Below are 231,800 nucleotides of genomic sequence, written 5' to 3'. Positions count from 1 at the left end.
AGTGCTACTTTTCAGCGGTACGGTATTGAAAAAGTCGGTCTCATAACGTGACGGACATCTTAGAAAAATAGCGAATTTTCCTGACGTTCCGATGAAAAGAGAAGTTAAACCAATAAATCAAAAATAGCATACCATATTCTAGTTCTCCGTACAACAATACTACAACACCATCAGCAATCATTTCCTTTCGTATTCCGTGACACGGTTGGTCGCACGTCCTGACTTGTAATACACTGTACAAAAAGAAAATACACAAAAATTATTCTTACAGATTTTATTTCAGCAACAGATGCGCATCGGGGAGAGGTGAGATACGTACGTCTGGTGCAGATTCCTCAGACGCTGTATTTCCGTCCCGAACTGATGTAGGCTAATCCTAGAATGTGCACCTAGCGCCTAACAAGTTTACGATACAAACCTCAAACTGAACGCCTGAAATAAACAATTGAATTTCGTTTAAAGATTTCATTCTTCATTTCGTCGTATGCGGCGAAAGCACTGAATTATTTTCCCAAAATTGTAGGTATTTTTACGAACATCCGATTTTTGCGATCAATTTCACGATCGACGTTTTTAAGAACACAATTTTCCGATCGATTTCCGCCATCGACCAACTCGCTCGGCAAGCGATTTGATTTCCAAGACGGCCGCACCGGGTAGTTAATACCATCTTTTTCTAAACGTCGCCATATTTATGTCATGTGATCAGCCCAAAACCATCGTCATTTTCACGAACATCTCATTCGATCGCACAATCGGAGCAAATCATTCACGGAATCGATTGTAAAAATCGGATACTCGTAAAAACGCCTTAGACAACTTCGGATACGAGTACTTTATATTTTCAAGTAACGGTACCACACCACAGTCAAAACCATTTTCCAAAGAAGTTTTTGGCTTTTATATTAGCTTATCGTGCTTACCTCTAAAAATTCCTTTGTCGGCCATTGCCGTGTTATAGTGATAACCAGCGGTAGGTAAGCGATGAACCTAGTCTAGTACTGGTACCCCGGGCCTAGCCATTGTTCCCTAAACAGTTGTACTGTAGGGGAAACAGTAACAACTGGTAGACTATCGATGAACCAACCTTAAATCTTAGGATCTGAAAAACAAAATGTCGAATTAAAAAAAAAATCTTGAATCAATAGAATCATCCAACTTCAATCATCGGATTTAAGATCTAGGACAAATTCAACAACTAAATACAGCGGGTATACTGAACACATTTTCTTACCTCTTTAATTTCGAAACCCATTTTTTGTACCTGCGTCGAACTCCGTTCTCTTATAAATTGTATCGACCCTAGTGATCAGAGACCAATTTGGAAATTTAGAAAAAAATTCAACAATCAAAAATTTTATCACAAAAATCCAATCCCTGAGATATTCATCAGAGAAACGAAAAAAATTTCATTCATCTGAAGATGAAAAACTTCGAAACTGGCAGAAAAATCATTAAATCATCAACTACGGGTTTTGCTTATTTCCCTTGAAATCTTTTTGACATCGTGATTCCAAAAAAAAACAAATCTGTGGATGAATCCCAAAAAATTTTGATCCCTATAAACTTTTTTTTAGATATTTCTTTTTCCCACATTCATGGAACCTGTTTTTGAGATTGCAATAAGCCCAAACTTACCAGTTTGAATGTGGTTGCCCTGAAGAAGCTAATTACTATATTACTATTAGCAGGCAGGTAGTAGTAGACTAATAAGTTCATTTTATTTTTATTGATAATTATAGAAAACAGCACCAGCAGCACCAATCTTCTGAGTTGAGAGTCGACGTCGGCATGCTTTGAAATGACCAGTGGAAAATTACCAGCAGGAATCGGTACACTGGTTCCAGTTGAATGACTATAGTTCGACTTCTCTGTACAACGATACAATACAACACAATCCACTCCATATTTGCATAATCGCACCTTTCATATTCCGTGACGTAGACTGGTCGCCTGTCGAATTCTGCGCCACCTGCATTCGCAGTCGTCAGAATAGGTATAGACCGGCAACCAGTCTATCCGTGACGCAGTCATCAGTCACCGCATCCTCGCTTGCCAGGGGCCGGTATCACCCCGAACTCGCTTCCACAAGTTCGGCGAACAGCTTTAGCGTAGTGGGTTCGAATCCCTTGACGGGTGAAGATGACCGGTAACCGGTCTTCACAAGAGTAATGCAAACTTCAATACTGTATATTACGGAAGCCACTTGGTGTCACATCGGGTACGAGATAATTTTTCCACAATTTCGACTTAAATTCGACATAATAAGTCGAATCAAGTCGAATTACTTATTATGTCGAATTTCGACTTAGTTTAGTCCGTGGAACCATTGGAAATGCATAATACCAAAAATGCGTATGTATTTTTGATGATGCAAACAGAATTTAAATGCACACTTTGGGTACGTAACACGCCCCTTACAAAAGTGAGTTGTAATAACTCAAAAAATATCAGTAAACGATTCCATTACACTATTCTAAGAATATTTATCTTAGTAAATACGTTTTTTTTTCAAATTCATAACGACTAGCCAACACGTGCAATAAATCAGTCTTTATAAGACTATCGAACGATTCCCAACCGGAATTTTCCACAAACAACCCCACTTTTTCGGTGGCCATTTTCGCAACAATAATTTCACAGAAAGTTAACGGGACTGAGCACCAGTTTAGCACATTTAACAACGGTTGCGAAACCCGGAGAATATACGAAATTCTCATATCCGCACTTTCGGTGGCCCAATTTTCGCAACAATAATTCACAAGTTACTTAACGGGGCCCCGGACAGGGGCTGAGCAAAGGAGTACCGACTAGCACAGTCCCTTAAACGTAGGCTGTCCGACCCGTTGAACAATTCTTCGCTAATTTTCTCATCTTTCCTGACACTTTTCCGGACGAGCCCCATTTCTGTTACTGTTTCTGTTACGGTCAAGACGAGAAGCGATTTCCATGCAGAAATAACCGACGACGAGAAACTTCTACATATTCGGTTTATTTAGCAACGGGGAAAACAGTTTATTCTTTCGTTCATCACAATTGAAATTTTAGAAAACGATAACGATTGACGAAAAACATTTTATAAATAACCAATAGAATATGACTGCTAACTTTCTTCTCAAATATTGGGCCAAACGTGATCATTTACACATTTGCATGGGACGGTTCAGTTGCACAGTTCTGAGACAGTTACATTCGAAATTTAGAAAAATCATTTCTATCGATAAAGCCAATAAACACAAATGTCAACTCAGAACTGTGGAACAGCGGGGGCCGCTGGTCTAGAGTCAGATACCCAGAATTAAGAGCACTGTTTGACTGATTTATTCAATTGATCGACTGCGCATGATATAGCTTGTATAGCGGGGCAATCCTCCAGTAATTTAGCAAGTCTAAGAGCTTCTTCAAATGCCTCAACAGCAGGTCCGTAATCCTGTAATCTAACTGAAAAATTATAATATAATATATGTATACAAAGTACCTGGCAAATACATTTTCTAAGGAAATCTCATGCAATTTCTAAGACGGAGTATTTCTATTTTATTTCCTGGCTTTTCAACTAAAAATACTGGTAATGGTAAAGAAGTTTGAATAATATTCACCATGACTTTGAGCGAGAAGAACCCAAGCGTTCATGCACCATACGTTATCGCCGGCCTCCCGTGCTGATAGCAAAGCCTTTTCGCCGTAGGTTTTAGCGCTGTCGAAATCCTTCAGTTCCAAATAACAGCGGCCTAATTCATGGCTGATCCAAGCCTGTTCAAGACTACCCTTCACAAGCGGTTTCTTCTCTTCCCATCTTTAAGTCAAATCATATAGAGAGAGATTATACATGTGTATATGGGGTAGTTCCTGAGCAAAGAAAAAGATTCTCTAGTGAGTATTACAGAAAGTGGTCGACAATGTTGAGAAAATCGCCGACGGAAACTCAACAGGATTCTGAGTTTGTATTTTCTTATGAAATAGGTATTTCAACGCGTAAAAGAGTAGGAAATTGTAAATATAAATCATATATTGAAAATTCTGGATTTTGGGGTAAGCTCATACATGTAGTATCAATCAGTAACTATAGACAATTCAATAATTTTGCCAACGTATTATTCAAATGTATTTGTGAAGCTTTAGCTTTGCATATGCTTTGTGTTTTTGCGCCCAGGGCTAGAGCCAGTGGACTCTTTTTACGTATTACCCTTTAATGAAACGGTTGTCCTAGGAGACTTACACAGTAATAGCTTGTTCAAATTGACCACATCTGGCGAAAACGCGTCCAATATTGTCTAAACTACGAGATAGTCCTTCTTCGCAGCAGCTTTATCATATAGAAAATAACAAAAACATATAAGTTTCTTTAGGACCACTTCACGCGTAAGGGCGAATAAAAACTAAAAAACTTCCGATATTTACATTTGTGACGATATTTCTCTGTCTCGTCTGTGATGAAATAAAGCCAGTTTAAAGTTATCCATCTCCAGATAAGCGTTACCGATCAAACTGTGTAGATTAGCCCTGATCTCCGGTAGACGAGGACACTGAGACAGGGTCCAACTACCAGCCGTTTTCAGACAAGCACGAGCCCGTTTCAGCGCCTCGCTGGGCTGGTGCATTTCCAAAGCTATGATACAGAAAAATCCCGTTTAAGGAAACCCCGAAGCTGCAAAAAAGTTTGAAAACCACAGATAATCGAACCTTGATCGATACGTTCTATTTCTGTAATAGCGTAACATTGATGTGAGCCTGGTACTGTAAACTGCCTTCTCTGATCCTGTCGTTCAAATCTCCGAGCGTAGATCGGTTTCTGTTGTCTCCAAAATTCCGTTCTCGAATCCAAATAACGAAGTCCGTCTTTGATCGCCTCTTGTATTTTACCATCGTAATCTCCTTTGACAATACTAACTGTAAACGAATATTAAAAGTTCCCGCCAGCTGAGGAGCAGAGGCGAATCTAGGAAAATTGGAGGGCCGGGGTCCACACAAAAATGCATTTCTTGGATAAAGCAGCCATGTCTGGTGACTTTTTTAAAAAAGAAATGAACAAAAAAAGATGCGATTTCCAATAGGATAAGTGTCAAATCTGTAGGTCAAGTATCTATTTCTGGTTGAAGAAACGGCAACCTTAGTGAAAAGACGTAGGTTCGGATCCCCGTGACCACCCCAATCCGCTGAATGCTTAGTTCATCCGGAAGTTCGTTTTAACTCTGATACGGGAGTTGGCTTACCCTTGCTGGTCTCGCTCAGTAGTTTTTCTAGAAACAGTTTATCACCGTACATTTCACCCAGCAATGTTTCGACAGTTTTCTGGTTTTCGGCTGGTTTCACATCTCGACCGGTTGTTGACCGATGCCGACTGGTTGTATTAGCTCTACTATTATGATGGGAGCGCATCGCTGACGCGTAAACAGCGAAACTCCGAGCATTGTCGTTCTAAATCAAAAAGGGCCATTCGAAATAATTTTTTTAGATAACAAGTTGTCCCTACCTACGTGCCAAGACTTGTCAAGAAATCTTCATTATTTGACACGAGAGCTTTTTATCAATACGGTATTTTTGATGGAATTACCTTGTGCTGTTTATAAAAAGAAAGATCGCCATCTTTCGTAAGTTTCAGTTTTTGCGGGCAGCCGCATGCGTTAGTGATCGCTTCTTGCGCCTTTTGTATTCCGAGTCTAAATTCGCTGAGTTCTGGACGCAGTTTGTGGCCCCGATGATAGAATACTAACGCCAACTCAAATTCACCCATACTATACAATACTTCAGCTTTCTGGTATAAACCCTGAAGTCATAGAATATCAATCACTGAATATCAAGACAGGTGGAATATACTATTTCCGTGGATATCAATATGATGACTGATTAGCTGATCTAGGGACCATAGCAGGATGTGCCGAAACGTCTAATAATAGTTAGGGTAGATTCTAGTCAGTAACCTGTCTGTGGTTTAGTTTCACGATCGGATATTTTCACAAACTACATATACGTTGGTATAAGCCGATCCGATTATAAAAAGCTTACCACCAACGATTAGGTAACTAACTATTAGGTAGATTCCAGAGATGTGAAACTACAACGTTTTCAAATTTACATCAACAAGTTGAATTTCTGAATTCTCGAGATACTGAATAAGATTAAAAAATGAAAATTCAGAGTTACTTTATGATAAGTTTTATTTTCGCCGCATAACGATTCCTCTGCGTCGGATAATGCCTTTTCAACTTCTCCAATTTGGAGCCAGCATTTCGATCTGGCCACCAAACACTCGCGATCCAGTGGCTTGAATTCTAAAGCCTAAAAATTATTGATTTATTGAAAGAATCTCTGAATTTATTATTGATCTTTTAAACAGTACTGCAAAGTTGGCATTGTTGATGGGTTTCTCCCTTCTTTATTTAATAAGATTTACGAAAGGGGTCCTCATTGCCAGTTGCAATAAAAACCTACCGTTGTATAACTTTGAGCGGCTTTTTCGTAATCTCTGTGCTGATATAAAGACTCTCCTTCGGCGAAATAGCCTTGAAAGTTGCCGCGAATAGAGGCATCATCGCTTGAATCGATTTCGTCGTACATCATCATCATCATCGCCATTTTCAAAAATGCAGACGCTCGAATTCCCCGCGCTCAGCCGTCAGCCACGTCCGTTCCGCTCCGAGTGTGTCCGAGGCCAGTTCCGCCGTTTTCCCAGTGCTTGATTCACAGCTTGGGTTGCTAATGTAAACAATCTAGGCTAATTTGACAGTTCGAGAATATATTTATTGTTTAATACCACGGCATAAATCAGGTCAGTGGAATATTCAGATAAATCGGAATTGTTAAATTTAGTAGGTATCGAGTCGAAATAGTAGGCCTATGTGCAAATAGAAATAGTGTTAATGTGCAGCGCCTTGATTTTGATTTAGGCTAGGCTAATGAATTTCATCATTTTATTAGAAATCCTTAACTAACAACAGTCAATGACAATGTCGATATACGACATCATTTTTGCAATCAATTTTTAAACTTTTTTAGTTTATCAAAATGGCACCAAAAACATGTGAGTCGGTGCCTTCAACTGCCAGTTCTTTACATGAATCTGAGCTGGAGATTTTGATGCAAGAATTTCCTGATGTAAAATGTTACTGTGAACTCTGCGATTGCGGGTAAGTCTTCTCTACATTTTGATGAATGGAGGTGGAAATCTTCTCATTGCGAGTACTGGAATAATTTATCAGATGCAATTTCTAATTGTAGTCGTCACATTCATCATAAAGATTGCCAAAAAGGACGTCAAACTCTACCGAAACTTCCACCAGGAGAGATTCCACTGACTGATTATCAGTCAACATTCCATGCTAAACCTCAGAAACCACGATCTAGCAAACGTCCTCCTCCAACCCCTCATTTTCTACCGCCCCCTGGTGATTACAATACGAATCAAAGAAAAGATTATAAGGGTCACGATGTCAATGAACACAAGAGACCGGAAGGTTTCCAAAAGGTTTGTTTCATTTTTAGATTAGGGCCTACAGTATCTTAAACATCATTTTACCAATCCCTGGATTTCTGTTGAAATTGATTGTCTGCATACGGTACTCATGAATAAAAATGAAATATCTTCTAGGAGCAAAAATACACACCTCCAAAGGTGAAATTTGATGGCACAACATTTTATCAACAAACCTACACTCCGAAAGAGCAGGAGCCTGAACATTACGTCGTTCAAAAAGGAGCTCACAGAGGGCGGCGCAAGTATGTGAACATATAGGATTGATATGTTTGGATAATACTCCAATAACCTTTTTTCATGAGTTTGCTGTTTTTGTTTTGCTAGGAGGACACCAGGATTATTTGACGATCGAACTACGAATAAAGAAACCTTCAAAACCTGGACACCACCAATCAATTATAGATATGGGGATTTACCAACTTTTACAGGTAAAGAAGAAATTCTGAAAAAATCAATTTTGAAAATTTAAAAGAAGGTATGATGAACAACAATTTGATGGCGTCTTTAGGTTCAATACTGTATCCAGACCGCACTCGGGTACCGAAAACAGAAATGCAACAATCCTTTCCAGGGGCATATGCTCCTAAACCAGAAATGATGAAAATGAAAGATGGAAACCTAAAGATCGAAGGTGAGTCTAATAAATCTGCTTCCCGATACAACGATTTTCAATCAACTAATTTCTCATATGTTGTCTACAACATCAGGTTCTCTGGATATGTTAACTACACATCGAGACACGTATAAGGATATACCCGACGGTGCTCAGAGAGCCGAACGTATTTACCAGAAGAGCGAACTGGGAATAGGAAATCGTGGTAAATTCATGGGTCAAACCCAGCAGATGTACGATTTTCCGGACTATACGCAGCACTACCCGCTCAGACCCGATATGGCTATACCAGCGCCTACAACTATTGATCTACGATTTAACAGAAAGTAAATAATATATAATCATCTAATGAAAGCCAAATTCTGTATTGAATTTCTTTCATTCAATAATCTAACTCTGTTCTTCTTCACTTAAGATCTTATTTGGAAACTGAACAGATGAATCAATATCAAGGATATGATGTCGCAGTTCACAAACGACCCCCAGCAGCAAAGTTAGGCGATTATACTTATGAACCACCAACAGTTCCAATGGATGGAGTCACTTGGCAACGTGTAAGCAAATCCCCGAAACCCTGAAAATATCTTTTCTTTAAAAATGCGAGGGAATTTTGTAAAAAAAAGCCAAAAGTCAGGGAAATTTTAGATTGCGTATAAAATCAAACAATTTTACCAGATCAAGTTAGGGAAAACAATGTGCATGTCATGGAAAAAGCAAGTCAAATAAAAGTAGCCACCCTGGATGTCTCCACCTAATACAATTCTCTATTTTCAGGCTGTATATACACCGAAAGATTTGAGCGATGCGCAAAACAATCGAGCACTACCACCGCGTCAAGCGATACGAGGAAAAGCAGGAAACTTCGAGAAGAATACGCACTACATGGAGCAGTTTAAAGCATATAAACCTGAACAGAGATACAGGTTGGGCGATTTCCACGAGGCTTATAAATACGCCGTAATGCCCAAGATCGATAAACTAGCCGAAGTAACATCGACTACTCATCGCACGTACACCGTTCCGCAGAACGCCGAAATTCGCGAAAGTTTCAAACCGGAAGCGAAACCAATCGCGAGTAAAGGTAAACACGATTTCACGACGATTCACCAGGCCGATTATCAACCGCTGAAAGTGAATCTGTGTCGCGCGCAAGTTTTCCTGCTTCAACAACAGATTAAGCAACGTCGAGCCGAACGTAAGAAAGCTCGAGAAGAGGCGAGAAAAGCTAAATTAGACACCGGTTGTCACTTAGTTACTGCTACTTTATAGAGCTAAGTACGAATATGGTAGACATCATGGCTTTTCTCGCAGTAGTTAGAACTAATCAAAGCGAGGTGGAACAGAAGGAACTGCGCAGGGTGGATTCTACTGTCATTGACGATAACAATCTGGAATAAATGCTTCTAATTCTCCGTAGAAATGTCTTTTTCCATTTTGGCTTGAAAACTAAATATCTCAAATATTAAGGCTTTTGGTAATAGAAAAAGCATAATACATGTATTGTAAATATAGAATGAATCTCTTGTTTTGCTACTAGAGTCTATTTGTTAAACTGTGATAACTATCAAATACCAAGCCTTTATTCTTTCTATGAATGTGTATTTCTGAATCTCTATCCAGTTAAAGGCAGGCTCAAATCTCTTATTTTGTGGTTGACAATCATATTTCAAAAATCTTTTCGAAGAAGAAAATCTACTATACAGAATTTTCTTCTTGCCGTTTGGAATTTGAGCCTACTGTTAATAAACATACATATATATATATTCCACAATGCTTAACCATAATAAACCAACATGCTTTGTATATACATGTACTACAAAATTGAGATTAATTATAATGTGCCATTATTTGATAATCCGATCATTAGTCTAATTCAAACAATTTTCATTAAGGATTATTTCATAAATAGCAGCACATTCAAATATGCAAACTGTAGGCATTTTTTGTTTTGTCCCGTTTTCCTGTATATATTTTGTTGAAATGTTACTTTTATTTTTTGTTTAGTTTTGTTGTAAATTTTTATTATTCATCCAGAAATATATGTTCTTAAATGTTTTTACAAAAACATTACCAAGTAACAATGTTAATGGTTGTTCTTATTTGTGTCAAAGCTATATTGTGATAATTATAGAAGTTTGTTACTACCTTATTTGGGTGATATTTTAATTTCTATACATTTTGAAGTGTACATTACATAGATATAGCTACAAGGATTTATTTGTAATTTGATATATTGTACTTTTCAATTATTTTTGAGTTTGCAATTTACGGTGAAATATATTTTGGTGATAGATTTTAGCGTTATCTTAGTTATCTAAAGGATTCTGGTTCCACAATGAGTTGTCAGGAGAATGTCAACATCATTTTCATCAGTCATGTCTTAATACCACTATTAACCAGCTTGGAGCTGAATGGTACTAAAGACCTAGAAACTAAATGAAATAACTCTTAGTTGGAATTATCAAAATATATTTATTCATTGTATCGATAAGCAAAATAGATATTTATACTAAATGCAAAATAATGAAAAGCACTTTTATTTACCTATTTTCTCTATGGATCCAACCCTAATAATCTACACTAACCAGCAGTTTAAAATAATTCGCCTTTTCTCTGTATTCAGAAGACATTTAATACTAAATTGACTCGGCCAATTCACACTTAATAAAATTCAGTTGGTTCAACATAAACATGCTTACTGAACAGTTAAAAAAATAAACACTTGAACTCAGGACAGGACTCTGTATAACTCTTGAATCAATTCAACACACCATAAACTGTGTGATTGGCCTGAGGCAGGACAGGGATTGACTTAAAAAATTGATAATTTTCTTAATTTATTAAAACATAGTTTGTAAGTCATTTAAGGTAAAATTTCGAAACTAACCAATATCGGAAGCACTTTTCCGGGCAGAACCTCTACAAACTACAAACTTTCTAAGTATGTCATCTTCAAATACATTCGAGACAATTGCAACAGTTCTGAGAATATCTAACCACATCAAAGGCAATGATGAACGGAAAATGATTAATAAAGAGAAAAACAAATATACATAACAATAACAGCAGTGAAAATCTATGCTAATCTCGGAAACTCTTCTGGTAAAAGAACTAGTTTACGACATGTCGGGCAGGTTTTCTGTTCTTTGAGCCACTTATCCAAACACTATAAAATAGAGAGGAAAATCTCATATAACTCAATGAACACAGTATCGATTTAATAGTAGTCACTATTGCACGATTATATACTTACAAACTTATGAAAGAGATGTCCACATTCCAGTTGTCTAGTGTTATGACGATGCATATCGTCATGACATATAACGCAAGGGTCGTCATCTTCAACATTCTACAACACATGACAAAAGATATTTTAGGGGAGTTTTTCGTACAACTCAGAATCGTTTTTTCACCTCAGGAATTTATTGAAACGTACCGGTTTATGAATAGCTTGATCGTTTTCTGTGACCAATCGCTCGACCGATGAGATAATCTGTTCAAGTTTCAAACCTTCTAAAGTTCCGCCGTTTGATACACGAACAATACTCAATAAGTTACTTACTTCAGCTCTGTAAAAAATTGTTAAATTATGATCACAACCAGTAAACTCAAACAGGCTGGCCACTTTAATCTGACTTGCTTTTTCCCTAACTTTTCTCTGACTATTTCCTAGATGTACACGTTGTTTTTACTGACTTGATCTGTTGAGAATGGAATCAATAAACACAGTCAAACTTTTCCCTGATTTTTAGCTTCTTTACAAAATTCCCTGACTTTTTTGAAGAAAATTTGCTGACTTTTCCCCGATTACCAGGTAAGTGGCTGAGATAACAAGCAAAATCGGGATTGAAAACGCACTTGGAATATTTCTGAAATCGTTTACCGATCGCCGCGACAATTCGGTCAAAGTTTCCTTTCTTTTGCATTGGTTGTTTTTTCGGCTGGTTTGGAAACATTAAGGACGCTGCTGACCCCGGGGGTGCAGATAATCCAGGGGGTGGTGCCGTCATAGCCGTAGCACCTGTCACCCGCACAGATGCGGCAACACCTGACGTTGTAGGCTGCCGGACTACAAACATAAAAACACGATAGATTAAAAGTTCAAACGCTGAATTCTAGAACTTGAAGAAAAGAAAATGTACTTGTATTAACCTGTATTCGGTTGAACTAGTCCTGAGTCCATTGTTGAATTAGATTTATCGCCACGGCGACGGCTACGACCATTCATCAATTTGGGTTGGATAGGTTGTGACGGAATTGGACTCGGTGAATTTGAACTATTCGCACTCGAAGACATTTCAATTCCTCCAGCTGCAGAGGGGGTTGGCTGAAATGGTGAAATATTGAAAGTGAAAGTTCTGTAATTTTACTTTAATAATCAGTGAATTAAAGTGATACAAACAGGGTCAGTGGCCACTTTTATTTTACTTCTTGCTTTATCCCAGACTATTCCTTGAAATGTACGTTGTTTTCCCTGACTCAATCCGCTAAGAATTCAACTAAATTCTAATTCTAACTAAAGAATTCTAATTAAAGAATTCTAATTAAAGAATTCAATTAACACGTCAAAAACGTAAGACATAGATTGGAAACTGTTTGATCATACGCGTGATATAGCAATTTTAACAAATTTCTGTGATATTTAGCTTCTTTTTTTTTTTTTTACAAAATTCGTTGAATTTTTTTAAGAGAAGAAAATTCTGTGATTCTCCAGGAAAGCGGCCATCCTGACTGACAAATGAAAAGGTTATTATTTCATTCTCACCATCAGAGGTGGCGTGGACCGGGATGATTCATCACTATCTGTAGGTAAACTGGGTGGAACTACACCACTTTGTTGGAATATATCGAGCTAGAAAAATAAATATATCATTTTCACAAAATTTTAACTCAGTCAACACTGAAAACTGCAAATCTGTGCAAATCTGTGCAAATCTGCTTACGTTTTTAGGAAGCAAACTAGGTTTTGGTGGTGGCAACGGGAGAATGTTTGCTTCGGGGAACATTGACAGATGAGCGCCGTTCTTAACAACATTTATCCATTCCGGAAACTTCAACTTAACAACAAGACAAAAACAGGTTCATACAAAATACAATATGCTGAGGATGCACAGGAGTTTTTTATGAGAGAATTTGACATTCAGAATCATAATACCTTTATAGTTGTATTGATAGTTTCAGCAATAATCTCTTTAGTTTCAGTCCACTGTCTTAAACAATCGAAAACTTCTGTTGGAACCTCACGCCTATACAGTTCATAGCTAAAATCAGACAATAACAATATCAATTGGCTTGAATTCTTCAATGTTCTTTACCTAAAAAACCGAACTCACTATTTCTGAAGATGACTAATAGAAACATTGAAAATAAACTACTAGCTCAATGAAATATTTTAAGACTTACTATAATTTTTTGTTGGTATTGTGGGATTCTTTTCTTATTATTGTCTCTACATGGATATAGTGTCTTATTAATGGTGATAAATCTAACTCACCATTCAATAATTTTTCTTATTTTGAGGATGTATCTCTCAGTGTCATGTAAACTGCGAGACAGGTTCTGAAAACCGATAGTTTTCCTCATTTCGAGCAACGCCACCTCGGCGTCTCTCGCGCGTTGTTGCTCACGAATGAAATCTACCATCATCCGAGTGTTTTCCTTCTGTTTGCATTCCTGGTCTTTCAACACGGCTTGGCTGAATGAAACAATAGAATACGGTGAAAAAAGGGAAATGACCTGGAATGATCACTTTTAAAGAAAGCGATGCACGTAAAATAATAATTACCACTGTCTCTTCAGATCTTCAAACTGCTGCTGTGTGCTTGAATTCAATGTACGCAACCTAAAAATCGGCATCAAAAATCAAATTACAAATGTTCACAGTTACAGTAAGTCCTGCTAGCTGTTATAAAACTACTTACACTTCCATTTCTACTAGCTGTTTATGATTCAGTTCTTCAAGCGCTATCGATTTCTTTTGTTCCTCCTTAAAGTTCAAAATCATTAGAGGTCTCATATAACAAATCAAACCATCGGACTAGAGCTATCACTAACCTGAAACCTGTCAACCAACTCCTTACTCTGCTTCTGCTGTAATATACTGTCAAACTGTAACGTCGAATACTGATTTAACAGTTCATTCAGTTGCCTTTTCAGAGCTTCTTTTTCGATATGATCGACCATTTCATCCGTCTGCACCGAGCATGAGACGTAGTCCACACTCGAGCCACCGCATTGAACAGACACCTCTGCTACACAGCTCGGAATAGCTTGTTCCGTATTGGTCAGCGAGGAACGTGATATATCATCGGAACTGACATCCAATGATGTTCTACCGCTACGATATAGATCACTACGTATTTGTTGTTCTATGTTCTCGCGTAAGTTCGGATTATTCAAAAATGTCGGACGTGTTTCGAGTTCAGCTGTCAACGATTCAGTTAAATCTCTGATATATTTCTCATCGCACTCGGTCTGTTGTACGTAGGCTGATTGTTCCGGAGTCATAAACGAATCCGACGTCAGAATTGGTTCTGTTTCAAATGCAGCTTCAGATTTCGATTTGGATTTAAGTTCACTATTGTTAATCTTATTCGGTTTAATTCCAAACAATAATCCACTGTCTTTAATCAAAGAGTTTCTGACTGGTGATGCAATTTCTGAGTGCGATGAATCCGAACAGATGGAGGAAGGTTTCTTAGGTTCTGTATTCTTGTTGTCGGATGGATTCTTCTTTTTCGACTTTTTATTACTTTTCATGGCACCAAACAGCAGTCCATTATCTGAAATTCCGCTAGAAGTTGACGCAGGACTAGCCGTCCGATTCATTCGTCCGCTGCCAATAACGTTTCTTTGAATTTCATCCTGTAAGTTACCAATATCCGGAGTCGACCAGACATCACTGTCTAGAACAACAACATCGTGATGAGATCCTCTTTTTCCTGATTGTGTCATCGTAGTATCACCTACCAGTGACTGACTAACATCTTTTTGAGACCGGGTAGATGGCGTATCAGCAGTTGACCAATTAGCAACGGGTGGCGGGAGGGTATAATCACTGTCTAGAACACCCAGAGGAGGAGGTAATGCGAAATCGTCCAAACCTATCCCGCCTAGATCACTCTTTGTAGATTGTTGTAAAGCAGATGGTGGTAAGGTAAAATCATCCAATTTACCAATGTCTGCGTAAGAATTAGAAACAGAAGAAGAAGCCACGTCTGAATAATGAAGTGTACTATCCACGATAGGAGCAGGAGTCGAACAAGGTTTCATATGAAGTTCTCCTGATGATGATCGAGCGCTTTGTTTTCCTTCACTCGTATCAGATTTTAAAGATGCTACACTATTACTGTGTGACCTAGACGCCATTAAATTACTTTCAGTTCGGGCAAAATTGTCATTCCAGAGGTAATGAACTGATGATGTCACATCGCCGTGATAACTAGCAGAAGACGTCATTGCATTACCATACTTCCGTTCGTTGGCGATTTTTCGACCTTGCATGGCATCTTTTACTAAACACAACACATCTTCAATCATGGCGAATTTCAAATTTTGCATCAGAAATTTCGCGATTCCTCCTTTATCCATGACAAGTTTTTTTGCTTCTTCGGGAAAGCACTCATTGACGAACTGTTGTAACTTCGGACTTGTTGCCACGATAGGACCATTCGCTGTGAAATAGTCGATGAAAAACCTACAAAAAAGACAACACCGAGGGAGGTCTAGAAGTGAGATACAAGAGGTTTTTACAAAAGCATTTAACAGGGTCCCTACAGATCAGTCATTCCTGAATATAAGGAATTTTAAAGGAGAAAATTTCATATTTCAAGGTAGCGCCTGCCTCACAAGTACAGTACTCATCCTAAATCGGTTCTTTTTATCTCCATAAACCATTAATTCTGTGGTTTTAGGCCCTATAAGCGTACATTTATCTTAGATATTACTTGTCTCTAATTCGGTAACCTCCTAATAGGGTAACAAAATGATCCTGGTTTCAACTGTACTGATTTAGGCATAGCCTAATGTACAACTTCTAAAGTATATAGTATTTCTCAACATTGAAGGAGTTTTAAAGCAGTTTCTGCAATTTTTTTCTCAAATTAAAGGAGTTTCAAGCACCTTCAAAAACATTTTCCATTTAGAAGTTTTTAAGGAATTGAGGAGTGAAAGGGACCCTGTTTTAAGAATAGCACTGACTTACGTGTAAATGTTTTCTTTAATCGCTCGATTGGTTTCAGTTTCACTCAACTCAGTTGTTGACGACGCTAGAGACTGTTCATCCGGGAAATTAGGTTGATTCCCGTCACCAGCTCCGCTTAGATTCGGTCTCTCCGGCAAAACCTGTTCGATCGTAATCGTCTTTTTCGATTTATCTTTCTTCTTTTTCTTCGATTTGCTGCTGCCTTGTTTCGCAGACGATCGAAATAGAACGTCATCTGCGTCAACGTCTTTTTTCAGTAACGTCATCGGTTCGTCGATCAGCAACTTGTCATCATCTCCCGGTAGACTTATTGATTCTTCTGCTAATGATTCAACATCGCCGCCTCCGCCTGCCACAGCTTCCTTCCCGACTTTCTCTAGTGTTGATAACAACTCATCATCGCAATTGATAGATTTTGCTGCATCTCCGTGGTTCCTTGCTTCTTCTTTTTTCTGTTTTTTCAGTAGTTTCTTTGCCGCCTGTTTATCAATTCTCTTTTTACTAAAAACCGTGAAAAATGTTCATATAAGAAAACTTCTGTGCATCTCTGAAGAAGCTAGAATGTTAATGCTGCAATGAGGCAAGCCCTTATTTGAAAAGTTCAAGCGTTTGTGCTGCAATAAGGGGAAAGCCTTACAAAGGATTTATGAAGTAAGAGCGAATAATCACCTTGATACCTGCATCTTGAATTTTCTTTTAGAAGTTGTAGTTTGTTTAAGAGGTGGATTTGCGCACTGCTCTTTAAGTCTATTCCACTGGCGATCAGCATCGCAGTAAGCAACTCTAACTATTACTCCTTGACAATCGGGAGTTAAACATTCGCGCAGCAAGAAATCTTTGTCGGTAGGTTTATCTGGCAGCAGACGGCGCATACATCTCCAACAGTTCGTATGATAGTCTATCGTGCACTTATAGTTACATGTTACATGAACAAAACCCTAGAACATGAAAAGAATGAAATATAATTATCGTATTCTCATCAACTGGGTCCACAGGGAAGCAAGGAATTCAGTCTCTCACATTGAAATCTGGGTCTGTAAAATACATATTCGAGTTTCCTGCACAGTCGCAGTAACGACAAATAGCGTCAGGTGGCGCTGGATACTGGCATTCATTATATAAGGTCAGTAATCTTTCTTGTAAAATTCCTGGTTTAGTCTCTTCGATGACGTGTTTAGTTCCAGGCCAGTTACGAATTGAAATTTTCTCTAAACGTTTCAAAAGTCTTAATCCTTTCTTCAACGGGTCTAACGCGTCGAAGAATCTGAAAAATATGAATTCATCTTTAGTTATTCCCTTACACCTGGCAATGATCTCTAGCGAGAGTTTGAAACGTTGTGTACTTTGATTTTACCGGTAGTATCACTTTTAGTTTTTTCAACATTGTATTTACTGGTAGTGTGTTTTAAAGTTATTATTGATTCTCCACGTCAGAGCGTAGAGGCTATTTTAATTGTGTGGTAGTTACCTGTTTAGTTTTCGATATCCCCGACCAATGCCGTAATAAGCCAATGGAAAATATATATCTTTATATTCAGAGATTATATTTTTAAAACCTTGTATACCATCTTTATAGTACTGCAATGAAAAAATTCGACATTTGTTTATTGATTTGAGCAACTCGATAGGAATTCCAAAATATCGTCTAGTCCAATTCAACTTACGTGAATTTCACCAATACCTATGGCAGATGTACTCAATGAATATTTCACTATCATGACATCCATTTGTAATAATTTGTAGAACTACGAATAGAAGACAACCGAAAATCAGTAAAAATGAGAGGATAGTTGGTTGACGATGCAATCTAGGTTTAACAAACTTATAGACCTGTATCCAGTTCAACTCATGAGTTAAAATTTCACCTCTAACTCCAAACTGCGGTACATGTTACACATTTTTTCATTTGGGTAAAATTTTCATAGTTCATCACGAGAGTCCACTGTTTACCTGATATGAATCTTGAGCAATCATTTCTAACGCCTTAGTAAACGATGCATAGGCCGATTGATTTCTCTGTTCCAATAATGCTAAACTTCCTTCTTTCAGATATTCATTAAACAAATGCCGTCTTTCCTCTTCAGGCAATAATTTCACGACCGGCTCAGGAGGAGGTTTTTCAGTTGACTCTTTCTTTTTCGGTTTGTCAACATTTTGGTTTATATCGTTCTGTAAAATAAAGGCATCATTACAGCAGTTGATTCAGAGAGAACATTTTCAGCACACAAACAATGGCCAAAAATCTCAGGCTCATGCAAAGATATCTGAACTGCATCTAATTTTTTCTGAAATAGATCTTTTTACAAGACCCCAACAGGGTTCATAGTAGTCTGGCTGAGGCAAAATTAAGCACTTTGAAGCACTCTCATAGGGTAAACAAGGATTTGGGATGCTGAAAGTAAACCCTTTTGGACTTTTTTTGTGACAAGTAAGCACTTTTTAGGAGGCTTACTGAATTTTCGAGTACTTTGAACTGAGTCGAATTTCTGTGTGCTCTCAATGACTTACTATTTTCATAGACGGTTGAAATTTAGGCCGTTGATTGTTATAACTGTCTCTGTGGTGTCGCGATTGGGTTTTGTTGCCGCAACGATTTTCCTTGTTCCTATCGCTGTTGTCATCAATATCAATACACTCGACATCAAAATCATCATCGCTTACGAGATTCGGCGGTTCTTCATCATCGGAAACGTCACTCACCGCAGCCTGTTTAACGTTGCCCAGTGAATCTTCATCGCTGTCTGATATCAACTCAGGGACATCATCATCTTCTTCGTCGCTAAAAGATACGGTAAGCGGCTGATGATTAAATCAGGGACCATACAGATCAGTCATTGTTAAATTTTCAAGTATTTTATGTTTTGAAGTTATTAAGCAATTAAGGAGTCATAGGGGACCCGTAAATAAAGCTGACATTAAAATCACTAAGACAAGAAACACTCTTTTACCTTGATCCAGTCGCAACGTCATCATCTTTATTTTTGCTGCCTGTAAGCAAAATGAAAATATCTCACAAAACTGGATATACGGGAAAAAACCTAATACCACAAATACAAAAATTAACTGAAATCTTTTTCCTTATTTTCAAACACAAAATATTTTATAGAGATTCACTAAAACTTATACAGAAATTGAATTTTCTTATTATAAGAAAAACGTACTATTCTCACCGATATCGATGCCAATTTTCAGTAGTTTTTCGCGAGTGTAATCCTCTGAAAACAATGAATAGAAAATAATTTCTAAGCTCATATTAGCTATAAAACATATTTAACTAAAATACAGTAGCTTGAAGAGAAGTATGGATTGATTTACGGTATAAGTTAATTTTTAAGTAGTGATGACACAATAGAAACCATGTATATAGCGAATGAGAGGAATTGAAATAATATTGCTACTAAGGTAAAACTACCAACCTTTACATTTTTCTTTATTGATAAAGGCTTTCAGTTTTTCTAGCTCTTGTAAATCGGACAGAGAAATTCCAGATTTTTCCATGTCTCTACTTCTTATAGTGAAACGAGACACGGCTTCCTCGTTGACTTTCAACGCTAAATCAAATCGTTTTAATTTCACCAATGCCTGGCAATATCGATAAACACCCTACGAAAAAAGATATGCATCGTATATCGGCCTTCCTAAGGGATCAATAAACTCAAGGGTCTTTAGGTAATTTGACGGTATATACAGTGGAACCTCGTTACCACGTCCTTGGATTTTAACGATTTATTGGTTATTGCAAACCTAGAATTTTGTCCCAAATAGGAAAATTTCACTCATTTCATACTGGATATAACGAACTCTTCACCAAGTCCTGAGAGTATACTGCGTGTACTATGAGCTCACGTGAACCATCAGGGGTCGCGACAGCGATTCACCACTGACACTAAGGTTCTCAATGAAACAAACATATTTTCTGGTCCCCCGAAGTTCGTTGTTAAGAGGTTCCACTGTAATTTGCAGAGAATCTTTTTGAAAACTTTAGGGGTCCATTTTCGTGTAATTGTCATCCATACCACTTTGATCACACATCATTAACAGAAGAATCTCATTGAAAACATAATTCTCTTCCGGCATCTTGAAATATCTCGTTTATTATAAACACTTTTCACTAACAGTTATATTTAGGTAACACTGATGAAATGTGCTATCACAAGATTTGAAATACTTTACTTACTTTAGTCCAGTAAGGGTTTAATGTAATACACCGGCGACCGTCGATAGAAGCTCGTAGTCCGTTGTTAATTCGTAAATAACACTGAGCTCGATTACCATAGTACGTGTAACTATATGGACTGTAACAATTCATAGAAAATATATCAGTTAAACTCAATAGATAATTTGCCCCTTGATCCACTGTTTGATCCATTTCTTTGTTACATTGACTGAAGTTACATTCACTATTGTATTATTTAAGCACCCCCTAGTTTGCTCCACTTTAGTGGTTATTATGCTGTACAGTCATTATCCCTAGTTTGTATCACATCTTATTGCTTAATTAGTCTCTTTGATCTGGATTATATAGATTTCTCATAATTTGTCACATAAGTATTCTATAAATGATCACTTTTAGGCTAATTTTGATTAGAGGGACTTATATTTTTTCATTCATCGAGTGGGATTTTTATATCATTGTTACAGGTATAACATGGACATTAGCGAAGAGTATTAGCAAATATAAAACAGCATCTAGGATATTGCGTTATTTTTTAAGACAGACAGTTGGAGGAAAGATGAGGAAATGGATCAATGCTGAAATCATGCTAATGAACTAACTTATCAATTAATTACCTTATTATAGCAGCATTAGTATAATGTTGGATCGCTTTATTATAGTTTCCCTCACGAAAAGCAGTGTTTCCTAATATATTCTCTGCTTGACTTTCCTAAAAAAAATGGTATTACCATAGAATTTGAAGAACTTGTGCGAACTATGCATACATCGTCTGCTACACCGAAATTACCTTTTCTTTTGATTCGAGTCGATGTCGAAATTCGGAGATGGAATCTTGATTTTTCCACGTTAAATTTGTGACGTGTTCCACATCTGAAAAAAAAGAAGAGATGATTAGATTTTTATCTAGAATTGTTGTATTTTTGAAAACTCACACTATTTGAATAAATCACAAAAGACTTACATAAATCAGCGATGAATAATCCACCAGTATATATCCGCTTGTTATCTGCATTTCTGTAACAAATAATGATGGTAGGCCTGTTATTCTGTTTAAGATTAATTCATAACTCAATAATTCCCAGTGCGTACATATTGATAGAAATATTCCAAAATAGAATAATGCAGCGAACTCTGCTTCACTTGTTATTAGTCAAGTTCAACTTAACAAGCGAGGCAGAGTTCTCATACAGGTTCATATCGCCAATTTAGTTCATGGAACAAGTTCAGATAATAGATTTCTGAAGCAAGTAAAGTTAGAATTTGATGTTGAATTCAATTCATTAATTGGCTTACTGTAACATCTCCATATCTTCTTTTGAAAACAGCTCGCCCTTCTTGGCAAATGACAATGCTTGTTCTATGTCGTCTACATCTTTCATCTGTGTAATCAATGAAATCACTCGCCTCAGATAGTCATGACGTTGTTTCTGTAATTGAATAGAAAAAGACTTTTGAATGCCTACATAGAATTCAAGTTATCAAAAGACTGGAAGATTAAAACATTCAGACTTGTTTTCTGGTACCATCCAATGGGCCATACCTTCATCTTATCATTCAAGGTTTTCATGATGATTTCTAACTCATTCAATGAGGCATCTTCTCGTTCATCAAACGCTTCATCTTCATAGTTATTCGATCTGAAACGGATGCAACTTTTCATTAACAAAGTAACGCATAAAAACTACTTCATGTAAAAGATTTGATTGAATGACTAGTGAAATAGTTTAAACAAGAATGATAAGTGGATGCCTGCTTTTAAGCACAGAAGTAAACCCAATACGTAAAACGAGACATGGCCTACCTGGGAAAAGGATAGTTTGTTTGAATCATCCAGTTCATGAATTTATTAGTGTGTAGACCGGAACCTAATCCACCTAATCCACAGATGAATGGACCGAACGCTAACTGCCGAATAACCTGTTCATGTTGTTCCATACGAACCTCACTGATACTAAACCATTTCTTAGCTGCATCATCAGCCCTCGCTTCTGTAACAACATTTACCAATAATATTTATCATTGTTGTGAGTAGTTGATGCCGATTTCAACCCATATAATAGGGCGATCATAGGCTTCTTTGTAATATATACTCATTCATCGAAGTAGTCCTGGAGTTTCGAGTTAACAGATCTTGAGAATTCCTTTCTTTGAAAGCAACATACTTATTTCCCCAAAAAATTGTCCCAATTCCATTATCTTCTTGTCTCCTAGGTTATATTCATTCCCAGTCCACAGGAAGGTGGTCCAATATTTTGGTTGATCGAGGTTTTATCAAAGTTAAGCCCATGATTGCCCAGTCTCATAGAATTTGTATACAATAATACAAACCGAAGCGATTTTTCTCATTCAATGCAACCCCCACACACTTTTGATCTACAAAATAAAATGATATTGACATTGTTGAAACTAAGGTATATACATACTACACGAGAATGATTGTTTGAACTTGAACTTATACTTATCACGCCATATATAACATTTTTTACTTAGGATTAGACATGCAATAAATTGACAAAACAAAACATTGACAAATGATGTTCAATAAACATGTTCCCCTTTGCTGGGACTCGAAACCCACGGCACTGCGCCTCCACGAATCATTGAAGTTACGAGGCCATCGAGGCTATCATTTTCAAATAACAAACGCGCCAGTGGGGTACCTGGAATGCTACTGTGGCAATCGAGGATTTCAATTATGGCAGGCAAGGATCCACCAGGTTTTAGCTAGCTAGTTACTCGGTTACCGCGCTTCAATTTCTTCTACATTTCAATTAAATTCTAGTCTACTTTTCTCATTAGTTATTCAATTTCTAATAAACTATAGGCCTACCATATACACTTATTAGGAACGTCAATCTTATAGGCCTATCTATTTGATGACTTATCTGACAACATTTCCATTTGGGAGCCTAAAAATCCAGTTCAAAACTAATCTTCAATATGTATAATTGAGTGTATTGTAGCGCCATTGTGCCGATACCCCATTTTAAAGCATTGCGCACGTTCAAGTCCCGGAGAATAACGCGTGGAACCACTGCTACCCTTGCTTGTTACAAACGATCGTCCGACAAATGATATTAACAGAATGAATAAAACTCAAAATTTTGGGCGCTCATTGGGAGAAAAAAGCATTTGAATACCAAATCGACAAACACAATGCAAATTTTTTGTTCTCGACTGATCAATATGTGTAAAAAGTTATCATAAATATCCCGCTTCATAAATTGAAATTTGTTGGATAACAATCTTTGACTTTGATAGTGGATATTTGGTATTTCACCAATGCGGCTTTATTCGTGTAAACGCTAGGGCCTAAGGGCTATTTTACCACAATGGCTATATATCATAATAATTATTTACTTAATACTTGGTCCTTGTTTTTTTGTATTTTAAGATTTTTTTTTTAATAAACAGTGTATTGATTCATGATTGATTCAGCAGATTGGACCTCAGTCCCGTTTTTCATCTTACCCGACTTTTGCATTTTCGTTCTGTCTGGTTCAATACCAAATAATGGGAATGCTTCCCCCAATTGTCAAATTGTCAATCAGTCTTCGTACGGGTATTTCCGTTTTCCTTTTCCTTGTGTTGCAAAAATCAAAAAACTGCGCATTCAATACAATAAAAAGCAAAGTTGTTTACTGACGATGTAATGATTTAAAGGGTATTGCCAACTCACGGTTTCGAATCCCTTGGGGTGAAGATGACGTTGGACTGTTTTTGGAAATACAGTTCGTACTTCGACCTGGCATTTTGTATAATTGTTGTTGAAACCATCGGCGAGATAAAAAAAATGTGATTGTGATACGATACAGTCAGACCCATAGAGTACTACGATTCAAAAAGCCGCCATTTTTCTACCCAAAACCGTGCTAGCCATCTAACAAAACATTGGCTTTCAACCTTTCGAAAGCCAATTAATCGACTTGATTTACTTGAAAGATTATCATTGGTGATTAATTTACAGTTCTATTCAACTGTAATTAACTTGAAAGAAAAAAGAATCCAGTTTTTCAGAAAAAAATCGAACCATGAAATGCAACTAATCCTAAAGAGAAGACTAGTAAATCACTTCATCGATAATATAATTTACTATTCAAATATTAAATGTTTTTTTTACTAAAATTTCTATCATGTCATAATTTTTATTATCGCTATTCGAAAAACCAGTCACATAGCCTAATTGCTGAAAATTGCAAATTGAGCTAGTGGCCTCCATTTTGTCTGTGACGATAATGATGATCCCTGGGCTGAACCTGCCTTTCTGCAATCCCTAATCCTTCAAATAAGATAACTCCCTTGAAAAAGACGAACAACTCATTATTATAAACATAATAATTAATTTAATATGCATTTCTAAATGAATTGTATAAAGTATATCTCAACAGTTGTTAAAATTTCAGGTAACAGAATAGCGTTGACCTGGCCCAACCATATCTTAATCATCAACGTGGTTATGCTTGCGTCCAACATGCAACGTGAAAAGATCAGTCAGTTGGGTGAATTAAGGAGATCAAAATCTATGATTATAACACGATCATTCAATCATTGATTCACTCATTGATTTATCACATGACAGATCGTCGTTCTGCGATTGGTCAACATCTATAGAAACGATATGGTGTCCAGGAACCATCGCAAGCCCCAAGACTCTTGGCTCTTCCTGGCTATCCTCTAAAAAACAAAAAAGCATGAAAGAAACACAGTGTATTTCAGTATCGGTGAAATATACAGTAGAACTTACAACTTTGGATGACTAGGGACTGGCCAGATTTTTCTGAGTTAAATAAAATTTGAATTATGACTTTAAATAGTATACTTGGTTCCAGGTTAGACAAAATATTTCATTCTAATTAAGTGAAAATCCAGCTTGAGAAATCCCGAATTAAGTGAATTACTGTAAAATTACTGTTATAGACTGTGAATCGACTAGGGCCAGTATCAGTGTTAATACCTTTTAAATATTCTTGACAAGAACCAAGTATCACATTTCGATCTCGATCTGTGCACATGAAAGCACCTACAATTTTAGATAGATCATATTTTTACAACAGGATATTCAACGGGAGATAGGTGAAGGTTTGAAATTCATGACCAGGTGTGTCATGCGTCAGTGCATCTTTCATTTTGAAGAAGGTTAGCTGACATTTCAGCCTGTCGTCGCATTGTGTTCTTTCTTTCTTACCAATTAGCACTCTGCCATCAGTCATTTTAATGCGCATTGTTTTGTTCAACCAACTTCGCAGAATTTTTCTTCCAGGTGTATCAACTGTAGCCGACATTTCAACCTTTAAGAAGAAAAATCAATTCTTTACCTGTCGGTCAACAAAGATTAAATTGAATTGAATTGGACTTGGAGGTGAAAGGCCTTTTCCGAGTGTATTTCTCATTTTCCTGGGAAAGAGCTTTGACATTAAAAATTCGTCAGATAAACTCACACGAATCGCTGTCTTTCTTCAATATATTTCTGTCGTTTATTAATGGATTGACGTTAGAATCATATAGAATAGGTAGAATAGTACCGAATAATATCAACAATTTCCAATTAAATGAATATTTTATTGATTCTCAATGGCGCATGTCGAGTGAGCACGTAATTAAAGTTGGGTTCGAATCCCTTTGGTTGGAATGATTTTTTACGTCTGAAACACATTCCTGATTGTTTTAGGAATTTTTTTCTACAATGGATTGTTAGAATACATTTTTTCTATTATCAAAAGCTGTGTAAACTAAATCGAATAAAATGTATTGATGTTTCGTGACAGTTTGAGTTGAGGGACTTCATCCACCCGCCGGTGGCTCCTCATAGTGTGCCGCGAAATTCGTCTCCATTTCGCCCAAAACCCTATTCAATCCAGATGGAAAACTTCCACAAATTAGAAAAGATTGGTGAAGGCACGTATGGGGTCGTTTACAAAGCCAAGTATAAACTAACTGGCAAGATTGTAGCGCTGAAAAAAATCAGACTCGACACGTAAGTTTTAGGCCTATGAAACGGTCGAAATTTCCTCGCTTGCCAGAGGTGGCTCATCAAGTTGTACAGTGTACGTACCCCTATTTTTGACACCCAGTCCACTCAATAAACAAACCATCCGACAAGTCAAGATCAGAAATTTAATCTTCTACACCATTAAGTGTGTCTGACAGGCTTAAAATGTGATTGATGTTTTCAGGGAATCAGAAGGGGTGCCAAGTACTGCGATACGAGAAATCTCATTGTTAAAAGAGTTAGATCATTCCAGTATTGTCAGTTAAGTATATTTCAAATTATGAAATTGACAGTTTATGTATGCATTTCTTCATATATGCATATATATTAATGCATTTACTTGCAGGCTTCTAGACGTGATTCACAATGATAAGAAATTGTATCTAGTGTTTGAGTATTTGAATCAAGATCTAAAGAAATTCATGGATAACGCTCCACCTTCAGGAATTCCTCTACCATTAATTAAGGTAAGAATGCACTTGAGGACCCGGTACACAGAGTGGCGGGTTAATCGTTCAATGAGATCAATTTTAATTGATTAAGTCCACTGAACTGGAAAACTCAAGAAATCAGAAAAACCATGGTAAACTCAAGGAATTGGAAATCTTTTTTAGCCCACTTGGGACTTTAGTCCCAGCGGGCTATTGCGTTCACTTTTCGTCCTTCGTCCGTCCGTAGACGGAATCCAGTTATTTTGGGAAGTTTTGAAGACGCTTCAAGGTAATGTCTTGATATTTGGTTTATACATGTATCTACCCTAGACACATCTTCAGCCCAAAAATTGGCCCTATCAGAATCAAGATGGGGGCGTTGAATAGTAGAATAACCTGGTATTTCCTTATTATATTGGTACCTAGGCATATTTTGTTACCATGATCAATTGCAAAGTTGTAGTTCATGACATGTTCTATGAATATGGTGAGTTACAAGGTTATTGGGTTTTGAATATGGTCATCAGGGGGCGTTGAATAGTAGATTAACTTAGTATTTCCATATTAGATTAGTAACGAGGCATTTTTTGTTATCACAATCAATTATAAAATCGTAGCTGCTGACATGTTTTATGATTGTATTGAGTTTCAAGGTCATTGGTTTTTGTATATGGTCACCAGAGGGCGTTGAATATTGAAATTGTTAGATTTTTGAGCATTTGAAACCACTTCCCAAGTGGGCATGGTGTCCCTGGACCCCTAGTTTGTTTTTGCCAAAAACGCATGAAAATGAATTAGATATCAAATAGATATCCATTTATCCGCTTATTCACTCAGGGAATTTAGTGTTAGACCTATAACATTGACAACTTTGTAAATGGGATGTAAGCCATCCTGTAATTCTAGAGTTATCGTTAACCCTGAACTGTGGAACCGAGTGTGGGCTTCATCCCGAGTATCCCTGCCGTATTTATTCAGAAGTTAAGTTATTATGATTCATCTTTTGTCAATAGAGTTATCTACATCAGTTATTACAAGGCATCGCGTACTGTCATACACACCGTGTTCTACACAGGGATCTGAAACCGCAGAATTTACTCATCGATTGCGAGGGAAGTATTAAACTGGCTGATTTCGGACTCGCTCGGGCGTTCGGTGTTCCAGTGCGATCCTATACACATGAGGTACAAATTAATACAAAAATACTTTTAAAATGTACGTACAAGATTTTTGTAGTGGAATTAACGTTATACCTTAAAGTGCAGTGTGTTTAGTATTAAGTGGTTTTTATGACCAAGCTCGGTAAGCGGTACTGGTTTGATCTGTTCATAGTTTCTAACTGCTGTATTTTAGGTAGTTACACTGTGGTATCGAGCACCGGAAATATTACTAGGCTGTCGATACTATTCAACTGCTATCGATGTTTGGAGTATTGGCTGTATATTTGCTGAAATGGTGAGTGTTAACCCTTCTCAGTGCTGACTACCTGTAATTAATACCCGAAAATGCTGGAGATAATTTGAAAATGTTTTAGAATTCCATCCTGGTTTGTTGAATGATAGGCATACCGCTTTAGCGCGCCTACACCGCGTTGTATTGTTAGTTACTAATATTTCAATATGTTTAATGGATGCTACGATCTTTCAATAGACTACAGATTAAAAAAACTTGCTAGTAATTAACATCAATAATGTATTTTGATGCGGTGTACTAACAAAGTCCATTACAGCTATTCTACACTGCACTGCGGTGTAGACATACTGAAAGCAATTAAAAATACATTTTACCTAATTTCAGGAGTAATGATCAATTGTATTTCTATTAATTGGGAGGCTTAGATATAATTTGGCTAGTAATCGTGTCTAAAATATTATTTCTGCTTAACTCATTTTCAGATTACAAAAAGACCTTTATTTTCTGGTGACTCTGAAATCGATCAACTTTTCCGCATTTTTAGAACTTTAGGCAAGTTATTACTTTAATACAGCGCACAAGTTTTCAGATAGACTCTCGAAATATGGTTGACATATTTTACTCATTCACTTAGGTACCCCTGATGAACGTTTATGGCCCGGTGTATCTAAATTACCAGATTATAAAAGCACATTTCCGAAATGGCCTCCTCAAAAAGACATCGGTCATCTAGTTCCGACTTTAGATGAAGATGGTAAAGAATTACTTATGGTGAGTATTGAATAATCCTGATAGTATAGACTGATTAGCAACTTAGTTGGCTTTCAATTTGGTTCGAAATATTCATTTTGCACAAGCTTTTAACCTCTAAATATCACAGGGTGGCCACCCACCTGGAAAACTCGGGGAATCAGAAAAATCTGAAAAAAATCTGAACATTTGATGAATTTTACCAAAAACCTGGAAAACTCAAGAGAATTCAGATATTGCTATTGACCATGTGTTTCTTTATCAGTGCATGATTCAATGAAAAATGAATGAATTGAAACATTTTAAACCTAGAAAATTCTCTGATTCGCTCAGGAATTTGTGTGTAATCACATGGAAAACTCTGGGAATTTGTGAATTGGTGGAAAGTGGCTACCCGGTATCAGTTCAATCAAAAAATTCATCTGTTGATTTGATAAATGGTTGATAACTTCAATTTTGAGATTATTTTGCATCTGTCCATTAATACAATATTTTGTTTTCGTATTTTAATAGATGATGCTCACCTATGTACCGCACAACAGGGTCTCGGCTAAGAACGCGTTAGGTCATCGTTATCTCAGCGATGTTACAGTTCAACGACCCCAAATACTTCCTTGAAATAAACTCCAACTCATGTTTGGAATTAATGCTCAAATCGATGTAAATTCCATCGGCAAAATATGCATTTAATTTAGTACAAATGTACTTAAATCTCTTCTTTGTATTTTATTACTTATTTTTTATTAATTAATATTATGATAATAAAAGTTAATTGTGTATTTTTAAATTGTTAGTTTTCTGATTTGATGTCGTACTTTAGATGGCGGCCTGGGATCGGTACTAATTGAAGGATTTATAGTTATAAAACTAATTTTATAGAAACTTTTAAAAGATGATTGCCTAAACATCAAAAAGAATTTGAAAAAAATTTAAACTGGGAGAAAATCAAATTTTGACATCGGTTTTGCCTCTTCTAATCTAACCATGGCTCGCGCGATAATAGCCTAGGAAAAAGAAACTCAAAAATCAAAGCATCCTCTGGCACGTGAGTGAATTTGAATTTGAGTACGCAACATACCGTGACGTAGAATATTCAGCGAGAACGCGGAATACCGTGATGTAGTACACACCGGTCTCCATATTCGCTCGAAGAGAATTCGATCGAAAAAGAAAAATTTTGACAGTTTTGCATCGGATGATCTCTTGTACTTCTACAGCAGCAGTTCCCAGTGCATATTCATCGGAATACAACCAATTCCAAAAAAGGTATTTTGCACATTTTCACGTTTTATGAAGTGCGCTTTGGGGTATTTTCCTCGCTAGTCTTTTGCTTAACGAATTCAAATTGCTGAGTGAGTACACACTACTTTTTACACTGTCACAGTGAGTGTGACAGGTGAGAGGTGACGGAATCTCTACTAAAAATGCTAAGAAAGCCTTTCGGACTTTCGTGCTCTGAGAAAAAGCCTTTGCTGGAGATCGTTATTTAAAGATTATTTGTTGTGTACCGAACGAAGAGGTTTTTATGATGTTGTCTTGAGACTGAGACTCAACGAGTGAGATGGCCATCCATGAAGGGGCCAGAGCCTTGGTTTAGCCGATGATAGCCTATTCAAGCCTATCTGCATTTTCTCTTAGTCTTGTCTCCGTAATGACACACGCACACAATGCCGTGCGCGCTGTGTGCATCCTTCCTCAGTAGGGATCCAAACCTTATGCCTGGGCATTACTGGACTCGGCACAAAACCCATGCAACATGGGTGCAGACAGGTACAAACAACGAGCCCAGGTTTGCCGCAAGAAAACTTGTTGCACCAATCAGATTGCCTATAATCACGGCAAATTTCACAGATAGGCCTAAACTATGTGTCTACCTGGAAAACCCAGGTCAAAATTTAAACAGGATTTAGGCCTAATGACATTAAGCTGCACACACAGGTTAGTGTGGTAGGTCTATGGTTTTAGGCCTATAGGCCTACTGTGGTGATCACAATTGGTAGAACACTATATCCGTGTTGACGCGATGAGGAGAGAATCCCACAATGATAATAAAAAGTCCGAAAATGAAACTTCGAGATAGTTATTATTCCTGAAGATGACTATTAGGATATAGTCGAAACGTTGAAATAAACTTCTATCTCAAAGTTTCATTTTCGGACTTTTTATTATCATTGTGGGATTCTCTCCTCTACTGTGGTGAGTCTCGATGGCATCACATTCGAGGTGAGGATGATAGCTTTCCTGCTTTGTGGTGCTGTTGGTATTGTCACCACACATTATCCTATATTTCCACTTTTTTAGCATCTGATGATAATTCAAGCTTAATACCGGTACCTTATAGACCTTTCGTTCAAATCTAGCTTTGTTGCAGACTCAAAAACCTGATAGCATTATCGAGACTCTCACAGTGTTTGGACTTCAGCGTCCTAGTCACTTCAGGGAGGTTATGAGGTTAGAGAAAACCTAATCTTAGTCACTTGAGGGAGGTAATGAGGTTGGAACTGCTGGTGTCTTGCAAGGAGGTAGACCTTATTGCCATAATGTTGGAGAGAAACCAGTCTTTTAATTCAGGGAGGTCATGAGGTTGGAGAGAATTTCACTAAGCTTTTGTAATTTGAGTGAAGTAGGCTTGTTATCTGTTTTTGTCAGAAATGGAGCTTTTAGTAGCTTTGAGAATGCTTTTGATGGTACTTTCGAGTGTGGGGAGTTTCAAGGCCTCCTATTCCACTGACTAGGCTTAGACCTAATTCATTTTAATTGGGAGTCAGTAGATTTTATAATTGTTTCCTCCTTACTGTGCGCGGGGAAAATTGATCCATCGAAAAAAAAGCTGTTTTCATTAGTTTTTTGCAGCTGAATTTAGAATTGTTCATCCGATTCCTGCCAGTTGGCCGCAATTAACAGAATCAGTGGTTGGTTCTGTGGCGGTGCTCAGAGAAGTGAAGAGATGGAGTACAAGTAGTTGTTATATTGATTTGTGTTTTACAGGTTTCTGTGTGCATGGTGTATGTGTGCAGTCAGTCGCGCGTTACTCAACAGTTCTGTATCTACTGAAGTAGGATGCCGGAATGATGTAGGAAGATTGAGATACTATATCTCTTTAACTCGGTGGTTCAGGTAAGGCACGCTTAACTGATACAAACATCGTGTACCATACAGTTTTACCTTTGCGTTCTTCTTCGAATGTTTTGTAAACGATTTTCGTTCTCTTATATTATTAATCTCTGTCAGAAAGCCTACAACCTAACAGTTTATAAATCATCGGTGTTTGATCGTGAACAATTTGTAAGGGAATTTTCTTCGCGTTAAATATGCCATGTTTTTAGGTAGCGAGACTACGGAATAAGATTTGTTTTTATTCGCTTCTGAATACTGGTAGGAATCGAGTTTATCGTCGGAAACTTAAGTGAATTACTGGTTCGTGATTGGTTTTTGTGAACCCATAGACCTAGTTGTTTTGCTGTCATCGATCATGCGCACCTTGTTGCCTAAATGCTATCATATTACTGGGTGGAAGCACACTTGCCAAAATCTAAGAAAAGTGCTTCTGGTACGTTGAAATTGACCCGCGCTCTTTTAGTACCATGATGATGTTACGAGTGGTTAATTTTTTTTCATTCTGAATCCAGATTTGGCGGTTCCTCGATTGACATTTTCTGTGTAGAAAAGTTTTCCTCGGAGACAAATTCGTGTTGTTCTTATCTAACCGGTCTTGTGTATTAACGAATAGGCGCGTAATCGTCTATTCAAAAGAGGCTTTCTTCGATATTTTTTCTTACTGCGTTTCTATTAATTTAAGAAAGGTTTAGGCCTAGAGAGAGAGAAGAGAGAGACAAGCGGGATAATTATCTGTTCAACTACGCCTACTCGTTGATTTCAACCCCCACATCTTCACCGCACACGTTCTCTAATCTCATGCGAACTTTCGGTCTTCATTAAATACACTCATCCAACGTCGTGGGATGAAATTCTTCTCTTTTTTTTTTCAATATCAATTTGGTGAAAGTTATTACTTTTGCGTCCAGCCGTCAGGCGTGATGTTTCTATATCATAATCATCAAAACTATGATTCATTCAGAGAAGAAAAAACAACAACGATCTACCACCGTGTATGTAGAATATTGTGGGTTTCGTTAATGGATGATAAGTTCACTCTCGGCAAGTCATTTTCTTTATTGCCGAAGCTTAGCGATTTCGTGGAAATGCGCGGTGCTGTCTGTCTATTGTTAACCGGTACGTAGTGTGGGAGAGAATTGAACATTCCCCGATTAAAGGGATTTCCGTAATAAACAAATATCGTATGCATGAAAAATTAATCAAGTGCGGGCGAATATCTTCGGGGCGATGATAATGTCGAAAACGAAATACGTTCCAGTAGCTTTATTTACTAAATTATACGAGTTAAATGTGGGTAGTTTAGCGTTTGGTGGCCTCTCAAGGGTGGTGTAATCGACGTGCGCGCGTATACACCTACACGGAAACTTGTCACAATGATGACTCATTCGTTGCGATGCTGCCAGGTAACTCGGTTGTTTTATCGTTTTGCGTGATATTTTTCGATTATAAACCTTTTCTCCTTAATTTGGTTAAACGGAGAGCATCGTCTCGCTAAAAACCCGAAGAAATCCGGTCTAGTGAAATTTCGGGTTTGATTTTCGCTCTAAGTCGTTTTATACTCGGCGAAATTTTTCGTTTAATAAACGGTCGCCATCGCCGATCGCTGTTTCCGCCGACGACGATAAAGAGGAGAATCGTCAGTTTTCTCGAAGACTATCGCATTTCCTGGAGTACGGATTTAGTTTGTTCTCGGTTACTATGGTAACTGGGGTAGTTATGCGTCTCCTACTGGCACAGTGCACTACTCATGCGACATGCATTCACACGCTGCGAGGAGAAATCTACTGAGAACAGCAGCAGCAGCGGTAGCGGCGTCCGCGACACAGTGACGAGCAGAACGTGATATAACTATCACCGACCAGCCTTGATCTAAAACGAAATCAGTGCGTTGGCTGTGAGCGGACCTGTATGAGAGAGAAAGAACAGAACGAACAGAGGCATTCAGAGCGGTGAAGGGGATAAATGATGGATACATATCATAATATATATCGATCATAGATAACAACATGTGAGTAAATCAGTAAAAGGGGCTAGGCCTATTGGATGTGATGCTGTTTTAAAGATTGCCGCGAGATCGTGGCTGTCACGTGTTGCCTCTGTATAAGACATTAGCGCTGAAGAAAATCGTTTCAATATTTAGTAAGATTTCAGTTTCATTTTTACCTTATATAGTACAGATGTTAGCGGGGCTCGAATCTATTCCAATTTCATGTTTTTCACTTCTGATCGTCTTCTAATGTAGTATTGCTATATTTCTTAGGGTTCACATGGTTTTGAACCCGATTATCGGGTCACCCGCGACTGCCAGTTATTACCAGGTAATTGGAGGCCGTGTTCTCCGCAACAGGTTTAAGAGGGGCGGCCTTCCCTTTCATTTTTACATCTACCCCTTTGAAAATCAGCAACATCTTATGAAATATCTGCAGCCCCCACCAGGATGGATGTCAATATTCTATCAATGCTGATAAATGCTTTGAAATGTATTAGGCTTAGGTGAAAAATAGATGATTACACTGAAATGAAATGTAGTTTAATTTTCTGTATTTTCTGGGGGATCGGAAGCCTTGCTACTTGAGCAGCCTCAATGTCATACTATATTACACTTAACTATGAATGCAGCCCCTTTGAAAATCCAGGATATGGAGAACGCTGATTACGTCATTACCTTTATCACCAGATCCCCTCTCTAACCCCTTTCCCCAAACCTCAATTTCTGCGTATTTCATTTTCTTGTACGTATTCTCGATTCGTGTAGGAAAATATAAACTAAGTAAATCATCGGAATATGAACTGACGTAATTGACAGAAATATAATCCATATATCTGTGTGTGTGTGTGTGTGTGTTGGCGCTGTTTTCTCATATATTCTTTATAGCGTTTATTTACTAAATAAACGTTAATACGATGTGTATATTGGTTGGATAGATGCTTGGATCAATAGTAGTTGGTTACAGGCTGTTCTCACTGTGGGAAATATGACGTCAGTATAATATCTGTTTCTCCTCTCATCTCTCTTCTTACCTCTCTCTCTCTCGCTCTCTTTCCCTTCACTCTTTTCTCTCTTTTCACGTCGGAGCCGTCTTAGAGCTAAAAACAGCCCAATCAAACCCCTGTTTCGCTCCCGGCAGGTGTGGTGGGTTTGTAAGGGACTCACTAAATCTACCAATCAAATAGATAACAGGGTCAATCCCTATTTTAAGATGAAAAAGACGGCCCTCGCTAGGTCTGTGCATTGGCATTTTATTCTACTTATCTAAGAGATGTGATACAATATAATTATACTTAATCTGTTTTAAAGATTTAGCAATTAAAACATCCGAGTATAGACAAGTAAATCTAGACGAGTATCATAGGGGCCTATGTGGTTATGATAGATCTAAGTGCTAGGCCTAATAGAAGTTGGCATAAGATCGGTCTTGAATTTAAAGACCATTTTGAAAGTAGATCATTGTTGTCGTATTTGGAGATTAATGTTTCATTTTTGAATCAAATTTTCGCTCTTCTAAACACTTAAGCATTCAGCCGCCTGTTTCCTCTCTCACACTCATCATCATCATCGGTTGCTGTAAGAGCGCACTTCAGTTTATTACCGGAGTTCATCTACGTCCGTGTACTCTCTTCTCTCTCTTAGTTGAAATCTAGGTTTTGTCGACCTTGAATTTGACCTTCGTGCATGTCAACGCAAATAACGACTGACGTCAATTGATGAATTAATACGCTACTGCTGCTGCTGCTGCTGCTGCTGCTGCTGCTGCTGCTGCTGTTGCTGGATGATGATATATCATTGGGAAATTTCATAGGATTGCATTTTTCTTGGAACCGGGCATCTTTGGATCGATGGTATCAAAAGACGTGTGCAGTATAGCCACACTGCTGCTGCTGCTGCTGCTGCTGCTGCTGCTGCTGATGCTGCTGCTACTGCTGTCAGTGATGTTAATCAAGGTTATCTCAATCCATTCCTAGGTTAATGATCTGTCTCTCCTATTGAATATCCTCAGGCCCAAATATTTTGTATTACCTAAATCAATCACAGATTAGTGCCAATAGTCCGAAAAGCCTATTTTTTTCAGTCAGTTTTTAGGCTTCCGAATCTGAAAATGATCAGAAAGATGAAGGCTTAGCTGATGGTATACGGCCGAGAAGTCTGCTGTGTTCCACTCGCTCCCAATCAGAATTATTAGTGGTGTCTACTGTCAACCTTTTTAAAGTGCTTTTTCAATCAATCCAGATGTACTGACTGGATTAGCATTTTTTCGGTTACGATGACTGCAGTTCTTTTGTTAAAACGTCTCGATGAGTCGGGTATTTATTGGTGTTCGTCTTCACCAGAACGATTCTGATTAAAAGATGGATAAAATTGATGAGACCTGATTGTCTGGCGGGTCACTTTACGGATTTAATGATCGCTGATCCATTGGATCCTTGTATTAGACACTAAGTCAGCATTCAGTGTCTAGTCTTGAAAGTACATCCTCAGGGTTCTTATGGGTTTCGGAAAGTCTTCGATAGTTTTGGAAAATGGGAATTTTTGTCCTGTAAAAGCTATGGAAATTTTGTTTTTTTTGTCTATGGCTATGGAAAATCTGAAAATGGTCTCAAAATAAAATTTTCCTTCGGTGTTTTTTGAATTTTAGGCTTTATGCTTTAATCTGGGTATGGAAAAGTTATTGAAAATGAAATCGGGAACCCGTAAGTACCGTGCATCATTACAAATGTAATTTCTGGCGGATTTTATCTCTGTTGGTGGCGCATCATGTTATGCTTTTATTCTCTCCAACAATATTTATTCCTTTCGTCGCCCTCTTTTTCACGGTTTAGCTTTGTTTTAGCCTATCAGATAGAATATACCACGCGTGCGTGTGCGTACATATATGCATTTCAACTGATTTGAAGAACCCTGAGGTTCTACAGCTCAATCGATCACCATTCTCAGTCACAGTGTATATTCATTACGATCGCTCCGAGCAAATCAATTCTCTTATTTCTTCGGTTTTTGTCGGTGATCGCATTCTACTACTACACACAATCCTGCCGACGTGTTTTTAAACTTCTTTATAGTAAACAGAGGCCAACAGCAATTTCTGTGTCATCATCAATGATTATCTATCTAGAATACGCGAACTGGTGAAGTTGGTGTCCAGAAACTGGTGAACGCGGTAGAGACGTGTACAACTGTCAGAGTTCTCAAACTCTGTCTGGAAACTGGTGAACGTGGAGACATGTACCACTCTCAGAGTTCTCAGACATTGACTGCAAACTGGTGAACGTGGAGACATGTACAACTGTCAAGAGTTCTCAAACTCTGTCTGGAAACTGGAGAACCCGGTAGAGACATGTACAACTGTCAAGAGTTCTCAAACTCTGTCTGGAAACTGGTGAACCCGGTAGAGACATGTACAACTGTCAAGAGTTCTCAAACTCTGTCTGGAAACTGGAGAACCCGGTAGAGACATGTACAACTGTCAAGAGTTCTCAAACTCTTGTCTGGAAACTGGAGAACCCGGTAGAGACATGTACAACTGTCAAGAGTTCTCAAACTCTGTCTGGAAACTGGTGAACGTGATAGAGACATGTACCACTCTCAGAGTTCTCAGACATTGTCTGCAAACTGGTACAAGCAGGCGGAAGAGATTAAGTCAGACTTACTGCTATAAGAAGCAGTAAATCTAATGTATTTTTGCTATTAAAGATTGACAGAAGAAAACAATTCTTTTGAAAATGATTTTAGGATGAAAATTAATTATGTGAAAAAGATGTTCACGAGCTTATTTATAAATGTGGATTATATTTTGTGAAGCTGTTCTTTTTTGGTAGGTGGAAGGTTTTTTTGTAAAATTGACAAATTGTATATTTTCAGCTTGAAGTAACTACTCAAGCGCCACGATGTCGGCTGCACAGCAGGGTGACCCGCCGTTAGAACGACGATCCAGTCGCGGTCGTTTACTGTCAAAACAAAGCGAAGTCGAAGAAACCGAAGACGAAGATCACAGTCCGAGTTCGGAAACATCGGACGCGACGGTTATCGCCGGTACGTGTCATGAACTAACCAGTAATCAGACACAATCACTAACTCTACAATCGATTTGAAGATTTTATTTCTACCGATCTATAAACTGTACAGCAGAGTAGTCACTATCCAGAAAATAGGGATATTTTCTTTTCTTTAAGATAGTCAGGGAATTTTGTAAAAAAAAAAAAAACTAAAAATCAAAGATGTTTGTCGAGATAGCTAGATCGCGCATAAAATCAAACAGTTTTCCTTCTATGTCTTGTATTTGACTTGTAGAAAACAACGTGCAGGTCCGGGAATAGTCAGGGAAAAAGCATATAAAGTGGCCACCCTGCTGAAGCGATGATGAAATTAAATCGAATTAACGATTTAGAACTTTTTTTGTAAAAACCCAGACCCTGGACCCTTTTTATTACTAATCTCATTGGTGATACGCCCGACTTAAAATCTCTGTTACAGAATAAGGCCTTTTAATAGACTCGGAAAGAGACGTCATTGATATCGATATTTTATTGAATGCGGAAGGAGAGAGAGGGAGAGAGGGAGAGTTTTAGTCGCTAGTTATTGATGGTACGGTTTGACGTAGCTGACAACATTTCCTCGAGCTAAATACATTAATATTATAGATCTATTTGCGCGTGTTTATACCACAACGACGGGCGGTATCATCCTTCAGTAACCAGCACGACGGTTTCCTCGAAAAGTACATTCCTAGAATCGCGCCAAATCCATCGGCAAAAATATATCCCCCTCTCCTCCACTCTAATGATTCTACAAGGAAAAAATATCGAACGAACGGATTCTTGAATCCGCCTCTGCAAAAATCTAATCGTTTGAGGAGTATCTTCCTAGAATCAGACCGGATTACAGCGTTCTACACAACAGGTTTTAGAGGGGCGGCCACCCCTTTCATTTTTACCCCTCTGAAGATCAGCCACACTGATATATACAAGAATATCCACTGCCCCTACCGGAGTGGATGTCATCAATAGTCTATAAATCCTGATTTAATTGCTTTGAAATAGATTGAGCCAATATGAAAAATAGAAAGATTATAAAAAAGATTACACCAAAATTAAGGTGAATTTCTTGGGGATCAATAATTTTTTTGGGGGTATGGAAAGCCTCTGTACTTCAGCAGAGACTATGTCGTGCACTTAACCAGCCCCTTTAAAATGCCAGCGTACAGAGAACACTGGATTACGAACCCGTGAAACTCCTAGGCAGTTCTTTTCAATTAAGGAATAAGAAACAGTTTAGTCGCTTTAGAATGTTGTCATCAATCGACTGTTTGTGGATTCCTGAAATCACTGCAGTCTCAGTGAGTTATTACATGCTGTATACATTATTTAATAGGCATCGATAATACACGGTTATTGTTATCTGTAGATATGCTGTTTACTGATATTAGTAATTCTCGGCGATTTGTTGTCAGTAAAATTCCGCTCTCTTTCCTCTCATCTCGCTTCAGATATATATCCGCATTATTGTAATGACAGAAATATTTCACTCGAGAGAAAGAGAGACGAGAGGTGAATTTTTTCCACCGATCAGACACATCCTTCATACTCTCTCTCTTACTGAGATATATATCTCCAGATACCGTCCTGGCCACCTGTTTACTCACGTTAATAACAAATATATTTATTCGTTCTCGGGCTTTGGTGAGACCCTTATTCTCGTATCACCAGTCTGTATGTATGTGTCTTTCCGTTACTTATTAGCTTTCGTTAATAGCGGGTCAATCTTGATGAAACCTGGGTACAATGTTAGTACAGAGGTCTAGTTGCGCAGTGCACAAAGAATGGGCCCTATAGGAAAGACGCTAAAAACCCTGTTTTTCCAGTGATATGACCTCGAAGATAATCTCATAAATGATGAACAGGGTCGAAATTGTTGTGTTGGCAAAATCTAGCCATTGGTCCTAGATACAACATATCCAAAATGCAATGGGAACTGACGCATAGTACCTTCAGAGTTTGAGCCTGAGTCCGAGAACCATTGTCGCCTGTGGCTTGATGTGTACAACTATCATATACCAGTCCTGTATCAACTATGGCAAAGGATTTAGTTACAGTGCCGTCCAAATGGGGAGGATTTTGTAACTCGAAAAATTTTGCTTTTTTTAATGCTCGGCGTGAATGAGCATCGGAAAAGAAATGTTTACTATTCATGTTATGAATGAAGATGTCGATAAAACAAATCTTAGAGCCACCCGCTGCAAAAATATATATCATATACATAGCCCAGCTAGAATTAAAAAGATTTATTTATACCAGAAACATCTATCTATGATTTACTGTGGCAATGATTATTTGAGAGTTTTGAATGAAGTGATTATTTAAGCACAAGGCACACGACGCAGGTAGGAGACGGAAACATGTTTTCCTGCATTGTGTGCGTTTATAAGAATTTAGTAACATGGTTCCATGTTTCTCTGTTTCCCTGCATCGTGTGCGTTAAGTTTTAAGTAGAAGTATATAGATTCATCTATCCAGGTGCTGAGGTTATTCATAAATTTTAATCATTTGTTTAAAAGACTCTGCTGAACATTAATTTTTGTTGTTGTATTTAAAGCCGGAACCGATACTCCAACATTACAAACTCCGGGAGGCTCCGGATCGTCGGGAGATAATTCTCCGGACGATCGGAAAGCGGATGAATCGGCAGCAGCTGGAGTGGAACAGACTGAATCGGACACGGTCGAGCGAACGGAGGATGATTCTCAGAATAACTCATCAGTAAGTGCATCAGTACAGTCTCCGGTCCTGATGTCAGATTCATATATAGAGCTTCTGATGTTATCATGTTATAGAGAATTTTTCATCGAAAAGCCGAGATGCGAATGGTCTTACATCTTACATTCGCTGCTGCTGTATTTCTTCCCAAATGCTACAAGTTATCTCTTGGTCGGTAATAGATTTAGTACTATAGTTGAAACTATTTCCAGTCTTGATGATCATTATACCCACGATATCAATTCAAATGACTGTTATTGTTTTGGGTGGAATCCTTTCATCCATCTTCAACCAGAGTTTATTTAAAAAGAGTTTATTTTCAAATAAACTTCCACCCATAAAGATGGGTGGGGAGACATGTGAAAAAATCAATAACAGTGGTTTAGATTGATATCATGGGTTTCTCTCAATGATACGTAGTCAGCCATTGTTCGAAGTCGACCAATGAGCATTTAGAATGAAGCAGAGTTAGGTTTGCACTGCCATAATTACCAGAGTGCAACAAAACAGTGAATATGAAGCATTAGCTACGAGATAACTCTTTAGTGGCAATGATTGCAGAACCGGAACTACGAGATATCTCGCAGTCAGCAGTGAATGTGTTTATTTCTTAGCTTAGTGCGAGCTCAGGTATTGGATCAAAATAATGAATTGTGAGCCATCAACATCAGCAGCCGGCCTTAAGATTTAAGACCATTTTGGGCGACCGGGCCACTGATGATTGTCTGTAGAGTAACGACACGCTGATATAGATCAATTCTAAGATGTTTGGTTGAACGTGTGTATCACCTCTAGCGGCTTCACTATCATTGACTCAATCGTAGAAATCGGCATCGAAATCGTTCGTTATATTTTGTAGCCAACAAATTCAAAGGTGAAGGTATTAGTTCGTAGCCACGCTTTACGTGACGATACATCCCCACCCCCTGAGGACCCTTCATCATCTCCCAGCACCGCAACATCGACTATACAACCGTCAACTACAAATACACTCGCTCCTCAGGTATGTATGCGTGTGTGTATATATGAACCTCCCACTCCCCTTCGGATCCCTTGACCTCTACCACCCCCGCGTCCCTCGTTTCGCACTTCTAACCCTAATACCATGCATCTGTCGGCACTACAGACCTGCCTGCTATTTCACATAGACATTCACTCACTAAATGATATCTTATTTACTATTCGGAAAAACAATTGGAATTTTTCAGATATTTTTTACGCTTCTACTTGTTTTAACTCCACACATTTAAACTAACAAGTAAAATTTATCCTATTTGTCATAACAACTACACTGGCAAATTCCCAGTTGGCAGATCAGTATCCAGACAGATCAGACTGTTCTTGCTGTCAGCTGTGCTTTCAATGTTTTCATAGCACGGTTCTAAAATCTATTTTTTGATTATTGCGTTTTTCATACGTATTCTGGTTTATTTTTCAGCCTGTTGTGACTCGTGGAACTCTGGAGAAGGAGAATTCTCAAGGATCGGATATTTCTTCTGGTGCCTCTCGATCTCCATGTTTATCTCGAGGTAAAACAGTATGAAAACGATAAAGTTCTTTGCATCGTGGGTTTTTACTGTATAATCGTATCAACACAGACACAGTGTTTCATCAAGATTATACACTAAAAACTCTCTAGACTTTGGTTCCGGGCAAAACTGTCCCTGTGGAAAGGTATTCATTATCATAGAGACGTTTCATCTTTTGGCATGGCGCCTGTTTCATCTTTTGGCATGGTGCCTGTTTCTGGTCATTCGAGTCATTAATTTTCCATTAGTTCACCGAATTAGTACAATAAACACCAAACAACCATTCGATAGGATTACCCCATAAAAACATATTGAATAATAACTTACGGCTGTCCGGACAAACTGGCACTTGGCGTAAAAAGGTAAAACGTTCATTTAGTACCAGAAAAAGTGTTCACTCTAGATGAGCTAGGTTCTACTACTTGAAAATGAACTAGAAAATTTTGGCTCCAAGGTAAAAGTATTCATTATGGGAGGTCTCGCTGTATTTTACAATTCGTGATATGTTTACGTTCATGTCTGAACGGTATCCCACTCTCTTTTCTGATGTCTGTGATTGTTGTTATTATAGATTCCAGTTTAGACACACCGTATACCGACTCAACCGGCATCGACCTCGAGGAATTCATAAAAATGACGCTCAATAAAAATGTCAAAGATCGTATGATGCTGTTGAAACTCGAGCAAGATCTAACCGTATTCATTAAAGATCAAAAGTAAGTTGTCGGCGTGTGAACAATATTATATGTACCGATACGTCGCTCAAACTACAGGATCCAGTTCGACAGTTGTGAGTTAGAATTAAAATCTGTTCCTTTCCAATGTGAGTTAACTCAAAACATCTAATCTTAACTCAGAACTGTGGAACTGGATCGACGATATCTATGTCGCTATGTCAGTTAATGTACTGCCTCCAATTTTTATGGACGAGATGGGTTTAGCGAGTGATAGATATTCGATTATTTTACAGGAAAGACTTGCATAAATTTCTGCCGATGACCTCGTATCATCGTATGTTAGTGCATCGCGTGGCTGCGTTCTTCGGATTGGAACATAACGTCGATCCAACTGGTAAAGCTGTAATCGTGAATAAAACAGCCACTACTCGCATGTAAGTCTTCACACATTTACTGCCATACCTGAAGTTGTTTATGGCCCCTTTATACCAAATTATACCGGGGGTCAGTTGTCCAAATGTTGGTAACTTAACTGGTGTACAAATATACCATCGTAACAACGCGATTTCAATTGTCTCTTTCGAGTTAAGCGTTTTTGAGAAAACAGAAAATTTCTTGTGAATAGCTAATGTCACCAAAAACTGCCAATTTATTGCATTACCAGGTGTGCTTTAAAATGCATTGACCAAATACTTATTAACACACATATATATGTGGTGGGCAGCTGTCATGTAGATGGTAAGCCGTACATGGTGGAGTAGTGTGGGCTTGAGTGGGTAGAGCGCTACCATAATTTATTTTCGATAGCAATGTTTCGTTGTTTTGCAGCCCGGATTTTAAATTTCGAGATCACATTCGAGACGAAGGGTCGCAGGAAGATCAGCCTAAACTTGAAATACTAAAACGCGGTAGCTACGGGTCCAGTTTTGAAGAGGGTAAAGATGTACGTGTCGAAATAGCAGTTTAAGCCTTGAAGAATTATGCTATTATTACTTGAAAAAGTTGTGGATCTATTGAACTCCTTGGTGGTATTTTGGTCGTAATATCAATTTTCAGGGTAACCACTTACCTGGAAAGAGGGAAAGTTGGGCAATTTTCTTTTCTTTAAAAAAAACAGGGTAAATGGTCATTTTTATTAAAAAAAAAAAATAGAAAAAAACTTATGGTTTTCACATAGTTGACTGTTATTTGATTGGATTCTTAGCAGATCAAGTCACGGAAAAGTTGGGGAAATCAAAAGGGACCACCCTGACCATTGTGTTTTGTGTATATTTTAATTAAAGGGCCGAGGTCAGGATCGTGGAATCGATGGTAAACGTCAGAAATCATTTGAAGAGAGAGTCGAAGAATATGAACAGGTTCGAGCGAGAATATTCAATAATCAATCTGAGGTAACAATACTTTAAAAAGAAATAGGGAACCGGCACCGCTGCTGTGGCAATCGAGGATCCACCAGGTGTCGCTAGTAGTTAATCAGTCTTCGGCATTCGATTTCTTCTACATTTCAGTTAAAACTGATTGAACTTTTTCTTAGATTATCAATTATTAATGAAAACTAAAGCTAAAAATGAATTTATCGTGTATAGTCCCTATGTCCTGTGATAATGTATGGATTTGGGAGTCTAAAAATTCACTTCAAAGTTCAATGAAAATGAACTAATTTTGACAACATAAGACTCGTCGCGCCACCTGGTGGGACATAGTCAGGGATATGAGGTCTAAATAGGGTAATAATGAGTTCGAAATTTTCTTCGTCTGTCAAGATTAACATCAACAGCCAACAGCTGGTGTTGCGGGTTCCCGATTGAAGTTAAACCGCTTTTGATATTTGAATGTTAACCGCTACACGAATGTATCGTATTTTTCTCGTCAATTCAGTCGATGTCATCTCAGGAAGGAATGACAGAATCTCCGGTCAGGTAAGATATTTCGATATTTTTTTAGAAACGTAAAACTACGATATTTTAACGATGATATACGCGGAGAAAGTTCGTTGCGGTATATGCAAATGGTTTCTATGGTAACATATATGCCTGTCATATAACATAAAGTACGATGACGAGATATGGAACGAAATGCCAGTCTTATTATATTGAGATCCCGAGTTATTAAGGAAATAGATTGTGTTGCCACAGCCAAACCTGGTTGAGAGTTCTTTAAATAAGCATCAAAGAACTGATATGTTCAATACGAGCCATTTGATAGTGTTTATCTAGCGGAACTCATAAAGCCACTGTAGAAATACAACCGAGACAAATATTCATCCTTGAAATATAGTATAATTGGTTCTCTGGCTTCCGTGAGACCGTTATTCTTATTTCTGTCTGATACGTGTCTGTCTATGTGTCTGTCTTTCAGCTACTTAGCTTCGTTAACTCAGCGGGTCGATCTTGTTGAAACTTGGTTACAATTTGATATAAACCGAAACTTATCACTTTAAGGGAGTTTTTGATCGGTCTCCAATTCCGGAATTCTCTTCTGTGGCGTTCCTTTCGACCAAAATAAGCGCCACCTATTCCTGTAGAGCATCATCCGTAGACCTGATATAAGTGGCCAGTGGAGAGTTTGTAATCCGGAATTGCACGTGCAATCAAAACTTGCCTAAGAGTTAATCCATTTACTTATCTCCCTATTTCCTCGAAATTTGGTCACCCTTTGAGACAAGGCGGTCATTTATCTTAATTTGGTGCAATTCTATGTAAAGCGCTTTTTACGTTATATTCCTCTCATTGCGTTGTTGTGTATTATTGTTGTGTGAGCGGTTACTTCATCGTTTCTATTCGTCAGCAGTCGTCCGAGCACGAGACAGTCGAGCGCTCGCAGCAGTAAGGAAGATTTACACTGGGCTAACGAGGGACGCCCGTGGAGCAGTACCGATTCCAGCGGATACAGCACCGATAATTCGAGTCGCGTTGTCGTGACGAAGGCGAGCAGTTTCGGCGGCGTTACGGTACTCAGTCGTAACGACAGTAAATCCAGCGGACGACTCTCGAAAACAGGTCGGGAAACGGGTTCTTTATTATTACATATATCACCGACAGTTTATATACTCTTAAGAGGGTGGCCACTGACCTGGAAAACCTTTAAAAAAATCAGGGAATTTGACAAATTTTACCAAAAACCTTGGAAAACTCGGAGAATTTGGATATTGTTATTGACAGCGTATTTCTTTATCAGTATGTGATTCAATGAAAAATGAAATTGTTTCGTTTTAAACCTAGGAATTTCTCTGATTCACCCTTTTTTTGTGTAATCACATGGAAAATTCAGGGGATTTGTAAATGGGCGGAAAGTGGCCACCCTGTCGAACTGAAAACAGATCTGCCTGCCGTACAACAACACCGGACTATTTGAGTGAAGTCTAAAAGAAAAACCCAAATCAACTTAGTGACGTTGATAGAGGATTTTTACATTTTTACTCAAATGCTTTGATCCATTTTAAAAACAGCCTTATTTCTCCAGAGCAGTTATAATCTCTTAGCTTTATTTGAAATTATTGAAAATATTGAAAGTACAACTGCTCACTTGATGTAGTCCTCAAATTGCTGGTCTGGTGGATCTGGTGGTTGTTGAAAATGTTTAACTTAACTCAAGTAGTTATAACAATAGTTGACGATATATTTGTGCATTAAATATGAAATAATTAAAGCACCAAAAAAACTAATAATCACTTAATTATGATCAACAACATTTAACTAGTATTTGGTACAGAAATGATTAGTTAGAAGAATTCTAATTGATTAATTATTTCTGACAGATTCTCTCAGTAGCGGAGTGTCGAGCACGTTAACCAGTCCTATGACTAGACCACCACCTATACCCAGTAGTCCACCACTGGAGGGCGCTGATACACCACCTCAGCCACCTCTTACCGCTACTACGGGAACGCAGGCTCATGGTGGTACGTAATATATAATGAATGTTCATTATTGCGACCACAGTTTAATCACTTGATATTTAAAGGCTTTAAAACGTTCGCTGTCAGCTTGATAATACGGTGCCGCCCCCTATTGCCAACACGAATATACTTGTAATAGGCACTAGAACTGTAACATGGTCAGGCTTTGCTCATAATTGACCAATGAGCATTCAGAACGAGTTTGTTCACATTACCAGCCAATCAAGAACTGTGTTATTCCCGTGTACCAGAGTGCAAATATGTAACTGTAAATACGGAGAATCAACTACGAATATATTTTTAGTTGCGCTGGTGACAGACCCGAAAGTACCAGTATATTTGAAGCCGGCAGTGAACGTGTTAACCAAAAATTCATTGTAATAGAAATTATAGCATGTAATAACTTGCACATATTGGCACAAAAACTATTCATCAGATGAATGATTTCTGAATATTAAGTGTATTGATGATTTATTTGTTTTAGGTGATGTATTATGTTCGAAATGTAGCGAAGTAGGCGGGATCGGAGGCGGAGTTACGGGTAATAGATTGAGTCAATCAATGCCGGGTTTAGATGAGAATGCAACGTATTATTGGATCGCGTCGTCGTTGGATTCGATCCCTCCCGGCAGTGTTCTCATCAACCCCACGACGATGCAACCTCATCTAAATCCAGACGGATCTATCTATCGTTACTATCCTCCTCACTATCATCATCATCATCAGCATCAACAACAGATGGCATTGCAGCAGCAACAGCAGCAGCAGCCAGTCGCATATCAACAGCAGCCGCAGCAGCAACAATCGCATCATATATGTAACATACAACAACCAGTTTTACCACAACAGCAGTATTCTGTAGTAAGTAAAGATCTCAGGGAATTCTACCAAGTATACACTTCCAATATGAATTGTTATTTCAAAGGTTATTTGTCTGACAGTTTCCTAGGTAACATCACATATTTAAGATTATTTATCACAGCAAATCGTTTGTATTTCTTAGGAAACAATTAGTGGTCCACCAACTGAATTAACTCATCAGTTTTCATCGTTAAGTATAGACAGCGGAACGGATATAATCAATACTGGTCAGATGCCACCTGCTCACCCGTTCCCTAATTCTCCACCTCAACAAACGGTGGCGCCACTGCAGCAACAACAACAATTCATACAACCACAGCAACCGGTAATTACAATGTAATTTCAATGATTATGTGAAATATTAATTGATGATAATGACATTGATTTCAAATACATGTATTTGAAATTACTTCAAATTGCTATGATTTTTACAACTTTGAATTTGAACAATGTTACGTCTATTCTTCAGATGAGTTGCTTTCCACCTAGTCCGATGGGGGTCGCGCCGCCTATTGGCCAGCCGCATCAACAGCACATTCAACCGCAGATGTCGTACATGTATACAACTTCGATGCCATATGTGCAGCCACAACCAGGAGCGGGAGGAGCGACATCGCCTCAACAATCACCCCAACAGACACCGGCGGGAGCAGCAGCGGCGGCGGCTGCTGTTGCAGCAGGGTTTTATCATCACCAACACCAAAGTTATCATCAATCTACTACACCGCCGTGTTCTACAGATTCTAGCGCCGGTTATTACACGGCGTACCATCAACAACAACAGATCGAATCGTTTACATATCCTCCGAATCCTCAATGTACATATCCACCGGCAGTCGGTCCACCACCGCCCCAACAACAACCGGTTTATTACACGGTACCGGCGACTAGTGGCGGTATCAACGTGTCGGGTTCGTCGTATCCAACTCCTCCTAGTGGCGCCGGGACATATCGTGCAAAAACTCCTCCGAGCCTCCCTCAGGCGGCGTCGGCGGCGTCGAATCAGACTATTATATTCGGTAACACGGCCGCGACCGTCAGTAATATACCACAGGGTTTATCTAGCGTTTCGTCGAATCTAGTTAGTTCTCCCACGCAATACATACAACAACAACAACAACAGCAGCAGCAGCAGCAGCAGCAGCAGCAGCAGTATCAACAACAGTCAAAACAGCAATCAGTCATCGCATTTCAACCTACAATGCCGCAGTGCTTTCCGGTCGTGCGTCAGAATATGCAACAATTGAGTATGCAACCGATGACCGTTCCTGTCTCACAGACGACTCCGCCCCCGACAGCGCCACCTGGTGGTCAGTATCTCGGTCATATGAATCCGTTGAAGATATACACAGTGAATCAACAACGCGCAATCAAATCGGACATTCTTCCCGGCGGCGCGATCGACCATAAAGAACAACAACCGGTCACCTCGGTGACGCCGCCTATATTACAGAAAACGTCGTCTCCGCATCTGGCTCCGTCTGGCGGCGTTATATTTCGACCTGCAGCGCCACCTATGAATCCATTAGAATTTCGTTTGCTAGGACAACCGTTGCAGCAATTCCAGTCGGCACCAGGCATGACAGCAGCTCTGCCTTTAACTCTACCTAGACAGAGGTAACTATTTATTGTTTCTTGCCTAGTTTCGGTCTGAAAATGTGAACTTATAACTTAGTGTGTCTAGCAGCTATTTGAACAGACGAAGCATTTGGAGCTATAGTTGATCAAGATTGAAACCAAGTTTTGAGGTTGCGACTGTGCAACTAGACTTAGTCGACTCATGTTTTCTGAATATTATTTCTATTTATAGGATGCCGACACCGGCGACATTACAGCCCGTTATACGACAGCCTAAAACTAGTAACAGACGTAGTTTAACTCGTATGAGTAGTAAAGATAGTCCATCACCTCAAGAGCTGCAATCTCCGCCAGAGAATCTCGCAGGTAACATCCAAAAGGGAATGTCCAAAAAGGCAATTTTAGGGTCACTACCGAACTGAAATGCACCAATTATTTGACTAAGTAGAAAAGGAAACTCAAAGAATTTGATGGTTTTGTCCAAGTCTCACAAGTCTCCCTGGACTGCCCCTGTAATGGAATAGAGCTGACAATTTTTATGGTCTCCTTTTCTTTATGCAACCGGTTTTCATTTCAATGATTTCATTGATTTTATTTCAGCGATGAGTTGTTGTTTAGAAGTTTACGATCTTCCAGTACAAATGAAATGTCCCGAGTTAGATTCGTATCTCGAAGATCTACAGTTTCAAGGAGCTAAACTGCACTATTTACCGGACATCAGCGGAAAAAACAGCGCGAATTTACTGGCGTCGGAATGTACAATCATCGCTCAGTTTAATACGTTAGCGGACGCTCATAATACACTCGCTAAACACACGTCGGTTAAATACAGACTACGACCGTGTACGCGTATCTACGTCCTTCCGTCGAGCTGAGTTCCACAAACCGTAACTTCATATGAGATAGCGTTCGTTCATACCGAAAACTGACTATTACTCATGTTGTTTATAGTTATTTAAGAAGATGATATATATATATATATATATAATTGAATAAATGATGATTAATAATAATAATGATAATAATAACTTGTAATATTGTAGTGTAGTAATTTATATCTGCGATGAGTAATGAAAGCTTTAGGCCGATTACTGGGTATGCTTGAAGTATTTTGTTGTATGTTTGATAAGCGTAGTAGTTCAATCTGGCCACTTCTGAACAGTCACAAACATGTTATTATATACATAGGTAATTCTCCTCACCCCGGCTTACTTACCTCATGATTGGAATTGATCCGGGACAATTCGATAAGTCCAGACCGGGGCCAGCTGTTCGCCTCAGGTCGTCATGAATTTATATTCTGTGTGAATGCTTTAACCCACGATGGTGGCCATCATCGGGCGAAATATTTTATAAATATTTGCCTCTGGTCCGGGCTACCCCTGGATAGGGGACATGCTTCCCTGTTTGTGAATATATTGCGCTGATGATAGTTTTTAGGTAGACTGATCATTGGATAAATGCATACAGTGGAATACTCTTATTTACTGCACTGCATATTTTATATATGTGTGTGTGTTATAAGTCAGAAAAACAGTTGAATATTGTGCAAAATCTGTCAAAAATCTGAACGAGAAAATAATTTGTTATTACTATAAACTGATTTCATCGTAAAATTTGTTGAATATTTGACTACGATTATTGCTGGTATACTGTAACATGATCATATGAATTTGTTGTAGGATTAGTGATTTTTTTTTTTAAACTGTAAGCTGTTCTATCTGACTGAATCGATTTGTTTGGACGTCTTTGAAGAATTATTTTTATGAGTTCGTTGTTTTTCTGAAGCGACTGATGCCACAAAGAACGTTGAATCGCGGGGGGGGGGGGGGGGGGTAAAAAATTTTTCCGTTTTCACGAGTATCAGATCAAACAAAAGATCGAACTTTGATCTGTATGTTTTGATGTTCTTGGGAGTATTTTCATCAAAAGGACTTAACGGCCAGATTGTTTAATCTAAAAAAAAAATCTGCTTTCTTAGAAGAACAAAAATTGCTTTACAAAGATGAAATTTTAGAGAAATCACTAATACGTTTATATATGATATATTAAGAAGTCTTTTTAGTAAATTTGCTACATATATACAAAATGTCCTTCTGTCTGTTGTCCATCGTACGCTTTTTATGAGAATATTATCATCAGTGATCACCACAGCCCAGCAGAAAACTATCTGCATTAATCAAAAAAATATTTTATACTTAAACTTTCCCTCGTACTTAGTCAGATGTTATGTCCAGGGGAAACGATATTCTTGAATTTATGCCGTGCGTGTGTGTGTATGTAGTTCTTAACATTTTTTGATTATTTACGTATAGACAAAAACGAAAAAAATGGTTCTTTATATATAATGCGAAGTTTATTTCTCAAATTATTGTGATATGATGATGTTTGTTTGTTCATTTGTTCAGATGTGAATTTTAGGTCGCCGTTCTCTGCGAATATCGACGACGCGAAGAGTACCAGTATAGCAACGCCCCCTAGTGTGTATATACATCTATACATATACATATACGGTCAAGTTTGTACGCGCGTGTATTGAATTTTGTACGTAAATAAGTGAAATATGCTCATTTTGTTACAAACTGTATACAGCAGGAATCTTGTGTCGGCTCAGCCCTACTCTGCGCTGCGAGCTGAATACGATTGGTTTTTCTTTCTTTTGTATATCTTTGTTGAACTACAATTGGAATTGTCTAAAACAGTTGAATCTAATTAACGAAGCTTGCAAAGGTGATTATTCTGCTGTTCTGTAGATATGTGTCATTTGCAATGGGCTTGAAACTCGTAGGTTTACAGTCTAAAGACTTTCGGTCTCCACTATGGATGAGCAGTAGGTTTTACAAAAAAACAGAAAAATCTGAGTTTACAATATGGAAATTGAATTCATGAAGAAATTATTTCAATTACTTGAACCTTCGAGAGACTGAGACCGGCATAACTGGTGGACCTTTCCATAAAAGATGGTCTCCAATATCAAAAATCTACAATATCATCTGATTGATCGCATCTTTTCAGCCATATTTTCTGAAAGAGTATGTAGATCTGATCACTAGTAAGCAAGTTCATGATATTGTAGGGAGGTGGTTCAGGAGGCAGTTATCTTTCATAGTAAAAGTCTACCAAAGAGTAGCAATTATAAGTAGAGGCTGGTTTGCTTTAAACAACTACCGGTACTAAGGACAGTTGATTGAGATAATTTTTCATCATTTGGCTCTAATTCGCGTCCCCAGTTAGCTTCTATATGTTGGTTCTTTGCTGTTTTGACTTGATATGGAGTAAAACAGGGTAGAATTCATATAAACCCCTTTAGGGTCTGATAATCGCGTGTGCTTAATGACGATAATTCTTGAGTTTTAGAGAAAACTATCAGTAACTGATAACCGGGATCTCTCACCCATAGAGAAGGTTGCCATTTCTCTATCCTTGATCATTTTGTATAGTAGAATTAGTGCAGTTATGATACATTTGTGTTCTGACAGGTTCCGGTGCTTGCTTCATTATAAATGAAAGGTACTCTAAATAAATGTTATACGAACATGTTGCATTTATATATTAAAAAGAAAAACATATTCACAACATTGCAAGTTGTCTTTTTTTTCGCAAGGATTCTTGTCTCTTGGTGGATTGATCTATCTAAGGTGGTCAGAATTTGACTATGAAGTGATTGAGTTCTGTTCAATAACTAATTATCTGTTTAACCAACAACTCTGGAACTGACTTAAAAAGAACTTGGGCCCCAAGAACACTGTTTTAATAGGTGTGGATTCGACTTCTCTCAAGTTGCCGCAGGAATTATCAGGATTCGAACCCTCTGCGATCTTAGTTGACAGCACCACTCTGCGGCCTCCAGCGAAACTAAAGATAAGTTTAGCATGATGTGTCCTAGACTAGCGGTGTTTTTGTTATTTCTAGTCGATATTCCCACGTCTTTCGCCTTTCTGGACATAGAAGAATTGAAGAACTTAAAATATGGAATAGAATTGTTAAAGGTTCCAGTCGATTCATCTCAGGTAGACATTAATTCTCTCTGACTTATTTACTTCCTGGTTTATGTCAAAATATTCAATACAAAACAAATTGAAGTTTATTACACTGTTATTGAAGTCCATTTGCTGCACTTTGTATCCCATGTTCATGTTCCTAGCCTAAACATGACCCAAATCCTCGATAACACTAGCACCACATAGCGGAAAGGTAAAGGTGCATTTAGCTTTATCGGTTAGACTTGGAGACAGACAGGGGCCTGACACAAAAGGCTTTTGACCCCCAGTATCCTGGTGGTACTACTATATCTAAAAAAGTCTTTTTATAGTACCACAGGATACTGGGGTCAAAAACCTTGTGTGTCGGGCCCCTGTGGTAAGAGAGTTTTTGATAGAAAGTGGATATTTTATTGATACTGAAACTCGTCCCTAATGACAAAATGATAACCTAAAAGATGCACTGAAATAGCCCCAACAGAAGCTGACTGATGTCATTTATCACAGGCACGATGACTGCGCATTTATGATATTACTATTAGACTGCATTAGAGTCAGGATACCAGATGATCTTCGGTTGTTTCCGGAACAGGCTGGGCTTATATAGACTAACTATGATATGATATGATATATTTTGATTCAGGTACCATTAGGTTCTCCTGATGTACTTGCGTTGTCCTCCAAACACGGACAGCAATACCGATGCATTTTACCGAATTCGGGTACGAATGATTTAAAAGAGAAAGAAGAGGAAAAACTGGCGCAAGAACTCGGAATACCAGACTTACTGAAACCATTAGAACAAGGCCCTTGTTTAATATTTGTAAGTTAATTGCTTAAGTTAATGTAAAACTGGAATTTTTGTCAATTCTTTCAACCAAATTTTAGAAGGTCTCATTAGTTCTGAAGCATCTTTATTTAGCTATATAGTGACTAACAAGCCTGGATGAAAATGATGATAAATGATATTTAAGGAAGGAATTAGATCTAGTGGGGATTACCTTAAAGTAATTTTTTCGCATGTTTTTATTTAGACAAAAGACTGGTGGACGTATGAATTCTGTTATGGGCGATATGTTCAACAATATCATCTAGAAGGTAAAGTTTTGCTAAGATGGTGACCCAACACAACAGTAGGCCTTACAATTATGTATTAGGCCTATGATAGAAGTAAATCATGAGGCTATTATTGTATTTAATTATTATTGTTTTAGATGGACGACCGAGTGGACAGATAATCAAACTCGGTGTTTATGAGTCGGAATATGATTGGAATAATGATGAATCTGCCAAGGTGAGAGCTGAGCATTTCTACTATTAGACTACTAGTACAAAATTAATTCCTCATTGACCCATGGGTTCAGGCCCTCATTCAAGAAACAGCCTTTTGATTCCTGTCAACCACTAAAGCACTCGCTGCATAGGCTATGTACTTTACTGTGTATGAGTCGGCTTTTTTGAACTCAGTTTAGAACTGTAGAACGAGCTCCTGTTTAGGTTCTTTTCAGTCTTCATTTGTGATAGTTGTTTCGTGTATATTTTTCAGGAAAAGAAAGAACGTTTAAATCGTTATCACAGCCAGCAGTATGTAAATGGTTCTATGTGTGATTTGAACAGCAAACCGCGCAGAACTGAAGTCAGGGTATGTACGAACTCATCGACGAGTAATATTTCAAATTTATTTGTGTGTTTCTCAATTCCATCATTAGGCCGGTTATTGGAATTGTTTTATAGTTTGAATGCGAGGAAGGAATAGGTGATCATATTGCTAGTATAGTGGAACCCGAGTCGTGTGGATACGTCCTCACCGTTCATACCACCAAAATCTGTCATCATCCGTACTTGAAACCATCGAAAACGAAAAAAGTTCTCGTCATCACGTGTAATCCGATGTTAGAACACGAGCAATATGAGCAATATCTCAAAGCGAAAGAGGGTAAGTTCTAAACCGAAGCTTATAATTTTTCAATAAACAAAATAAGGATTCAAAATCGTCAAAACGTGTTAATTTCTACTGTAGCTGAAAGAATTCGCATGGAACAGCTAAGAGAAGCTAAATACAAGTATTTAAAAGGTGAATTTCTGGTTATTTGAAGTGGGGGAAAATTTATATGGACTAGTTTTACTAACCCAAGGGCCACTGGCACAGTCATGGCTTAGATTAACCAGTCTAAGACCATCTTAGTTAGTTTTATAATCAATCTAACAACTTTACAATTTATGACCACTTTGGGACTCCAGTCAAAACTCTGCAACTGGGACCCTGGGGTTAACTCAATAAAGAAAAGGTTTTATTGGCTCAAAGTGTTAAAGTTCTATTCCATAACAGGTTCCTAATATAACCCAGTTCCTTAGAAATTCAGAATTTAGGAAAACTCTTTCGATTTTATCAAACTTTGGTTTAGAAGCAAACGAGGCTCGGGTGAAGTTGATGGAAGAGAATCAAAAAGATGCTGGGGATCCGTACAAGAATATCAAAGATTCGATGATACATAGCTTGAAACAAGGCTTGAAAGAGACCATGAAACTGAAAAATGGTGAGTGTCTGAGGCTAATTGTCAAATGAAGGAAGCAGGACCTTGACCTGAATCTACTTTTTCAGCGGGTGCTTCTCCGGATGAATCTTCCGAACAGAAGTTAGAAGACTTGGCCGACAAGGATTCCGAGAGTAAGGTGAAAATTGAAATGAAGACTATTCGAACGCCGGAAGAATTGCACAGTTATATGAAAGAAGTTCGCGAGACGATCGCGAAAAGAAAACGATTACTTGAGAAAGAGGAAGAGGCCGCGTTAGAACGAAAAAAGCAGAAGATAGCGGAAGACATTTCACATGCCGAAACAGAATCGAAATCCAGTAAGAAAAGTGAGCAAACTCGGCAACCTGAAGGTGATGATTCGCTACCAGCTGGAGATTCGCTTAAAGAATCTATAGAGGGAGAGTCTTCGCGGTCGGTTTCTGAATCGGAGAAATTAGATGTTGATGAATCGGACAAACAGTTTTCTAGAGGTAAGTGGAACTTGCATCGCTTAGATAGAGCAAATTTTACGACTTAAACGTTGATGTTGTTTCATTCGTATTAATGATAGAATTGAAGGAAAGTATGGAAAGTATGATGAAACGAGATGACAAATCAATGGAAATGATGAAAACGAAATTGAGAGACACGATGACCGCTCAGTTTCGAGATATAATGAAAGAAGTTGAAGACCAGATGGCGGTCGAGGGAATAAACAATCCAGAATTACTCGATAAGAAAGAATCGTTGAAACAACTCGCGTCATCTCTAAGCGACTTATTAGTTAAACTAGAAAGATCAAACCAAGGTTTGTATTCATTCTCTTGTTGATCCGATCATAGTAAGTCTCAAGGAAATATTGATAATGTGTTATATCAATTGGTTGTTGTTGTGCAGAATTGGAAGAAATTGACGAAAAATTAAGAAGTGCCTTGCATAGGATTCATCCACCGAGTGTTGAGGGTGATGAGGATGCATTAGATAAACCAACGCCCCCTGCTGGTGGTAGTGAGATTGAACCAGGATCAGGTGATCAGCAGCAGATAACACCAACAGATGGCGCAGATGTCGATGGAGATAGTTTAACAAATCCGGACGGTCAGTTGATTTCAGTTCATTCCGGTGAAGGAATTTTGAAATCTTTGTCTCAGAAAACGAAGTTTGTATATTTTCCTTTTCTACAGATTCATCAAATTTGATCAAAGTTCGCGTGATGAAAATCAAGCACACCGATCCAGACGCTCCGCAGCGGGATACGACGAAGGCGGACGGTTCTCCCGGCAGTGGCGGTGATGTAGAAATTGAGGAAGAGCAACGGAAACGCCTAGAATCATCGGTTAGAGAGGAACTGAAAAAAGCTGGATTCAACGCAAGTCAGTCTCATCTGCAGTAGTTTCATTAGAAAATATACAATAAATAATGCCACAATGATTCAGCCAAAAGCCTAATAATGGTCTTAAGCCGAAATGTTCCTCAATATATAAGCCTTGTACTCACAAGCTTTGGCTGAATTATTTTGGGATTCCTCTTGTATCCTACACTTACACGGATATTGTATAACTTCTCGACTTTTCATTCGAAAATATTGAAATGAATGTAATCCTGTCAATTTATCGTCTACAGATCAAAACATACAGATTAAAGTGATTTCCACTCTACCAGCCGGTCACGATAAACTCACCTCTTTCACCGACGACGATTCGCTCGCATTGAATAAAATGATCATTTCGATCCTGGTAAGTTTTTCATGGCTTAACCTTTAAAAACTGTTCATCGGTTTGCATGAAGATTCAATCAATACGAAGAATTCATGTTCCGAGGCGAAATCATTACTGTCATTTATCTAAAACGTCACAAAGATGGATGCCCGATTAATTACAAACAAATAGAAAATTGAATTCGTATAATTCATGTAAACTATCTAAATAAGAGAATAACTTTAATTTCAATCTCCACATATAACGGCAATACAAGTTTACTGGTTTAAATCCATATAGCAAGTGACCAAAAATCTCAATCTCTGATTTATTGTATTGAATTATACAAATTCCCAGATTATAAGATTGCAGTGACGTCGTCCAGTAGCCACAAAATAACAACCATAGATAGATAACGCTCAACAGTATACAGAATATGTCGTATATAGACTTTCAGGAATTAATCATTATAGTTTGAAAGTGATTCGATTGTCTTATATTCAATTGTCAGGGCGGCAACCAAGATGAAGCGGAAGAGCTGAAACGACAACAAGAATTAGAAAATGGTTACAATTTCAAATGGACGTCTGCCAACAGTCAACAGTCGGTGAATGAGGAACAGTCTGAGGAGAAAACAGTCGATGAAGTTTAGTCATTCTATACATATATATATATATATATATCGTGCAGTAGATAATGCATTTTTCAGATCTGATCTGATCTACTGTTATTTGTGTATTTTGTTACTCAGTATTCCACATTTCAGGGTTCATAGTGGTCCTTTGAAGGTCATAAACTGTTATAGAATTGGAATGGGTCAATTCAAGGCCTTGATTATCATGGAGCGGCCTCTAAAATCCTTAAATCATTCTCATTGGTCCTTGAATGGCATCTGCCTTACTGCACGGATATAATTTGAAGTTATCCGTTGCACATTATATCAGATCATTGTATTGTGAGGTGTACTTCACACTATTCAGGTAATCCCGACTCCAATGAAAATGTTCCTGGACAATGCAAATATAATGGCAATTTCAAGGACTTTTTTTAATATAATCAGTATATTATACTGATTATATTAAAAAAAGTCCTTGAAAGTCATTAAATGATATTGGTCATGGACACTATGAACCCTGACATTTGCTTTGGATAATTTTAATAGACCATTAACTAATCCAGTGGATTATTATTCAAGTTTTTTATTCGGATCTAAGTTGGCAGTTACCGAGTGTAGCTACCAGTATATTATAATGTGAGTTTGTTATAACAAGGTGACAGCTTTAAATTGGAACTACCGGTAGGAATTTATGCCTTGCATAGACAGCTACGACCTAAACACTGCTGGAGCTAGTTGCACATTCCAATTGAATCTTTTGACGAGTATCAATTTGTTGGATCAGCACTAGCTAAAAATGGTTTTAGATTAGTCAGTAAGTGTTGACTGTAGGGCTTTACTAAAACTATGCACACTAAAACGAAGTTTTATGCACAGCAGAAAACTGGCTATTTTACATATTCATTTCTGGTATGGCCTACGCTCTTCATCAGAGGCGGTAGCATACACAGTACATAGGTCTTCGTTTTAGTCACGCGTAGTTTTAGTAACATCCATCGACTGTGCAACTGTTCAATTTATTTTCAAATGTTGTAATGATACCTGTTACTGTATTTATTTTGTAAGGTACATCAAACACAGTTTGTGATGTAATAATTTTGTTTGGTTTGGTAATTAATCACTCGTATCTATTGTTTGTATGTCTGTGTAAAGAAGGGTGGGGTTTATTTTATGTGCGTGCTGTTTGAGATTTCATGCTACTATAAGAGCAATTAATGTGAGAACTGAATAATGTGTCCTGTGGGAGACAATCTGTGCAGATGATTCGTGGTTTATATTATGTTTTATTTGTATTGAATAAAATTACAATCAATTTAATATCAGAGGTTTCTGTTGCTATTGGAAAGGAGGATTCTGTGTGGTGTGGAAACTGACGACAGCAGCTTCCAAGGTTTGAATCCAGTTATTAATGCCGATTCTGAGTTGTCTCTGGGATGCTGAATCGATCAAAGTTCATGGCCAAATATCATTATGTTAGGTGGTAATGCTTTATTGGTAGTCAATAAAAGTTACAGCATTATTGAATATTGATGCCGAGTGGACTGGATTAATTTAGGTGTCCTATATTCGTATCAACCTTTTTGGACTGATTCTGAGAAGTCTTGGTAAATGATAAACAGGGATGTCCCGGGTTCAAAGCCGATTCCTGAGATTTTCTATATCGATTTTTTCACCATCTATTGGAATTTTGGTAGTTCGAACCCAGTCTACTGATGTTGATTGGCTTAGATGCTGATCAGAGGATGCATAGATGTTGGGTTGTCTCATCCTAGAAATTAGGATTCTGTTGGAATAGAGATTATGGCGGTATACCACAGGGTTAAAAAAGTTGATTACTTAGTAGTTCCGAGGCCAAAACATACAGATGTTCCACTCTTAGAGTAAAAACCTGTGATACAAACTGTAACAAAACACGCGTAAAATTTGTATTTAAATAGTAATTGTTTCTTTTTTTAATAAAAATATATACATTTACAATTCAATATATAAAACAAATGTCTCCATAATTTTAGTTTTTTGCTTTAAATGCATTAATAATAATAATATTAATAATAATTATAATAATTGTAATATCATAAGGACATTTACAAATAAATGGCTAATGAATCGTTTATTTACAGAGGCACATACATTAAATACTATGCAGACACAGAATCTCATTTAACCTTGAGTTGTATATCGTCAAAAGTACACATTTTTTAATATGATCTCTAGTCTGCACAGTACAAGAGCTTCCTAAAAACTAAACACAACAACTATCGACGAGACACGATTTTCAAATATACAATACATACACACAATGTACGTTAACCTAATACACTGTAAATACAGTGCAGAAAAAGTACTACATAAATACGCATACGATGTAACAATCTTCTAAAGCCAAAAGATTTTTCCGATAGAAAATATAAATATCTTATTATGGACATCAATTTCAAGCTATACAATGTTTTAACATTTCATTGCGATATATATCTGGGAACGCAACACGCGGAGCAAGAATCGCTGCGACTTTCTAGTTCATCGCGGGCAATGGGCCTTAACGTAACTGTCTTATCTAAAAGCTTGTTAAAACGAAGAATAATACATTTGATTTTCTACTCAAAACACACAACATTAATCGCTTAAAACAGTTGACGTATATAACGTTAAGTACACATACAATTCTATTCTACAGCTTTTTAGGAAATTCAATTTACACATCGACACAAATTGATTGTGTGCTAATTCGTTCAGTCCAAAATAACATATGGACTTATTTTTGTTTACAGTACAAACAGGTGATGAAACACAAAACTGCTACCATACTTCAAAAATTCTGAAATCATGGACATTATTTCATGAGATTCTTACTTTAAAACTGAATAACGTATTATGCCATTGAGGATAGAAATGCTCACTGCACTAGCAATAAAAACATATGTGCCATCTGGCATTTTATAATCATATTACTTAATACTTCGCCAATCCGGGCTCAGATAAACGCTTCGAATAAAAACCATTTCAGGCGCAATCATTAGAATCACTGAACTTATGATTTAATAAAATAAATCTTAACCAACGGACTTACAAATAAACTGACCAAAACGTTGCTAAAACAATAACCCTATTGACATTTGCTATGAATAAAAAGAGCTCAGCTTCTCGTTGATTAAACCAAGTTTTTTTACTTAAAACGAATCAATTGCTCGAGATATGTAAAATCATCTAAACGATATGCATATGGATAGCACCACGAGTTTCTCTCAAAAATCTTCTGCGTTTAGGAACTACGATAATAATACTCTTCACTCTGCTATGTAACCTAATGCTGTACACAGAAATCTCCCATGTACACTAACAACTGTGAGTTACTGTGAGTTAAATTGAAATAATTCATAACATTTTCACTCAGCGACAAATCTCTTAAGCAGAATTGCAGATGTACGATAGAATAAAAACATTTCTACTCTGAAAACAGTACGGCACCCATTGCGTATTTAATGATTGTAACTAGCCATCTCTTTTGTTTCTAATTTCGTGATTAATGCTCGTGCATGTTGAAGTTTAATCCGGGCATTCCGAAAGCCGGGCCCGAACCATGTCCGTGAAATTGAGCAATTCCTGCTGGGCCCATCGAACGCCCGGTCAAATCCGGGTGCCCGTGACCGAACAGGCCCATATTATGTAACATTTGCGGATGAGATCGATTGTGATATATCGCCCCCTGGTGGTGATGTTGTAAAGCGTTGTGTTCCATACCCGGCTGCGGGGGTATCATCGGGTTACCGTGGGGAAATTTAATCGGGGATATGTTCATCGAATCCGGCTGGCCGGGGTTGCTGATATCGGAGAATATATTCAGATTGAAGTTCGACAGATGAGGCGGCATCGATAGACTGTTCGAATGAGGAGGAATCGAGGGAGAATTCGGGTGATTCGGATGCATCGGATTCATACCGAATCCGGGCTGGAAATTCAAACCTAATCCGTTTTGCGGCCGAGTTTGAAATAACGAATTGAACGGCGGATTCATGTTCATCTCAGAGTTTTTATGTTGAACGGAATTCGCGTTGGAAAGCGGGCGCGGACCTCCCGGGAATAGATTCCCCGGCAGATACGTCGGGCCTTCGCCTTGTATGTTTCGCGACGGCGGGGAAGGCATTCCGCCGAGATGGAAATACGGCGTCATACTTCGGCCCGATTCGAAGATCGAATTTCCTAAATTAGTGTCCATCTCGTACGGTTTATTTGCGGCTTGTTTTTTCGATTTCGAACGCGACTTTTGACTTTTCGACGGAGCCGGTGGATTCGCCGGACTCTGTCGACTCGAACTCGTAGTGTTACCCTTCGCGCGGTTAGCCTCGCGGTTCGCTTTACTCGTAGTTCGCGGACTGGCCTGCGGTGGCGCCGGCGGATGATAGTTCGGTTGCGTCGTCGACGAAGGCCCGCCACTCCCGGGAGTATCTCGAACATTCAACTCCAACGCCGGAGGATCGAAACCTCCGGCGCCGAAGTTCAAAACTGGATTGAAATCAGGCGGAGGAGGATGGAAGTTAGGAGGGCAATTAGTCCGCATGTTATCACCGGGATGTCCCGGCCGCCGATTTGGATGATGTAAAGGCGGGCTGGTCATCTGATTGGCTGGAGACACCTGATTAGGAAACGACGGTGGATAAAACATGCTGTTTATAATCTGAGGTGACTGACTCGTCGTCGGATTAGAGCGAGTTCTAGGTGGCGCCGGCGGTTGTCCGATTTCCGTCAATCTCTTCTGCGATTGGCTCGAATCGCGAACTCGACCGGGAGATCGATTCAGATCCATCCTCGTCGGACCTTGCGATTGGCCGATGTCGGATAATCTGGCTTGCGATTGGCCAATTTCGGTAAGACGAGGACCACTATCGGACTGGCGTCTGTGACTAGAACTAATCTCAACTGGTCGACTCGCGGGTGGTCGACTCGCCGGTGGAGTCATATTCGGCGGTCGACTCGCATTCTTCGGCGGTGGCACGACCTGCTGCGGAGCGGGCGGTTGCTGCGGAGGAGGACGATTTCTATTCATTTCGGGACGAGCGTGACTCAGGTCGGTGTAATGATTTGGTAATCTATTCATATCATTAGCCAATCGGGAGCCGGACGAACTTCCCGGACCGGTCATCATCGGTTGATTTATATCGATAAACGGCGGTGGTCCGCCGGCGGCGTTCATACTAGGAGCCGACGAATTCAAATCATTACGATTATGATTCATCGCCGTGAAATCGTTAGCAGACGACTGCGGGCCTTTTCCTTGAGTAGGGGGCGCCACCGCTTCCATGAACTGATTCGGCCGCGCGTTTCTCATCGAATCCCGCGGCGACGTGCTACCGTAGTTACTATTGTTGAAATGAGGATCGTTCGATTGTTTGGTCGGTCTCGGCGGAGGCGGTCCGATCGACGAGTTACGGTTGTCTTGTTGTTGTTGTTGTTGCTGCTGCTGCGGAGGAAACGGAGGCATATTAAGCGCCGGTGGCTCCCCCTGTTGAGAGATCGATGGGTGAAGCGGATAGAACGGAAACTGCGGCGGAAGAGAATTCGGATTCGACGTCGACGTACCGGATAAACTGAACGAGAACGCCGGTAACGTCGAGGCCATACTGAACGGTCCCGTACACGAACTATCCGACGCGATATTCGGCATAAACGATTGCATGTTGAAATTATTCTCGTTACCACCGCGTTGCATTCCGCACGCCGTATTGTTTTGCATATTACTATTCGCGCTCGCGGTCGGCGGCGGCGCCTGCGGTTGGTTGAACATTCCGCCACCAGGCGGCATGCTATCCGGGTGACGATTAGACATTAATAGATTCTCCGTGGAATAATAATTCGATTGCGAAGCCGCCGCCGATGGCAACCCTCCCGATTGTTGTTGCTGTTTGCGCGAATGTTTACTATTATTAGCACTAGTATTGTTGTTATGGTTACCGGTGATATTACCGGCGGACGAGCGAACCGGCGATTTCGACGGCGATGCCTTAGTAACGGAAGGCGGTAGAGACGGCGCCGCCGATTGTTGCTGAGGCGGAACGTCAGCCGTGTCCATGTACGGTTCTTGAGCTTTCATCGGTTCTTTACGATGCGACGGCGCGCTAGCCGGACTGAATAGACTCTCGGCCGAATGACTGAGAAACGGAGCCGTCAGACCGGAATGAGTTGCCAGCTGCGCGGATTGATGTTTTAACGCGGTCGTATTCGACGTACCGTGCGACGGTACGCTGTGCTGCGACGATAACGCGCTATCGATACTCGACGGTCCCATGTTCTGACTGCCGTACGACTCGTGACGATGTCGATCTCCTCCCGATTGCGACATCGGCGACTGCGAATCGGGCTGCAACGACGACGGGTTCATACTCGTGTAACTAGACGAAGCCGGCGACGATTTCATCACGAGATTCTGACCGGGAGGCGACATTATACTCGTCGGTGGCGACAACATCGTGTTATTGGCCGCGTGAACTGGAGAATGTTTAACGATTTTATTATCGTGCCTCTGGTTCGGTAAGTGATGCGTCGTAGGCGGCGACGGTAAACCGGACGGTGAATCGATCGCCATGGAATGTGACTGCAGCTGCGGCGGAGAATTCAATCGCGGCGGCGGAGACCGACAGACGGGCGGCATCGGCGTATCCATCGGAATCCGCATTGGCGAATCGGGTCTCATATGAATCGGCGATTCCGCCCGGTGATGATGATCGTGTTGTTTATCGTCGGGTGGCATACGCAGATCTTCCGTCGATTTTCGCAATTGTTCCATCGCCTCCAGCGTCGAGCTCGCCTCCGCGGCAATACTCGACAAAATATTCAAATTCGTCTCGTTCAACGACGTTTCTAAATTATCGACCGACGCCGTCGTTTTATCGATGTCCGTCGACGACGCGCGAGTTTCTCGTAACGACGGCGCCGTCAGCGGCGGCGGACTCGGATTTATCATATCCGAAATCGAATCGAAGAAACTATCGACGTTGTTCGAGTTTTCTTTCTCGGCAGAATCGTCCTCGTCGATTGTCTGCTGGTCGATTTGCGGCGATTCGTTCGACGTTTCGGTCGTCGAGGTTTTTGGAATTTGCGGCGACGCGTTCACCGTCGACCCCGGAGCGACGACGTGACCCGGACTCGCGTATTGTTCGTTAATCTCTAACGACGGAGGATCTAAATCGATTTGTAATCCGGTATCGTTCGGTAGAATATCATCTTGAACGTCGACGTCGAATTCACCCGCCCCAGATGACGACGACGATTTGTTATTATGCTTGCGCTTTTTACTAACCGGTTGACCGTCGCGATTCGATGATTTATTCTTACGACCGCGTGACTTATTCGGCGTCGTGTCCGCGACGACCGCTGGCGGTTTCGGAGGCGACGGCTCCTCCGGTTGTAACGTCAGTCCGAGATTTTCGACCTGGTCTAAAACGTCGCACAATTCGCTTTCCGTAAACGTGATCGTATCCGGTAAACCATCGGACACTAACCGTTGACCGGGATCTTCATTCGCGGCGATTTTCGTTTCATTTTTGTTCTCTTTAGCGCTGTCCGATTCCGTCTCCATCGCAACTGGAGCGTCCGCATCCACCTTAACCATCGGCGTGACTACGGTAGCCGCATTTGCAGCAGCAGCAGCGGCTGCCGCGAGTTTTTCTTCGGCTCTTTTCTTTTTAGCCAAACGACGAGCTTCTTTACGCTCCTGCTTCGTCATTTGTTTATTCGTAATGTTCGTTACTTCTGGTACTAATATGGGCATAGATGGTGCCGGTTGCTGCTGCTGCTGCTGTTTTGAAGGTGAAATAATTTTCTCATGTTTCTCGTCACTCACTCCTAATTTACTGCAATCAGTCGCAGGTAGCGGTGCTGGCGTCGTATAAACCGGCTCCGATATCAAACACGGCATCGTTTCGACTGATTTTTCCACTTCGACCGCCGTCGCTGCCGGTATCTCGACTGAATCGCATTTCAACTTCTCTTTCGACGCTTTCGATTTCTTCTTACGCGAACGCGATTTATCGGCCGGTTTTTTACTGGTCGCGACGACAGGTGGTTCGACCGGTTCAGCTATCGGAGCGGCGACCGACTCGTCGGTTTGTGGCTCCGTTACGGCAGCCGTACTCGCCGTATCGATGTATAAACTGTTGTCGTCGTTATCGTAAATCGTCGGTGAAATATCCGACATGCTCGACGCGAATATCGATTCGGCCGCTTTCGCAAGAATATCCTCGGTAACCGTGGTGACGGGAGTATTATCGGAATTGGCGTCGGTCTCCAGCGTTTCGTCCGTCGCTACACTCCCCGAACCGCTTTCGTTCGACTTTTTATCGTTCGATTTATCCGTCTGTTTAGTCGCCGCGGTAACACCGTCCGTCGTCTGTCGTGATTTGTTCGTCCGTTTTTCTGAGGTCTGTTGCTGAGATTGTTGTTGTTGTAGCTGCTGCTGCTGCTGCTGCATCGGCATCGGCCACACTGTAATCGGAGGGATATACGCTCCGTTTCCGAGATTAGGAGGTTTAGGCATTAATACGCGTTGGCCTTTTTTATTTTTACCGCCGACTCCGGTGGAGAGTCCGGAAACCGGTACGTTCCCGGTAACCGTCGTAGCCGGTTGCGGAATCATTCCCGGTTTTCCCTGCTGCTGCAACGCGGCCAGATTGTTCGGATCGATGATTAAGTTCTGCGGGTTGACACCAGGTGGCAACGTGATGAGGAATGTTCCGTTAGAAGAGACGACACGGAGAGTGGTAGGTCCGCTAGAAGTTGATACAGGAGGAGTTCCCGACGTTACGGACGTAGAAGCTGTAGCAGCGTTCACTAAGTTCCCACTCATCGCGACCGTCGAAACGGGCGTCGATTTTCGATTCGGATCGGTTCCCGTACTGACACTAGACGGCACCACCGATTGACCGATTGGCATCGCGAGATTATTCTGACCGGCGAACGCGTTCATCCCGATCGGATTCAGCTGATTTTGATTCATCAATAACTGCGGCTGACCGACGAGAACCTGCGGCTGTCCGGTCGCCGGATTCATCACCATCGGTTGTCCGATCGGTGGCAGCATCTGCGAAGGCGTCGTCGGTAGCCGATTGGAATTCGTCGTCGCCGTGTTTGTGGCGTTGGATTGCGACGGCGCGGCTGTCGATATCGGCGCCATCTGGTGGCTCGACACGACCTGCATCGACGAGTTACACGACGACGAAGCGACCGTCGACGTCGTCACCGTCGTTACGCTCGTCGTCATTAGCAATCCGCCGGCCATACTCGACGCAGACGGCAGTAAATTCATCCCGGGCATCATACCGGCGCCACCTGGTGGCATTTGCATCAACGCGCCGGAATTGCCGGGCACGATGATTCCGTTGTTCGCCGATTGCGAATGCGGAAACAGTAAGTTCGGTTGCGTAACGACCGGTACGACCTGTCCGTTCGGTAAGATCAACGCCTGCGGCAGACTACCGGGCGGCTGAACCAAGCCCGGTATTTGATTGGTCGGTTGTATTCCGAGGTGCGAGCCGAGGATCGTCGGCGGTAACGATTGTTGTTGCGCGTTGTTCACGATGCCGAACTGTCCGTTGCTGAGCGGGACGATCTGTTGACCGGCGGCGTTTAACATCGACTGACCGAGCGGAGGACGAGGTATTAAACCACCGGGAAACATCATCCCAGCCTGCTGCTGCTGCTGCTGGGATGCTACCAGCTGATCGGTCACGTTACTGTCTTTTTCATCTTTGCCGCCCGTTTTACTAACATCAGTAGCAGCGGTGTCTGGCGGCACCATCTGTTGTTGTTGCTGTTGTTGTTGTAGAGGCATGACCGGATCTTTGATCAATAATAACTGTCCGTTCTGCATAACCAACGTACCTTGTAAACTCGATGCGGCCGAGTTCTGCTGAGTATTTTGTTGCATCAACGGAATTGGAATGTTTGAATTAATGCCAGGCGCCGATTGCTGCTGCTGCTGCTGCTGCTGGGGGAATCCGAGATTACCGACGACCGAAGTCAGTTCTCCCGACTTAGGATCGGTCGACATGATCGGCATGCCGACCGATTGAGTAACCTGCGTACCGGTTATCGACACCGGAGCTCCTTGCTGCGACATCGACGCCGCCGCCGCACCCGGCATCATCGTCACGTCGGAATTACTCGAACTACCGGCGAGAATCTGCGAACTGGTCGCCAACGAGGCTAACGTCTGTAACGCTGTGTCATTATTATCGCACGCAGTCGCATCCATCATTTCTTCGTTGATTTCGCCGGTGCTGCTCGCGTAGTTTTTCGAGGTCGAATCCGTTTCGACGTTCGAGAATAAACTCTGAGCGGCAGCGGTCGGCGAAACCATCAACATTCCATTCGAGTCGACGAACGATAGTTTCGACGCGCTGTCCGACGGCGATACGAGCGCTGGATTACCGGACAGTTCGAATCCGGCGTGCGACGTCACGACTGAGATCTGATCGGCTAACGAACGCGCCGTCGCCAATGATACGAAATCGCTGTTTTGCTGCGATTCGTTTATGTGAGTTTTCAGGGTTTTCCCGCCCGATCGATTACGTTTCGGTTTATTATTGATTTTCACGTCGTCGTTGTTCGTCGTATTCGCTTCGTCGTCCGTTTGTTTGTGAGCAGACGCCATTTTCATCAGTCGTTCCGCGTTCATTGAACATTGTCGATTTTTCTGCCACATCAGGTTGGAAGAATTGAGTCCAACCATTCCTGAAACATGACGAATAGCGAAGCGAAAATATAGTGAAGCGAAACATCTTATTTGTTGCCTTTATATTTAAATGGATCTAACCACTTGATATCTCTAATTGCAGCAGTTATCCCAAAATAAGAGTAATTATGAAAATGAACTAGAAATTACTCTGATTTTGAGAACTGTTAAAATATTTTCGGGAGTAGTTGAGCTCATTGCTAACTACCCTCCACTCAAAAAGTAGTCGTAGTCGGGTCTGTTTTAATCTATCGTACCTGCTTGCTCCAGAATTTTGTCCAAATGATCCCTTTCATTCGTAACTTTCTCCAAATCTCTCCGCAACTGAGCGATTTCTTGAGCTAGAAACAAATAACGCGAGGTTATGAACAAACTATAAGACCTATAGAGATCAAATTCATCAATCATTCAGTTCGATTACATACCTTGGATTTCATCTCCATTATTTCTCATTAACTGCTCATTCTGACCTTTCAATTCTTTCACGTAATTGACGGTTCTTTCCAACACTTCATTTGTGTTCTATGAAAATTAAGATCATCAATTTCAATACAACTCATTACTGTTACATCTTAATCCAAATTACATCTTTGATATTGAAGTCTATAGCGTAAACACTAATAACTTTGGAAATAACAATTCATTGGCCAAAAAATTTGACTGGAATTGGAAGATTTTTAATCAATTTCATGATAGATACAATGAACTCTGGATTACATAAAAAACAAAGACATATTTTGGTCGCCTAAAATCTGCATGAATTGGTCCTTTAAAACATGTGAATACTCAATGAATACAAAATACCTGCGTCTTTTTCCCCGTTAATATTGGTGGCAATAAATCGATCAACTGATTCACGAAACCTCGGATTTTATCTTTTCGATGTTTTTCGAGTTTATTTCTTGCATGACGTTTTCGATCGTCTTCCGACATTAAAGTCACCGGTCTAAAAAAACAGAACATCAATTCTACAGTTCACCATCCCGAACAACAGTTCTACAACACATCGTCAGTCGAAAAATTAGTAGGCCAAATATATTTTCAATAAGGTGCATTAGTAATCTGGAATAATGATGCTCTTCTCAGTAGAAGGTTTCTGCCATCAAAGAGACAGACGAAATTGGCAGAAACTTCTTAAAGTGACAATCAAAAAGCAAAAGTTGATAATTAACTCCTCTTACAGTGAGAATTACTTACTCTGGAGACTGATCATCTTCCCAGGCGTAGGGATCTTTACCCAATTTAGACTCGCCATTCTGTAGTTTCTTTCCTGAATTGATACAGTGAATATAACAGAATTTTCATTCAAATTGTCTACTATGCAGTAATAATGATACTGCAATTCGACCATACACAATTCTTTAAGGGGTTCATCCACCACAGTGGATGCAGACAATTGCACAAATAGCACATGCGATTTTGTGAACAAGGGCCGGCACTTCTTGGTGAAGTGCGGGGCCGAAACTAGACAAAATCAACTGACATATTATTTTTATACACACAGACTTCATACAAACAAGTCACTCCCACATATATGAAAATATCAATAATTTCTGATCATATATGTTACATAGCTCATTCCTAGAATTCGTCTGTTGCCTACATCAAAATTCAAACCCAAAAAGCTGCCATACACCTTAAGTCAATCAAACACAAAACACAAGCAGGCCGATCCCTGTGTAGTTAGTTAGTAAGTACTTCATCACATCAATATAAGCCACACAGTAAGACGTCGAATAATCGGCGTGAAGACTATTGCCGTAAGAAATATACGTAGCTTCGTTGCTACTAGCATTTCCTTTTGATAAAGTGACCTCAAAAATATGGAGTAAACAACACAAAAAAAAAGTTGAAAAAATGGAGATGAATTGAATTTCCATTCAAGTAGTTTTTACGGTTTTCTGAAGCCGTACCGTCTTTATGGACGTCGTTATTGTTTTCCTTTTTCTTTCTACTCGCGGAAGATTTGCTTCCGTCTTTGATTTTGTGATCCATAGCTCTAAATCAGCGTAAACAAACATAAAGAAGACCTGTCCCAGTGTTTCTTCGCCGCCATTTTGGCAGTAAATGAATTTTTGGCCTCGTTATCATTTCTCGGAAAATCCCTTCCTTAGAAGGGAATTCCTTGAAGTGTCCACGGTCGCTAGACGTCAGCACCGTACGTACGAACACTATATTTTCTTCTAACCAATTATCGTGACATGATTTGTAACATTAAACACACATAAAACACTTTTGAGATGATAAATATATCAACGAATTGTTATAATTGACTCTACTCTAAAGTGACAAGATAAAGCCCAACGTTATCGCCGGTCTTTCTGGGTTGAATTGAACAATATAGTATTTTGTTTCTACTGATTATTCCAGCGCGGTTTCATAGTGTAGTGGTTATCACGTCTGCTTTACACGCAGAAGGTCGCGGGTTCGAGCCCCGCTGAAACCTCACTTTTTTGCATTATATCCATTATATCCATCTCAACTGGATCGGTTTCGTCCTTATTTAAATCAACTGGATCGGTTATACCAAAAACTCAATGAAATTTTGGTTATACCTATTTTTATTTCACCCCGTCGCTCTACGATCTTGTGTTGTTATCCCAGACGCTGCCAAGGTTCTTGGTGGGATTTTTATAAATATTTATTTTCATTATAGTTCCGATGAATGTCCTCATGAAATTTGATTGTGGGCCTTTTTCATATTTGTATCAGTTGCTAACTAAAGGCTAAAATATCGAAAAGATTCTACCCGGTTTGAATAGTCTAAAAAATTTATTGTTCACATTTTGTTATCAGTGTCAAGTGTAACCCTCTCAGTCCAATTTTGTGTTGAGAGGACTTGAGCGCACTGCGAAGACATGGAATAAACGCGACAGCAACTTGCATTGTCACTGAAAGAAGGTCACGTCTAAAGAAAGGTCCACACAGTCGAGTCGTACTGCTCTGTACCAACGGGACCAGTCTATTCCTCAGAGAGTAATACGTCATTCCAACCACAATCATTCTCCATCAAAATAAGAATTTAAAAGAATTCAAAATGTTGTATATAGCCTTTGTCTTTGTTGTTTAGGGCACTAGAGTCTGAATTCAAGGCACAATTACTTTTTCTACTTGTTTCATTAAAGGGCGCGTAACTTGTAACCCCTCTAGAATAATGGCTCAAACTAATGACCCGATTAAGACGCTGGGGGAAATCCTAGTGTAGCTAAAACATGGCTAGGAGATGGACGTATACGTACCTTCGCAATCATATTTCAATAGTGTTGTTAGTTTTATCGTGCATTGTCACTGATTATCAGGGTTTTGCACAACGCAGGAATTCACGTGAGAAAAAATCGCTGGATCCAGAAACGTAAGTGAAATCAGAAACTGGGGGTGTGCGTGATTTGCGCGCATTTAATTTTGAATGGATTGATATTTTCGCGCTTCCACTGCGTTCTTGTCTAATAAACCGAATACAATGAGAAAAAAAATCAATGTTTTGTAGCGCTTTCATTTATTCTGTTTCTTTTCAGTAGTTTGAGAAATAAAAAACAACCTGTTATGTCTTCAAATTCCAAATAACAAAAATTAATTCTTTTACTGTGCGTGTTACTGTAACTTGATATAATTCTTTAATTTAATTTAATTAGTGAATTTTGTAGTGTCAAATATTTTAGTTAAACCATGTATTCAGTTCTTAATGTACTTCTTGTTTTTATTGACATCCAGACCAAGGATAGTTACTAGCAATGGAAATGTGATATTCCAAACTGTTCCTAATCGCAACATTGTGTTCAAAACAGCACCAGGAGGTTTAGTTAAAATCGATGATACCAGTCTAAACGATGTCATCTCAGTTGTAAGTATAATCAATTGTAGTTATAAAGAACAAATCATTACAAATAATTTTTGATGCATCGTCTTCTTTCTAGCCTAGGGGATTAGTACCCGCATTCAAATTATATTAATTTCAGTTAATTATTACATCAGATTAGACTAAATATAAAAAAATCAACAATTTTTCATGAATTTTTGCCCTGTGCAAAAAATAAAGGTTAGTCTAAATTTGCTATTTCGGATTTTCTTTATTATTACTTCGAAACCAAGTGTAAGTCCTATTGTATTCATGCTAAATTTTTTACTTGAACCCCTGCTTAAATTCTACAATTGACCATGATCTTAGCGTGATTCATGAAAGATTTTCTTCATCTTTAAAATCGTTTTGCTTCCAGACAACTAATATATACAGATGTCTGGATAAGTTTAAAAATTGATGCCGGTTGGTACATTCATATCAGATGTTTATCAATATCAGTAGTCGTAAGTTCTGGGCTAATTATTGAACTGTTAGTGTATAAAGAATGTTCGGTTATCTTTGAATAAAGTAGTGAATGTATGTTGATTCCATACTGGTGAGTGTCTATTGTATGGAAAACAATAATCTGATAGTAGTATTATACACCACTATAAGGCATGCTGTATATATGCAGTAGAAAATCACTCGGGTCACTTGCAGCAATTCAGATTTCAATCTTTATCGCAATTAACATCTGTTCTGGTTCTCTAATAAGCAGGACGCTCCTTCTCCTTTTCCGTGTTTGTGATAGCATAGATGTACATGTTTTTACCGATTTAGAATGCGCGAGCTTGCAGGCATACCGGTATTTTCCTTGGCTGCCGTCGTCACAAAGTTATGTTAACTTTTTTTCAAATACAGTAACTATTGAATTTTCCTGTATATATGTGGTGTAGAAAGACAAAGCTCAGTAAGAAATTGTTTCACAAAGGACATATCATATTAAGAAATATAATTCTATATGCGGTAATTTTGAATGTGCGGTTATGTAAGAGGGTTTTGTAATATGAGTGCCATGTAAATACTTAGTTTTCTGTAGAAAATTACAAAGCCCCTTGTTGTATAAAGAGGTCTGGTTGTTTCTGCGAGATTAGATTTCTCGCTGAAGTGGTGCGATTTAGGGAATGGCAGTATCAGTTACAAGTCCGATTATAAACTGATTATAAACTGGCCAAACAACTAATTAGTCTAAACTGAAACTGCTTACAGATTTTGATTAGCGAAATCAACAGACTCTCTAACTCTCTTATAATCAGGTTTTATTTCAGTGTGAGTTTGGAGTGTCGTACCCAGTTGTTATCGATTTTAATCAAGATTTATATAAAATGTTAAGTATTCAAATGATATGTGTGGGAAAAACATAAACATAAATCCCATTCTTTGTAATATACATTTAGTATTGAAAGTAACCTTGGGGTTTTGCATGCGAAATTCCCTTTGACAAACTAACTGCAGAGGACTTCGCGTGGAATGCAGACTATATAAGAAAGTACCGTTAAAGCTGTCATAGTTCTCTTCAGTTTTCTGTTGTATATAGTACTTGAATACACAGTTATTTAATGGTCAATTGTTATTGCGGCAGTATAGAGAGCTACTTTAATGTAGCGGATGATAACAATTTCGTAGAATTCAAGATGGTTTTAATGGGCTCAGAGCTAGCGGGATATGACAAAGTACTATATGAGTTATTGCCAAGTAAACATCGCAATAAAATTATGTCGTCTTAATAATACTAATATGACGTAGTGATGAAACACTTTCGGTTCCTTAATTTTTTGATTCTGCCAACGTTCTACTTCTAAGATGCCAGTGACTTTCTTCTAAATATCTGTGCTATAACGCTGAACGTGTTGTACAGAGAATTCCACACTAATTATAATGAGGAAGATGAAGTCCGAAAAGTTTCGACTGTATTCAATTCATTCCCGAAGATGAATGTTATCAAATGTATTTTTCTGACTAGTAGCAAATGTATTTTTGCTATTAGGTTATAGTCGAATCTATAAATCATGAGCTCAAAGGAAACTTATTGGACTTCATCTTTCTCATTACATTTGTGCTGGATTCTCTATTTATCTCTATATATATATTTTCACATGGACATGTGTCACCAATGGTTAAGCGTACCTAACTGAGCATAATATTGAAGAATTAAAGTTGACATTGATCATCTATTTCAGGTACAAGGCTTCAATAAAACACTTTCGGAAACTAAAACTGCTGTAAGTCGACTCATTTTGTGATCAAGTTAATTTCCAATCAAGCGCAATCACCGGCGAAATCATGTACTCTAATGACTACATGTTTGTCTTGTTAAAAATGTACTTGCAGCAATCATCATTTGAAAGTCGTCTCACGCAGCTGGAACAACAGGCACGAATAACTCCACCACCTAATGACGAGATCGTTAGTCAATTAGCACATCTCAAATCGCAAATCAAAACTCTTCAAGACCAGGTAAACATTTTCAGCAAATACACATTATATACTGATACTGTTAATTGCAAGGGCGGGGGCCGAGTGGACTGTTCCCAATCCCTTCAAATTAAAAAAATGTGCGCTCTCCAAAAAGTCTGGAAACTTTTTTTGCAAAGAAAATTTTGAAAGGACAAAGAATAAATCCAAATGGGTTGTAATGAGGGCCAGAAAAGCCCCTTTAGTCTTAAACTCTCCATGGGAGGGCTACTAGAAGCCACGCCAATTTTTGCTCGCTAGGTCAAGTTCAAGTTCATATTTAATTCTTTGATGCAACCCTCACATTGCCAAATCTGCCCTTTTCGAAATAAGTACCCATTCAAATTTTCAGGTCTACCTTCTTCGAAAAATACCAACTCCGCTTTTGAAATGAATCGATAAATGATCTGTTTTCAGTAGCGTACGCAATTTTACGCGATAATTGCTCCCGTAGTAAAGGCCAATCAAATATAATTCATTAAAGCTTCTTGTTGAACTTGTTCTGTCTAGTTGACTGCAATAGAAAATACTGATAATCTCAGTGACAAGGTATCATCATCCTATTATACATAATAAGTTAAACTTCTTGCTGAATTATTTAATGACAATAATTTCATCATATATCAATCTTGACCTAACAACATTTACATACAATATATACATATATATGTATGTGTGTATATCTTCATGCTCATATAGGATTTCAATATAACGCAGTAAGTTATTATTTCTTATGCGGCATCGATAGTTGACTTTTAGTTTATCCGGAAACTTGTTGCTCTGAATATTCAAAGTTGCAGATAATAGATTGATTGATAGATTGCCCCCTGTCTGTGAAAGCGTCAAAGCTTTGATACATAGGGGGCAGTGTTCTCTGCAAGTGGTTTTTATATCCACCCCTGTTGGAAATCAATTACCTCTACTCAGCCATCCCTGTTAATGAATTGTTGTCTCTGTTCTATCAATATTGACTGTTGCTTTTTCCCAGTAGCAAGTTAATGTAATGGCTGCAGATCGTTCTGAAAATAAGCTTTATTTCCAATGTTTTGATCAAATCCGGCTTCGACAATGTTTTTCTAATATGGAATGAATGGAGCTCCTCTAAAAAACCAGCATATGACGAACACCTACTGGATGGTTAAAGAGGAAAATACCTCAACCATCCATTAAAAATGAGCAACTAGTTTGATGAATTCATGTAATCATTGTCTGTGTCGCATTCAATTCTTTGCTTTAGGTTTCTGTGGTTTTCTTTCACTTTTCTAGGCATGTAGCATTATTATTATTTTTTGTTCTAATCAGTGTGAAATATTTTTGCCGTATACTGCTTCCAGGTGTCCTCAACTTCTGCACCCGCTACTGGTGGTGGTGGTAAAATAAGAGTGCTGAAATCTAGGGTATATCATCATAGTTCTCAAATATAATCTACCGCATGAGTTTTAATACATATGTTTATAATATATCGACAATATGCATGACCATCTAAAGCATTTATCTAGTGTTTGAAAAGTAAAACAATCAAGGAATTTCAGAGGTAAGTCTATAATCGATGTAGTAAATCATGATGAATCAAATATTGAAATAATCTACACTTTTACTACTTTTACTTACCCAATTTCTTTTTGACATTCACGCAAATTTGATTGCACAATTGCAATACACCTAAATACATTGTATTCGACAATTATGGCGATAATAACACTTCATCTATTATTTGCACTATGTACTATGTTATTCTAAGACTCTTCTTAATACAAGGTTATCGATATATGATTGGCTTAAATGTATATGACATGTTTCAATTTTTGGGTTCATGGTGAAAAATGCTCTATCCGTTGGTGATTTTTTCTGGATCTGTATTGGTCACTGCCATTCATTTTTTCGAATTTTAGATAAATGCGTTGGAGACTAAGGTGACTCGATTATGGACATTGTTGAATCAGAATGAATGCAATAGTTCGCCGTGTCAACACGGAGGTTCGTGTATCGATTCTTACAACGGTTATGTCTGCCAATGTCTGCCGAACTGGGAGGTAAATAAAACTCCACTCTCTTGATTTTCCATCTATTTTACTCAAAAAATAAACATGTACAGTAGAACTCGCTGTAAGTCGGAAAATTGGCTAGGAAGGAATCTCGACCGTAAGTTTCTATTCATTTTCCTGATTTTGGATTGACAAATATTTCATCCCAAAATGCCTAAAATGAAGTGGATTCCATTCTCTAAGTCGGGCGAATTGTTATCATTTCCAAAGAAAAGAGAAAAATTACTCGGACATAGATAAACAGTTCAAAATTTGTCAAATGATCGACAGTTGCCTGTCGACAGTAAATTAGTTTTCTCCCTTGAAGGCAATCCGATATGATTAACTAAGACATCCTTTATGCAAGGTTCAATATTAATTCTTATTTCCTTCGTTGAATTTGTTTCAGTAAGTAACTTTTTTTGCCGGTCTCAATTTACACAATGTTTACCATAATTTGTCCTTTTATTCAGGGAAAGAATTGTGAACAAGATGTCAACGAATGCGGTCGATTCGCAAACACCGATCTCGGCTGTCAGAATGGCGCCACCTGTAGGAATTTACCAGGATCGTATCGATGCGATTGCACGTCTAATTGGTTCGGCGTTCACTGTACGTCCGCCCATGATGACTGTACATCATCATCGAACGCAGAAATGTGCGGTCACGGAACTTGCATCAACCTAAAACGAATTGTCAAAGGACAGGTAAAAAATAGCTAGTGCAGAACCCCTGATCTAAACTACCGTAAAAAGGATGTACAAACTCTTAATGAATTTTTGGCGTTGCTTTCAGGCAAAATATAAATGTTTATGCGAAGTTGGATGGACGACCAGGAGTGGAAGCCCTGCTTGTACTGAAGATGTTGACGAATGTTCCTCTAATCATCCGCCTTGTTCGCAGAATCCACGAGTTCAATGCATTAACTTACCTGGATCGTATCACTGTGCAGCTTGCCCTCCAGGTTCGCACTCCGAACATTTGCACTTTAAACAATCGTGAGAATGTGTTTTATTTATTATCTGCTATGTTCTACGTTAAAACAGGTTACACTGGTAACGGAGTACATTGTTACGATATCAACGAATGCGAAAACATGAACGGAGGTTGCTCGCTAGCGCCCCGAGTGGAGTGTATTAACACTATAGGATCTTTCAGATGTGGAGATTGTCCACCTGGTATGTGTGATGCTCTATCTTCAGTTTCAATCCCTCAGTTTGATAGAGTATGAGCTTATGTTGAATAGTTGTGATGACAAATTGCAGGTTTCAGCGGTAATGGAAAGAGTTGTATCTGGCAAGGAGTTTGTCGCACGAACAATGGAGGTTGTCATCCCAGAGCGACCTGCAGAGAAGCTCCAGGTACAGTAAAAGTGTTATTATCCGGAAGATAAGACTCCAGGGTTGAGAATAATTGATGGAGGTTTCTAAGTCAAAGTTAACGATTTATCTAAGTCATCATGAACAGTAAATATGGACCTGAGCAAATGCCGTCATTGTTTATTCGATTTTGCAGGAATTTCTGGACGATCATGTCAGTGTCCTACAGGTTATGTGGGGAATGGCGAAGGCCAGCTCGGTTGTTTACCTCACGATGGTGGATCTACTGGCGGTAGTGTGACCCAGGCTCCGAGCAATCAGTGTAACATAAGTCCTTGTCTTAACCAAGGATCTTGTATCGTAAGTGCAGCTATTTGTGAATTAAAAACGTAAACAAAGGTATAGAGACATTCGTTCACGCCAAATGAGACAAGATGTCCAATCCCATGGTGGTGTAGTGTAGTCAAAGTAAAAATAATCGAGATCTTCCTGTAAACAATGTGTTGATATTCATTTCTTAACAGCACAACGGAGCTAGTTACTATTGTCGATGTAAACCTCATTTCACCGGAGACCGCTGTGAAACGCGTGTTTTGTTGTGTGACAGCCACCCGTGTCAGAACGGTGGAACATGTCTGTCGTTAGATTCATCTTCGTTCCTATGCACGTGCCGTGACAACTACATCGGACGCTTCTGCGAAGAAGAACAACAATGTAAGTATGGTATATTGCATGAAATTATTTTTTGGAATGACTCGATAATCTTCCGTGTAACATTTTTAATATGAATTGATGAATTTGCTTCATTTAAAAAGGCGAGCCTACTACTTAAGTAAGCTTCACACTTTCATTGTACTAGTAGTGCCGAAAGGGCAAATGGGAAAAGTGAATTGAATTTATAGTATAACTTGTAGCCATGTCTATATATGTTTATGTAAGTGATATTATTGTCTATCCTACACATATTTATGTATTTACGGATGTATTGTAATATTTTTCTATGCTCTAAGCAAATGTCTTTTTGCTGAGCGAAATAAACTAAACTAAGCTGAAATTGCCGGTCATTAGCAATAATCTTAATGGTTATAAACGCGAGCATGATGTGAGTGAATATCATATATTTGTAGCGTGTGGTGGTACTTTGACTGGTAATAGTGGAACTGTGCGATTCCCATTAAATGGTTTATATCCACCTGATAAATATTGTGTATGGACAATATCTACTACTATCGGCAAGGTATGTGTCGTGCGGGGTGTTCGTTTGCCGTTGCTTGCTGCAGAGCGAGGGGAACTAGCTCCTTTAAAGAAATAGACAAATTCAAATAACATACAGTTGTCAGATCAGTATTTATTCGTCCGTGCATCAGAGTAGAATTAAAACAGTTTACAGATAATATAAGCTAATTGTTTAGTTATGAATTATAAGTAATAATTATGATAAGTAACTTGCAAATAAGTGACTAATCATACATTTCATTATCAGAAATATGAACTATAATACATTATGTTATTAGTTAAATATTACTATATAAATTAGATATCTTTTATCTCTTTTCAGAATTTTTATCTAATATCCTCTTACTATCTAAATTAAAAATCTTTAATAATACTAAATTACCAACTACCAACTAATAAATCCCACGATAAAAATGAAATTCAATGTATCTTAGCGTTTCGACTTAATCTTTCTTTATAAGTCTGGAGTTTCATCATATGCAGCCAGGTAACAAAGCCGAGGAATAGCCAGGCAGCAATTGTAATTATAGTAGTGCTAGATTTAACTTTGATGACAATATTCAGCGATTACTGATTTGATCATTGTACAATAATCAGCTGCTACATCTTCTGCCATCAGTTGAGAACGGTATTGCAACGTCCACGAAAGTCTGCCATCAATCGTACACAAAAACATACTCATCAAACAATAGTAGTCGTGGTAGCAGGTTCCTATTCCGTAAAATGTTTTCAGGAATTTTATGTTTTTGCCTTCGGAACTTTTAGGCACGACTTCATGTGAGCCTCTGTTAGAAATGACTATATCCGTTGAACGTTGCCAATCTTCTCGAGGTTGATGAGCCGCTATTGATGCCTCTTTACTGAGAACATTACATAAATCCATCTGTTTTTTCGTTCTAAGGTGGCCCCCGTCATTTATAGCATTTTGAAGTTTCGTTTGAAACTGTGATGCTAATTTCCAGAAATCTGATTCTGTAGGATTTAGTGGTATAGATGCACTAATATTTAGTCCTAGGAGAATCATGCATCCAATCGAATCATTTTTGATTCTCTTGTGAGGGACATTCCTTAGTGAAACTGGATTGTTGGTCTTCAGATTAAAACTCTGTCCAACTTTGACGCTGTGTTTGTTCATCAGTCTCCGTAAAGCAACTGCTGCTGTTGCTGTGGCGATGGAATGTATACGTATTCCCATATTCTTACTTTTCTTGATTATCAAAGCTGTTTCATTTTCATCAAATTCTATTGGATAAAGCCGACTTGATCGCGGTTTATTCACTTTAAACGCGTCAACAAAATCTTTGCTTATTTCGGTTTGATTATTACTCGGTTGTTGCGGGAAACAGTAATTGTTTGCAGACCTAAAAATGCTGATGAGTTTTTCAGTGAAACTGGGTCGTAACTCATCAGCGAATATTTCCTCTATTGACGGTAGAGTTGGGAGACTTTTCACAATTGGTTCAGATCCACTCAATAAAACTTCTAAATTCTCAATGAATTCTCGATATATGTGAATGATTGAGGTGCCATCAATGATTGAATGGAAAAATGTAAATAAAAAAATATGTTGAAATTTCCCATTCTCCTGTTTCGCTCCTGGTAACATTTTCACTCTCCACAGTGGCCCAGTTTTTATATCAAACTTTCTCTTAAATTCATCATAAAGAACTTGCATCCAATCGTTAGTGTTTTCTGTTTCAAAATCTAAAATCGGTGTTTCACCAATTTCTTGAAAAAAGTAAACATCTTCACGGCATCTGTTGTTGACAAAACTGTTGATTTTCATTCGTAACATTGGATGTCGTTTCCATAGAAACTCCAACGAACGAACGACGATTCTTTCAGTTAGTTCGACTTTTGATTCGAGGAATATGGCGTTACTATCAAGAAGATTATTTTCAAACTCTATTTCATAAACGTAGAGTAGTTCTTGTTTTCCTAGCTTTCGTCCAGTTTTACCTGTGGAGTAAGTGAAAATACAATCGGCAAATTGTGTGAGCATTTTCGTGAAGAATCGAAGTTTGTTTAAATGAGATACAATCACTTTCATACTCACCCATTCGACGCAGAATATCTGCTGGTATGCCGTCATTTCTTTTGTAAAAGCTTTTCTGTATCACTAGTATGACCACTCCGATTAATAGAGTAATTAATGGTAATCCCATATATGGCAATAAGAATACCTGGAGCATTTTCAATGCTGTTCGTGCAGTATGGCAAGTAGCGTATGAAAACCTTATCTGTTGGAAAACTCTGTAATTGTTCCAGTGCTTGTAATCCGTTTATCGCAAAATTGACCCAAAATCAATGCATTATTCGCCCTATACCGATGTATGTCACATTTCAAATGCAATATTAGTGTATCAGCTATGATTAAAAACTGTCGTCAAAATACAAATCGATACAACTTGCCCCCAAGATTCGACATTTTGTAAAAGTTATTGAATAATATAGGGAAGGACAATGTTCACCATTGATAAAACACTATCCGTGTTGAGACGATAACATAACAAGAATCCCACAATAAACATGAGAAAATAATAAAACTAGGTCATTCTGGATCACATGTATATATACATTTCACAAATTCTGTACAATTTTTGTATCTCAGTATTCCGGAAGAGTCAAAACTTTGATTAAACTACCAGCTCAAACACTTTGTGGTAACCAGTCCGTTTGTACCCACTTACCTGAGTAAATTCTATACTGATTACAGTTAATAGTACGATAACCACACTCAAACGTGGTGAACAGATGATAAGATAAAAACCCACTATTTACAAATTAAAAGAATTCTAAAATCGAGAATTTATTTATTGATACAATCTAAAATGTAAGAACACGACCCTCTCACCCTAGAGATCATTGTCAGGTGTGATTACAGTTACTTTGTTGCACTATTAAATAACTGTTTGTTTTTATTGTCATTGTACAGATCATTCAATTGAAATTCACTAAATTTGCCCTGGAAGATGATGTAGATTGCGACTACGACGATATCAAGATTTACGATGGTTCAACCGTAAACTCGCGTGTAATCGGTCAGTATTGCGGCACGGATATACCGAATAACGGCAATCCGATCAACACGACGCAGAATTTTATGCGAATCAAGTTTGAATCTGATTCGTCGACCAGCGACGAGGGATTCGCTTTCAATTGGAATACGATCGATGAAGGTAAGATAATTTTCCGAGTTGATTCTCAATGATTCTGAGATCTATAAATGTTCTCATGTTCGACAAGTATTGATAAGAACTACTATAGTCCAGGTTATTACGATAATCTATGGAGAACCCCACAATGATAATGAAAATGAAGTTGGAAGTTGCCCCAGCCGGCCACCTATCTACCCTGTACATTACTTTTTTAAAAATCACGGTTAATTTTACCATAACAGACCCGTCAGTTGTAGAAATGAACCAGATTACAAATTGTATCGCACTTTACAGAATGTTCCACGTGATTAGGAGAAATAAGGTATCAATTTTTATGGTATCATTATTTATGTAAGTCCGATAATGTTTCCTTGATGATAAACTGCTAGTGATAAACTACTAAACCAAACTAATAAAATACTATTGCCTCAAGGAAACATTTTCCAGCTGTAAAATATTTTTGTTAATATTTTGGGATTCTCTGTAGGTTAATCTCATGTTCAATCACAATCTGTTGAAGTTGGTCGATAATTGTTGATATTTTCAGGCTGCGGGGGGTCGTTCGTATCGAATTCTGGTACGGTGATGAGTCCTGGATATCCCTCAAATTATCCTCACAATTCTGACTGCGTTTGGCTCTTCAATGCCGACCCTGGAAAAAAATTTTTATTCACTTTTGCATCGCTTCATATCGAACTCTCACAGAATAATTGTACGAATGACTATCTTGAGGTAATTCTTTTTATACAGAAGTTTGATTATATGAATAATGATGTGTGATATATATGCACAAATATGTTATACAATACTGGTCCTAATTGGAGATAATTAGTGCCGTAATAAAAGCAATGAGTACAACATTACATAGCCAAATCACTGGTACAATATGTATATAACTCCCTTAACAAAATAATGAATAATGATAACGATAATCATGAAAATAGTAATCACTGCATGCAAATGGATTATGTCATCATGATTTCAGATTCGTGATGGTGGAGAAGCTTCTAGTAATTTGCTGGGAAAATTCTGTGGTACGAGAACAGTATTGCCGATATCAACTTCGGGAAAAACTGCATGGCTCAAATTTCATTCGGATGCTAACGCTTCTGATCGCGGATTTATGATCACTTATGCGGCTGTGTCTGGTAATTAAAACCCTACTTGCCCTCATTATTAGCTCTCGAACCTTGGCCTTTCACTAACCAGGGTGGCCACTGAACTGGAAAACTTCGGGAATCAGAAAAATCAGAGAAAACTCAGGAAATTTTACCAAACACCTGGAAAATTTGGATAATGCTATTGATCTTGTTTCTTCACTAGTATGTGATTCAATGATATGAAATTTCAACATTTTGTTTACATTCACTCGGGTAATTTTATGAAACCATATGTAAAAATCAGGGGAAAATGGCCACCGTGCTAGCCTGTTATAAATCTGAACGTTTTTTGTAGCTGGAACGAACTGCGGAGGACGTGTAACCGCTGACACCGGTACCGTTACATCTCCCGGATATCCTCAAGGTTACACGAGACAGATATTCTGCGAATGGGTGATTACGGCACCGGTCGGTGAAAGAGTTAACATCACGTTCGTAGACGTTGATATAGAAGGCCATGCTGATTGTATATGGGATTACATCGAGGTAGATGATTTTACCATTTCTTTCTAAGTTCTATAAAGATCACCTAGACTTGCGTCAGATACAGGGATGTCATTTAGGCTTATTTTCTGCAAAGATAATAATTGTAATAGCTGCATTCACTATACCACTAGTAACTAATTTTGGTCCGTATCTGGAACGGGCAAAATTTACAACTGAAGGAATCATCAGAGTGTGTATATTCACACATGCATTGCTAAATTGACTTGATATTTATGAATGGCCCTGCAAGATGTCACCATGAGTATTTTAACTCGAAATTTATATCTAAATGACTAAATGATAGAGATTCATGAGTCCCTGGCTGTTAATCATTTAAGAAATTTTGATGATTGCAGTTAGTCATATATCTGGATGCATCTATCTATTGTAAATTCTTGGACATTTTCCAACAATTGAAGAGACTCTGCGAGCTACACACGCAATAAATAGATTTTTTAAGATGGATAATAATCTGTAAGCTGTAAAGGGACTCGCTATAAAATTTCCCAACACTCGCAACTCGAAATGATACTGCTTCAGCCGATAAGAAAAATCAAACTTTTGCTTAGTCTTATCACTGCCCTGTAGATAATTAAGGAACAGTTGAACAGTTGAGTGAAAGGTCTGAAATATGTGTTTTTTCAGGTGAGAGATGGAGAATTAGGATCTTCTCCATTTGTTGGTCGTTATTGCGGTAATGAAGAACCCGCACCATTCATGTCGACCAGTAACAACGTACTTATTCGCTTCCGCGCGGATGAATCGACAGAAGGTCAAGGTTTCAAAATCCATTACACAACAGGTGAGCACCATTTAAAATCCAGTTTCTTATTTTTTCGATGGGCCGATAGATTTGTTTGAAGAAATTAAGAACTTTTTTTTATTCGTAGCTTGTGGCGGAACTTATAGAAATCCTACAGGAGTGATTCAGTCGGTGTATTATCCCGAATCGTATCCTAGCAACACTGAGTGTGTATATCTAATCGAACAAGAAATCGGGTCTCGTATTACTCTCACATTTGAAGCATTCGACGTCGAAGGCGATGTAGATTGTGAATTCGACTATCTTGAGGTAAAGTGACAACAGCGGAGTGATTGGAAATCAACCCTTACCTTTCTTTGAGCAATTGCAACCCTAACTACCCCTGGAAATCATTCATAACCTTTCTTTGAGAAATTGGGCGCGCAACTTATCACTTGACTGCTGAAAGTAGAAGTTATATTTATGCAATAGGGTACTGCACACGCGAGATGGTGCAAAAATTCACTGCCTCATAGTAACAATTAGTTCATTTTAAATTAGATTTGAACTTGACTTTTAGGGTTCTAAAACCGAAAATCACCAGACATCAGATAGATATGAGATTCACATTCTCATTCTATGGTATAGATTTCAATAAAAATTCATCTACTAATGAGAGAAGTTGAATTTAATTGAAATGTAGAAGCGTCGTAATCCAGTAACCGCTATTGACCCTGGCGGATTATTCTTGAATCCTGCCCCAGTAGCATTGTCAATATGCTATTAAACACTGATTAGATTGTGATTATTATTAGGCATTACGTGTATCTTTATCTACCGGTGATTTGCATGCGGAAATAATGCCATGTTTATATTTAAAGGTTCGTGATGGAGGTTCTTCGAATTCTCCGATGTTGAAACGATTGTGCGGAGGTGAAATGCCTGGCGCGATCGACTCCAGTACCCATAGATTATATATGAAATTCAAAACGGACGGCAGCACTGAAAACAGAGGATTCAAAGTTAAATACACAACAACTAGCAGTACTGGGGGTATGTGGAATCTTATCAATGATATTGCAACAGAGGGTGGCCACTTACCAGGGAATTTTGTACAAAAAAAAGCAGAAAAATCAGGGAAAAGTGATAGAAATATGTTGAGATTGCTACCGGTACATCATGCGTAAAATCAAACAGTTATGTCAATGTCTTACGTATTTGACTGTGTTAATGGATTGGAATCTTAGTAGATCAAGTCAGGTAAACAAAGTTAATCTAAACTGGCCACCCTGTACAATTGCCACAATCATCTTGATTATTTCTTTTAAACTGATTTTGTTTGAATTAATTTACTGGAACCAGTTTTATAGACAACTTTTAACTTGGCCTCAATTTTAAGAGCTCCAAAAAAGTATAATGTGGCATTTTAGATGCGATGTTTACAATTTCCTATTCTTTCAACAGATGTTATATCAGTAAAATATAGAGACAGTACTTTATAGGTTAGCTATTTTATTTGAGTTTATATGAGCTTTCACTACTAATGCATAGTAGTTTTGGTAGATGAGTGGAATGAGTGTTAAGTGATAGATGTTATAGTAAGCTAACTGAAATGATACACTTCGTACATTGTTCTGATACTCTGCGCAGATTGTGGTGGTACACTGACGGCTCCATATGGAACAGTCAGCAGTCCTGGATTCCCGAAGGTTTACCCGCATGGAGCGTTCTGCGAGTGGCGCATTCACGTCGACGAGGGGCTGATCATACAACTTACATTCCACACGTTCAGCATCGAAAAAAATCGAAACTGTAAATACGATTATGTGTTGGTGATGGATAATTCTACGTTCACGGACACTGGTGGAGTAATTGGCAGGTAATTACTCAATTCTTTACACCTTCCAACCGGGACGATCCCACAAGTTTCAAACTGTTTTCTCATGTGCTGGATAGAAAAATAGATAAGAAGAGACATATTACAGGGTGGCCAGTGACTTGGAAAACTCAGGGAATCTAGACAAAATCAGGGATAACTAATGGAATTTGACAAATTTTACCAAAAACCTGGAAAACTCAGGAAATTTGGATAATGCTGCTGACCATGCGTTCCTTTATCAGTATATGATTCACTGACAAATGAATGAATTTGAGAAATTTCTCAAGATTCACTAATGGAATTTGGTGTAATCGCATAGAAAAATCAGGAAAAACTCAGGAGATTTGTAAATGGACACAAAGGGGCCACCCTGTATAATCGATGTGTCATATACCGGTATACTAAAGGATATATCTTAGATATTTTGAAGATCCGGAATGATATTAGAATGATAACGATAATTATGTATCAGAACTTATTTTATTGTTTTTTAAATACAGATATTGTGGTAGTGGTTTACCTCCATCGATGACATCTACTGAGAATACAATGACTTTACAGTTTGCATCTGATCGAACTGTAGCCTATGGTGGATTCTCTGCGTCATACGTGGCTCTTAATGCTACTCTTTGTAAGTATAACACTAGCCTAAAATACCTCGACCCACTGAGCTTGACTGAGGGGCATTATTGAAATTGTAAGTTTGTTTTTCCGTTGTATAGTGTGCGGAGGACAATTACAAACTTTGGTCGGAGAAATCACCAGTCCGAATTATCCCTCCAATTATCCGCATACCCGGGAATGCGTCTGGACGATAGTGTTGCCCAGCAGTCACCAGATTGTTTTGAATATCACTGACTTTGGGATGGAGAGTCATTCTAATTGTAGATATGATTACGTAGAAATCAGGTAGTTTTCTATTGTTCAGTTTAGTATTAAGGAAAACATCAACAAAATTCAATAATAGCACGACAACCACACTCAAACGTGGTGAACAGATGATAAGATAAAAACCCACTATTTACAAATTAAAAGAATTCTAAAATCGAGAATTTATTTATTGATACAATCTAAAATATAAGGACACGACATTTCGATCTCGCCCTAGAGATCATCGTCGGGTGTATTCTCTTCTGTTTATATACCCCTGTTTGTAGTCTATATCTCACACCTGACGATGATCCTTAGGATGAGATCGAAACATTGTGTCCTTATATTTTAGATTGTAGCAATAAATAAATTCTCGATTTTAGAATTCTTATAATTTGTAAATAGTGGGTTTTTATCTTATCAAAATTCATTAATGATTGTGTACATTATTTTAGAAACGGAGGTTACCCATCGTCGCCGCTGATTGGACGGTATTGCGGCACTAAGATCGATTCGCAGATTCTATCGCATAGCAACCGTCTTTATATCAAATTCAAATCAGACAATTCGAACTCGGCGAAAGGATTTCGTATTCACTACGACGGCGCGTCGACCGGTTGCGGTGCTGATCTTACCTCGTCTACCGGTACATTCGTATCCCCGAATTACCCGTTACCGTACAGCCATTCTACCGAATGCTTCTGGAACATACAGGTCGCTCGCGGAAGCCGTATTAAACTGATATTCTCGGATATGGATTTAGAAGATTCATCAACTTGCAAATACGACCACATCGAGGTAGACGTTTACAAATACTTCAAGATATCAAGATATATTTTGATAGAGCTTATATTAATGTGCATAATCCCACAATGATAATGAAAAATTGAGTAGACCTTCAGTGAAAACAAGCCCATAGCTAGCCATTTCTTTGAGGGGGTTTGAGAGTGGAACTTTTTGTAAAGTTGCTATGTTTTTGAAAATTAGTTGCAAAGTGGAGGAATTTCGCAACTTCGACAATTTGGCAAGTTATTATGGAATCATATGCATATTTTAGACAAAGATGAATCAAAAAGTGTAATGAATGAGTGACTCTTTTGTAACGCATGCTCAAATTTTCTTGAGGCCAGCATCTGGGCGAAACTTCATCAAGGAAACATTTGGGACTCATTCTCATTCTTAGTGTGGTATTTATATTATGACTAGATGGACAGAGTGTTTTATCAATGGCTTTTAAAAGAAATTGTGCTATCAAATTAAACTAACAAACATTTCAAGCGATAACTTTTTGCAATTTAGGTGCGCGATACAAATGCTCACGGCATACTCCTGAAGAGAGCCTGCGGATCGAGCCCTCCTCAACCTATTACATCTAAAACAAATCGAATGTGGGTGAAATTCTTTACCGATGGATCTAACAACGGTCGCGGTTTCCACGCCGTCTACCACGCCGGTATAAATCGATATGAATTGATATTAGTGATTATTATCTCAAAATGAATGTAATAAGCTCATAAAAATTGTTCTTTTTATCTTCAGATTGTAATCACGAACTGACGAGTTATTACGGAGTCATTGAAAGTCTGGAATTTCCAAATCCGTATCCACCGAATATAGAATGTACGTGGGAAATTCAAACGACGCTCGGTAACAAATTAAACGTATCGTTCTCGCATTTCGCCCTCGAAACCGGCGATTGCGATATGGATTATCTCGAGGTAAGAAGGAGCATTATGTACGACACAGGGAAACATGGAAACAGAAGATAGAAACATGTTTCCGAGCATTTTCCCTGTTCATTGTGCATTTACGAGAATTAAACATTATTTCTGAGATGAAACATATTTGACTCTATGTTATTCTGTTTCTATCAGTCGTGTGCATGTGGTATTAGAAATTTATGTTGTTCATGTTGTGAGAACGGATATTTTTTATAGCTGAAAGAAGGTTCAAGTGATGGAGCCTTGATCGGAAAATATTGCGGCAGAAGTTTGCCGTCGCCGTTCGCTTCGAAAGGCGAAAAACTGTGGGTTCATTTTAAATCGGATCGTTCTGTGGCTGATCGAGGATTCCGCTTAGAATGGATCACTGATGGTATGTTCTTAATTAATTACGCCTGGATTACGATCTTTTCATTGACCTGACTGATACGTAATATTTCAGGATGCGGAGGTCATTTTACGAGTGACTCGGGCACGTTCATGACGCCTGGTTATCCGGATTATTATCCCAGTTATCACGAATGTGTTTGGACCGTTGCTACATCACTCGGACGCAGAATTGAACTCACTTTACTTGGTCTTGATTTGGAAAACAACGCCGAATGCAAGTACGACTTTATTGAGGTAATTATTACGACTTCACTATTACTATTTGAGAGTAGTTACTATCCTTTTAAGAACTCTACTCCAAGAAATATCGAAGTATGCTCAAAATCAGAATGGTTTTTCAATTAAACTACTATTTTAGATATCAAACTATGGTAAAAACTACTCACGAAGTTAGATACTAAGGTAGTCAGGTCTAGAAATGTGAGATCGCTTTGAAAGCTGGAATTTCTTCATCGATTTCAGATATTTGGAGGCCCGGATATGACGTCACCTCTGATATCAAAACTCTGTCACAAAACGACGCAAAGCCAAATGATCATGACGTCGGGGAATAATATGTACGTTCGTTTCAAGAGCGATCGTTCGCAGTCGGGAAAAGGTTTCAAGGCCACGTATCAAGTTATAGATGGAGGTATTCTATCTTTATCATTAGTTAAAGACAGTTAATCTAATGTATGAAAATATCATACTTACAGCATTTATACAACGCTTAGGGGTTATAAGACATAATTATTCATTCAATAAGTGAATAACATAATTTTGACATTTTTCCATTATCATTTAATTTTTGTAGTCTCCATGATTTGTAAGTCCTAAATGGGCTGGGTGATATTATATGTAATTGTATTGTTCACTGTATATCTTATTCCATGTATTAGGTATCACATAAAGTTAAATGTCTGATGATAATTTGAAAAAACATCATATTGCTACTATACTGCTGAGTTTTTTGGCAGTTTCAAAAATCCGAAAGAATTCAACAATTAGTAGGTATTGCGAGTTGTTGAATAAACAATTGCATTGATTTCCTCCTTTTGGAAGGTTGTGGTGGAAACTTCACGGCAAAGTCTGGAACTATTACGTCTCAAGGTTACCCCGGTAACTACGGACACAATATCGACTGCGAATGGAAGGTTACAGTCGACGAAAATTACGTCGTTCAGATAACAATCGAAGATTTCGACATCGAAGGTACCCATGACAACTGCAACTATGACTACCTGCAGGTAAGTTGAGGGTGATGGAATTCGTCGATGAATTTCTGAATTAATTTGTGCATGAAACAGTTTTAACAGTTTTTGATGATAATTCTTCCAGATATTTGATGGAAACTCGATCACTGCACCTTCCCTATTGAAACATTGTGGTAATAAAATGCCTAATCAGACGGTGTATACAGCAACTAATAATGAAGTGATGTTTCGAATGGCTTCTGATGGCTCAGTCAGCGCGCGTGGGTTCAAAGCATCTTATCGTACGGGTAAGTACCCTAGATTTCGTGTAACTGATTTTAACGAGAAATAGCTCCAAAGATTAAGCAATATTATGATATATTTTCGTGTAGTTTGTGGTGGTGTACGCGATGCTAGTGAAGATGGACAGATATTTTCACCGAATTATCCAGATGAATATCACAAAAATGGAACTTGTATTTGGACTTTAAATGCTGGTGACCCGGGTAAGTTTACTAATCTAGCGCCGGTTCCATAGTTGAATAGTGTTGCGCTAGTTCTATTAGGTGAAAAGATATACATGGTGTAGAGGGTTTAGAAAATTGAAGAGTAGAAGTAGTGTTACATTGTAGTGTTAGATCGAGAGTTGCTGAATTCATTTCTTGTCATTTCAGCTTCAAAGATAACCTTCACGTTCACCTATATAGATATGAGCGCCGATGATAATTGTATGTACGATAGCGTATCGATATATATGGGCGGAGCTGACATGGTTGACAGCGGTGCCGAACCGTACGGCCGGTACTGCGGGTATTCAGTTCCAGCATCTATCGTTTCGTTGAGTTCGAAAATGACGATAGTTTTCCAGGCGACGTTTCCTCAGTCGTCCCGTAAACAATCACCTCGGTCGAATCACGGTTTCCGTGCTGTGTATACAACATTCTCACGAGGTTAGTACGAATGTGAAATGTGTAGAAGAGTGTTTACGAAGGTAGGGCGGGGTGACAGAAAATGTCACGTCACAAAAAAAGTCACCGTGGCATAGTTACTTGTACTATTCCTATGAGTAAACATCGAATCTTATTTATTGACAGCTTGTGGAGGTAAAATGACATCCATTCAAGGGACATTCGTCAGTCCCAGTTATCCTGATGCCTATCCTCCAGATTATGAATGCGTTTGGACTATCACCGCACCAAAAGGAAACCATATACAACTTGATGTTAGGTACGATTTTGTCACTAATAGGGTTTTCTTCCCGATTTTTCCACGAACATGTGCATGATTCAGAAATTGCGGTCTTATATTCTAGTTCGTTCGATGTACAAACTGACGAACATTGCGCGTTAGACTTTCTCGAAATTCGTAACGGCGGAGAACGTAGTCGCGACGTGCGTCGATTCTGCGGCTCGGAAATATCGTCGAAAAATTTAACGTTCTCAGAAAATGAGTTGTGGATTCGATTCCGATCTGACGGTAGTGGCACAGCTACCGGTTTCTACATCAACTACGCTATAAGTAAGTCACCAGTACTTTTGATTCAAGTTCTGATTTAAAGAATAATTGTGTGTTTTTTACATCATCTTCGATGATGATCTGAGATGTTTGGGGAGTTCCAAACTTTCATTTTTGCCTAGACGACAACTTGATCTCTAAATTGCTAATCATTTGCAGTTTATGGTGGACAATTACAAGGAACGTATGGTGAAATTGCATCACCCGAATATCCACATAATTACCCGAATAAAATGGATGTAACATGGACGATAACTGTGGATATGAATAAACGTATTCGCGCTCGAATATTGACTTTGGAAACAGAACCGTTTGGTGTCGCTTATACTGTATTCAGTGATAATTGTTATGATTACCTTAAGGTAAATATCGCACTAGAATGAGCTATTATATAACAGTATCAATTGTAACCCATGGAAATTTCATCCCGTCTTGATATGGAAACTATATAACTATGCTATTTGGTCTGGATAATGTAGAATCTAAGCTGAATTAGGCCCTTGATACAATTGCTCGGTTGTTTTGTAGTTTTACGATGGTGGTGATACAGATTCACCGGTCTTGAAAACAGTTTGTGGAGACAAAATTCCCGAACCTGTTGTCAGTACAGGTAGTCAGATGGCGATCAAATTCTACTCGGATGTCAGCGTAGAAGGTGACGGATTTTTGTTAGAATGGAAAGCGATTGATGTTCTACCAGCTACTGTCCCTCCATCAGGGCAACCACTGCTGAACGTGACTGGTACTAATTCACCCGTTGACTAACAGTTGAATCAATCCTATAGTTTAAGTTAAAACTGTTCTTTAAAACGGGCTTGTTTTTGTTTTGGACGTAGGTTGCGGTGGAACGTTATTTGCTCGTGATGAACTGTCTAATTTTACCTCACCCGGTTATCCCTACGGTTATGGTCCAAGCTTGGAATGCATCTGGAACATCGTCGCGAATGAAGGCTTTCGAGTTTTTTTGAACGTAACGGAAGTTTTTACGGAAGGACATCGACTTTGTAATTTCGATCGTGTTGAGATTTATGATGGTATGTCCATCGTCAGAATTCATTTTAGGATCTCTATTTGAAGTCCATTCCTCAACCAGTTTGTCCTCTTGTCTCACTACTCTCTTTGATTTCTTATTTTAGGCAATAGCATATCAGCATCAAAATTAGGTACTTTCTGTGGCCGGTACCCACCTTTAGATTCATTTTTCTCCAGTACAAAAGATTTAACTGTTCGCTTCAAATCGGATCACAGTATCAACGGAACTGGATTCATGGCTCTTTTCAAAACAGGTACAATTTTCTATATGCGTCTCATCTCATTTTAACTGGCAGCTTCGTTAATTCATAAATGTTATGGACTGATGGAATTTCATTTCAGCTTGTGGTGGCCAATTCACTAGTCCTGTTGGCGAAATTCAAAGTCCAAACCAACCGCAGAACTATCCTCCGGAATCGAACTGTACGTGGACGATAACTGTAACACCCGGTCGAACTGTAAACATCACATTTGAATCATTGGATATTCTAGCTACAAGTGAATGTCAGAATGACTATATACAGGTTTGTTTCCACTAGCTCAAAAATAGGGAAAACATGAAATACACAAACCGGGTACCGGGATACTGAATTGAGTTGATGAACCCACCCACAGTTGATGATGTTACTATTAATTTTCTGACAATTTCGAAGTTTTGACTAAACCTCATCATCGGAGAAATGAAAAACTGTCAGAAAATACATCGTTAAATCATCATCTGTGGGTTTTTTTGTGCTTTGTGCCCTTTTTGGATGTGACAAGTCCTTCAAAATTTGCCTGTGGATCCGAACACTAATACTGGGATGTATATTATTCACTGTATACATGTTTGAATTTGTAATCCAGTTTTATAACGGCGATTCGCTGACTTCTCCGACACTCGGTGATAAATACTGCGGCAACACGATTCCAGTCGGTAGTATCGGATCATCGAGTAACAGTTTGACTGTGCAGTTCGTCTCGGCTGAAGGCAGCATCGGACGTCCCGGATTTCGCCTGACGTATCGCGAGCTTTCGGTCGCGTGCGGCGGAACGATGTACCTCTCCGATAGCGTATCGTCGGGTGTGATTAAATCGCCGAATTATCCCGAAAAATATCCGCATAATGTGGAATGTATCTGGACGATAACAGCGCCGGCGACCGAACGAATACAAATCGATTTCGACAACGAATTCCAAATCGAGACTCATCCAAGAGAGTATGTATGCTAAAAGGGTCTCCGATAGAAACTTACTAATTCATACTCACAATTATGTCACGTAGTTTCGATATTTTCAGATGTAAATTCGATTACGTCGAGGTGCGCGACGGAGGAACGTGGAATTCACGATTGTTGGGTAGATTTTGCGGCGCGACGGCCCCGGGCACCCGCATCTCCAGGGGCAATGTAATGTTTGTGAAGTTCCGCACGGATAGCAGCGTCGTTCATAAAGGATTCAAGGCCACGTATCGTATGGGTAAGAGAAAGTCATCTAGGGGCTCAAGACTGGTTACAGGGTGACGCCACTTACCTGGAAATTCAGGGGAAAAGTCAGGGAATTTCATTTCTTTAAAAAGTCAGGGAATTTTGTAAAAAAGCTATGAATTGGGAAAAAGTAATTTGTTGAGATCGCTAGATCGTGCGTGCGTAATATCAAACAGTTTCTGTCATGTCTTACATATTTGACTGTGTTAATCGATTAGCAGATCAAGTCAGGGAAAAAAACAACATACATGTCAGGAAAGTTAGGGAAAAAGCAAGTCAAATAAAAGTGGCCACCCTGGTTAATTAAGACACAGTCGTAATAATTGTATTTCTAATGCGTAGGTGTTTGCGGAGGCTTAGTTCGAGCATCTCGAGGTGTTATAAGCAGTCCAAACTATCCGAACAATTATCCAGTGAACACCGACTGCGAGTGGTTCGTTGAAGGTTTAACGGGACATTATCTTACATTATCGTTCGTCAGTTTGAAGATGAATTCAAAGGCAAACTGCACCGGCGATTATTTAGAAGTCCGAGAACGTAACGCAACAGGTATTTGATGATATATTTTCCTAATGTCTTATCTCATTTGAAAATCTGGATATCACATATAGTATCAGAGGCCAGTTACACAGTCATGGCTTATATTGAAGACCAGTCTAAGCCTATCTGTGTTCTGTAACCAATCTAACAACTGAAGACTAGACCTAAGATTTAGATCCCTAGGTCACGTATCTGGATCTAGGATGACTCTTAAGCCAAATCATATTTTCGGGCAACACATTCGTCAATACTCTGATTTCATGGCTTGAGGTAAGTTATGATGATTTACGTATATTTTAAGGACGGTTGTTTGGTAAATATTGTGGTGACCTCTCAGACGTCGGAACAGAAATTGGTGATACAGGGGACAGTTATGCGTATATCAAATTCCACTCGGATAATTCAGGAACAGACACAGGATTCCAGTTTAGATTCGAGTCCAGCATTGACAGTAGGTTCCCATGAATGTTAAGACAGGGGCAGATTTAGAGGGGGTCCAAGGGGGACTGGACCCCCCTTAAATTTGAAGGTCCCTCATAGAAATGCTAAGTGATATATTTTTCAATTAAGGTGAATATAAAACAAACAGAAATGGTGTTTTCTCATACAAAATGATGAATATACAATGGTTTTGTGATTGTGGTTGTGTATTTTATGATTAATTTCATTATTCAACTCTGTGGAAATCCCATCAAATTTCAAAATATTTCTATTGTCTAGTACCCACTCGTGGTCGTTGGCTATAAGGGCTATGCCGTCATTACAGTAACATTTCATATAGTCCCTTTTTACTTCCCTGGACCCCAACCCCATAAAATATCCTAGATCCGCCCCTGTAAGATGCCACCGTGCATGGAGGGAGTGATTTCAGTCCGCATTGCTCCGATATGGAGAATTTGTTCTTAAATTTTACTTGAATTTTAGCATGTGGAGGGGAACTAGACACGCCAACCGGTGTCATAACGAGTCCTAATTACCCTGGCCATTACGCCCACCTGCGAGAATGTACGTGGAAGATTAAAGTTCAAATGGGTCGCCGCGTTAGTTTGACGTTTGATGATTTCGATTTGGAAACTGGAGTTGGCTGTTTCTACGACTTCATACAGGTAACAATTCAAATAGATATGTTGAGAGAAAATTTGTTTTTAATTGCTAACGATCAACCACAAAGTTCATTTGAATGCTGAAAAATAGAGGTGCCTCTTTTGATAGAGTAGTAATGTAATCTAAATGGAGGAATTGAATGTTTGTGAAAATGTTTATTAGATATTGAATGGTGTTTATGATCATCCGATGAGGTCGCCGACCATCACTCGTTTGTGCGGGAAAGATAACCCAGGACTGATTGAATCATCCGGTAATGGGATGACGCTACGATTTAAAGCGGATCGTTCGTTCTCCGGACGTGGATTCAAGGCGAGATACACGTCCAATAATCCATCCAGTAAGTGCACTTAATAGATTATGGTTACATTTACGACATTAGCGAGAAAGATTTTCAGATCTGTTGCGAACAGTAAACTTAGCACAAGCAGATGAAATTGATAAATATCCGGAATTGTCCGTCTTCCAGGATGTGGGGGATTGATAGATCTGAATTCAGGAACTTCAAGAATCGGTGAATTGAAATCACCGCATTTCGACGAAGGATTCTATAACAGTAGTGAAGAGTGTGTGTGGGTGTTACAGAATTCGAAAGCTGGAAATACATCGATTGGACTGTTTTTTCAACATTTGAATATGGAGGACAATTGTAACTTTGATTACGTGCTGATTACAGAAAGTAAGTCTAGACTGTAGTTTACTAAAAAACATTTTGCATATACCGGGTAAGTTTACTTCGTGACATTGATATAACAGAGTGATGCTTTATATAACAAAACTATATGGTTATGCATAGTAAAAGCCTATACACCCAAAAAATATTGAAAAAAGGAGAAACATGCATTTTGATGAATGAATTTTGATTTCAGCTGTGAATTCGGAAACTAAATCATTGGGTCGTTATTGCGGTAACATGACATCGATCCGTTTAGCGTCGCCTAGTAGTGCCATATCTATACTGTTTCATTCTGATGGCTCGACTGAAGGTCGTGGATTCCATATCAAATATCAGGTTACTGACTGTGGAGGAATATTAACGGAGGACGGAGGTACGATTACCAGTCCCGGATATCCGAACGCTTATAGGGCGAGCGATACATGTGCGTGGATTATACGTGCTCCAGAGGGTCAACAAATAGAGGTAGGTGCCTGTGCCAAGAACGAGGAGTCACTTGCAAAGCCATGACCATCTAAGAAGACCATCTTAGTTCTATAAACCATCTAGCACCCTAAGACCAGTCGTAAGATTTAAAAAGATCTATTTTTGACCTACATCATGACTGTGCAACTTTTCCCAGGAACTTTTTTCATAGTTGTGGACTAGAATATTGTTAATGTAGCGGTTCATGAATTTGAAAACCAAAATTTTGTTAGTTTATCAAATTTTCTTAGTTCATCATGATACTCATTACATACGTTAATTACTGTGCTGTTTGTGTTGTAGTTGGTTTGGGTCGATATGAATATTGAAGACCACAAGAAATGTACGTTCGACTACCTGGAAATATTCAACGGCGGAGAAGCGACGGCGCCATCTATTGGCAAATTCTGCAGTAACAAAACGGGCGAAACGTTCCGGTCGCAGAGTAATGAATTACGACTAGAATTTCACACAGACGGTAGTTTAGTGAGGCGAGGATTTTCGTTAAGATATTCGTTCATCAGCGGAGGCTGTGGTGGATTATATCACGGACAAACTGGTCGCTTTACCAGTCCTGGACACCCTAACTATTATCCGCACAATACGGAATGTTTATGGGATATCAATGTTCAGCCAGGATACCATATTACTCTATCGTTTTTACCACCGTTAGATATGCAAGCTCATGATCGATGCGAAAATGATTATGTCGAGGTGAGTATTCATTTTACCGCTTCTCTGGCGTCGGAAGGTTTCAGCTCAGGACTTCATTGAATCTTTAAACCGTTTTGAGTTGTTAAGCTGATTAGAGGAACTTGAGAATGGTCTTAAGTTGCAACTGACCTTAGGCTTCGCTCATTTCTATTACGATCAACAAAACATACATTTCAGGTTATTGATTATAAAAAGATGAAAGAAGGAGAGGTGTGGACAACGTTAGGTCATTTTTGTGGTAGTGAAGCACCATTACCGATGCAGTCAACGTCTAATCGTCTTCGGGTTAAATTCAGATCGGATGATAGCACCATAGGGCGAGGTTTTGTGGCAAACTGGACAGTCGGTAATAAAAATATTTTATTTTGAAGATATATTTTTGCCCTATGAAAACCGTTTAGGATTGATTACAAACATTTAGGATTGATGACATGGTTGTTAAAAATCATTGCAGTGACCGCCAACAATGGGGTGGCTTAAGTTAATTTTTGGTGAAGTTTGATCCTGTACATAAGCTATTACAATCCATACCAATAACCATTCATAGTGATATATTATACAAAGTTATGTTTCACAGTGATCCAACGACAGATTTTTCTAAGATTGATGATACAATATCTGTTTGCTGATTCTAGGATGTGGCGCCACTTTCACAACGGAAACCGGTATAATAACATCGCCCGGGTATCCGGATAACTATGCTGACAATTTAGATTGTAATTATACAATTATCTCTGATCCGGAGAGATTCATTCTGCTGGGATTTGAAGAGGAACCTTTTTCAATAGAAATACCATTAGCGACCAACACAAGTGATCGAAAATCAGGTAAGGTCTACTTAAGTCTATCAGAGTTCAGGAATTTATGGCGCTAGTCACAAGACACATTTTTAGCTATCATGCCTTAGATCTTTCGATAGGGCCAAATCAAGCCAGGCTGCTTACAGCGCTTAACATATTTGCTCCTTCAGTTGGTGTTATAACTAAGATGTGTTATATATATATATTCATAGGCTGTATTTATGATTCGGTATCAGTTTACGCTTCGAATCAGACTGGAACTGGGCGTCTGCTCGGTCAGTTCTGCGGTAAAACAGCTCCACAACCAGTAAGTTCACTAGGCGTGATGTCTGTACGTTTCAAATCAGATCCTCATTTAACAGCTGCCGGATTCAAGGCAAAGTTTATCACATCCGGTAAGTGACCAGTTGACTGTGTGATCCAATCTAGACACTGTTCTTATTCAAACTTCTGTAGTGATCCTGTTCTGTTCATGACTACAGAAACATTATGGTTGTTAGAAAGATTCTCGATTTCGTTGTAGAATGCGGAGGTGTTTTTACGGAACCTTCAGGAATAATTCGAACTCCGCAACATCCAACAGTATATCACAACAACGCTAACTGTACCTGGTCGATAACTGTTGCCGAGGACAGAGTTGTTAAATTATCGTAAGTTGTTCATTTCCCTGAAACAAAACTACAGATTTATCTTCCGATCGGCCATCATTCCACCTGATGATGGTTGTAGTGAAATATTAGTAACTAACAATACACCGCACCATCGTCTAGACGCACTAAAGCAGTATGCCCATTATTCAACACACTGGGGTGGAATTTTCAAAAATTGTCAAATTATCTCCAGCTCTTTTGGGTATTGATAAGTCAGCACTGAAAGGGTTAATTGCAGGTGCGGATCCACAGAGGGGTTTCAGGGGTCGTGACCCCCTGCTGAGCTACCAAAACTCTTTTAATCATTTTCTTGAAGGAATGTACTCCAAGATAATCGGTACTATATCATCTTATGTTTGGACAAACAATATGCCGTAAAGGCCCCCTATCAGAGATTTCTAGTCTGCAGTTTAACATTAACTTTCTTTATGAACCCCCTCCCGGAAAGAATCCTGGATCCACGCCTGAATTGATGGATTTTACTTTCATTGTATTCCCCACGAATAAGTGCGTATCAAGAACTCGTAGACTGTGAGTGATATTTGTATCGCATTCGTATATCTCGAACAGGTTTAAGAAATTCGGTTTGGAAACTCACTCGAGCTGTAGGTTCGATTACATGGTTGTCTTCGACGGCAATTCGACCGACGCTCCGTTACTGGGAAAATACTGCGGCAAGGAAATACCGACACCGATACAGACTACCGGACGCAGCATGTTGGTCAAATTCGCGTCTGACAATAGCATAGTCGGCGAAGGTTTTCTCGCTAGATATACAACCACATACGGTAAGTGTCACACGCAGGGCAAATAAAATTTGTTGTAGCAGAAGTGACCGATAAACGACGTCTTTGGTTCAAATAAATTTAGGCATCCATCAAGGTTGTGGCGGGTTATTGAACAGCACGTCCGGATCGTTCCAATCAATCGACTCAGATGGGGATGGTTTATACGAACCGTATCTCGTCTGCACGTGGAGAATTCAAACTACGCCCGGTAAGGTGGTGCTGTTGAATTTCACCGATTGGGAACTCGAGCGATCGAAATTCGCCTGTACGTGGGATTATGTGCTCGTAAGTATTTCTATGTTGCGTCTCAGTCTACCATGGCATGGGTTTTAAACTAGTCTCGATGCCATAACGAGGATACCAATCTGGCAGTTGCTACCACCCTTCTTTGGTCTAAAACATCTCATTAGACTGAAGAAGGGTGGTAGCAACCACCATCAATATTTCTGGTATTTTGAATAAACTTTTTAGTCATTCAACAATTGTGGGATTCTACAGTACATTTATTGTTTCATCACGGATATTGTGATCTTACTGATTCTCTTGACGTGTATTCACCAGTTACATGTTTTGCTCGTTCTTGACAGGTTCGTGACGGATTTTTCGAAACGAGCGCCGTAATTGGTAAATTCTGCGGGTACGAACGTGTTTTACCGATAAAATCATCATCGAATCATCTGTGGGTTCAGTTTAAAACCGACGGGAGTTCGAATAAACGAGGATTCAATGCTACATTTACTGAAATAGACAGTAAGTGTCATTGATCTGTCATTGGTATATCCCGTATACATATCGAACTTAGAAAATTCTCTCATTTGGAGCTAATCATTAGGACAGGGTGGCCAATGACCTGGGAAACTTAGGGAATCAGAAAAGTAGAATAAATCAGGGAATTTGACAAATTTAGCAAAAAACCTGGATAGCTCAGAGAATTTAGATATGTAATTGACCGCGCATTGCTTCATCAATACATGATTTATAAAAAGTGAATTTGTTAATTTGTGGAAAGTGACCACCCTGTTGGACATTTTCTCTGATTTCTCATAATGTACTGTTAATTGTAGGTGTCTGTGGTTCGAGCACTGTGTTATATGCGGAAGATGAACCGACTGCTCTGACATCGCCTAAATATCCGAAATCATACCCACACAATATGCGCTGCCGGTGGACCATCGATGCCCCTGAAGATCACAATCTACGAATTCATATAGAAGACTTAGACATCGAAAAAACTACCGGATGTGCCTATGATTATTTAGAACTTCGACCCTATCCTCTGGTGAGTGACTAGTCTGATTAGTTTGTATAAATGACTGACTAACCAGTTTTAACGACCAGCTAATCCTATAGGAATATACAAGAAAACTAACTTAAAAGGTCATTGACACCTTTAAAAATGCAATACACTGTAATGTGCTTACCTCAGATCTTGCAGGACTAATAGATATATTAAAAGGGACTGTAGACTCAATAAAGAACCAATAAATTCTCTTGGAGGTACATGAACAGTCGTAGTAGGGATGGGGCATTATCACAATAGATACATATTTATAGAAAATATGTTATCAACTTCAGGGTAAAAGGAATCCTGAGTGTAACGTAGGCCTTTATAACTTGATATCAGTCGTTATTGCAAATTATATATGTTATATGTAGCTGATTGTATGTTTTTTTCATGTTTGTATATATTTATTACTGGTATTTCTAGATAAGCGAACACCACGCTCTTTACTATTGCGGTAATAATACCTCACAAGAGGATTACTTCTCGACGTCACGCACGCTGCAGGTCAACTTTGTGTCGGATGCAAATTCTCGTGGTCGTGGTTTCAAACTCACCTATGAAATCGCCAGTAAGTGTGAATCCTAATCATTGTCCATTTCTGCCGATATGAATATGCTTTCTACATTTTGACGTTTATTTACAGCTTGTAACAGAACCTACACCGGTACTAATGGACTCGTGTTTAGCCCTGGATGGCCGTCTGTTTATCCTAAAAATGTCGTCTGCGAGATGACAATTCAAGCCCCGGCCGGTTACAAAATCAATTTGTTCTTTAACACTTTTATGATCGAACCACATAACAAATGTAACTACGACTTTCTATCGGTGAGTTATCCAAAACTATCATCAGCATTTATATCGATCATTATTCTACATTCTCATGAGAGTTACCCTTTAGTTCTAGCATGCGGCCCCTTTTAATTAGATACAATCGGATAAAGTCTTTATGAATCTCTCATGGATTCTGCCATATCATAGGTGGATCTAGAGAAAATCGCGGATCCAGAAAAAAAGGAGAGGTATTTCCCTCGGATAAAGCAGCTGTGTCAAATGGACTATGAAGGGTTCTCTCGTTCGGTTTTAGATATTTTTGAAGAAATCCATCTGAAAATAAACAATTTTGGAGTTTCAACTTTGCGGGGTTTGGCAATCTTAAGTCTTGAAAAAAAGGCACCCTCAATGGGAAGGCAGGGGTCCTGACACCAAGACCACGCCCTAAATCTACCCCTGTATATACATATACTGATTTTTCATCGCCAGATTGCAGTAAAAGTCATATGGTCTGTATCATTTACTGTTTAGGTATCAGTTGATGATGAGGAGACAGGTAATTCGACCGAACTACAAAGACTTTGTGGATTAGTGTTACCAGAGCCGGTGTTTACTCAATCGAATGAGTTGAAATTGAGATTTGAAACTGATAATTCGATATCTCACGCCGGATTTGACTTTTCGTACATAGCGTCTCTTACCGGTAAGTGACGGACTCACTAGAAAATCTATTTCTAACTCCTTGTCTGCGATCCTTTGAGTCTAAGCAGAAAAGTAGAAGAGATGAAGAAACTAAATTTCACATAAAGTTTGAAGAAATGAAATTGTATATTGGGGAAATAAGTCATAGTTGATGTACATTTCTAGTTAGTTTATGGTTATTTGTAAATTGAAAACCTGTCCAACTCTTCTCTGAACTTGGATTTGTTTTATATTTGGAACCAAAGGTTGTGGAGGAAAGTTCACTTCAAAGAATGGAAGTTTCACGAGTCCCAGTTACCCGAGAAGTTACCACGAGAACGCGACAATGGACACACCATCTTCATGTGAATGGACTATCGTTGCGCAACCGAGACATAATGTTCTGTTGAAATTCAGCGATTTCGATTTACCAGGAACTATCGGCGATTGCGGTGATAATTACGTAGAAATAAGAAGATTGTCTTCTACAGGTCCATTGATTAACAAACTCTGTGGACAGGTAAATTTCTTCTTTTAATGATGACGTACATGGCTGATATCTTCTTAACAAATGTATTACGCATTGAATTTCATATTATTATCATTTCAGGAAAAATCAGAAGCAAAGTTTAATGTTTTATGGGTGAAGTATGTAACAAATAAAATCGGATCTGGTCGCGGATTCCGGGCAACTTATTCCAGCACGTAACTAATATATATGTATATGTTATAGAGTTTTAATAAAACAATCAATGAGGATGATTCAATTGTTTTATATTCATGAATTAATTAATTCCATATCAATTATAATTCTCTAAATGTATGTATATAATACCCACTATTCTGTTTTATTTTGTAAATCCTGTCCCCACCCAAGTTGTAATAATATTGTCATATTTTATGAATTTGATAGAAACAAATAAAGATTTATCATTACAAGAAATATGTTTCTGTCGATTATTCTATTAATCTAGAACTTATTCACAGCTCTACAAAGATATTGATCACAGTATTGGTTTTTTGCGAAATTTATACGGTGGGTGTGCCTGGCCTGCTGCCTGAGTGGTGTCAGATGTTAACCGTTAATTGTTGCCTCTAAAAATGATTTATGGTAAATGTTTAACTTGACTCCAAGTTAGTATTCTAACTGTGGCATGTGAGTACGTGTAATAAATAGTGTGGGTAATTCACCAACATTACTTATAGGAGGCACTTGACTGTTAAGAATTCCATATTGTGCGAGTAATACTGGTACAACTGATACAGTGGAGTAGTTACTGTGGACTGCAAACCATTGATATAACTCGTATACCAAAGGAAGATTTGATAAAGTCATCGAACACCACTGAATTGTCACTTGGAAGATTTCCGATGATCCTCTCCGTGAATTAAACTTAACTCAAACATTATATTATAATAGTAAATGTAAGAATCATTTATTTGAAATACAGATGTACAGATTATATTTACAAATTAAGTACTAAACATAAATGCATCTAACCAGTAGTACAAGTGGGAGTAGTAATTTACCGCGTGGGGCTTGCGAACGCTTTTATTTACCGATTACATAATTCGGATGAACGACGAGTATCGGATCTGTTTCATCTGCAACCGATTCATCAGTTCCTCGTTTCTGTTTCAATCCTTGTTTACTCAACTGTATGATCACGTGATCCTACAACAAAAACAAAATTCATTAAAACCAATAATTTAAAACGAGACACAACTTTTTTGACCTTTATAAGAGACTGTCATCAGGTGTGATTAAAATAACTAAAACAGGGGTTCTATGTATATGTATTTGGAATAGATTATAACTCTTACGTGGTGTATAAGTCTGTAGATCATTTTCTCGACCAACGTCTTCTTTTCGATGAGCTCGGCTTCGGTTTCAATTTCCGATTCAATCTCTTTCAGATACCAGTTGACGATTTCGCTGTGACGAAGTCCGCTTTCCTGATCTGATTCTGTTTATGAAACATTACGATACAAATCACCAACTATCAGCTAATATTAGAACTATGAGCGAAGACAACAGAATTTTCAAACCATTAAGACAACAGAATTTTCAAATCATTACCTTCAGATTCTTCTTCCATTTTTCTCATGTGCAGAACAATGATATTCGCAATGCGACTGTATTCTTCATATGTTATTTTCATGCTCTTTTTCGGTGGTTGGTTTTCGGCGGCAGGTTCCTCTGCAGCTTGGGTGGTTGGTTCTTGCGACTCTGTATTTTCTATTTGGAAAATAAATAAATACAATTGGAAAATAAATACAAATTCAGCCATTTCACTATCATAACAGGGTTCGTACCATTTGCAGTCTTCAAAGATACCTTTTCCAAGGCAAAATATCCAAATTTATATAGCTACTATTGTGTGGTATGCTCATACCTTTACCTTTATATTCTTTACTCACTAATGCAGAATTGAAAGAAAATACTGGGCCTAAACTACAAGATAAATCATCCAGACCACATTTCTAAAAGTCCAGGTCTCTCAGATTCTAATGCAAAACTTTTTCAAGCCATACTAATTTTCATAACTTATGCATGATTCCAAGAACTAGTACAAAACCATGTCATAAAGCCAGCTATCTGCTATGCGTAATAAACTGACCTGTCTCCCCTTCTAACTCCATGGGTTCTTCCTCTTCATCCTCTAAATGTACGTCAGGTTGTTCGACACGAATTATTGATTTATTCAACAGGCGGAAAGCTTCTTTCACATGTTTGGGTTGAACCTACAAATACATTCAAATCCATCCAGTATTCTTGTGTTAAACTCGAGTCGGGATCTCAATTTTTACTAACTCACCTCATCCTGACAGTACATTTTAGCCATGGCCTCAGACAGACGGATCATACTTTCTAGTTGTCTGACAGTAATACGCCAGGCTGATTTGTGAGCGCCGGTTCCATCCCTTTGTCTCATACGCCGGTATTCATCAACCATATAATCAGCTGCATCTTTACTTATCTATCAAAAAGAAATATCGTTATTTACCTACTACTTACTTCTAGGTTTTAACAAACCAATGATTGAGAAAATCAAGTTATTGTGATCAGATTTTCTTGTTCGACTTACTTGTGGTTTGAATTGTCGAGCGAACCTCAGATATCTCTGAATATCGTCTGGCGAGTAAACTCTTTCTACTGTCTCCTCAGATCGTGAATGTAGGTCAACAATTCGTCGCGCGATCGCATAATCGGTAACCTAGAATATGCAACAATGGTAACAAATTGGTAAATTAAGTTTTCCGCTTCGGACAAAGATTCACAACGAATACTAAACATTCTAATTACCTCATTACATTCATCGACAAGAATGAAAAACAGATCAAATCGTGACATAATCGGCGCAGTGAGCGTGATATTCTGTTTGAGAGACTTCGTACGATCGTAGCGTCCGCCGATCGGATTTGCTGCTGCCAGAATTGATGTTCTCGCATTCAATGTCGCCTAGTTACAGAATGTGAACATTTCATTTCAGATTTAGCAAGTTCGATATCATTTAACGATTAACAATTTTAACTGTATCGCTAATAACTCATTGTATGCAACATGATTAAGTTAAACTTACCTTAACACCTGCTTTTGTGATTGAAATAGTTTGTTGTTCCATAGCTTCGTGAATCGCTACCTGATCTCTTGGATCCATCTTATCAAACTCGTCGATACAACAAACACCCTACAGAACAATAAGAACTAGTGATTCACCTTTTTAAGTTTAGGTTTTTTGTCGATGGAAGTCCAGATTTAGACTCACATTGTCGGCTAACATGAGAGCGCCGGCTTCAATTACAAATTCATGAGTTTCTTCATCTTTCACGACGGCAGCCGTTAAACCAGCAGCACTACTCGCTTTGCCACTGGTGTATACCGCACGTGGACTAAACTCTTCAACTTGCCTTTAAAAAACATGTAAAACTGGCATTAAAAACTTGGAAAAGTTTATTCAATCATAACAGAAATACTGAAATGAAGAGAGAGAGAGAGAGAAGGGAATGACTCTTAATGTAAGACCTGAGTAACTACTAGTGAACCTGGCGGATCCTTGCTTAGCTACTGAAGAAAATTCACCGTTTTAAGATACGCATAACTCAGTATTTCGCTTCCAATTACCAATAGAACCACAATCAACCATTTACAAAAAGTTCTAAAGAAAAAAAACACCTCAGCTGCTTACTTGAGGAATTGACTTTTAGCTGTACTCGGATCTCCGACAACACAGATGTTAACATCACCGCGAAGATTGGTTTTTTCGAGGGTCACTTTCGGAACTCCGCCGAACAACATCAATAATATTCCACGTTTGACCTCTTCATTACCTAAAAATTAAGTAAAGTTCGACCAATTGAGAAATTGAGATAGATACAAGTAGAGTGATTTTCAAATGAGGGGTCCAGGGACACCAGGTGAAATGCATCACAATCTGAAAATTTCAATACTCATCACAACCATAGAACTTGTCTCGTGCTACAATTCTGCAATTGATTGATGGTTACGTACTAATATAATTGAAACACCATGTCATGATGCTATTCAACAACCCCAGGTGAACATATACAAAAATCATAGCTTTTTTATAGCTTCAGATGCAAAACTTAAAATTTCGTAATAGTAGAATAGCCACACTCTGAGGTGGAGAATAGATGATAAGTTGAAGGTTGACCACTACCGGTATATATAAAATTCAAAAGATTAAAATCGAATTTTATTAGAAGAAATATTTTTCTGACCCTATAAAGTATAAGCTTACGCAATCCAATTTAAATATCCTTGTCAAGTTGGACAAGAGTCGGAATCAACAGTAATCAATCTTCAACCTGTCGTTCAGACTGATATACAAACATACATTTAGTACGGTATCCATTATACTTAACATAAGAAATATCACATCTCAATAATTGGTAACATAATCCTAAAACACGAAGTCTCTATCTCACATTTTCATCATAATTAGATTTTAAAAATTGTCGATGCGTTAAATTTGTGACACATCAGATTTCCATCTGCCGGTCATTCGATAATGACGTCTGCTCAGAATAGATCTGATTTCGTACCGTCGTGTGTGAAATCTTTACCGATAAGAACTATTAACATCCATATATTTTACGTCTACACAATTTTATACAGCATGTTAGCGCCGGTCGGAATCACCGCGAATACTCTCATTATCGTTACGATCAAACGCTACATGAAACGAAAATCTTATAACATCTGCAAATTCGTTGCTTGTTTGGATTTATTGTTTCTAGTTTCGTTCGCATTTTTGTACCCGATTCGGACTTTATACGTATACGCAATTATGGGCAATGTAATGTTTCGTTTCTACGCATTTAAATTCAGTGGTTGGATTTTATACATATTTCGGGTCACGTTTATATGGTTACAGGCATCACGGAATTGGTCGATTGTTTTGCTCAGCGTCGATCGCTTAATAGTGATTTCATTTCCGTTGCGCTCTGCGAGATTCTGGACCAGAAATAAACAACTTTCAATTATAATTTCGATAATTATTCTATGCGCGTTGGTGAACTGGCATTACATGATACGCAACGAATTGCCTGGTTCTTATCACTGGCCTTGTCTTAGATTGAACATTCGTGTATTTACCATCGATGGCGGCTATAAGGTCTTTAAACTTACGAAGTTTATATCACAGTTATATGAAAATTACGAATTTTATGTCTACATATTCATAACATCTTTATTCCCTTCTTGTGTTTTAATTGGCGTTAATTTTCTTTTAATGTTCGTTTTATATCGAGCGACTGAAGCTAGACGGTCCCTTCGTCGAAACGATTCAGAAACGAACATCGCTGATCTCCGTGCTCTAAAAAATGTCATCGCACTCGTTTCCTTCTTCCTAATGTGTGAAATCCCAGCCACACTACCAAGACTTCTATCATTAACTGGTTATGTAATACATGACTATCGAACACAGATTATATTCTTTCAATTTGCTCTCACTTCAACTGTGTTCAATTCCGTTGGTAATTTTTTCATTCTAATTTCTACTGATAGTAGATTTCGAAGTTTCGCACAGCGCGTAGCGCTACCTACTAGATTTAATAAAACATAACTAGCTTAATTTACACTCAAGTAAAAAATACAATGAAGGTTAGACCACTAGAGTTCTAAAGGAAGTTACTGATCATCACTGGAGTAAGTGGCCTAAATATAGCCACTTTCTTAGTGAAGATAACCAATCACACGATAGCTTAAATACTTACCATATGTTAAGTAACATACCATATGTTAACAAGAAAACGATAAAACTTTTTAACACCACCTATCTTTAACCTGTTTACAACTGAATTCAGGTTGGAGAAGTTTCTTCTACAGAAATCAAGACCTGGATCGTCAGTTCGGAATCAAAATTTGTAAATCTCAAATTGAGCAAACGCTTGGACAAAACAATGGAACTTAGTTTTGACAGGACTCGGTTCTGAAAGAAGACCCTAATTGATGGATACCAGACTTTTTTGGTTTTTGTTTTTGACCCTAAACCAATGGGAACAAAACTGGTGTATCAATGATGAATAAATGTTCCAACTCACCCCGCAACCAATGTCATATAAGTCATGAAATATCATTTTGACCCTATGAAGTATTACTAACAGCACCCAACTCAATATTCTTATCATGTTGGTTATAAGTTGTCTTCACGTTATTTAGAACGTTTTCAATTTAGCCCATTTCACGCATTCACAATAGCAAAAAGACCACCCAAAAAGACCAATCCAGTTCTATTCTAAATCTTAGAACCTGACGCTTAACCTTTGAACTCCCCAGTTGGCCAAAAGAAAAAACTGGGTAACCCCAATCCCATGTAAGCAGATGTGTCTAAAACCGATAAGTCAAAATTGAAAATGTGTAAGAAGTACTGATTTTACTGAGCAGCATCTTGATTCTGATCAGGCAAGGTTTTTTGGCTGCAGATAAACCTAATATCATAGACTGAAGCATCTTCAAAACTTTCAAAAATAACTAGATTCCATCTAATCGACAGATAAAAAGTGAACGCAATAGCCTACTGGGAATTAAGTCCGATTTCGGGTTAAAAAAATTTCTGACCATGAATAGTTGGGAAGAGGCTCGAGCAGAGATTCATGTACAAATTACGATCTTGACTCATTTCGTAAACTTTTGACCATTCAGCTTCCGTCATCTGCTTCATAATTGTTGCCGCTGTGATTTCTTCATCTTTATTTTCTCGGCCTCCGAATCGCGGATTCGCCGGTTCGACCGTACACGCGAGGAACGCGAGTCGATAGTTCAAATCACGTACGCCTAAAGCCTTCAAACCTTGAACGCCTTCGGATTCGTTAGATCGTCCAGAAGTTTCAGCTCGGGCTCCTGAAGATAGAAACAGATTAATAAATTCTTAATCATCGACAGCGGTTTCTATATCGACTATCATCAATACCTGGTAAAGAAATCTGACCAACATCTGGAACGACGATCAAAGTTCCGATAAAGTCGCATTTGTCTCCAGCCTGAGCGACCTCTACAGCCTCAGCTCTGACTATAATCTCAACGCTACAAATATATCTTACTAGTTAATCATCAATTGTTACTTATTTATAATCCACACAACACGAAAACAAGTGGAAGAATATACAAACCTTCTAGGAATGCTTCCCCGCGGGAGTTCAGCTTGCGTTTCTTGGATCCGAACTTTTTGAAAATCGACGAATCGTGATTTGTTCACGTCCAACATGAACCGGGAACGGTTGTTACAAACTGGATTACGGCAAATTGATGGCTGCAGAAATGAAGTTTCACATTGCGATGAAGTTTGAAAGAGAAGGTTGCCGTAACTTAATTTGCAGTGAGTCAAGACTACAGAACCAATCAACTGACCTGCGTATATTTGAACTGTTGTTCTACATCTTTAATCACCGTTTGACAATCGAGGCACATGAAAGTTCCGTTCACTAGTTCTGGGTGGACAGGATGTGTTCTTACTACTTGTCCAGTTATTCGTAATAAAGACCCAATTTTAGCTGTAGTCAGATCACGAACCCTAGCGAGCAATATTCGTCAGTTAAGTGAAGTTAGGCTAAATCAGCGCTAAACTATCAAATGGTCCCTACTTTTTTACTGGTTTAAATTTAAAGGTTCTTACAGATCAGGTTATCCAAAATACCCTGATTATTTCGGTGAGTGACCCTTGACAAAAATTCTCTGATGATTACTAGATAGGGAGCTGTTTGTTCTGAAGGTGTTCCTTGTGCCACTTGTTGACCACAAGAATGACACATGCCACCGATAATTTAAATGCCCTGATTTTCCCAGCTCTGCAAGAATCCTATAATAAAAGTCTATACGCTATGGCTATGACTACATGAAGTCATCTTCTTAACAGAAAGCACTACTGAAATTTGAAAAACCTAACATACAGACATTTACCGGTACGAGTACTTACTTCAATCTGGTGGAGACTTCAGTGAAACTGACGTAAAATTCCTTATTCGGAGGAACCTGGCCTTGACCATGATCATGAGCAAAATTACCGACCGCTCGACAAACATAAGGATAGACTCTATAATTAACAGATAAAAGAAATGTACTTAGGGATCATTCATTAATTACGTACGCATAAAATTGGAATTTTTCAACCCCCCTCCCCCTCTGTACGCAAAATCGGCCATTTTTTCATATACATTAAGCATTACAATACGCAATTGCACTGACCCCTCCCCCGCCCCTAATGTGTACATAATAAATGAATGACCCCTTAGCCCAGGTTTAAAGAATCTCAATTCAACCACACACTTCTAAGCGTTTTAAAAACCTTACAGAACGCAATTGCCAAATAACCAGCTCTTAACCGTTTCTGTTGATAGTTTCTACCCCTATGTTATTTGGGAAACTTTTGGATCGGTTACTAATATTACACAATGTTTGACAGATACTAGCATCTTTTGATAGAGATTTTAACCAACCACATAAATACAAAAATGCAACATAGGATGGATGGATTATACACTGCAAAACAGGTTACTGGCAGTAAAGGGTTAAGACCTCGCAAGTTTCAATAACTAGATTCATACAAAAAAATTCCAATTCTGAAGATTGATCGTTATTTGGGCGATACATATACCTGTAATATTCCTCGATGATTGTGGTAGCGAGTTGTTGATTGTATTGTTCAACATCGTCGAAACTGACGGACAGTGTGTTACGTTCAGGACGCACCAAATCACGAGCTTCGGGAACATACTTCACTTCATCGTCCACAGTAAAACTACAGAAACAAATATAAATACACGACTGATGAAGTTTTGAAACCTTGTTATTGCAGTCAGGAATATCATGAGTGGCTTGGAATATACAACGCTGGATTAAAAAAGAAAGTGGATATTTTGCCATTAATGTAGCATCATTCCTGTCGACGTTATTTTACCAATGGGTCATTCTGAACAGAGTAAGCGAAATGGAGCGGATAGAGCAAGATTAGAACCCGGGCCAGCGTATTACTAGCGTAGCGTCTTTCCACGCTGTCCACCGAGGTTCTTGCATTCCGCCGTCTGTAAGTTTTAACTACCGGTATGTCATATATTAATATAGCACTTCGACTCAACCTTATCCTAAATAAAGTGCTAAACAAGTATAAAACGAACCCTAAACCTAACGATAACCCTCTGGGGCCCTAAACCCAATGATTTAATTGTGATCTTTGGATGGATACCTTGACTTGGTTGATTCTGGTTATTTGATTCAGAGACAGAGATTGAGAAATAACTTACTCCTCGAGGAAATCTTGAAATAATTTCTGACATCGTTCTCCCACTTGATCTTTTACTTGATTAGTACGAGCTGCTTGATCTGCAACATCCATATTGATAAATATTTGGGCTAAATCAATTCTTACGTGAAAAATAGGGTCAAATTCGCGCGCCGGAAGTGATGGATAGAGCTCCACACCCAATTCAATTCAATTTCCTTCTTTATATTGGAGCATTCCTCCTCTCTTAACTTATACTTTATACGGCATTATTATTATTATTACTATTAGTTCGGATTCTTTGTTATTTTCTTAACTGTAAAAATCAATATGACAACTGATTTTTAGACAGAACATGTATTACGCAATTCAGTTCACAACGGCTTCTACGTCACTAATGAATAATTGAAGGCGCTTTGTGTAAAAGGGCGTGTTGCAATCTTCATTAAGAAATCTTCTGAAGTATTTAGAGCAATATGATAACTGTGTATATGAAGCTATCATGTGTCTATATCGTTATTAATTGCATGTTACTTTTGTGGAACGAATTGTTCATACTGTGGGTAATCTGTATCCTCGTTCCAGGACCCGATTGCGATGTGGTTCAAGTTGTAATGCAAATTAGTTCAAGTCAATATCTAATCCATTATATCTATCCCATTTAATTAACTTCACTTCGGTTTCTAAATTAGTGACATGGATGATATACGAATGGAACACCTCCTCTTCAACGTTTTCCATCATTGAACCAAAAAAAAAATCAGAAGGCTACTCGGATATTTAGCTCTCAGTTGTTACTTTATTCATCAAGGTTTTCTTTTTTTGTTTCTAAGCTCTTAAAGAATTTGCAACAGCGATTATTGAAGAGTAAATAAATCCAACAATTCAATGACCACAAAAATAGAAAGTAAATACAATGTACATGTTCACTGAATTATTAATGAAAAAACAAGCAAGAAAATTAACAAATGCATTATTTTGTCGATTCAGTTCTACTATGAACCAAAATCCGATTGAAATGTGTAAACCTAAGAATTACTTTATACTCATATTGCTTCATATTCATATTTAACAAGCCAGTTTTCAAAACAATTCACAATAGAAACACGCGAGTACTGTTGTTACTGATTTGTTACACGAGTATATTCCGATCTATTCCTGCTATCACTGCTGCGCATCCGCGTTACGTTTCTCGATGGAATGAATGGATTAATCGACCTCTTCGATAGTTGGTCCACCAGCGTTACCCGATGGTGGGGCACCTCCAGCTCCGGGCATTCCTCCGGCACCTGGCATACCGCCGGGCATTCCTCCAGCACCTGGCGCGCCACCACCCTGTTGGTACAGCTTGGTCATCACTGGCAAGCAGATGCCTTCGAGTTCTTTCTGTTGGTGATCAAACTCTTCCTTTTCAGCAGTCTACGAATGATAAATACAAACATCCATTTACAAATCTAAACAACCATATGAACACAGGAAAAAGATTTTAGATTATCGTGGTTAGCTCAGACATCCAAGGAAGGCGTAGTGTTGACCATCTTCAAACCGATTTCTCAGTTTTCTGGTGGAAACCGCGAATATGGAAAATGCTTCATCATTGAAACCACGCACCCAACCAGTTTAACCCCAGATCTTTAACAAATTATTGACCATCCCAGAATTATATTTCACCCATTACTAACCTGGTTATGATCCAACCATTCGATTGTTTCCTTGCATTTATCCAACACCTTCTTTCTGTCCTCTTCGCTGATCTTATCCTTCACTTTCTCGTCCTCTACGGATTGTTTCATCGAATATGCGTAGCTCTCCAGATTGTTTTTCGACTGGATTCGTTCACGCTGACTGGCGTCGTCGTTCTTGTATTTTTCGGCTTCCTGCACCATGCGTTCAATTTCTTCCTTTGACAGGCGACCTATTATAGATATATAATCATAAGCATAAACATCCAGCTCACTTACGAGGCAACAGGTAAGTTAGGTAGTAAAATAATCGTGCGTCAGCTTAAAAAGTTGTCACCACAGACATTTTTGTCTGACAGGGATAACTTGTATCATCATTGAAAGCACATATTAAGCTTCTTCAAGTTAAGTTTATAGTGACCCATGCAGTGGAACCCGTTACAATAACCATTCGTCCTTAATTAAAAATAATTTTATCCTAAAATATCAGTTAATCGATACCGACTATAACGAGGTATTGCTGATTTATGGGTACTTAAACTTAACAGGTTCCACTGTATCATGAAGGGCGAATTAAGGTAGAATCTTCTGCAGTTAATTAACTTATTAATTATTATCTGCAGTTAATAGACTTATGTCTCAGAACAGAAGTTGTCACCATTGACTTTGTCTGACAGGGATAACTTATATCATCATTGATCATATGTAAATTGGAAACCAGTTCAACAACTCGACTAATCATCATAAATCCTTTTGAAATGTTTTTACCTTTGTCGTTGGTGATCGTGATCTTGTTCTCTTTACCGGTACTCTTCTCGATGGCGGACACATTCAAAATACCGTTAGCATCGATATCGAATGTGACCTCGATCTGGGGAACACCTCGCGGTGCCGGTGGGATTCCCGATAATTCGAATTTTCCCAACAGGTTGTTATCCTTTGTTAGAGCACGTTCACCTTCATTAATCTGAAAAGGCCAATCAAAATAAATAAATTTTTTAAAGGTTTTTACATTATTCAGATTTCCAGTCGATAGAGGTTGTTTAGCTCAGACATCCAAGGAAGGCGTAATGTTGACCATCTTCAAACCGATTTCTCAGTTTTCTGGTGGAAACCGCGAATATGGAATATGCTTCATCATCGCGAAATCACAATCGCTTATAAGAACTGAAAATCAAACTGACCTGGATGAGTACACCAGGTTGATTGTCACTGTACGTAGTGAAAACATTCGTAGCTTTAGTCGGAATGGTCGTATTACGCTTGATCAAGGCAGTCATCACACCACCGGCGGTCTCAATACCCAAAGACAGCGGCGTTACGTCCAAGAGTAACAGATCTTGCACCTCTTCGGATTTATCTCCGGAGAGAATAGCGGCCTGTACGGCTGAAAAATAGAGAAACAATGATTATGCAGATTTGTTGTATACAGCACACCAGAGACTGAAAGATGTCATATCGCAGAATGTTCAGACATCCAAGGAAGGCGTAATGTTGACCATCTTCAAACTGATTTCTCAGTTTTCTGGTGGAAACCGCGAATATGGAATATGCTTCATCATAACTTAACGACCTGAAAATGAATCTGATACATGAATTAGTAATAAACACGTACCGGCACCGTACGCAACAGCCTCATCGGGGTTGATGCTCATGTTCAATTCTTTACCGCCGAAGAAATCCTTCAGAAGATTTCGGATCTTGGGGATACGAGTGGAACCGCCGACCATGACGATGTCGTGGATCTGCGACTTGTCGTATTTCGTGTCGGTCAACGCCTTCTGAACGGGTTCCAATGTGCCGCGGAACAAGTCGCCGCACAACTCCTCGAAACGCGCGCGGGTGACGCTCGTGTAGAAATCGTGACCCTCGAACAGCGAATCGATTTCGATGTTTGCTTGCGAGCTGCTGGACAGCGTACGCTTGGCTCGTTCACAGGCCGTTCTCAGACGTCGGATCGCTCGTTTGTTCGCCGAGATGTCCTTCTTGAATTTACGCTTGAACTCGGCGATGAAGAATTTCACCAGACGATTGTCGAAATCTTCGCCTCCCAAATGAGTGTCACCGGCCGTGGATTTCACTTCGAAAATACCGTCTTCGATCGTCAAGATCGACACATCGAATGTACCACCTCCGAGATCGAAGATCAACACATTTCGTTCAGCTCCAACCTACAAAATTTCAATTAGATTACTTATCGATGATCTTACAAATCAGGGAATCACAATGCTCCGAATACTTTGACAAAAAACTTCCTAAATGAATCATAAGACATCTAAGAAACTCATTATCATGAGGTTCCTTGTGGCATCCACAACATTTGTCTATTGCGTAGAATTTTTAATTGACTCAGACATCCAAGGAAGGCGTAATGTTGACCATCTTCAAACCGATTTCTCAGTTTTCTGGTGGAAACCGCGAATATGGAATATGCTTCATCATCGTCAATTTATCTCGTGAGCTACAATAATAGACCCTCACAAGTGTCCACCGATTTCAAGGACGTACCTTTTTGTCCAGACCGTAAGCAATGGCGGCAGCGGTCGGCTCGTTGATGATACGAAGGACGTTCATACCGGAAATTGTTCCGGCATCTTTGGTCGCTTGTCGCTGTGAATCGTTGAAGTAGGCGGGTACTGTGACGACGGCATCTGTGACTTTCTTTCCGAGGTAGGCTTCAGCGGTTTCCCTCATTTTATTCAATACCATCGATGAGATCTCTTCGGGGTTGAACGTTTTCGTTTCGCCCTTGTACATGACTTCAATTTTTGGTTTTCCGGCTTCGTTAATGACCTCGAACGGCCAAGTCTGTTTGTCAGTTTGCACGGCGGGCTCGTCGAACTTTCGTCCGATAAGACGTTTAGCATCTGAAAAACGGATGAAATATCGATAAGAATGTATTCACAAATAACGGCTTACCTATGCATCGAGGGGTTCCTAACTGGACCACAATTTTCAAATTTGAAGGGTATTTGAGTGTGTTTATATATAAGGATTTACTACAAACTTGTAACGTTATTATTTTCTAAACTAGTGCATTTGTGATTAGGCTTACTTGAAGGGGTGAACTCGTCACCTTATTGGGAAAAGGACAAATTCGGATAAGTTCTCGAACAAATTTCACTTGCTTTTTGGCTTTTCTACAAAATCCACGTGGCCATCCTGAACAATTGATTCTTATAATACCATTCACGGACACGCAACTCACCAAACACAGTGTTCGAAGGGTTCATGGCCACCTGATTTTTAGCGGCGTCACCAATAAGACGTTCTGAGTCTGTAAATGCAACATAGCTTGGCGTGGTTCTGTTTCCCTGATCGTTGGCGATGATTTCTACTTTGCCGTGTTGGAATACACCAACGCAGGAGTAGGTTGTTCCCAAATCGATTCCGACTGCGTTCTTTGACATGTTTGTTTTCTTATCTACAAAATAAAAAGGCAAAGAGAAATTAATACATACACTTTGCAAAATACCAACATGCAACTGCTCATAATTCTTTCTAAAAGAAAGATTAAAAGGATAAGAATGAGAATTGATATCTTTCATAAATATTATCATTTATGAAATAAATATTTTCAAAGTACATAACCCTTCTCAAGTACATAATCAAAATTTGAAGGGCCAAGGTCAAGGACTAATATTGGGAGGGATCTTGTTACCACAAAACACTCAAAATTTGTGGAGCTGTAGGAACCCTGTGTTCCCAATAGGATCCAATATCTGGGTAGGATGTATAATTAGACAATAAAATGATCCACCCATCCCTTTCTTTGTGTTGAATGTTACACGTGACATAAAATCGGACCCTCCCTACACTGAACCAACATTTTACTTAAACTTCAACAATGACCTGTGTTAACTTCCTTGTGAGGACAAAAATAAGTTATTAAGTCATGATCTTACAGACGGATTAAACATCGCAATTGGGTACCCAAAAATAGATTATCATAATTCAATTGCTCGACTGATTCGTGAAGAATGAATTTCGAATGCCGGAATTTCCCGAATTCCGACCCTCAAATTAGAACAAACGTTACTTGTAGGGAAAATATCGATCACCTGATGATTTAAAAGAAGAAAATCCGTAATAACTGCGTGGATCTCGAAATAATTTGAGCTCGAGGTTGTCCAGTCCATGGCGATGACTCATGACTCATCGCACGCGCAATGGCGTAGGACGTAACCACCTCCGAATTTAACGGCTATATTCTTACAATTTTAAGCCCACAGATACCCGGTTACCTAAATGTGAGTCTAATACGTTAAAAATGTTAGTTACTTACGTGTTTTTACTTGATGAAGAGAGCTAATTGTTTCGTGATCGGTGTTAAAACGCTCGGAGTTTATTAAAGAACGTCTACACCACGCGGAAGCTTTTACAGAGAGGACGGCTTCTCGAATATTCTAGACGAGCAGGGCCACGTGATCGCTTCTAACCAATCACAGTTTCGAACGTGAGCGAGTCCGACCAATCGTAGCGTGGGAACAGGTGCGAGCAAATGCGTGGAATCCCACTTTAACCCCTTACTAGCTGTATCATCCAATTTACTGGCTTTTATCCAGGAAGTTATGACAAGTTCGTTCCAAGAGAATTTTCCAGAGATTTGTAGGTGGCATTTCAAGGTGACACCAGGTTTCAGTTCTACGAACAAATTTGAAAAAAGGCTGAATATATCATATGATATGAAGTGAAAATCTATCCATAATGTGAAAAAAATCGAAACTGAAAGACCCAACGTAACTAATCTCATAATTTCCCGCTGGGGGCTCGTATTTTAAGTAAGGGGATAAAATGTCGCTTCTAGCTAGATCGTCCCCCTGATACGATTTTTTCCTTATAGTATTGTAAGACCAGGACTCAGTAAGACCAGGGGCCAGTTGCTCAAAAGTTGGTTAAAGATAACCGGCCGTTAAATACCATAGTAAAAATGAAATTTTAATTGTCACCATATCAACTATCCACTGGTTAACTCTAACCAACTTTTGAGCAACCGGCCCCAGATGTTTCCCCCAAACTTCAAATACGAGCCCGAATAATTGAAACTAACCAGTTTCTCAATAACCGCCTGAAATAAATTTGATCTTCCCGTTATAGCATGGCTTGACATTTTCAGAATAATAAATGTACACGATACTAAGTAGTCTTGAATTAGTGTGACCCGGTAGCCCGATTCAATGATTGTTTCTTAATATCCTATTTAAAGATCAAGAATTTCAAGAAAAGATTGGTGATGTAGGGTATGTAAATATATTGCAATATTCCTTCAGAATGCTTTCATTTACCCCAAAACACTTCTGGTTTAATACAAGACGGAGCTACTCTCAAGGTTGGTATCAGAATGAGCCTTTTTTGATAGATATCTTTTAAATGCATCTTTCTTCAATCAGAGCAAATAAATTCCAAGTTTGATTTAGAATAGAAAACATTTCTTTTATTTATTGTACAACTATGATATCACTAACAACTATGACATGTAGTTACAAACATAATCCAATTTCGTGTAGGCCTAATGTTATTCACGTCATCACTAAGTCACTTCGTCAAATAATTGGATTCTCATCATGAGTTTTTCACAGTTTGAAACATCCTATCAAATGCTAGGCATTTTTCGAATGTTCAGCTGGCAACTCGTCGAATCCCTCCAGGAATTTCTCTTGTTTGACTGCAAACATTGAATAAAAATCTGTGCAATTGCCAGGTTAAGGATTAATTACAAGTACATTTATAATGAAGTGGGATATCTAGGACAGTGTTTGAATGGATGAGTGTTCAGCCTTATGAAATTACACCAATTAATCCATATTTCTTATGGCAATGGGACAATTGGGATATAAAGTTGAAATGTTGAAAGCAATCAGCTCAAGGAAACATGTTTTGGACTTGATTTTGTGTGTGGGATTCTCTATATTATCATCACAACATGGACAGCGTTTAATCAATAGTAATGACAAAGGGAATCTGCTGAATTACCAGGTGGTCTGACCATTGATTCATTCCTATAGTTGAGTTTAGTTAGGACTTATTAAATTTGGATTCCTCCTTGGGACCTTGTGTTGAGAAAGCACTGTAATTATTATCAATAACAATAGAATCAGCACAGATATTGAACATTGTCATATCACATGAGATTAATGGCTAAGATAGAATCGGGGGCGAAATCTATTGATTGACATCATGCATCGAAATCTGACGTAATTCTGTTCCATAATGAATAAGAATAAAGCTAATTTGATTGCAATTTGACTTTTTGAAGGATACATATTCCTAAAACGCCGGCGCCGAGGAGCGCGCCTGTCAATAAATTTCTATTCCGCAAGCCTTTCATCTCAGTCGCTCTCTGAAGATTCATTCTTTCTAATTTTCTGATGTAATGCTTGTCGGATTCGCCCAGTCTAGGGAATTCTTTATTCATATCGACTTTCGGCATTCGATCATCCGCCATCTTGTCTTGTGGGTGATCATGTGACAGTAGTCACATGACTTATCACTCAGTCCGGTCGACAACGTTGACGTTGTGCTATGCAATGAACGAGACTCGTTAGAGTCACTATATATTTAGCCGTTGTTATGAGTGTATTAATAAAAAGTTCTTCAACGGTATCACGTATTGTGCGTGTGTACCTAACCTCGATTTTATATCTGGGTCTTTTCTATGAAAAGGGCTTTTCAAGAATAAATGACGTGTTTTTAGCTTATCTAGAAACACAGAATAAATGACGTGCTTCGGAGCAACGGCAATAGATTAGCACTGGTAATGCTTACGTACATAATTACAGAGTCATTATGTAGTTAACTTACCTAACATCACATCCTTACATTTCAGGGTTTATCTTTAGGAATTTTTATTGACACTAGCCTGTATACATTTAGAAATGACATTTTTAACAACATAGAATGATATCGAGCTAAAGTGTTGTAGACCGTCTATTGTCATCCATGTTTTAATCCCTAGATGTTGAATTTCTCTTGATTTTGATATCTTCGGTTTATTTGACTAATGTAACTGCATCAGATGTTTGCATAATTTGCATGCAGTGATCAGCCATTCAGCTCCTGTGGTGGTATTGGTACATGTATTGATTTCTGGTATTACCGATTCACCGAGGACACTAGAAGTGCATTACTGAATATAGATCCATTTTCTTGATAGCGAAATAAGTATCATTACTATCTGCTGGTGGATATTCCCAGTGTCCGATCAAGATAACTGTATGGTAATGTAAGACCTCTGAAATATGGGTTTTGAGGGCAGAGATAATAAAACACATGATTCTCTTTAGATAAATCTTTCATCCAGGTAATTGTTTTTTTTACAGAGAATTGAGAAATAATGGGAAATAAACAGGCACAACTCGAAAAGGAAATACTTCGAGAATACCGAGCGAACCTGAAAAATCAATCATATCATCAAATCTTGACGAAAGCTGAAAATCGCCAACTGGTCTTACTCTGCGATTATAACTATTGGACGAAAGATGTTTATCAGAAAATAGGCTTCGATAATCATAATGTCTGCTATAGAGGGGGCCACGAGTCGTTCTATCGACGCCTCGGCTTGGTAAAACCCGATTTACAAAACGGTCGACATTTTAAGGCGGTGAAGAATTCCCAGAAATCGTTGACTTTGATAGACGAATCGAGTCGTCGATTCGAGTTCGACGTTCCGAGATTCTTTACGGGCGGCCGTATCGAATCGTTGTTTCAGGAGCGATTACGACATCGAACGTGGTCGAATCACTACGATTACCGCGACAGCGATGAAATACGAGTAATCGGATTTCGTCATCCGTTAGCCGTCGTCGAGGTCATTAACTACGAAGAATGTTTCAGACCCGAATTTTACTGTCTCAACGTCGACGATAAATCGTGCGTATTCAAACTGTCCGATCCGACGACGTTCTTAGAAATTTACGAATCGTATATATCTCCGGATACGAGTCGGATATTAATATTACCCGCAACACCGCCCCCTAGAGGCAGAGTTATGACACGCAACGAAACCTCGAGCCCGTACGAGTTTTCTCGCCACGATTTTAACGGAATCGATGTTATTTTCGCGCGAGATAATTTCCCCGGCGAGTGTTACGCGTTCGACAATCGCCACCGAAACCGATATCTATTCATCGGGTGTCAGAAATCGATCGCGAAAATCGATTTGGACGAGAAATTTCGTACGGTCGCGTTTTCCGACCTGTCTCTCAGTACGGACGTTACTCAGATCAAATCGAGCTGGACCGGTGCGTACCTCGCCGCGAGGTGCGTCTTCCCGAAACGCGCCGTTAAATACAGTATCAACGAAATATATGTGATCGACGCTTTGAAATTGCGAGTTCTACTGACCGTATCAGCCGGCGGTCCGTACTGGCCGTTTACTGAAACCGTTAATTCAGTTGTCTTTCCACAGTTTTCTGCCTGTGATCGTACGATAGCTGTTATGCGTAATACTGACTCACATCGGACTATCCGCGTATACAAACTGCCTCTGTTGCGGGTGAATTTACAGGAAATGTGTCGTTCGGTAATTCGTCAAGTCACCGGCCGCGAATCAAACATCGATGATCTTCCATTGCCTCGAATTATAAAATCATATCTCAAATACAAACTTTGAACAGTTTTCGAATTCTAGGAAATCGATGAGCTCATTTAACCTGCATTAAATACCTCCCCCGGAGACACTTGCCAATTTTTGCCCAAATTTTTTTATTATGTACATTTATACGTAAGATTTTTTATATATCAAATTTATGCTCTGTTGTAACGTAGATGCTGTGATATCTTAATAATCTTAGACTATATTTATACAAAGTTTACAATATATATATAACTGTATACATTAGTTATAACTTATATTATGATTATTAAACTGCATTTGTATAAATACGTGTACTTGTATTATTGGTTTGTGTGAGGAGAAATTTGTTTCCCATATTCCGTAATTACTGACACAACTACTTGATTTCAATTGACGGATAAATGATAAATATATTTTGACTTTCTATTTACACTTCATCGATGAGGCAAATCAGCAAATAGTTTCTCTATTCCAATGTAGAGGGCAACACGTTTTGATACATTTCCTTGATGGTGATGAAATAATGATAGCTGATGAATATTCGAACTATTTGAGGAGAGACCATTTTATCTGTTCTTTAGCCGACTGGATGACCTGAAATGAAATATCTCAGTTAATCAACTGTGAACCTATATCTTTTTTAAAGAAATCTGTGGTCTTTGAGGTTTCCTACAGGCTTCTATTCCAAGGCAGCACCCCTATCATCCGATAAGAAAAAGGTTGACAAATGAAAATCAGATAGAAAATCGATAGGAACTCACAATTCATAAACTGGCAATTAGCTACAACAATGTAAGTATGTAATATATTACCTCGGGGATAGCTCTACTCAGATGCTATAGAGATTCAAATACAAGTAAAGAGATAAGAGATACAGATCATGAATTTTTTCGAGAATGGCAAAGAAGGAAGAAAGAGAGTTGATTCATCGAAAATGAGTGAGGTTGATAGAGCTAGTGTACAAGTTAGACAGTAGGGGGCGAACGGGTGCAGTATTTACCTGCGCGACTGTCTGTTCTCCGAGAGGAATGTCGTCATTTCTAATAATTACTCGCTGAGCAATTATAGATGGATCGGCTTCCATTATTATTCTACAAACATAAATTGATAGCCATCTTGAGAGATAGAATATTCAGTAAGTCATGCTCAGCTCATCTGTTGAAAAGCCAGTACATACCCGCCATCGCATATTTCATCCATAGCCAGGAATATTGCATCTAAATTATCTAATAGCGCCCTCTTTTCTACATTTTTGCGTAACATCTGGCTGATTGCGTCGTAAAATGCGTTCAATACGCTGACTAAAATTAACTGCAATGTAAATATCCATAGGTCAGAATGAGAGACATTTCTTCCAGTGCATGAACTTCAATGGGGTCTTCCAGGGGGGATCCAGAGGCCAATTTTGAAGGGCTTGTCACATATCAAAAGGGCACTTTGATGTCCAAAAAGGCAATATAAAGTGTATTCCCGCACAGAAATAAATCGATTTACCATCAATGATAAAATGGAAAAGGGCACTCAAAAAAAAATTTGATGGTCTTGTAAAAGTTTCATAAGTTCCCTTTGATCCTCCCCTGTCAACTTTACTTACCTCATTCTCATTAGCACTACCAATAACATAGAAAAACAGATCTACATTGCTTCTATATACACAAGTTAAACCTTCCAACATAATTATTTCAGCTGAAACAAAAAAAAAGTTCATTCAAGGAAGGCATAATTTCAATAGAGTTTTTCTTATAATCTTAGCTTTTATGATGAAAACTCTAAATGCCCTCAAAATAATTAACTCACCATTAGCTCTGTGTGTTTTGTTGAATAGATTACTTTCAAACGCTTTCTGTTCTTTGGCCGTTGGATAAGTGTCATCATAATACTGCAAAAACAAACATTATTGAATAGCCTATTTCAATTCTTTCATCACATTACATTTCAAGTAATTTCCACTGACTGCAGGTTCAAGTCTGCTACAGCCTCTCCCATCTATGTCACATGTCATTGGATAAGTAGAAGCTTTTTTCCCCCCTATATTGAGCCTCAGGTGAGTAGAAGGATAGTACAGTTAATAAAACTCAGCTTGAGATAAAATCCGTATATTCAATGAGTTCCAGCATGTCCCAGCTAATATATCTATATCGATCAAGATTTGGATATCGAAACCTGATCAGTCATTGTTATATGAACTAATGATTTAATCCGATTATTTCATATTTCGCCCACATGATTCACGCCTTAATGAGGTCCTAGGCCTAACACTTCAACATTACCAGTTGAAACACCTAAAGTCGCTCTCTAAAGGTTAAGTAATTCCTACCTTGGCTATTAGCCTTTTCCCATCATTGTCGAGGATAAGTATGGCTTTTACTGTGTACAATGACGGTTCCTGTGTGTAATAAATAAATTTGAATTGATAAGAAAATTCTGTTATTTCGTCGACAAAATACTCGCCTTCTATTCATTGAAATACCTCGAAATCTTAGTACAAATCACAAATCATAACGAACTTAAAGATGACACGTCGATTTTTAAGATATTCGACGGTAAATGTACAAAATTCGCTGAAATAACGTCAGCAATTTACTTACCGGGTATGGAGCATCCATTTTGACGTGTAACTTTTGAAGTTCGCAGTGACGAAATAATCAACAAAATATCTAAATCTGGTCTAACAGCCTGATTACATTTGTTTAATTCTGTTGAATGGGTGAATAAATTCTTCAATTTGTCGAGTCAAATATATTTTATATATATTTGAGAATATATTTTAAGTAATCATCGTCACCGTAATTAGATTTCAGCTAATAAAAGGAATTAATATTTAGCCCGAATAAAAATGGCGGACAGCAGCGGCGCCGAGCAAAATTTGGACCATCAAGTTTCACAAAAGTGAGCCTATCTTCCTATAATCGTCATATAAATTGCGTCAAAATTATCACTTTGTGTAGAAATAGTTACGAGGATGAGCTGTTGTTATCCTTTGCATCAGTTTCCTTCGCATTGACCATAGAATCGGCTCGAAATGCGAAAATTCCATTTACTTCCGGGTTCGAAAATTTCTGGGTTGTGAGACTGTTTATATCAAAAATACATGTATTTTTGCCATGATTGATAATTTGTCGTTTTTTTTTTCATTTGTCCAGACACGCTGACTTCATCAATGATGGAACAAATGTGACCAAATTGTTGTGTACGCTATGTGGAAGTACTGTTCTCCTAGCTAAAAAAGCTGAATACATTCAAAAACAGGTACTGGTAGGCAGTTTGCCAATAATGAACATTTCCTAAACAAAAGGAGTTATTCTGTTATCTTGATTTTATTCGAATTTTCAAAATTTATTACAGATATCGTTACCTCATATGAAACAGAAGAAGGATTCGGCTGATGGAGATAAGACAGAATTTGAAGAATTATGCCATTATTGGCTCGTACACGATATGTATACATTCGAAAATGTCGGATTTACGAAAAATGTTGGGACTATAAAATATTTGACATGCGCGGATTGTGAAATGGGACCAATTGGTTTGATGGACACTGAGAAACAAACTGATTTCTATATAGCTTTAGACCGTGTTAACCATGTACCATAATATTTAATAAATCATAGTTATATGCTTCATATATTCTTGTTAGAGGTATCTTTGGGGCTTGAAATGCCATCATTTTTTTTTTTTGAAATTGTTTCAAGGGGCAGAAGGAGCAGCGAATTATAGAGTCTCAGTTCTTTGCTGCAGTGGAAGGTCCTAGTTATAACAAACTTCAAGACCGGGAAAAATGTTCGTTATAACTGTGAGATTATCCGATATATCCTGTATGAAACTAATGAAATTGTTCTATTTGGGACGAAATTCAAAGATTGTTATAACCGATAAATCGTCGTATCCGATATCAGTATAACGAGGTGCCATTATTCCGTACGTCCTTTACTCGAACCTGTCATCATGGGATGGGAAATTTTCACGCGCATATATAACACTAGATGGCGCATTGGTGGCACGTGGAAACTTACGTTGCGCGGGAAATAAATGACGGTAGCAATGCATATTATTCCAAGACATGATTTTTGTCATATTTGTATGACATTGAATCAGAAGTACACAAAAATTAACTTGTATGCTAATTGGTTAATGATTTAAACTCTGAAAAGTCGAGAATATGTATTTCGCACCTCTCGAAAGTATATTTTACAATATATACTGGATTTCAAAAATACATGTAATGTCTAGAAGACATAATAATGTTCTTTTTGTTCATTGTAGGATTTCATAATTTTGTTGACCCTCACACTGATGAAATAAAAAATAATTTATTTACTAGTTCTCTAAAACTACAATGATCATCTGCGATGTATGTAAAATTCTGATCTGTTAAACGCCTATGGAATGAGCCGAACTGTCCGTCATTTTACGGGAAATTGGTTTCATCGTTGAAGCCTGGAAGTACTCTCCCACGCCCCTATGAAAAGTTACGACATCGGATGGACCTCCAGATACAAGGACATCAATTCTCTGAGCGCATCCAATCTAATAGCTTTTGTTCGATAGCGTTACACGGAGGGAGGGGGGGGGGTGGATGCACATCTCATTACATTATAAATTGATGCAGATGTGATGTAATATATTAACGTCTGCTACCTGTTTTCTAATAATTCATTAGTTCCAGCTCCTCGGTTTATTCGCGCTCATATTCCGGTTGCAGTGCCCATTAGCCACGTGCGCACGCGCATTATGCGACATCTGCGATGGATGGGGACAATGGCTGCTTCAGTGTAGAGTCGAATGAGCGTCGATGTAAAACACCAGACAATACCCGTTCTAAATCGGGGGACTGTCGCTAGAATTGGCCCTGATAAATCAGAATGAATAGAGCCGACATCGAGAATCGTGTGCGGTTAGTGTGCGGAATATAATACGGGTTATAGGTGTCAGCTGTGCTGGACCACCACTAATGGATGCTGGCTGCAATGGAAGCACTGGTGAGGATGTACATAGCGAATTGAATTATCATTTCGATCGATGATATATACGAAGGAATGAGTGTGAAATCCGATTTTTGGAGCGAATTTTTAAAGGAAAAACAGCTAATATTAGCGCTAGCGATTATAAATCACAACGCCGTAACGTACAGCTGTGACAATGAGGATGTGACGTAATACGTTGATACGATTACGTTTACATTGTTGGTGGAACTATTGTTCCGCGCATTTTGTATTTTGTAATTTCCAAGCGACTCTTCTTCACCTGAATGGTAAAAATATATACATTTGATCTATAAATGTTCCTCGCATTAACGGGAATTTGTCTATAAATAAGATAGATATTTAGGTGACGTACTAATGGGCGTATTGTGTCGCACTACTGATGCATATTATAATGGACAGTGTAACTGTAATTTACGAAGATAATTTTGCTATGAATCGCGGTACATATACGTTCTCTCCAGGGTTTAGAGTCGGGTACGGCAGGATTCGACGATAACGCAACTACACGAGCGATTCAAATCGTAGCCGAGCGCGAGTGTGCGTGATCGTGGTACTGCGCGTGTGTGTGTGTGTGCTCGAGTACGCTCATTGTGTCGCTCGCGTCGTTTGTCACCGAAGAGGACACATCTCTACAGTCGGCTCAATTCTACTAGGAGGCTGGACATACAGTTAGAGACCTGGGAATCACTTGAAGGATTATTAGAATCACGACAGTATCTGGGAAACGTCATCCATACTACGTATATCTATACGCACCAAGTTACTTATTATTGCAAACGCAGTTGTTACTGTCACTTACAGCGCCGTGTCCTGCAGCTGTTATGAATGTTGGGTATTATCTATCTGTAGATGTGACAATTCAGAGAAGTGTTAAGTACATTCGTGTTATTCCTGCGTCAGTGAAGACAGTGTCCACTTTTGGACTATTGTCCGCGGAGTGCTGTAGTGGTCAAGCCGGATTTAACCTGAGCGCTTGTCTCAAAGTCTAAACTCTTAATCGTTTGGTTGAAGTGAAAGTGACAGTAATTTTGAAATGAAGCCCGTATCTATCTCAGTTCAGATTAGCTTCTTCATCAAAGTGGTTTTACTTTCTACCGCAGTTTATCAGGGTAAGTTTTTCTAATATGGAACTTTGCAAATTGTATATTGCAATTTCTCACCTGTCAGTCATCATGTCAAGATATATATATTTCTATTTACTGTCTGTAGAAAATCAGATAATTTGTGTTATCAATGGGCACTGTGAACTGGTTCTCTAGTAGTCTACGTAAAGGTTTTTGAACGAGGAAGAAAGATCGATAATACTCCTGAGACGAAACAATAGAAATTGAGGGAGCATTGAAATATCAGATGATTGTATCGGTTTGAAAGCGTTTACTTGGTTCATATGTTGACAAGTAAAATATTGACTGAGATATTAACGTTAGCCTGTTCCAACGTGTGACACAATTTATCAAATATTTACCTACGTAGTGTAATTATTTTATCCATAAATCAATTAGAAACGCCTATATATTAGTTTTAGTATACGTATCGTTTCCTGTATATGAGTTAATTATATTTGAAAGCCGTCATTCTCGTTCGTTTGGAGGTATTATGGAAACAATATTTAGGAGATACTTCAGAGTCGATGCTGAAGTGTAGATAAATGTCGATAATATACAGCAATTTTTTCCGATGAGGTCATCAAGGGTTCATATTAATTAGTATTAGTCGCTATTTCAAAGGCAGCATGAATGGGGGACGCCCAGTGTTTAACGTCGATGTATACGAGTAATACGCTCGCATCCTTAAAACGAAGGAGGGTCCAAACCCATCGCTCCCCTACAAAAGAATACCGTGTAAATTATGTCATTATGTTGTTGATGGACATAATTGGTCTTATCTTATGGATCTACATAACAGATAGCTAGGCCCTTATACGCACGAACAAACAAACTGTAGCTGTATTGGATGTTAGAATTGCGTTTCGCAGCACGAAGGCAATGAACACGTATCAATGCCAGGGCTATGTTAGTTGTATATTGATGATTATGTATAGTATATCCTGTGACACGTGTGTCACATCCTTAGTGTTGATGGGACACGCGATTCCATCTGGAATTCGACTCCAATAAGCGGGACTACATAATATATCATTCGTCCATACAACCACTTGAAAATGTGACATGAGATATATCAAGTATTTTTGTGTGATCTCTCATAGCGCGCGTCTGTTTGAATCAGCCAGAAAGAGCAATTGATGACAAACGTTCGTGAATTTAAAAAGAAACCTGGCGGTCGTTCGAAGTGTATATTTGTACGTGCAATAATTAGATTGTTCAAACAACTATTGAAATTGTCGAAACGTGCGTTTATAAATAGTAAGCCCGTCTCTAACGATGTTTGCTTCTTATTAAACGTCATCTGGCTGTGTATTTACTTGTCTTGAAGTGTTGGGGGTTTAGTGTGACAATTTCCCACACAAACTGTTTAAAGGCATTCGGTGTGATATAACATCATAATTCGATCGATGATGGCCCGGGGAAGTTATCAAATGGACCATTTCCCTGAATGGACTAAACTTCTTGGCATTCTGACAATACGACACCCTTATTCTTCACAAAGGCAGGTGTGACACAACAAAAATAATATTGAAGAAGAATTCGATCATGTTTCAAAGCGTTCCAATAATCGAAAGGGTTTTCTTTGACCTGTTTGTTCGCCAGTTATATCATAAGACCTCCTTTATGAAACGAACGTCGTTGTTTCCAAAAGAGGACAATCTGTTTGATTGTGTTTTCTATCTGGAGCAGATGATTCGTCTCACATGAGGGCAATGGAACTCTTCTTGTCGAAACTACATTTGCGGCTTAACAAATCATGATTTTATTTTCATAGCATATAAGGCATAACAAGGTATATAATACCAGCCTTGAGAGTTTGAGAGTATTTGACAGATGACGCGCCGGCAAACAAAATCCAAAGCCCCCAATCCCACAATGTATGGTTTTAGGGGGAAGTGTTTGAGTAACACATCTTGAAGTTTTCAAAGAATTGCAACCAATATTTAACCACGAAAACCTTTCGAGATAAGAGTATTGATCTATAGAGCCCCTGTCCATGGTTGAAAAGGTCCGATTTTCGTAAATATAATGAATTAACATTTCATCGCTACAATCGCCTCCTGGCATTTATCTTCCCTGGATGGAAATGTTATCTCGATTTGACAGCATCCTGAATATATTATCCAGCATCCGGTAGATTTGGCAATATGACGGCGAGTTATCGAATGAATGAAGTCATACAATATCCCCGTAAAAAAGTCAGAGTCAGCGATTAGAAATGTTTAAAATCGAATGAAAAAATCCGAAACGTGTGTCGTTTCTTAAAAGAAGACCTCTTCAATTATCTCGTCGTTGTCATGCAAGCGACAGTGGAAGCCCGTTCTAACGCTCTCGAATAGAAAGATTCATCGGTATGCAGAGCAAGAATTTTGTCCGAAATAGAAGATAACGAACGTATTTTCTTGTCCCCTGAAGTTCGTCGTAACGAAGATCCGCCGACGACGGATACGAGGAGAACCAGATAAAAACACGTCCTATCACACTGTGGTAAACCCACATTTTATCAGTCCAAATTCCCCACCTGTTTGAATTGAAACGAGATATCTATACATTTTATAGCAATAATTAAATGACGTATAATACACCATTAGGTGAAAAGTTCAAATATATATTATTTTCAAATGCATTGTCATTACACAAAACTGATATTATAATGATATTGAAATATGAATATGCCGGTTTATGAATGACACAAAAATACGTAATTTTGAGTTCTACAAATCTTGACGCTTGTGTTGAAATATTATTATATGTTCGGTTTTCGTTTTGCTCTTTTCGAATAACAGCAATACTCGATGTAGTTACGCTATTAATAGATAGAATATTTCTGTCGCTAACATTCGACTCCGCGGCCTTTCTTGGAATGCGCTGTTTTGCTCAATAAACTTAGATTGATATATTCTTTGTCACCTGTAATTATGTTTGCTTTAACGTACGCATACACGATTAAAGATTTATTTGTAACTGGCTGAAAATTAATATTTACGTTTCTTTAGTGTAGGATAACTGAAAACAAATATTAGTTTTGGGGATTGGTTAATGCGACGTTTATAGTGTATCGATATGACGAACGAATCAACACGTGTGTGTCCCGTGTGTGTAGATGTGTTCAGGGAAGGGCATACGGGCGGCAAACCCTATTCAGCTCATTTTACATAGGAGGGAGTGATGATATTGCTGTATTTTGGTATTCAGCTCATATTGCTGTATTTGTAGGATTTTCAAAGGGATTCTCTGCTGGTCATGCCCCATTCTAGCACCTAACGCACCCCCAAATCTGCGCTTGATTTGGGTATTTTCTCCTCGCTTTTACGTTCCAGGGAAAGGGATTCACCACAGTCACGATTGAACACTTTCTTTCTGAAAGCAGTGGAAATAATATTTATATATAGAGTATACTAATCATAAGGGGTGCAGGTATTTGTGGTGAGAATCAGGCTGATTAGCGTTATTCGGCGGTATATTTCATATATCAGTTAATCATTGATAATAATAACCTGTTATTATATATCCTTTAGCTCGAAACAGCGGGATCTTTATTAATTATTAATTATAAATACTTATGTTCTTCGTGTATAAACAGCTCTTATTGCGTCGTTCGCTGATAGAATGTCTAACACGAGAACCGCTATACAAATTCTTCCAAATTCGAATCGCGAAACCAGAAGGATACTGCAAACACGTGGTCAAACCGAGGTCCCTGGGAATCTATAAACCGGGTGTCACGTGCTATATTTTCGCAGTTCTCTTCTGAGGGGACAGATGTCGCGGTTTGAAACAATGGGGGTCTTCGTTTCCTGACTGTGACGTCATTAGTTAACGCGATCGACTATTCCGAAAAACAAATAAAGCCCACTCGACTAAGTTACGCAACAACCCTGTGAATTAAATCTGCATTGTTTGATCGGCGCGTGGACAGGTTCCCTCTAATTGGGTCTATTCATTGTGTTTCCGCTGTTTCTATTTGTCTTTTAGGCAAGTTCCGGTGGGTATAGTCCCAAAACTGAGCGGAATTGCGATATGTTACGCGTCTTTTTGTCCTATTAGGGATATACGTTTCTGAAATAAAATTCACCGTAATGATGCACTCAAAAAACATTTCTCCTTCCAAATCCCAAATGAGCGATGGGCTTAATCGTGTGCGTCTTCTTTGTTGGCGTGTATATATGACATGACGAAATCTCTGGCATGGGATATTAATGATGAGGATTTCTGCTGAAAGAACCAATTGAACATAAAACAAGAAGAGGGCTTAAATGGTTTTTGAAGTGTCTCCTCGATTCTAGAGCTACATATATTCGGCCATTATGGCAAGCAACCCTATTTCCATCTATAAATATCTTGATGCGTACTTCTATTAAAACAGATTTCACTTCATCTCTATTATTCGGCAAGTGGACGGATATAACCTCTCAATGGTCGAGAGTATCCGTCAATATGGTTTCATATTGACCATATAATCTTTTCATCTCAATAGCTCTCATTGAGCACTTCATCTGCAACAGAAAGACGTTCTCAGACTAGATCGAATTTCGAATAAGTATTCATTGCGCTGCAAAATCTCCTTCATTGTATACAACATGGAGTCCATTTTAGGGATCATTTTAGGGATTGGCATATGACGTGTATCAAAGTCCGAACATTTTATTCTTATTACACATTTATAGAGAATAATCTTATTAGGATTCTAATGAAATTGCTTTCTCATACTAGAAGAATTTGCTTATTTCTTGAGTCGGTCTGATGTTTAATCTGATTTTCTGTCACATTCGCTGAAATTGTTCTTCCTATGTATGATATTTTGTGGTCTGACCTGCGATAACTCAATGATAAACGCACTCGCGGTGTATATACAGGATACAGAAGTTATCAACACTCTTGCCAAATGATATCTCGATCCTCGCAGAAAATGATAATCTCAAGAATGAAATAAGATATTTTATCATCTTGTGTCACTCGTTCGCGCGAACTGTATAAAAAGTTCATCCCACTGGTGCATATTATGTTCTTCACCATTGCATATATATTTCCTTTGTTTCATGTATCAAGGCAATAAATGTATTATATGCTTCATTGAAGTGTTTTTAACGACGGGTCTTATATAAGGCGGTCGCTGTCAGAACTTCGAAACCAGGGTCTAGTTCCACAGTTCCGAGTTAAGATTCAACTCTGAGTTAACTCATTGAAAATGAACTAACTGTGGAAGGATCCAAAGCGGGAAAATATGTGCTTCGTGAGATTATGGAGCCCCGTAAAGCGAAAGGATGGAGCACTATATGTTTCAGTACAATATGAATTTATACCTTTTGATCGGGAAACATCGCGATAATTGATTCATTCCGTTAAAAACGACTTGGAAATTGTGAATGTTTAATGCAAATGTCTAATTAACGTACAACGAAATAATTGAGACTGGATCTGACAAAATATTGGGTCAACTACAACTCATTCTCTAATTCATTATAATGCATTCAAGAGGCTCTTAATTCATTGAATTATCGGTTCGGTTCGGTTGGAATCATTAACCACGTGTTGTTTTGTAGCTACATACATATTTCATGGACATCACTATTGAAAAATCCATGTTGTGGCTACACGTGAAGAGCGAATGATAGAGGGCGTTGATGAAAGCCTGGTCATAACCCCAAGAAGGGAATTAAGTTATACGGCAGCTCCCCAACTAAGAGAATTTACGAACCAATTCTTTCATGATGAAACACTGAGGTATTTTGGCTTATGCGTTCCATTTTCTTATGGGGCAACAGATGTCGTATTTTGTTACGAGACGTTCGGTCAAGCCTCAATAACGAATGATTTCACATTGAAATGCTGGAAACCTTTGTAACACGTTTATTGACGGCGGTGGGATTTCTGTTTTACTCTAAGGCGAGTGATTCAGTAAATCTCAGACTTGATTATTGTTATTGTTGTAACTATTGTAAGAGATGGAGCCGGGTCAAGAACATTATGTTGACCATAAAGCGAAAAAAACCGTCTGCCATGTCAAACTGGGTGATATTTGATTTAGGAAAATCACGGCGCATAAAAGAAGATCATTTATTGTGTGATTGTGTGAAAGCTCGGTCAGATCCGGTTTTTTGTCAACTGGAAAGCTTGTATGGTCATTGTAACAGTGTTCATGGTACTGACATCGTATATTTTCTCCTGGTTCCAAATTAGAGCTGCACATTTTCTACAATCATACATCACTTGTGGCTTCTGTTGTCAGATGGAATAAACCCCCAGTGGAAATGTTTGAAGTGAATAGTTTATGGATCGTTCGGGATTCGACCTAATTATTGGTAGGGAGTAAAAATTTTAATTAGAGCATGAGTCCTACTCAACTCGGTCATTGAATCAGTAATCGAATTACAAATAAATATCATGCATTAAACTGCTCTGTAATGAATTAACTTCTTTGGGTAATGTGATTATATATTTATCAGGGGTCCGTTGACGTGGTGAGTATATGAGCTACCATTTAACCATTACTATATTACTACTAATCCTCTGAGATTGAGATATTCGCTCGGATAAAATGATAGATACTCGCCCAACCAAGTTCTGACAGTCTGAATGTGGTTCAGAAAGAGCAACTTCCGTGTAACTTATATCATCGCGTTCAGAGTTCATCTGTTATCGTTGTCTGCAATTACTAATCAAGCGATAATTGAAATTTTATCATTAATACCTCATTTACATGAATTAGCACTTCATTAGTATAATTATATAGGTCCAAATCGGTCCCAAGCGACAATCGAAAGGTGTTCTACATAGCATCTCTCTGTTCTAAGAGTACAGTGTCTGATTATCATAATTTTCGCCTATTACAGTCATCCCTACTATGTCCTCGGGTTGTCCGTTTTATCTGCTGAATCGTGGCGATTCTTTCAGTCATACCACTTCGCAAATGAGGTAAAAACCCACAATGAAATACAAGATGACGTATCGGTCAAATTCTATAGTCTATTTTCAAAAACTGAAAATAATCCATAGAATTGGGCCGAAACGTCAAATTCTCATCAAGTTCTTCATTATATCGTGGGTTTTTTACTTCATTAAGTCAGTCACTTGTCTTATGGAAATCAAAATGTCACCTCATTTTACTATGAATAAGGCAGTTGCTTAATACCCATAAAGATATCGTAATCCATCCATGTCACCTCTATTCGTATCGCAAAATAAAGCGTATGTACTTATTTGATTTGTCCGCTATTAGCCTCATATTTTTACGATGTCGACGTAAGGCGGGGATGGAGTATTTTTGTTTAGAGCAATTAACCGAGAATTGCATCGCCTCCGTGGTGGGACCGAGAACAAGTGCAAGTGTGGCATGTATACTTGACCAAGGCAGTCGCATCATTGACCCGAACCACACCGCTACTTGTCGGGCCCTTCCACGACATTCACCGATAACTCAATCAGCTGATATATCAGGTACTGCGCTGTTTGGTGTCGCTGTTGGATTTGTAATCTCACGAAAGGACCGATAGGTTTGCTTAGCTTACAATATTTAACCATCGCCCAGAAGTAGCGTTCACTTTGATAATGGCATTGATAAATATTAGCGCGTTCGCTCGCGCAAACATCGTCAACAATGCAAACATGACTGTATCCTCTTCTTTTATCGCATTCTCAGGTCACATGGTTTCCATTTTGTTCAGTCGGTTTGAAACAATCAGTTTAAAAAAAAGCGTCGATTTGCTTTCACATTAAAACGGCGCGTTGTTTCTACTTCCGGTTTGTGGTCGATGAATGGACGTATTTGCATCTGCTAATCACGGAAACCCGGGAGTAGTTCCTTTTTTCGATGTCACAGTCCCCGAGACAATGGCCACCTCAACGCGTGCGCTGTCGATGGTCTATTGTGCTGCAGTCAAGTCAGCAAGAGTTTCCTATTTGAACCCGTGGCCCCAGTTCTCCATAGAATTTGTATTTTTCCCTTCATGCAAATGTAATTATCTCGGTACATATTGTTGATTTTTATGTTTCAATCTTTAAATCTTTATATGGAATATCGTATCCTCTACATATCACTTGGCCAGAGAGTAATATACTTTTGTATTGTTTTGTGTTGTAATGTATGGTATTGTATAGTATTATATTAGCGAAAAACGATGATTAGTGCTGCCAATGTTTCAAAGCGCTAGGAATCGACGATATGTAAAGCCTGGCACGCAAACGGTGGTCTCTCCATCACGTCGTTTGATCGGCTGTACAAAACATCGACCGCTTGTTAGATCGTAAATTATCACGATCCATCTCATAAACACGTATATAAACCATATAGAGATCTCTTCAGCATTCTGTCGATAGAATGATATATACGGTGAACTTTTTCCCATCGCCGTCCAATCACGAGACTTAATGCTCGCTAATCCGTCTGTTTTCTACGGTTAATAGCTGCAATAAACTGTCATTAGAATGGTTCAGATGACAACTATTTGCCGGCACTGATATACCACGGTTGGGAGATGCGCCCATTTCACAGGATTAAATGCTAGATGCAGTTTATGTATATGTCTATACGGCTGCTAGCGTATGTAATCACATGAATGAAACAATCGTCATTCGGAAAAAAATTAATGACCAAAGTTGTGCAGCTATACATAATTCTACCCGGTTCATACATTTTGTAGTGGTAAAACAATAGCGTTTCTATCGAGGGGGCATAAAACCCTAAAAATGCTGCAGCGAAATCGATTCCATTCCGCATGTGAATACGAACGAACTTATTTGGTTCTACTTTTCGGACCCCGGCGCGTTGATTTCATTACCTTCGTGTTAAATGCACACGGATTTACTTCTCATTCCGTCAGATAGATGGCCCTCGGTTTTTTACTGTGATTTCCGCAGTAAAATCGAAATAACGCTGTCGAAGTACAACTGACCTCATACTGAAATGATCAGAGTTTTATGTTATTAGCCAGTTCTGAGGTACGGCACGTCTTCACTCAATTAATTAAATGTACAATGAATGACTAATGAAGAACGTGTTCACGAAGGAGCTATAATTCTCTCGTGAGTGGTTGCATTGTGAAACTTCACCCGAGGGAACTTAGAGAGGGATGTACTGATACCCCGCACAGGGACGATTGTCGTCCTGCGCGCATGTTTACATGGGGCAGAAAACTTCTTTTTTAGTCGGTGCGATGAATGGACTTGTGGTTAGTCACGGCAACCTAAAAGATACAAGCGTTTTAATGAAACCCTGTTAGATTGTGGTTACATTTTGCCCAAAATCCCAAGATATATTCAGTGCAGCACCGATGAAAGTTATTTGTATCATCTCATCAAGTATAAGGCGAAATCTCTCCTTATTAATGCAGTGCTTTGATATCAATTCCGAAGTAAATATCTCTGAGGTAGAGCTAATAAAAAAATGGCCGCCGGGTCAAGTAAACCCGAGTGATGGGGGTCACTGTAAGGTTAGAAACACAATAGCTTACCGAGGTTTAGAGAGAGACTGACCTCAGGTGAACCTGGTTAGAGTAATTGCTAATTTCCACGATTAATTCATTTAATTACTTTGTTCTCGTCATTTATGCGAGACTTCGTACGTCGTAAGTGACGTGTGATGTGAAGGTAATGACTTCCGACAATGGTGAGGAAAAAATGGTTATTGACTCACCGTTCTTATAGTGCAAAATTTATCTCATCTCTTAAGCCACAATTTGCAGATCGGTCCCTTTTGATCTTGATTTTATTACTTTCGGCTTTGTAATTTACAAAGCGTGCATTATACACAAAATGGAAAACATTCTAAACGCATCGCTTTTTGATGTCTGCAAGTTTACCAACTGATCATTTTGTGAAAGAAAAACGAAGTATATATATTAATAATAAATATCCTAATAATTAGTTATAAACATGTTTAGATGCTTCTACAGCGTTCATCTGACATCTCATACGGCTTCTTGACTGTATATATATAAAACTACATTTATTACCATCTGATTACAAAAATAGACTCAAATATTTTTTTGGATCAGTATTTGATATCGCATAGCTTATCCGATTTCAGACGTTACGCGCAATTGCAGACGACTCAGATTACGTCACACAGCAGAACAAATATGGACCCAGTCCAATCAGTATATTGGGAAAATTCTGAAACTTCCAAATCCTTAAGCCTTTCATTTCACGGTCATTTACTCTAATTATGAAAGAAAGTCAATACCAATATCTTTGTATCAATCAATTAAAACGATAACCCATCTATAATATAGTTCATCCGATTCATCTGATTCATAAAGATGATGGCGGAAGCGACGTTCGATTTATTTGTTTTCTCTAACTCTGCGGGGATTGATCGAAATAATTACGAATATCGTTTAATCCACTACATCATCATCATCTTCACTGAGTCATCGCTATAATAGTCTCTAACATCATTTCTCAATGCTCATATGTATTCTCATGTATATATTTGCAGGTTTTGCGGCGACCTTGTATTCCGTAGATGTAACATCGACGTCACCGGCTCGGAACGGGAGCGTTGCTCATTTAGACTGCCGGCTCAATGAATCCACCGTCTACCCGTTCGCCGTTTCGTGGCGACGCCATAGAGACCCGAAACCTATCCACACATACCGGCCACATCAGGTACTCCGATTGAATTCTCTCATCTTGTTCCACCTATCTTTGGCAATTAGGGGCGGACCATAAGGCAGATTGGAAGGAGCACGAATAAATGAAAAGGGCATATATAATGAAACAATTTTGAGATTGCAGTGAATTTTCATACAATTTCTAGGCGCTTGGGGGACATTTAAGGAAATATGAGCTAAATCTTGCGCTGCAGACTGCTGTTTGGAGTTGCGAGTGGACGAAGTGCCCTGAAAAATATTTCCATTGTATCATCCATCAAAACGGCACAGAATTGTTCCTTGTGTTCCCGCCTGGATTCGCCCCCGAATATCAAATCATCGGTGTCTAAAATTCGAGCATTTTATTAAGATTGTCAACAACATCTCAAAAACGGAACTGGTTGTATACGTAGGATTCACTTGTGTTTCAGTTCAATAGCTCACGTGGTAATCTGGCTGGTCGAGCGTTCTTATTGGGAATTCGCAGAGGATTCTACCAACTACTTATAAACCCGGTACTGGTCGGAGACGAGGGTATTTACTGGTGCGAAGTTTACGAGGATATGTTCACTTCTAAAAGCGGCGCCACCGAACTTAAAATCAATGGTAAGCGAAATATTGTGAAAAACAACTAGGAGTTATATTGTTTTAATTTTGAGTGATTTCGAAGCAATGACAGTTGTCGTATAATGCATGAAGTCTATTTTGTTTCTAGTTTTACCGGAGACGCCGAAAATGATGTTGTCCAACAATACGTTCAAAGAATATCAAAATGTGACCATGACGTGTAAAGGGAACGTGGGGCGGCCTGGCGGTCGTATCCGATGGTGGAGAAAAGGGGCGAAAGAATTTAAAGAAATCCGAGGCATGATGCTGAAGAACATATCGCTGCCGGACGGTACAGCCTATCAGATCAGCGCCTATTTCACGATGTTTACAAGAATTGACCAGAGAGCTATTTATCGATGTACAGCCGAGAATGACGAACTTCGTCCAGACGAAACGCCTCCCTACGCTGAATTCCAAGCCTACTTAGAAGGCTACAGTACGTATCAGTCCGTCAATATACTGAATAAGTCAATATCTGCTCTGTATCTATCAATATGTATAACGTATCAGATAATTCTAACACGATGAAACTGCGGGGGGCAAATCTGGATCCGAATTTGGATGATGGCAAAACTACGTATAGTAATGAGTTGTGTAATTTGACAGTCCTAGGTGGTGGAGTATAGGTCTAGTCGGAGGCAATTTCCGAGGCACTTGTTTAGACGTGATTACACAGGGACGTGACCAGAAAATAAACAGTATGGGTGTCTATATAGTCCGGTCTTATGTGCCAATACTAATAGAGGGCTTATCATAGGTTAATTCCTGCAAGCTGGAATGAAACTTGAACTAGCGTAGTATGTTGTAGACTTATATAGCGAGTTAGTGAGTTCGGGATGATATTGATAGAGACCTTACTAAGCTAAGTCTATATTTACTGACAGAGCGTCCTCTCGGTAGATACAGTAGCCTCCCAACATTTCTACATCTGTTTTCTTTTAATATTTCAAACAGCGTCATATACCAGGCTTGACGGGATGCTCATTCAAATGAGTCAATCTTCCTGAATCCGTCGAACTGGATTCACTTGACATTGGGATCCCGCTCGACTGTCAACTAACTATCGACGAAGGACCCTTGAGATTGTAGTGGCAGTGACTCAGTTCGATCGAAACGTTCAGTTACAATATGTACGATCCGGCCCGGATACCCAAATAAAAATCAACGACAATATCAATTTCCATAACCACCGCCACCGATATTCGATCCACTACGGTAACCGAAAACTGCGTCTGACGCTTCACTTCAAATAAAACAATTGTGACAAATTCATTCCGGTTCGCAAAGTATAAAAAAAAATTGATAAGTAAAAGAAACCGCCAGTTGATGATCAAAACATTATTTTGTGACAGTTTTGGTTGCGGAGTTTATCTAACCTCCATCATTACAGAAACCATAATGATAATTTTTGGATTCTCTGATGATGGGTTTAAACTCCAAGAAAGTCAGAAAATAATTGTTTTAATCATCAACTGTCGGTTTTTACTTATCGCCTCTGTACAATGCTGAGATTAATATCAGTCATCCAGTCAAACAAAAATATTGTTCAGCAGTCGTTCCTCCGATGTACATAGGAAGTTACAAATTGCGATGCGTACGAGACCTCAAAATTACTGAAAATGATTTTAGAAATAATCTTATACTCTTATAAAAATACTCAAATAAGTTTATTCGATGTAGTTTACTGCATTTCTAAAACAGAACACCTAAATACGTAGATTTTAGAAAGTGAATTAAAGATTGACTGATTCAACTAGTATGCAACGATCATTATATTAACTACATCAATTATATGTAACTTTCTGATTGATTGACTGAGAAGAGATCTTGTTAAATTAAACTTATCATCGCATACACTACACCGATGTCTATATAGTGGAAGATCGCCATTGATGGCAGTAACAACATAGTACAACATAGTAATAGCATCACATTTAAGGCCAGTGTTTCCATAGCTGAGGACATTTGAGATTCTACAAGGTTCTAAGTTTTCGTTTTACTATAATCGCGCCTTGTTTTCGACCTATCGGTGTCGGACGATTTCAGCCGATGCGGTACAACTCCGGGCAAATCCGTCCAATGACCCTCGTCGGGGACTTCGATTTCAACGCCCGACCCCTCGGCGAACACTGCGTCTTCTAAAGCGTAGTTAGCGGCGTGAACTTCTGCTAACCACTTCTCGCAACGATGATTGTTTTCGTCTCTATAATCGCATCTATCCGATCTCAGCAAATAATCACCCTGTTGACTGAGATCCGCCAACGATATCGCGAATTCACCCCCTGACGGTAATCCGGATAACTGTTTTTCGCTACGAGTCCGATGCACTGACGCTCTTACGCGTTTTTTGTCCACGGCGTTATTGCTAAAATCGGCGGCCGGATGATTGTAATAACCGCTAGTTGTAGGTCCCGACGACGATTTCTGTTTGACTCGACTTAAATCCGTGAAGTCCGAATGCACGCAATTCTTAGCGCTGGATAGTTCGTTATTCGATCCGCCGATGAAGTCTCTCCACGACGGCGGTTTGGGCGGTTTCATTACGGCGTTTATGTGCGTTGAAGATTTATGGTGACGATGAGCGTGGGGATGATGATGATGATGGTGATGATGATATTGTTGTGAAGATGATTTACCAGTAGGATTGTACATCATTGTCGCGTACATTTTATCGATAAAACTCCCGATATAGTCTGATACGTGACTTCGCCCAGCTGGGTTCAATGTACTAGTAAAAACTATACGGTTAAAGTACGTTCGCTAAACTCACGGTTTCTTCTTTTCATCAAAAAGACAATGATTGTTTTGTAGTAGTATATATCGTTATTCTATATTCGCCACTTTGGTGAAGCTGCTCCTCAATGTTTAAAGCGTTCTGTCCGTCCCTGTTGCTGTGATGTGGTTTCCAGTACGGTTTTACTGCCCGTATAGTTACACCCTCGTCGTTTGTATGTTCAGTACTGCGGCGGTTCTGCACACGTCACGCGTGAACTATAAATGACCAGAAACAACGTGTTGTTAATGTGTACTCAGACCTGTCTCCAACATTCAACTAGGGTAAATATAGCCTATATATTACAGACACCTGCCAATTAGGAACTATTGTAGTCGAAATGACATTAAGTGCAATGTACCGGAAAACATGCGTCAAAAAATCAAAGTTAGCGTACTATATCCGTCAATTTACTAGAAACTCGGATTAGTAACACATTATGAGTAATCTGTGACGTTAATCATATCCGACGTATAGAGTTTGTAATTTATAAGGCAAGGGATGAAATTGATATGTATATCTCAAATAAAGAAATATATCGCACAACATTACCCTGATATAAGCAGTCGCTATTAATGTAGCCCGGTCCATGTATAATTATATTAATCTTTTGTGTTTGTTTAAAGGATTATGTTTATTGTGAAATCTACAAGTTTTCACAGGTCCGTAACGCAACATGTCGGTCTTGGTTCAAGCGCGTTATATAACAGGGCTTAAAATAGAAAGTATGGCATTGGAAATTAGTCACGCAAAACTACCCCCCGACCCGCGCTTAAACGTGACTCTAAATTGAAAAATCTAAAATTAATTTCTCGTTTATAATACAAAAGCGCGCAAGAGCGTCAAATTATGTTTTGTCATCTGTTTTCTTAGAAATGGGTGTATTCGCGGTTTTGTATTGTATAACAAAACCTGCCACGAATTATGAATAACGTAGCATTAAAAGTCAAGTATTCCAAACGGGTCAGAGATAAATAACAGACTAAAAAAAGTACAATCTTTTTAATGTGAATATTAGCGTTAAAAACCGAATAAATCTAAGTAGTCTTATTTTTATTCAATTACATTTCTTTTTTTTATAAAATGAAATAAATTGAGTGCGTTAGAGACATGTTGAATTCTGATTCTGAAACCAACGTAAAAATAATGATTATACATGTATTGTGAGGTACAACTCTACTTGAATAGACATTTCTTTTTCAAATTAGATAATTTAAGGAATGTTTACATGTGAATGCGCCGAGCACACATTGTCTATAGCTACAGGGCTACAGTGGCTAGACTCATTAAAAAACTATACCTCAGATAAGTGTGAGAACTTCATACTACGAGTAATCCTATTGCCTAAAGTTTTAGTGGAGAATTTCTCAACGTACGATAATTCAGTTTTTAAATTCGAATCACCATTTTATTAATTTTGTTAATTTATTCACTGTTTCATAGTGGATTTAACAATTCCCCGATTGAATGCCAAATTACGCTAATGAATTAATGAAATCATAAGGAATACATGCGTATCCAAATACCGACAGGATATTTTTGAAGTGTCCGTACTGCGACTGAAAGTTGTAGAAATCGAAGCTATACTTTTAAAAACATGAAACAGACTACCCAAACTCAATCAATACTAACCACCAACATTTCCGTCCACTCTGTGATACATCCAAAATGTGTTTTGTTGTTGATCTGAGTGTTTGTTCAAGATTGTCTTCTTATAACTTAACTCACCGGTCGAATAATAGCAATAGTACATACGTCATCAGAAATTCCCTTTTTAGCCACTATACCGGTATAGTAAGTCGTCCATATTTGTATGTGCGTACGTATATATCTATATATATATATCTATATATACACGAGAGAGTGTGTATTTGTTATTTCAATAAAACGCCCTCAGGTTCCTGGTAAAAACGACGACTAGGTTTTTGATTGAATTAATCCTAGACAAACAGCGCTACGACAACACACGTGTTGCTGTTGCTTGAAGCAGGCGAAGAGCCACGAACGGACGGACGGTTTCTACGAATGCTATCTCCTTTGTAAATACTCGTAAATATTGACGTATCGATAGACAGGAAAACAGTATCTCAGGAGAAGACTACCGTCTAACATTTTCGCCAACGTGGAATACACGACTGTTGTCACTGCTTCTTGACTTAGCTAACCTCCCTGCCCGATACCTAGATAGCAAATATACACTTTATTTACACTTGCTTCATGTGTATTAATGGAAGGCTACGTATTTTCGGCAACTCTCCAAAATATTATATGCAGAGCATTTTGTTTTTCCTTTGTCACTATCTAAAAAAGAAATTCGACGTCTTTTTCAATTAGAATTTTTTTTTTTTTTAGGTAAGAAATCATCCAAAGACGAAGAAGAATCGTTTCATGTAGCGGGGCTGTTTTCGTTGGCAATGGCCGGAGTTGGAATTATCGGTATAACTATCTATTGCGTTCGCAGACACCGTAAAATCAACCACTGTCCCTGCATGAAAAAGAAGGAAAAACAACCGACTATAGCAACCGTAGCTACGGTCTCGTTAACGCGCAACTATGAAGACGAGCCGGACGCCGAAGAGACGGTATGACGTCAGGAGGAGAACAACGACGTTAACGCCAAGAAGAATGTTTGGTGTTACGTCGACAACGGAAACAACGGTTTTTACGGGCTGAAAGGCAATAGAAAAATACCGGTATTTCTGATCGGTAAAAATAAAGGCCGCAGTCCGTTACTTTATCGCCAGAAAGACGTCGTATAAAGACCTCGAAATCCCCGACCGAGTGTACTTATTCATTACAGTAAAATCTCTCCACATACATTTTAAGGGAATTCAGTATGGGACATCCCGTGAGTTGTACGTGCATTTATTGCTTTTTCGCTGAGTATGAATCGAAGAATATTTTTGTGGAAATAATCCGCAAATAAAGAGACGCAGAATCGAAATGTTTAGATTGACAAATAGCCATTTGCGAATAACGTAGAATCGTTGGGCTCGCGTGTTGGATGACGGCTTGTGGCATCGGTGTATAAAAATTCCATATCATGACGGTGGTACGTGTTGCGAAACTTCGCCATTTCTAATGAACTATTTTGAAATTTTCGCCTCTTACCCGAACAAAAGCGAGTAGTACTTTTTCCGTGTTTATTAATCGGATGTAAATAATAAGTATTTAATGTATATGTAAATGTTTTATATGACAGTAACTGCTATTCAATAGCTACTTATCTAGCCGTAAAACTTTTATTTGATTTCTAAAAGAATATGAAAAAACCATATAAAAACCTTTGTAGTTATGTACAGTTTAGTTAAGCGTCAATGATTCTGAAATTTGTTTATCTTTTGTCTTTTGTTTGGTTACTTTTTCTTTTACCGTGAATTGACGGAATTCCTCGCACACTGGCCAAAATTGCCTCAGTGTGGAAATCTCAGTTTTTTTTCTATGTGACTGCGAAAAAACGCGGGCAAAAATTCCGTGAGTGTTATTTTTTTCAATATATTTGGTATGTTTGGTATATTACATTTACATTTTGAATCGTACAATATCTGTGTTAATTCGACAGTCTGTTTGTAATTCTAAACAGAAATGTTTTTACAGCTTTCAATTTTTGTTCAATAGTAGCGAGAATACGTCGCACGCATTTTTAATTTAATCTGTGTGAATATATTTTTGCTTCATCATAATAAGAATACCTTGATCAAGATTAGGCTTGCTGTCTACTGAATCACCAGTTGACCAGAATAATTAAAACACTTCAGATCGGAAATGCTGATATATAGCTGATCAGATCAATAGATGTCAATTTCATATTTGAATAATCGTTTCGTTTGTCTCGTTAAAGCACATACACCTGCGCTGTTATTGTTATCGATAGCTCTAGACTCAAGATACGGATATTTTGATCGACGGTTTTCCTGAATTAAAGACATTTCAGTTCATATTTGGATAGTCGTTTCGGTTTTCATCAGATCACATACACCTGTTGCCGTTATTGACATGTTTGAACTAAAACCTCTGAGAGTAGGATCTCTTCATACTGACTTAAAGTGAATCAACAGCAACAAGTGAAAACAAAAAATTCCATGACTTCAAACTTCTCTATTCATGGAGTGTGAATTGAAGGATAATTTTGAAAAAAGTTACCGCTATATAGTTTCATCCCACCCCGCTTAGTGCCAGGTTCTTGAGAATGAAGCACCTGTATTTTGTCTTTGGCCTAGTCAAAATCCACCGCTGTTATACCGCCCTACTTACTATAGGCCCTAAAAATCTGGGCTGTTTATTCGTTGATATTCTGGTTCTTGTTTGCCAAAGAAGTGTTCTCTTGGATTAATAGCCAGCAGCCATATACGACCACATTTTATTGAGTCATAACTGATGCAAATCAACCAGTTGAACGGAATTAAACTAAAAATACAACAACAACAAAAAACAATAGAAAATGTTTTAATAGATACCTTTATTCATAGTTTGGTAAGTTTCCTTAAAATTTGAAACAATGATTGCTCATTTCGCTTTAATCAAACATTTCAAAATCACCACCACAAATAACCAATTTACAGGGGAATTTTGATATGAGTTAATTGTGGGGAGAAAAACCATTGAGTTGAGATTTACGCATTTATCAGAATTTTCAATGATTAGAGCAGTTTCAAAAATGTGTCTTTTAATCCTATCGCTACACGGCTAGATAATTTTGGCGTTAACAAAATCAAAATTGTGGGAGGTTTGGAAAACGTGACTAGCAACTCCGCTTTCAGGTTTAAAATTTTTAACATCTGTTCTTTTAAACGTTTTGACCAATTGACCAATGACAGAGAAAACCAACATTAGATGTGTTCGTTCACAGATACAAAGAAGTCGCCATCTATAAGATAAGTCAATATTCTTGTTCAATGATTTTCCAGAATGGAGACTACTATACTAGCAAAGTACCCTTTTAATGAAATGAATCTCCGAGAATACCGTAATATGGTGACAATGATAGAATTTAAATTCAAATTCACATTCGAAATTTTATTGAGTTAATAATCGATTGACGCTGAACAGTATTTAACATTTCATAGAATTAATTAAGAATACCAGCCCCAGCCTCACTACAACTAGCAGATATTATTGAGAAATTAATGAATTTTCCGAGTCCATACAATATGTTATTGAGGTCATAATGACCCCCACTCATTCGTATAAATATCAGTACCTCGAATGAATTTCATCATACGAATCATAAAATCCACAACGTGAAAATGACAGATGGATTACATCATCTCACGCTATACACTACATCGTATGAAAACCAATTAAAAAGAATAGAAAAATCTAATTATTCGTTAAGAGATAATTTTATTCATTCAAGTTTGGCATGTAACATACGATTTACCAAATTTTTGGAGGGTATTTAAAGCATACCGCTTGTGTCTCACAACCAGTCCTCTCACACACAATAGAATACATGTTACATCCACTGAAAGACTTCCGTACTGCCTTATTCCTTAACAGTACGCTTCGATACTCATGATTCCACCTGAAAATACATAAATAATTGCTGCAGTAAATTGCATTGAAACTTTAGTAGGTTGAAATAATTCAATTGAATGTTGTGAAAATGCTACATACGGCATATTCTTTGTACATTCTTCCGGTTTTAACCCATTTGGACACTGAACAGATAACCATTGATTATGCATTTGTAGTCCACTACTAACGACACGGTAATCATTGCCGGCATCGATTGTTACACACCGAGTTACTGCCTGAAATTCGAGGTAAAATCTTTACTTTTTTTCTGATTACGGATAGGGGACCATTATAGTACACGAATACGTGCGCCGAAGGTTTAAAGCCTATCAAGGGCCTGAAATCGACCATTTTCTAGGCATCTAGGATTGCTGACACAAAACTACCATGCAATATCTCAGGCAACAAACAAACATGGGGAGCCCGACCTCTGAGCCCTTCTAAAATCTAGTATGCCACGGAACTATCCAAAATACACACACCTTAGACGAGGGGCATCCTTTAGTGTTGAACGCTGTACAGGTCCGTCCATCTGGGGATATTCGTGTACCATCGCAACAAGCATCGTTGACACATGAACAAATGTAAACCTTCATATTGGAAGGACAGGTGGCGGCGCTAGGAGCATCATCTGTGCCAGCACTGTCAGGACCATACAAAAGAACTGACCCCGCCGCAGCGCCCTCGAATAAAACTGGAATCAGAGACATTTTCACATTTTTTAGCGTTATGGTTACGATCAATCGACTTAACCATAATTGAAAAACCTACCGAAAATTAAAACCAAAAAGTATCCAATATTCATCGTTCGTGCTGAAAGGTAGAATATAATTTACTTAGAATATGAAATAGCAAATATATGTATGACACAAAAAACATATTTTGATACGTGAGAAAAGTTGCAACTATAGACTTTACTCGCAACTAGAACCGATCCTTGATTATAATCATGAAAAATCAATATCTCCTCAGACGATATTCATAAAGAGTCGAATCATTTTGGGGCCACTGTGGTACAAAGAATATGCGTGTGAATATATTTTACTTTTATCAAGGTTACCTTGTTCCAAGACTTACTGACTTGCTGTCTACTGAATCACCAGTTGACCAGAATTAAAACACTTCAGATCGGAAATGTTGATATATAATTGATCAGATCAATAGATGTCAATTTCATATTTGGATAATCGTTTCGTTTTTCATTAGAGCTAATACACCTGCGCTGTTATTGTTTTTGAAAGCTCTGAATTCTTGGTTCGAATAAAGGAATAGACGTTAAATTCCTGAATAAAATAAATGTCAGTTCATATTTGGATAATCGTTTCGTTTTTCATTAGAGCTCATACACCTGCGCTGTTATTGTTTTTGAAAGCTCTGAATTTTTGGTTTGAATATTGGAATTGACATTTTCCTGAATAAAATAAATTTCTGTTCATATTTGGATAATCGTTTCGGTTTTCACGAGATCACATGCACCTGTTGCCGTTACTGACATATTTGAACTTAAACCTCAGAGAGTAGGATCTTCATACTGACTCCAAATGAATAAAGAGCAACAAGCGAAAAAAACTCATTAAATCTGGACATTTTCTTTCCATAATTTCAAACTTTTCTATTCATCAAAAGTGAATTACAAGGATGATATCTAAAATAAAGGACCAATGGTCCAGTAGCTCATCGACATGAAACTCTGAGAAGCAAAAGGAAGAAAGTGCAAGGGGGAGATTAGATTTTTTTAAAATAACTTAAAGTAGCAAACGAAATAGCTGAAAGGAGATTGTATTCCGATTCACCAGGCATCTTTTTTTATAAACGAGGTTCAGACATGAAAAAATGAAGGCCTTTTGATTGGATATAATTCGTTAATTCATCGGGAGAAACTGAAGACTTACCTCACTCCCTCCTACATTTATCATACCCGACGACTCGTGGAAGTTAATACGCTACGGTTTCTTCGTGTACCTTGACGTGGACGGTACTCTTATTTCACGAGTCAGTGACCAAAGTATAAAAATGTAACGTGCTTTTGTTTTCTTACCTGTTTTCTAACTAAAACACAGCTTGATATTTTACAAAATGGCATGATAATTCCGGATCTATTTTTGCGAGGATTCACCTGTCATTTCACACAGTGTTAATCGCATGCGCGTGTGTTAATGATTATTCATGACTTAGGTCATGACAGGTCAGGTCAAATTATATAGAAGCTAAGGAAATTTTCCAATTATCTAAAATTTTACAGCTTAGATCGGTCACATCGCAACGAAATTCGTACGATAGCGAGTGCTAGGCTATTCGAATCATCCGCAAAGAGAAATACGACCGGGTCTATCACCGTTTTAAAACGTGGCTTGTTAGAATCGCTTTCTAGCAATATTGGTACAAGGCCAACTAGACCGTTGGCATAAGAATCGAACCATAGGCTAAAAACCTGTCATCTCGTCCCGTGCCAACTAATATGTAGTGTTATCCTCATTCTCGTGTCGGAATGTTTCAAGTTAGTAATGCTGCAGATGCCTGAATCATGTTTTCGGGGTTTATTGGGGATCACGCAATTTTTTTCAACTAACAAACAAGCCTTTGCACCAGAACAGTCTACACAGATGCACCTCCACGTAAAATCACTAAGTTGTCTCCGTATATAATAGAAAATACATTTGTACGGTGCGTAGGAAGAGTTGCAACTATTTATCATAAAGAAAAAAAAATTCCGAGGATATTCATGAATGATCAAATTAATTTCGAGGTTATACCGTCTAACCTTAATCATATTAGGTGAAATGTTTTATATTTTTCAGTGCGAATGTTTTACATGAATATCGTAGTTCAGAAAACACCTATACTGACTATAAAGAGAGGACACCGGGACCCAGTTCCATAGTTGTGAGTTAGAGTTAACTCTGAGTTAAAGTTAGCTCATTTTTAATGAGTTAACTCAAGAGTTAATTCAATCGTTTTCATGTTTCTGATTTTACTCCAAGTTAGTTATTAACTCAGAAGCAAATTCTTTTCATTGATTGTAACAAGCTTCGCTGTGACCGAAGGCCCGAGGCTTCCATTGTCGTCCGTCCATCAGCTATCCGTCACAAATAATGTTTGCGGGTTTCAAAATGACTTGTCTGTTTCTTTGTGAATCAATTAACACAAAGTAATCACAGGCTGTTAATGCACTCCTGGTTCTTGTTCGCCAAATATGTGTTCTCATGGATTGGCTAGTAGCAGCCATACGATCACGACTTTAGTCATATCTAAGTTTAACTGACTGTTTCACGAATCACAAGTTGGACACAGAATCGAATCAAAAAGAACGATATGAAATATTGCTATGGATATCTTTTATTGATGGTTCACTTAGTGTGTTCACTTAGTTAGATTGATCAAATTCTCGGGGCATATTTTAAACACACCGCTTGTACCTCACATCCACTGTCTGAACATACGTCAGACGAGATATAACATTCTGATTCTGACTTCCTTACCCCCATTGTACTAGCAAGCCTGGTCTCCTGATACATATGCTTCCAGCTGAAAGTACAAACGGAACTGCTATCACAACCTTAATTGCAGTCGGTTGAATTCCAAGATGTCGAAGTAAGCCGAAATTGCGAAAATTACTGCCTAATAATAAGTACTAAGAATGCTATTCAACGGGATATTTTGGATCAGCTTTAGTTCGTAAGTTCGCTGCATTGGTTCGAGGCTCTTTGATATGAGTTATTCTAGATATGAATAAAATCCAATGAGATATCGTGGCAGAGCTACATACGGAAGGTTGCTTGTACATTCCTGCGGTTTGAGACCATCTGGACATTCAGCAGAAGTTCTTTCATTTTGTTGCAGTCCGCTACTCACGACGCGGTAAACGTTATCTGGTTCGATTTGAACACAACGAGCTACTGCCTAAAAATTTTAAGCAAAGATTTTTCATTTCGTTTTATCGAAGTTAGTACCAAAAACAACCGGGACAAGAGCGAGGGGGTATATACATATAATACGAAAAACCCATCGGAGTTTTGTCATAAGCGATATTAGCATAGAGAAACTGCACCGTACACACCCTAGTAAGTAGGCATCGGATTCCATGAAATGCTGTACACGTCCGTCCGTCTGGGGATATCCGTGCACCATCACAACAATCGTCGTAGCATTTACAAATATAAGCCTTCATATTGGAAGGGCAGGTAACTGAACTAGGGGCGTCATCCATCAGTGCACTGTAAGGACCTGTCAGAACTACTGACTCCGCCACAGTGCCCTCAAATAGAACTGGAATCAATAAATAGCAGTTAATTAGATTCAATTTGGTAAGCAACCACCGACTTATGGTTAGATAACGAAACTACCGTACGGAATATTAAAACCGAAACGTATCCAATATTCATCTTGTGCTGAAAGATCAAGTGATAAATACACAGAATAAAGTGATAACGCCTACCACAGTTTAATCCATTTTGCTTTACACGTTGAAAAAGTTGCCACTCGACTTTTTGAAACCAATGAAATTAGATTTCGTTGCAGAATTAATTCTAAATGAAAACATCGCGCATAATTTCAATATGAGCTTTTGAAAGGGGGAGTGTCTCACAGTTTTCTACTTTCATAGTGCGTTGTGTGTTCATAGAGTGGATATCCTATGAAAATAAAAATCTGACCTACTTGTCTACCGAATCTCCGGGTGAGAAGTAAAACACTACAGCTCGGAGTTGATGATATGTACGTTATACCGCTGATCATCAATCATCAATAAATGTCAATTCATATTTGGATAATCGCTCTAGTTTTCACCCGATCACATCAACACCTGCTTCTGTTATCGACAGGTTTCCAATATTAAGATCCCTTCGCAATGACCTTCACGTTGACCCTGAATTAAGAACAATACTCATCGAGGTGAAATTTATTTAAACGGACGTGCCTTAAACGGACCTTTCTGGTCATTTTTAGGTGAACATGGTCGATCATATCCTCTGGTAGATCGAGGCGATGCCGAATATTCGTTCCGATGTTGTTCGTCGCGCAGAAAGTTTAGATTAGCCTAGGTTAGTTCGGATACTCTTGCGCTAGGCGAGCTTTGACGTGTACAAAATACATTCATGTCTTCTTATGGGTAATCATTAGTTCCAATCAACAAGAAAAATGGAAACTATCAAAGTGAAAATTAAATATAATGATTTCGTACAATGAAAGCAGTTTGTCACGCTAAAATTAGACACGCACAACTAGATGAATTAAAATAATTTATCCGAGTCTTATTCTCTAAGAAGTGTAATCCACATAAGTGTATAGCACGAACTGATATCAAATAATGTATGGAACTGGATGGCTAGAAAATCTTTCGAATTACCGTGTAGTCGAGCAGTTTGATATATATCTCAATCAATCGATTGCTACAATCTGCATTCGCGAATACGATGTACTTGAAAATTTTAAGTCATAATCCGAAAATTGGAATTCGAACACGCAAGCAAAGGTCAGTGCTAGCGCTGCTCTCTAATTATCTGATCGAGCCAACGAGGCCAGATGCAAACCCCTGACTTTTTACTACTCATAGCCAAAACCTAAGCCTCTGGACCCCCTAGACCCTAATTCTCTACGTTTGAAAAAGCACCATTTGTTATTAATCGACAAACTCGTCTTGGAACTAATGATAACCCTGTTATTTGTCTGCACACGAGGATCAGTTTACAATGAAACATCAATGGAATGTTTTTATCATTTCTCCTAGCATATGAGTATAGTTTAGGTTATCCGAAATACTCGTCGACTTAATGGCTTTGATTAAATCATGTAACCTAAAATGTACAATTGTTGATCAAATAAATGATCTCCTCTGTTTTCTTGCAAAACCGAAGCTGTCATTTAAAGATACTATTTCTTTTTATTGCCAGCGTTGTCATTGAATTGGACAAACCGTATGATTTTAATCATTCGAAACAGTAAACTACGTCAACTCAAACTGGCGGAGTTTCTTTGTCATGCGTCTCGGTCAAACGAATCCAAAAATGTAAAAAAAAACATTAACAAATATCTTAATATCTGATTTTATAGTTTTATTGCTTGTTGTATTGAATCAGACTGAATTTGCCATAGTTTTATTGCTTGGTGTATTGAATTGTCCCATTTACTCAGTTTTGGGGCCATGTTTAAAACACACCGCTTGTACCTCACATCCACTACCTAAACATACAGTAGAATACATGTAACAGCTTGCGCCTGAATTCCGAACTGCCATGAACCTAGTGAGCATTCCCCCGTACAAATGCTTCCATCTGAAATGAAGTCATAATTCCTTTATCACCATTGGTTATTTCTATATTGACTCGCCATTTATATTTCAAAATAGGGTTAGAAAGAAAAAGATGACGGATAATATTGTAAGTGCAACATACGGAAGGTTTTGTGTACATCGCTCCGGTTTGAGCCCATCTGGACACCGCGCAGATACTCTTTGAGTTTCTCGTTGCAATCCACTACTGACGACACGGTAATCATTGCCGGCATCGATCGTGACACAACGAACTAATGCCTAGAATAACACTTTGAAAGTAACATCTCGATGTCGTATTTGAGAAACGTGCATCCAAAGTATGTATAAAATCAAAAATTCAGAAATGCGTCACAAACACTGCGATAACTTCGATGACCAAACAACTCGATAATAATTATTGTCACCATTAGCACGTAAAACAATCGGTGCATTTAGAAATAAAACATTTTGATAATCAACCTGATCAACATAAAATTGATGTGATTGAAAAAAATCCGTCGCACTTTATATTTTAAAGTGTGAGCCAGCCACATTAGGGAAAATCCATTCAACCACTTCAAGACACTATCGATAGTTAGGACTTAAATTTTACCTCGAAATTTTTGTACTAAGAAATAATTTAATTTTGAAATTTCTTACACGTACCTTTGTTGACCGGCATCCGAAGCGTTTTTTGAATGCCGTACAAGTCTGTCCATCTGGGGATATGTGTGTACCGTCGCAGCAAGAATCATCGTAACATGCACAACTAAATACCTTCATATTGGAAGGACAGATGACGGCGCTAGGAGCATCATCTGTGTCAGCACTGTTAGGACCAAACAGAACAACTGACGCCGCCGCAGCACCCTCGAATAAAACTATAAGAATCAAAGACATTCAGACATTCTCAGCAATTAGAAGTGGTTGGAATTTATCGACTTAATCGTGACTAAAGAACCTACCGAAAATTAGAACCAAAACGTTTCCAATACTCATCTTGTGCTGAAAGATAAGACGCGATTAACATACACTTAAAGTCTAGCTATTTCGGTTTGGTACAACACAAAACGTATTGGTTTGAAAGGTTACAAGTCTAGACTTTCACAATCAGAGACATGATTCAACGTAATTTAATTATGAAAAAAATGCAACTATTTTGCCGTTTAAGCAATCTCAAAAATGATCGTTGGATAATACTGTGGTGCTAAACATAGGCCGTGTTTGGAGTTTTGCTTTATACGATTTTACACTTACTTGAATTTACAGTCTACGAAACCGAATCACCAGTTGACCACAATTAAAACTACACCGATCGGAGTTCTGATGATGTATTCAAGTTTTAGATGTATAATACTCTGCATATATAAGGCGGAAATAATCATCGATCTCAACAATAGACTGATGTCAATTTCATATTTGGATAATCGTTTCGTTTTTCGGCAGAACACATACACCTGTACTGTTGTATTGACAGGTCTCAAGTGAAAAACGTCCCGTATTCGGATCGAGCTTTTTTACACTGAACTTGTCGTTAATTATGGATAATAATCACCAAGGTCAAATTAGACCTTCTTCAGAAGAAATCTTAAAGCTGTCTGAAAATAATTAGTCCAACAACTGTCGTGTTTTAATCCTCAACCAGTGATTTGGTAAAGCCGGGTGCAGGCCTTTACCAAATGAATTATTAGACGCATTGGAAAACACGTAGAATATATATTAGGATAATAATTTTTCAAAGACTGGTCACTGTCTAATTCAGTTGAAGAATAAAACACATCACATGGTTTGTATGTAGCAGCATGGACTCGTTTTAGAGTGGTGGAGAAATTGTAACTGTTCATCATGATTTGTCAAATAATCACGATTACCTTCGAGATCAAGTTAATTTATTTCATAGAAAAGAAAATATACATCGATATGGACAGACCTGCCCTATGTAGGCTACACAAGAATAAATACTTATCTTTTTAACCAAAATCAAAAATCGGATGAACTAGATTGGAATTATTTGTATTAAATAGTGGCTTTAGAGTCTTAATCAATAGATTAATTTCATAAAGTGGAGCATTAGCAATGATGGAACTGACGACTGAAACAAATTGCTCCTATAGTACAAATAGCGATCTTGACTGTCTAGTGCTACCACTATGTATCATACTTGTGGGGAAAACGGGAACTAACATTACACTCGCTTGCCAAATCGTTGAACGGCCATAGTAGAAAGTATGAAATAACATACAGTACCTGGTATCCTCGTGCCCACGACAGGAATTTGTTTTCATGCATATTGCAAGTACACTTGTAATAAGATGAAAAGGTAATACATCTCAGAGAATATCGTATTATGGTTACATTGATATGGAATGACACTAAAATAACAGCCCAGCCTCATTACAACTAGCAGATACCGTTATTGAGAATTTACTGAGCCTGTATCAGTATGTCACTCAGGGAGGTCATAATGATTTCCACTCATTCGAAGATGTCATACGTATAAATAAATATCAGTAGCTCGTATGAATCTCATCATTCGAATCATAAAATCCACACCAACACGAAACTGACGAATGATATCACCATCTGACGTAATTACAAAAATATCTATCCGCTACATCGTATAAAAATCCATCAAAAGAAGGTGTCGAATAATTTTTTTAAGAGATGATTTTATTCATTCATATATTTTGGCATGTTACATAAGATTTACCAAAGACTGGGGGCGTATCTATAACATGCCGCTTGTATCTCACATCCATACTTCAAACAAAAACCAGAGTGTATGACACATCCCCCGCTACCGCGGTAAACCTTGCTTAAGATTTACCGCGGTAAATCTTTTCGTTCGAACCCAAAGACTATTTCCTTCGAACGCAAGGTTTTTCGTTCGAACTATAAGATGTACATTCTTCCAATATCACCCACTCACTTTACTTCAGATAATATTGACAAAAAATTTATTTTCAAATAGATTAGGCTTTGTACCGTTAACATTCATTTATATTCTAACATTTAAATTTTACACCAGAGGGGTCGCGCGTCCCATGTCATGATCAGGCCTTTTTAAACCGAAATTGTGATGAAAACACAAAAGAGGGCTAAATCTGTTTTAGAAAAGATATTTTCTTTCGAACGAAATCATTTCGTTCGAACGAAAAGATTACTTCGTTCGAACGAAATAATCAACATGATGAAGTTGGCCAGTAATAGGTAGAAAGGTAGAACCAGGGTTGTGTGCAGTGTTGGTAAAACTTCTTACTTGTGTTTTTGTGTGTAATTTCAAATCTACCAGAAAGTTAAGTCAAAACGCTTACAATATTCATCTTGAGTTGTATAATCAGCTGAAATTATGAATCGTTCATTACAAATGTATTCATCTATCTATTACTTATCATATGGAGGAAGATTACCTGACTAACTGGTGACATCATAGAACCCCGCAAAAACTATTTGAATTTGAATACCTTTCATACCCTTGATATTCTGAAAAACCCAACGGTCGAATTAGCTAAATTCATTAAGACCGGCTTAGATGTATATAGATCCCTCCAATAGTATACATAGTATTGTAATTAGTTGATGTATGTATATTTTGTTACGTTTTTATTCTCTAAATTTTAATCACTTCAGTGTTGTTTTGTAAATATTTGTATATAAATGTGTAATAGTTTTCCTCCATATACCATGGAAATGGTTGGAGTGTAAATAAAATCGTAATCGTAATCGTAATCGTAATCGTAATCGTAGAAGCGCGCGTAATTTATTTGAATATATGTTTTTCGCGCTACTTAACGACCGCGCAAAAACGAAATCGTGGGCACCTTTAGCGCGCCAAAGTGGAATATTTTTATTTCGCGCGCTAAGTTTTGTTCTTGGGCGGTAAGATTTGTTTTTACCTCACATCCACTGTCTGATGTCTTGGCATATCTCAGACGAGATATACCCTCATATAAAATGAACAATGATCCCCACTCATAATTTCATCAAAACCTGACGAATCCAAATCCAAATCTGACGAATGATATCATGACGCTATCCGCTGCATCGTAAATAATAAATCAATAAAAAAGAATAGAAAAAATCGAATTTAAGAGATTTCATTCATTCATGTTTTGTTATTACATACGATTTACCAAAGATTGGGGGCGTGTTTAAAACATACCGCTTGTATCTCACAACCAGTATTCCTACACAAATAAGAATCGATGAAACACCCACCGTAAGTTTTCCTTATACCTGCCTTATACCTTAAGAGCGTGCCTGGATACAAATAACTCCATCTGAAAGTACATAAATCTATGCTGCAGCAAATTGTATTAGACATAAATAGATAAAGTGTTAGGTTGCACGCGCATATCCAGGGCCATTCGGTGACTACAGCACAGTGGAAAAAGGGCACCAACTTTGAAAAGGGCCAGTATTAATGCCCAGCGAGTGAGTTTGAGTTTGAGTGCCATTTATTGGTATCATTCCACTAGATTTGCCTTCACATTGAATTTGCTTGCGTCTTTTTTTAGATGTTTGGCGAAATTTGCCCTTTTTCGATTAGATTTATGGAGCAACAATAATGTCTCATTTAGAATAGTGCCCTTTTGAGCAAAGGAAAAGGCCTAAGATTGATTTTGGGCAATTTATTTTCATTCACATTTTGCTTTAGTCCTAGAACAGAAAGGCAATTATTCTTTATGGCGCACAAATCGTGTGCCCTTTTATTTACTTTTTTCCCGACACAAACATTTTTCAAGGGCATTTGAAAACTGCGGCTACCGCACGTGCTGCATGTGCGATAGTCTGGATCCGCGCCTGGGTTGAAAAAATTCAGTTGAATGTTGTGAAAATGCTACATACGGCAGGTACTTTGTACATTGCTCCGGTCTTAACCCAACTGGACACTGAACAGATATCTTTTTTTGACGCATTCGCACTCCACTACTAACGACACGGTAATCATTGTCCGCATCGATTGTTACACATCGAGTTACTGCCTGAAATTCGAGGTAAAATCTTTACTTTTTTTCTGATTACGGATAGGGACCATTATAGTACACGAACAATATTTTCTGTGCAGCTAGGATGATTCTGACACAAAATTACCGTGCAATATCTTGGCAACAAACGCGGGGAGGCCGACCACTGGGCCCCTCTAAATCCTAGTTAGTACGCCACGGTACTATCCAAAATACTCATACCTTAGTCGACGGGCATTCAGGATCGTTGTACGCCGTACAAGTCTGTCCGTCCGCGGATATGTGTGTACCGTCGCAGCAAAAATCGTCGTCACATGTACAAATGTGAACCTTCATATTGGAAGGACAGGTGACGTTGCTAGGAGAATCGTTCCAAGCACCGTGAGGACCATGCAGAAGAACTGACCCCGCCGCAGCACCCTCGAATAAAACTGGAATCAGAGACATTCAAATATCTTAATCTATTTTTAGTTAATAATTCATCAATGCAAACCCATAAATTTTAAACCTACCAAAAAGTAAAGCCAAGACGTTTTCAATATTCATCTTGAGTTGAATAATCAGCTGAAATTAATATAGATGACTGGCGTAAATGAATTTTATAAATGTATTCAGATCTATTACTTATCATAGGCAGGAAGATTACCTGACTGGTTGTTGAGTTGATCAGAACTAAAACATTCATCGATATACGTTCAATGAATATAACGCTAAATCATTGATTATGTCAATTAAAACCTATTGAAATGCCCAGAAATGTTGAAAGTTTATTCAGTATTGAGTAAGTGTATATTTGATCTATTGAAAATAGTCTCGGTTTTCATTAGACAAAAAACACCTGCTCACATTTAGTAGTCCTATTCGTTCGTTCGTTCTCAACTACATCTGCAATTTTTCGCAAATATATTCACACAAAACATGCATATGTCAAATTGATTTTAGTACGAAAATTTTATATTTCTGCCACGAGCTTAACACATATCCATTCATTTGACTTCAATAAGAATATCATACACTTTATCAAACAATGCGTGTTGACGGGAACGTACGGAAGATATTGAATCATGGCTCGGACTCTTTCTTCGACGAGTTAAATGAATTTCATTTCTTCCGCTTAAAATTGTCAGATTAATGGCTTACACGTCCAGTCCTTCCCTGGTGGTGATGAATCTTATGAGAGCCCTCTATTTTCGATTGAAAAGCATCACCAGTGGAATTGTTGCCATAAACATAGGCTAATGAAAAATATCAACAAGAATCGTGAATATGTACTAATGTCGTTTTATTCTCGTACAACAATATTGTACAAAATGCCAGGTATGTGCTCGATGAATTATAATGAATGTTATAATTATACCGAGAATTATAATATATGTTCCTCAAACGCGTGGACTGTATTTCAAAGACTGTCCAACTAGGGCCGTACAAACTATAAACGAGAGTTTATACGTCCATGGTCCACCATAGACACCAAAGAGCTTATATTTTCACAATTTACATTTAATACGAAATATTTTGACACATTTGATTGATCGGAATGAATTGAGTATCTCAGTTTCAGTTTAGTTTATTCACTCCACAAGTTATAATAACATTGCACAGAGCACAAAAGTAGCGCATAGATTACAGCATATTACAAAAAATATAATGATAGTATTAATAATAATTATATTTATAATAATAACAATTATGATAATAGTAAAAATAATAATAATAGTGATAGCAGTAATATAATACTTATAATAATAATAATTATAATTATAATGAAATTATAATGCAAAAGATGAGGCGGAATTGTAGTATCGAGATCCGATAATTATACACTATATTAGGTAAATGATTTGATACCTTTTTTAATGAATATCGCCAGATTGAGCAAAGTTTTACCTCTCGAACAGAAAAGGTTATGTAAGGTATTTTCATTGGGATGTTGCCAGAAGTAACTAGGTATAAATTTGTTTCTCAGGCTTTGAAAAAGGGACATACTAAAAGAAAATGGAATTCGTCTCCAGTTGCTGCCAAATGACATTTCTGACAAATTCTATGGTTTCGCTCAATCTGGCGATATCTACCGATTTCAATAGGTAACTTATGGTTCGAGCATCTGAATCGACACAAGGCTAGGCGGAGTAATTTGGGGGGTAATTTGGTCAGGTACTCTTCGAATTTAAAACAGTTTTTAAAACGCTTGTAGGTTAAGCAAATTGGTGTTTCGTTGACCTTGGAGTGCCAGCCTTGTGCGTACTGATCCATGAGTCTCTGTTTCAAAATACTATAAATATAATTAGCACTGGGTACAGATTGAGTTTCCCAAGCGTGGCCGAGACCATTTTTTACAAAAATATTTTTAACATTAAGAATCCAAGCGTTACTCCGACCACCGTGGTGCGTTTGATAGATATATTTGTACATAAAAGAAGAGAAATGTTCAGTCTGATTTATCAATTTTGTCCAAAATTTAACGATTCTCAGTTTAACATAAATCTCTAAAGGATAGCGCCCAAGCTCACCGTAAATAAATACACTAGACGTAGACCTTTTCAATCTGAGTAAATATTTAAAAAATTGTAGCTGAACACGCTCGAGTACCTGTGTGTTCTCATATCCCCAAATTTCACAGCCAAACAGCAATATAGGTAATACCATACTATCATAAAGTTTTAAGGTCAGATCAAGGTCTAATGAATGTTCACTTGACTTTTTTAATACAAAAAATACCGCTTTCATAGCTTGTTCCGAAAGAGTTTTACGACATTGTGTGAACGATCCAGTGTATGAAAAGAGAACACCCAGGTACTTGAATTTATCAACTATTTCTAATTTGTGACCATTAATGTAAAATTCTGGTAGGATTCTTAATCTTCTTTTCGAGAAGACGATGACCTTTGTCTTGTCATTATTAATTGAAAGTTTCCATTCTTGGCAATATTCACAGAGATTATCTATAAGTTTTTGGAGTCCCTCGGGCGAATCACTTAATAAAACCGTGTCATCTGCATACATGAGAATTAAAAGTTGGAACCATGGCACATTGTTAGGTCCGAAAAAATTTAGGGTTGGACTATTTCGTTGTAATAGATAGCTTTCCAGGTCGTTTAAAAAGATAGAAAATAATATAGGAGACAGATTTTCACCTTGTCTTACCCCTAAATAGCTATCAAATAAATCTGACATTTTATTATCGGAAAAAGCACATGATTTGATACCTTGATACATTTTATGTATAACGTTAAGTACTTTGCCAGTGACACCACTGTTAATTAGTTTGTGCCACAAGGCCTTTCTCCAGATAGAGTCGAAGGCTTTTTTATAATCTATGAAAATACAATAGAGTTTTTGATTGTTGTTTAGGAAGGTGTCGACTAGAGCCTTGAGGGTAAATACGTGGTCCATAATGCTATGGTTCTCCCTAAAACCGGCCTGGTTCTGTAGCAAAAGATTGTTAATTTCTAAGTACTCAGTAATTCTTTCGTTGATAATACTAGTGAATAGTTTGCCAATATTGCTAAAAAGGGTGATTCCCCTATAATTATCGGGGTCCTTTTCGCTACCTTTTTGTTTAAAGAAAGGGACAATGATGCCTTTCAGCCATGACTCTGGAATAGTGCCTGTATCGAGAGCATTATTAAAAAGGTTTACTAATAAAGGTAGTAGTGATTCTTCGGCACTTTTGAGGAACTCATTCGGTATCCTTTTCGCTTTCAAGATGGCGGACTAGTGCGATCACGCATTCGTATATGTCCTGACAAAAATTATTTATCAAGTGTTTTCACTGTGGATTTATAACGAGTAATGGGTTCATTGGATAGGAAGTGTTCTATCAAGTTTCCTCTGAATGAGGTAAACGGAAAAATTCTTCATCAAGATGTAATTAACGCTATAAAGGACAGTGCCGACGGTGACGTGAGTAAAATAGCAGCGATTCAAATAACGTCAAAATTTTGCATAATTACTGCAGTAGATGAAACGAGTAAAGATCTTCTGAAACAATCCGGATTAATCTTTCGAGGGAATAAAATCACTCCGGATGATGTAGATTTAACCTTTTTGTCTGTGAAAATAGTCGATGCTCCGTATGAGATGTCGGATCTGACCATTGTCAACTTTATTAAAAATTATGGTGATTATGTTGAAGGATCGGTAAAAAAAGGCGTGATAAGGGACACTCAAATATATACTGGGACCAGATATTTGAAATTGAAACAAGTCAATAAAGTTATTCCAAACTTCACATCAATCGATGGATTCCGCGTTAGAGTGTACTGTGAGGGTATAGGGTGTCAACATTGCCTTGGCGATCATCGCTCAGCTGACTGTCCGTCACGATTTAAGTGTTTCAAATGTGGCGCCGCAGAGCATAAAGCTCGTGATTGTACCGTGACTCTGAGCGACACGATATCCAACGAAGCGCGTGACTATTGCGAGAAAACGTCAAGCGAACCGCTGTCCAATACTATTACAAATAATGTATTAGTAATCGGTGATTCCAACCTCCGTGACTTCGAGTTTCCGAATGGCACGGTTATTTGCCAGCCTGGTGCTAGCGGTGAAAAGATTTCATCGCTTCTGAATAAAGCTGACAATCAGATTCTAGATCGATCGTCGATTACTGACGTTATTCTCCACTTAGGTACAAACGATATAAGTAACAACAAAAATGACAGTGACACTGTAGTGGTGAATCTGTCCTTAGCCATGGCTAAAACGACGGAACATTTCAATGAAGCCCAGATTCACTTCTCTAGTATCATTCCAAGAAAAGGTAACTCCAACAACGTAAAAGAGTACAACAGCCTTGCAATAGCAGTTAACAACCATATCGGGAAACTATGCGCGGAACAGAATATCATGTTTATTGATAATGACACTATATTGAAACTTAAACCGTCTGGTAAAGCTTTGGACCACTTTTATTCGCCGACCGATAAAAGTGGTATTCACCTCAGTGAAACCGGCAAGCTTGCATTGCTTAAACACTTTTGCGAGGCAATAGATGGCGTCACTAGTGATGCTTTCTGCACACCGACCTCGGCAAAACGAAAGGAGAGATCACTATCCGGAACACCACCTTCAATAGAAAAAACCAGGAAAAAACAATACGTTGAATATTAGTCAAACACCATGACTTGTTATTTGTATGAAAAGCTCAGTAACTGATATACCTTGTACAAACAACAGTTGTTTGTACTTTAATGTTGACGAGGATTCTCCTCTTGAACGGGGAAGTCTATCCATCATTTCTCATAACATCAGAAGTGTCAACAAAAATTTTGACAGTTTAACTGATTTTTTGAATTGTTGTAATGGTCAATTTTCGGTCATTGGTTTGACCGAGACTTGGACTAATTCAAATAATTCTAACTCCAATTTGTATAGAATTAACGGTTACAAGAGTATTTTTAAATCCCGCGCCAATGGTCAACTTGGTGGCGGCGTAGCTCTCTTCCTAAAGGAAAATTTCAATTTCAAAGTACGGACAGACTTATCAACTAGGAATCATACTTTCGAATCTTTATTCATCGAAATTGTTTTAGATAAAAAATCCAATATTATTATTGGAGTAATATATAGACCTCCAGGAGGAAAATTACCAACTTTTCAAGATGAATTTGAAGTTTTAACGGCAGAAATTACTCGCGAGAACAAACTTTGCTACCTGGTGGGGGACTTTAATATAGATCTCATGAAATATGATACGCACAAAGATACTGAAATATTTCTCGAATCTTTATTTTCTCATTCTTTTTCACCTTTGATTGACAAGCCAACTCGAGTAACTTGTGACTCGACATCCTTAATTGACAATATTTTTTGTAACGATTTGCGACATGTTCACAAATCTGGGATTTTTATGACCGACCTTTCGGATCATTACCCAATATTTACTATCTGCAGTGGTGATCAGCCTCTGTCTGACAGACAACCTTTTAAAACTAGAATTTTCTCGCAGCGCAATATTTCTAATTTCAACAGATTACTTATGAATATTAACTGGAATGAAGTGTATTCATCTGATAATCCCTCAGTTGCTTACACTACTTTCATTGAAAAAGTTTCTTTAGTTTTCAATCAAGTTTTCCCTCTGGTACCAGTTAATCATATTAATCCCACATTCCATAAACCATGGATAACTCCTGGTATTATCGCAGCAATTAAAACAAAAAACAACCTTTATAGGAAATTTATTAGAACACGTTCAGAAAAAATAAAATCAAAATACAACTCGTACAAAAATCTCATTTCAAAGCTTATTAACAAAGCCGAATCTAATTATTATTCTGAAAAATTGCTCGCTGCTGGAAATGATATGAAAGAAAAGTGGAAACTGTTGAACACAGTTTTAGGTAGAAACATTTATTCTAAAATGCCTAATTCTTTTACTTCTGATCAACGTGTTATTTCTGGTAATATAAACATCGCCAACGAGTTTAACAATTTTTTTGCAAATATTGGTGAAAGGCTTGCTACTCAAATCCCTGATACAGGGCAATCCTTTCATCAATATATGAATAAACGTGTCAATGAAAGTCTATTTCTCTTTCCGACTTCACCTCATGAAATAAGTGATGTGGTCTCGGGTTTCCCCTTAAAGAAGAGTGCCGGTGTCGATGGTTTGAGTATTTTTGTTATAAAACAGGTGATTGACATCATTAAGTTCCCTTTATCCCATATCTTTAACCGTAGTCTTCAGACTGGAATAGTTCCCAATGAACTCAAAATTGCGAAAGTTTGTCCTTTGTTTAAATCCGGAGCCCCTAATTCTTTAAATAATTATCGACCCATATCTTTGCTTCCTAGCTTCTCAAAAATTCTGGAAAAACTAGTTTACAACAGATTGGTTTCCTTTTGTAACAAACAGGATATTGTAACCCCCGACCAGTTTGGCTTTCGTTCAAAACATTCAACAGATTTGGCACTAACCAAGGTTGTTGATAATCTTTCTGAAGCCTTGGAAAATAAGAATATTACTATTGGATTATTCTTGGACCTGTCTAAGGCATTCGACACCGTTAACCATGACATTTTGTTAATGAAGCTTGATTATTACGGAATCCGAGGTGTTCCTCATGATTGGTTTAAAAGCTACCTGACTGACAGGAGTCAAGTTTTAAGTTTCAACAATACCTTATCGTCTCCATTAAATGTATCAATTGGTGTACCTCAGGGTTCTATTCTAGGCCCTTTGTTATTTTTATTATACGTTAACGATTGCATAAATGCGTCCAAATTACTCCATTTTATCCTCTTTGCCGATGACACGAATTGTTTTTATAGTAACTCTAATATCAAAGAATTGGTTTCCATAGTAAATTCTGAACTGGCGAAACTTGGCATCTGGTATCAAGTAAACAAACTTTCAATAAATATTGCGAAATGCCACTTTATGATTTTTGGTCGTGTAGATCACTTTAATTCTTCCATTTGGTTAAATGGAGAATTAATCAAACGTGTACATAGTACGAATTTTCTTGGTCTTTTTATAGATGACAAATTAAATTGGGATGTCCATATCAAATATGTCTGCAGTAAAGTGTCACGCTCCATTGGAATTTTAACCAGATTAAAAAAGCATTTCCCATCAAATATCCTTATTACCCTTTATTATAGTTTTGTTTATCCTCATTTACAATATTGTAATTTAATCTGGGGAAGTAATTATGCAAACAAGCTAAATCCACTAATTCTACTACAAAAAAGAGCAGTAAGAATAGTTAATAAGTCTCATTTCCTAGAACACACTGACCCTATCTTCAAAAAATTGAATATCCTAAAATTTAGACATATTACAAAATTTCAATTAAGTCTATTTATGTTCAAATTCAATAATTCAAAATTGCCAAATTCCTTTAATCGGTATTTCAAAAAGAATGTTGATATACACTCGTATTCAACCAGAAATATGAATTCTTTTCGTGTTGCCAGATTTCGGACTAACAAAACACAATTCACAGTAAAAATTTCTGGTCCTGTTGTCTGGAATAATTTGCCAAAAAGTTTAAAACAACTGTCGTGTATAGATACTTTCAAAAGAAAACTTAAATTGTATCTAATGAATTTGTAATTAATCTGTCTGTATCTGCCATCTATTACCAGATTGTAAGAGTGAATGAAAGATAGTGTGATTGACTACGTGTGTGGGTGCATGTTGGGTGAAGGTGTATGACTGCATGTGTGTATGAGTTGAGTGAATCGGTGTATGCTAGGGGATTAGAGATTTTATAAGCCTTCATTGGCTTCATCTAATCTCCTCCACATTATATTAAAACATTTCATATTTGTATATCTCTTTATGACATGTTGTAATTTTATTGTGGAAATAAATTTATTATTTAATTTATTATTTAATCCCATCGATACCACAGGCCTTGATATTTTTTTTGCTTTTTAATACATTTTGAGATTTCTTCCTTAGAGAACGGTTGATTCAAAGGGCCATGGTCAAAGTTACTACCTATAAATTCATCAACGTTATTTAATAGAGGTTCGTTTCCGTTTAAAACTGGGCTTTCATTCATAGATTTGAAATGTTGGAAGAGATCGGAGTTTGGAACTTTGCACGAATTGTTATCTGATTTTTTGAATAGTTTCCAAAATGTATGAGGGTCAGAGTTTGATAATTGTCTAATTTTCCTGCTAAATTCTTGCCTTTTGTCGTTTTTCCATTTGTTAATAGTTTTTTTATATTTACGAAAGGCACGATTCATTTCAAAATGATTATTTCTAGTGCGCAGGCTTAGGTACGCACGTTTGGCACGGCGATAGTCAGACCTCGCTAGTCTAACTGTTACGTCGTTAGTGGCTTTAACGGCTGACCGCGGTTTGGATTTACGTTTCAAAACCCGCTTACCCATGACGTTACCAGCTGTGATTAACAATATATTGCAAAGCCTGTCGTTGGCCTCGTTTGCATTTAATGTGTTGTTTGCGAGACATTCACTGATACTATTGAGAAGAGGCATTTCCCTTTCTAAGGACTGAACAAATTGATCCTTCAGATCTGGCTTCCAATTAACTTTCTCTTGACAGTTTTCACTGGTGTCCACAGAGGCCAGGTCGGGAATTTCGATCTTAAAACTGAACTCTGCAATTAAACCACTGTGGACGTCAGAGAAAAGCTTTTCGAATTCTAAAACCTGGAACAGTCTTACAGAACTGATCAAATGAGGGGATGCGATCATGTAATCTACTATATGTTTAATTTCGCCTTTATGACACGTATAGTCACCGGTCAATCGATCGGGAGCTATCCTGCCGTTCAAAATAATAATACTATGGTTTTTACACAGTTCTACTAAACGGGACCCATAGTTATTCACCGAGAGATCTTTAGTTTTGCGTCTTAATATGTCATAACTGGAAAGCAACTGTTCACAAGTATAGGTTTCTAAAAGAAGCTCGTTGTCAAGGTCTGATCCAACAGTTATGTAGTTTTCTGGTGAGTTGTAGTCTAAGAGTGCTCCGGTATAGGCGTTAAAGTCACCGCATAATAATAAAAAGGATTCTGTACTATTAAATTTCTCGAGAATATCGATATTTAATGCATTAAAGCAGTCTACTCCGCCAAATTTACTGGTTTCTGGTGGTAAGTATACAGCCCCTATTTGTAGATTTTTATCTTTGTCAATTATATGCTTGTCTACAAGTAGCCATAATACATAATTACAAGAACTTTTGATAATAGTTACATGAGGAGCTAAAATATTGCTTATCGCAATCGCTATGCCACCGGACCGGAATGAAGATAGTTTCTCACGATTTTTTAAGAATACAGTATACCCCAAATTGTTGAAGAAGTTCTTAGCCCAGGCCTCATCTGTATCGTTAAGCTTCGTTTCGGTCAGGATTATTATGTCATGTGATTTAATCAGCGATTGAAACTCGGGAATATGTTCTTTGCTTTTTAAGCCGCATACATTTATAGTTAATGTCGATAACTTAGTCGAAATATGCTCTGCGGTCTCCTGTTATGCCTCAACCGAGGGGGAAGCTTCACGATTAGCTTCGGTAGGGATGAATTGGTCCGCGTTCATGTCTAATACCACGCGCGCTTCTTCCAAGGCTGCGCCCACGTTTACAGTTTCGTCCGATGCAATGCGCTTGGCCGTTTGTCTAGAGGGCAAGTTGCGTGGTGCTGTCGATGTCGCTGTTAGTACGTGTTCAAGGTCAGCGCGAAAAGTGAAAAGTCCAACGCGAGGGGGATTTATCTTCGCTTGATTGGCCACCGCTTCTTCGTAAGCCGGTTGGTCGGTTACTTTCGCTACGTTATGAAATTCGCTATTCTTTGTAAGCTTGGTGTCTGACGCGCTCTCTGTCGGTGTAAAGTACGAATCGTGCAATAATGCCACGCGTTCCGGTTTTTCTGGTTTTTCGATTCAGCCTATGAACCTGCTGAAATTTGATATGGTTTGCTTGGTCGATCTCCAGTTTCTCCCTGATTATTTGACGCACTAGTTCCTCGCAGTTTTCGCGGTCCTGTTCTGGGATACCGAAAAAATCAAATTTTCCCGACGGCCGTAATTCTCAAGAGAGTTGACACGTTCTGCGGTTTTTTCGGCAATTTTTCTGACTTCAGAGGTTAATTTTGATGAGTTGATCAGATTTCTTCGTATTTCGTCTTGCTCATTTCTCATATTCGCAACGGAATTTTTATTCGCTTTCAGATCAGCTTCGACGGATACAACACGAGTTGTTAGGTTTGCTAGTGAGGTAGTCTTTCGGTCAACTTTTTCGTTTACTTCCGGTAGAATGCGGATTTTCTGAAGGATTTCCTGGAGCAGAGTCTCGATGTTGCTGCAGCTCTTACACTCGTTGGTGGACATTTTTGTTCCTTTTCTTTTCAGTATCGCTATTTTTGCGCACGCGTTTGTTAACGGAAATACTGAGCGGTCATGTCAGATTGACGACTGCAATAACGGGAATAATGAGCGACCGGGAGTCACAAGCTTTGGTTGTTTACAGCTCGGTACTTCTTGTTCAGTAGAGCGGGACGATTTGAGTTCGGATCGGTTGTGTATGTCGAGTATGCACCACGATTGAATTAAAAATGACGACTTATTTGAAGCAATTCCAATTTAAACACAAAACCAACATAACCAACAAAAAGAAAAGTCGATATCTGACGAACGGCGATTTCTGCAGAGCCGTCTTTCTTACACTATAACGATCTCCTCAACTTTGCGCTAATTTGATATCAGCTGATTTGTGTTAAACGTGTTAAGCAACTATTAAAGTTTGAGCACACTCACGTACGGTTTTCCTCGGTGAAACACGGTCTAGGGCAGCTCTTGTGGCTTCAGATGCTGCCCAACGGTTCCTTCGACAGTATTCCAAAGATCGAAAGTGTTTAGATTTTAAACGTAGTCACCGTTTTACTTTGAGCGGTAATTTTTCTGGACTAGAGCGAAAACACGTCGACCGATTCCGCCTTCACGTGGATATATTTGACTGAAAATTAGAGTATAGCTTGGACAATTACTAATCAACCGATTGCTTATACATTAACAAATCAATAGCCGCGATCACACGTGAATTTTTGGCCCGAAAATTAGGATTAAAATAATTGGGGTCCAAGTGCAGCGAGAAATTTAGAGATCAAAATATTGTCAGGAGAAAAACCGTTATTCAAATTAACACATTTATCCATATTCTAATAATAAGGACAGATTCCATAATGTTTCCATAAACGGATTTTCTCCTCACAATATTTTGATCTCTAAATTTCTCGCTTCGCTTGTACCCTATTTTTTCTAGTCCTGTTAGCTTGTTTTCCTCCGTTTGACACTTCCACTCACTCACTCCCTCACTTATTCCTTGATTGCTCCTTTTTGTCTGATTACCCCTTAGTTTGTCCGCCTTTGAACCCTCTGGGCTTTGTTTTTAGATTACTTTAATCTCGCCCTATAGTTCGTCGTTTGCCTTCTTTGTTTTCTTCTTTAGTGTTCCGGTTTTTGTTGTTTAATTACTTTAATCTTAATCCTTTAATCTTAATCATTTGTTATATTCTTGTATAAATATCCTGTTATTTTATTTTGTTCTCTGAACGCCTGATGATGGCTAACAGTTGTTAGCCGAAACGTCACTCCTCTTATATAATCATTCTGATATAGAATTTTTCAATCTTGGCTTCGTTATTGTGGGATTTCTCTCGTTATCATCATACACGGATATTGTGTATCGTCTAATATTATATGGATATATCGGTATAGAATGAACCTACAGTAACAGCCCCAGTCTCACTTCAACTAGCAAATGCCGGTACTGAGAAATCACTGAGCGTGTATCGAGTCCACACATTATGTCACTCAGGGAGATCATAATGATTTCCACTCATTCGAAGATGTCATACGTATGAATAAATATCAGTAGCTCGTATGAATCTCATCATTCGAATCATAAAATCCACACCAACACGAAACTGACGAATGATATCATCATCTGACGTAATTACAAAAATATCTATCCACTACATCGTATAAAAATTCATCAAAAAAAGATATCGAATTATTTTTTAAGAGATGATTTTATTCATTCATATATTTTGGCATGTTACATAAGATTTACCAAAGACTGGGGGCGTATCTATAACATGCTGCTTGTATCTCACATCCATACTTCAAACAAAAACCAGAATTGATGACACATCCCCCGCTACCGCGGTAAACCTTGCTTATATGCTTGCTTACTCTCTTCCTGAACCATGGAAACTGGTCTCGATCCATATGATTCCATCTTAGAAAAAAAAACATAGAATGTATTTTGACAATAAAGTATGGTACATAGATAAAATCTTAATAGGTTGAAATTATTCAATGAAATATTACATACGGTAGGTTCTTCGTACATTGCTCCGGCATGAACCCATTTGGGCACCGAACGTATATTACTTCTTGATTCATTTTGATTCCACTACTGATGACACGTAGTTCGTTGCCGGCTTGGATTTTTATACACTTAGTTACTGCCTGAAATTCAAGTTAACATTTTAATGTTTTTTTTTTTTCAGGAAAACGAGCAGGGGCGGATCCCGGAATTTAGAATAGGGGCTAAAATATCGTAGGCGTTGTTGTTGCATAAACATTTGTACACGAACGTGTGGATCCTATAAGGGGAGGTGGGGGCAGGCACTCCCCAAGAAAATTAAAAAAATTAACAAGTTTCGCAGCATCTAGAGTGATTCTGAAAAAATGCCATGCAATATTAAATGTTATATTCGCAAAAAATAGGGGGAATATTATCTTGGCAAAGATAGGGAGCTCGGTCTCCCGCTAAATCCGCCCTTCACAAGTATGCCTTGAGACTATCCGAAATACACGTACCCTAGTCGACGGGCATCCGTCACCATTAAACGCTGTACAAGTCTGTCCATCTGAGAAAATTTTTGTACCATCGCAGCAATTGCTGTCACATTTACACGAGTAAACCTTCATATTGGAAGGACAGGTAGCGGTGCTAGGAGCATCATCTGTGCCAGCACTGTAAGGACCATACCGTAGAACTAACCCCACCGCAGCACCCTCGAATAGAACTAGAATTGAAGACATTCCGATATTTCTAAGCTATTTAGTTAGTAATTCATCAATGCAACCCAATGGATTTCAAACCTACCAAAATGTAAAGCCAAAACGTTTACAATATTCATCTTGAGTTGAATAATCAGCTGAAATTAATGTAAATGACAGGCGTGAATGAATCGTTCATTATAAATGTTTTCATCTATTACTTATTATATGAAGGAAGATTACCTGACTAACTGGTTGTAGAATGACAGGTCGATCAGAACTAAAACACTCACTGACAGACGTATATACAATGAATATAAATTATATTTTAATTCGGGAGTAAATACCAATTGAGATGCCCAGGACCGTTATTGTTAAGTGTTGGCAGGTGTGTATCATCTTATGAAAATACATGTAGTTTCGATTTTCTTAAGTCCAAAAAACACCTGCTCACATTACACGTATTCGTTCGTTAAGGGCTTAATCATATTTACTGTTGAAGTTTGTTTTTTTTGTCTGTACACTGTATTGTGTGAAATTACATGAAACATGAATTAGTTGATAAGTCGATTGAAAAACAATGTTATTCAATCAGTGTTGGTAAACTTCTTACTTGTGTTGTTGGTATAGATCTCACCCGCTCGTAATCCTCATTGTAGAACAGATATTTAGTTAGTAATTCATCAATGCAACCCTATGAATTTTAAACCTACCAGAAAGTTACAATATTCATCTTGAGTTGTATAATCAGCTGAAATCATGAATCGTTCATTACAAATGTATTCATCTATCTATTACTTATCATATGGAGGAAGATTACCTGACTAACCGGTTGCAGAATGACATGTCGATCAGAACTGAATTATTGGCATATTCAAGCTCTTCTTAGTTTTCTTTTGAAATTAGTTAATACGATTACATAGATTAGTTATTTCTTTAGTTACTGTTTAATCTAATAGATGGCGAAAGCGTGACATCATAGAACCCCGCAAAAACTATTTGAATTTGAATACCTTTCATACCCTTGATATTCTGAAAAACCCAACGGTCAAATTAGCTAAATTCATTAAAACCGGCTTGGATGTCTATAGATCCATCCAATAGTATACATAGTATTGTAATTAGTTGATGTATGTATATTTTGTTACGTTTTTATTCTCTAAATTTTAATCACTTCAGTGTTGTTTTGTAAATATTTGTATGTAAATGTGTAATAGTTTTCCTCCATATACCATGGAAATGGTTGGAGTGTAAATAAAATCGTAATCGTAATCGTAATCGTAATCGTAGAAGCGCGCGTAATTTATTTGAATATATGTTTTTTCGCGCTACTTAACGACCGCGCAAAAACGAAATCGTGGGCACCTTTAGCGCGCCAAAGTGGAATATTTTTATTTCGCGCGCTAAGTTTTGTTTTTGGGCGGTAAGATTTGTTTTTACCTCACATCCACTGTCTGACGTCTGGGCATATCTCAGACGAGATATACCCTCATAATAAAATGAACAATGATCCCCACTCATAATTTCATCAAAACCTGTCGAATCCAAATCCAAATCTGACGAATGATATCATGACGCTATCCGCTGCATCGTAAATAATAAATCAATAATAAAGAATAGAAAAATTCGAATTTAAGAGATTTCATTCATTCATGTTTTGTTGTTACATACGATTTACCAAAGATTGGGAGCGTGTTTAAAACATACCGCTTGTATCTCACAACCAGTATTCCTACACACATAAGAATTGATGGAACACCCTCCATAACTTTTCGTTACTGCCTTATACCTTGAGAGCGTGCCTCGATACTCATGACTCCATCTGAAAGTATATAAATCTATGCTGCAGCAAATTGTATTAGACATATATAGATGAAGTGTTAGGTTGAAAAATTCAGTTGAATGTTGTGAAAATGCTACATACGGCAGGTTCTTTGTACATTGCTCCGGTCTTAACCCAAATGGACACTGAACAGATATACTGTATTGATGCATTTGCACTCCACTACTAACGACACGGTAAACATTGCCGGCATCGATTGTTACACACCGAGTTAACGCCTGAAATTCGAGGTAAAATCTTTACTTTTTTTCTGATTACGGATAGGGGACCATTATAGTACACGAACAATATTTTCTGTGCAGCTAGGATGATTCTGACACAAAATTACCGTGCAATATCTTGGCAACAAACACGGGGAGGCCGACCGCTGGGCCCCTCTAAATCCATCCTCCCCCGGCAGGGATTCGAACCTGATGGCATCGAGATTTCCACGGCATGAAACCCTGCCACAATCGACCGTGTGCGCAGATACATGCGCAGTTCAGATGATGTGATTTTTAGCCAATCAGAAATCCCGTTTTATTTTATCCCGGGTTTTCCCATTTATAGTTCTTCCTTGAAATTTGCCTCAACGATTATACAACGAGCAATCTGATTGGTGCCGCCAGTTTTCGTTCGGAAAGCTGCGCATGTACCTGCGCACCCGGTCTACTGATGCAGGGGTTCGTGCCGTGGCTGAGTGTAGCGATGCCATCAGGTTCGAGTCCCTCCAGAGGAGGATGCTCTAAATCCTAGTTAGTACGCCACGCAGAGGCGGACCCAGACCGTATTAGCCGTATTGCCCAATACGGTCTAGAATTTTTAAGTGCCCTTCGAAATTTCACCGGCAATATTTTTGACGGCATTATTTCAGCAACCGCTAATTCCGTGTCCGTAATCCGGGCATAATTATAAAATTAATTGGTATATACTGCTGCCGAGAAAGTGAGGAGAGATAATCATATTTGTAAAGCCTTTAATCATGATAAATTAAAAAGGGCACTTTCCTTTTGCAAGGGGCACTCATGCTTTAGATGAGGGCACCTTGGTCTTGCCTTTTCAGGGAGGGCTAAAGGGGCACTCGTACTTTAGAAGAGGGCACTATACGCGGAAAATGTTGAAGAAAAGGGCACTTTTTTGCCTAATTTTTAAAATTTTAGGGGCACTTTTGGTTTGGAAGATGGCACACGACATAAGGATAAATGTGAAGACGAGGCAATTTTTGCCGATTGTTAACAATGAAGGGGCACTTATCCGTATTCTGTATAATTGTTAAGGGGCACTTTTAAAGATTATAGGGGCACTAGGCGAAGTTGGCGACAACCATTCTTTCATGGGTTCGCCAGCTTCATTTTTTATCCGCATCTGTTGAAATCTTGTCTCGAATTCGTTTATTCTGGATTGCTCTGCTAGCCTCTAGAAGCCCTCTAAAAGCCTTTAAATGGTACCATATTTTCAAAATTTTCTGGGGGTAGGCCCCCAGAACCCCCTCTAAGGACTTCGCGCCTTCGGCGCTCGCATTAACCTGGATACTGGGTGTGCCCTAAGATCAGAAAGGTGCCCTTAAATTTCCTTCCAATACTGTCTACTCATCCCCCTGGATCCGCCCCTGCCACGGTACTATCCAAAATACACATACCTTAGTCGACGGGCATCCATCAGCGTTGAACGCTGTACAAGTCTGTCCATCCGCGGATATGTGTGTACCGTCGCAGCAAGAAAAGCCGTGACATGAACAAATGTAAACCTTCATATTGGAAGGACAGGTGACGGTGCTAGGAGAGTCATCTTTCCAAGAACTGTCAGGACCATACAGAAGAACTGACCCCGCCGCAGCACCCTCGAATAAAACTGGAATCAGAGACATTCAAATATCTTAATCTATTTAGTTAAAAATTCATCAATGCAAACCCATGAATTTTAAACCTACCAAAAAGTAAAGCCAAGACGTTTACAATATTCATCTTGAGTTGAATAATCAGCTGAAATTAATATAGATGACTTGCGTAAATGAATTTTATAAATGTATTCAGATCTTTTACTTATCATAGGCAGGAAGATTACCTGACTCGTTGTTGAGTTGATCAGAACTAAAACATTCATCGATATACGTTCAATGAATATAACGCTAAATTAATTGATTAATTGTCGATAAAAACCTATTGAAATGCCCAGAAATGTTGAATGTTTATTCAGTGTTGAGTAAGTGTATATTTGATCTATTGAAAATAGTCTCGGTTTTCATTAGACAAAAAACACCTGCTCACATTTAGTAGTCCTATTCGTTCGTTCGTTCTCAACTACATCTGCAATATACGCAAATATATTCACACAAAACATGCATATGTCAAATTGATTTTAGTACGAAAATTTTATATTTCTGCCACGAGCTTAACACATATCCATTCATTTGACTTCAATAAGAATATCATACACTTTATCAAACAATGCGTGTTGACGGGAACGTACGGAAGATATTGAATCATGGCTCGGACTCTTTCTTCAACGAGTTAAACGAATTTCATCTCTTCTGCTTAAAATTGTCAGATTAATGGCTTACACGTCCAGTCCTTCCCTGATGGTGATGAATCTTATGAGAGCCCTCTATTTTCGATTGAAAAGCATCACCAGTGGAATTGTTGCCATAAACATAGATAGGCTAATGAAAAATATCAACAAGAATCGTGAATATGTACTAATGTCGTTTTATTCTCGTACAACAATACTGTACAAAATGCCAGGTATGTGCTCGATGAATTATAATGAATGTTATAATTATACCGATAATTATAATATATGTTTCTCAAACTCGTGGAATGTATTTCAAAGACTAGGGCCGTACAAACTATAAACGAGAGATTATACGTCCATGGTCCACCATAGACACCAAAGAGCATATATTTTTACATTTAATACGAAATATTTTGACACATCCGATTGATTGGAATGAATTGAGTATCTTCATATGGATATATTTGACTGAAAATAAGAGTATAGCTTGGACAATTACTAATCAACCGATCAACCGATCAACCGCGATCACACAAGCATTTTTGGCCCGGGCCAAATTTGGCTCGACCAAAAGCGTCGGACCAGGCCCGAGCCTAATTTTAGCACCAGGCAAATGATTGCGTTTGAATTGCAACTAGCACCGAAATGATCCACTTCGCTTTGTTTGAGCAATGTTTAGTATCGAGTGAATGGTTTGCGTGTGAACGCGCTCTCTAATTAGGCACGGGCCAAATTTGGCTAAGATCTCCTGTGGGAACTAGAATCCTTGTGTAGACATCTCCGGCCTATTGATGATAATCTTAATCATACCCAATTCAAGCAAACAACATCCTGCTCTCAGTTGATAAACATCGCAAAATGCAAAGAAACAAATGTGAAAAACTATCGTTATTCATCGTGATGCTATGGTTAACTATCGTTATTCATCAACGACAGAGAAAAACAACTCTTTAGATGTGCTCGTTGAATGTAGGGAAAAAGGCCAAGGAAAAACTGGCCAGGAAAGAATGGCCAAGGAAGAAATGGCTGTCCAACTAGGGCCTGGCTGTCCTTATTATTGAAATATGGATAAATGTGTTAATTTGAATAACGGTTTTTCTCCTCACAATATTTTGATGTCTAAATTTCTCGCTTCACTTGTAACACCATTATTCTAATCCTGTTAGCTTGTTTTCCTCCGTTTCCACTCACTCACTCCCTCCCTGGGCTTTGCTTTTAGATAACTTTAATCTCGCACTGCATCCTCTATAGTTCGTCGTTTGCCTTCTTTCTTTTCTTCCTTAGTGTTCCGGTTTTTGTTGTTTAATAACTTTAATCTTAATCCTTTAATCTTAATCATTTGTTATATTCTTGTATAAATATCCTGTTATTTTATTTTATCTCTGTACGCCTGATGATGGCTAACAGTTGTAAGCCGAAACGTCACTCCTCAAATATAATCATTCTGATATAGAATTTTTCAATCTTGGCTTCGTTATTGTGGGATTTCTCTCGTTATCATCATACACGGATATTGTGTATCTGCTCGTCTAATATTATATGGTTATATCGGTATAGAATGAACCTATGGTAACAGCCCCAGTCTCACTTCAACTAGCAAATGCCGGTACTGAGAAATCACTGAGCGTGTATCGAGTCCACACAGTATGTTACTCAGGGAGGTCACATGATCCTGAAGATTATTCCTGAAGACTATTAGGATAAAGTCGAAACGTTGAAATAAACTACTATCTCGAAGTTACATTTTCGGACTTTTTATTATCCTGGTGGGTTTCTCTCTACATCGCGTCAACACGGATTTAGTGTTCTACCAATCGTGATGATCGCCACTCATTCGTAGATGTCATTCGTGTAAATATTAGTAGCTCGTCTGAATCTCATCATTCTAATCATAAAATCTAAGACAACTAGAAACTGACGAATGATATCATCATCTGGCGGATCCACTACCTCGTATATAAATCGATCAAAAAAGAATAGAAAAATCTAATTACTTTTTAATTGATAGATAATTTTATTCATTCATGTTTGGCATGTTACATAAGATTTATCAAATTTTGGGATAGTGTTTAAAACATACCGCTTGTATCTCACATCCATACTTCAAACACATACCGGAATTAATGTTACATCCGCTACTGCCGTAAATCGGGCGTGCAAGTATCGTTACGTGCTTCCTGTACCATGGAAACTGGTCTTGATCCAGTTGATTCCATCTAAAAAAAGATCATAGAATGTACTTTTACAATAAATTGTATGGTACATGGATAAAATCTGAATAGGTTGAAATTATTCAATGAAATGTCACATACGGTAGGTTCTTCGTACATTGATCCGGCAAGAACCCATTTGGGCACGGAACGTATATTTTTTGTGTATGCATTCTCATTCCACTACTGACGACACGGTAATCATTGCCGGCTTCAATTGTTACACACTCAGCTACTGCCTGAAATTCGAGGTAACATTTTAATGTTTTTTTTTTCAGGAAAACGGGCAAAAGCGTATCCCGGAATTTAGAATAGGGGCCAAAAATTCCTAAGCGTTGTTGTATATACATTTGTACACAAATGTGCGGAGCCTATGAAGGGAGAGGGCGCATATCCTCCCCAAGAAAATTTGAAACATTTGACAAGTTTCTCAGCATCTAGAGTGATTCTGGAACAAAATACCATGCAATAATGTTATATTCGCAAAAAATAGGGGAATATTTGCTTGGTAAAGATAGGGAGCTCGGTCTCCCTCTAAATCCGCCCCTTCACGAGTATACCATGATACTATCCAAAATACACATACCCTAGTCGACGGACATCCGTGACCATTGAATGCTGTACACAACTGCCCATACGGGGATATATGTGTGCCGTCGCAGCAATCGTTGTCACATTTACATGAGTAAACCTTCCTATTGAAAGGACACATGGCGGTGCTAGGAGCATCATCTCTATTAGCACTGTAAGGACCAAACATTTTAATTAACCCCGCCGCAGCACCATCGAATAGAACTAAAATCAAAGACATTCAGATATTTCTACGTTATTTAGTTAGTAATTCATCAATGCAAACCAATGAATTTCAAACCTACCGAAAAGTAAAGCCAAAACAATTACAACATTCATCTTGACTTGAATAATCAGCTGAAATCAATATCAATGACTGGCATAAATGAATGGTTCACTATGAATATATTCATCTATTTATTACTTACCATATGAAGGAAGATTACCTGACTAACTGGTTGTAGAATGACAGGTCGATCAGAACTAAAACACTCACCGACGAAAGTACAATGAATATCAATGATGATTCGTGAATTAATACCCATTGAGATGTCTAGGAACAATATTGTCAAGTGTAGGCAGGTGTATCTGATCTAATACTTTGGATTTATGATGAATGAATTGAAATTGAATTATGAAAATAGTTTCGAGTATCATAAGACCAAAAAAAAACTCCTGCTCACATTACACATATTCGTTCGTTAAGGGCTAAATCATCTTAACCGTTGAAGTGTGTAATTTGTCTGTATTGTGTGAAATTTCATGATATATGAACTAATACTATATTAGTTGATTGAAAAATGATGATATCAGTTCTGACCTGATAGGGTAGGCAAGCAAAATACGCTTTTAATAAAATAAGCTTTTCTCTTATCTTCAAATACCACCTTATGGACCAACGCTGGACCAAGAAACTTCCCTGCGAATACGAGGAGAAATCACCGGAAAAACTAAAGATTATATACGTCATATCGCTATATATACATACCAGCATTCTGCGGTGGTACTTCCTGTTATTATTCTTGAAGTCGTTTATTTCCTCTTGTAATGAGACCGTTCGCATGTATCAATTTGTGATATTTCTTATACCTCATGATAGAACAATGGTAGATAAATGATCATACAAATCAAGAAAACCACGCGAAAAAGAAATACAATACAATTTCGGATATAGATATTTAATGCTAACTATGATATTGAACTGTTATTTCACTTCTTACCATCCTTAAAATAAAATATTGCATTCGATTTTATAGGTTTTACTTCTAAAGTTATTCAGTAATGTTTTCTTTATCAGTGTTTAAGAGATAAGTCTCTCGTTGAACTATTTTCTGGTTTTTCTTACACAAACAAATACATCCATACGACATCCATTTTCAACAGCGCTGTCCACATTTAGCGGTGGTGGATGATGTTTCTTTCTTTTTTCTGTCTTCATCAATATCGCCGTCAATACGCACATACCGATGGAACAGGAGACGACGATCATGGACACGGTCACGATTACGGTAGTTTTCGTTTCTTGATGATAATGTGTGTAGGGCAAGTCCTAAAGCCGGGCGCACACTAGGCGATTTCTCAGCGATTTTCGTCGCAAGCGACAAAATCGCCGAGAAATCGCCTAGTGTGCGCCCGGCTTAAGTCTCTAAAGACCATTTGATCGTTGTTATATATATTTGGTGGAGGGCAAACGAATCGAATTCTTTACTCCATCAATGTTACTGTCGTTCGTATCAAATATCGTATACATGTGGCAGATTGAGAGATATAATTGTAAAATACCCACTTGCTACACAGAATTAAAAGGAAACCAAAATCGGCACGGTAGGTTTGGGAACAAATATCAGAGAGAAATAAAAATGAGTATACAGTTACAAGATAATATAATCAATATTATTTGGACCAAGTATTGCCTAAATTCAATTAAGTGAGCTCACTGACTTATTATTGATTTGTATTAGATAGTTTTCCTAAAAAGATTTTATACGACACGCATGTTGGTTGTCCGTTCCCAATTTACACCAATCAACGATAACTTATTGGCCAATAAATGTTTATTAATCACAGTTTTCTTTACCGCTACTTCATCAAAATTCGATATTGTCAGTCAGTTTTTCACTTCACACAATAAATTCACTTTCCAATTTTCCACCTGCATCACGATTACAAAGTTACCAAATCATTCTCAACAGCCAATACACAAGAAATAAACCAAACCACGTCGCTTACCAATCCATATACATTGCCGAAATAAAATTAGTTTAAATACAATTCCAGAATATCACCATAATTTTCGGTACATCAATCCGTTTAAATACTTTCAACTCTCGAATTTAAACAATTCGAACTCAATGCGTTTGGTCGATACAAATTTTACATTCTTCTCGCAGAGAAAAATGAATACTAAAATTCCGCAAGTTGCAGTACTCTGTTTTATTTGTAGTTTTACAAATAGTACAAATCGCTTCCTGATTGAACGAATCGCACTTCCATATCTGTATCTTCCGTAAACTATTTACGCTTCCACAACAGTTAAATAAGCAGTAACTCCTCATACATTAGCAATGAGCAATCGCTAATTATTTCTGATCCAATGCGAGATTTAAAGCTTTTATAAATTGAATGAAAAATCAACTTTTAAGAGAGAGGACAGTTAGTTATTGTCCTCTTCTCTCGATCATGAGTTCTCAAAATTCAACAACAGGAAATTCCAATCTGAATTACTTCCCAATTTCCTGAAACTACTCAGGAAAAAATAGTTTCATTCTAAATCTAGAATTAAACCCTCGAAACTAATCTAAATTAGAAATAAACAATTCAACACTCCAACCAACTGAAACCTGATGAAGTTAATAATTTACTTTTACTATAGTTTGATAAATACTAATATTTTAAAGTTCTAAATGTGGGCTGATGCAATCTAGAGGCACTTAGCTTACCAAAAATGGGTAAGGTTATTGCTGATGACAAATCCATTTGTCAGTATTTGAACTGCTGATGAGAATTTGAAATGTATCACTACATCCTTGAAGTCTGATTTAAACCACCATAGGAGGCAGCACTCGATGATAGTGTAACAAAACAATAGATAACTGAAACAAAATACTGCTGGTCATTTCTCTACTGAAACCAATGCACTAAACTAATATACTAGGCTACATTATAATCATCATTAGAAGCTGAGGCTAGATCATTTCTATCAACAAATTGGATTCATTCACATCCAGATTCATATTAAGCTACTCAACAGTCCCATAAATACATCAATGACACTTATCTTATTCTCCAAAATACTCACAAAAATAAACTGATCATTCAATCTCTCGAGTGGTTGCTATGAAGTTTGTCTATTTAATATATACACTGTTTTTACGAGTGTGAAATAACATCAAGTACCAGGTATCTTTTGAGAAGTTAGTATAATTTTTTTCGATAAATATTGCAGATGTTTCTGAGGTAATTATTACGCCATGAATTTGTTTTCATGCATATTGCAAGATGAGGTCTGTAGGACAAGTCTTGTTTACTGCCACTGTCTAGATCAAAAGTCTCTAAAGAGAATTTGATCGTTGTAATATATATATTTGGCGGATGGAAAATGTCTTTCTGAGTATTCCATAGAGTTTAAAAACTACAGTTAATAGATCCAGTTTCCCCTTCAAAGTTTAGTTGACTCGTGTTAAAAGAGTGAAAAACATAATCATAGGCTAAAAGTACTGAACCGGGAACTGTGGAAGTTGAGTCTGGAACAGTTGGACTGGGTCAGGGACTGTGACGACGTACAGGGATTTCTAGTTTTTCTTATTTTTCAATTTCATTCTTCATTGTTTTACAATTTGAATTTAAAAAGTTTTTCGGGATATCCTGTAAAGAACACAAGAAAATGAAGTGCAATGAAATTGAAAGAAAAACATAAATATTACAAGTAACAAATAAACCAATATCTTGATCTGTTCCAAAAAATATATCAGACAAACAGGACGCAAAGCATCATTCGAGATACCCTCGTAATAAAACGAATAATGATCCCCACTCATTTGTAGATGTCATACGTATGAATATCAGTAGCTCGTATTGATTTCATCATTCGAATCATAAAATCCACGACAACGTAAAACTGACGGATGATAACATCATCTGACGCAATTACAAAAATATCGATCCACAAGATCGTATACAAATAAATAAAAAGAGATTTAAAAACTCTAATTATTCTTTAAGAGATGATTTTATTCATTAATAATTGGCATATCACATAGGATTTACCAAAGTCTGGGGGCGTGTTTAAAACATGCCGCTTGTATCTCACATCTAGTATTCGAACACACATAAGAATAGATGGTACGTCCTCCGTAAGTCTTCGTTACATTTTATTCTTTTAGAGCGTGCCTCGATACATATGATTCCATCTGAAAATACATAAATCTTTGCTGCAGTTAATTGTATTGAAATTTTTGTAGGTTGAAATAATGCGATTGAATGTTGTAAAAATGCTTCATACGGCAGGTTGTTTGTACATTCACCCGGTCTAAACCAAACTGGACACCGAATGTATTTTTCTTTTTTGATGCATTCGCACTCCACTAATAACGACACGGTAATCATTGCCGGCATCGATTGTTACACACCGAGTTACTGCCTGAAATTCGAGGTAACTTTTTAATTTTTTTTTTGAAAAACGAGCAGGGTGGATCATCCAGGATCTTAAAATTCTGGGGAAGCGTATTTGGGCCTAAAATTGACCATTTTCTGGCACCAAATTACCATGCGATATCTTGGCAACAAACGTGGAGCCCTCTAAATCCTAGTAATGCTATGATTCTATCCGAAATACACATACCTTAGTCGAAGGGCATCCGTAACTGTTGAACGCTGTACAAGACTGTCCATCCGGGGATATTCGTGTACCGTCGCAGCATCTATCATTGGCACATGCACAAAAGTAAACCTTCATATTCGAAGGACAGATGGCGGTGCTAGGAGCATCATCTGTGTCAGCACTGTGAGGACCATACAGAAGAACTGACGCCACCGCAGCACCCTCGAATAAAACTGGAATCAATGACATTCCGATATTTCTAAGTTATTTAGTAATTCACCAATGCAACCCCATGAATTTCAAACCTAGTTTTCAATATACGTGAATTATTCCTTCATAAATTGATTGAATATTGAAGATATCAGGTCGGACATAATAGGACCTATGTAGGCAAGCAAAATACGTTTTCAATATATCTTTAATAAGCCCCTTAACTTTTTAAAACTAATCGTTTTGGTCATGATCTTAACACCTAATTGAATTTTTAGTCACAATAACACGTACATGAAATTCGTCGTTTGCTTTTAGGCTTGAAGCCACAAACAGGACGCAAAGCATCATTCAATCTACCAGAATCAACCGATTGACCTTTTTCATATTACGCACAGAGAAATGAGTAAATAACAGAATTCTCAGATGGAAAAGAAAAATAATTCGAAAAATTACAAAAAAACTTGTGCATGGAAAAGATCTGTACTCGGATCTAGTCATTGCAATCCGAAGCAAGATAAGCTTAAAATATTTCTGTGGTATTGAATTTCTCCACTTGAATTCAGTTTCAGTTAAATCGATCTTACTCGAAAATCAGCTGCTGATGAAATGGTGCTTATTGCTGCTGGACCTGTTACGTAAGTATAGTTTGGAAGTGAGCGCACTCAGTCACTCTCTGATTACGTTTTGATCAATTCATATAGATATATCTATCATCTGACTCCAAATTTAAATAGCATTGCCAGAGTATATTCTTCTACTAGCGCGTCTGACTTAATCCATTTTATTTTATCCATCTGATTTCTTAGGGGCTGTCCATAAAAGTTGTCCACACAAAATAGCAAAATTTCCCCCCCTTGTCCACTGAATGTCTACAATCCTAACCCCCTCCCTCTTGCCCATCGGACAAAAAAGTAATAAAAGACATCGGATATCCAGTCATGCAAAATAATGTTTCTTTTTTTAAAAATTCACTTATTCATTTATGTATACACTCTGGACTTCAGTTTGTTAATCCATACATTGCCAACATTTTATTATAGAAAGCTTACCATTTTTTCAGAATTCAGATTAGAAAAAGACTTCCCTCACTCACGCAATACAGTAAATCCGCAAATTACTGCTAGCACATTGTGGAGATAATTCTAAAACTGAATAAAACGATGTTAAGTCCATCGGATCGTTTAGTTCTCTCAGCTGAAGTTCTGTTCTCGTTTTTTAACTCTTTACATGCGAAAAAAGGCGAATCCAACACTCGCTATAGTGTTTTACTTAAAATGATCTACTGCGGTGGCGCTATTGTACGGTCGGGTCGAGACTCTAACGGGTCGAGACTGAGGGGAACGTGGATGGCTCATATCCTGCATAGTCAAAATAGCCAACTGAAGGTAGAGCTCGGTACGGTAACCAGTTTACGGCCGGAGTTGACTAACTGCGAATTTTTTGTTTTTCAGACAAGGGTCGCCATTTTGTTGACAAACTATCTGCCGATTATGGTGGCTGATTCGGGACACGTCAATATTTGTTCGTCGCCATCTATGCATAAGTATAGTCAAAATTCTTGTTCAATGATTTTCAGAATGGAGACTCTACTGTCCTAGCAAAGTACCCTCGTAATAAAATGAATATGGAAGACATCTCCGAGAATATCGTAATATGGTTACAATGATAGAATTAAAATTAAAATTCACATTCAAAATTTTATTCAGTTAATAAACGATTGAGGCTGAACAGTATATAACGTTTCATAGAATGAACTAAGAAAACCAGCCTCAGTCTCACTACAATTAGCAGATGGTATCGAGAAATTACTGAATTTATCGAGTCCATACAATATGTTATTGAGGTCATAATGATTCCCACTCATTCGTATACATATCAGTACCTCGAATCAATTTCATCATTCGAATCATAAAATCCACGACAACGTGAAACTGACAGATGGATTACATCATCTGACGCTATCCACTACATCGTATGAAAACCAATTAAAAAGAATAGAAAAATCTAATCATTCTTTAAGAGATAATTTTATTCATTCATGTTTGGCATGTTACATAAGATTTACCAAAGTTCGGGGGCGTGTTTAAAACATACCGCTTGTATCTCACAACCAGTATTCCTACACACATAAGAATAGATGGAACACCCTCCGTAAGTTTTCCTTACTGCCTTTTTCCTTGAGAGCACGCCTCGATACTCATGACTCCATCTGAAAGTACATAAATCTATGCTGCAGCAAATTGCATTAGACATATATAAATGAAATGTAAGGTTGAAATAATTCAATTGAATGTTGTGAAAATGCTACATACGGCAGGTTCTTTGTACATTCCTCCGGTTTTAACCCATTTGGACACTGAACAGATATGCTCTGTTGATGCATTTGCAATCCACTACTTACGACACGGTAATCGTTGCCGGCATCGATTGTTACACACCGAGTTACCGCCTGAAATTCGAGGTAAAATCTTAACTTTTTTCTGGAAAACGAGCGGGGCGGATCCCGGAATTTAGAATATTGGACCATTATAGTACACGAACACGTGCGCCAAAGGTGCGAAGCGTATAAAGGGCCTTAAATTGACCATTTTCTAGGGTGCTACTGAAACAAAATTACCATGCGATATCTTGACACAACAAACAACATGGGGAGCCCGGCCCCTGAGCCCCTCTAAATCCACCTCGAACGAGTATGTCATGTTACTATCCAAAACTAAATACATATACCTTAGTCGATGGGCATCCATCGCTGTTGAATGCTGTACAAGTCTGTCCATCTGGGGATATGTGTGTACCGTCGCAGCAAGAATTGCCGTGACATGAACAAATGTAAACCTTCATATTGGAAGGACAGGTGACGGCGCTAGGAGCATCATCTGTGTCAGCACTGTCAGGACCATACAGAAGAACTGACGCCGCCGCAGCACCCTCGAATAAAACTGGAATCAATGACATTCAGATATTTCTAAGTTATATAGTAATTCACCAATGTAACTCCATGAATTTCATACCTACCAACAAGTAAAGACAAAACGTTTACAATATTCATCTTGACTTGAATGATCAGCTGAAATTGATATAAATGACTGGCGTAAATGAATTGTTCATTACAAATGTATTCATCTATATATTACTTATTATATGGAGGAAGATTACCTGACTAACTGGTTGTAGAATGACAGGTCGATCAGAACTAAAACACTCACAAACAAACGTTCGATGAATATCGCTAAATAAATGATTTGTCGTCAATAAATTTCTTCAAATATCCAGAAATGTTGAATGTTTATTCAGTGTTGAGCATGACATGTATTTGATCTTATGAAAATAGTTTCGGTTTTCATCACAAAAAACACCTGCTCACAGACCTACCCGGGTATTTGTTCGTTCGTTATCATTTACGTTTTTCGCAAATATATTCGCACAAAACATGCATCTGTCAAATTGATTTTAATACGAAAATTCTAAATTTCTGCCACGAGTGCCAAGAATAATTAAAAGTCTGAATAAGAAAATCATCCACTTTTAGCAAACAATGTGTATTTTAATGTTGAGAACGTACGGAAGATATTGAATCATGGCTCGGACTCTTTCTTCGACGAGTTAAACGAATTTCATCTCTTCCGCTTAAAATCTTCAGAACACTGGCATTTTTCCAGTCCTGTCCGGATGGTGATGAATTTTATGAGAGCTCTCGATTTTCGATTGAAAAGCATCACCAGTGGAATTCCAGTTTTCCAGGGATCTCCAATTTTTCCTCGTCCCGAAATAGCAGTCGTTGTGATGAAATTGATTTTAGGCAGAACCGAGCGGTCGTGGGTTCGAACCACAGTGAACAATCCAATTAGGACATACATCAGAGTTCTCCAACTCGCTGACCAAACAACTACTGTATTTACAGTATGTACCTCGTACATGACCAAACTAAGACTTTTGACTAATTTGGACAATCATGAAATCATTTTTTCTGACTTCCTAACGTATTTTCCAATCCTAACTCGGACTACACTAACCTCGGACCGATTCTTCCTAACAGGATAGATTGAGAAAGTCAACCAGCCGAGAAACCCATCGTGCTCTCAGTTGATTGACATCGCACAAATCATAGAAACAAATGTGAAAAAATATCGTTATTCACCAACAACAGAAAAAAAACCCAACGCTATAGATGTCCTCGTTCATAGATACAACGAAGTCGCCATCTATGAATTAATATATCCGATATTCTTGTCAGTTCAATGATACCCCGAAATATAAACGCTTGTAAACGATGAATTGTTCATTACAAAACTCATCTATATATTACTTACTGCAAGGAAGAACATTACCTGACTAACTGGTTGTTGGTTGCTAACAGGTCGGTCAGTACTAAAACACTCAGCGACAAACGTACAACGAATATCGATGATAATTCGTGAATAATCTTATACCCATAGAGATAACCCGAAATATTAATATAGAACGATTGTTAAGTGTAGGCAGATGTATCTGATCTTATGAAAATAGTTTCGGTTTTTGTAAGACCAAATACAACTGCTCCCCATTAAACCTATTCGTTCGTTAAGGGCAAAACGGTTTCTAATTTTTGTCTCTATTGTATGAGATTACACGATACATTAATCCTACATTATAGTTGATTGAAAATTGATGATATTAGGTTGGAAATAATAGGACCTATGTAGGCAGGCAAAATACGTTTTGCCATTTCGCTCATCTTGAAAAATACCACCTCATGAACCAAAGTTCCACCAAGAAAATTTCCTGCGAATACGACGAGAACCCTCTGAGAATCCACCAGAAAAAGTGACGATATACGTCATATTTCTATATATACATTCCATACCAGCATTCTGCGGTGGTACTTCCTGTTATTATTCTTGAAAAGGTCGTAAGTTTCCTCTTGTAATGAGACCGTTCGAAGGTATCAATTTGCTGGTTTTTTCTTATACCTCATGATTGAACAACGGTAGAGAAATGAATTATATGCATTATTAACACGAAGCAAGAAAACCAGGTGAAAGAACATGTAAAAACAATAAAATTTCGGATATAGATATTTAATCAAAATCATGATATTGAACTGTTATTTCATTTATTACCATCCTCAAACCATAATATCATATTCGATCTCATATGATTTACTGACTGAAGTTAATCAGTTATTTTTTCGTGCAGCTTTTAAGAGAAAAAGTCTCTCGTTGAACTATTTTCTGATTTTCTTACGCAAACAAATACATCCATACGAATTATGTAATCACGTTCATTCAATTTCTGTTGTAAATAGAGTTTCTGCAACAGCGCTGTCAACATTTAGCGGTGGTGGATGATGTTTCTTTCTTTTTTCTATCTTCATCAGTATCGCCGTCAATACGCAGAGACCGATGGAACAGGAGACGGCGATTGTGGACACGGTCACGATTACGGTAGTTTTCGTTCCTTCCCCAGGTGGTGCTTCGGTTTCGGAAGCCTTATTTGATTGGAGCAGTCGCCCTGCACTGTCCGGACCTGCGTAAACCATCGTTCGATCTAACAAAAAACATATCAAAAACTATACAACAACTACCCGACAGAGGTTCCACAGAATCAGCATCGTACATTCAATGTTTAGGAAAACTTTTGTATATACGTACTAAGTGTCAAAACGTGTTTATACGTCCACTGTCCGAAACCTATGGCGTTTCTAGCCCTAGCTCTTATCACATAGTTCGTGTTTGGTTCGAGACCGTCAATATACGCGTACACAACGTCCCTTTCTTTCCATATACGAAGATTAGCGCCTGTCAAATACAAAAACACACACAAATTACGTTTTATACACGTTTCTGTTAGATTGTGATTTTGATAAGAAAATCTTTTAGTTCTATCGCGAGAATTTCTTATTTTTGATGAAACAACGCGTATTTTCGAATTGACGAGAACGTACGAAAAATATTGAACAATGGCTCGGACTCTTTCTTCCACGCTACTTGTACATCAATGATGGGTTTGCCGACGAAATCTACCGGTGGACTGATCATCACTTTCAGCATCGAATCACTCTTCCGTTCGATAGCTAAATCGTACGGTCGTGCCGGGGTATCTAAAACACGTAACAGAAAGATTTTTTTTCGCACCAACCTGCGATAGATCTCATCATCAAGAAGTCATTCGTAACGTTGATAAGAATTATAGGATAGACTATAAAAACGTTATTCATGAGCCTGAAGACGTTCACTTGATACAACTGAGTAGGCACGTTTTAGTCATTATCGAATGCGGTGTGAGTGAATGGAAGCCGAAAAACGCAGTTAATGGGAAGTTAATAATCCAACAGCGTCGTTGTTTGTATTTATAGCTTCTACGGAGAAAGAAATGGACGCATTACTTGAAAAGGTGTTCGCCGGTTTAGTTCATAGCTACGAAATATTTGATAACTTACAAACTTGGATCAATTTCCGTTGAATTGGTAAACTACCAGCTACATTCAAACCCGTGCACACGTAGGTTCCGTAAGATTTCAGGTCTGTGTCGATCTATACTTATCACAAAGGAGAAGCGATTAATGAAAAACCCACTTGATTGATGAATATCAGAATTATGACATATATTGAAATGTCATTATTCGGGAAAACCACAAGGTTTCGGGTGCATTTGTTAAGAAAATAGAATTATGAATTATTTTGTGCACACATCGACCCAGAACATAAAATTATTGATACAACACGGCTCATTCTTTTGTGTCTTCGAATTTTTTCTTTTATAATGGAATTGTCAACAGATACTAGTCACTAACCAGTAGTTCACTGCGAGATGTATCTGGAACGCTGTTGTATTTGATCGAATAGTCACGTATAGTCTCGTCACCTTTCGACCAGGCGATCACCGGGACAGGATTTCCTTTGAACGAACATTTTATCGATACCATTGATTCGCCTATAGGAGCCGAGGTCACGTCATATGACCCGACGTACTCGGGTGGATCTGTAATCGAAATTTCTAAGTTTGAATTTGTCTATTCTTAAATGTAGGATGATATAGAAAATCCCCGCATCAACGGAATCTTGTGAGACTGGACACGTTAAAGATCCGAATATAATTGAGATAATCACTTACAAAATACATCGAGTTTTGCGATACCATAGTAATGAAGATTTTCAGATCTGACTAGGCAATAGTAAACACCACTTTCGTTCCTTGCAGCTTCGGTGAAAATCAATTTCAAGACAGCTTTGTTCTTGTGATAGGTTCCTTCAACCGAAGCCTGAAATGAATTACGTAAAAAGTGCCTAGGAATTTACAAGATATTATGATAGTTAGACTACATTACTGTTATTTCGAAACACGAATAAACTAAACGTATCATTTTCTGAGGTTATTTCTCATAGTTTCGTATTTACTCGTTTGTACAGTAGATCTGTTGTTTTTTGTTTCCACTCCCAGCTAGTTTTATAACGTTTATCACTGGTTACTGTGCAAGTCAACGTTGCCCGGTTGCCTTCCGTTACCGAGTCACCTCTAACGTGGATAGTCGGTCGACCTGCTGAAAATGTCATCAAAAGTGTTTAAAATCGTAGCAGCAACGCCTGTATTAGGGCACAACCAATAGATACTATTATGATATTGGTTTATTATTCCTTGAATTCATATCAATCATGTCATTTTTTTCTCAAAATAATTCTAAATCTTCTTATTTGCATATATTTTGAAATCTACTATCAACTATCAACTATCTACGTCCAATAATCGATACATAGTTCTAGGATACAGGCAATGAGGTATCGTTCAATTTGACTGTTAAATTATTTAGTGCATACTGGTAATATCGAAAATGAAAGAGCTGGCATTATACATCCGGGAAAATCTGTTAACATATAGAAATCTCATATAAAATTGATGACATATGTGTGATGAGGACATCGGAATAGAATCGGCTGTTGAGTTAGAGTAGTTCACGAAGTGACAGGAATCGACAAAACAACTTGCTTTTCACGAGGTTTGCGAAGAATACTAGAATGTACCCGAATACGCATAACCGTAACACGAAGCCGTCACATTGGCTCATATACAAGTGTAATTGGAAAGAGTAATCAACATATGCATATAAACCAGTGAATCTATTTCATATAGCATTAATAGCATCGCAATGTAGAGATAATAAATGAATGAAAATGTGCAGACATTTATTCGTCGAATTGAAATGAAATTTCTACAGCGCCCAGAAATTGATTATGCGGAGCTGTACCGTCGAAACGATTTTCGCAGAAATTGCATTCACTTATTGCTCCTTGCCGTGCAATATCAACAGAGAAGGAAAAGAACATCACTTGAATGGCCAAGATTATCGAAACGAGATGTTACGTCTAGTGTCAGTAATGTTTTGGTGGATGGGTCTTAATGGTTGAACATGTTCGGAATATGGAAAAACACGATATTGACACGGAATCAACAAATATCTTTCGCTTTTGACTGCTGCCATAATAACGTAGTTTGAACTTAGATTTTTATATCGGTGTTTTCATAGTTATGGGAGTAAAGCTACAGAAAAGCAATATATGATATAACTACCAGCATGGGCGCAACTAAGAGTTCTTAGCCACTGATTTCAGTTTGTCACAGCTCTTACGCAACCGACGCTGCGCGACCTTTTCTGAAGTACCTTCTAGATGAGACTTGATGAGACCAATTAACCTTCACATCAAATGATTAATGCTCGTGTGTTCTATTTGTCTAACATGTTGGCGGGACCGGGAGTACTATTCACAATAGAAAAAGCTTAGCTCTGATCACGAAGTGCCCACTCGTCAAAATTTCGTTGATTTTGGTCATGATCTTAACACCTGATTGGATTTTTAGTCTTAGACTTACCTTTAATACCGCTAGCTATAGACGACACGATGATCACCAAAGCAATTACATTTTCCATAGTTCCCACGTTCGTTCTACATCGCGCTGAAAATCATATTGAGCAGCAATAATATAATTGTGACCACAGCGAGGTGCAATTAACGCCGGCCAAGCAGCTGCATTGGACACTGCGTATTGGTGCACTTCAACGGTATAGAACCGTTAATGATAACCCCTATAGTATATGTAGAGAATCCCACACAATAATAACGAAAAAACAATATCAATTCGGAAAGTGTTTCCCTGAATTAGAGTTTATTCGACGTTTTAACTCAGCGTTTATTTCTGTTGTAACGCAGTATTCCTGAAGATGACTACGTGTATTAGAATATAGTCGAAACGTCGAATAAACTACATTTTTCGGACTTGATATCATTTTTTCGTTGTTATTATGGGATTTTCTGCATATTATCGTCACAACACGGATATTATTTCTAATCAATGGTTATAACTCCTATAGGCTTAAATCTTATCATTAGTACGTATTAGAACTGTATTTCTCATTTTCTAATTTTCCATTTAATTTTGAAATAGAGAGCACGGCCGTGAATGTGTATTTCGTCGTTTGCTTTTTAGGCTTCGGAGCAAAAACAGGACGCAAAGTATCATTCAATGTACCAGACTCAACCGATTAAACTTTTTCAGATTCCGCACACAGAAATGAGAAAATAATAGAATTTTCAAATGTAAAAGAAATTCTCGAAAAATTACAGGAAACCTAACGCAGATTTGTACTCGGATCTACTCATCGCAATCCGAAGCAAGATGAGCTTAAACTATTTTTTCGTATTCAACAGTCGAATCACTTTCGTAAAAAAACCTTGAATTCTCCAATTGAACTCAATTTCACTTAAATCGATTTTACTCGAAAATCAGCTGCTGATGAAATGGTGCTCATTGCAGCTGAACAAGTTACGTAGGATATAGTTTTGAAGTGAGCGCACTCAGTCACAGTTATAATTACCCTGATTACTCAGCTGGGACACATCACGACACAGGCGACGATCACATTTTAGGTTTCATCAATTCATATAGATACATTTATCATCTGATGAATGACGTTAACTCCAAAATCAAATAGCATTGCCAGAGTATATTCTTCTACTATAGCACGTCTAACTTAATCCATTTACTTTATCCAACTGATTTCTTAGGGGCTGTCCATAAAAGTCGTCCACACAAAATTGGAAATTTTACATTACTAACCCCCTCCCTTGCCCATCGGACAAAAAAGTAATAAAAAATATCGAATATCCAGTCATGTGATTAGTAAAAATCATGTACATAAGTAAATAAATGCAGAGATAATACGTTTGAATAAGTGACTTGTCAACATGTTTTTATAGAAAATTTATAATTTTTTTTTTCAGAATTCAGATTAGATTGACTTACCTCACTCATGCAATACAGTAAATCCACAAATTACTGTTAGCACATTGTGGAAAAATTCTGTATAAAACAATGTTAATTTAAGTCCGATCGTTTAGTTCTCTCAGCTGAAGTTCTGTGTATATGTTCTCGTTTTTTCGTTTTTTAATGTTTACGTTTCTAGGCTATACATTCCGTATTATTAATTAGACAACTATGCTACAACCGCAGAATAAATACTACACAATTCATCATAGTAATAGAAATTCGTGATCACCCGAAGTTGTAAACTGTATGAGCGTATAATGTATCACGAACGCGTTACCATCAGCTCAGCCGGTCGAAGACGCTTCGTCTCTCGTAAAAGTCACCGGACCGTTGTGGTTGAGCTTGTGGTATATTTCATATATCTTTATGAGCTCGGAGAAAACAAGCGCCCGTAACACATCGTTACCACTAAATGACAAGTGGCCGATGTGCCTTTTTAACCATGTGCATATGATACTAATATTTCAAGTATATAAACGTTACTAAAATTACTGCCATTGAACGGCAAAGTGACTAAAGTGTAATGGGCATATGACATCCAGCGAAATGATGGTTATTCGCGTAATGTTTTATATCTATCGAGATGTTCCTTTTTATTTCTGTTAATAAGCAACTACTGTTCTACTGTTTGAACTATTAATGGAACAGTTTTCGTTTGTTGATTTCCCTCGTGGTCGATGTCGCTATTTCATTTCAGCTCTTTATGTAAACGAACGTTCATAGAAATCGCCCGACTTCAAATAAGCCAAAATCCACAAGGCTGGAAAAAGAGCTCGGTTAGCTTGTTTTTAGATTAAAGTTGAAAATAAAAATGCCATCTCGTAATGACTGCCCAGTCGTTGGTATGTATCATAATGGGATAAATGGTATACACAAATAGATAGATAGTACCGTTTAAAATGTTTGTGGTAAGCTTTTGATATTTACCGCAATGTATCTCGATGAGAGCCATCAAGTACGTACGGGCTATCTATGTGGGGTAGATTTCCTGAACGAGGAACGTCTTCCTGTAAAATGATTTATGGATTATATAGTTAGTCTCTACATCTATTGAACAAATATTTTCCTCATATGCACATTTGAAGAACTAGTGTCAAGACTTTTGATCTTTTCTACTTGCATGCATGAAAATGTATTTGAGTAAGGTAAGAGATATTTCCTAAATATAAATGGCATACAATATGTGGAAAAGCTTACGAATTAACTAACACTGAATTCGATTTTCTAGAAATGTTTACTCCTACCTGGACTCGTATTTGTTCTAGTAGTCGGTAAGTCATTTATGTATCTAAACCTTTTTACTTGGCATATGATGGATGATAATTCTATATGGTCGGAACTAACAGGAGAAAAAGACAGATTAAGCTAGGCACTGGTTGTGTATATTGTAGTCGTTAATGGTTTGTGTCCATGGACATTTGCTCCGCGGATCAGCTCTCACTCCGGCGAAGGTCCAAGCACATTCAGAATGGGTACTACTCTTAAACTAAGTTGCATGGCTGAATCGTACACTGACAATTTTGCCTGTCCAGAATTGGTTAAATTTACCCATTACCAACCGGATGGTAATATCGAAATCAATACTGTTGAATGCCCATTAACTTTAGTTCCGATCCAGGTAAATATTTCTATTTTCGGCTTCGAAGCCTCGGTTAACTGTATCAGAGGCCGTCTGCCTAAGTTTGAGTTGACGATATTCGGAGCTACTGCCCACTCAAGTGGCTACTGGAGCTGTCAAATGGATCGCACCCAAAGTCGTTATACCAACTTCCTTACGGGTAATTAATTTGATTACATGTTATCTAAAACATTTACATAGTTTTTCTAACTCTATTCTATCGGAGATACTGTGGCTTAATTATTTCAGTTGCTGATCCTCTTCCGGTCATGAAACCCACAATCAATGTCAAGGCCATATTACGCATGACTCGTCAGAGCTATCAGAAGGTTCTCGTAACCGACGGCGATGAAGTGACGTTTCATTGCAACGCCAGATCTAGAATAGCCGACGTATCGTTGCCAATAACTTACACATTAATGCGACGAACCTGGACAGCCGAAATGCAGGTGGTATCGACTGTCAACTCAACATCGGACGTCAGTTTCTCTTACAAAAATTTCACGGCAAACGACACCGGGCAATACTATTGCGTTGCTGAAAATCTCGCAGGCGAGAAAATAAGCGATGTCGTATACGTCGCAGCTACGAGTGATATAGCTTACTTCGGTGGTTTGTATTTGAGATTTGATTTACATTTATATTCGCAATATTGCACTCATTTTTGCAATAACTTCACAGACTGTTCACAGGTTCGTTTCGAAAATGTATCCGTTCTTTTTTTTCAGTGTCACGCGTAGATGCAGATGATAAATGGACGAATGTATCAAATAACGAAACAACTGTACTGCCAATTCCAATTACGATCTTGAACTTAACCGTCCCATCAGGTAATTGGTAAGCCCGGCGCTTCTATCTTCATCGTTTCAAAATGTCATCGCGTTGTTTATGTATCTTTGTTATCTTTCCTGCAGTAGCACAAGAAGGAACATTCGTGATTCTGTCTTGTTCAGTTAAAAGCGGCTTCCTCGACATCAAATTGTCACTGGACGCCGCGTTCGAAAACCGATCATCAGTTGAGAATTTTGGTGCTTGCCGGACCGCGTTCACACCCATGGGACAACGCTCGAAATCGGTTCGTGTGAACGTCACTAGGTGGCATAACGGTATGATCGTCGAATGTAGCGCATTACACAACGGAAAAATCGTACGTCGAGAAAACCGAACTTTAAATATAACTTGTGAGTAATGCGTTTAAAACATGACAAAATTTTTGAGGATTGCAAAATGGTATAAATTATAATAATGAAATGGTTTGCAGATGAACCAAAAATTGAAATTGCGCTACCCGGTTCGGTCATGAAGGGCGATTCCGTGGTTGTAGAATGTAAAGTTGTTTCGGACGGCAATCCACCGGTAAAGCACGCGTCGTTCGTGCATTACAGACCCGACATGACAAACGAACGTATCCTCGCTAACCAGGGACTGTCTGTTCGTATAAACTCGACTTCAACCGCTGATATCGGGCTTTACAAATGTTTCGTTGATCGTCAAAACGACCGCATTAGCAGCAATATGGCGCAACTTGACGTCAAGTGTACGTACGTACTCTCATTTCTTATGTTGTTGGAGTCATGTTGGAAATAGTGTTAAGTATTACTTAAGAATCATAGTTCATTAAAGTATCCATATCTCGACTAAATCAAATTTCATTAATCAATGGACACCTCTTCGTTCAATCAGTTTCATATTCAAATCAAGATTTTTATCATAAAATCTTAACGATTACGGTGATGATGTCCTCGTTAATTTTTGTCGTTTTTAGTTGCACCATGGACGAATGCTAGCCTGTCTATCATCAACATCACCGTTGACTTGTACGGCGATGCGCTCTATATTGTTGATCCACGTATCGGAGCCAATCCGGCGATACTGTCCAAATATTGTCAAAGGAGAACCATTCGATTTGACGGTTCGATGGACCGCGGTGAGCTGGTTATCAGAATGCCAGCAGCCCCGTCAGTACTGCACACGTATTTGACGTTACTACAGATCTCGGCGGAGGATCTTTCGTATTTCGGTGGATATGAATGCATCATCACAAACTCTATAGGGAATCTAAGATTACTGGTCGACGTGCAGCCGAGAGGTCTCTAATTTTCTCCGATGTGGCATAAACAACATAGAAATTGATATAATCCTTTAAACTTGAATCCGTTTAATGTCGGATAGTAACGATTTTGAATTGAAAGATCCGTTCGTGCTTTTCAGGTCCTAGTGCCTCAACCTGCTTAGGAATAAAGACTTCGTCGGTAGCGGCAGAAGTGATAATTGTGGCTGGATTCGATGGCGGACACGAGCAAAGCATACAACTACAATACAGGAAGCAACTTGCCCAGACGACGTGGAGCCGAACCTCTGAAATAGACGATCCAGGTTTTCAAAAGTCAACGAAATACGTCATCAAAAACTTACAACCTAACTCAGCGTACGACGTTCAAATTGTTGTGACAAGTAGTCACTTTTCTGGCGAGGTTTTCTCACCAGTTTGTTCGTTCGAAACGAAAGGTTCGTTCATTCGAAGAAAAAATTAAGGTACCGGTATATGATATCAAGCAATGTCGCCAGGTTTTAAATAAAACATCTATTCATCATTGTAGGAGTTCCTCGTATTCTCAATATCACAGCAAGTCGTACCGGAAGTCGGGTACGGATTTCCTGGTCGAAAATGATTGGTTCATTTGCGGGATGGCGCGTGATGACGTGTACGTCGTCGGATCATGCGCAGAGATGTTCGCAACAAACGGATGTCGATTTCGACCACCCCTACGAATTGAGATTCGAATATAGTGGCGATTTTGAAAAGGTTTTCTACAGACTTGAACTAACAGATGACTGGGGTTTCGTCGTCTATACATCCGTGGCACTGACCCCCTATCACAATAATGAAGGTGCTTTGTCCTAATGGATAACATCCAGGTTTTATAGATTAGTATTGAACCAGGGGTAATCTCAATTCAGTTAACCCCAATCGAGTTAACCTTCAGGTTAAAGTTAATGCCACTCTATAAAACCGGCCTTTGAACCCGTCCACATTTCTTTATTCGCAAGAATAGTTTATCTTCGCTCATCTCTCTCATTAGTCAAATCACAACTCTCAATTGTGACTCTGGATCATGTCGACTTCTGAGTGGTAGCTGTCATAATATATTTTCTATGTTGAAAGGTCATTTCATCATCACGATGGCGGGTTTAGCGTCAGGGTTTTTCGTCTTGTTATTGGTGTTCATGGCGATCGTTTTCTGTTTATGTAAAGGCTCCCAACAGAAGAAGTCGAAAAAACGTGAGTTTTCTTAGTAGGCCTGAATACAAATCTTTATACAATTTGAAACCAAGTTTACGTTTTACGATTCACACACAGTGTAAGTTCCGATACATTTCTACTGCGACGTCCTACGTATTTTATAGGCAAACAGCACGATACCAATAGCCACAATTCATTCTTCTTGGATGATCTGATGTGGGAGGAAAGGTACTTTCCGTTTCCAATTACGCATAATTACATTAATCATCATAATATGGAGAGTTGTTTTTTTATCAACTTGCAGTTTGCGACGTGCTGTAAAATCCCACAAATCCAGTGATCACCAGCTGCCAGGTACTGTTTAAGATCATGTAACTGGGACTTGATTTTGACATTTCGGTAATATTGAAAACGTAGGAAAAGTTCCGATTACACAATTGCAGTGCTTTTCTTTCAGGTTTGGGCGACAACTCTCCGCCATTTCACCATAATTCTGTATTTTTGAATGGAATTGAATGAAAATAAAAATGTGAATTCAGAATAAAGTCAATATCTCTTCATCTTAATGAATGTATAATTTCAACGGAATAGATGTGGCGTATCGGAGAATCAACTCGAGGTTAGTCCTACAAAATGAGAGACTATAAAAAGGATTTCGACCTTAAGGTTTTTGGCGATATAAATCACTACATCGAGTTAAGGAAATAAACTTATAACGTAGAACGATTCCCATGATAACTCTTGAAAACCTGTTCTAATATATCTCTACCCCTAGTGAATTATTTGAATCTATTTTGCAAGAAAAGAAAAGTTGAGTCACTCGATGATATACACACAAATGTGATTCGAATAAATTAATGTGAAAACTGAGTTCATTTTTCAGCGCGGAAAAAAATCCGACCAACTGAAAATAAGCTGAAGACCTTTACAGTATAATGTGCCCCATAAGGGTGAGCTGTATTAATCACTAAAAGCGATTGATTCCCTTTGTTAAACAACGGCACATAATGAACCTGTTTAAGAAAGTGAAGTTATTTGTAGTAAATACATAATGACACCTGACTAGGGCAAACGGCAGGTTCCTATTCAACCGAATATATACACAAATTTTACTAACATCGGTTGTCTTGTAGAACTCGTTCATATAGGGTCCCGTAATGTTTGCTTTGCGCGAATATTTAGTGCAATCATAATTTCGTAGGGCAACGACATAAGCAAACGCTGAATCTCGTGAAAAGTCCAGCAGCAGAGGAAATTTTACAATTCGTGGTTTACATTCAGTTTGTCAGAAAAAAAATTGTATTGATTGGCAAATATTGGTCTGGTTCCAGAGATTTCGCCATTTTGACTTCGTAGCGACAACTATCAGTACAATAACAAAGCGATAACACTTCTACTCGTTCGATTTGGATAAACATACGTTTTTCAAAAAGGTAAGGGATGTATATGATAACTTGTAACAATTCATATTCTGATCAATTATGTTTTAATCATTTTTAGGTTAAAAGCTGCTATGTATAGAATTGTTTATCATACACATATATACTGTTATTTGTCATGTAAAATTGATAATTGATTCATCAAGATGGAGAAACACTAAGTGATAGAAAAACCCCGTTTAAACAGCTACTGAGCATTGGCACGTAGTTTCCAGGCAATAAATTTGATATCCTGGGCCCGGTTTTATAGATGGTATTAACTTTAACCTGGGGGCTAACTCAATTCATTTTCAGTTGAGTTAACCCCCGGTTAAAGATGATACCAGTCTATAATAATGGGCCTGAAGAATGGTGTGCTTTGTTGTTGTAATTATCTGCCCCGTATTGTAAAAATGTGCTCTATTTTCTTTGGGGATGAAAAAAAGTGAAAAAAGGCACGGCATTTTCCCGACGGTAGGACGGGGTTACGGTGCTGCCGTCTGAATCCGTGCCTGTGTTAAAAGTGAAAGACGTATATTGTAATATTTTCAGATGGCAGAAAAGGGATATCGCAGTCAGGCTTTGTCCCTACCTTGGCCGATGTCAACGACAACGAATGCCGTTTACGGATCATTCGATCCGAACTGGCACTCGACTTACTTGACGAAGACACCGCGAGAACGACGTAATCGTCTGCTCGATAAAATACATCGCGAAGTGCCCGTGACGTCATACGAATATGGAAATTACTTCGAGGAGGACTTGGATGATTCCGATTCAGGTGTTTCCGGTGAAGGAAAAGATCGCAAACACGACCACAGATACGAGAAACATTACCGGAACCGAAACCCGTACGACGAACGCTATCGATGGCATCTACCACCAATAGGAGCTCGCGCTCGGCAACTGGAGCGACGGTACACCGACACTGACCTGGAAACTGGGCGCATCGGATTCAATAATGTTGAAGATTCGCTAAAATCGAAACTTCCAGAACTGAAACACATTGAACTGCACTTCAGAGACGGGTCGAAAGCGTGCGTGAATGTCAAAGATATTGATTACTACATGGCTCCAAGAAAATAGTAATATCGTAATATTCATGTACATAAAAATAGTGTGATATGCGCTACTCCTACAAAATGTCTACTTTAGAGATATATCAGAGGAACGCATCTCAATGTTCTTTATGTGCCGATCTCGTGTTTTACGATGTTTTATCATTATCCATTGTAAACAGGGATTACTGGCTCGAATATGATTTAATAAATAGATTAGTCGCAATTCAAACTTTGAAATGTAACAACATCTCGTTTACTGTTATTTTTACCTAGATAAAAATTCACGGGAAAACGGGATTGTCATAGTTTATTTGAAAAATATGCCTCGTCGTAACGTGTATTCACTGGTTGTGGGTTGGAAGTGATCGGTGCCATAGAATGAAATGCCTCCCTTATTCAGTTCTCCTTGCAAACGATCTCAGGATGTGTTTCATGTTTTTCTTGCATCATTTATTCTCCACTTAATCCATTGTTGGGGCACCTGACATCAGGGGGGGGGGGGCTCTGATTCTATGATTTCTTCCGGTCCGAATCTAGCCTCTGCTAGTTAATGCAGAGTAATTTCTGCCATTTAACAATTCCATTCACCATCAAATGCAGTTCACGTCGATACGATATTTCCATCATTGTCGGACAATTTGGAGGTGGTGATGTTTTTGAATTGGATGGTAAACATCATGTTCTACTCTGTTCGTTTACCCCTTAATTTATTTCCTCGTGTCGCATATGGCTATGCCTAAAAAAAGATTGTGCACTGATATCGAAGCCTCTTCGACATTAGGACTGTTAATATTTCATTTGCACCTTTGAGCGGATATCAGTTTTCAATTCCGTATGGGCCTTTCCGAAACACACGTTTGTCAACAACAATTAATTGCTTTCGGACATGTCTATTATTTTCTGAAATTGCCACTTTCGTGGAATGTAGATGGTCGCTACCTACTCGTAAACAAGCTCATTATGACTTCTTGCTGAAACTAGAAAATTTGATAACGTTAGAAAGTTCCTGGTATGAAGCAATGAAGTAACAAAGGCAAAATACAGAAACAATGCGACATGGACACTTTTACCACAACAAAACCTGATGAGACTGGTGGGATTGACATCATCAAAAATGGCAGAGGAAACATATTTCATGTTTATTTTTCTTTGTCCGAATTAGTGGTGACGTTCTCCGTGATTCTACCGTTCGGAATAATACTAAACGTGCTTTGTTTTATCGTTTTGACGCGGGAGTGTAAACTACTCGGTCGTAAAACTGCCCACAATACGTTACTGCGAACTCTTACCAGTACGGATGGATTTTATCTGTTGGTTGTCTTAGTCTCGTCGTTATATCACAAGTATACCAACGATCATGCCACGGTGGCTGTTATTACTGCAGGAATCGTTTTGATGTTTTACTTTCTATCTCGGTCCGTAATCGTCCTGGTCAATATTGATCGTTATATGGGCATACAGTATCCTTTCTTTGCCAGACGACACGCCCCTACCACCACAAAGATCTGTTCTGTCATCGCGGCTGCGTGGATCATCGCTTTGGTGCAAGCAATACTTATGTTAGTTCACCCGCTATCCGGTAGAATCTTACATTTCATCATGATCACTACATATTGTGTAATTGTCGTCTTCGTCAACATAAGTGTGGTGCGGAAATGTTCTAACGAACGCGAAACGACGTCAATCGAATGTCCTAAAAGACTTTCTCATAGATTGATAGCTTTATCAGTCATCTTTGTCATCTGTGAAATGCCACTTGCCACGAGCTCGTTGGTGTATCTCTTAAAAGACATGGAACTCTTTAAGGAAACCCCATACATCGGGGTATTATTATCGATTTTCAATTCGTCCGTCAATTTCGTCGTTTATTTCGCGTTCGGAAAGAAATTCAGACAAGCCGCTCGCCAGGTTTTGTGCTTTGAGCCGAAGTGCAGGAGAGAAGTCGCTAAAGATCTTACCGAATCGCAAATTCCTACCAATGTATCTAAGGATATGGAATAAAAACACGAACACTATATTCTTTAAAGGAAAAATTAGCGGGCAATGTACGTTAGCGGTCATTAGATGTATGAAAAATGGAGGGAAGACTAAAATTTACGTACACTGTGTCGCTAAAATTCATACATGTATTATCACGTATATCATAGTTGTGCTGTATCATTGCACATGTATGCGTTTCTAATTGAGAAATAAGAAATCATCAAACGGAAAATATGATGATGAAAACCGTTTTTTTTCGTTTAAATGGGGATGTTTTATCAGGTAAATAGAACGATTTTCGAGTCACCGTCGTTATGTAAAGGGGTGTTGTAATACAGAAATCGTTTACTCGCGTTAGTGGACAGCTTCGCGCACTGGCGGCATCATGGCTGATGAGGAAAATACGAGGCGTGGTTATTGCTCGTTGAAACCATATCCTATCCCTGCTGCTGCAATTCAAAAAGAAATGTTATCAACATCAAGATAATCGAAATAATGAATCATGAAAAATATGTCCTCGTCATATTCTAAACCTAGCAAAAACATGAAATTGAAATAATAATCATATAAAGAATCGACGTTATATCATAAATTATCATTATTATCTGAATATAAGATACTCATAGTAGCCACCAGAGTTTATGTTTTATCAACGAATGAAATTACCATAAGAATTAGCACGAGGAGTGAATACAACATATTGTGATAATGTATAAGACGCTGGACGACTAGTAAATTTAAAAAGAAACTTATGACCTAGAAGGCCGAGTCGCCAACACGCATTCATGCACATTAATACCCCATTCAAACCTACAAGTCACAGGACAAACACATTAATCCCATTACACAACATCCTATTATTATAGATACCCATCTGTACATAAATGTATTCAGTTATTGAGTGCACAGAACGAGAACGAATTGCTAAAATTAGGTAAATACTGTTTCTTAGGTCTGAAAAGAATCCAATCGTGAATGTATATGATTAGCGTTGTTATATCCTCGAATTTACTACTTTACAAATTGACGGGTGCCGATATAGAAACGGCGTCAGTACATAGTATATTCTATATTTTCCGAAATGTAATGTATTGTATTGAACGTATTGTATTTATAGAAATTTATTGTAATGAAATTAAGGACCATGATGGTCTATTTCAATAAACTTAAACTTAAATCTTAAAACTTAAAGAACTTATTAACATTAGAAATACATATTGTATTCTAATTTAATTCAATCATATTGGGAAATGAGATTCTTGTAGATTTCCAAAAGACGTGAGATAACTACATAATTTTAGATTTTTCAGTACTGAGTTCCCGAGTTTTGAACCTTTATACATTATAGTAAATTGTCTGTGAATATCATTTGCGAAGGTGATATATAATTCCTTACATCGGCAAGTATTATGGCTGTGTTTAATTTTGCATATAGTACATTCATTCATACTCGTTGGATTTAGATAAACATACGGTTTTCAAAAGGTAAGGGATGTATATGATAACTTGTAACGATTCATATTCTGATCCTTTATGTTTGAATCACTTTTAAGCTATAAGTTACTACGCATAGCATTGTTTTATCTTTATTAATTGAAATGTTTAAAAATTACAGTAAACGTTTAAGCAAAAATATGTATTTTTGGTTTAAAAGTGAAAGACGTCTATTTCAAGTATTTTCAGTTGGCGAATCTGAAGTTTACATTACATTTACTGAATATGATTCTTGTGCTTTGCGATGTTTTATCATCATCAACAAGGATCATTCATTTCGAAGATCAACCCATATATTAGTCGTAAGTCGAGCATTGAAATTACAACGTATTATGAACTGATAACCTGTTATATTTCACGGGAAAACAAGGTTGTTAAAAACGGGATCTCTCGGTTCATGCAGAGCAAGATTTTGCCACTTAACAATTCTATTCAGCATCAAATACGGTTGACGCCGATACGATATTTCCATCATTATTACATCATTGTCAGACGATTCGGTGGTGGTAATGTGTTTGAATTGGATGGTAAACAATACATTTCACTGTGTTCGTTTACACATTATTTATTTCCCCCGTGTCGCATATGAATAGCATAGCCTAAAAATATTGTGCGCTGATATCGAAGCCTCTTCGACGTTATAGGGCTGTTATTTTTCATCTGAACCTATCATTCGGGCGTATAGTTTTCAATTCCGTGTGGGCCTTTCCGTAACAAACGTTCGTCAACAACAATTATGATATCATATTCAAACATGTCTACTATTTTTCAAAATTCCTGCCTAGGTGGATGTCGCTACCCGCTCCGAAACAAGCTCACACGATGATCGTGACGTCTGGCCGAGTTTTGAAACAATAATGACGGTAGAAGAGCAATGTTGTAAGCAATGGACAATTTTACCACAACAAAACCTGATGAGAGAGGTGGGAATGATATCATCAAAAATGGCAGAGGAAACATATTTCATGTTTATTTTTCATTGTCCGAATTAGTGGTGGCGTTCTCCGTGATTCTACCGATCGGAATAATATTGAACGTGCTTTGTTTTATCGTTTTGACGCGGGAGTGTAAACTACTCGGTCGTAAGACTGCCCACAATACGTTACTGCGAACTCTTGCCAGTACGGATGGTTTTTATCTGTTGGTTGTCTTGGTCTCGTCGTTATGTCACAAGTATACCAACGATCATGCCACGGTGGCTGTTATTACTGCAGGGATCGTTTTGATGTTATACTTTTTATCTCGGTCCGTAATCGTCCTGGTCAATATTGATCGTTATATGGGCATACAGTATCCTTTCTTTGCCAGACGACACGCCCCTACCACCGCAAAGATCTGTTCTGTCATCGCGGCTGCGTGGATTATCGCTTTGGTGGAAGCCATACTTATGTTAGTTCACCCGCTATCCGGTAGAATTATATATTTCATCAAGATCACTACATATTGTTTGATCGTCTTCTTCGTCAACATAAGTGTGGTGTGGAAATGTTCTAATGAACGCAAAACGACGTCAATCGAATGTCCTAAAAGAATTTCTCATAGATTGATAGCTTTGTCAGTAATCTTTGTCATCTGCGAAATGTCACTAGCCGCGAATTCGTTGGTGTATCTCGTAAAAGACATGGAACTCTTTAAGGAAACCCCATACGTCGGGGTATTCTTGTCGATTTTCAATTCGTCCGTCAATTTCTTCATCTATTTCGCGTTCGGAAAGAAATTCAGACTAGCCGCTCGCCAGGTTTTGTGCTTTGAGCCGAAATGCAGGAGAGAAGTCGCTAAAGATCTTACATAATCACAAATTTCTACCGAGGTATTTAAGGATTGGGAATAATACCGCGAAAGCTATACTCGTTTAAGGAAAAATTATGAGTACACTGAATTGGCGATGGATATATAAAAAGATGGGTGAACATAAACTACAATGCCGCCACCTACTGGAATCATTCAATTGTGAAACTCTGTCGACACTAGCCATATATACTTCAATTGTGAAACTCTGTCGACACTAGCCATATATACATATCTGATCATGGTTTTGTTTTAGTATACATTGAAATAGATTTAAATGTACAACATGGCCCGGTTTAATAGACTGGTTTTATTTTTGACCCAGGTATCATTCTGATCTATGTATTCGAAAGTGTTAAGCTCAATCGAGCTCAATCTCCGGAAGCCCTTCTACGTATAGGCTTCTGGCTGTTACAGCAAATAGAAATCGAGTCATATCTTTTAGAGACTGTAGAACGCAAACAATAGAAAATAGCCGTAAATGTTACCTTTATACAACATTCAAACAAACTTACCAATATGAGAATTATCTCGATTTAGACAGTAAGAAAATTGTCAATATTCTAAGTAAATTCCGCTGTGGAAGTCATAATTTACTAGTCGAAAATGGCAAATGGACTAGACCTCTGACGCCACAAGAAGACCGTCCCCGTACCCGGTATCAGATTCAGGGACCACTGGTGAGGGTAGCAACAATCCACGACAAACGAGAGGGGTGTGCAGTCATCCACAAGAAAATTTTGGAAATTTACTGCTTTTTGGTGCAATTTATTTCCGAGCAGTAAATGAAGTCCTGGTGCAAAGTGCTTTCAAGAAAATTTACTGTATTGGGATTTAGTTTTCAGGCAATAAAGATGGAGTCCTGAAAGATGGTGCAGCACGTTTTTGTTGAAAGTTATCTGCCTCGTCTTGTTGTATGCCCTTTTCTACTTTTGGGATTGATATAGACGACTAAAAGTGCCTTTTCTTGTTTTTTAAAATTGATGGACGACTGAATGTGCCTTTTGTTGTTTAAGATTATCTGCCTCGTCTCGTAAAAATGTGCCTTTTTCTACTATCAAAAGAGACGACTAAATGTAAGAATGCCAAGCATGTCCGTGCACGTGCCTCGGGTACGTCTGAATCTGCGCCTGAGAATAACCAAATTGAGGACGAATATCCTACTTTATTGCGCGTTACGCGACACAACTCAGCGAGAAATGCTTTGCACCCTCGATATTTTCGACAAAATCCATACTTGTGTGCCGCGCCGACCACTTGACTGGACACGAGGACTGTTGATCGGCTGCGCAATTTTTGATAGCATCTACGGAAAGGCAGATGAAAAAAAAATTTCAAAAGTCCTACAACGATTATCAAATCTAAGCGGTGGACCGATCGCCATAATTAATCTGCTGATAGTTCAACGCCGGAGAAGCGGCGAACTCAAGTTCAAGTTCAAGTTCAAATTTATTTCACAGAAAGCATGACAGGCTATGTACACAGGTTGAGAGAAAACAAACAATAAAATTTACAATTTTTTTAAATAAAGCACAATTATAAAAAGAGAGAGAGAACAGTAGCTTTCAGTGTGGGCAAGCAAAGCCTTTAGGCCGCTGTCGCAAACTCATTTTTAAACCGCGGCAGTAATCCCGCTCCGTGTCCAAATACGGTTTTTTATGTCAGCGGAAGGCTCGCGTCCCTGTGCAAGCCGCTGTTGAGATTGAGTTCGAATCCCAAATTTCTAGGTTCATAGAGCTGAGAAATTACGAATGATTATGTGGCACAATTATACTTTCGAATGAACTTGATATTATTGATTATTATTAGAGGTATTTTCTTCGGCTTAAACAGTCTCGGTTTTATATTTTCTTAGTCGCTAAGTAGCTTTGTATTGATTATGTCACACATAAACAAAAGCACGTGGTGCTCCTTGTGGATGCCGCATGCGCTGTCGTCACCCGGCAAACCGGAAGTCATTCGCTGCGCTGAGTCATATGAATTTCACTTTGTTTTATCGTCGCATTTTATCCAGGTAAATGCCGTTCAAAATCAGCTCGAATTAACGTCGATTTGTTCGATGTAGAATCCCTCCACCAACGTCCAGGTTTTCGTTACAACATTGACGACGGTATGTCGCATGTTGACGTGTATTTGATCGATGAAATGATATTTTCACCGGTTAACGGAATTCCTGCGACACAATGAGTTCGTCATTCAATTCATTGCGCCACACTCATAATTCCAGACTGTTCTATTCGATGTCATCAGCTAAAAAAGATCAAAACCAATGTTTTAGTATGAATTATATAACGCGTGACTATTTTACCACCTATAGGCATCAGGTAGGCCTACGGCGCCGGGGGCAGGGTAGGCCTATTTCTTTTTGAGTACGTGTGTTCGCCTTAGGCCTATAAGTTGTGTTATGGAACAACAGGGCTTATAAGGCCCATTAAAATTTTTAGAAAAGCCTACTGTTACTTGACTTATGGGTATTGAATATGAATTAGCAAGAGCAATGGCCAGTTGCTCAATGGTTGGTTAAAGATATTGGATAATCGTGGCAACGTCAATGGACTTTTTAAATTGAAATTGTCACTACGTCAACTATTCACGTTGACTCTCTAACTATTGAGCAACTGGGTCATGGAGTTAAATCATGTGCAGCTAGATGAGTGTAACCAGACAGCAATTTAACTACGCAGTGGATATTTTACCGTTTACAGCTGAGTATTTATTTCCGCTATTTTACCGTACATCGTCGCTGATTTACGCCGCGCGTGCGCGACTTAGAAAATTCAAGGAAAGTGTGGAGAATGGAGTTAGAGAAAATAGAGCGGATAGATCAAGACTCGAAACCCGGGCCAGTAAATTACAAGCGCAGCGTCATACCACTAGACCACCGAACTCGCTGAAAACCAACCCAATGTTTTACCTATCTATAGTACCTCACCTTACCCTAATCCTATCCAAACCCTATGGACCCTCTTCTCACCCTCTTGACACTAACCCTATCGTAACCCTAACCCTAAACCCAATATAATGATTTTATTGTTACTTTTTATTAGTTAATACTAAATATATAGTAATAATGTACGGTAAAATAGCGGAAGACCAGTAAATACTTTGCCATATACGGTTAAATATCCACTTCTATTTAACTATGACTATATATTCAGTGATTTAACTGATTTTCTTGATTTTGAGTACCCTGTTGAAAAAGTGCAAAAGACACCGATAACACGTCTTTCAAAAAGGGCATGTCACCAATTTTATGAAAATAAATGGGTATAATTCAAAAATTCTTATAAGGTGATACTTGATACTTGAGATAATTTAAGGCAAAAACCTTTAGTTGAAGTTAACTATGGATGAAAGAAGTGAGATATGTCTGTAGTGAGTTTTACCGACACAACGAATCATCTGCTTGGAAATTTTAACTTTAATGGATGTTTTATGTTGTTTTTTTTTTCTATAGACACGTCATCTTTTCCTAGGATCGGGAAACATCTGTTTTTGAACCGAACGACGAATACAATAACAACGCATAGCGATATGTGGCTCGTTTGAGATGGGCAACGAAACTGAAGTGCAGCTGCACGGACGATAGGTTCTTCTACGTCTGAATTTCGAGAAAAACGCAATCGTTGGCAAATTTTCGTTTTGACAACTTATTCGAAATTCGAATACACGAGCGATAAAAACATGTTGAAGAAAGTGTTCACCGAGGGCCTCGTGCAGATCGCGATCTTGTTGAGTTTATTACGAACCGATCTGGATTCGTTGATCAGCCGAGGTTCGCACCGCAACCACGACGATTACCCGGAAATTCAGGAAATCGTCTTCGGTCAAACGATCGGACTGACGCAATCGGCGAACATCTACAACGACCTCAACAACGTCAACCGTTTCCACAGTTACTCGTCGCCGAAGTACGTCGACGATTTCAACGATAATTGGATCCTGCGCGATATTCGGGCGTTGACGTGGCAACGATTCGGGAACATGGCCGCCGATACAGATGTCGTCGTGAACACGTGGTTGGTCAGCGATAACTTGCGCAACAATCCGTTTTATCGCGGCGAGGCGACATCACCGACGGGAACCGCGGATAACAGCGGCGTTAACGATGATTCGGCTAGCGGTTCGATAGCGCCACCTGGTGAAACGAATAGCGACGGTGAGGTGCCGTGCAACTCACTGCAGTCGATGAATAATAACGACAACGATTTTGAAAATTTGGAACATTTTAAAGAGGTAGGTAGTTGAAGTCCGTGCCTCATGCTAGATGTGTAATATTTTAGGTGCCAGGCTTAGATTTTAGACCAGTCTAAGATCATCTGAGTTCTGTACCCAATCTACCAACTTGTGTAAGAGCCGTCTTTACATAGTTGAGTCTACGACCATCTTCTGTTATGTAGCCAGTCTAACAAGTCAAGACCAGTGTTTAGATTTGAGACCACTTTTGGGCTCATGTCATGACTATCAATTTGTTACTCATAGCAATTTTCAGAGGTTGGCAGTTCTGCTCTTGAATTATTCTCTTAAATTCGGGTATATTGCTTTGAGGATGACCTCTGTTGCTATTTATAATCAATGACTGCAGAACTAGTTAAACAGATTTTTCATCCAGTCTTGCATGCATCGTTTCATATCATTATGAACTCAGGAGACCTAGAATATCTTGACCTGTTCATGTGTCGTCTGTCGAGGGTTTTTAACCAAAAAATAAAAATGGGAAGATGTCCAAAACTTGTTGGTTGACTGGTTCCATACATGGCCATATATCTGGTCACTGATTTGGTGTATAATTCTTGGAAGGAGTTTTTATAAGTTGTGGAGTGCACGAATGACCTGTTAAATGATGTGTATAGATAAATATACCTGCAAACACAATGGACTAGCAATGAATGCCTGTGACTTACAGAGTTTTGAAATTTGAAATCAGTACAGAAATATACACAAGGCGTTTGGGCAGTTTGTTGTGGAATAATGCTTTGAATTGGAGATTTTAGTCAATAGATGATCTGCTTATAATGAAAGTGAATATATGTCGTAATTTGGAATATAAATTAATGAAATTTTTTCTCTCTGAAAATGGTGAAATTTTCATTGAGTTTGTTCCATTTTTCGAATCCGAAACTGAAGTTGTGGGTTTGTTTCGTAATCATGTTTTACGTAAGTTGGTTTTCGCTTAGAAATATATAATTAACTTTCATGATTTGTAGGGCTTGAATCAGCTGTATTTTTCAATGATATCTTTCAGGCTTCAAGCTCACTCCATGATCAAAATCAAGACCGAAATCCTACGGACAGCGGTAAGTAAAAAGCCACGCATTGACATTGAGAATAGATACGTTTTAAAACCCACTACCAGAATTTAAAGACACGTTTTTAACTCTCTCTAGACACCAAACGATGATCCCTAGTAAGTGTTAGAAACATCGCGTCTTTTGATTTTAATTTTTGAATTCTTCACATTAGAGTTTTCTACTACAAGAAGTTTATTTGAAGTACATGTGGGTTTTACGTGTGAAAAGCCAATGCGATGTCTAGTTGTGACCAGCTGGCTGCAAACACGCAGCTGGTACAGCCCTCTATGTCATCATATAATTACTATTAACAGCTGCCGAGTCGTTTAGAAAAAGGGTGAAAACTCATAATTTTTGAAGGAATATTATGTCGCAGATGGTCGGTTATTTTAAATTAAGAGTTGAGTTATACCAGTTGGAGGTAACCGCGTGCTTTTAGACGATGGCATAACTCATGAATTTTATATCAATCAACAGTAGCTGGGGTATTAAACATAAAAAGCCTGTGTCTTCACATAAAACTAGATCCTATGTCTTGATATTTAAATTACTTGCCTGTACGATATTTTTATCTTGAGTTTTTTTTTTTGGTAGATGGTGATTTGGAAGCGCGGTATTCCGAGGATAACCAAGCTTTATTATTGGAAGAAGTTGAGCCTCATATAGGGGATGTAAGTGTCTATTCTTAATAAAAAATCTTCTGTTGTTTATGCGTCATTTCATCTCAAGTCTAATTATTTCTCAATTTTTCAATGTTTTTTGGGTGCCTATTATTAAGCAGGGTTCTTACAGGTTTTGGAAGATGAATTTTTTTCATGCACAAACTTCATGAATGCACTTAGTCGATGGTATTTTGATGGCACTTATTTGCTTCGAATGGGCTGATATTGCACACTGTGAAATTATAATGTTTGTGTATTCGGCAAATAGATACTTTATCTGTCCTTCAATTCAATGTTTATTCGTTTATAATTTCAGACGTTGTCGTTGGATGAAGCTATGAAGATATTGGAGGATTTCTCCGATGAGTCCGGCATCGGTCGAGCTAGCAGCTCCGATTCTGCCAGCGTTACGTCGATTTCTAGTGACGATTCTCACAACGACCGATGGCATCCTACGGCTCCCGGAATACCGGCTGATTTCCTCTCCGCTCCGCAGTCCGACCACAGTTTCCAGCGCTGGTCGGATGATTTCGCCGAAACCGCGGGTGACGCACGTATTACGCAATCGCGCACGAGTCACATTCGAAACTGGTTGGAAAACGGCTCGACTCCGGCGCTACCTGGTGGCAATGACGTGCGCAATGAACTGGAATCCGGCGCGTTGATGTTGAATTCGTACAATATCCAACACGACGATCTGAGGACCTCGCGACCGGTTTTAGAACGCTTGACTAGTCTCGACAATATACCAATCGCAAATCTGGTACGAATATCTAATCGAATTTACATGGGGCCCTGCGACTCCTTGATTCCTCAAAAGCTCCTTTTAAACCGAAAATACTCTTAAAGGTGCTTGAAACTCTTTTGATTTGAGTAAGATGCCTAAAACTCCTTCAATTTTGAGGAATAATAGAAATTTTAGATGTAAAGTGAGATCAGACCTAAGTCGGTACAGTTTAGGACCAGGATTTGTTGCCCAATTGTGGATAGTAACTGTTAATCTTATTTTCCCTTTACGCGAAAAACTGTGAAAAAATTCTGGAGAAATTGTGTATATTATATAAATTCTAAAGTTCATCAACCTGACTCCAGTTATGACATTTCTGATTTCCAAAGATAAATTTTGACAAAAGGTGAAATTCTTCTATTTCAGACGTTGCCAGGATTGTCGCGTCAAAACAGTCTGGAGCCGTGGTTAGACATGCAAGGTCTTATCAACAACTTGACCGAGAATAACATCAGCCAGGATTCAATGACGAGTTTATTTACAAGTAATGATATGCAACCAACTCCTAATGATGGTAAGTAAAACCTCCCTTCAATGCCTGAACGCCTCTCACTACTAGTGAACACCTCCCATTGTGAACATTTTTTCTCGGAATAGTATGACATTTTCTAGTTGTTTTTCAATGAAGTGAACCCTCTCTTTCCCTACAATGCGAACTCTGTGCGGAACCAAAAGTGTTCACTTAGGAGAGGTGTTACTGTATTAGGCGTATGATAACATTTTGATGATATTTGAAATCATTTTCTGGGCCCAGTTTTATAGACATGTGTAATCTTTAACCCGGCGCTATCTTAGGGCATTTTCAATTGAGTTAGCCCTGGGTTAGAAATAGTACTGGGTCATGGTGATTAAGCAGCGGTTAGTTAATACAGCTCATGGCGAACTAAGCTCGTTATGAGTTTAATAATGAATGATTGTAATGAATAACGAGAGGAATCCCACAATAGATTCAGACAAAAATGAAAAGTTCTATTGTAAAATGATGTATATATATCTCGAGCAACGTTTCGGCTAAATACTATTAGCCATTAGGGATTTCAGAGGGATTTCTCTGATTATCGCGTAATTTAGTGAAATTATCCTATTCGTAACATTTCTAATGCGCTCCTCAGATGATTCTGGTGAATATCGTCTTAACTAAAGAGTCGTTACTCGAATCAGCTGTGGGAAGCTTTGGAATGCCTTCTAGACTGTGCTGCCAGCTGTGTGTGACTCTGCGAACTAAACAGACTAAAAATGATGAATCAACTTAGAAAACGTACAAGTTTAACTAATAATATAATGAATAGTCTCATTGTACCAGCATTCATTTCTAGATATGGAATTTTGCATTTTCTTTATTTCTGATTGAATAGACTTGATAATATTACCCAAAAAACCTACACATTTTTGCCTTATTTGACTATAAAATAATTCTTTGAAAAAGACAAAATACAACATAAAATAGAACTTTGAACTCGAGAATTAAAAAGATTTTTCATGGGTAAGCCCTTGTCAAACAAGCTCCAGTTTTCAAGGTAAACCACTGCCCATGGGCGATTTATTTCATGTCATGACGTTCTTCAATAAGTAATATTTTTTTTTTCTATTTTAAGAATTGAGACTCGGATCGGTGCGAACTGGAATCATTGAGACTAATTCTACGATGTTGGCGTCCCCGGTGGACGCTCCGTTCGAGTTTGACTGCGACGACGATATGCTATTCCCGAACGTGTCGCGGGTTGTGGAAGAAGATGAATCACTTCGTCAGCTTTTGGACAGCGCTAATATGGATATTCTGAATATGCAGGATGAGTTCGGTAAGTAAGATGACATCAGCGGCTCATAATGGTGTCGTCGTATAGGCAGAACAGCAAACCGTCTCGCATTTTGCGGGACAGTCACAGAATTTCATAGCGTGTTCCGCTGTCCTGGGAATCATTTAAACGGTGACGGATTTTTATACAATTAGCTTTTGTCACGGAAAAATGTTTACAGTTTTTATCAATATTTCAATATTTTCAATGTAAAGTAAGCTGTTCTTTGCTAGCAGTAGGAGAATAAGTAATCGATATACGTCGCACGAGTGATGGTTGTGAACACTGTGGTGCTAACAGGTCTGTCAGTACTCGGGAGTGATTCGATTCTGGAATATTTTCTGTGAATTTTACGAAGCTTTCGTTCATGATTCAGCTCTCTCCCCCTGGGCACTAGATAAGCGCTTGATTTGAGGTCGAAATACTTAAATTTGAGGATGTCCCGAGGGTTGGTAGCTCTGCACGAGAACTGATATGGTAGAGTCTATAATCTGAAAAAAGTTACATATGTTGCAGTTAGTGAATTTGGGATTCAAACCTCCCAGCATTTCCCCGAAATCCCAACCTCAGTACCAATTTGAAAATCAAAGTATAGAATTTTTCCTCTTGAGTGCCGTTTATTTCAACCGGTCGAAAAAAAAATGTCATTCTTGCAATTGTAAGAACTTAAAAGGGCTTATTTAGAAAAATGAATTTTAAGGGCTTTAATTAGTGCTCAATTTAAATAAAATCCATTCAAAGTGCTTCACTTATTTAGTTGGCTGGAAAAAATTTTTCAGTCTGTCAGTCAGAAATTGTTTGATAAATCAACGATGTCCGATTGTAGCCAGTGGTTTTTTGTGACGATTCTAATTCAAATGAACTTTTTAGTGCAATTTTAGTGACACAAAAAGCAACGGGTACAACTCTAGTTTCCTGTTAAAAGTGCTTAAACTTTGGTTTGGAAAAATGCTTATTTTGACCATAGCCTTACAACTACGAACCCTGAGGAAAAAACTGCTTACCCCTGTTGCGATTCATAACAGTAAATATTGATAGTAAAATGCTGGGTTAGTTGCGAATATGACAAATTCTGAATAAGCAGAAAAGTGTTAACTAAAGGAGTATAAAGTCTGTCTATAATTCTATGAATGCAGCTATGGTGTCTGTCTTGCATAGGTAAGAAATCCATATTTTTTTGTGCTTTTTTCCTATCATTGCCGGGGGTCGTCGCGCCTCTTCAAAGTTTTTTCGTGCGTTGTTTATGACGACAATACCTCGTAACGCTTCTTAAAAATGATGCCGTATTTTTTTCGAAGTACAAAATTAAAAATTGACGGCACGAAAAAAAGATGGCACGCGCACGTACGACGTACGTGTCTTGTATTTTTGAGCTATGACGTTTTGACAGATCCGCGCTGCTGCTGCTGCTGCCGAACCTGGAAAATAAATTAAAAGTTTTCGTCTTCATCTTCGTCATAATAATTGTGTTACTCGATAGTCGCTCCGATATATCCAGGTTTGCGTCGTATTTTTAAATCGTTTCGTGTTTTGTTTCGAAAACGACGACGACGACAAACGAAAAACCTGGGATTGACGTATTTCGCGCGTGTCGACGTCCAACCTTCGCTCGCTGTCGCTTCTCATCCTCTCCGTAGAGAGTCTATTTAAAATTGAATCGATGCTCGATCGTATGGATTTTCGTCGTAAATATAGCATCGCTGACTGGAACCACGCGATCAGCTGATATATATATATATATATATATATATATATATATATATATATATACATATATATAGGTGTGCGAGTATTTGAGAGAAAGAGAGGGAGATATAATTTCAGCAGTGGCGCTCGCTTTTCTTCAACAAGAAACAAACGTCAGTCACAGTTTCGGTTAGAGTACCGCGCAAGATCGAAGCTGTTTCCTCAGCAGCAGCAGCCGTGGTAGATGAAATCACTCTTCAGACTCCTGTTGCTCACTGCTAAATAACGTTGCTGCCTCCAGCGTCGGTGGCTTGCTCATTATTGCATTCAGTGATAGCTCGCTGCCGACAGAGGTCATTCTGTTTGCGAGCTCGTTCCCGGAGTCAACTCTTCAACTGTGTATAGTCGGTAATTGGAATTCCAGCTCTTCGTGCGCTCTTTCGCCAATAGTATGTATATATATATATATATATATATATATACACACGCAGAAATTTGCTGTCTCATGCATAGGATACCGTGCGGCGCGCATTAACATATAAGCTGGTGGTGTATGTTAAGTCGTTTTGGATTTTTCGTTCTGCAATGCGAACTAAAAGACCGTTTTCATATATTGCATGAAATAGTCGCAGATGTCGCTTAGCGTTTATTGTGCGCGGCTATGAAGCTGCACAGATTGACGAATATCGAGCAATATTCGAAGGACTGATGCAAGGTTTTTACTGCGCGGTCGACGTTCTTTTCTACGGAATTTTGGACGCGTATATCATTCAATTGAGTAATAGGTGTTTACGGGCGATGAAGTAGGTTGTTTCTGTATGGTTGTATTGTGGTTAGAGAGGAGAGGGAAGTTCGTAAATATTTCATTCACTCGATATAATAGCATTAGATTTACTATGATGATTCATTCAAACAATTCACAATTCATGTGTAGAGTACGTTGTTCAGAATTTCGTTTTTTGTCGAGGCTTATGAGCTAGAACGCTTGTTTACCTCATTGAATTGGTTGCATTTGCTTCACCTTCGCCAGAAGATGCGCAGTCGTGTCCAAAATAATCTTATATGTTAAGACCTGTCTTCGGCTGTTGAATCAGTTTTAGAAGCAAAATAGTTCACTTGGCAATTACTGGCAACTTTAGTAGGAGTAGGATTTAATGCGTACTTGTATCAGTAGTAGAATTTGGTCCAGTGAGTCCATGTCGGGATATAACGTTCTGCTAGGGCTGGACATAAATCTAAGGTTTTCACCATGCTTTCATTTTGAAGTATTATTTGAACTGTATAAGGCTGATTTAACAGGACAGCCACTTGAATGACAATCAGGAAATAGTCAGGGAATTTTGTAAAAGAATATTGGGGTGGCCACGAATTTAGAAATCAGGGAGTAGTCGGGGATTTCTGTAAAAGAGTTAAAAATCGTGAGTGGGGGGATGTCACAGAAATTAGTTATATCATGTATGAAATCAAACAGTTTCTATTTATGTTTTACGTATTTCGGCTGTGTTGATTGATGGTATATTCTTTAGCAGGTAATTTCAGGTAAAACAATTTTATGTGTCAGGGAATTGTCTGGGAAAACAGCTAAAGTATCAGTTAATAGTCGGGGGGGGGGAAGAAAATTAAATAATAGTGGCCAGCGATCGCGTTTAAGCATTAACTCGGTATTTTTTATTGCAAGGATTTTTAGAATTAAGGCTGTAGGTTGTTAATGATATGTTTAACGTTGTCATGCGTTGTTGAATACGTCGCGTTGGTCAGAGTTAGCCGAGCGCGAGCGTGTATAGATAGACCTGTAGAATACAGCGACTTGTTGCATTGGAAATTTGATGAGTCATGTATTCATCGAATCGCTACGGCGACGCCGTCGACTGCTGCATCCTCGGGAGTGACGAGGAATCTGGTGTTCAATCGCTGCGACGATGACGATGGTGGCTCGTATAGAAAGCGTATTGTATAGGAGTAGATGCATAATGATCTCTCTCTCTCTCACTCACAGCAGATGAGTGAGCTTCTGTTAATCTTAGAATCGATATCACTGCTCGCTAGTTAGCATTTCTATTATCATGAATATTGAATATTGTCCAGTCATCGCTTTATTAAATATTTTTAACTGTTAGTAAGATTTCGTTTCATATTCCCACTTTTTCAATGACTTTTCCACAGTAAGTAATGGTTCGCTAGTAGAAAGTCAGTTCGATAGTCTGCGTTCGAATTCCTTCTACATTTTAATTAAATCTGAATGAACTATTTTCTTAAATGAATCAATTATTGATGAAAACTATATCGATATCTGGGTAGAAGAATGAAATATTTCATGTTCGGTTGGTCCTGCTATGATATATGGATTCGGGAGTCTAAAAATCCAGTTCGAAGTTAATAGAAAATGAACTAATTTTGACAACGAACAACCTACTGCTCGTCGCGCCACCTGGCGGGAAAGCTGGTTTTGTGTGTACCCCATTCTAACAGTAAGTTATTCTTCTCGTTCGGTTTTTAGTGTATCAATTACAGAAGTGGTTAGTGTTTGACGGGACAATTACGACTAATTGATTTCCGCGCGTATATCTGTATACATGTATATCAATAGCTCGATGAATCATTTAAACACGCGATCATCTCAAAATTGATCCGAAATCCGCACGAGAGATTATCTGCTCGATATACGGCGATAGAGGGAGATGTGATTTGCGGAGAAAATGAAGTCAGTGAAAATCCACCTGTTTCTCGAACCGATATGCAACATGTTGGTGGCTTTCGATGAATCATCAGTAATCATCGCTCACATACACTGACTCACTGCTTCTCCACAATCTCCCTCCTCTCTCTCTCTCTTGCTCTCGACCTTGTCGACTTTGATGTATCATCGGAGATTTTTCTTCCGCTTCGACGGATGATGCAGTTATTTATCGACTCCGGGCTCTTTAGAATCTGCATAGGGTTATGATTTAGTCGGGTGTTCAATTCGAAATTTGAATTGCTCGCGCTTGCAACAACTTCTACCGCCGTTTCCCGTGCGCGGTTTCATGAAAACATTTTCTTATTAAATCCATATATTTCCTTCATAGATTATAGATGAATTAATGATAAGAGAATCCCACAACAATACCGGAAACTAAAAATTTAATATCCGATAATGTTTCATTGAGCTAGCGGTTTATTCGACGTTTCGACTTTATCCTAATAGTTTTCTTTCGAAATCTTCTAACAGATATCTTCATTCCTCAAGATGACCATTAGAATAAGTCGAAATGTTTCTGCTGTGTTAACCCTTTCAGTGCTGGCTAATTAATACTCCATAGTGCTGAAGATAATTCGAAAATTCTGAAAAATTCCACCCTAGCGTGTTGAATAACGGGAATAGCACTATAGTGCGTCAACACCCTGGCGCGGTATATCGTTAGTTACTAATATTTCACTATGTTTGACAGGTGCTGCCATCTTTCAAGAGAGAACGGTGTACTAGCTAAATCCATCACTGATTCGTACACCGCACTGCGGTGTAGACGCACTGAAAGGGTTAAGCAAACATTTTCCGACTTAATATTTTTCCTCATCATTGTGGCATTCTCTATAGATTATCATAATAACGTGGATCTATAGTGTTTTATCAATGGTTAAAGATGAATTATGTTTATTTGCTTTTGGGAGTTGTTTTTCACGTCACTTCGCTTTTCTTTATACTTTGCAAAAAATTGGAAAGAGATCTATTCGTGATCCTCGTCGTCGATATGAATTATTGTGCACTTAATTCTAAACTAAGGTTGTTATTGATTCAATTATCTTCAGCAGATCGAGTTGAAGACGTTTCTAAGTCCATTGTCTATGAGCAAATAATGAATATGCGGCCAACTGATTATTATTTCATGTCGGAATGCAAGAGTTTTACAAACCGTATTAAGTTGGAATAGATAGTAGTCGATATAAGCCAACCCAATTATAAAAGCTTACCACCGACGGTTAGGTAACTAGCTTACTAAGCAGAAAAAAGGGATAGCGAATTCGGGAAAAAGTCATCGTAATTACGTTGAATGATATACGCGTCGCAAGATACAGTTTTTTATCTGACAAAAAAAAACCTATATTGAAATGCCATCATTCTTAGATTAGTTTTGAGAAATGTTTGATTTGCGAGAGATTTAAATGCGAATGATGAGGTTTCCTCTTCTCGTTGATGATGATGATATACGACGATGATGACACTATTGTAGCTGATATATAATGGATAAGTGAATGTAACGGAATATGCCGAGTTATTACAAACTGTGGACGAAACGTTACGCTTCACGTAAAGAGAGAGCTATCATTTTCCGTTTGAAAGGTAATAGTTATTATTCGTCGTGCTCGGATCAGTTTTTGCGCTGCGGATATTTTGCTGCCGGTTTATGACTTCTGACCTTACAGGCTTCAGTTACATAGTTGTTGATAGTTCACTCAACTGTTTTTTTCTTCTATTCTTTTCTTTTGATCATGTAATCGATTATCACCTTATTCATTCGATTGATTGATTTGGTCTCTAGAGTTTTTTGTTTTGTCCCTTACAAGCCCACCCTACCTGCCAAAATGATTTTCGATTTTGAAATCGGAAATCTAAGTACACATATAGTTAAATAGCTGGTTAATTTACGTGATTCTAGAACATTTGTTTGAAGTCTTAATGGAGAATTGTGGAACTAGTTACTGGTCTCGAAATCCCAGTTATTAAGTTAATTTATCTCAAATCTCTGTGATTATACCCTCAAAGCCCTCGAATTCTCCTCAAGTTTGAAAATTGTGGTTCTGTAGGAACCCGTTAAACCTGACCGGAGTTGGGTCTGGTTTAGCTGCATCGAATAAAATGATTGATAGATCTTTGTTTTCTTATGTATTTGCAGGAACTCCTGAAGATGGCGTTGGTGTATCGAACGAAACGAGTAGCGACTCGGCCGTGTCGGTCAGCAGCGTGTCGCCTCAACGCGACTTCAACGAGACGTGCGCGTTCGTTCCGCCGGACCACAGTTCGTCGGTGGCGTTCGCCGGCATCGAGGGCGCCACCGGTGGCGACGACCCGGCCACGTCGTCGAAACGCTCGACGAAAGCGAACTACGAGTATTACGACAGCGACGACAGTTTCAACGAATACGGCTGCGATAACAACGACTTGTACGTCAACGATTCGTCGTCGTCGAATCACTCGGACAGCGCGTCGACGCCGTGTGCGTCTTCAGCTAATTTACAACACGTCGCTCATAATCACACGTACCCGACTCCGCCCGGGCAGCAGCCGCGCGAGGTCAAGGCGTACCTGCCGAAAATCGTCAAAGACCCGGCGCTTCGGTTCACGCGCGACGAGAAACGCGCGAAACAAATGAAACTGCCGGTGACCGTCGAGCAGATCATCTATCTACCGGTGGAGGAGTTGAACGCGCTGCTCGAGACGCACGCGTTAACTGACCAGCAGATGCAACTCGTCAAAGACATTCGCCGCCGCGGCAAGAACAAGGTCGCCGCGCAGAACTGTCGCAAGCGTAAACTCGACGAGATCAGCCAGCTCGACATCAACGTGCAGAAACTGATGAAGAACCGCGCGAAGATCTACAACGAACGCGAAACGCTGCAGAAAGAGATCGCTGAAATACAGAGCAAGATCAGTCACATGTACGACGAGGCGTTGTCGTCGTTACGCGACGCCGACGGACGCCCGTACGATCCGTCGCGGTATCGGTTAGAATTCCTACCCGACGGTGAACCGGTGCTCGTGCCGCTCGAGTATTCGTCGTCCGGTCAAACGAACGATACAATGTCTCCCGGCGAGTCGTCGAACTCTGATCGGCCGTCGACATCCGGTTACGCGCGTAAATCGAAGAAAAAAAAGTAACTCGATTCGTCTTTGAATGAAATGTGCTTGAAATTTCGTCCCCAGATTTCTTTATTTCCTCATGCGTGAAAAACGGCTTCGTTGTTTGTTCTTTAAACGACGAAAGCTTTTTGTTTGAAATGAGTTTTACGAGGCTGTATTACGTTTCACGACGATGTCCTCGCGACATGTTGTTAGCCTTTAAGGTTTTGTAAGAATATGAACATTCCAGGGTCATGAGTTCTAGTGAAATCAAATTTCATTGAGCACAACTTACCAAACGGTGGTTGTTATTTAGTTATACCACAAATTCTTGAATGATAATTCAGATTCTCCACCACGCACCGATTTAGTAGATAGTACTTAGATTCTTAGTCGGGTCACTGTGTTTCTTGGCGATATTATATTTTGCATTCTATCTTTATCTCGATTTGTTTATTTTTCATCACTTCATTTAACAGCAAAAAACCTGTTTGTCTCCTCCTTAAGTACATTTGATTTGTTCAAGGTTTAACTGTATTTGAGCAGTTCATCCTCAATCTGTAGTTTGATGTAGATTCATGGATAATGCATTTTTCATCCTATTTTGTTGTTCAGCTGAAGAGCAGTTTAGCTATTTAGTTTAATTTATCTCATCTAGTGTCTTATTTATTTATTCTTACGTAGATCATCTATTTATTACGTCAAAACGCATTTTGTGTCGGATATTGTGGTTGAAAATGATATTGCCCCTTGAAAATGGAATTTTAATGTTAAATAGAACCAGTCCCTTAATCTTGCGTGTAGTGCTAGTGGAGACATATTAAACGAATTCAGACATTTCTTGGACCTTGTTAATTAATGATTGGGGATATGCATTTCATATTTCATCTCATTTTGTAAATAAATCATATTCATGTGCCATGCCCTCATCCTCATTAGAATTATTATTTACTTATATGGATAAAACGAAGAAAAAAAAAATGTGCACGCGTCAAATAGAAAAGCGCCAGAGCTTAATAATCCATTTAGAATTTATTCATGCTGATGGTATCAATTTGATACCTGCTACAACGGGCTTAGTTTAGCATCTTCAATTGTATATCTATCTTTGACAACGGGTTTGATTTTCCGGAAATTTTTCGTATTTTTATAAAACTTTGCCTAAAAACGTGTGTGTATATGTGCAACGATCATCTTTCAGCCCTTTAAGCGTTAGTTTGTCGCTGGTTGCGTGCGTATTTATTTATAAAATGTTTTTGAAAGAAATACACAGTACGTTTTACTGTCATAACTGTTGGTGATGTGTGAATCAGTGAAAAGTCTGGAATAATGTAATTATTTCATTGATTATCTCGTTTTAATGCCTCCTATCAGTGAGTACAAATTGATGCATATTTGCGTGACAAATACTAGAAAAATATCTAATATAATGATATCCGCTTGAAGTTCATTCAGAATTATTTCTGGTCGGTGTAAGTGGTCGCTTTATACATATCAAAGTGTGAGTCTGTCGAATGCGGTTTTATATTTTGATGAAGATTCTTTTTCTCCGAGAGGTTTTTTTTGATGACTTGTCGGATCTTTAAACGCTTGGCATCGTACAAACTTCCATTGTACAAGAATTTTTTGTTACCGATACATTGAAAAATACATTGTACTTCAACTCTAAATATTAGTCGAACTGGCATGACCTTTCAACTTAATTGCGTATATTTCTGAAATGGCTGACAGCATCAAATATATTTGCCGTTGAATAATTCTCCAAAGAATCAACAAAAAGATGTGTTACTTCGATCTCTTTTAAATTATTCGAAGAAAAGCAATTTTTTTTTTTCGCGCTGAAGACTCGATGGAAGTTTGACAAAATTGATAATCCGCTGCCTTTTGGCAGAGTACCGTAAAAACCAGGCACACGTTGACCCCGGACCCGATATCCAGGAATAATTTGTTAGATGCGTTAAATATATTGTCTCCAGGTACTTTTCCCGAAGGATTTTATTTATTTTTGACGGCAGAAATGACGATAAACCGGTAAATAGTGACGTATTTAGTATTGATTTTCGACGGTAGCTGCTTCTTGTATTCGTCGTTATTTGAACCGGCGAGCCGCCACAGGGTTCCAACGAGTTATTTTAAGAACGTCATGCGCACGCTATGATGATGAGGATGATGTAGTGCGATTACCGCTTTTTGAGCGTCGATGAAAAAGTTCACGCTAAAATTGACAACTGTTTTTTTTTTTTACTGTATTAGAACAAATTGCACGATTTGCAGCACCTGGTTTTGTCAGAATTTTTGATCCATAAATCCTCGGTGGTTTTTCAACTACGTAATTCGAGTATCATGCCATGATTAAAGTGAAAAACTGCCCGTTTTAAAGAATGTGTTTGAAAAAAATATAAGGAGTGTTCAATTGGTTGACTCGGTCATCTCGGTCTTGACTGATATAACCAGCTCTGAACACGGTCAGACCGAACCAGTCAACTCAGTCATCCTACTGAACACACCTATATTCAGCTCCCTGGTAATGAAATTGATGCGCGTTTAAAGCGAATTATTCTTTTAGAAATAATAACTTTTTCGAATGAAGCGAATGCACTCAAAACATCAGCGTTATGTATATTGTGTAGTATGAATGCATGTGCTTAATTCAATGATCTCGCATTTTTGTTATTGTATGGAGTTTTTGTAATGAACGAATGAGTGAATGTAACTATAATATATGATTATTATTATTAATATTATTATTAAAACGTATATCATCCGGCAAATATGTATATGTTATGTTTTTCTTGTTGTAAATATACTATAAAGATGATATTATTATTCAGTGGCAGTATATGATTATTATTATTATTATTATTATTATTATCATATAAAAAAGTGTTTCACTACCACGCAGAATGGATGTAATGATATTCTGTCAGGATTTTCAATAAAAATTATTGTGATAAAATTATAAAAGATTACGCCAATGTTTGTTGATCTTTTTATTTTCGGATTTGACTTGTGCGGGCGGCGTTTTACGAATCGGTATTCGCTTGTCGCAGTGATGGAAAAAATCAGAAATGGTTGAAAGGTCGAAGTTATCGAAACGGAGATAACATAAATCATCTACAGTAAAATCCTTGCACTGTTAGTGTTATCACAGGATCCTCTTTAATACTTTATCATATCATGCTACTTTAAATCTGAATGATTATTGAATTGACCTCTCAGGGGCTGTTAAAGAATTACGTAACACATTTTTGGGAAGTTTAGACACCCCTCCCCCTTGTAACAGCTTGTTACAAATGTTGTCACAACCCCCTAAATATTATGTACCAAAATGAAATACCCCTCCCCCATATAGGAGCCCCAGCCAGTACGAGTCGAAGCAAGAACACCTCTGTACGCGATTAATGATGATTACCTCAATGGGAAGATGAGGATTAGTTTCTGGTCGTTTAAACAAATGTTTTCAGTTCATGTTGCCAAGACTTTTAGTTGTTGTAAATAATTTATTGTCAGAAAGTTTAAGTTCAATATAGTTCAGCTATTGTTTCAAGCATATTCTATAGTTCAAAGGGTATTACGAAGAATTTCATCCTTCTGAGATTTCCATGTTTTTTGTTATGTAACAGGTGTCCTGAACCCCCTCCCCTTGTAACGAGCTGTAACAAAACGTGTTAGATCTCCCACCCCCTGACGCGTTACGTAATTTTTGAACAGCCCCTCAAATATAGAATACGAGTCAAATATACCTAATTACAAAATAAACGCTGAAATTCACAGTTGTATTTTGTTTTTCTGAAACGCCAATATTGATGACCTAGTGTACATCGACTCACACAGAACTAACCCCTTAACTAACGCATAATAGTTATCAATGTATATAAACATTATTGTATCGGTTTTAACGGCGTTAAGAATAAAATGGAATCGGTATAAACGGCTTAGGAAAACGCGCCGTCTGTGGCTCTACGTCGTTCTGAACAAATTGTCATACAGTCGTTTCTCTTCGCGGCTCTCCGCTGTGAATGCGCTAACCATTCAGTCGTTTCTTTATACGCCTTCTTCGATGTTTATTCCCGAAATTTCCCAGAATAATCAACAGCATGCAAATTTAATGCCCATCGTTATTTTAACAGGTTTGTGTCCACGGTAGCTGATTTGCTTGTCCCATCATTATACATTATTCACGATTAAGAACAATGATGTCAAGATAATAACATGGTAATGTCACTCATCGATTAATGAATACTTGGAAATAACTATCTAATGAGGACCCGTAATTCCAATAATGAAAATCTGTTGAAACCCAATAAATGTACGTATAAACATATGCCTAAACCACCTGGCTTTCCGCAAATGTGGTGTTAGACGAATCAAGAACAATGAATGTTATTGTTTGACGCCGTAAAAAACTATATTTCAATGATGGAGAAGATGAAGATGTTTATATACATTGATACGTACCTAGGGGTTCTGTGTGAGGCGATGTACACTACGTCATCAATATTGGCGTTCCAAGATCACAATAACAATCGTGAATTTTGGCGTTTTTGTTATCAAATCTATTTAAAGACTCTTATTTTGTTTTTATTTTTGATAAATGTTAATAACTATTTTTGAGAGGATGCGCGCTACGTCATCGATATATCGGGGCTCTACTGTTATCTTTAACCCGGGGGATAACTCTTAACATTTAACGTTAACTCCCGGTTAAAAAAGATATCAATCTATAAAACCGATCCTAGCAGTTTAAAAGCGGTACGAACTCCAAAATTTGTATACGTCCATTATAAAACATTGAGATTGTTCACTATTTTTACGTAAACCTTTATTGGTATAAATGTTTTTAATTTATGGCCACAGCAATAATGCAAATATAGTTTTTTAAACGTGTTATTTGATATCGATCGGCTGTAGTTATATTCTACGTTTGCGTTTCCAGGGTTGACATCAAATATCGTGTATTTGTTTTTGCAAATTAAGTTTATTTTGTAACCACTACCGGTTCCACACGCAACCGTTGTATCCCCATCTGTCAAAATCGTGCGGATGATAAAGTTTACTCCCACGTGGAAGTGGGCCGTTTTCCACGTGCGGTTTGAACCTAACACGATGCTCAGTAAATCAGCGACGCGTTTGTATGTAAATTAACGCAGCTCAAATGTCATTCTACTGATTTTAAAAGTAACGATCGAATGTCGTGTCATGCGCGCAGGGCAACATCAGCGAAAAATGAGTTGTGTAACCAAACGTGTCGTGGTTACTGTAACACACCGGTGCGCGGAATGTCAACAATTTGCGCAAATTCTAATATCTGCGAACGGAAGGGTTGGCATAGTGACGTCAAAGTGCGCGTTAGACCGTTGAGCGAATGACGTCATTACGTGCGGGGTTCTTAATACGACTATGATAATAAAATTCAGGAATTCCAATCAATTCACCCGAGATTTATCATTTTCACGTTCCACGCGGCCAATTATATTATCATCAATTTACAACTCATCCGTGTCACCAGTAGTATAGACTGCTGAGGTTCGAATGAAGAGTCATTTCGGCAATCCCCTTATTTCGTTTTGACGATGAAAACATCGGGGCCATTTCTTTTCCGTTAGTCATGATTTGAATCCAGAACCTCAATCATCGTACCTACGCAGATCGCGCATGCCACCTGACGAATGAAGAGGCACCGAAACGTCGCGTCGCCATCTTAGATCTTAATTTCAACAGATGATATTTTCTGATCTCTATTACGAAAATATACGCGCTGAACCAATTTGAACCCTATTAGCGTTCGGCAATGAGCTCGGATTCCGCCGCGCCGTGGGAAATCCAAGATTACGGGGTCAAACTACTGAATTAAAAACGTGGGCGGTTCAAAACATTTGACGCAATACAAAGCTTTATCAAGCCATTTTTCACTAGTTGAGCAGGTTTCTCTTTGAAACAGGTTTTACTCGTGATGATGTGAATGCCGGTAGTACACACCTTATTTTTCTTAGATAATGTACAAGAAATTCACTAGAATATAGTCTCATCGCTTCTTAAGCCTAACCTGCACGACGCAAGAGAAACACAGATACGGGAGACAGAAATATGTTTCCGAGCGTTTCACTGAGTCGTGTGTATTTACTAGAAACGTGATATCGGGAAACAATGTTTCTGAGGTGAAACATGTTTAATTCTATTGTTTCTATATTTCCGTGTTTCCCTGCGTCGTGTGCGTTGGGCGGTAATGAAGGTAACTTAACGCGTAGGCGAAACAACATTCATTGCCTCGGCGAACAGTAAATACGTGTAGTACGAGTCAAGTATCGTTTTATTGACAAGAAATTGGCTTCCACAAACTAATGACCTCATAAATCTTCATGTTGCTAAGTTTTCGCTTATAACTGTTTGTTCAAACAACAGGTACATCGCAAATTTGCGAGATATATATGCTTTTGATCTTTTTACGCCAAACCAAATTGATTTAGGAGAACTAATAAATTCAATCTTAAAGAATTA

At 38.3% G+C, this 231,800-nt stretch overlaps 22 protein-coding genes, 1 non-coding gene and 1 pseudogene across 31 annotated transcripts; 13 read left to right on the top strand and 11 right to left on the bottom strand.

Annotated features, from left to right (window-relative positions):
- Positions 1–3,298: 3,298 nt before the first annotated feature.
- LOC141907274 (outer dynein arm-docking complex subunit 4-like) lies at positions 3,299–6,576 on the bottom strand. The gene is made up of 9 exons (XM_074796874.1): positions 6,433–6,576; positions 6,145–6,279; positions 5,555–5,767; positions 5,214–5,418; positions 4,684–4,890; positions 4,402–4,609; positions 4,220–4,306; positions 3,600–3,796; positions 3,299–3,441 (listed from the first exon to the last, which is right to left on the bottom strand). Exons 1-9 carry the CDS (start codon positions 6,574–6,576, stop codon positions 3,299–3,301), a joined length of 1,539 nt encoding a protein of 512 aa, XP_074652975.1.
- A 150-nt stretch (positions 6,577–6,726) lies between these two features.
- LOC141907391 (uncharacterized) lies at positions 6,727–10,018 on the top strand. The gene is made up of 9 exons (XM_074797012.1): positions 6,727–6,769; positions 6,997–7,127; positions 7,219–7,465; positions 7,589–7,716; positions 7,799–7,902; positions 7,983–8,105; positions 8,182–8,413; positions 8,503–8,641; positions 8,862–10,018. Exons 2-9 carry the CDS (start codon positions 7,006–7,008, stop codon positions 9,354–9,356), a joined length of 1,590 nt encoding a protein of 529 aa, XP_074653113.1. The 5' UTR covers positions 6,727–6,769; positions 6,997–7,005; the 3' UTR covers positions 9,357–10,018.
- A 590-nt stretch (positions 10,019–10,608) lies between these two features.
- Positions 10,609–24,045, bottom strand: LOC141906928 (uncharacterized). Of its 2 annotated transcripts, XM_074796424.1 has the most exons (31): positions 23,939–24,045; positions 22,796–22,840; positions 22,269–22,455; positions 22,008–22,104; positions 21,761–21,894; positions 21,429–21,481; positions 21,255–21,337; positions 21,082–21,176; positions 20,468–20,585; positions 19,707–19,893; positions 19,452–19,505; positions 19,239–19,278; positions 18,799–19,069; positions 18,241–18,459; positions 17,955–18,035; positions 17,759–17,868; positions 17,311–17,554; positions 16,960–17,228; positions 16,291–16,791; positions 14,142–15,783; positions 14,009–14,073; positions 13,873–13,929; positions 13,582–13,782; positions 13,243–13,348; positions 13,031–13,144; positions 12,853–12,939; positions 12,240–12,414; positions 11,946–12,156; positions 11,524–11,656; positions 11,341–11,436; positions 10,609–11,253 (listed from the first exon to the last, which is right to left on the bottom strand). In XM_074796424.1, exons 1-31 carry the CDS (start codon positions 23,949–23,951, stop codon positions 11,164–11,166), a joined length of 5,778 nt encoding a protein of 1,925 aa, XP_074652525.1. In that variant the 5' UTR covers positions 23,952–24,045; the 3' UTR covers positions 10,609–11,163. The 2 variants fall into 2 exon arrangements, with proteins under 2 accessions (XP_074652525.1, XP_074652526.1); XM_074796425.1 differs by lacking the exons at positions 10,609–11,253; positions 11,341–11,436 and having other exon boundaries at positions 11,530–11,656; positions 11,971–12,156.
- A 775-nt stretch (positions 24,046–24,820) lies between these two features.
- Positions 24,821–26,038, bottom strand: LOC141906929 (N-alpha-acetyltransferase 38, NatC auxiliary subunit-like). Its single transcript, XM_074796426.1, has 4 exons — positions 25,906–26,038; positions 25,653–25,755; positions 25,422–25,487; positions 24,821–25,141 (listed from the first exon to the last, which is right to left on the bottom strand). Exons 2-4 carry the CDS (start codon positions 25,747–25,749, stop codon positions 25,005–25,007), a joined length of 300 nt encoding a protein of 99 aa, XP_074652527.1. The 5' UTR covers positions 25,750–25,755; positions 25,906–26,038; the 3' UTR covers positions 24,821–25,004.
- A 210-nt stretch (positions 26,039–26,248) lies between these two features.
- On the top strand, positions 26,249–29,837 carry LOC141906741 (cyclin-dependent kinase 2-like). The gene is made up of 8 exons (XM_074796052.1): positions 26,249–26,441; positions 26,641–26,719; positions 26,804–26,923; positions 27,901–28,071; positions 28,241–28,342; positions 28,783–28,852; positions 28,935–29,071; positions 29,564–29,837. The coding sequence occupies exons 1-8, from the start codon at positions 26,326–26,328 to the stop codon at positions 29,666–29,668; spliced, it is 900 nt and encodes a 299-aa protein (XP_074652153.1). The 5' UTR covers positions 26,249–26,325; the 3' UTR covers positions 29,669–29,837.
- Positions 29,838–30,259: 422 nt separating this feature from the next.
- Positions 30,260–51,272, top strand: LOC141906745 (uncharacterized). Of its 3 annotated transcripts, none has more exons than XM_074796059.1 (18): positions 30,260–30,316; positions 32,039–32,167; positions 38,025–38,195; positions 40,755–40,918; positions 41,775–41,918; positions 42,354–42,444; positions 43,016–43,160; positions 43,415–43,555; positions 43,950–44,064; positions 44,405–44,512; positions 45,000–45,040; positions 45,912–46,120; positions 46,879–47,022; positions 47,504–47,880; positions 48,023–48,205; positions 48,350–49,497; positions 49,691–49,824; positions 50,059–51,272. In XM_074796059.1, the coding sequence occupies exons 3-18, from the start codon at positions 38,051–38,053 to the stop codon at positions 50,331–50,333; spliced, it is 3,564 nt and encodes a 1,187-aa protein (XP_074652160.1). In that variant the 5' UTR covers positions 30,260–30,316; positions 32,039–32,167; positions 38,025–38,050; the 3' UTR covers positions 50,334–51,272. The 3 variants fall into 3 exon arrangements, with proteins under 3 accessions (XP_074652160.1, XP_074652159.1, XP_074652161.1); XM_074796058.1 differs by having other exon boundaries at positions 45,909–46,120; XM_074796060.1 differs by lacking the exon at positions 46,879–47,022 and having other exon boundaries at positions 45,909–46,120.
- A 2,037-nt stretch (positions 51,273–53,309) lies between these two features.
- Positions 53,310–59,563, top strand: LOC141907610 (protein OS-9-like). Of its 3 annotated transcripts, none has more exons than XM_074797308.1 (14): positions 53,310–53,468; positions 54,082–54,261; positions 54,473–54,536; positions 54,653–54,732; positions 54,985–55,080; positions 55,173–55,374; positions 55,459–55,512; positions 55,847–55,975; positions 56,041–56,445; positions 56,526–56,762; positions 56,852–57,052; positions 57,139–57,327; positions 57,578–57,690; positions 58,163–59,563. In XM_074797308.1, exons 1-14 carry the CDS (start codon positions 53,331–53,333, stop codon positions 58,301–58,303), a joined length of 2,229 nt encoding a protein of 742 aa, XP_074653409.1. In that variant the 5' UTR covers positions 53,310–53,330; the 3' UTR covers positions 58,304–59,563. The 3 variants fall into 3 exon arrangements, with proteins under 3 accessions (XP_074653409.1, XP_074653410.1, XP_074653408.1); XM_074797309.1 differs by having other exon boundaries at positions 54,653–54,738; positions 55,844–55,975; XM_074797307.1 differs by having other exon boundaries at positions 55,844–55,975; positions 58,163–59,562.
- A 780-nt stretch (positions 59,564–60,343) lies between these two features.
- LOC141907271 (uncharacterized) lies at positions 60,344–71,045 on the bottom strand. The gene is made up of 6 exons (XM_074796871.1): positions 70,907–71,045; positions 70,191–70,263; positions 69,798–69,939; positions 69,419–69,515; positions 69,251–69,334; positions 60,344–68,992 (listed from the first exon to the last, which is right to left on the bottom strand). The coding sequence occupies exons 1-6, from the start codon at positions 70,986–70,988 to the stop codon at positions 61,791–61,793; spliced, it is 7,680 nt and encodes a 2,559-aa protein (XP_074652972.1). The 5' UTR covers positions 70,989–71,045; the 3' UTR covers positions 60,344–61,790.
- A 321-nt stretch (positions 71,046–71,366) lies between these two features.
- On the top strand, positions 71,367–71,439 carry Trnav-uac (transfer RNA valine (anticodon UAC)). Its single transcript has one exon. It is a non-coding gene; the product is annotated as a tRNA-Val (tRNA).
- A 766-nt stretch (positions 71,440–72,205) lies between these two features.
- Positions 72,206–104,816, top strand: LOC141907270 (cubilin-like). The gene is made up of 62 exons (XM_074796870.1): positions 72,206–72,345; positions 72,705–72,834; positions 75,012–75,053; positions 75,163–75,288; positions 75,796–75,834; positions 77,178–77,318; positions 77,783–78,016; positions 78,105–78,273; positions 78,356–78,487; positions 78,575–78,670; positions 78,825–78,988; positions 79,153–79,342; positions 79,756–79,865; positions 82,800–83,043; positions 83,570–83,754; positions 84,008–84,170; positions 84,478–84,668; positions 85,314–85,470; positions 85,559–85,740; positions 86,292–86,463; positions 87,061–87,289; positions 87,790–87,920; positions 88,012–88,198; positions 88,615–88,957; positions 89,459–89,612; positions 89,699–89,877; positions 90,097–90,253; positions 90,323–90,504; positions 90,733–90,901; positions 91,312–91,496; positions 91,588–91,750; positions 91,835–91,948; positions 92,117–92,392; positions 92,537–92,669; positions 92,755–92,960; positions 93,117–93,319; positions 93,486–93,699; positions 93,794–93,991; positions 94,094–94,243; positions 94,332–94,513; positions 94,836–95,188; positions 95,269–95,447; positions 95,798–96,004; positions 96,297–96,446; positions 96,920–97,101; positions 97,262–97,439; positions 97,569–97,778; positions 97,969–98,240; positions 98,544–98,954; positions 99,132–99,300; positions 99,590–99,781; positions 99,967–100,149; positions 100,278–100,404; positions 100,975–101,192; positions 101,275–101,477; positions 101,780–101,942; positions 102,257–102,471; positions 102,901–103,045; positions 103,121–103,302; positions 103,780–103,951; positions 104,196–104,449; positions 104,540–104,816. The coding sequence occupies exons 1-62, from the start codon at positions 72,206–72,208 to the stop codon at positions 104,636–104,638; spliced, it is 11,226 nt and encodes a 3,741-aa protein (XP_074652971.1). The 3' UTR covers positions 104,639–104,816.
- LOC141907891 (uncharacterized) lies at positions 80,193–82,088 on the bottom strand. Its single transcript, XM_074797646.1, has 2 exons — positions 81,921–82,088; positions 80,193–81,823 (listed from the first exon to the last, which is right to left on the bottom strand). Exons 1-2 carry the CDS (start codon positions 82,054–82,056, stop codon positions 80,406–80,408), a joined length of 1,554 nt encoding a protein of 517 aa, XP_074653747.1. The 5' UTR covers positions 82,057–82,088; the 3' UTR covers positions 80,193–80,405.
- Positions 104,817–105,388: 572 nt separating the features above from the next.
- On the bottom strand, positions 105,389–113,834 carry LOC141907888 (zygotic DNA replication licensing factor mcm6-B-like). Its single transcript, XM_074797644.1, has 17 exons — positions 113,692–113,834; positions 113,046–113,189; positions 112,368–112,484; positions 111,803–111,965; positions 111,565–111,704; positions 111,366–111,478; positions 111,014–111,295; positions 108,120–108,261; positions 107,700–107,841; positions 107,514–107,621; positions 107,237–107,392; positions 107,019–107,147; positions 106,749–106,910; positions 106,551–106,674; positions 106,010–106,168; positions 105,754–105,896; positions 105,389–105,604 (listed from the first exon to the last, which is right to left on the bottom strand). The coding sequence occupies exons 1-17, from the start codon at positions 113,781–113,783 to the stop codon at positions 105,482–105,484; spliced, it is 2,439 nt and encodes an 812-aa protein (XP_074653745.1). The 5' UTR covers positions 113,784–113,834; the 3' UTR covers positions 105,389–105,481.
- Positions 113,835–114,448: 614 nt separating this feature from the next.
- Positions 114,449–119,789, bottom strand: LOC141907890 (heat shock cognate 71 kDa protein-like). Its single transcript, XM_074797645.1, has 8 exons — positions 119,637–119,789; positions 118,560–118,775; positions 117,860–118,218; positions 116,967–117,522; positions 116,536–116,738; positions 116,120–116,318; positions 115,352–115,584; positions 114,449–115,088 (listed from the first exon to the last, which is right to left on the bottom strand). Exons 2-8 carry the CDS (start codon positions 118,759–118,761, stop codon positions 114,879–114,881), a joined length of 1,962 nt encoding a protein of 653 aa, XP_074653746.1. The 5' UTR covers positions 118,762–118,775; positions 119,637–119,789; the 3' UTR covers positions 114,449–114,878.
- Positions 119,790–122,269: 2,480 nt separating this feature from the next.
- Positions 122,270–123,962, top strand: LOC141907269 (uncharacterized). Its single transcript, XM_074796869.1, has 2 exons — positions 122,270–122,568; positions 122,671–123,962. The coding sequence occupies exon 2, from the start codon at positions 122,685–122,687 to the stop codon at positions 123,960–123,962; it is 1,278 nt and encodes a 425-aa protein (XP_074652970.1). The 5' UTR covers positions 122,270–122,568; positions 122,671–122,684.
- A 348-nt stretch (positions 123,963–124,310) lies between these two features.
- On the bottom strand, positions 124,311–126,582 carry LOC141907894 (coatomer subunit zeta-1-like). Its single transcript, XM_074797650.1, has 7 exons — positions 126,515–126,582; positions 126,244–126,312; positions 125,724–125,805; positions 125,521–125,612; positions 125,104–125,237; positions 124,927–125,017; positions 124,311–124,520 (listed from the first exon to the last, which is right to left on the bottom strand). The coding sequence occupies exons 1-7, from the start codon at positions 126,530–126,532 to the stop codon at positions 124,473–124,475; spliced, it is 534 nt and encodes a 177-aa protein (XP_074653751.1). The 5' UTR covers positions 126,533–126,582; the 3' UTR covers positions 124,311–124,472.
- A 180-nt stretch (positions 126,583–126,762) lies between these two features.
- On the top strand, positions 126,763–127,527 carry LOC141907895 (guanine nucleotide exchange factor MSS4-like). Its single transcript, XM_074797651.1, has 3 exons — positions 126,763–126,815; positions 127,070–127,175; positions 127,272–127,527. Exons 1-3 carry the CDS (start codon positions 126,763–126,765, stop codon positions 127,518–127,520), a joined length of 408 nt encoding a protein of 135 aa, XP_074653752.1. The 3' UTR covers positions 127,521–127,527.
- A 1,632-nt stretch (positions 127,528–129,159) lies between these two features.
- On the top strand, positions 129,160–147,867 carry LOC141907892 (uncharacterized). Its single transcript, XM_074797647.1, has 5 exons — positions 129,160–130,020; positions 140,453–140,622; positions 141,038–141,212; positions 141,322–141,651; positions 146,341–147,867. The coding sequence occupies exons 1-5, from the start codon at positions 129,945–129,947 to the stop codon at positions 146,574–146,576; spliced, it is 987 nt and encodes a 328-aa protein (XP_074653748.1). The 5' UTR covers positions 129,160–129,944; the 3' UTR covers positions 146,577–147,867.
- Positions 142,925–145,717, bottom strand: LOC141907893 (uncharacterized). The gene is made up of 2 exons (XM_074797649.1): positions 145,621–145,717; positions 142,925–144,206 (listed from the first exon to the last, which is right to left on the bottom strand). The coding sequence occupies exon 2, from the start codon at positions 143,880–143,882 to the stop codon at positions 143,199–143,201; it is 684 nt and encodes a 227-aa protein (XP_074653750.1). The 5' UTR covers positions 143,883–144,206; positions 145,621–145,717; the 3' UTR covers positions 142,925–143,198.
- A 5,015-nt stretch (positions 147,868–152,882) lies between the features above and the next one.
- LOC141907268 (uncharacterized) lies at positions 152,883–154,301 on the bottom strand. The gene is made up of 5 exons (XM_074796868.1): positions 154,162–154,301; positions 153,854–153,893; positions 153,563–153,771; positions 153,272–153,405; positions 152,883–153,030 (listed from the first exon to the last, which is right to left on the bottom strand). The coding sequence occupies exons 1-5, from the start codon at positions 154,237–154,239 to the stop codon at positions 152,883–152,885; spliced, it is 609 nt and encodes a 202-aa protein (XP_074652969.1). The 5' UTR covers positions 154,240–154,301.
- A 37,165-nt stretch (positions 154,302–191,466) lies between these two features.
- On the bottom strand, positions 191,467–198,802 carry LOC141906984 (neural cell adhesion molecule 1-like). Of its 3 annotated transcripts, none has more exons than XM_074796504.1 (9): positions 198,694–198,802; positions 195,208–195,291; positions 193,740–193,882; positions 193,456–193,603; positions 193,136–193,323; positions 192,782–192,875; positions 192,287–192,442; positions 191,994–192,140; positions 191,467–191,889 (listed from the first exon to the last, which is right to left on the bottom strand). In XM_074796504.1, exons 1-9 carry the CDS (start codon positions 198,695–198,697, stop codon positions 191,624–191,626), a joined length of 1,230 nt encoding a protein of 409 aa, XP_074652605.1. In that variant the 5' UTR covers positions 198,698–198,802; the 3' UTR covers positions 191,467–191,623. The 3 variants fall into 3 exon arrangements, with proteins under 3 accessions (XP_074652605.1, XP_074652604.1, XP_074652606.1); XM_074796503.1 differs by lacking the exon at positions 198,694–198,802 and adding an exon at positions 197,590–197,662; XM_074796505.1 differs by lacking the exon at positions 198,694–198,802 and adding an exon at positions 196,639–196,752.
- LOC141906983 (uncharacterized) lies at positions 198,391–202,058 on the top strand. The gene is made up of 12 exons (XM_074796502.1): positions 198,391–198,440; positions 198,530–198,892; positions 199,009–199,110; positions 199,195–199,461; positions 199,542–199,817; positions 200,046–200,369; positions 200,492–200,788; positions 200,881–201,171; positions 201,447–201,563; positions 201,689–201,752; positions 201,829–201,878; positions 201,982–202,058. Exons 1-12 carry the CDS (start codon positions 198,401–198,403, stop codon positions 202,041–202,043), a joined length of 2,253 nt encoding a protein of 750 aa, XP_074652603.1. The 5' UTR covers positions 198,391–198,400; the 3' UTR covers positions 202,044–202,058.
- A 593-nt stretch (positions 202,059–202,651) lies between these two features.
- LOC141906985 (uncharacterized) lies at positions 202,652–204,422 on the top strand. Its single transcript, XM_074796506.1, has 2 exons — positions 202,652–202,957; positions 203,495–204,422. The coding sequence occupies exon 2, from the start codon at positions 203,495–203,497 to the stop codon at positions 204,026–204,028; it is 534 nt and encodes a 177-aa protein (XP_074652607.1). The 5' UTR covers positions 202,652–202,957; the 3' UTR covers positions 204,029–204,422.
- Positions 204,423–206,346: 1,924 nt separating this feature from the next.
- On the top strand, positions 206,347–206,458 carry LOC141907922 (U4 spliceosomal RNA; annotated as a pseudogene).
- Positions 206,459–211,223: 4,765 nt separating this feature from the next.
- On the top strand, positions 211,224–228,199 carry LOC141906803 (uncharacterized). Of its 2 annotated transcripts, none has more exons than XM_074796184.1 (8): positions 211,224–211,279; positions 212,723–213,501; positions 214,511–214,562; positions 215,151–215,227; positions 215,535–215,981; positions 216,372–216,519; positions 217,601–217,804; positions 224,359–228,199. In XM_074796184.1, the coding sequence occupies exons 2-8, from the start codon at positions 212,950–212,952 to the stop codon at positions 225,339–225,341; spliced, it is 2,463 nt and encodes an 820-aa protein (XP_074652285.1). In that variant the 5' UTR covers positions 211,224–211,279; positions 212,723–212,949; the 3' UTR covers positions 225,342–228,199. The 2 variants fall into 2 exon arrangements, with proteins under 2 accessions (XP_074652285.1, XP_074652287.1); XM_074796186.1 differs by lacking the exon at positions 211,224–211,279 and adding an exon at positions 211,500–211,589.
- The last annotated feature ends 3,601 nt before the right edge of the window (positions 228,200–231,800 follow it).

Source organism: Tubulanus polymorphus, chromosome 6 (genome assembly GCF_964204645.1).
Source record: "Tubulanus polymorphus chromosome 6, tnTubPoly1.2, whole genome shotgun sequence".
In the NCBI taxonomy this organism is placed as follows: Eukaryota; Metazoa; Nemertea; class Palaeonemertea; order Tubulaniformes; family Tubulanidae; genus Tubulanus; species Tubulanus polymorphus.
The sequence above is the reverse complement of the archived record's forward strand: the minus strand, read 5'-3'. Positions and strand labels throughout refer to the sequence as shown.

What these genes read in the sequence shown, in the direction of transcription:
- LOC141907274 (XM_074796874.1), bottom strand. Translation starts at nt 6,576, where the DNA reads ATGGCGATGATGATGATGATGTACGACGAAATCGATTCAAGCGATGAT. An exon ending in ACTGAGCGAGACCAGCAAGG is followed by an intron (nt 4,891 to 5,213) that starts GTAAGCCAACTC and finishes ATTCGTTTACAG; the next exon opens with TTAGTATTGTCAAAGGAGAT. An exon ending in AATAGAACGTATCGATCAAG is followed by an intron (nt 4,610 to 4,683) that starts GTTCGATTATCT and finishes TCTGTATCATAG; the next exon opens with CTTTGGAAATGCACCAGCCC.
- LOC141907391 (XM_074797012.1), top strand. Translation starts at nt 7,006, where the DNA reads ATGGCACCAAAAACATGTGAGTCGGTGCCTTCAACTGCCAGTTCTTTA. An exon ending in TGTGAACTCTGCGATTGCGG is followed by an intron (nt 7,128 to 7,218) that starts GTAAGTCTTCTC and finishes TTCTAATTGTAG; the next exon opens with TCGTCACATTCATCATAAAG. An exon ending in GACCGGAAGGTTTCCAAAAG is followed by an intron (nt 7,466 to 7,588) that starts GTTTGTTTCATT and finishes AATATCTTCTAG; the next exon opens with GAGCAAAAATACACACCTCC.
- LOC141906928 (XM_074796424.1), bottom strand. An exon ending in TTGCTCAAGATTCATATCAG is followed by an intron (nt 18,036 to 18,240) that starts GTAAACAGTGGA and finishes TTCTATTCGTAG; the next exon opens with TTCTACAAATTATTACAAAT. An exon ending in GGTCCACGCCACCTCTGATG is followed by an intron (nt 12,415 to 12,852) that starts GTGAGAATGAAA and finishes TCACCATTTCAG; the next exon opens with CCAACCCCCTCTGCAGCTGG.
- LOC141906929 (XM_074796426.1), bottom strand. Translation starts at nt 25,749, where the DNA reads ATGTCGGCTACAGTTGATACACCTGGAAGAAAAATTCTGCGAAGTTGG. An exon ending in TGATGGCAGAGTGCTAATTG is followed by an intron (nt 25,488 to 25,652) that starts GTAAGAAAGAAA and finishes CTAAAATTGTAG; the next exon opens with GTGCTTTCATGTGCACAGAT. An exon ending in TTGTCAAGAATATTTAAAAG is followed by an intron (nt 25,142 to 25,421) that starts GTATTAACACTG and finishes TTTGTTTTTTAG; the next exon opens with AGGATAGCCAGGAAGAGCCA.
- LOC141906741 (XM_074796052.1), top strand. Translation starts at nt 26,326, where the DNA reads ATGGAAAACTTCCACAAATTAGAAAAGATTGGTGAAGGCACGTATGGG. An exon ending in AAAAAAATCAGACTCGACAC is followed by an intron (nt 26,442 to 26,640) that starts GTAAGTTTTAGG and finishes TGATGTTTTCAG; the next exon opens with GGAATCAGAAGGGGTGCCAA. An exon ending in TTCCTCTACCATTAATTAAG is followed by an intron (nt 26,924 to 27,900) that starts GTAAGAATGCAC and finishes TTTTGTCAATAG; the next exon opens with AGTTATCTACATCAGTTATT.
- LOC141906745 (XM_074796058.1), top strand. Translation starts at nt 38,051, where the DNA reads ATGTCGGCTGCACAGCAGGGTGACCCGCCGTTAGAACGACGATCCAGT. An exon ending in GTTTTGAAGAGGGTAAAGAT is followed by an intron (nt 44,065 to 44,404) that starts GTACGTGTCGAA and finishes TTTTAATTAAAG; the next exon opens with GGCCGAGGTCAGGATCGTGG. An exon ending in TTAACTCTACCTAGACAGAG is followed by an intron (nt 49,498 to 49,690) that starts GTAACTATTTAT and finishes TTCTATTTATAG; the next exon opens with GATGCCGACACCGGCGACAT.
- LOC141907610 (XM_074797309.1), top strand. Translation starts at nt 53,331, where the DNA reads ATGATGTGTCCTAGACTAGCGGTGTTTTTGTTATTTCTAGTCGATATT. An exon ending in GGACAAACAGTTTTCTAGAG is followed by an intron (nt 56,446 to 56,525) that starts GTAAGTGGAACT and finishes TATTAATGATAG; the next exon opens with AATTGAAGGAAAGTATGGAA. An exon ending in AAATGATCATTTCGATCCTG is followed by an intron (nt 57,691 to 58,162) that starts GTAAGTTTTTCA and finishes TTCAATTGTCAG; the next exon opens with GGCGGCAACCAAGATGAAGC.
- LOC141907271 (XM_074796871.1), bottom strand. Translation starts at nt 70,988, where the DNA reads ATGGATCACAAAATCAAAGACGGAAGCAAATCTTCCGCGAGTAGAAAG. An exon ending in TAACGGGGAAAAAGACGCAG is followed by an intron (nt 69,516 to 69,797) that starts GTATTTTGTATT and finishes TAATTTTCATAG; the next exon opens with AACACAAATGAAGTGTTGGA. An exon ending in CAAAATTCTGGAGCAAGCAG is followed by an intron (nt 68,993 to 69,250) that starts GTACGATAGATT and finishes GTCATGTTTCAG; the next exon opens with GAATGGTTGGACTCAATTCT.
- LOC141907270 (XM_074796870.1), top strand. Translation starts at nt 72,206, where the DNA reads ATGGCTAGGAGATGGACGTATACGTACCTTCGCAATCATATTTCAATA. An exon ending in AATGTCTGCCGAACTGGGAG is followed by an intron (nt 77,319 to 77,782) that starts GTAAATAAAACT and finishes CCTTTTATTCAG; the next exon opens with GGAAAGAATTGTGAACAAGA. An exon ending in GGCTCTTAATGCTACTCTTT is followed by an intron (nt 87,921 to 88,011) that starts GTAAGTATAACA and finishes TCCGTTGTATAG; the next exon opens with TGTGCGGAGGACAATTACAA.
- LOC141907891 (XM_074797646.1), bottom strand. Translation starts at nt 82,056, where the DNA reads ATGCTCCAGGTATTCTTATTGCCATATATGGGATTACCATTAATTACT. An exon ending in AGATATTCTGCGTCGAATGG is followed by an intron (nt 81,824 to 81,920) that starts GTGAGTATGAAA and finishes CTTACTCCACAG; the next exon opens with GTAAAACTGGACGAAAGCTA.
- LOC141907888 (XM_074797644.1), bottom strand. Translation starts at nt 113,783, where the DNA reads ATGGATGTTGCAGATCAAGCAGCTCGTACTAATCAAGTAAAAGATCAA. An exon ending in GAAGTCTCCACCAGATTGAA is followed by an intron (nt 111,966 to 112,367) that starts GTAAGTACTCGT and finishes ATTGCTCGCTAG; the next exon opens with GGTTCGTGATCTGACTACAG. An exon ending in TCTACAGACTTATACACCAC is followed by an intron (nt 105,605 to 105,753) that starts GTAAGAGTTATA and finishes TTTTTGTTGTAG; the next exon opens with GATCACGTGATCATACAGTT.
- LOC141907890 (XM_074797645.1), bottom strand. Translation starts at nt 118,761, where the DNA reads ATGTCAAAGAACGCAGTCGGAATCGATTTGGGAACAACCTACTCCTGC. An exon ending in CTTACGGTCTGGACAAAAAG is followed by an intron (nt 117,523 to 117,859) that starts GTACGTCCTTGA and finishes GAAATTTTGTAG; the next exon opens with GTTGGAGCTGAACGAAATGT. An exon ending in AATGGTTGGATCATAACCAG is followed by an intron (nt 115,089 to 115,351) that starts GTTAGTAATGGG and finishes TATCATTCGTAG; the next exon opens with ACTGCTGAAAAGGAAGAGTT.
- LOC141907269 (XM_074796869.1), top strand. Translation starts at nt 122,685, where the DNA reads ATGGGAAATAAACAGGCACAACTCGAAAAGGAAATACTTCGAGAATAC.
- LOC141907894 (XM_074797650.1), bottom strand. An exon ending in CAAAACACACAGAGCTAATG is followed by an intron (nt 125,613 to 125,723) that starts GTGAGTTAATTA and finishes TTTTTGTTTCAG; the next exon opens with CTGAAATAATTATGTTGGAA. An exon ending in GATGAAATATGCGATGGCGG is followed by an intron (nt 125,018 to 125,103) that starts GTATGTACTGGC and finishes TTATGTTTGTAG; the next exon opens with AATAATAATGGAAGCCGATC.
- LOC141907895 (XM_074797651.1), top strand. Translation starts at nt 126,763, where the DNA reads ATGGCGGACAGCAGCGGCGCCGAGCAAAATTTGGACCATCAAGTTTCA. An exon ending in GACCATCAAGTTTCACAAAA is followed by an intron (nt 126,816 to 127,069) that starts GTGAGCCTATCT and finishes TCATTTGTCCAG; the next exon opens with ACACGCTGACTTCATCAATG. An exon ending in CTGAATACATTCAAAAACAG is followed by an intron (nt 127,176 to 127,271) that starts GTACTGGTAGGC and finishes AATTTATTACAG; the next exon opens with ATATCGTTACCTCATATGAA.
- LOC141907892 (XM_074797647.1), top strand. Translation starts at nt 129,945, where the DNA reads ATGAAGCCCGTATCTATCTCAGTTCAGATTAGCTTCTTCATCAAAGTG. An exon ending in ACACATACCGGCCACATCAG is followed by an intron (nt 140,623 to 141,037) that starts GTACTCCGATTG and finishes CTTGTGTTTCAG; the next exon opens with TTCAATAGCTCACGTGGTAA. An exon ending in CACCGAACTTAAAATCAATG is followed by an intron (nt 141,213 to 141,321) that starts GTAAGCGAAATA and finishes TTTTGTTTCTAG; the next exon opens with TTTTACCGGAGACGCCGAAA.
- LOC141907893 (XM_074797649.1), bottom strand. Translation starts at nt 143,882, where the DNA reads ATGTACGCGACAATGATGTACAATCCTACTGGTAAATCATCTTCACAA.
- LOC141907268 (XM_074796868.1), bottom strand. Translation starts at nt 154,239, where the DNA reads ATGATCAGCGGTATAACGTACATATCATCAACTCCGAGCTGTAGTGTT. An exon ending in TCCGATGCCTACTTACTAGG is followed by an intron (nt 153,406 to 153,562) that starts GTGTGTACGGTG and finishes TAAAATTTTTAG; the next exon opens with GCAGTAGCTCGTTGTGTTCA. An exon ending in GAATGTACAAGCAACCTTCC is followed by an intron (nt 153,031 to 153,271) that starts GTATGTAGCTCT and finishes TTGTACTTTCAG; the next exon opens with CTGGAAGCATATGTATCAGG.
- LOC141906984 (XM_074796503.1), bottom strand. Translation starts at nt 197,614, where the DNA reads ATGGCTCTCATCGAGATACATTGCG. An exon ending in CATCTCGCAGTGAACTACTG is followed by an intron (nt 192,876 to 193,135) that starts GTTAGTGACTAG and finishes TGATAAGTATAG; the next exon opens with ATCGACACAGACCTGAAATC. An exon ending in TAAACACGTTTTGACACTTA is followed by an intron (nt 191,890 to 191,993) that starts GTACGTATATAC and finishes GTTTTTTGTTAG; the next exon opens with ATCGAACGATGGTTTACGCA.
- LOC141906983 (XM_074796502.1), top strand. Translation starts at nt 198,401, where the DNA reads ATGGATCGCACCCAAAGTCGTTATACCAACTTCCTTACGG. An exon ending in GGCGCAACTTGACGTCAAGT is followed by an intron (nt 199,818 to 200,045) that starts GTACGTACGTAC and finishes TGTCGTTTTTAG; the next exon opens with TTGCACCATGGACGAATGCT. An exon ending in ACAGAAGAAGTCGAAAAAAC is followed by an intron (nt 201,564 to 201,688) that starts GTGAGTTTTCTT and finishes CGTATTTTATAG; the next exon opens with GCAAACAGCACGATACCAAT.
- LOC141906985 (XM_074796506.1), top strand. Translation starts at nt 203,495, where the DNA reads ATGGCAGAAAAGGGATATCGCAGTCAGGCTTTGTCCCTACCTTGGCCG.
- LOC141906803 (XM_074796184.1), top strand. Translation starts at nt 212,950, where the DNA reads ATGTTGAAGAAAGTGTTCACCGAGGGCCTCGTGCAGATCGCGATCTTG. An exon ending in ATTTGGAACATTTTAAAGAG is followed by an intron (nt 213,502 to 214,510) that starts GTAGGTAGTTGA and finishes GATATCTTTCAG; the next exon opens with GCTTCAAGCTCACTCCATGA. An exon ending in TTGAGCCTCATATAGGGGAT is followed by an intron (nt 215,228 to 215,534) that starts GTAAGTGTCTAT and finishes TTATAATTTCAG; the next exon opens with ACGTTGTCGTTGGATGAAGC.